Below are 277,427 nucleotides of genomic sequence, written 5' to 3' on the forward strand. Positions count from 1 at the left end.
ATTACGTTTCTAGTACATGACCTCACCTCCAGCCCCAAGTCAACATTTTCTTCCCCACTGTTGACTGAGAGCCTCACGAAATACAAATGTAGTTAAGTCACAACAAGTAGCCTTCCCTAGTAAGGCTACACCGCAGAGATGGGCCCACGTGCTTACTTGTGTCACCTCTGTTCCTGACCCGGGTGTCCATTTGAACAGGGGCAAGCCTAATGGATGTAGGATCTCTGTAATCCCACAGGATCCTGCACTCAGAAGGGCTGCACACTTGGTTTCCTGCTCTGCTATTGCTGTCTTGAAAATCCTAATTTTTTTAACCCTAAGTTTTGAACAAGGAGCCCGACATTTTCACATTATGTAGCCTGTCCTTCACGTACGAGTTGTACTAGGTGTTTGCTGTGTGAAAGGTCCTTATGGGGTTCAACATAAGTGTAAAGTGTCATCTGGTGTTTCTATGCCAGAATTCGTGAGGCAGGCCCAGGTGTTATATAGACAGTTGCCCTTGAGAGCGTGGAGATCGGGTCCAGCCATGGACATCAGGCTGACAAGGGGACGCATCTGGATCCTCTGACCGAAGAATGCCAAGAAGATAAACAAGGACAACCCAAGAGCCATGAAGAAGACTCCCAAGAGAGGATACACCCTCTCATAGTGCTTCATCTCATGAGTCAACTTGACTAGGCCACAGAGTACCCAGACGTTTGGTCAGACGTTATTCTGAGTGTGTCTATGAGGCTGTTCTGCACGAGATTAATATTTGAATCAACAGACTGAGCAAAGCAGATTGCTCTTCTTAACGTGGATGGGCCTCATCCAATCAGTTGAAGGCCTGAATAGAACCAGAAGGCTGACCCTTCTGTAAGGAGGCTTTCCTCTTCCTGACCGGATAAGCTATGACATTGGTCTTTTCCAGTCTTCAGACTCAAACTGAAACTTCAGCTCTTCCTGGGGCTGAGCCTGCTGGCTTCAGATGGAAACTTACACCATCAGCTCTCCTGGGTCTCCAGCGAGCAGATGACAGAGCTTGGGACTTGTCAGTCTCTGCAATCACATGAACTAATTCCTATAATAAACCTTCTCGCCATACACCTTTCTGTGTGTGAGTGTGTGTGAGTGTGTATATGTAAATATCTCCTTTTGATTTGTTTTTAACCTTGACTAATGTACACCCCAATAGTATTCCCTACAACCACTCAACCATTCAGTGTTTCTCTACATCTGGTGACTCAAAGTGTGGTCTGTAAACCAGCACCGTCGGCCGATTTCAGAAAACGCACGGTCCCAGGCCCCATCTCCGACACACCGAATCCAAATCTACATCTTAATAAAATCCTCACATAATTCATCCTCACCTAAATTTGGGAAACCCATCAGCCTTCTTTGAAAATGAAAGACACCTGAGATGAACGACGATGTTAAAAACAACTGCTTGGGGTACCTGGGTGGCCCCGTGGGTTGAGCACCCGACTTTTTATTTCAGCTCAGATTGTGGGGCTTTGCTCTGAGCGTGGAGTCTGCTTGTCCGTCTCCCTCTGCCTCTCCCCCTGCTTGTGCGCACTTTCTTTCAAATAAATAAAATCTTTAAAAAATGGTAAGAATAAACTTCCTACTAAAAGAATTTCTTTAGTTTCTTACCTGAGGACACATGTTGGGAGCAGGGTGAAGGAGGTTCCAGAAAAGGACCTAGGGAGCCAGCACACTTTCCCAGCCATGACAAACCTTCAATGGTGGAGAAGAGACCGAGGAAGCCTCAACACGCAGACTCGTGTCCAACCAATGCGAAGAAACTCAAGGTCAAGGAGGCAGGGCCAGACAAGCCAGGCCGCATCACAGCCGGGGAACTTAGCACTCCCTCCTCTGTGTAATGTGCTTGGTTGCATTTTATTTTCTGTGTTTTCACTGAAATGGCAGTTTGTGGAGAAACTCTCCCACTTGGCTGTGAACAGGCTCTGAGCAACAGCAACACTTCTGCAGAATTGGCAAGGACAGCGCTGTGGAATATTTCAGAAACTTCAAGGCAAAGGGACAAACAAACAACTACGGGGGAAAAAAAAAAGAAAAGCAATTCCTTAAAATGTGTTTTAAGGGGAAAGAGCTGGAAATCCAAAACAATTACCGGGAATGCATCCGAGGGTCTCCCAGAGAAAACCAGTTCGATGCTATTCCTTCTGTGTCCTCCCACCCTCGCCCCATTATTAATTCATCGACAAGGGAAAGAACAAAAGCTCCCCTGCAAACCACAGCTACGGCCTGGCGGTGGGGCTCCCAGACGCTCTACCAGGTCTCAGCCTCATGGACAACCCCCCCCTTTGCAATATAGTTGCACGTGTTATGTTCGATCCAGGTGTGCAACATAGTGACCTGACAAGTCTGCACGCTCTGCTGTGCTCACCGCCAGCACGGCCACCACCTGCCCCTGCACGGGGCTCTGACGACCTGGCCGATGACATCCCCGGGCGGTGCCTCTGTGATTGTCCCGTGGCTTACACACCCGGGGAGGCCGAGAGGGGAGGTCAGGGCTGCTGGCGCCCGGCCGCAACAAGCCAGACGGCTCCACCTGCCTCGCGCCAGCCGCTTGTTCTTGCTCCACGCAAGGGCCATCCCCCCGGGGTCTGACAGCACGCTATGGAAAATGCTGGAAGGCAGCCATGCTGCCTCAGCAAAACAATCACTGGACTTAAAAGAAGCTACTCATCCCAGGAAGCACACTGGTGCAGTGGAGCCACAGACGTCAACCTCCCAGAAGAAGGGGACACCCCATTTTCTCTCCATCTCGAGATCCTGCCCCTCCACGCGCGTGCGCGCGCACACACACACACACACACACACACACACGCATGCACATCTTCTAGAGAAACAGGAGTTCAGGGCCGCTGCGTGGCTCAGTGGTTGAGCATCTGCCTTTGGCTCAGGTCATGATCCCGGGGTCCTGGGATCAAGTCCCGCATCAGGCTCCCCGCAGGAAGCCTGCTTCTTCCTCTGCCTGTGTCTCTGCCTCTCTCTGGATATCTCTCATGAATAAATAAATAAAATCTTCTAAATAAATAAATCTTTTTAAAAAGAAGGAGGAGGAGTTAAAGCAGAGAGGCTAGTGGTTAAAAGCAAAGACTGCCCTAAGTCAGATCTTGCCTCTGTCCCGTACCGGCTGTGTGACCTTCAGGAAGTTTAATTAATGTCTCTGTGCTTAAGTGCCTTTGTTTTATCCCGGGCTGCTATGACAGGACGCTACACACTGGGTGGCTTACACATTTATTTTTAACTTAGAATAAATTAAAGCAGTTAATTTTCTTACAGTTCTGGAGAGGAGAAGTTCAAGATCAAGGTGCCACCAGGGAACTCTCTTGGCGGCTTGTAGACAGTTGCCTTCTTGCTGGGACCTCACCTGGCCTTTCCTCTGTGTGCGTGCTGAGAGAGAACTCTGCTGTCTCTTTCTTTTCTCATTAGCCCTAGTGGATTGCGCTCCCCTCCAGCCCCGCCAGCTCCCCTCTTATGACCTCAGGTAACCCTAAGTAGCTCCTAAACACCCTGTCTCCAAAATACAGGTGTATTGGGGACTGATAGCTTCAAACTATGAGTTGGGGGAGGGCGGCACAATTGAGTTCATCACAGCCCTCCTCGGTAAAATGAGGCTCGTGATACTGTCCATCTCACGGGGTGTTATGGGGATGGGATGACTCCATACAATAAAGAACCCAAAAAAAAAAAGAACCCAGACCAGCACTTTGCCGACGTTAGAGACACCTACGGATCCCAGCTCCCCTACAGAGAGTCCGGCCCAGTTTTGACCAGCTCGCCACACATCTCTTTGCAGGTACCCAAAAAGCTTCGTGAAATTAACACGCCCATAATCTCATTGCACCTGCTCCACCACCTTCCCCCAAACAACAGACAAATTCCAACAACCCCTTTTTTTAAAATTAAGAGTTTATTTTTAGGTAATCTCTGTACCCAATGTGGGGCTCGAACTCCCAACCCCGAGATCAAGAGACCCATGTCTACCAACTGAGCCAGCCAAGCGTCCCCACCCAATAACGTCTTTTGTCTCCCAGGTCACTTTCTGGCCTTACCACCTAGAGAGACAGTGCTCAGGCTAGAAAAATGGGAGGAAGCTTGGACTTGCCCCACCCTTTACTCCTCAGTAAATAAAGGCCCAAGCTTTATCTATGGGTAAATCCAACCTTGGAAATGATTCTGGCCCCCTCCCATCTGCAGGCCCCTGCTCCTGCCCCTGCCCCAGCTCACACTCCCACCTTCTGGCAAGGACCATAGCCTTCTCAGTGGTCCCTCCAAGGCAGGTCTCCACCCCTCTGTCACTCACTCTTTGGAAAAGCTTCTCCATTAAATAGAAGATAAAGAACACTGATTTCACCTGGGCCCTGAAGACCCACTCTGCCTTTCTGATTTCCCTCGATGCTCCCGAACTTGTCCTGCTCCCCGTCTGCACGAGATGACCCAGGGCTCCCTGGCCAGCTTTTTCTCTCCTCCACCCTCTGCCTGGAATACCTCCTCGTGTCCCAGCCCTCAATGCCCAGTGTGAGCCTGCTGCCCATTCAAAGGCAGGGACCCTCTTCTTCCTCACGGCTACTGATCACCTGCGATGTGTGAGGCCTTACGTTACTGCGGTTTCTGATTCGACTTTCCATTTCATATTCACGTCATCTTTTCAAAATATGGTCTATAATCTCTGTTTAGAAGATAAAGAGATTGACTAACTTGCCCCGGGTCAGAGTGCTAATGAGTGATTCTCCCAGAGGGAGGCCTGTGATTATTTCCCCAGCCCCTGCTCCCCGCCTCCCAAGCAGAATCTGTCACTCCATTTTCAGAGCTGACACACGCAGCCAGTGCACAGGACACCTAGCACAGCGTATCTGAGGCAGAAGACCAATCCATTTCGGAGGTGTTTACAGGAATCACCATCGGAAGGCCTCATTTCTTTTTCTTTTTTTTTTTTTTTAAATGTCATGTATTTATTCATGAGAGACACAGAAAGAGAGGCAGAGACAGAGGCAGAGGGAGAAGCAGGCTCCCTGGGGAATCCAATGAAGGACTTGACCTAGGACTCCAGGTCCATGGCCTGAGCCAAAGGCAGATGCTCAACCACTGAGCCACCCAGGCATCCCGGAAGGCCTCATTTCTTTTCTGGACCCAGTGCCCTCCGTTCCCAGAGGGTCTGGTGGTGCCTCCCTTTAGGGTGTCCAGGGCAGTTGTCTGTACCGCTTTTTGTGGAAGATAAGCAATGTGCACTGATTAGGGACATGATCAGATTTAGCAGGCATTTAAAACCGTCTGCTCTGTGCCACGTAATGTGCCAGGGCTGAAGGCAAGGGGCAATGCACAGACAGAGAAGCCATGGCTTCTCCTAGCTTCCACAGTGCACAGTGCATGGTGAGGAGAGAGGAGAGAGGCAAGCAGCATCGAAAGCAGGAATGGAAACACTGGGCGGGGGAGGGGGGTAAGGGGGGCACTGCCTAGAAGGGAAGTGCTGAGCATGGGGCAGGAGCCAGCTTCAGACTTCCACACTGGAACCCCAGAGTTTTTTTTTTTTTTTCTTTTAAGATTATTTATTTGAGATCATGAGAGCGAGAGAGAGCGGACACAAGCTGAGGGAGCAGATTGCAGAGGGAGGAGAAGCAGACTTCCCAGTGAGCAGGGAGCCTGATGTCGGGCTCGATTCCAGGACCCTGAGATCATGTCCTGAGCTGAGGGCAGACACTTTGCCGACTGAGCCCCCCAGGCACCCCAGAACCCCAGAGCTCTGGCATGGGCTGCTGTTAAGGCGAAACAGTGGTTGGCTCCCAGGGAGTATAACAGTTTGACTTTTTAAAGGACTGTAATAGTCTGTAATAGTCTGTTGGGGCTGTCATGACAAAGTGCTACCGACGGGGCAGGGGGTCGGGCCTTAAACAACAAAATTTACTCCCTTGTTGTCCTGGAGGCTGGAAGTCTAACAGCAAGGTGTCAGCAGGGCTGGTTTCTTCTGAGGCATCTCTGCTGGGCTTATGGATGGTCGATGTCTCCTGGGGGCCTCACGTGCTCTTTCCATCCTGCACAAGGGTCCCTGATGTCTCCCTCTCTGCCCCAGCCTCCCCTTCTCCTAAGGGACAGCAGTCCTATGGGAGTAAGGCCTGTGGGAAGGATCTCATCTTAACATCATTAACCGCCTTGGGGTGAAGCCTTCAACACAGGGATTCACAGGGGAGGCACCATCTGGCCCCTAACAAGTCCCACCGCTGCGGAGCATGAAGGGTCAGTGCAGATCCCCTTGTCCCATCATATTTGGGTCCCTTCTCCTGACTGAGTAACCATTGGTTGAATTCAATTGGATTCTTTGGTTAGTTAGATAAGGGTCACTGAAAAAGTGTCCTCTCTCCTCAGAAGCATTTCTTCTCTCCTTTTTGAAGAGGAAAGGGCAAGATGCATTATTGGGATTTCTAAGTGCTTCTTTGAAAGCCTGGGAGTGGAGGAGAATCATAGTCAAGGGACTCTGGGGTCAGAGAGAGGAGTCCAGCAAAGAGGGCAGGTGCACTGAGTGGGGGAAGCAGGTGCATTGAGGGGGGAGCTGGGCGGGGCAGGGCCTGGGAGAAGGCCCCTTTCTCACCGCATGTACAGTCCCCACCACCACCCAGTAGTCCATAGGTGCCTTTCAATAGCTGCATTAATCCTTCCCTTTGGGATTTACGTGAATTTTTTTCCCTCTAAAACAAGTGTTGCTTTTATTGTTTCAAAACGTGTGGAATGTGAGAAGCAACATTCCAGGGCCTTGGAGTCCCTGTAACTACAACTAGCTCCTTGGATTGGCCAAACCCCAACTTCCTCACATAAAATTGGTAACTGGAAACCACTGCCCAGTGCAGCTGCCCAGGCATCTTCCCCCCACTCCCCCCGCCCCCCCCCCCATGTGCTTACTTAGGACTCCTATAGTATTGCTTTGGCCAACTGATGGAAATATAAATTGTGCGCTATCCAACCCCCATCCCCCCCACCTCCCACCCCCGGCATTTACCACTCTAAAGTAATTCCTGATTGGAAAAAAAGAGCTTGGATGTTATTGCAAGACATTTCAAATAGCCAGCTACCAAAGGACAAAATAATCCCTCCTGCTTTAAAAAAAAAAAAAAAAAAATTGTTTCATGTAATAAACTCTGGCTCTAATCCTAAAGAGAAAATGTACAAAACGGGACCAACAGGTGCTTTGCTGAAGTGGGTCACATGGAATAAAATATCTGCGCGTAGAAGGTGTGTTCATATTGATCATGTGATAAATACCACTTTAAGGAAGAGGTTACCTCCTGAGTGAATTTTGCTTCTCCTTGACTGACCTGCTACACTGGTTTCCTATTGCTACTGTAACGAATTATCTCAAATTTAGTGAAACCCAAATTTACTGACTTAGACTTCTGGCGTCAGAAGCCTGAAATGGGTCTCCCTGGGCTAAAATCAGGGTGTTGGCAGGCCTGCATTCCTCTCTGGAAGCTCTCGGGGAGAATCTGTTGTCTTTCTTTTTCTAGATTCCAGAGGCCGCCCACACTCCTTGGTCCATGGAGCCCTTGCATCTTCAAAGGCAGCAATGGCCAGCGGGGCCTTTCTCATGCTGCACACCTCTGACACTGACTCAGCTCTGCCTCCTGCTTCCACTTTCAAGGACTCTTGTGATTATTTTGTGCCCACGCGGATAATCCAGGATAATCTCCCCACACCAGACTCAGTTAATTAGCAACCTTAATTCCATCTGCCATCTTAATTCTTCCTTGTTGGGTAATCTACAGTAGTCACACATTCTAGGGATTAGAATGTGGGCACCTTTGGAGGCCATTATTCTCCTACTATACCCACTTAATGACAAGTAATGAAAATACAGTGTATCTCAGGAGTTGTGTGTGTGTGCTGTTTATTGTATCTGTTTAGATTTATTAGATTTTTCCCCTACTATTTGTTTTATTTAAGTATAGTTGACATATTACATTAGCTACAGGTGTACGACATAGTGATTTGATGTCAAATATTACAAAATGCTCTTTCCCTATTACTCTTTTTTTTTTTCCAATTTTTTCAGTGATCTCTACATGCCACAAAAGGCCCAGACTCACAACCCCAAGATCAAGAGTCGCATGCTCTACACACCAAGCCAGCCAGGCATCCCTTCTTAGGTCTTAATTGGAATCAAACAATCTGCACATATAAAACATGATCAAAATAGTATATACCATTCCTTTCCTTCTCTTGCTAAATGCACTTCCCTCTTTTTCCCCAAAGGGCTTGCTACTAAGAGATCCTTGAGTATCATCCTTTCTAAGAAACCTACCAGTTCTAATTGTTGGCTCAGAATAAGGATCCCTTAGTCAAGAAACAATTCAATATATTTGTCCACAGTTAGTTGTTTTCCGCCGTGGACAAATTAAATTTGTTTTGCTCTATAGCTGACTTAACTTAGCGTTCGTCAATACTTCTTTTTTGAAAACCCCATCTTTAAGTACCGCTTGCAATTTCCACTATGGCTTTGGAGATGAGGGAGGCCGGGGGAAGAGAGCTGGCTTTGTATTAGGTTTGTTGCTTTTGTAGTAGGAGATTCTGGAAAGGGCCGATTCTGTTTAAGTCATTAAGTAGAAAAATGACAAATGTTCCTCTTGTTCTGATCATGAAAACACGTGTAGGCCAAGACGAGGAAATTCTGGTCCTGAAATGATAATCGTTACAACATTAAGTACATTCAGAATTTGTACTTCTCTAATTTTTTTTTCTCCTGAGTTTGGGTTGACAGTTTGGTAGAGATACTTCAAAGAAGAAGTAGTGAGTAGGGGGTGAGGAGGAAACAATGTTTATGTCTAGCAGCACCTGGGAGAATGTGTAACATCTGTCATTTTGATCTCCGTTGACATCTTTCCCACTGGCATCTGCAAATGTAATAGAGGGAGATAATCATTTCCCTTTTTATTCTTATCTGTTTGGATCTTCTCTTCTATTATACCCGCTCCAGTATTATTACCACTATTTATAGAAATGAATGGCCCTTCCAAATATGTGCTATAAAACAAACCCTTCAGTGTGGGGTTGCACGGATTTAGAAGAGAAAGGCTTAACTGAGTGACTTTTATTTTTTACAATCATTAGGGAAAACAAACAAAACTTCCAGCATCCCCAACCGCTGCTTTTTCTTTCTGAACCTGCTTTATTTAAATAGCCCCTACTGGGGCACCTGGGGGACTCAGTTGGTTAAGCGTCTGACTCTTGATTTCGGCTCAGGTTGTGATCTCAGGGTGGAGAGGTTGAAACTCGGATCAGGCTCCACACTGGGCAGAGAGACTGCTTAAGATTCTCTCTCTCCCTCTCCTTCTGCCTCTCCCCACTCCCTCTATAAAAAATAAAACTAAAAATAAATCAATAATAAATGAATACATAAATAGTCATATCAACTCTTTTTTTAATATTGTATTAATTTATTCATGAGAGACATAGAGAGAGAGGCAGAGACACAGGCAGAGGGAGAAGGAGGCTCCATGCAGGGAGTGTGATGTGGGACTCGATCCTGGGTCTCCAGGATCACGCCCTGAGCCAAAGGCAGATGCTCAACCACTGAGCCACCCAGGTGTCCCTCATATCAACTCTTGAGTTGATTCTAAAAATGGGGCTCTATGGGATCCTGACATCTACCCAGGCAAACACATTTTGGTCTGGGTCTTGGCCTCCAGTCTTCTGTTGGGCTAGTGGAATACTGTTTCATCAAATACTTGTCACAGAGGTTTCCAGCTCATTCAAGTTTGATACTAGGTGGAAGAAGCGGTTCATTTGTCGAACAGGCATTGCAGAAAGTTCCTCTGCAGGTCTACATACATTTTTTGGTTAGGTGTGTATTTTTCTTAAAGTAAGCTCTACGCCCACCATGGGACTTGAACTCAGAACCCTGAGGTCAAAAATTGCATGCTCTGCTGACTCAACCAGCTAGGTGCCCCTAAGGCTGTATTTTTAATAAATGTGTGTGAAGGGAGGGAGCTCCTTTCAAATTACATCTCTTGAAGAAAATCTTTGATGAGGACAATCTCTCCATCAAAGATTGCTATTATTAGGGCACCTGGATGGCTCAGTTCGTTAAGCATCTGATTCTTGATTTTGGCTCAGCTCACGATCTCAGGTCATGGGATGGAACCCTCCATCTGGCTCCACGCTCAGCACAGTCTGCTTGTCCCTTGTCCCTCTCCCTCTGTTCCTCCCATCCCTCTCTCTTTAAAATAATAAATAAAATCTAGGGCAGCCCCGGTGGCACAGAGGTTTAGTGCCACCTGCAGCCCAGGGCATGATCCTGGAGATCCTGGATCGAGTCCCATGTCGGGCTCTCTGCATGGTGCCTGCTTCTCCCTCTGCCTGTGTCTCTGCCTCTCTCTCTCTCTCTCTCTGTGTGTGTTTCTATGAATAAATAAATAAAATCTTTAAAAATTTTTAAAAATAAATAAATAAATAAAATCTATTTAAAAAAAAAGTTGTCACTATCTTAGGTTGGCCTGACTCATTTAAATACACTGACTTGGGTCACAGAAAGGAGACAGAGAGAGGAGCCAAGTGTCACAGATCATGTTCCAGGGGAGGCAGGAACTGAGCTGGAGATAAGCCTGTAGGAAGTGTCCTTGGGATTCAGAGATCCTGGGAAGGGAAGGGCCAGATGGGGCAGAGGGAGAAGTCTCAATACAATAGAGTCTCAGTGAAGACCTCAGGAAACCCTGTGGGTTGCTCAGAGCTTAGTTAATCTATCAGGACAAGAGGTCATTAGTGCTGGGGGCCCTGACAGAGGGCTGGGTCTTTGGGCAAGGCAGGTTCCCTTAGTGAGACCAGTTTCCAAAGAAGGCTGATGGCTGAGAGGTGTCAGTGGACAACCTTCCCAGCAGCTGGGAGAAAAAATTCTCCAGTCCTGAAGGGGAAGTCAGGATCCACATGACCTTCTGCTCACTGGGACAAGGCCACTTACCACTCATTCTTAAACCAATGGTGATATTGTGACATGTCACACAATTACACATTTGTAATGGATGGAGGTCCTTTATATAAACTAACTGTAAGAAATGTCATTTAGGGGCACCTGGGTGGCTTAGTCGGTTAAGCATCTGCTTTTAGCTCGGGTCATGATCCCAGGGTCCTGGGATAGAGCCCCTCCTCAGGCTATCTGCTCAGTGGGGAGCCTGCTTCTCCCTCTCTCTCTGCTTGCTGCTCCCTCTGCTTGTGCTTGCTCTCTGTCAAATAAATACAATCTTAAAAAAAAAAAAAAAAAGAAATGTCATTAAAAAATTACTGCCTCACTGGGGCATCTAGGTGCTCTATCAGTTGGGCATTGGACTTCTGGTTGCAGTTCTGGACATCTCAGGATCACGGGATCACCCCATGACAGGCTCCATGCTCACTGGGGGTCTGCTGGAGATTTTCTCCCTGTTCCTCTGCCTGCCCTTCCCAAATAAATAAATCTTAAAAAAAAAAAAAAAAAAAGATAAAATAATTCCTTTGCTAAAGAGCATTCTATCTGCAAACCCAAGCTACTTAAGTGACAAGTAGGAGTTCTTATGTATTCCCTGGTAATTTCTGCTGAATTATATCTTATTCCAAATATTGGAGTCATTTTGATTTAGGCACATGCTCCACCATTGGCACAAAGCTTTCAACATTATTTGTCTTCATGGTGAAGAGGCTTACTATTAAAATGGTATCCCTAGTAGAGGTTAGTATTTGTAAAATATATTCTTAGTATCCTTTACTCTTTCTTCTTTGTTAAAGGAACACAGATTTTACTCAGATGGAATAGGTCCAACCCTGGCATATCTCCAGGGGATGGGTCATGATTGAGCTGAGCATGTCAAGGGTATCTGTCACATTCCATTCTGATGGATAGTTACATTTCCAGCTTCCCTTGCAGCTACATCGGCCAACTGTCCTGGTCTCTTTACTGACACTTTGGGAAATCTGCAGGGGTACTTCTGAAGAAGATAATTTGTTTCCCAATAAAAAGGGACAAGTGCAAGAAGGGGGCTTGAAGATGCCATTCTTTCCCTTTCTTCCATAGTCATCTTGATAACAGTTAAGGAATGAAAAATCTGGTGAAATGAAAATTATAGTCTGGGGGCACCTGGGTGGCTCAATTGGTTAAGCATCTGTCAGCTCAGGTCACGATCCTGGGGTCCTGGGATCAAGCCCCATGTTGAGTTCCCTGCTTAGTAGGGAGTCTGCTTCTCCCTCTCCCTCTGCCCGTTCCAACACCCCTGCTCGAGCTCTCTCTCTCTCTCTCTCGCTCTCTCTCTCATGCTCTTTCTCTCTCAAGTAAAGAAATAAAATCTTAAAAAAAAAGAAAGAGAGAAAGAAAAATATAGTTTGGAACCTGGATTATATGATCATTTGAACCATCCCTGGGAATGCCTACTTGTGGCCTTTTTGCTGAGACAGATTCTATTATCTTTTTTAAAATATTTATTTATTTATTTATTTATTTATTTATTTATTTATTGTTCAATTTGTCAACAAGATTGTATTATCTAAACTGGTCTTTGTTAGATTTTCTATTATGAGCAGCTAAGAACATTCTTTTTTTTTAAAGATTTGTTTATTTATTTATTTATTTGAGAGAGTGAGTGAGAGACAGCACAAGTGGTGGAAGGGGCAGAGGGAGAAGCAGACTCCTTGCTCTGAGCAGGTGCCGGACACAGGGCTTGATCCCAGGTCCTGGGATCATGACCTGAGCTGAAGGTCCCTGACCTATCCTACTGAGCCACCCAGCCACCCCCAAGAACATTCCTAATTGAGGAAGAGTTCTAGAAGGCAAAATGCATTTAATACAACAAGAAATAAGATACTTCCCTATAATTTGGAAAAAGGCCTTGCCTGTATTAGCAATAATCCCTCAATAGAGCCGTCTCCTTGAACTTTATTCTATTAAGTGCACCCTCTCAACCCAGATCCTATTTAGCACATACTTCCTGGTTTCTTTGAAGTATACCAGCATCTGAGAACTTAATGTGTATCTAAGTAGCAAGTTTTCCCACTCATTTTAATGAAACTGTTGGACAGTGTGCTCTTCCAGAATTTCTTGTAATTCAGTGGAGCAGAGGGCAGTCCATGGTGCCAGAGCATGAACCAAGATTCCACCATTTGTTATTTCTTATAATCCATTCCTCCCTTTTATTCTGTTTATTTCCATCTTTTCTTCACCTCCCCTTTAACTCCACTATCAATTTCTAGCACCCCCAAACCTGCTTGGTGACCCCTGAAGGTCACCAAGGCTATTCTAATCAAATCCAAGGATCTTATTCCATTCCCCTCCATGTGGGCACCCACATTCAGTGCTTTCTGTGGGGTTCACCAAAGTCCAACTTCTTTCCTAGACTCCTTTCCTACATCCCTGCTCCTTCAGAGAACGAATCCATGCTAGGGCTTTGGGCACCCCCTCCTTCCTTGGGGTAGAAAGTAGCACTTGGAGCAGACACCTGGGTTTTAGAGCATCCTTGACCTCTCCCCTGGCTGGGAGGCCTTGCATGCATCATTTAACTTCTCTTCTCTTTAGTTGATTAACCTATGGAACAGCTGCTGTGTGTATCTACAAGAAGCATGTTTTGGGGGGCTTGCCCAGTCCACGGCCCCTCCTTGGAAACCTGCTCCCACCAATGGCCTAGGCAACCATACATGTGCCATATAACCCTAATGAACAGATTCTTGGACAGATGGGGAGTGGCTAAGGAGAGCCAATACACTTGCTGGTCCATGACCAAATGTATTCTCTCTTTCTCAGAAAGCTGAACAAAGAGACCCAGAGAATGTACTCTAAAAGGTGATAGTACCAGGCTGGAAAGTCATCTTTCCCACAGAGCACAGTGATGAGTCATCAAACAATAGCAGCTTGCTGAAGAAAGCAAGAGAGCCATGCAGACAGACAGACAGATACTAGGGCTGGAGACCTTGTCTCTCTCCAGAGCACTAGAAGGACTGGGTCTCATTCTATCACTTAATGGCTTCCTGATTCCCCTGAGGCGTAGTCGTTCTTTGCTTCTACAAGATGTCCTCAGCTCCTCCAGTCTAACCCCTTTCCTCTATACTAATTCATTTGTCTAGCTGATCTTTTTAACTAAAAAGCCTTGGTCAGCATAGAGTCTCACATAAGAATGATGAAAAGGAATAGTAGAGTAGAACTAACTCATTTTAAGTCAACAAAAGATCTGCTCCTTCATGAAACCTCTTTGATGCTCCATTGGCCCCCAAGAGTCCATAAAGCACTTTCTGAGCATTCACTGTGGGTTCAGCCTTGAAGGTCTGATCAGATTTGGGAACGTGGAGGAAGGGAGGTGATTATAGCCAGACTCTGAAGCAGAAGTCAGAAAAGTATGGAGGAGAGGAAGTGTCAAGGAACAAAACTGAGAAGGTGTAGTTACCTAAAGTGGTTGTTTTATGTCTGCTTGACACATCTTTCTCTCCTAGCAGGAAGAAGACATGTTTTCTTAAAAGACATTTGTTTATTATTCTTTCTTAAAAGATATTTATTATTATTTTTTAAGATTTTACTTATTTATTCATGAGAGACACAGAGAAAGGCAGAGACACAGGCAGAGGGAGAAGCAGGCTCCCCACAGAAGCCCAAAGCGGTACTCGATCCTCAGACCCCAGGATCATGACCTGAGCCAAAGGCAGATGTTCAACCACTGAGCCACCCAGGTGTCCCAAGATTTTTATTTATTTATTTGAGAGAGAGAGAGAGTGCATGAGTAGGGGGAGAAGGGGAGGGAGAAGCAGACCCCCTGCTGAGCAGGGAGCCCAATGCAGGGCTCAATCCCAAGACCCGGGGATCATGACCTTAGCTGAAGGCCGACACTGGACCGAGCCACTCAGGTGCTCCAAGGAACCCTCTTCTGTAAAGAGAACCCAATCTCTGTGATTGGACAAGAGCCCATTCATCCTTCCAATACCTTGGGCATCACCAGCACCACCACGTGGGCACATGACCCTCAGCAGTGCATTCCACGCTCTAGGTCACTGTAATTAACTGAGGGGTGGGCTCATCAGATATGATCATAGTCTGCAGCCAATCCAAATCTCCCCTTCAGTTTTGCTATGGAACCCTGGGGGCGGGGCAGAGAATGACCTTTTCTATAGATCACAAGCCACAAAGAAAGTGCAAGCCCAGAGGTGTTTGGGAATGGTCCTGGCATCCAGGTGGAGAGATCTAGACACAGAATGTGCCCTATACTCTGGTTTCTCTTCAGATCGTATAAATCTTTCGCCTTTTACAGAATGTGCCCTAAAGGAAAGCAGGGATCACAGATAAAGATGGAGCAAGAAAGGAATCTAGATGGTATCACTTGGACTCCTGAATCCAGCTATACCTGAAGCCATTCACACCCTTTTATTGCTTTATTGCTCAATTTAAGCAATATTCCTCAGTTATAAGGTAACAATACATGTTTCTTCTTTACAGTGGTTTGAGCTGAGTTTACATTACTTGCAACAAGCAGAGCCTTACAAGAATGGAAGGTAGGAGAGGAAGGTGGAAGGAAGCAGGGTTGGGCGGGATGCGTGGTCTTCCAGGGCTCTGCAAGCAGGCATGGAAGTTCGCCTTGTTATGAAAAGTTAAGTGCTTTTGTGGACTTGTTGCTGAGAGAAGCTATCGTCATCTTCAGTTATGATTCTTCCCTCCATGACCTGAGGGGTACCACACCGATCCTTCCCTTTAACAGTAAGAGGCTAACAGCAACATTTCACTTCAAACCATTTATTTTATTTTATTTTATTTATTTATTTTTTAAGATTTTATTTATTTATTCATAAGAGACACAGAGAGAGGCAGAGACATAGGCAGAGGGAGAAGCAGGTTCCTCACAGGGAGCCCAATGCAGGACTCGATCCCCTGACCTGGGATCACGACTTTTGAGCTGAAGGCAGATGCTCAACCACTGAGCCACCAGGCGTCCCTCAAACCACTGATTTTATAAGTGTAGACAGACAAAAGAGCCTCTTAGTCTCAGACAGCGCTGCTTTAAGGATCACTGCAGTGTGTTCCCTTCCTGCTTTCAACTCTGTTCTGTGCTTGCCTCCCCGAATGCCAGATGGAAGCCAGAGGATGTGGCAGTGGCCAGAGCAGGGCTGGCATGCCAGCCTTATTTATTTTTTTCTCAAGATTGATTGATTTTTGGAGAGAAAGAGAGTGTGCGTGCAAGCGGGGGTGGAGGGGTGCAGAGGGAGAGGGAGACAGAGAATCTCCAGCAGACTCCCCGCTGAGCACGGAGCCCACGGGGGCTAGATCTCACGACCCCTGAGATCACGACCTGAGTGGAAGTCAAGAGTTGGGTGCTCAACCCACGGAGCCCCCCCAGGCGCCCCAGCCTCATCTGACCACACTCCCGGGTGCCCACACTTGGCTAAAGCATAGGGTACTTTCCATAATTAAAAGCGCCAAGGAGACTCGGAACAGAGAACGTTATTCCAGCGATCCATAAACCTGGGCCGGAGAAAGATCTTGTGTGCCTGGGTAGATGGGAAAGGGTAAGACGGAAGGGAGAAGGAGGAGGAGGAGGAGGAAGGGGAGGTACAAGAGGAAGAGAAGCAGCAGGGATGGGGCAGGTGAGCACCAGCACAGGTGGAAAGAGGAGGGAGGTAAACTGCAGGGAGAGAAACTCAGAAAGCCTCTGGAACATTGAGGCCGGGAGGAGACCCCATCCTCCTGGGTCTCCCAGGCCTCCTCCTGGGCCTCCTCCGGGGCCTCCACAGGCAGCCCTAGCTACCTGTTTGTGGGGCTGAGCGCAAAACCAAAATACAGAGCCTTTGTCCACCACTGATTAAGAATTTCAAGCCAGCGACAGCAGAGCAATAAACCAAACGTGAGGCCCCGACGCTGTGCAGGTGGCCCCCCGGGGAAGCTCGTCCAGCCCATACAGGAAGGTGAGCGCAGCCGGGGTTTTCAGCGAGTGTCTTGTAAGCTTCAGATGTTCCAGGAAAAAAGCTGCCTTCATCTCCTAACTGGGAGAATCTTTTCTGAAAGGTTCTCCGTGCACAGGAAAACCTCTGAGAAGCCCTGCTGAAAAGGAAATTCAGGTAACTCCATTTAAACAAGCGCCGCTCAGGGTGCCTGGCTGGCTCAGTCAGTGCAGGGGGTGACTCTGGTGATGTCACAGTTGTGAGTTTGGGCCCCACACACTGGGTGTAGAGATCACTTAAAAATAAAATCTTTAGAAACAAAACAACAAGTGTTGCTTGCATTTGCTTGACCACAGAGGCATTTGTCTTCCTGATTTTTCCATATTAACATCCAGCAGAAACCATTGTGCAAAATGCTTGACATAGGAGGGGATCTTGAGGTTCCCTGGAGCCAGAGGGTGCTTTAGGGATCACTCATGGGAGCACTTCCTATCCTGAGATTTGGCACTCCCCAGCCAGCCCAGTGACAACAAAGGCTTTGTGCCAGATGGGGGTGGGGTGGGCAGGGGTGTGGAGCACCAAGGGGAGGATGAGATCGGAGTAGCCCTCAGAGTTTACTGTGCCTGCAAAACCTGGGGGAGGTTCTCCAAGATGAAAGACAACTCCTTTCTCCTCAGGCATTAAAAAAAAAACAAAGCCTCTGTTTTAATTTAAATATAGTCAAAATGTTACCTCTTCACTAATGTCTAACCTCCCCACAAATTTCTCCAAAGGAGCTCTGATACCATGGGTGGGACAGGGACTTCTTGGTCATGGTGAATAGACACAATGTCTATAGAAACCTTGCAATCTCAGATAATTGCATCCAAAGTGCATCATTGTATTTGGGGAGACTTTATGCCCAGGACAATTGGTCCTGATGCCTGAAACTTTTTAAAAGATTTTATTTATTTATTTATTTATTTATTTATTTATTTATTTATTTATTTATTTGAGACCAGAAGCAAGGGGAGGGAGAGGGAGAAGCAGACTCCCCCTTGAACAGGAAGCCCGAGGGGCTCTCAATTCCAGGACACTGGGATCCTGACCTGAGCCAAAGGCAGATGCTTAACCAACTGAGCCACCCAGGTGCCCCAAGATTAGTTAACTTTCAATCTTGCTGAGGAGAACAAGGTTTAATGCAGAAGAGAACCCTGATAGTCTTTTTGCTTGTCCATCTGCAGTAGGATAAAGTGAAGGATTAAGAAGCTCAAGGTGGGATCTCATTTCTGTCCCCCCAACATTATTGCAGTGGACAAGTCACTAAATTCTCCCCTCTGTGCTTGTGTTTTCTCATCTGGAAATTGGGAATAATAATAGTGGAGATTCTTCTATCAATAAGAGAATGCAAAAAGAGAGAGAGAGAGAGAGAGAATGCATAAGAAAGCCCTCTACAAAAATCGAACTGCTGGGATGCCTGGGTGGCTCAGGGGTTGAGCATCTACCTTCAGCTCAGGGTTTGTGTGATCCTGGGGTCCTGGGATCAAGTGCCACGATGGGCTCCCTGCAGGGAGCCTGCTTCTCCCTCTGTGTCTCTCATGAATAAATAGTTGAACTGCTACAAGCTTTACTAAACCACTTCTAATTTCTCCATTACAAAATGCAGAGAGCCAGATTGCCACAGTGAAGCATGGACAGATGAATTGAAAATCAGAAAGAAGAGCAGCCCGGGTGGCTCAGCGGTTTAGCGCCACCTTCGGCTCAGGGCATGATCCTGGGGACCTGGGATCAAGTCCCACATCAGGGTCCCTGCAAGGGGACCTGCTTCTCCCTCTGCCTGTGTCTCTGTCTCTCATGAATGAATGAATGAATGAATGACCAACATTTAAAAAAATCAGAAAGAAAAATGTTTATAAAAACGTAGCGAGAATTCCCCTCATTGGTCATTTTGCTTGGGGTTCAAACCATCACCAAATGCTATGGAATATCCTTACTTTGGAAATTTAAAGTTGCTTTGCATGAATCCTTTTGGAACCAATCAACTGGTCCCCAGCAAGGAGTCAGTCCAGCAGGGGCTCTCAGAGTGTGTTGGTGACACCTGCTGCTTAGGGGTGGAATGACAAGAGGACTCTACACAGACAAAGGGAGGCGGTCTGGAAACCCTCAGCGGGGAATCTGGGAAAACTGGGCTGAAAAGGAATCTTCTAACCTGGATCCTTGATGCCTAAACTGTGGTCCTGGCCAGCAGCCCTGGAGTCACTGGGAGCTTGATGGATATGTAGAAGCAGACTGTATTTTTATGAGATCCTCTAAGTGACCATATGTGCATTAGAATGCTAGAAACATGTTCTGGAGGGAGTCTACTTCTCCCTCCCCCTTTGCCCCTGCTCTCTCTCTCTCTCTCACTCATTCTCTCTCTCAAATAAATAAAATCTTTAAAAAGGTGGGGCAGGGGAGCATCTGGGTGGTTCAGTTGGGTTAAGCGTCTGCCTTTGGCCCAGTTCACAATCCTGGGGTCTTGGAATTGAGCCCCAGGTCAGGTTCCTTGCTCAGTGGGGAGCCTGCTTCTCCCTCTCCCTCTACTGCTCCCCCTGCTTGTGTTCTCTCTCTCTCTCTCTCTTTCAAATCAATAAATAAAAATCTTTTTTTAAATATTTTATTTATTTATTCATGAGCGACAGAGAGAGACAGAGACACAGGCTGAGGGAGAAGCAGACTCCATGCAGGGAGCCCGACAGTGGGACTTGATCCTGGGTCTCCAGGATCACGCCCTGGACTGAAGGCGGCACTAAACCACTGAGCCACCCGGGCTGCCCAATAAATAAAAATCTTTTTAAAAAATGATTTAAAAAGAAACGTTCTGGAAGATTTAATCTAGTGACTAAGGGTCAAAGGGCAATTCTAGAAGTAGAAAGCTACTTTAATTTCTTTAAGCAAAGAGCTACTGTTGTACCTGGTTCAAGGCCCTTGCCACTCAGTGAGTAAACTGAAGCCTTCCTCAACCCCAACAACCCTGCTTTTCTTAAATCCATTTTATCGTATTTTCTACCTATTGAAGGCTTTTATTTCTTTCCATGGAATCATTTTTACAATTTTATAATAAAATGATTCAGGGAAGCAAGATTCCCATTGCAGAAAATTCGTTTTAAAATCCTATTTTCTGGGGGCACTTGGGTGGCTCAGTGGTTGAACATCTGCCTTTGGCTCAGATTATGATCCCTGGGTCCTGGGATCGAGTCCTGCATTGGGCTCCACAGGGAGCCTGCTTCTCCCTCTCTCATGAATAAATAAATAAAATCTTTAAAAAAATAAAATAAAACCTTATTTTCTGAATTACCGTTTTAGAGTTCCTTGTTGGTAAGCAAAAGAAATGAATTCTAGCGAACGTAAGCAAGAAATAAGTATGTAAGTAAATAAATACAGTTTATTGGATGGATATGGTGGTAGCTTATAGAACAAAGAAAAAGCTGAACCAGGGCATGTTATAAAGGACAGGAAGCAGGCACACCAGAGGCTGGCATTTTCAGGCAACCTTTGGGATCGATCTGTGCCAAATGTTTTCTGTGTCATGGATCAATATGCAAATTCTCAGGACAGGGAGTCTGTTTGGCCTGGTTTGGTTCATGCTTGGCCCTTGGAGAAGCATCTTGATTTGGCCCTTGGGCCATCTTGATTTCAGGACCCATCAAAACAATATCTGATGAGCACGTCTGGGTTCAGCAGCTGTCACAGTCAGCTTCCATTCCGATTGCCTGGGTGTGGGAATATCCGTGTCATTCCAGTTGTTAAACATTTTGACTATCACCCCTAGAGGGGGCGTGGATTCCCCAAAGAAATTTGAGGTGTTTTTGCTGAAAAAGAAGGAATGTATAATAGGCAGGCAAGCCCAATAGATGTTCTCTATACACATCTGTATTGTGAAACACACAGACACCAAGGTACTGATTGAGGAGGATACTACTCTAGAACCCATGGACTTCTTATTACAGGACGTATCGGTTTGTAACCACTGATGCACAGGATCGGAGTGTTCAGCAAAATTGAGATGATCTTTGGTTCTTCCAAGCAAATCTACTTTCCACCACATCATCAGATTAAAAAAGAAATTACACAGTCAGAAGGGCCTCTACCCTGCCAAGATTTCTGGCATTGGTCTCCCCTCTGGCATTCTAACACATCCACGGAAATGTTATACAAATAGTGAGGGTCTTTCTTTTCTCCTTTTAAATAAGGGAGAATAAGAAAAGATCATGTAGCCATGAAAGATCCATTCCGTCACCAGAGCCACGTCGCAGTTCTCTGGGAAAACATCCTGGGGAATAAACAGCCGCAGTCCCATGGCAACATCAACTGAATAACGCTCTGAGCTGAAAGATGTTCCTTGGTTAGAAATTCATGCCTGCAAAGGGATACCATCCACCGAGTTACTCACCGTTAATTATGGATAATAAAGTCAGTCCACAGCCAGGGGAAATGAGTCTCAATCATGTAGTCTTTCTGCCTCCTTGGAATTTAGCAAGGACTGACCAATGTCCTCACAAAGTGAAATGAATGTGCCAATATATCACAGAGAGGACTCAGGGGCATACCAGCCACCTCATAAAGCTTCTTACCTGGAAGAAAGCATTTTCTTTTCTTTTCTTTTTTTTCTTTTCTTTCTTCTTTTCTTTTTTCTTTCTTTTCTTTTCTTTTTTAATTAATTGATTCATTCATTCATGAGAGGCAGAGACACAGGCAGAGGGAGAAACAGGCTCCCCAAGAGGAGCTTGATGTGGGACTCGATCCCAGGACCTGGGGGGTCATGCCCTGAGCCAAAGACACTTAATCACTGAGCCACCCAGGTGTCCCGCCGCTCTTGTTTTCTTTTTAATTAATTTATTTATTTGAGAGACAGAGAGAGCAAGTGTGTGAGTTGGGTGAGGGGCAGAGGGAGAGGGAGAATCTTAAGCAGACTCCCTGCTGAGCATAGAGCCTGATGTGGGCCTCGACGTCATGACCTTGAGATCATGACCCTGAGATCATGACCCAAGCCAAAATCAAGAGTCAGACGCTTTACCAATTGAGTCACTCCAGCACCCCAGAAGAAAGCACATTCTTTTCTGTTCTGTGCATTGATCACACTCTACATATAGCCAATAATAATAATACAGGGAAAGAATGATGGTACCCCCATACGCACTTCCCATAGACCTATCTCTATAAGCAGTGCTGTTACATTCATGAAGTCTATGTGAGGTCTTATTTCTCTGCTTCAAAACTGTTTCCTGAGATAAAATCATCTATCTTTGTGTTGTTGGGGAGAGTTGGCATCTATGGCCCAAGTAACTAGTAAATGCACATTTCTCTGAATCCTCCTCTTTCATCTTGAAACTCCGAGTGATTTTTGCATTCCATGCCATAACCTATCCTCGCCTATTTTTTAAAAGGGTTTGTTTATTTATTTATTTGAGAAAGAGAGTGAGAGAGAGAGCACACAAACAGTGGGAGGGGCAGAGGGAGAGGGACTCCCTCTGAGTCCCTCTGAGGGGAGAGACAGACAGGGGCTCGAACCCAGCACCTTGGGATAATGACCTGAGCCAAAGACAGACACTTAATCCATTGAGCCACTCAGGTGCCCCTTCCATGCATATTTTAAAAAGAAATCAATGTTGTCTCCTAGATTCTGGATGCACATTCATTCTCTAGGAAGTGGTGACAGGCATATCTGATCATGATTACCTGACTGACATGGCTCAGTGTGGAGCAAGGGGATGGGGGTTCTGGTCCTGGCTCTGTTGCCCTCTTCCAGGGTGCACAAGGCCAGGAACATAATTTCACTGATCCTTCGTCTACCTACTTGGACAACTAGGTGGCTGATTTCTAGTACACTCTCTAATGCAGCTCCAGAAGCCTACCATCCTGGTAATCTGTGTTGTGGACTCCAGGGGTAGAAAAGGAAGTAAAAAAAAAAAAAAAAAAGAGCAGAGGGACAGTGAATCTGCTTCTCCCTCTTCATCTCCCTCTGTGATCTGTCTCATTCTCTCGCTCTCTCTGAAATAAATAAAATCTTAAAAAAAAAAAGAGTGACCAGAAAGCCACCTCTTCTTTGTTTAGTATATCTGGGCCTTCTCAGAAACTTACACTGGGGACTTTCCTTTGGAACTCCCATCTCTGGTCCATAGACTTTGGGGAGCAGGGCCAGAAACTGAGTGCTAGTACTGACAGCCAGAAGTACAAGAAAAAGGATCCAAGAGTTTATCCTTGAAACACCAAATCCTAGGGACGCCTGGGCAGTTCAGTGGTTGAGAGTCTGCCTTCAGCTCAGATCACGATCCCGGAGACCTGGGATCAAGTCCTGCATTGAGTTCCCTGCAGGGAGTCTGCTTCTCCCTCTGCCTATGTCTCTGCCTCTTTCTCTCTGCATCTCTCATGAATAAATAAATAAAATCTTTTTTAAAAAATCCTTGGTTAGCGCTCCTTCCACCATCCGTTCTTTCTTTACCTGAGCAGAGCAGCAGCAGTGAGCACAGAGGTGCTGTCCATTTCCGTCTGGTGTTGTCGCTGCGATGCTGTGATGCCGAGATGGTGGCTTATCAGGAGCTCAGAGGGATAAACGCTATCCCCAGTGATTGAATTAAGATTGGAAAATATCTTGACAGGCTGGAATAATGGACAAAAATCTAACATTTGAAATTTAATCAGGATAAATGTAAAGTCTGGCTCACAGGTTCAGAATACCAAGTATACCAAAATAGCTGATCTCATGACAAAGGCCTAGGACGTTCAGTTTACTACGATCTCAGTCTGCACCAAAACCATGGACAGGCTGATTTCCTGCACTCCCCACACCGCTGCTTCCCCTCACTGAAGCAAACACGGTGTGGGCTTGCTTCACTGAATAAAGTTCCCAGAAGGGGAGCCTGGGGGGCTCAGGCAGTTAGCGTCCAACTCTTGATCTCAAGTCAGGATCTCAGAGTCATGAGTTCAAGGCCCGTGTTGGGCTCCAAGCTGGCATGAAGCCTCCTTAAAACAAATAAACAAATAAATTAAGTTCACCAAAGCAAGAGGAGAAAACTCTGCACCATCCTGTGGTCTGTGCTGTTAACCACATCTGTGTCATTAGTGTGACTCGGTGGTAAGATGCAAAGCAGACGAGGCCAAGAGGGAAGACAGACTCCAGGCAGGCAAGCTGTGACTGTTTATTCATGAAAAAATGAGAACAAGGGAAATAATGTCTTAGTATTATTATTAATATTTTGATCCCATAAAGCCCTATGAAAGTTCCTGAGGATCCTCATGGGTCCCCAGACCACAGTTTTTTATTTTTTTATTTTTTAATTTTTATATTTTTTTATTTTTTATTGATTTTATTTATTTATTTATTCATTTGAGACACAGAGAGAGGCAGAGACATAGGCAGAGGGAGAAGCAGGCTCCCTGTGGGGAACCCGATGCAGGACTCGATCCCAGGACCCTAGGATCACAACCTGAGCTGAAGGCAGACACTCAACCACTGAACCACCCAGGCATCCCTGTTTATTTGTGGGGTTTTTTTGTTGTTGTTGTTTTGTTTTTTTTAAAGATTTCATTTATTTATTTGAGGGAGAGAGAGAGAGCGATAGAGCATGAGTGGGGTGGAGGGGCAGAGGGAGAGAGAGAGAAGGAGACTCCCCACTGAGCAGGGAGCCTGACGTGGGGCTGGACCCCAGGATTCCGGAATCGTGACCTGAGCTGAAAGCAGACACTTAACCCATTTAACCTGCTGAACCACCCGGGCTACCCCCACCCACCCAACCCCTATGCCCCCAGACCACAGTTTTGAGAACTAGCATTTTTGGCTCCTCTGACTTCAGTCATCTCCTCTAAACACAAAGCAGGAAGACAAGAAGAGGTGAGGAGGCCGCACATCCTCTTACCCACAGAGGAAAAGCTTCCCATCCAGTTCTTCGCTGCCTTCCTCTGTGGCTCACTGGCCAGCACTGTCACATGATCACAAGTAGCTGGTGTCCAATATGAAAGCAAAGACCAAAACCAAAGAGAGGTATTTTGAAGTTTGGAAGAAAACAAAGACAATCCTGAGAACAGAATGACTACAATTTTAAACCTATAATTACTTTCTTTGGGAAAGTAAGAGGACAATTTTAGGTCCCTAAAATAAGAACAATCTACTATTAAACATATTTTGTAGTCAAAATAAAAATTCAACCAATGATTGAGAGATAAAATTGAGGAAATGTTCCAGAAAAAAAAAAAAAAGCAAATAAACAGAAGAGATAAGATAAAAAAAAAAAATTAGAGGAGACGTCCACAAGGTGTCAGCCAAATCAGACAAATTGTACAAAGAAGTAAGAATACCAAAAATTACCGCTGAAATAATTTGAGAAAATGCTTGGGAATATAAGCATTCCAAGAATGGTTCAGGAATTGAGAGAATTGAGTTTCCCAATTACAAGAGCCTACTGTATGCCCGCCAGGAAGAAAACCTCACAGGGAAGCTCACTGCGGCATTTTCGGATTATGCAGATGAAACAGAGAGAGAGAAAGAGAGAAACAGAGACAGAAAGACAAATTTTGAGAGAGAGAGAGAGAGAGATGTTGTATATAAAAAAAGAATCTGAGAATTAAGTTGACTGTGTAGAATATTGAGTTGAAAATAGTTTGCCTTCAGAATTTTGAAGGTAAGTGCTTTGTTGTCTTCTAGCTTCTGAGATTCCATTCTGATCTTTGTACATGAGCTTTCTCTCTCAAAATCTCTCTCACTCTCCCTGTCTCTCTCCATATATATATCCTATTGGTTCTGTTTCTCTGAACTGGGTGGGCGGATTTCTATTAGGACAGGGAAGAAGGGGAGGATGGGTACTACGGACTATTAGGAAAAAGAAGTACTTACAAACTTCAGGAAGAGCAAAAACTTGTATAAGAAAGGAAATACAGGGCTGCCTATGGGGCTCAGTCAGTTAAGCATCTGCCTTCAGCTCTGGTCATGATCTTGGGGTCCTGGGATCGAGCCCTGAGTAGGGAATCCCTGCTCAGTAGGGAGTCTGCTTCTCTTTCTCCCTCTGCTCCCTCTCATTCCAATAAATAAATAGGGATCCCTGGGTGGCGCAGTGGTTTAGTGCCTGCCTTTGGCCCAGGGCACGATCCTGGAGACCTGGGATCGAATCCCACGTCGGGCTCCCGGTGCATGGAACCTGCTTCTCCCTCTGCCTGTGTCTCTGCCTCTCTCTCTCTGTGACTATCATAAATAAATAAAATAAATAAATAAAATCTTTTAAAAGAAAAAGAAAGGAAATACAGTCATGGTAGACTAGTTGATTACCAATGACTGATATTTTGTATACTTTTAATAAGTAAACTCTGAAACATTGATTTAACCCCAAATTCATCATGTAACTATTGGAATGAGAAAAAGAAAATGAGGAGCAGTTAATGCTTTCAAGGTGCTAAATGATCTTCTTGTATATTAGGACCCTGCTATGGACTGAATATTTGTGTCCCTCCCAAATTCATATGTCAAAATCCTAAACTCCATCCCTCAAAAAGTTAAAAATAGAGCTACCCTAGGACCATCAATTGCACTACTAGTTATCTAAGGTATCTACCTCAAAGATACAGATGTAGTGATCTGAAGGGGCACCTGCACCCAGTGTTTTATAGCAGCAATGTCCACAATAGCCAAACTGTGGAAGGAGCCACGATGTCCTTCAACAGATGAATGGATAAAGATGTGGTGTATATGTATATATGTACACACACATATATATATACACATATATACACACAATGGAATACTACTCAGCCATCAAAAAATGAAATTTTGCCATTCACAGCAATGTGGATAGAACTAGAGGGTATTATACTAAGGGAAGTAAGCCAATCAGAAAAAGACAATTATCATATGATTTCACTCATATATGGAATTTAAGAAACAAAACAGGAGTATAGAGGAAGGGAAGGAATAATAGGACAAGATGAAATCAGAGACAGAGACAAACCATAAGAGATTCTTTTATTTTATTAGTTTTTTTTTTTTTTTTTTTTATTCATGAGAGACACAGAGAGAGGCACAGAGACACAGGCAGAGGGAGAAGCAGGCTCCATGCAGGGAGCCTGATAAAGGACTCCATCCCCAGACTCCAGGATCACGCCCTGGGCCGAAGGCAGACACTAAACCGCTGAGCCACCCAGGGATCCCATAAGAGATTCTTAACCATAGGAAACAAACTGAGGGTTCCTTGGAGGGGTTGGGGGTGGAGAGATGGGGTAACTAAGTGATGGACATTAAGGAGGATACAGGATATAATGAGCACTGGGTGTTATATAAGACTGATGAGTCACTGACCTCTACCTCTGAAACTAATAATACACTATATGTTAATTAACTGAATTCAAATAAAATTGCATAAAAACAAAAGAATAGGAAAAAAATCCTAACCTCCGATGTGACAGTATTAGGTGAGGCCTTTGAAAGACTCTGTCTTGGGGCGCCTGGGTGGTTCAGTCAGTTAAGCATCTGACTTTAGCTCAGGTCATAATTTTAGGGTTCTAGGGCAGAGCCCCTGGAGACCGGCTCCATGCTAACTAAGCAAGGAGTCTGTTTCTCTCTCTGGCCCTCCCCCTGCTCATGCTCTCTCTCTCTCTCTCTCAAATAAATAAAATCTTTTTTAATAATTAAAAAAAGGGGGATCCCTGGGTGGCACAGCGGTTTAGTGCCTGCCTTTGGCCCAGGGTGCGATCTTGGAGACCCGGGATCGAATCCCACGTCGGGCTCCCGGTGCATGGAGCCTGCTTCTCCCTCTGCCTATGTCTCTGCCTCTCTCTCTCTCTCACTGTGTGCCTATCAGAAATAAATGAAATAAAATAAATTTTAAAAATAATTTAAAAAAAGACTCTGCCCTCATGAATGGGATAAATGCCCTTATAAAAGAGACCCCAGGGGCACTGGGGTGGCTCAGTGGTTGAGTGTCTGCCTTTTGGCTCAGGTCGTGATGCCAGGGTCCTGGGACCGAGTCCTGCATCAGGTTCCCCGCAGGGAGCCTGCTTCTCCCTCTGCCTATGTCTCTGTGTCTCTCTCTGTGTCTTTCATGAATAAATAAATAAAATCTTAAAAAAAAAAATAAAAGAGACCCCAGTGAGCTCCCCTCTCCCTTCTGTCATGTGTGGTTAGAGTGAACTATCCATGAACCAAGAAGTAGGTCTTCACCGGACACTGGACCTGCCAGTGCCATGATCTTGAAGTTCCCAGCTTCCAGAACTGTGAGAAATAGATTTCTGTTGCTTATAAGCCATCCAGTCTGTGGCATTCTGTTACAGCAGCCCTAATGGACTAACACAGGCCCAATAGACAATGTCCAAAGTGCTGAATAAAGAAGTAGCTGTATTTGAAGAATTTAGATGAAATAATATGATGTCCTGGATCCAGCAGTGGGAGAAAGGAGAGGGATGAGGTATGGGAATCTAGGTAAAATAAGATTGGCTGGGAGTTGATCATCATTGAAACCGGGTGATAGGTACTTGTAGTTTGTATATAATGTTCTCCATACTTTCATTTATGTTTGACATTTTTCACAATAAAAGTATAAATACAAAAAAAAAGTATAAATACAGACACAAACAAAGAAAGAGCACTATTAGGTATCTACCAGAATAAAGAGCTGAAGTTTAGAAAGAGATGCTCTGCGGTGGGAACGACTGAAACAGAGAGATGTTGATTTCATTGCGTGAACAAATACGTAGTTTTAAAAATTATTATGGAAGAAGAGTAATGAGATGCTTTTCAAGACTAGAAGATCACGGGGTGGAAAATATAGAAATCAGATTTTTCCTCACTATAACTTGTAGGATGAATGGTTTAAGAAAGACAGGATGGGGTGTCCTGGCTCAGTTGGAGGAGCATATAACTTGATCTTGGGGTTGTGAGTTCAAGCCTCACACTGGGTGTAGAGATTACTTAATAAAAAAAATTAAGATTTTATTTATTCATGAGAGACACAGAAAGAGAGGCAGAGACATAGACAGAAAGAGAAGCAGGCTCCTTGCGTGGAGCCTGATGTGGGACTCGATTCCCGGACCGGGATCATGCCCTGAGCCGAAGGCAGATGCTCAACTGCTGAGCCACCCAGGTGTCCGTCCCCTTAATAAAAAATCTTAAAAAACAAACAAAAACAAAAAAACAACGATGATCGCATGTCACTGCTGTTATCAAAGCTATTTCTATCCTGGATAAAAATCAGTGGAGGTTTCTAGGAAGGATGAGCAGATGTATCAAACAAAAACAGAGAACACCAGTTACATTTGAATTTCAGACAAACAATAAATACGTTTTTAGTGTATTTCCTATGGTGAGGGCCTTATACATTGGGACATTATTATACTAAAGAACTATTTGTTGTTTACCTAAAAATTAAATTTCACAGGTGGTCTTATATTTGTATTTTATCTGGCAACCCTATCTCTAAGACTCCTAACCACCCTAAATCTTGTTTTTATATAAGGAGGAAAGGCCTATCCATGTTGATATGGGTCAATTCAAAAGAAATTTTAGCATTTCTCTCTTGCTAAAGCTACCTAACAGAATGAACGATGGAGGGAAGATGGGGTACAATGGCAACTTGATATATAGTTTCTGTGCTCTACCCTCAAGACACAAAACAATCTTGACACTGGATATTCAGACATCCATTGCTGAGTATAATCTGCATTGGTTCTGTAATCACTTATTTATTCATTCTTACTTTACTTTTTTCTATTTAACACAGAGGGAATGTAGAGAAAAATCAGACTTCATAGGAGCATCGCTGTAGGCAGGTGTTGTACTAGGAAGTGTGGGCATGAGTTTGGAGAAGAAGGATTGTAAGGACCTTCAAAGAGATTTCGGTTTAGCCCTGTAGGCACTAGGTTGGTGTTTGCTAAGAGATCCATGACGATGACTACCCACCCATCTATTCTCTTTGTGACTGTTTTCCCAAGGGTGATTATTTATACTCAAAAACATATACACTGAGAACTGGGATATGCTAGAGCTTGAAGAATCCTTTGAAGTTCAAATTGCTTGCTTGAATCACTCTATACAATGAGAAATGACCTCAGAGAAAAGTCACAAAATGAGCCAATGGTGGAGTTGGGATCAAAACCAGGTCTCTTTTCCTTTCCCAAATCCTTTCCCAAATCGCCTTCTCAAACAAGGATGCCAAGCTGTACCACGGGGGTTGGGAGTACCTTTCTCATTGTATTTCATGCAGATGCATAGTCTAGGGTCCACCAGCCTCTAAGGAATACAATCAACTGGCACCTCCTGGAGTTGTGCAGTGGTCCTGTGCCCAAAGAGATTACCAAGCTATTTCTAGGTGTAATTGTAAGAGCTCTCTCTCTTTTTTAAAGTTTATTTATTTATGTAAGTAATCTCTATACCCAACATGGGGTCCGAATGTACAACCTCTGAGATTAAGAGTTACATGCCCTTCTAAGCCAGCTAGGTGCCCCGAGAGCTCATTTTTTGAGAGACTGACCCAGGTGGGTGATGTAGGCTGTGGCTGTGGAAACATTATTTCTCCATTTGCAGCCAAGTGACCCATGTGGACTTGACCCCCAGATCCTAGCCTCAGCTTAACTCTGCTCTCAGGACTTCATTCCACTAAAGAAGGCTCTGAGGAGGAGTCACGTGCCCCTGAGAGTGTGTGTGGCCAACAATGCCACCGAGTTTGCCAAAGCAATGTCTCCCTGTGGCCCTGCTGCCATAGTCCTTGCTGTGACCAACTGCTTTTTTCAGACTCCTAATCAGTGCTGCAGGAACTGAGCACAGCAGTCAGCTCAGGAGTCTCACTGTTGCCATGGGTTACATGAATTCAAAACTAAGGATGGTACAAAAACAGGCCCTTAAATATCAGCCCTCAAGTGGGAAGCTAAAAGAAGTGCTCCAACACCTTAAAAGAAATTAGGCGACGTCATGACAAGAGACAGACACCGGATAAGAATACGGCAGCGGCAGCCAGCTGGAGGGTTGCTGCCTGGAGTTGCAATTTGTTAACAGCTGCTAAAAAGATGCTCTTTATATGGTGTTTGCAAGTCATGGCAAATACCCAGAGAAATGAGAATGAATGTCTGAAACTTTAGTCTTGTGCTGTCCAATATGGTAGCCACTGGCCCACGGGTGGTGACTGAGCACTTGAAATGTGGCTAGTCTGAAAGAGGATGGGCTGGAAGGATCATGGCCATAGTGGGTGGGTAGGGGAATGTTGGTCCTTCATCTCACTTATCAAAATATACTCCTGAGGGATTAAAAAGTTAAAAGCAAAAGCATACGTAGAAAAACTAGGTGACTTCTGGATAGCGCAGGAATGTCTAAGAGTATGAACAACAGGAAATCACAAAGAGAATAACAGATTTGACTACCAAAAAATTAAAAGCAGGACACATTGGGCTCCCTGTGAGAAGCGTGCTTCTGCCTCTATGTCTCTGCCTCTCTCTGTGTGTCTCTTGTGAATAAATGAAATCCTAAAAAAAAAATTAAAAGCTTTAGATTTTTTCTTTTTCCTTTTTTTTTTTTTTTTTTTTAACAAATATTGATTTAGGGGCAGCCCAAGTGGCTCAGCAGTTTAGCGCCGCCTTCAGCCCAGGGTGTGATTCTGGAGATCCAGGATCGAGTCCCACGTCGGGCTCCCTGCGTGGAGCCTGCTTCTGTCTCTCTCTCTCTCTCTCATGAATAAATAAATAAAATATTTAAACAAACAAACAAACAAACAAATATTGATTGCAAAAAGGATAAGTAGTAGCGCCTGGGTGGTGCAGTTGGTTAAGCATCTGATTGTTGATTTTGGCTCAGATTATGATCTCAGGGTCGTGAGATGGAGCCCCACGTGGGCTCTGCACTCAGCACGGAATCTGCTTGAGATTCTTTCTCATTCTCTCTGCCCCTCCTATTTGTACACTTTCTCTCTCTAAAATAAATAAATAAATCTTCAAAAAACAATTTCAAAAATAAAAAAGTAAATGAAATGAACTTCAGGCCAGGTAGGGGCTCTTAGAAACATTCTCTTAAAATTTTTTTTTATTGAAATACAATTGGCATATAACATTGTGTAAGTTTAAGGTATGCAACCTGTTGATTTATTTTTTTTTAAAGATTTTATTTATTTATTCATAGAGATGCAGAGAGAGAGAGAGGCAGAGACACAGGCAGAGGGAGAAGCAGGCTCCATGCAGGGAGCCTGACGTGAGACTCGATCCTGGGTCTCCAGGATCACACCCTGGGCCGAAGGCGACACTAAACTGCTGCGCCACCAGGGCTGCCCCAACCTGTTGATTTAACGCATTTATTATATGTATTGCAATATGATTACCACCATAGCGTTACCTAACACCTATCTCATGTCACATAATTATCATTTCTTTTTTGTGGTGGGAACAATTAAGATCTAGTCTCTTAGCCACTTCACAGTTTATAATATAATATTATTCATAATAACTAAGCTGTGCATTAAACCTTAAGAATTATTTATCTACTAGTTGCAAATTCGTAAAAAGCTTCAGCTTTTATAACATTATAGGCATAAATACAATTTAAAACTATATAAACATGGGACATTATTTTCCATAAAGGTCCCATAGAAACTACACAAAAAGTTGATGTTCTAATACCTTAGGAATGGAATGAACAAGTCCCAGAGGAAATACAGGTGACTAATAAACATTTAAGTGTTTATTCCTACAAGTAATCAAAGGAAAGCAAGTTAAAACTGCCATTAAAAGCTGAAAAGGTTAAATTAAGGCAAGTTTAAAACACTTTATTATGATTTAAGTTAACAAACTTGTTTTTGATGGAAGTCATATGTAGCTGATAGGAATGTAAACAGGGAAAAATTTCTAGAAAGCAACTTGCAAAATACATCAGGAGCCTAAAAATGTTCTATTCTTTGACCTGGAAATTTCACTTCTAAGGAGATTAACAGACTGATTTCTGTGCAAGGATGTCCATATGTTCACTATTCATAACGGCAAAATAACTTGAAGCAGCTGAAAATACGCAAATAAACGATGATGCCACCGTGAAAAAAAAAAAAAAGATATGCCGTAAGCATAAAATGCATCCTGGGTTTCTTTCTTTCTTTAAAATATTTTATTTATTTTGACAGAGAGAGTGAGAGAGCACAAGCAGGGGGAGCAACAGAGGAAAAGGTAGAAGTAGACTCCCCACTGAGCAGGGAGCCCGACATGGGGCTCCATCCCAGGACCCTGAGATCATGACCTGAGCCAAAGGCAGATACTTAACCGACTAAACACCCAGGTGCCCTGTGTACTGGGTTTCAAAGACTGGGTGGTTCAGTTGGCTGAGCGATCAATTCTTGACTTCTGCTCAGGTCATGATCTCAAGGTGAGGAGATCCTCTCCAGACTGAGCTTGGAGACTGCTTAAGATTCTCTCTCTTTGGGACATATATATATTATATATATATTGGTTATAATAGGTTAAATAAATTGGGTTAAATAACATGATTAAAATGGATTTCATCTCTTTTTTAGTGTGGCTACTAGAAAAGTTAAAATTCCATATGCAACTAGCATTTGTGGCTCACATTTGTGGGTTGCACTACCTTTCTTTCTTTCTTTCTTTCTTTCTTTCTTTCTTTCTTTCTTTCTTTCTTTCTTTCTTTCTTCCTTCCTTCCTTCCTTCCTTTCCTTCTTCCTTTCTTTCTTTCTTTCTTTCTTCTTTCTTTCTTCTTTTCTTTTCTTTCTTTTATTTATTTATTTTTTTGGTTGCACTACATTTCTATGGGGCAGAGATGCTTTAGATCTGTGGGCAAATCCTCTAGACATTTGTCCTAACCCCATGTCCTCCCCAATTGTCCCTCCCACCTCAGCCTTTCCCTTTCACTTTCCTTTTCTACATTTTATACTCTTTTAACAGGAAACTAGCTCACCTCTACCATTACATGGGAGAAATGATAGTTAACATTTTTTTAAAGATTTATTTATTTATTTATTTGAGAGAGAGAAGGCACACCTGAGCACGAAGCAGGGAAGGGCAGAAACTCAAGCAGACTCCCAGCTGAGCTCAGAGCCAGAGGCTTGATCTCACCACCATGGGATCATGACCTGAGCTGAAAGCAAGAGTCAGATGCTCAACCAACGAGCTGCTCAGACACCTGCTAACATTTTTTAAAAGCCTGAATACTTTACCTGTCTTATGTCATATAATACCCCAACTATTCTCTAATGTAGGTAACATTATTGGCACAGAGAGGTTAAACTACGTGTCCAAGGTCATACAGCGAGTAAGTGGAGAAGCTAGGATCCAAACCCTAGGTACCCGGTCTCCCAAGCCTGTCTGCTCTATACTGCATAAGAGAAATGGGAAATTGGGAAATCTTGAGAGAAACCTCTTTTCTTTATTCACAAATGAATAATCAATTGTGTTTTCTCATTTACAAAGTCAGGTTGCCCTGGGGAAGATATTGAAGCTTAAAAGCTAATGGCAGGTTCCCAAACTGTGCCCATCAATGCTGTGGACGGCTTCGTGTCTCCTGAGTTGGGTCACTGCAGCTGAGACAGCACATTTCTGACAATTTCTTACACATTAGGAGCCTCTTGAGGAGGCTTTTAGCCTTGGAAGAATCAATAAAAGAGGATGTGGGGACTTCAAGTGGCATAGGACAAAGGAATGACCCAGTTGGGAGGGGACAGGAATGCTGGGCTGGAAATTGGTGAACGGAAGGAGGTTAGAGGCATATTGTATTTGATAAAAGATCCTTGGCTTTTCAGGAGGAAAACATGTAAGACGTGTGAACAATAAACAATCAACATGGGAATGGTTGCGTATTGGATTTATAGAAAGAAAATTTAGCTTTGACCTGCTGGGTGAACCACCTTACGCTGTGACCTCAAACCACAGTGTCTCGTCCAGTGGCAAAGTGGGTTGCTCACTGATTATTAGGAAAAATACTCAAGTACCCAATATGGCAAAGGATTTACTTTTTATGTGTTTTAAAGTGGATGGCATGGGATCCCTGGGTGGCTTAGCAGTTTAACGCCTGCATTTGGCCCAGGGCATGATCCTGGAATCCCAGGATTGAGTCCCACGTCGGGCTCCCTGCATGGAGCCTGTTTTTCTCTCTGCCTGTGTCCCTGCTTCTCTCTCTCTCTCTCTCTCTCTCTCTCATTCTCTCGATGTCTCTAATGAATAAATGAATAAAATCCTAAAAAAAAAAATAAAGTGGACGGCAGTTTTATTCCAATAATGAGCTCCCACTCGGGCTATCTCCTGTGCTCTAGAGAGCAGAAAGGAAAGGGTGAGGTCAATGTTAGCTCCGTGACTCGTCCCCAGAGCTCCCCCACCTGGGACCTGGGACCCCAAAGGGAATGTGCCGTGCACAGAACACATCTGTCCCTGTTTCCAGGCAGATATGAAGTTTGGGAATAAATACTTCAATGGATGATAAAAGAGAATTGAGGGGATTGTGGGAAGTCAAATAATGGTCAGACAGCAGGAGGGGGGAGAGGATGATATGCAAAGAAATGCATATCATTTGATATGCAAATGATATCCCAGAAGCTTTAGGGATTTTGGTACCATGGTGCAATGATATGGATTGAGGAGTGCCTTGAATCCAGGTAGATTGGGCTTATTTTTTATTTTTATTTTTTAAAAAAGATTTTATTTATTTATTCATGAGAAACAGAGAGAGAGAGAGGCAGAGACACAGGCAGAGGGAGAAGCAGGCTCCATGCAGGGAGCCTGACGTGGGACTCGATCCCGCATCTCCAGGATCAGGTCCTGGGCTGCAGGCGGCGCTAAACCTCTGGGCCACCCGGGCTGCCCTAGATTGGGTTTAGATCTCAAAGCTGGCACTTAGAAGCTTATGGGAGTCTGTGTGGAGTTTTTTCTCTGCATCAGCAGCCAATTCTCTGCCAACTGCATGTCCAATAATTCAATTCAGTGCTGATACTGTGTGCCTGCAGTCAGAGGGATGACATTATCTACCCACAGTGAAAGGGCTCAGTCCTGCTCCAGAAGCCAGCTGCGACTAGGGAGTCCAGGCTACCCACTCTCCTTCTTCTTCTTCTTCTTCTTCTTCTTCTTCTTCTTCTTCTTCTTCTCCTTCTCCTTCTCCTTCTCCTTCTTCTTCTTTTTTTTAGATTTTATTTACTTATTCATGAGAGACAGAGAGAGAGAGGCAGAGACTTAGGCAGAGGGAGAAGCAGACTCCCTGTGGGGAGCCTGATGCGGGACTTGATCCCAGGACCCCGGGATCACAACCTGAGCCAAAGGCAGGCACTCAACCACTGAGCCACCCAGTCTACCCACACTTTTGCCCGGCTGACTAAAAATCTGAGGTTCCCATACTGCCACCCTCCCCGGGTTTGGTAATTTGCTAGATCAACTCACAGAACTTAGGAAAAAAACTTACTTTACTTTGCTGGTTTATTATAAAAGATAGAATTGGTGCCAGTTGATGTCAGAGAATTGGTGTTGGAATACACCAGCTAATGCCCCAGGTATCATAGAACAGAGACAAGCAGTCCCTGGGTGCTCTTTCCAAATCCTGACCCAAAGAATCTCTGCACATAATAAAATGACTATATTTTCATGTCACTTTTGAGGGGGTTGGTTTATTATGCAGTCATAGATCAATGGATCCCGGTGGTCTACCTTCAGAGTCGTAAGGATCAGAAATAACATATGGAGATCACCTAATTTGGGCCTGACCTCCAGCAAATCTCACAAATGGTAACTCTTGTCTTCATTGTTGGAAATGAAAGATCATAACCTACTACCAGTATTTGGTCCATTAATATCCTTTGCCCCACTCCACCCCTGCCCCCCACACCTTCAGGAAATCTCAGCGTCAACTCAGAGAAGCAAAGACCCTCCTTTACCAGTTCCAACTACTTTCTCTACCCAGAGGTGGTGAGGGTCTTTCTAGGTCTTTCTAGCTGATCTGAACCCAGCTTGATGTTAAATCAAGCCCCTCTGCCCACCTGTCTTTATTCGCTTGCCTTTGGGAACCCCAAATCCATGTTGACACTAAAATTATTCTGCAAGCTCTCTGTCAACCCAGGTCTATCAGATCTTGCAGAGCTGGGGAGGCCAGGTGTGGAATCCACACACCCTCTGCTTGGAATGGAAATAGCTTTCTGTACTTCTTCCTTTGTTCCTCACTTTGCCTCAGCCTGTGGAATCTTGCTCCCGAATCCCATCATATCTCTGTGCTCCGATCTGCCAAGAGCACAAGGAACAAAGGTTCCCATCTTCTCTTTGGGGGTATTAGGCAAACAGGACCCCACCCACTCACTCTGTGGCGTGTGGCAAACAAGGTGCACCTCCTGCCAAGTGGCTCTTCCTCTGATTTTTTTTTCCTTCCAGGTTGAGTTGTGAAACACATGCACTCACACGGATCTGGAGTCCAAGATCAAACAAACCAAAGCAAAGTTCGTAGCCATGGAAATGAACTATTGCATCAGATGACTGCTGCATTCAGGTGAGTAAAGCCTGGAAGCTTCCTCTGCCCTTCATGCAGATGGCCACGTGGAGCTAGGCAAGAACCCAGCAAAAGAAAATGCAGGCACTGCCCCATGTTCTATGATCCACACGCAAGTGCTGAAAGGTCAATACATTTTGGGAGTGGGGACATTGTGATTCTACACAGTTCAAGTCAATATATTTTCATGTGTGCTCATCGGCAGTTAGTACTTGTTAAGCACTTGTCATGAGCCAGCCAGCATCCTGAATGTTACATCTGCACTGAATCATTTTATCGTCATTACGACTGGGGTAAACAGTTTATGGTTCCCATTGTACGGATGAGCAAGAAGCTTAGAGGGTTAATCCAGGGCCACAGAGCCAAAACAAGACAGAGCTGGGATCTGAACCCAATCTGTCTAGTGGAAAGGCTAGCCTCCCAATTTCCAGCCTCTGCTACAAATGTTAGGCACCAGCCCTGCTCCTGGAGGTACACAGGAAAAGTCCAGTGAGCTCCATGGATTTTTACTGAACCCCTATTCCATATGATGACTGTGTCAGGAGCTCTGCAGAATAAAAGAAAAATGAGGCACAAGAAGAGAGCAGATAGTAGAGAAAGAAACAACAAATCATTCTTAAGACTATTATATAGAGGCACCTGGGTGGCTCAGTCAGTTAATGGTCTGCTTTTGGCTCAGGTCATGATCCCAGAATTCTAGGACTGAGCCCCACATGGGGCTCTCTGGTCAGTGGGGAGTCTGCTTATCCCTCTGTCCCTCTCCCCAACTCATGCTCTCTCTCTCACTGTCTCTCTCTCTATATTAAATAAATAAATAAATAAATAATAAATAAATAAATAAATAATAAATAAAATATTTAATGAAAAAAAGACTATTATATAAAATGTCTTGGAAAATCCTCATTCTTTTGGTCACAGAGCTCTCAGGCAGTCAATTACAACCATTCAGGAAATTCACTTAACAGGAAGGAACATTCCAAAGAACTGTCGGGGGTGGAACTGTGTCCCACAAAAGGACATGTGGAACCCCAGCATGCATGGAGGTAGGACGATGTGAAAAGACACAGAGGGAAAATGGCCATCTCCAAGCCAAGGAGAGGGACCTGGAACAGATCCTCATGGCCCTCAGGAGGAGCCAATCATAGATTTTGGCCTGGTACCTGTGAATGTGACCTTATTTGTATATGTAATTAAGATGTATAGGGCACCTGGCTGGCTCAAGCTGGAAGAGCATGAGACTCTTGATCTCAGGGTCTTGAGTTCGAGCCCCACATTAGGGGTAGAGATTACTAAGAAGAAAAAGAAGGTTGTAAAGTAAGATGAGGTCATACAACAGTGAGGTTGATCCTTAATATGCCAAATGTCCTTATAAGAAGAAGAGACACAGAGACAGAGAGACACTTGGAGAGAAGACAGCATGAGAGAGTGGAAGCAGAGACTGGAATTACATAGCTACAAGACAAGAAGTGTCAGGGAAGCTAAAACACAGGCACGGACTAAATTCTTTCTTGAGCGTCCAAGAAAGAACCAAATCTGCCAAACTGACACGTTGATTTTGGATTTCTGGACTCCAGAACTGCAAGAGAATACATTTTTGCTGTTTGAAGCCAACCAATTTGTGGCACTGTGTTATGGTAGCCCTAGGAAGCCCAACCTCCTGTTTCAACAGGGCTATTTTGTGGGAGGAAATTAATCTCCCCTTAACCTTGTGATCTGTCATTCTTCCTGTGTCTCCACAAAGACCTCCCAATCTTTCACCCAAGCTTGTGTCTTTCTATCCAGCTTGTCTGCCAGGAGCGCTCCCTCCTACTCTAGGGCCATGGCTCCTCTGTGCCATTCACACATCCCCCTGACTCCCTAAGCCCCTGAAACACATATTTGGTCTTTTGCTTTCTCTGTATCCCTCTTGATTAATTATCCCCAGCAAAGGATGGACTCTGCCCAAGGGGTGGATGGAGGAAAAGAAGCTGGAGATGCAGGATGAGACTAGATGCTGAGCAGAAGAAAGTCCTATAGAATCTGCTAAGGCGTTTCAGTTCCACAACCGAGGGGAAGAGGAGCTACCAAAGCAGCAGGATACGTACATACATACATATATATATATATATTTTTTTTTTTTTTTTGAGAGTGAGAGAGAGGGAGGGAGTGGGGTTGGGGGCGGGGGAGAGGGAAAGGGACAAAAATAATCTTAAGCAGGCTCTATGATGAGCATGGAGCCCAACACGGGGCTTGATCTCACAACCTTGAGATCATGACCTAAGCCAAAATCAAGAGTTAGTGACTTAACTGAGCCACCCAGGCATCCCTACTTATATATGCTTATCGAGTACCTACTGTATTGTACGCATGGCGCTAAATGCTGGAGAAGTGCATCAAGTAGGAGGAGTGCTTTTAGCAGTAAATGACAGGACACATAACAGACGTAAACCATAAGTACATTTATTTGTTTAACAAGCAGTCTGGAGGGAGATAGGATACTGATGTCTTCAAGGACCCAGGTTTTCCAACCTTCTTCTCCACTGTCCTTGACATGTTGACTTTGAGTCTATGTTTGTTACCTCATGGTCTTGAATGGTGATAACACTGACCGAGATGGATGTTATAAGCTGACGTGTGTCCCCACAACATTCCTATGTTGGAGTCCTAAACCCGAGGATGTGGCTGTATTTGGAGATGGGGTCTTTAAAGAGGTGATTAAGGTTGAATGAGGTCATATGGGTGGGCTCTAATCCAACATGACTGGTGTCCTTATAAGGGGAAATCAGGGGATCCCTGGGTGGCGCAGCGGTTTGGCGCCTGCCTTTGGCCCAGGGCACGATCCTGGAGACCCGGGATCAAATCCCACGTCGGGCTCCCAGTGCATGGAGCCTGCTTCTCCCTCTGCCTGTGTCTCTGCTTCTCTCTCTCTCTCTCTCTCTCTCTCTGTATGACTATAATAAATAAATTAAAAAAAAAGGGGGGGGGAATCAGGACCCAGAAAGGCAGAGACACCTGGGATGTACATGCATGGAGGAAAGACCATGTGAGGCCAGTGGGAGGCAGCCATCTGCAAGCTAAGGAGAGAGGCCTCAGGAGAAACCAACCCTGTCAACACCTTGATCTTGGACTTCCAGCCTCCAGACTATGAGAAAATAAATTTGTTGGCTTTTTTTTTTTTAAAGATTTTTATTTATTTATTTGAGAGAGATTGAGAGCATGAGCAAGTATGGATGAGGGGCAGAAGGAGAGGAAGAGGCAAACTCCCTGCTGAGCAGGGAGCCTGATATGGAGATCAATCCTAGGACCCTGGGTTCAGGACCTGAGCCAAAGGCAGATGCTTAACCGACTGAGCCACCCAGGTGCCCCAATACATTTGCTGTTTAAGCTGTCTAGTCTGTGCATTTTGTTATGGCAGCCCTAGAAAATGAACACAATTGGGAATACAAGGAAGACCAGGCTGGAGGTGGGTGGAAGGCAGGAGGAGGAAGCCAGCTTCTGTGCACTGATTTAAGCTCTTCCCTCCCCCATCAATCAGGCTCAACCAGGCCTTCCTCATGCCCTAAAGTCACATTGCACATCTTAGAGACCTTACTCATCCTGAGACTCATTTTGGTGCGGAAGGATCCCCTGCCCCCACTAGACTGTGAATTGCTCACTCTGTGTCGAACATTTCACAAGGTTGTTTTGAAGGGAGAAAGATCTGTCGTTCCTTCTTTTACTGCATGATGAACTATCTTCGTGGGTTGTAGTCATGTTCATTCTCCATGCACCTGCATGTCTAAAGGTCTGAAGTTGAACAGAATTAAAAGAAAGTGACCATGAGTTAGAGAGCCTAGTAAAGTGCCTGAAGATGTTGTAGGTTCTCCAAATCCTCCACAATAAAGGAGAGGCTCAGTCTCGGTAGTCATCCTGAGAGTGCTGGGGTAGACCAAGTCCCACACAACATTTGTATCAGAATGGGTGAGAGTGTGTGTGTGTGTGTGTGTGTGTGTGTGTGTGTGTGTTTGGAGGCAAGTGTGCGTCCATGTGTGTCTAATGAGGCTGTGAGCAGGGACGCAGTGGACAGATGGCTGCCTAGGGTGGGAGGCTGGTTTCTCTCCCCCTCCTTCTGAGCCCTCACAGGTTTCCAGGTATGAGACTGGCTAAAATGGGCTGAGGAACATTAGGACAAAAAAAAAAAAAAAAGTCTAAAAAAGGACACCAAATTTAATCAGTGGGGTTTGAGGTGCCTGAAGAAGAAACACTGGGATCTCAGCACTTGGCATATGGAAAGAAATGAACCAGAAATCAGCAAACACCAGGTATGAAAACTGGATTTAAGAAGCTGTTAAGAAAAAATTATTCTGATACTTGTTAAAATGGCAAGGAAGACTTTATTCAAGATGATCACTGTACGTGTCAAGACTAGTGCAATAGGGGAGAGACCAAGCTCAATTCTGAGGACAGATGGAATTTTAGTCAAGGGTCATGTGTGAGGGGGCCAGTCGGTAGAAAATTAGGAAGAGGAGACATCAAGAGTAGGGGGATTCTTGTTAAATTGACCTAATGAGATTCCTACTAAAGGCAGGTCAAGGGCAGCCCCGGTGGCGCAGCGGTTTGGTGCCGCCTGCAGCCTGGGGTGTGATCCTGGAGACCCGGGATCGAGTCCCACATCAGGCTCCCTGCGTGGAGCCTGCTTCTCCCTCTGTCTGTGTCTCTGCCCCTCTCTCTGTGTCTATGAATAAAAAAATAAAATCTTTAAAAAAAAAAAAAGGCAGGTCAAGGACTTGTACCTCAAAGGTTGGGGATGAGAAACTTGATCAGATAGCAAGGGTGGGGGATTTTTAAAAAATTAATCTCTATGCCTAACTTGGAGCTCGAACTCATAAGCCCAAGATCAAGAGTCACGTGCTCTACTGACTGAGCCAGCCAGGTGCCCCCATAAGGGGTTCTCTATACTTATTTTTAAAAGATTATTTATTTATTTATTTATTTATTTGTTTGTTTGTTTGTTTATTTATTTATGAGAGGCACAGAGAGAGAGAGAGAGAGAGTGTCAGAGACACAGGCAGAGGGAGAAGCAGGCTCCACGCAGGGAGTCTGATGTGGGACTTGATTCGGGGTCTCCAGAATCACACCCTGGGCTGAAGGCAGCACTAAACCACTGAGCCACCCGGGCTGCACAGGGGTTCTCTTTAAAGTTACATAGCAATATTCTTGCTAAAACTGGAGGTGGGGGTCAAGGTCAATGCCCAGAAGAAGACCCAGATGAACCTGAAGTTTGGTCTAGGAGAGAGTCTTGTCAAGGTAGCCCCACTGAGAAACACATAAACACACGGTGGGAACTGCAGGGCTAAACAGAATGTAGATCTAAACTATGTGGTAAAATATCTATAACTATGTATACTATTTTATACATTATTTATGTTCCATACATATTATATTTGTAACTGTTCTTTTTTTCTTTTCTCAAAGTAGATTTGACAAATGATTAGACTCAGCTCACCAAAAAACATTCAAATTTTCGATCTCCTAGTTCCTGAAAAACTAACATTTTGGTGAATGCTGACAAAATCTCATGCCAGCACATCAGAGATTTAGGTTTGGGCCTAAAACTGTCTAAAAGACTTTTCAACTAGGACTGTGAAATGAGTCTCATTAATCTTTGAGAAACTAGATGGTCAGCAATGGACAAAGTTTGTCCCAATCATACAGACAGTCTGAGTCCTTTCATAGGATGTTTACTGGATCAACTATGTGACTTAGGAATGTGCAGTAACTTGCTGGAACCATGAAGAAAAAGTGGTGGAGTGAATTCCACTAAAGGCAGGAAAATGTTCCCTGCGGAGAAGGAGGCAATTCCTCCTTGGGCTTTTGGGATTCTCTCAACATTCAACTTAATGATTATGGATAGTCCCAGGGATGTTTGACTCATAGTTATTCATTAATTAGTACATATTTATATTTTATGCATGTTAATGCATAAAATGTGTTACACAATAAAAAGCTTTAAAAAATAGCATGTTCTAATTTCCAATAAACAAATGGAAGCTTCTGGAAATAATCTGGCTTCTGGAAATTACAAACCAAAATAATCCTTGGAAAATAAATTCTAGGATAAGGTATGAAACTGACAGCGTCAATACATGTGATTTGAAAGTGGTGATGCTAGACTGCCAGCATGGGTTTATTTAGAATAAGTTGGGCCAAAAGCATCTGAATTTTGTTTTCCATAGAGTTACTAGGCTAATGGGCCATGGATTGCAGAAAGTATCTAAAAAGATCTCTCAAGATATCCTTGTCAAGGGCAGCCCCGGTGGCCCAGCGGTTTAGCACCACCTGCAATGCAGGGCGTGATCCTGGGGACCCTGGATTGAGTCCCACGTCAGGCTCTCTGCATGGTGCCTGCTTCTCCCTTTGCCTGTGTCTCTGCCTCTCCCTCTCTCTCTCTGTGTCTCTATGAATAAATAAAAAGAAAATCTTAAAAAAAAAAAGATATCCTTCTCAACCAAGAGAAATGTGGGCTGGCCCAAAAAAGTTTATCTAGAGGATACTGATGTTGGTTTTCTATGGATGATTTAAAGGCTGGCTGCAAATGTTTTGATACCCTTCCAAAGAAAGGTGAGGTCTATGCAATGTCACACCGCTACATGTCTAACAGCCACCTCTCTGAGGGAAAAAAAAAAAAAAAAAAAAAGCCCCTATTTAGAGTACTTGACAATTTCTGTGGGACAAAATTTTTTTTAAAGATTTTAAAGTAATCTCTACATTCAGCATGGGGGTCAAACTGCAACCTCAAGATTGAGAGGTACACGTTCTACTGACTGAGCCAGCTAGGTCCCCCTGTGGTATAAATACTTCCACCATGATCAATGTCAAAGATCACTGTTTAACAACTTGACTCACAGAGTTTTTGAAAATTTTGCTGGCTCCACTACCCTACTGGATCTATGTCTCCTCTTTTGGATCTAGGTAGGTTTGTGGCAGCTTTAATCAAGGGTCTAATGGAGAGGAGTGAGGGGATGGGGTAACTGGGTGACGGACATTAAGGAGGGCATGTAATGTAATGAGCACTGGGTATTACAAATAACTGATGAATCACTGAATTCTATATCTGAAACTAATAATACGCTCAATATTAACTGGATTTAAATAAAGTAAAATAAACATTAAAAAAAAAAAAGAGTCCAGTGGAAGTGATTCCAAAAGGCCAGTCATAAAGGTGTGTAACTCCCACTCATGCTGGAGCACTCTGGGAAAGTCCTCTGGAGTCCCAAACAGCCATGAAAGTTTCAGCACAGAGAGCACATGCCAGATATGTGAATGCATAGACTCAGCTATCTAGTGACCCCCACCGATGCAACAAGAAACAAAAATGTCACCCATTGAGTTTTGCCCAAATGTCTGACTTCCCAAGTCATGGGGTATAATAAAATGTTTGTGTTAAGCCACTAAGTTTTGGAGTAGTTTGTTCAGCAGCAGATCATTGAAATCCTTCCTACATCTTCTTATATCCTTTCTGACTTGTCTTTCTCTACACCAGAGTCTCCAAAAATGGGATTTTCAAATGCCAAGCCTCCCTTCTAGTGAGGTGTGGCCATGTGACAGTTTTGGCCAACGAAATATAGGCAGAAATCTCTGGGGAGATTTTCTCTTTCTGACTTAGGAAGGCAAATACTTGAGAGGAATTTTGCTCTTTGTACTTTGTCATGCCTCATTTTTCCTGCCTAGAATGTTAATATGATGGTCTGAGGTTCTGCAGCTCTGTTGTGCCAGGAGAAAGCTGTTTGTTTGTTTTAAGATTTTATTTGTTTATTCATGAGAGACACAGAGAGAGGCAGAGACATAGGCAGAAGGAGAAGCAGGCTCCCCGCAAGGAGTCTCATGGGGACTCGATCCCAGGACCCCCAGGGTCACACCCTGAGCCAAAGGCAGACTCTCAACCACTGAGCCACCCAGGCATCCTGAGAAAGCTGATTCTAAAAAGAGTAGAGAAGGGCAGAAATCCTGCGTTATCTGCCTCTGGATCTCTTGTGACATGGAAAAAGTAAAACCTTAATTGTTTAAACCCTTGTTTGGTTGGGATAGCTGTTACTTACAGCTGGAAGCAATTCCAGCTTACTTTAGAGAAGTCAATTTGTAGCAAGTTGGAGGAAGGAAACCAAAGAGGTTAAATCAGAGCTGGTTTCTTGGGTATCTGACCTGTGCAATCACACAGGGGCCCACACACAGAAGGGTCCACATTTGGCTTAATGCTCTTCTATCTTTACCTTGAAATTCTGAACAAGTTTTGAACAAGAGGCCCTGCATTTTAATTTTGTTTATTTATTTATCTTTAAAATAATCTCTACGTACAGTGTGGGGCTTGAACTCACAAGCCTGAGAACAAGAGTCACATGCTCCACCAACTGAGCCAGCCAGGTGCCCCTGCATTTTCATTTTGTGCTGGGGCCCACAAATTAGCCAGTTCTGGGTTTGATGAATCAGTATGGCCCTAAATGGAATTTTTATATAAGTTATAGCATCAAACTTGGTCACTCAACATTTTTCTTAAAGTCACAGAAGAGGAGGCACCTGGGTGGCTCAGGCGGTTGAGTGTGTCTGCCTTTGGTTCAGGTCATAATCTGGAGCCCTGCATCAGGCTTCTTGCTCAGCAGGGAGTCTGCTTGTCCCTCTCCCTTTGCCCCTCCCCCAACTTGTGCATGCATGCGTACTCTCTCCCTCAAATAAATAAATTTTTACTTTAAAAAAAATAATAAAATATTTTAAAAAGTCACAAGAGAGGGCATAGAAAACATGAAATTTGTAAACAGCACCAAACTTGATATATTGTCAATTAGTTAGATGATACATTTAATATTTAAAAAGAAATCTAAATGGTCATGAAGCCCAAAGCAAGAAATCTAAATGGTCATGAAGCCCAAAGCAAGAAGATGACATTTAAAAAGAGATAAATGAGAAACCCCTATCTTTGGGATTTCTTAAAAAATATCTTATTTATTTTAGAAAGCAAGCAAACAAGGAGAAAAGCAGAGAGGGAGGGAGAAAGACAAGTAGACTTTGCAATGAGCGCCCAGAACAGAGCCCGACTCAGGGCTCAATCCCACCACCCAGAGATCAGGACCTGAGCAGAAACCAAGAGCTGGATGCTTAACAGACTGAGTCACCCAGGTGTCCCTGGGAATTTTTTTTTAACTACATAAGATCAGAGCTATCTATATGGAAGGAACTCTGGTAGGGGGTCTAAAGTAAATCACCACTTCTTTGGAACATGGTATCTTGATATGAGTGGTAAGGGGTTTAGCTGAGTAATACCAGGTCAATCTAATGATTCTTTTTTTTAAATTTTATTTATTTATTCATGAGAGATAGAGAGAGAGGCAGAGACACAGGCAGAGGGAGAAGCAGGCTCCATGCTGGGAGCCCGATGCGGGACTCTGACCTGAGCAGAAGGTAGGTGCTCAACCACTGAGCCACCCAGGTGACCCTAATCTAATGATTCTAAGTAAGCTATTTACTTGGGCTTGGAAATCTTTTCACCATATAGTGAAACTTAATAATAGTATTTTATTTGGGAAGGAGCCATGTACATATTTCCTTAAAGCTTGAAGCTAATGATGTGGTACCAGATGAGTGGGTAAGAATTGGTACCCACAGACCTTGCCCAGTCTTCTCTACCCCAGTGATACACACACACACGTACATACGTATTTACATAGTAAATATAAATACATGTACATGTAATAAGAGAAAATATCGAAATATTTACGAACCACTTGGTCATCATCATTTGATTACAGTCACCCAGAACAGACCACTTTATCCAATTAAAGTTTATAAATAATAAATCTGCCATGAGAAAAACTGATGTAATATTTTATTAACATTTCCAAAACCATGTTGAAGAGTAAAACAATAAGCCAGAATCTTGGTGCCCCAGGCCTCAAAGACTGTTATCAAAACAGCACTTGCCTCCTTGTCTTTTGAAAGGATTATATGAGGCAATCCAAGCAAAGTGCTTGGTACACAGTGAACTTTCAGGAAGTGAATGTTTAGAATAATACAATAATATATTTGCTCTTCGCCTAATCATGGCCCAAACTATTAGCTAAAGTTTTTTTTATTTTTATTTTTTTTATTTTTATTTATTTATTTTTTAAAGATTTATTTTTATTTATTTATGAGAGAGAGAGAGAGAGAGAGAGAGACAGGCAGAGGGAGAAGCAGGCTCCATGCTAGGAGCCCGACGCGGAACTCGATCCCGGGACTCCAGGACCATGCCCTGGGCCAAAGGCAGGCGTGAAACCGCTGAGCCACCCAGGGATCCCCCCCCCCTTTTTTTTTTTAAGATTTTATTTACTTATTCATGAGAGACACAGAGACAAGGGCAGAGACACAGGCAGAGGGAGAAGCAGGCTCCTGCAGGGGGTTGGAGGGCCTGATGTGGGACTTGATCCCAGGACCCCGGGATCACGACCTGAGCTAAAGGCAAAGGCTCAACCACTGAGCCACCCAGGCGCCCCAGCTAACATTTTCTTTGGCATCGAAGAAGTGAAATTCAGGGAAACCCGTCAATGAGCGTCAGATAATGAGGCTACCCATCTTTGAGGGGGGAGGATGTGAGTGGGAGAGAAGATTGGGCTGCAAACTCTGTTCCCATGTCACCAGCACCTTGGAACCTCGGAACCTCCAGCTGATCATAAAACAGAATGTTCCCCAATCAATGAGTCAGCAGCAAGCTGCTTGGTGACCAGGGCAACTATGAGGTGGTGGTGCCACCTGCTGGTCACGAGGCAACAATTCTGTGGGGACGGAAGCTGGCTTTGAAAACTAGGGGAAACCGTTTGTTTTCACAGGACAGCGGCGGAAAGAAAACGGAATTGGGGATGAGTCACCTGGGTCCGGATCCCAGCTCAGCCACTCGCTGGTAGTCTTGGGTGAATTACTTAACCGTTCTTAACTTCCTTTCCTCTGCTGTAAAAATAGAGCCACTAACAGGGTCTTTGAAAGGAGTCTGGCTACACCCGCCCAGGGGTGACGGAGAGTGTTTGGGTTACTTGAGCAAGTTTCCAGATCCTTAGCTGCTTCTTGCCCTGGTTCCCTGATTGATCTGACAACAGTGTGGATAAAGGGTCAAGCTGGTTTTCAGTTTCCCTCCCTCTTCCTAAGGCTCTCGTCTCCCACTTCCCAGAAGGAAGGCATCCCTGCCATCTACCCTCAGCCTAACTAAAGTGCCCAGTCTGGGCAGCCTGGGTGGGTCAGCAGTTTGGCGCAGCCTTGGGCCCAGGGCATGATCCTGGGGTCCCGGGATAGAGTCCCATGCTGGGCTCCCTACAGGGAGCCTGCTTCTCCCTCTGCCTGTGTCTCTGCCTCTCTCTCTCTTTCTCTCTCACTCTCTCTCTCTCTGTGTCTCTCATGAATAAATAAATTAATCTAAAAAATAATAATAAAAAATAAAGTGCCCAGTCCCCAGGAAGGGATGGGCGGGGGGTGGGGGGTGATCCTGGGGCACCAAACAAAGGGACAAAAGGAGATATCCGTGCCTGCAGTGAGAATGTGAATGACTAATGACAATATAGCCAGTCCTGATAAATCGGGTCATTTCCCATGCATTGTCTTAAGCAAAATTAGAGGACCTAATTGAATTGCTCATTACTAGCTCATTAAAGTTCATTTAATAAAACATCACTAAATGATTTCTGACATATTATGCTGAAGGAATTAAAAGAATTGAACGGTATCCGTGTGATAAAACTCCTTCCAGACCATCTACTGATCTAGGTGAAGCTGGTCTCTCAGAAGACACATCCTTTTTATAATCATTATTAAAATAAAAAAAATTAAAATAATTATAGATTCACCGGCAGTTGTAAAGATAATACAGAGAGATCTGATGTACCCTTCACCCAGTTTCGCCCAGTGATTAATCTTATGTAGGTATAGGACAATATCAAAACAGGAGGGATCCCTGGGTGGCTCAGCAGTTTAGCACCTGCCTTCGGCGGCCCAGGGCGTGATCCTGGAGTCCTGGGATCCAGTCCCGATTGGGCTCCCTGTAGGGAGCCTGCTTCTCCCTCTGCCTGTGTGTCTGCCTCTCTCTGTGTCTCTCATGAGCAAACTAAAAAAAAAAAAAAAAAAAAAAAAAACAGGAAACGGACGCCAGTGCAATGTGTGTGTAAAGTTCTATGTCATTTTCATACTCGCGCAGATTCACATCACCACCACCACAATCAAGGTCCAGAACTATTCCCTCACCATGAAGATCTTCCTTATACTGTCCCCTGACGGTCACATCCACCCCTACGACCCCACCATCCTCAACCCCTGATAACCACCCGTCTGTTCTCCATCTCTATAATTCTGTCATTTCAAGAATGTTATATAAATGGGATAATACAGTATTTTACTTTACCACATTGGCTTTTTTTTTAGTATTCAGGATGCCCTTGAGATCCATCCAAGTTGTCACATGAATCCAATTTTTTTGTATGCTGATGCATACATCTTTCTACATGAAGAACAGGGCTAGAACTGATGCCAAAGCCTGATTCATTCTAGCAGTAAGTAATTTTTATTACCAACAAGATAAACTCAGTGTCACCAAAAAAGCATCCATCTCATGAAGATAGGGACTTTTGATAAAATTACTTTTTATGTTTAATAGCTGTCAATATTTTTGTTCTTTTGGGACACCTGGGTGGCTCAGCGGTTGAGCATCTGCCTTTGGCTCAGGGCCTGATCCCAAGGTCCTGGGATCGAGTCCCACATCACAGGGAGCCTGCTTCTTCTTTTTCTTCTTTTTTTTTTTTTTTTAATTTTATTTATTCGTGAGAGACACAGAGAGAGAGAGAGAGAGGCAGAGACAGAAGAAGGCTCCATGCAGGGAGCCCGATGTGGGACTTGATCCCAGGACTCCAGGATCACACCCTGGGCTGAAGGTGGCACTCAACCGCTGAGCCACGGGGGCTGCCTAGGGAGCCTGCTTATCCCTCTGCCTATCCCTAGAGGTCTCTGTCTCTCTCTCTCTCTGTCTCTCATGAATACATAAATAAAATCTTTATTTATTTTTTTTAATTAATTAATTATTTATTTATTTATGATAGTCACAGAGAGAGAGAGAGGCAGAGACATAGGCAGAGGGAGAAGCAGGCTCCATGCACCGGGAGCCCGATGTGGGACTCGATCCAGGGTCTCCAGGATTGCGCCCTGGGCCAAAGGCAGGCGCCAAACCGCTGCGCCACCCAGGGATCCCTAAATAAAATCTTTAAAAAATATATTTTTGTTCTTTTAATCAATTAAATACTACTGACCATTGTAAATTAATCCAAATTAAGGAAGATTTAGACCTTATAACTTATGATCACATGAAATGGAAAATATTTCAATTTAGATAACTTAATTGGACAGAAATAGTAGGTGATCAACAGAAGGTCTTCAAGCATGTTTTAGGAAGAATTCTGTAGGGGATATGGAATAGAAGTATAATTTGAAGGGGGAAATGGTGCCAATTTCTGACTGGTAAAGAGATGGTTCAGTGCTTTGTAAATGGACAAAGATGGATTTTTTTTTTCAAAGATGGATTTTAAATCTCTGGGGTATTTAGGTTCCATCAGACACATTTGTGAGTGATCCTAGAGGCTTGTTTTGTGGTAAGAACACCTAACATGAGATCTACCCTCTAAACAAATTCTTATGTGTACAGTACAGACCTGTTAACTACACACTCAACAAAGTGATTTAAGAGTTTTACTTGGAAATGTCAGTATCTCCAATATGACAGGAATTACATCTTTTGCAACAACCTAACATGAAAAATGGTTTTTAGGGACACCTGGGTGGCTCAGTGGTTGAGCTTCTGCCTTCAGCTCAGGTCATGATCCTGGGGTCCTGGGATTGAGTCCCACATCAGGCTCCCTGCAGGGAGACTGCTTCTCCCTCTGCCTATGTCTCTGCCTCTCTCTCTGTGTCTCTTATGATTAAAAAAAAAAAAAAAAAAAAAAAAAGTGGAACTAGAGATGGCAATCCAAGGGTTGGGGAAGCCCTGGATGGTTAGGAGGGGAGGGCAGGGGAGGAGGGGTGATGGAGGCAGGAGTTTCCCACAGCTTATATTTAATTGATGGACCTCTGGCAGGAGATGGATGGGGGAAGGGGAGCCACTCATATGAGAGACCATAGAGTAGAAAGGCCAACCTCTAGATGGCCAGAGAGCAACATGGGACACAGTCACCATCAAAGTCCTGACAGTGATCCTCTGAGGGACACATGTGTCATCACTGTGTCACAGATGAGAATACTAAGGCACATAGAGGTTAAACTATTGTTGGAAGTTGCATAGCTGGGAAGCAGGGGAGCAGGGTATGGGCCAAGCCATCTGGCTTGAGTTGGCCCTTGGATGCTCCATGCTGATGCGTGGGGCACAACACCCCCTGGTGAGGCAGAGGCATCACCAAAACTTCAACTAGGTCTCCTACAACTCTACTCCAGCCTGAAGGATGAAAAGCCAATTAAGCAAAAGGTGGGGACCTGGGAGCGAGGAGCGATGCCCGGGAGGAAGAAAGAACTGGGGCCAGGATTCTAAGACGGACAGCAAAGGGCACCAAAGTGGCGGTTGGTCAAATGACTTCCCAGTGGACTCTGCCTCCCTGACATTGCTGGGAGCTATGGAAGGAAGCCCAGTTCAGTGATGAGGCCCAGAGGCCCTGAGCGGGTTGGGGTGGGGTGGAATGGGGTGGGGGTGGGGGTGCTGGAGCGAGGCAAGCCCACCCTGAGGCAGCTCCTCCCTGAAGACAGCATCCTGGCCACACACCCACTTTGGAAGCAACTGGGATTTGGTTTTGTTTTGATTCTTTTTTTCTTACTGGGGTAAAATAGGCTCAACATAATATTTACCATTTTAACTATTTGTAAGTGTACAATTCAGTGGCATTAAGTACATCCACCGTATTTTACAACCATCACCAACATCCATCTCTAGAACATTTCATCATCCTAAACCCGAACTCCATACCCCTTAAACAACTCCCCGATCTCCTGTACCCCAGCCCCTATAATCTCTATTCTATTTCTGCGTCTCTGAATCGGCCTATTCTGGGTACCTCGTCGTAAGTGGAGTCATGCAGTGTTTGTCTTCTTGTGACTGGCTTATTCCATTTAGCATCACGTCTTCACGGTTCATTCATGTTGTAGCATGTAGTGTAAATACCTGGCATTAAGCTTTTGATGCTGAGGCATTCATTTTAAAAGACATTCCTTTTGAATAAACATGTTGCCAGCTATATGACAGGGCTATGAGCAAAACGACCAGAGGAGCTGGGCCTCCCTACCCATGATGCTCCTTTTATGGAAACCCTGGACTGCCGAGATACCTGGCCACTTGAGTGACCCTGCCTCCACTCTCCTGTGCCCCAATTCCTGCTCTGATGCTTCAAATTAGCCACTAGACAGCCCACCCTCTGACCCTAATATAGGCAGAGCCCCAGGTCCATGCTCATCTCTCAGCACAACCGACAGAACATAATGTGCATCAGAACCTCGTTTTTCTTAAGGTACGGATGTCTCTTCTTCGCCTCTCCATTCACCTGTTGATGGACATTTGGGCTGTTTCTACGTTTAGCTATTGTGAATACCATTGCTCTGAATGGTGCACAAGTATCTGTTTGAGTCCCTGTTTTCAGTCCTGTTGTCTACACTCCCAGCAATGGAATTGCTGAATAATCATGGTAGCTCCAAGCGAAACTCTTTTCCACAATGGCTGCACCATTTCCCATGCCCACCAGCAATGCACAAGGGTTCCTGTTTCTCCACATCCTCGCCAATACTCCTTATTTGTGGAGGTATTTTTTTTTAAGGTTTAATTTTTAAGTAATGCTTACACCCAATGTGGGGCTCGAACTGTCAACGCTGAGATCAAGAGTTGACTGTTCTACTACCTGAGTCAGCCAGACACCCCTCCGTGGGGAGGTTTTTGGGCTCTTCACATCAGCCTGTACTTCAAGGCATTGGAATGAGAACCAGCAGTGGTGAGGTCCTTGCTTAGGGATCCATCAGCTTCGCTGAAGAGATCAGAGAGCCCCAGGGTATTTCTTATTGCATCTCCCTGTTCAATGCACTGGCACCTGGCTCCTCCTCTCTGGCTCCACAAAGCTCAGCAACACTGTTTCCTCTTCTTGCCTCTACTTAACCCTCTCTTTGCCTCTATTATCATTACCAGTCTAATGGGTCTTTACTATCCCTCTCTGTATCCCTTATCCCTGCAGTGCCACTTTGTAAATAGATGCTGTGTTAAAGTATTTCCACAATTCCATTTGAGTGTGCCTTCAGCTTAAGAAAGCTCTGCCCATGGACAAAGGCAGAAAGAGGTCACAGGACTGAGGTGTTTCTCTTTTATTAGTCACTAACATGTAGCGTTGTTGATGTCAGTGAGATCAAAGAGAGAAAATGGAGCCATGTGGATTGGAGAGTGGGCTGGCTCTCTGTGAGTTCTGCCATCATTCATTTTTCTCTCCACCTGCTGGAGCATCACGAAGATGGACTCAGAGGGGGCTGGTGAGCGTGAAGGAGAGATACATTACCATGAGATAAATTCCCCCAATCTTCGGGCAAAGTGGAATCAATTTTTTTCCATGCAAATTAAATTTTTTGAAGCTTTTGTATCTTTTAAAATATATTTATTTTTTTAAGATTATTTATTTATTTATTCATAGAGATGCAGAGAGAGAGAGAGAGAGAGAGAGAGGCAGAGACACAGGCAGAGGGAGAAGCAGACTCCAGGCAGAGAGCCCGACGTGGGATTCCATCCAGGGTCTCCAGGATCACGCCCTGGGCTGCAGGCGGCGCTAAACCGCTGTGCCACCGGGGCTGCCCTATATTTATTTATTTTTAAGTAATCTCTACACCCAACGTGGGGGCTCAAACTCACAACCCCAAGATCAAGAGTTGCACGCTCTTGCAACTGAGCATCTTTTCAGGTGTCTGTGGCCATCTGTAAGTCTTTTTAGGAAAAAATGTCTATTTGTGACTTGTGCTAATTTTTAATTGGATTATTTGGGGTTTTTTGGTGTTGAGTTTTAGAAGTTCTTTATATATTTTGGATATTAACCCTTATCGGGTATGTCATCTGCAAATACCTTCTCCCATTAAGTAGGTTGTCTTTTTGTTTCGTTGATGGCGTCAGCTGTAGAAACATTTTTCTAGATACATCTCCTTTGGCAAGGGAAACAAACGCAAAATAAAACTATTGGGACTACACTCAAAAAGCTTTTGCATGGTGAGGGAAACCATCAACAAAACAAAAAGTCAACCTATTGAATGAAATCAACCTTTTTATCTGTTGGTGAGAATCCCTGGCTTGGTGTGGAATCTTTGAGATCTAGAAAATGTGGCCAGGCTGATTCCGCCATGAGATCAGCAAATTTATTTATTTAATGAAATAAACATATTTATATAAATCATTAATACATTAACAAAATAAATCAGATTTAGTTAAAGTCCATTCTGCCCCACATTTTGCTGAGCTCTACTTAATAATTCACAAATAGACCATTGGTTTATCCTATGTTGTTGGTGCTTAAAAAGATAAACTCTGTTTAATAGGCTGATTATGGGATTTCTCAGCAGCCCCTAAAGCCAGATGGCTCCATGCAAGACAACATCCAGGATCCATCCTCAGGAAGTTCCTCTGGCCTGGTGGAAGCTCCTTCCCCAGGCCTTTCTGCCTCTGCATCCCTGAAGCTATAGCTGCTGAAAGTAGTGTCAACAGATGTCATGTCCTTTGATTCCATCTGTTTCTTTATTTTAAGTTGTTTTTTTTTTAAGGTTTATTTATTTATTGGGGGGAGGGGCAGAGGGAGAGAGCATCCTATGCAGACTCTGCATTGATTGTGGAGCCCAATGCAGGCTCAATCTCATGACCCTGAAATCATAACCTGAGCTGAAATCAAGAATTGGACACCCAACCGACTGTGCCACCCAGGCATCCCAATTGTTTCTTTTTAAAAATCTGGAGATTTCACATAAAATCTGATTTTCTGGATTCTCTTACAAAAATGCATAATGGGCAGCCCGGGTGGCTCAGTGGCTTAGGGCCACCTTCAGTCCCGGGTGTGGTCCTGAAGACCCGGGATCGAGTCCCACATCAGGCTCCCTGCATGGAATGGAGCCTGCTTCTCCCTCTGCCTGTGTCTGTGCCTCTCTCTCTCTCTCTCTGTGTCTCTCATGAATAAATAAAATTTTAAAAAATGTATGATGTGGCAACACTAGATACCATATTCCCACAAGGTAAGAGTTGACTGGAATAGATTATCACTACCATGTGTTTATTTTTTGTTTTGCTTGTTTTTGTTTAATTTAAATTAACATATAGTATCTTCTTAGTTTCAGAGGTAGAATTCAGTGATTCATCAGTCTTACATAACACCCAGTGCTTATTACATCACGTGCCCTCCTTAATGCCCACCACCCAGTTACCCCATCCCCTGCCAACCTCCCCTCCAGCAACCCTCAGTTTGTTTCCTGTGATTAAGAGTCTCTTATGGGGCAGCCGGTTGCTCAGCGGTTTAGCACCATGTTCGTTCTAGGGCATGATCCTGGAGACCTGAGATCGAGTCCCATGTTGGGCTCCCTGCATGGAGCCTGCTTCTCCCTCTGCCTGTGTCTCTGCCTCTTTCTCTCTCTCTCTCTGTCTCTCATGAATAAATAAATAAAATCTTTTTTTTTTTTTAAAGAGTCTCTTATGGGGGGCAGCCCGGGTGGCTCAGCGGTTTAGCGCCACCTTCAGCCCAGGGCCTGATCCTGGAGACCTGGGATCGAGTCCCTCGTCGGGCTCCCTGCATGGAGCCTGCTTCTCCCTCTGCCTGTGTCTCTGCCTCTCTCTCTTTCTCTGTGTCTCTCATGAATAAATAAATAAAATCTTAAAAAAAAAAAAAAGAATCTCTTATGGTTTGTCTCCCTCTCTGATATTCTCTTGTTTTATTTTTCCATCCGTTCCTCTATGTTCTTCTGTTTTGTTTCTTAAATTCCACATATGAGTGAGATCACTTAAGAATTGACTTATTTCACTTGCATAATACCTTCTAGTTCCATCAATGCTGTTGCAAATGGCAATATGTCTTCTTTTTTGGTGGCTGAGTAATTATTTGTGTGTGTGTGTGTGTGTGTGTGTGTGTCTACGCACACTACATCTTTTTTATCCATTCATCTATTGATGGACACCTGGGCTCTTTCCATAGTTTGGCTATTGTGGACAATGCTGCTGTAAACCCTGGAGGGCAGATGCCCCTTCAGATCACTACATTTGTATCTTTGGGGTAGATACCTAGTAGTACAATTGCTGGGTCATAGGGCAGCTCTATTTTTAACTTCTTGAGGAACCTCCCACTGTTTTCCAGAATGGCTGCACCAGTTTGCATTCCCACCAACAGTGTAAGAGGGTTCCCCTTTCCGCACCCTCACCAACATCTGTTGTTTCCTAACTTGTTAATGTTAGCCACTCTGACTAGTGTGAGGTGGTATCTCATTGTGGTTTTGTCTTTCCCTGATGCTGAGTGATGTGGAACATTTTTTCATGTGTCTGTTGGCCATCTGTATGTCTTCTTTGGAGAAATGTCTGTTCATGACTTCTGCTCATTACTTGACTGGATTTTTTGGTTTTGGGGTGTTCAGTTTGATAAGTTCTTTATAGATTTTGGTGATTCCATCTATTTGGATTCTCCTTGGACACTAGTCTTCAAACTCTTCTATTCTCACTTCTCAAGGTACAGTCATTATTCATGAAGAGTTCCAAGGACTATGTCTTGATGATATTAAGGGAAAGCAGTAGATATTTTTCCTCCATCATTTAGATTTCAGTTTGTCAAACAAATTACTGCTTTTGGTGACAAAGAAAAGGGAATGAAGTCAATGAAGGAATTAATTAGGCATTTATTCATTCAGTGGATTCCCATTGTAGGCACTGTGATGGTTAATTTTATGTGTCAACTTGGCTAGGCTATGGTACCAGTTGTTTGTTCAAATACAAGTTTTGATATGACTGTGAAGGTATTTTTAGACTTTGAGTAAAGCCAGTTACCCTACACAAGATGAATGGACCTTATCCAATCAGTTGAAGACCTTAAGAGAAAAGACTGAGGTGTATAGAAGAGGAACCAGTTCTGCCTCCAGCCTAACTGCAGACTCAAGACTGTAACTCTTCCCTGGGTTTCCAGGCTACCCTAATGTTTCAGACTTGCCAGCCTACAGAATCATATGAGCTAATTCCCTAAAATCAAGCTCTTAAAATCAATCAATCAATTTAAAGAGATTTCTTAAAATCAATCTCGTTTTCTAAAAGATTTTTATTTATTTATTCATGAGAGACACCGACAAAGAGAGGCAGAGACATAGTCAAAGAGAGAAGCAGGTTCCCTGCATGGAGCCCGATGTGGGACTAGATCCCGGACCCTGGGATCACGCCCTAAGCCAGAGGCAGATGCTCAACCACTGAGCCACCCAGGCATCTCTTAAAATCAATATCTCTTAAAATATATGCGTGTATGTGTGTGTGTTATGTGTGTGTGTGTGTGTGTGTGTGTGTATACATACATACTATTGTTTCCCTGGAGAACCCTGACTGATACAGCCCTTCTGCAGGATAATAACAGCAGACTCTGCTTTCTCAGGAACTTAATTTTATTTTATTTTTTATTATTTTTTTATTTATTTATTTTTTAAATTTTTATTTATTTATGATAGCCACAGAGAGAGAGAGGCAGAGACACAGACAGAGGGAGAAGCAGGCTCCATGCACCGGGAGCCCGACATGGGATTTGATCCCGGGTCTCCAGGATCGCGCCCTGGGCCAAAGTCAGGCACCAAACCGCTGCGCCACCCAGGGATCCCAGGAACTTAATTTTAAAGACTACGTAAAAGGCTGGATTTTAGTTGGCAGAATTACCCTCATGAATCTTAAGTTCTCAGTAGGGGACCATCTTAACACAGTATGCTGATGAGTGACATATTAGCTGTCCAAAATAGTTCTCTTCCCTGACACCAGAGATGAGCAGATTGCTATTTCTATGTTCATTTTCAATTGAGCATCAGCTAAAATAATCGCTTGAGGATACAGGGCCTTGTTATATCAAACATAAGTACCTAAACTACATCGAACTTAAAAGTTTCTGCACAGCAAAGGAAATAACAAAGTGAAAAGACAACCTACTGAATGGGAGAAAAATATGTGTAAATCATTTATCTGATAAGGGGTTAATATCCAAAATATATAAAGAACTCACACAACTCAATAGCAAGAAATCGATCATTTAAAAATGGGTGGAGGATCTGAATAGACATTTTCGCCAAGAAGATATACAGACATCAGATGACCAACAGACACATGGAAAGATCCTCAGCATCACTGACTATTGGGGAGATGCAAATCAAAACCACAACAAGCTATCACCTCATACCTGTCAGAATGACTAGTATCAAAAAGACAAGAAATAACAAATGTGAGTGAGGATGTAGAGAAAAGGGTACCCTTTTTGGTATAGCCACTATAGAATTAGTGCAGCCACTATAGAAAATAGTATGGCAGTTCCTCAAAAAATTAAAAATCGAGGGGCGCCAGGCTGGCTTACCTGGGAGAACATGCAATTCTTGATCTTGGGGTTGTGAGTTCAAGTCCCACATTAGTGTTAAAGCTTACTTTTTTAAAAAGGTGTATTTTGGGGCATGTTGGCTGGCTCGGTAGAAGGAGTGTGTGACTCTTGATCTCAGTGTCTTGAGTTTAAGCCCTACACTGGATGTGGAGCTTACTTAGAAAAATTAAAAATAGTACTACTATCTCATGCAGCTATTCCACTTCTGGGTATTTATTCTAATAAAATGAAAACACTGGAATGCCTGGGTGCTCAGTGGTTGAACATCTGCCTTCGGCTCAGGTCATGATCCCAGGGTCCTGGGACTGAGCCCCACGTCAGGCTCCCCACTGAGGGAAGAGCCTACTTCTCCTTCTCCCCACCCCTCGTTCGTGGTCTCTCTGTCTTTCATAAATAAATAAAATCTGTAAAAAAAAAAAAAAAAAAAAAGAAAGAAAATGAAAACACTAATCTGAAAAGATATATGTGCAACCCCATGTTCCCTGCAGCATTATTTACAATGGCCAAGACATGGAAACAACCCGAGTGTCCACTGATGGATGACTACATAAGAAAACATGGTATACAATGAAATTCTGCTATTTGTAACACATGGGTGGACCCAAGGGCATTAAGCAAAGTGAAATAAGTCAGAAAGGCAAATGCCATATCATTTCACTTATATGTGGAATCTAAAAAACAAAACAAACAAAAAAACAAGCCCATAGATCCAGAGAACAGATTGGTGGTTGCTGGGGAGACAAGTGGGCCAGGGGAGAAACAGGTGAAGAGGAACAAAACAGTACAGTCTTCCAGCTACAAAACAGAGAAGTCCTGGGGATATAAGGTACAGCACGGTGACTATAGGTAATAATACTGTGTTTCATATTTGAAAGTTGTTAAGAGAGTAGATCTTTAAAGTCTTCACCAAAAGAAAAAAAAATTTATAAGTACATTTGGTGACAGATGCTAACTAGAAATCTAGTGATCATTTCCCCACATAAACAAATATGGAATCATTATGTTGTACATCTGAAACAAATATAACATTATATGTCAATTATATACCTCAATAAAACTTTTTTTTTTTTTTTTCCCCAGAGAGAAAGCAAGCACGTGGTGGGGGGAAAGGAGGAGCAGAGGGAGAGAGAGAATCCCAGGCTGCCTCCATGCCCAGCACAGAGCCAGACACAGGGCTTGGTCTCATGATCTGAGCTGAAATCAAAAGTTGGATGCTTTACCAACTGAGCCACTCGGGCACCCCAAGAGTGAAGAGATTTTTTTGAATCTAAAGGAATAAAAATTGATTCCATACCTGCTATGGGTAAAGTACTGTAATGAAACAAAGGTGAATAAGATGTAGCTGCTCTCTTCAAGGAAGAGAATCTAGTAAGAAAATTAAGACACAGGTAGTACACAGGCCCACATTTTGGTGTGTAAATGCCATTACCAACTAAAAGAAACCCAGGATTCTTTGAAAAAGACCAAACTCAGATCTTTGGCAGGGAATGTAGGAGAGGAGTGAGATCTCTGCCATGGAAAGCAAGAGCAAAGACCAGTAGTGTCCTGTCATGAAAACTCAGAACTAATCTGATGGAGTTCCCAAGGCTCCAAGCTGAGAAAATCTGAGTATCAAAACCAATACTGTACAACCTAAATGTCCACTAATGGATGAACGGATAAACAAAATGTGGTACATACATACAACAGAATATTATGCAGCCTTTAAAAGGAAGGAAATTCTGGGGATCCCTGGGTGGCTCGGTGGTTTAGTGCCTGCCTTCGGCCGGGAGTGTGATCCTGGGGTCCCGGGGTCAAGTCCCGCGTCGGGCTCCCTGTGTGGAGCCTGCTTCTCCCTCTGCCTGTGTCTCTGCTTCTCTCTATATATATCTCTCATGAATAAATAAATAAAATCTTTAAAAAAAAAAAAAAAAAGGAAGGAAATTCTGACAGATACTACAACCTGGATGAACTTTATGCTAAGTGAAATAAGCCAGTCACAAAAAGACAAGCACTATGTGATTCCACTTATAGGAGATACCAGAGTAGCCAGATTCACAGAGAAAGGGAGTAGAATGGAGGGTACCAGGGGCTGGGGGAGGGAAATGGGGAGTTCTTGTTTAATGGGTTTAGAGTTTCAGTTTAGAATGATGAGAAAGTTCTGGAGATGGATGGTTGTGATGGTTACATAACAATGTGAATGTACTTAATGCCACAGTGGCATTTAACTGTGGTATATCTTACCACAATAAAAAAAAAAAAAAGTGGCACCTGACTGGCTCAGTCAATAGCGCATGGGACTCTTAATCTTAGGATTATAAATTCAAGCCTCACACTGGGTGTAGAGATGACTAAAAAATAAATAAATGAATGGATGAATGAATGAACAGAAATAATTACAGCCAGGAATGATGATCTGGAGATGGACGGTGGTGTTGTTTACATAACAATGTGAACGTACTTTTTTTTAAAAGATTTTATTTATTTATTTATGAGAGACACAGAAAGAGAGGCAGAGACATTGGCAGAGGGAGAAGCAGGCTCCCCATGGGGAGCCCGATGTGGGACTTGATCCTATGACCCTGGTCACGCTATGAGCCGAAGGCAGATTCTCAACCACTGAGCCACCCAGGCATCCCTGAACATACTTTAATGCCACTGAAGTGTACACTTAAAAAGGGTAAATCTGTGCTGTGTATATTTTACTGCAATTAAAAGGAAAATGATACTTAGAAATTATTATCACCAGGAAAGAAGTTCTCTTAATCTAATAAATACACTATAAGGGTGAAAAAAAGACTAATAACTTTAACTGAAACAAGGGATTATATAAAAAACCATGAATAGAAAGAAAACATGTGTGAATGGAAGTCATATGAATTTATGCTCACCTCCACCAGAGGCAAAGATAACGGAATGAAATTCCAATATGTGTTTTCTCCAGCTCCATGGGCAGTTCACTCCATTCTGACACTATGTATCTGCGACACTATCTACCTGCGGATAGTGTCAGATCCCATAGGTTAAGGGCTCAGTCCCCCTAGACTCCCCCTCCCTCCCCCCACCCACACCCTTCAGATGCCAATTGCAAGTCAAAGTTGTTATCTATGCTCCTGGTCATTGGCTATTAACTGGAGGATCCCACAACTCCCTCCTTGGGCTGCATTAACTTGCTAGTGAGGCTCACAGAATTGAGAGGAACATTTAACTTACTGGGTGATTGGCTCATTATAGAACAGTATAATCAGGAACAGTCAGATGGAAGAGATGCAGAGGGCAAGGTCTGTGGGAAGGGGTGCAGAGCTTCCATGACTTCTCTGGGTGACTGTTCTCCTAGCATCTCCATGTATTCACCAACCTAGAAGCTTTCTGAAACCCATTCTTTTGGTTTTTTATGGAAGCTTCACTACAGAGGCATGATTGATGAAATCACTGATTGGCAATTGATTCAACTTCTAGCCTCTTTCTCTTCCCCAAAGGTCAGGGGATGAGACTGAAAGTTTCAGCCTCTAATCATATATCTGTTTCTGGCAACCAGCCATCATCCTTAAGGGCTTACAAAAGTCACTGTGTTAACATAAGCTCAAGTGTGCCTGAGAGGGGCTTCTTCTGAATATCAAGACACCTTATCACTATTGTCACTTAGGAAATTCCAAGGGTTTTAGGAGCTCTGTGCCAGGGCTGAGGACAAAGACCAAATACATATTTCTTATTATAAATTGCAACATCACAGACATCTTTAAGGAGAAGTGATGGAGTGTGTCTGTGGGAGGAGCTGTCCAGGCAGAGCAAGGGGCTCGGAGCAAGGGGTGTGGCTGAGGAACATCACAAGGCCCACTTGGCTAGAAGCAGGAGGGGGTAGTTCATGAATAAGAGATGGGGCAAAAAAGCTGCCCAGTGGGAAGACAGGAGGTGGGACATGAGTTCCTGTGGGCCCTTTGACACGTGTTCAACTTCCTGCTGAATGCAGCCAGTAAGGCTGTCGAGCAGAAAGGAGATGCTATAAACTTAAAAAAATGCAAATAAAGTGTCAATGAAAATGTGAGGTGTCACAAACTCTCACAACACAGCTGCAGTTGCATAACCAAGTTCATCCAGCCTGGAGGGAGGGGCCTCAGAACACAGAGAACTTAAGCATGTGCCTGCCCATCATGCAACAAGTTCATGCTTGCACAGGGACATAAAGGAATATGTATGACTTGGTAGCAAAGTCTATTAGGATTCTCCAGAGAAACAGAATCAATAGGCTGCACACTGCCTGTGTGCATATGTGTGTGTGTGTGTGTGTGTGTGTGTGTGTGTATATATATATATATATATATGCACACATATATAATATATAATATATATACACATATATAATATTTTATATATATATATATATAATATAAAATAAGGAATTCACTCATGTGGTGATGGAGGCTGAGAAGCAGGCAAGCTGGAGAACCAGGAGGGTTGATGTACGTAACAGTTGGAGGGCAGGAGAGGATGGATGTTCTGACTCAGAGATTCAGGCAGGAAAAGTTCCCTCTTATTCAGTCTTTTTGAACTATTCAGGTCTTCAGTTGATTGCATGAGTCTCACCTATATGGGGAATGAGGGGACAACTTCCTTTACTCAGTCTACCCATTCAAATGTCACTCTCATAAAAAAACAAAACAAACCACCACCACCAACAACAAAAAAAACCCTTTACATACAGTCAGAATAATGTTTGAATAAATGTCTGGGTACCCCAGGGCCCAGTCAGGCTGACACATAAAATTAACTATCGGGAAAAATAAATAAATAAATAAATAAATAAATAAATAAATAAATAAATAAATAAATAAATTTAACTATCAGGTGGCTCAGTGGTTTAGCACAGCCTTAAGCTCAGGGCGTGACCCTGGAGGCCCAGAATCGAGTCCCACGTCGGGCTCCATGGAGAAAAACCCGGAGGGCTGGTGTATTCTTTTTTTTTTTTTTTTAAAGATTTTATTTATTTATTCCTGAGAGACAGAGAGAGAGAGGCAGAGACACAGGCAGAGGGAGAAGCAGGCTCCATGCAGAGAAGCAGGCTCCATGCAGAGAAGCAGGCTCCATGCAGGGAGCCGACATGGGACTCGATCCCGGGTCTCCAGGATCACACCCAGAGCTGCAGGCGGCGCTAGGTGATTCTGGGGACACCTGGATGGCTAAGCGGTGTGGCGCCTGCCTTCAGCCCAGGGCGTGATACTGGAGTGTCAGGATTGAGTCCCAGATCCGGCTCCTTGCATGGAGCCTGCTTGTCCCTCTACCTATGTCCCTGCCTCTCTCTCTATGTCTCTCATGAATAAATAAATAAAATCTTTAAAAAACAATACAAAACAAACCCCAAAAGGTGATTCTGCACAAGTAAGAAGGACTAGCTGGAAAGGAGAGAAGACAGAGGCAAGTGTTGTTAACCTTTCCCATGCCATGGATTCCTGCTCTGGATAATGTTCCTAAGTGCTGCTATGGTCTGGTTGGTTGTGTCCCCCACAAATTCATATGTTGAATTCCTAACGCCCAGTGTGATGGTAATTAGGAACAAGGCCTCTGGGAGGTGGCTTAGGTCAGGAGAGAGGAGCCCCTATGAATGGGATTAGTGCTCTTACAAAAGAGACCAACCAGGCAGTGCTCCTAGCCCCTTCCACCATGTGGGGATGCAGCCAACAGAAAATGGCTTTCATCAGAACCTGACCTTGCCAATCCCCTGATCTCAGACTTGCAGGCCCCAAGAACTCTAAGAAATAAATGTCTGTTGTCTATAAGCTACCAGCCTTTAGTATTTTGTTCTAACAGCCCAAACACATTAAGACAAGTGCAGAAAATAAGATACACAGATTTACAAAGGAAATATTGTTGAAATCCTAACAGCAAAACGTATTTAAAATCTGATATGTAATATAGGGGCTTTCTTTATCAATACAATGAATAACTAGTGGTGAGTCTAATAACTCTTAGGATATCAAAGGAATGATGAATGTAAATAATATTCTGTGTCAGTTGTAATGTGATATAAAACATCTGGAATTTCCATGGGTGACACAGCCATTGGTACTGTTATGCTTTGTTGTCTCATTCATAATTGAAAAGAATAATGAATTTTACTAAGAGGTTGGTGAAAATATCAACCTAATTGCTTTCTCAGCCAAATTTAGGACCCCCTGAGTTCTATCCAAGGATACCCTGGGGACACCAGGTAAAGACTCCTGAGCTTGAAGCTGTCTTGTTTACCCTGAAAATCGATACAGCACCGATGGGTGTATTTTTAGGATCTTGCCAAAGTCAGGGAAGACTCCGTTTTCTTTACAAAATCTGAGTTCATTAACATATTCTTTGGGGTGAGACAGTTTGGAGTAGGATACTAACGAAGGCTCTAAGTATCTCCCCACAAGTGAGTTATTAATTATACAGAGTAAAAATACTCTTATAGTGGAGAACTATCCCAGACATAATGTTGACCACCACAGCAAGTGTCCAATACTCAAACACTAACAGGACAAACTGAAATCATGTTACTCCAGACCAAAATGTGGAACCAGAATAATCTCAAGGAAGCAATCATATAAACCCCAATTGAGGGGCCCTCTAAAAAATGAGGCATTTGTCCTCTTCAAAAATGTACATGTCGACAAAGTAAGGCGGAGGAGTGCTTCCAGATTATGGGAGATTAAAGAGATTTGACAATTGAATATCTTGCTTAATCCATGGTTGGAGCCAAGTCTGAGAACAAAGGTTTATAAAGGATATTATTGGGACAATCAGCAAAATGTGACTATGAGAAATATATTAAGCAACAATATTATATTAATTTCTTGAATTTGATGATTTTTCTGAGATTATACAAGAGAATGTCTTTGTTCTTAAGAGATATACTCTGAATTATTTAGGTGCAAAGAGTATATAATTAGTCTCAGTGATTCAGCAAAAATGTCACTACATAAGATAGATGTCTCTCTTTATATATGTGTGTATATATATATATATATACATATATATATATATACACATGTATATCTGGACGTATACAAATATGTACATATATGGAGAGAGTGTTAATGAGCAAATGGGCCAAAAATGTGAATGGATGGAAGATATAGAGAAAATATATATGGGGATGTGTGATTCAGGATAATACCTAGAAGTGATATTTCTAGGTCAAAGGTAAATACTACATACTTTTGTTAGATATTGCTTTGTTCCCTTCATCAGGGGATGTACCATTTTGGATTTCCACCAGTCAAGTATGAATATCCACTTCTCCACTTGCCACAGAGTAGTTTGTCAAGATTCTGAGTTTTTGTCTTGGTGACGGTGCACTGTGGCTTCAATGTGTGTCTTGTGATGTGCACAGAGCTTGCACTCTTTCACCCGATAAGTGGCTCCTAAGACATTCTATCAGAGAAATGGCTTCCACTCAGGTTCCAGGTATTCTTTCAACCCCAATCCCTTTTTCCTCCCTGTCTAGACAGATAAGCTTAGTCAGATTGCAGGAATGGGGTCCTCACGGTCATCATCATCATCATCATCATCATCATCATCATCAAATTTGCCTAGAATGAGAGTGGGCACTCGATACATTTGTGCCAGTGGTGCATTTGCATAGAACTGGACAACTTGCCCAGACATTTTGCTTCCATCTCAATCTGCACAGCAATCTCTTCCAGAGGGCACACAGACAACACCCTCCTCCTTGAGTGGTGAGGAAAAGGAGGTTTAAGGAGATGAAGTGGCTTATTCAGCCAGCAAGTGGAGAATACAGGACTAGAGAGCACACATTCGGATTCCTAGTAAGTGCCTGTAAAGTTACAGAACAGTTCTCAAGACTACCTTCACTTCTGACACCCAGAGCAAGTCTAGGGATCCCCACCCTAAGCTCCCCAAGTTCAAGAATTCACAAGAAGGACTATCAACACTTGCTGAAACCTATTATACTTACTGTTCTGATTTATCACAGTGAAAGGATACAGATTAAAATCAACCAAGGGAAGAGATGCGTCAGGTAGGGCCCAGGAGAGTTCCATACATACACAAAGCCTCAGCTGTCCTCTCCCAGTAAAGTCGTGGAGAGTGTTGATTCTTAGCAACAATTCATGACAATACGCATGGACTATTGCCAACCAGGAAAGTTTACTCAAGCCATGAGTGCGGAGTTTTTCTTGGGGCTCTTGGGATCTTGTGGACACGGTTGGCTGCCCACATGGCTGACCTCGGTCTCCGGTCTATTCAAGGCTGAGCCGATACGACCTGACCAAAGCCCTCACTACAAATCGCATTGTTAGACTATCTGGCATGACCCAAGACATCCAAGTAAACAAAATCGCTCTTATCAGGCAGCACATTCTCAGGGTTTAGAGATCACCCCCTGGGGGTTCAGGAAAAAGACCAGATCTCTCTTTGGGCAAGGTTAAATCTTTATTGCATAACGCCCTTCCCTTGTAATCCATTACAACAAGTGGAGTACCTGCACCTCTCAGCCTCAGCAGCCGCACAACTTTGATGGAGAAATCCCAACCTGGCTGCGTAGCAGGACTGGAAAATGGAAACTGAGCAGAGCAGAAGGAAGGAGTGGCATAGGGGAGCGCAGAAGTGAATTTAACAACGGCCCTCTGCAAAAAAAGCAGTCGATTCTGGTGATTGAGAATTTGCGTCCCATACTTTCCTCTGCTCATCATGGATGGAAGGAAAGTGCTTCCTTGACCCCACTTGTTTCTGGGGTCAGGTCCAGCTGGCCTCAGTATCTCTCTCTGATTGAGTGCAGCCAGACCCTTAGGGGGCGCACACTTTCAGTTTGGGCAGCCAAAAAGAAAAAAAAGGAATCCAAAAGATTAACAAACCTCATTCTTCATCAAATTACATTTCCTGGTGAGGTACTGTTACAATGAAAATTGGCTTGCAATTTGTGCAAAAGGTGTAAATTCACCTCTTTTATTCACTTTTTAAATCTTAGCCGTGGGAATGTTGTTGACACTTGGAAAATTATTCTACCTCTAAATAGGACAAAGTTCAATAGAGATGAGGCCAAACCTTACAATAGAGGGGAGGAGGAGAAGGAGGGGCAAGCAGGGAGCTGGGAGTGAGAAGAAAAGGCTTGTTCACTTTCCCTCAGAGCTTCCTCTAAGCGCAACTCTGTGTCCTAAAGGAGGACAGAACTTCTGTCCAGTTCCCCAAACCCATCCCAGCTGTTCTCGGGATTTTCATTCTCTTCCAGCCTTCCTTGGAAAGGAAGCCACAGCCAGAGGCAACTATTTTATTTCTTCCTAACACAGACAAAAGCTTGGAGAGACCCAAACTCAACACTTGGGTTGCCAAAGCCTTGATGGGTGCTTATTTTGGGCACAAGACTGAAATAATGAGAAGCCTTGTCATTAGTGATCGATGCCCCCCTTCCATTACCCTGTCTCATTCCCACAAATGAACCAAAAGCCTCCTCCCAGGCATACTGACTGATTAACAAATATTTACCCATTAATGTCAAGCACCCATTAATGTCAAGCATTGGTGGGAGTGATGATGGGCAGACACAAATGACAAAAATAAACCAAATACATACTAGCAGGTGGCCACTGTTTATAGGGGAGTAAAACAGTGTTTGGGTGGTTTTCTGGTGGTCAGCAATGGTCTCTTTAAGAAGGCTGACTCAGCTAGAAGAGCATGTACCTCTTGATCTCAGGGTTGTGAGTTCAGGCCCCATATTGGGTGCAGAGATTACTTAAAACAAATAAATTAAAAAAAAAAAAAAGGTGACATTGAAATAAAGGCTTGAAAGACAAGAATGAGTCAGCAATGTTAAGAGCTTCTGTGGGAAAAGAAAAGAGAAACAACCTTGACTTGATGAAGAAGCCCTGACTCACCCCAGAATATGTGGAATCAAATAAGGTGAACTGAACTGGCTGAGATGTGACTTCCAAATGTTTGAAACAGAAATGAATCTCCTTTACAGAAAAATTAAGAAAGCTACAGTGCTCTCCATGAGGAGGAAAGGCAGATTACAGAAAAGGGCCTTGGGCTGCTCTACTGAAACCCACCAAAAAGGCTCCAGGGCTTCCTCCAACACTTGCCCGATGGGGACCCCTATGATTTTCTGCACAGTGAAGTGAGAAGGAGCAGGGACTCTGGCCTCAGAAGGATGAAGCTTTGAGTCCTGGGTTTGTAACCTTAGGCAAAAAATAATGAGCCGGAGCCTCCCTTTCCTTATCTGTAAAAGGAGTCTAATGAACACTCCCACTCAGTGGGGCCAGGAGGGCACCATGCAATGAATGGCCCGGCACACAGGACTTCAGAGAGTGACTCATTGCCACCCAAGATCCTTGGGATGGCCAAGGATGACAGTTCAGTGGAATAAGCATGGTTCCCTTTGGTGGCCCCAGGGGTAGGGTTAGGAAAGGAGTAAGGAACATCTTTACTCTCTGGTGGGCTCTTTTCTAGCAAACTCCTGGCAAGTACAAAGGGCACTATGCCACGCTGCTGATTATATAACTGGTTGCATAACTGCTTAAGGGGAAACATAACTCTACTGAAGGTTGCGATTTAACAAAATCATTTGTAATTGTTTTAAAATAAACCATTCCCCACACCAACATGGAAATAGCCACCATAACAGACAATGCAGGTGGCATTGCAACCATCTAGAACATTCTGGTTTCTAGGGGTTGTTCAACATAAACTGAAAGAAAAAGGCAAGAGTCCATCTTTTTTTTTTTTTTTTTTTTGGTAAATATGTAGACCTATTTTATTTGTCAGGGATCCCTGGGTGGCTCAGCAGTTTAGCACCTGCCTTCGGCCCAGGTTGTGATCCTGGAGTCCTGAGATCGAGTCCCACATCGGGGTCCCTGCATGGACTCTGCTTCTCCCTCTGCCTGTGTCTCTGCATTTCTCATGAATAAATAAATAAAATCTTAAAAAAAAAAAAGAGTATCAATTTTATTTAGGTACAAAAATGATCAGAATTTCAGTCCTGGCTGGGTAGCCTTGGGCAAGTTACTTAACCTTTGCTACTCAAAATGTGGTCCATGTGCCAGCAGTAGACAGATACCTGGGAGCTTGATGGAAATGTGTTACATCAGGCCTACCCCATATTTGCTGAAACAGAGCCTGTATTAACAAGATCTTCAGGTGTTATGCACATGAGAGGTGGGGAAGCATTCATTGTACTGCATACCTGAAACTACTATAACACTGTATTTTAACTAACTGGAATTATTATTGTTGTTGTTGTTATATTTTTTAAGTAATCTCTATACCCAATGTGGGACTTGAACTCATGACTCCAAGATCAAGTCGTATGCTCTACCTACTGATCAAGCCAGGTGCCTCTTAACCAGAATTAAATGAAAACAGGGGTGTCTGGGTGGCTCAGCTGGTTGGTTGTGCCTGCCTTCTGCTCAGGTCATGATCTCGGTGTCCTGGAATTGAGCCCATGTCAGGCTCCCTGTTCAGTGGGGAGTCTGTTTCTCCCTCTCCCTCTGCTGCTCCCTGCTTGTGCCTGCTTGCTCTTTCCCGCAAATAAATAAGAAAATTAAAAAAAAAAAAAACAAAAAAAAAAAAACGAAGACTTAAAAAGCCAAAAACAAAACAAAACAAAACAAAAAAACACTAGGGAAACATTGATTTAACATCTCCAAGTGTCACTCTCATAAGAGAGGAGCCAAAGTGGCTTTTAAACAAATTAAATATAAATATAACCAGCTTTTAAAACAAATTTGCTAAGTCATTCTCACCAATTTATTCTTCCAAACAAGCTTTCGAATCCTTTATCAGCATTCCACCAAAAAAACAAAAAAAAAAAACAAAACAAAACAAAAAAAACAAACCAATAAAACACCCCAGTGGAATTCTCATTAGAATTACATTAAAATATAAAATAATTTGAGAATTGGTATCTTTATAATATTTATTCTTCCTATCCAGGAACATGGGCTGTCTTTCCCATTTATTCAGTCTTTTTACTTTTTATTCAAGTATAACGATTCAATAATTCTATACATTACACAGTGTTCATCCTGATAAAAATATGGAACACCATGAATTTGCGTGTCATCCTTGTGGAGGAGTCATACTAACCTTTTCTGTATAGTTCCAATTTTAGTATATGTGCTGCCAAAGCAAGCAATATATATATATATATATATATTTTTTTTTTTTTAGCAAGCAATAAATTTAACCAGCTTTTTAACAATTAAAAATTAAGCAGCTGGCTCAATCTTGGAGCTTGTGACTCTTGATCTCGGGATTGTAAATTTGAGCCCCGTGTTGGGTGTAGAGATTACTTAATAAAATCTTTTTTAAAAATTAAGCAGAACAGAAAGTAAAGTGAAAAGCAGGGCAGCCTGGGTGGCTCAGCGGTTTAGCGCCGCCTTCAGCCCAGGGCGTGATCCTGGAGACCCCGGATTGAGAGTCCCACGTTGGGCTTCCTGTAGGGAGCCTGCTTCTCCCTCTCCCTGTGTCTCTGCCTCTCTCTCTCTGTGTGTCTCATGAATAAATAAATAAAATCTTAAAAAAAAAAAAAAGTCCTCCTCCATCTCCCAACTCCTCCTCACCCCACAACACCCCTACAACTCCTGTCCCCCACTAGCCATTCTCTGAACCTCCTCCAGTTTGGCCTGGGGGTCTTTGTCCTTGGCAGGCAGCAACCACCACACTCCAGGCATTATTTGCCTTGAGTCTGGGGGGTAGCACTAAAAAATCATCCTTCCCTTCTATAAGCCAATATGTTCTTCAAAGAAATGCTCACTCTGATCAGGCTGACTGATCCCTCCCTTTCTCCTATAAAGCCCACAGGAGGGCATGGTTCCAGGTCAAAAACTGGTCCAGGGGGATCCCCGGGTGGCTCAGCGGTTTAGCGCCTGCCTTTGGCCCACAGTGGAATCCTAGAGTCCTGGGATCGTGTCCCACATCAGGCTCCCTTCATGGAGCCTGCTTCTCCCTCTGCCTGTGTCTCTGCCTCTCTCTCTGTGTCTCTCATGAATAAATAAATAAAATCTTAAAAAAAAAAAAAAAAAAAAACTGGTCCAGTCACCTCTTAGCAACTTATAAGGAGAGATCCCTACCTCTCTCTTAAAAATGTTAGGGTCAGGGGATCCCTGGCTGGCTCAGCAGTTTAGTGCCTGCCTTTGGCCCAGGGCGTGATCCTGGAGTCCCGGGATCGAGTCCCATGTCGGGCTCCCTGCATGGAGCCTGTTCTCTGCCTGTGTCTCTGTCTCTCTCTCTCTCTCTCTGTCTATCATAAATAAATAAAATCTTTAAAAAAAAAAAAAAAAAAAAAAGAATGTTAGGGTCAGGGCAGCCCAGGGGGCTCAGCGGTTTAGTGCCGCCTTCAGTCCAGGGCCTGATCCTGGAGACCCGGGATCCAGTCCCATGTCGAGCCTGCTTTTTTTTCCCCCCAATTATTATTATTTAAAAAAAAAATTTTATTGGAGTTCAATTTGCCAACATATAGCATAACACCTCGTGCTCATCCCAAGTGTCCCCCTCATTGCCCATCACCCAGTCACCCCAACCCCCCACCCACTTCCCCTAACATTCTCTTTTCTTTTTTTTTTAAGATTTCATTTATTTATTCATGAGAGACAGAGAGAGCTTGCTTCTTCCTCTGCCTGTGTCTCTGCCTCTCTCCGTGTGTCTCTCATGAATAAATAAATAAATAAAATCTTTAAAAAAAAGAAAAAAAGAATGTTAGGGTCTTGGAGGAGACCCTAAGGACCCTGAGAGACTCTGAGGTTACTCAGTGGGTTAATCAGCTGCCTTCGGCTCAGGTCATGATCTCAGGGTTCTATGATAGAGCCCTGAGTGGAGAGGGTGTCCCTGCTCAGCGGGGAGCCTACTTCTCCCTCCCCCTCTGCTCCTCTCCCCTGCTCATGCTCTCTATTTCTCTCTCAAATAAATAAATGAAAGAAAGAAAGAAAGAAAGAAAGAAAGAAAGAAAGAAAGAAAAAGGAAGGAAGGAAGGAAGGAAGGAAGGAAGGAAGGAAGGAAGGAAGGAAGGAAGAAAGAAAGAAAGAAAGAAAGAAAGAAAGAAAGAAAGAAAGAAAGAAAGAAAGAAAGAAAGAAAGAGAAAGAATGTTAGGGTCTTGTAACATGTCACTGCTATTCTTGGTTTGGAGCTTCAGCTGATATTCCTGGATAGGGGTCTGTTACAGTCTTCCAAATGTGGCAGTCTGTGGATTGATCCCAGAGACCTGATCCATCTCAGTGATCATTTCATGATCGTTTCGTGGTCAGCTCCCTCAGTATGAATATGACATGACTGAAATAGGACTTCCTATTAGTTTGTCACCTGGGCTTCTGACCCACCAGCTATAGACTGGAGGTTCCAAGTACCCCTTCCTTGGCCTTGATTAATTTGTTAGGGCGGCTCACAGAACTTAAGAGGAACACATTACTTACTAGATTTCTGGTTTATTATAACTCAGGAACAGCCAAGTGGAAGAGATGCACAGGGCCAGGCTTGGGGAAAGGGCGTGGAGCTTCCATGCCCTCTCTAGGGGCGCCAATCTCCCTAAATCTTCACGTGTTCACCAACCCACAAGCTCTCTAGACCAGTCCTTTTAGGTTTTTACGGAGACCTATTGGATAGGCTTGAATGATTAAACCACTGGCCACTGGTGATTGATCCAATCTCCAGTCCTTCTCCCTAGTGTAGGTCAGGGACTTCCATCCAGTTCTAACCGTCTCATCACATGGCTGGTTCTCAGGGCAACCAGTTCCCATTCTTAGGTGCTTCCAGCAGTCATTTCATTAATGTTCTTATCACTTAGGGAATTCAAGGGGGGGCTTTGGGCCAGACATGGAAGACCAAATATATACATAATCACAGTAGCACACTTGACACAAATATCCTTTCCTTAGCAAAATGCAGAATTGAGGAATATAAGCAGCTTGGATTTTCTTTTGATACCAACTAATTTATTCATCAAATATTTATTCATTTATTTTAAAGATTTTATTTATTTATTCATGAGAGACACACAGAGAGAGAGAGAGAGAGAGAGAGAAAGAGAGAGAGACAGGCAGAGGGAGAAGCAGGCTCCATGCAGGGAGTGCAATGCAGGACTCGATCCCGGGTCCCCAGGATCACACCCTGGGCCGAAGGTGGCACTAAACCACTGGGTCACCCGGGCTGCCCCATCAAATATTTATTAAGGGTTTCCTCTGTGGCAGCGCTATACTGGCACTAGAGAGATTTGATGATGAACAAGACAGGCAAAGTCGAAGTTGAAGAAAGACACCCGTATGAGATGGCTTTCGGTTGTTTTTAATTCTTGAGGAAAAAACTCTCTGAGAACTGAAAAATTTACCTCTCAGTCTTGTGAAAAGTAAACTGAGGCACATTAAGCATTTTTAGACTTTGAGCAAAAATCGACTGGAATCAGACAGCAGCATCTAATCTAGCAGACAAGAGTCCTGAGATGCTTCACAAAATGAAAGACTCTTATAGTCAGAAGGCAGCAGGAAGAAGGAAATTATATGAGGCAAAAAAAAACAAAAAACAAAAAAAAAAACAGGCTGGTTGCTTCAAGGTTACTATCCTGTAGGGGATGGCAAGGGGTCTGTCAGGGGGATACCTAACTAGCACGATTCCTGACTGACTGGTTTAAGATTCCATTTCTGGGAGCACCAAGACTGTAATTCAGTTAAGTCTTGGTTTTGTGATGTGGGATTTAGCATAAGCACCCCAATTTTAGGCTGACTGCCTTGTTTTTAAGTCCCAACCAAAGGTGAATCTTGTATCTTATAAAGATTTGCTTGGGAGTATTTTCAATAGTTCAGCATTTTTAAAAACTATACTAATTTTGGAAAAGCTCACACAGTACATGATCATGGCCAAGTCAAATGGCCCTAGAAAGTACACAGGTAAGAGTCTGCCCCTTGCTCGTCACCCAACCCCATCTCCAGCTCCCTCCCCCAAGATTGGTAGGTGAGGTTTGGGCTTAACGCCTCCTAGCCAGCTCTCCTTCCTCCTCAGTCCTATCTGAGATCTTTGGACCAGAGGGTCTTGGCTTGTTGGACAAAGGGGCAGGAATGAGGACAAGTCCCCAGGCCCCATGGGAGGCCCTGAGTTCTCATATCCAACTTGCTGTTTGGAGTAGACATAGAAGTCATTCATTGTCAAATGCTTATTGATTGCCAGACACTGATCCAGACATTTGGAATACACCAGCCAATAAAACAGACAAAACTCTGCATTCATGAGAGCTTACATTCTAACATGGGAGGGCAGAGTGAAAAATAAACATGATAAGTAAATTACGGGAATTAGCCACCCTTCCTCCTTGGAGGTGAAGAGCTAGGAAGGGGTGGGCTGATGAGGGCCTGAGGTTAGAACCAGGGCAAAAACATCTCCCTTGGGATGCCTGGGTGGCTCAGCGGGTGAGCATCTGCCTTTGGCTCAGGACATGGTTCTGGAGTCCCAGGATCAAGTCCCACATCGGGCTCCCTAGAAGAGCCTGGTTTTCCCTATGCCTGTGTCTCTGCCTCTCTCTGTATCTCTCATGAATAAATAAATAAAATCTTTTTAAAAAATCCCCCTTCTCACTACTCAAATTGGAAACTAAAGAGCTTTAAGCTGGGAAGTATGAGTCCCTCCTTCCTTAATCATCTACAATGCAAGGCCACCACCAATGCCTCTAATACGAACAAGCAAACCCTAACAATGTTCTCTTGTGCTTTCCTTCAACAACAAAAATGAAACAGACCTCACAACACACGGGTCCAGTGAGTCACCCATTTTTCTGGAACACTCCAAGCAGTATTCTGCACTGTCACTTCTGGACAAGGAGCCATCTCTGATTTCCAGTAAGACTTCTTATAGCCAGTAGGTTGGAGATGTGGCCCAGTGTGAAAGGAGCGAGTGTACACTGGTCACAGGGCCACGGTCCTGGGTATGCCCTTGTGTGTGAAATTATCTGGTGTGAAACAGGGCAAAAATCACCCCTCTTCACTGGTCCTTTACTCACTTACCTAATTTTTAACTGTGGTAAAATATACATAACGATTACTGTTGTTTTTTTTTTTAATTTTTTACAAATGTTTTACTTATTTATTTGAGAGAGACAGAGAGAGAGAGCACGAGCAGTGGGGAGGAGCAGAGGGAGAGGGAGAAGCAGGCTCCCTGATGAGCAGGGAGCCAGATGCAGGGCTCCATCCCAGCACCCTGAGATCATGACCTGAGCTGAAGGCAGATGCTTAACCGACTGAGCCACCCAGGTGCCCCTCTACCTGAACCTTTTTTTTTTTTTAAGATTTTATTTATTTATTCATAGAGACACACACACAGAGGCAGAGACACAGGCAGAGGGAGAAGCAGGCTCCATGCAGAGAGCCCGACGTGGGACTCAATCCAGGGTCTCCAGGATCACGCCCTGGGCTGCAGGCGGCGCTAAACCGTTGCGCTACCGGGGCTGCCCTACCTGAACCATTTTTAAGTACATAGGTCAGTGGTACCAGGTACATTCATACTAGTGTAACCATCACCTCCATCCACCTCCAGATCTTTTTTTTCATCTTGCAAAACTGAAACTCTGTACCCATTTAACAAAACCTCCCTATTTCCCATCCCCAGCTCCTGGCACCCACTATTCTACTTTCTTTGTCTATGGCCCTGACTGCTCTAGCTCCCTCATATAAGTGGAATCATACAGTATTTGTCCTTTTGTGTCTGTCTTATATCCTCTGCATAATGAAAGGTAATTTATGGTTCATACATGTAATAGCAAGTGTAAGAATTTCCTTTCTTCCTTTTTAAGGCTGAATAATATTCCACTGTATTTCTACACCACGTTGTGCTTACCCATTCAACTGTCCATGGAGACTTGGTTTGATTCCATCTTTCAGCTACTGTAAATCAGACTGCTATAAACATGGGTATACAGACAGCTGTTCATACCCTTTCAATTCTTTTGGGTATATGCCCAGGAGTTGCTCTCCTCACTTTTCTTAATTATGAACTAAATGACTCGGTTACAAGAGAAAATCAGGATGGACAGGTAGTCTGTTGGACTACCACCAGTTTGATAACCCAGCTGAAGCCTTCTCATCTAAAGAAAGAGGGATTTTTGCCTTCTTACAGATTCATAGAAAGTCCCACTCACTGACATACTTTCAAATGCACCTCATTTCTGGTCTGTTTACACTCTGTGTGTGTGTGTGTGTGTGTGTGTGTGTGCAGAAACTGCACCCAGCACAGATTCATAATTTTATTAGGTGTTTTCCATACCCACCTCACAGCTGCATCAAATAATTTCAACACCAAGAAGCTAATTCCCCTTCACTGTAGAAACATAGTTTCCCACAATCTCTTGCCTTAGGTTTACGTAAAAGATCAAGTTTCATTCAAATGACAGAACAAAAAAAAAAAAAAAAAAGATAGTGATCTAAAAAAAAAAAGCACGTAAAGTGTCTGAAATAGAGTAAATAAGAAATGGACCAGCAGTTAAAAGGGGAATAATAGGCCCCTAGCAATTTACGGACTTTCGGAGACAACACATGAAGGTGTGCTCATTAACAAAGATAATTAAAGAAATGGAAATGAAAAATGAGATTTTATTTTAAGCTCTCAGACTGGAGGATAGAGAGACTGGTCCTACAAAAGTCTGGTGAGGCTGCAGGGAAACAAACACTGAGGGTGGGAATGAAAATAAACGCAAGCTTTTTTTTAAGAAGGGATTTTTTAAACAAGGTTTATTTATTTGAGAGAAAGAACACACATGAACAGGTTGGAAGGACACTGGATGTACAGTTAACGCATGAGCAACAGAACTGCTATAAATTTAAATCTGTGTTCACTGTCAAGAGTAATAAAAAGGTTGCTTCTAGAATTAATGTGAAAGCTTAACAGAAAGCACATGTTGTATGAAAACTGTAAGAGGGGAAAAGAGTCCTGATAAAGTGGCATATGAATGAAGGAAGATTAATTATTGCTATTTGGAGGGGGGATGCCTGGCTGGGTCAGTCAGTGGAACATGCAACTCTTGATCTCAGGGTTGTGGGTTCAAGCCCCACGTTGGGTATGGAGATTAATTAAAAATATAATCTAAAAAAAAAAAGATTACTGTTATTTTTGGTAACAGTTTAGTAAAACCAATAACATATCCTATAGACCTTAGGTACTCAATATGTGTTTTGTTTGAATCAAGACTCATGGGCATGTTATATTTAGTTCCTTTAATCATATTTAATATGCAAAATTAGAATAATCAAGCAAGGACAGTGATGTTATTTTAGGCTTTAAAACAAATCCCATGGTACTTTGAAGAGTGCTGGCCTAGAATTCAGAGTATCTGGGTTCAAGTTTGGGTTTTAGCCTTTCTAGGCTATGACCACCTTCCTGAGTCTTAATCTTCAACTTATAAAGTGGGAATTATGATAGCATCCTGGCCTTCTAACAAGTGCTTGTGAGTACTGCATGGAATAAGGAGCATGAGAACAATTCACAGACTCTACTCTGGGTGCTGAGGAAAAGTTCTGGACATGAGGGGGGAACCTGGAGTCAACAGCAGGCTTCATTCACTAGAACCACGGGTGTAGATACCCTCATGTGGGAACTCCTGCCCTCACTGGCAAAAGAAAAGTATAGATCTATGACCACCCAGGCAGTTTCTATGGAAGTTCATGAGCAAGTCAGGTCCTTGCATTGGAAATCGTCCTGCTGGACCTTTCCAGTAACATATTGGGACTCTATCTACTGCCTGGAACTTGCTGTATTTTCTTCCTTAGGATGACCTTCCTTTTGTATGTTGTACAGTTGTGATGCCTTAACAAGTGAGGAAAACTCATCTAGAAGTGGCTTCACTGATGAAGTGGTGCATGATCTTAAAGAGGAGTTCTGGAGATGGGCAGTTCCAGCCAGTTAAGCAACAGGTTAGAAGTTGCCATCTTTCAGCTGTACCATCTTCAGCTTGTTTTGCTCAGTTTAGCTCTTGTCACATTTGCAAGGTGGTTGCCCCAGGACATCCAGAAGATGGTGACCAATTAATTTTACATATCATTAAAAAAAAAAAAAGATTTTATTTACTTATTTGAAAGAGAGTACGTGCTCGAGAGAGAAGATAATCGGAGGAAGGGGCAAAAGGAGAAGCAGATTCCCCTCTGAGCAGAGATCCACATGTGGGGCCTGTCCAATCCTAGGACCCTGGGATCATGATCTGAGCTGAAAGCAGATGCTTCACCGACTGAGCCACCCAGGCACCCCATTTTGCATATCTTTTTTAAAGAAAAGGAACATTTCCCAGAAGCCTCCAAATGCATGCCCCTCATGTCTCACTGACCAGCACTGGGTAGGTGTCAGGCTTATCCCTAAACTCATCACTGTCATACAGAATGGGGTGACCCTCGATGGTTTAGATAATCAGGATTTCCTCCAGTCATGGGATGGGGTGCAGACTCTGAAAAGAAATCTAGGCTATGGGGCTGGTGATCAAAAGTGCTTGCTAGGACTGGAAAAAACTTTTTTTTTTTTGAGAGACAGAGGGGTGGGGAGAAGCAGGAGAGAGAAAGAGAATCTTAAGTAGACTCCACGCCCAGCATGGAGACCCACACGGGGCTTGATCTCATGACCTTGACATCATAACCTCAGATGAAATCAAGAGTCAGATGCTTAACTGAGCCATGCAAATGCCCTTGGAAAGTGATCTTTACAGTTCAGTTCAATTCTGTCTATGGTAATTGGATAGATGTTGAAAAGGAAGGCCCATTATTACTTTTGTCTTACATAACTGAGGGATATAATAAACTGAACTATATCCAAAATGAAACCACTGATATCTTCCCTCAAACCTGCTCCACTTACAGTCTTCCCAACCATCTTAGTTAGTAACAACCTCATGATGGGCAGTAGCAGAGATATGCCCAGAAATAACTAAAGACACCTGGGGATGAAGAGAAGTGCAAAGACCCAATCAAGCTGGTGGGGGCTCATGCCAAGAAGAAAATGCAAAATACCTTTATTTGTGGCTAGACTAGTAAGGCTTTTTGGGACCACAGGTGGATAACTACAAATATTTATGATGGATGTGGTGTTTTGAAAATATAAAACTACTGTGTTTTTGTTTGTCTCTGAAATCACAGTCCCTGGTAGCCTCCCATCTGCAAGTCTGAGTCATGGGCCTTTTTGTCACAGAAAAGGAGAGGCTGTTCACCCCCCAGAATAAGGAAATAAGTGATTGCTTTGAGTTCCAAAGTTAATTATCTTGGGGCCATAGAATGGGGTGACCAGCCATCCTGGCATGTCTAGCACAGTCCCATCTACACTTGTGGTCTTAGCATTATTTTAAGTAGCCATCCATTTTACTCTCAAAGGTGTTCCAGTTTGGACAGTAAACTACAGAATCACCCCACCTTAGAAGGTAATAGTTTGAAAACCTTTTCTTGAGAAAAAAGGATTTTCTAAGTACCTTAGCATCTATTAACAAATCAAAAGTTAAACCTTTTAAAAAGCCTATAGAATTTTACTATAAATCAGGAGTAGCAAGAAATCAGGGTAGAAGGTAGAGAACAGTGGTTCTTTTTTTTTTAAATATTTTTTTCTTTACTTATTTATGATAGTCACACACAGAGAGAGAGAGGGGCAGAGACACAGGCAGAGGGAGAAGCAGACTCCATGCACTGGGAGCCCGACGTGGGATTCGATCCTGGGTCTCCAGGATTGTGCCCTGGGCCAAAGGCAGGCGCCAAACCACTGCACCACCCAGGGATCCGAGAACAGTGGTTCTTAAAGTGTCGTTTAGCAGCAGCATCTCCTGGGAACTTGTTAGAAATGCATATTCTCAGACCCTGTCTCAGACCTGCTCAATCAGAAACTCTGGGGGGTGGCTCCATCTCAGACCTGCTTCAGAAACTCTGGGGGATGGAGCTGAGTCATGTGCTTTAACAAGCTCTCCAGGGGTTCTGATTGAAAAAAAGTTTGAGATCTTATGAAGTGGAGCAAGTGAAACACTTTTTCTTCAATATTGTGGGAAGAAAGGAAAAAGGAGAGCTGCAGAGAAAGCAAGCCACATGGGTGAGCCACATAGGTCCTTACTTCCTCTCTCCCTGTGAGTTCCAAGGGCTGAGGTAGAAACATCTAGATAGAAATGGAAGATCTTGAGAACTTTAAGTTTTAGTGGCATGTATACAACAATGAATGGAAAGAGATCAAAGGTCTTGGCGAGGGTCCATGGGAAACATAACAACATGGCACCAGGCCAGCAAAGCTAGGTGTAGAGGGCAGTGTCAGGAGAGGGAAGTCTGAAGAGCTTCGCAATGCCTATGATTAGCATCTACAGCACGCAGAAGTTTCCATGGGCCCCGGTGTTGGAATACAAAAAGACTGAGTCAATTGGTGGACCAGAAGAAGGCTGTGGGGAGTGCAAAGAAGTGAGGACTTGGTGACAAGACAAATGGTCTGAACCACAGACGACAGTGGTCGGACCAGTCACACTATAGCTGTCATCAGTCCAGAACCAGACTGGACCAGCAGCTCTGCAGCAGAAACCAACAAAGACCCTGATGACATCACACGGATGGGAGTGCCCTCCTCCACTGCTGCCAACAAGATGCCCAGAGTCCATCCTAGAGTGCAATCACAGGAATGGGAGAAAATTCAGCATCTACCAGTGAGACAGGAAACTGTCCACAGTCTAAGGAAGGCAGTCTTGAGAACTGTGGTGTTTGGGATAATTAACCACCTCCTCTGGAAAGTGACTAGCATTTACTAGAAAATAATTAGGCAATTTTCTCATAGACTCTGATGAGATTAAGAGCCTCTGTGGGCAGTTACATTCACCTGCACTGTCTTGTTATGAATCACCTGAACCATCAGGCTGGCACTGAATAGACAATCATTCACCTGACAGGTCTTCTTGAACCTAACATTAACAATATTATCTAGTCGCCTTTGCTTCTAACAAAAGTTTCGGGCAGCCCTGGTGGCCCAGCGGTTTGGCGCTGCCTTCAGCCCAGGGTGTGATCCTGGAGACCTGGGATCGAGTCCCACGTTGGGCTCCCGGCATGAAGCCTGCTCCCTCTGCCTCTCTCTCTCTCTCTCTCTGTCTGTCATGAATAAATAAATAAAATCTTAAAAAAAAAAAAAAAAGTTTCTACCAAAAAGAAATTTCTGACCTGGCTTTATTCCATGCTTGTTCCTCTGCAGCATTTTTTTCTTAAGGTAGGCTCCATGCCCAGCGTGGGTCTTGAACTCACAACCCCGAGATCCTGTTGCATACTCTACTAAGCCACACAGGCACCCCACCCTGCAGCAATTTGAAATAAAATATTATGTGTGCTCATAATTCATGAGAAAGCTGTTTGAGTATCTAAAAGATTCTGAGTTAATCTAAAGCAGTGGCTTTCAAAGTGTGGTCTCTGGGCCAACAGTATTACTTGAGAACACACCAAAATGTAAACTCTCCAGCTAAAGAATCAGAAATATAGGGGAGAAAGCTGACTTCTGGCTATGGTTAAGTGAAAAGGTCAGCAAATTTTCTCCCCAGAATGCAACTATAAAGTGAGACAAAATTGACAAGAGTGACTATTTCAGTGCTCTGGAAACCAACCAAAGTCTTATGACAATTTGAGAAGTGTTTATGCTTGAAAGCTGCTTAACCTTGAGTAAGAATAGTGCAGGTCTGAGGCATTCTGGCCTAAGACTGCTTCCATCTCCTCCAGCCCAGATGGTGTGGAGGCTATGCGGGGACAGGGCCATGAGGGCTAGCAGCCACGCCACTGTGGTTGAGGGGGGCTCACAGGATTTGGTGTTGTAGGTGACACCCATGTTCAGTGGCACTGTCACTGAAAGTGATGACAGCCTTGCCTTTCAGAAAATACTACAGGAAGTCTTTCAGACTGAAAGGAAGTGATATCAGATGGCAACTGGATGCATAGCAGAGAATGAAAAGCACTGGAAATGGTAAATATGTGGTTAATATAAAAGACTCTATAAATATATTTGCCTAAATTCTCCTCTTAATTTTTCTTTTTTAAAAAAAGATTTCATTTATTTAATTAATTAATTAATTTATTTATGAGAGAGAGAGAGAGGCAGAGACATAGGCAGAGGGAGAAGCAAGCTCCCTGTGGGATTCATCCCAGGATCCTGGGATCACGACCTGAGCTGAAGGCAGACGCTCAACCACTGAGCCACTCAGGTGCCCCTCTTCTTAATTTCTTTACAAGACATAAGATTGTGTAGAGCAATACTTGTAACACTGTATTTTGGGGTTTATACCACATATAAATGTAATAAGTATAACAACAGTAATATAAAAGAGAGGGAAGACAATTGAGCTATATTATAGTAAAGTTTCTACATTTTACCAGAATTAAATGAGTATTAGTCTCAACTAGATTTTGGTAAGTTTAGATGCTGTAATCTATGGAGCAACCACTAAGAAAATACATTTTAAAATAGTAAAAAAAAGTTAACAGAAGAATTTAAATGATATACAAAAAAACACCTATTTAACACAAAAGAAAGCAATAAAAGAGGAACAAAGAAACAAAGAAGAGATGAGACATATAGGAGACAAAGAGCAAAATGGCAAATGTAAATCCAAACATATTATTGATTACATTAAAGTGAATAGCCTACAAATCCCAATCAAAGAGTAGAGATATTCAGATTGGATACAAAAAGCATGATCCAAATATATGCTATCTGCAAGATTCAGGGACACAAATAGGCTGAAAGTAAAAAGATACCCCATGAAGATAATAACCATAAGAAAGTTGAAGTGGCTTATACGGGTATCAGCTAAAATAGATGTTAAGACATGGAACACCACTAGAGACAAAGAGGGATGTTTCTTTTTTTTTTAATTTTTATTTATTTATTCATGAGAGACACACACAGATAGAGAGAGGCAGAGACACAGGCAGAGGGAAAAGCAGGCTCTGTGCAGGGAGGGAGCACGACGTGGGACTCGATCCTGGGTCTCCAGGATCACACCCCAAGCCACAGGCAGCACTAAACTGCTGAGCCACCGGGGCTGTCCAAGAGGGATGTTTCAAAGTGATTCTTACCTGATTCTTATCCACCCAAAGTAGTAGAAGATCATGAAGACAATTGCATCCCCTACAGGGAATAAATAACCACATTTTCTTTATAAATCTGAAAAGCATGTGTGTTAAGTTTGATATAGAGCTCAGACTTAGAAGTGACCCTGAGATTAAACCCATATCCAAGTGGACAATTTCAGCTTGGCACTTCTGGGTTCCTCAGGCACCCGATACACCTTGTCCTGAATGAGGCTCTTGCTATCCCACCACTTGCTTTCCTTGGTATATGGCACCACCATCTACCCATTGCCCCAGGCCTGAAATGGGGGAACTACATTTTCCTTCCCCCTCCCTCACCTTGTACTTTAGATAGTCACTGAGGCTTGTTTTCCATTTCCATTATCTCTCCCCTTTTTTTCCAGTAATGGCCTTAGGCCAGAACCTTATCATGGCTCCCAAATGGACTCACTGCCTTTAGTCTCACCCCACCCGGTCAGTCCACACACTCAGATATCCTAGGGACCATTTTTTAATTTTAATTTTTTATTTTTTTAAAAAGATTTATTTATTTATTCATGAGAGACACAGAAAAAGAGAGAGAGAATGAGAGTGAGAGAGAGGCAGAGACACAGGCAGAGGGAGAAGGAGACTCCATGCAGGGAGCCATGCAGGGACTCAATCCCTGGCACTCCAGGATCACACCCTGGGCCAAAGGCAAGTGCTAAACCGCTGAGCCACCCAGGGATCCCCGGATTATTTTTTTAAAAGATTTTATTTATATATTTATTTTAGAGAGAGAAAAAGGGCATACTAGTGGTGGTGGAGGGTGGGGTGGGTGGAGGGAGAGGGAGAAGCAGACTCCACACTAGCATAGAGTTCCACGTGGGGCTCAGTCTCACGTCCCTGAGATCATGACCTGAGCTGAAATCAAGAATCTGACACTCAACTGACTGGGCCACCCAGGCACCCGCCTTGTGATCATTCATATACATGGACATATGCATGGACATACTCATATTCCTGCTAAAACTTCTTGGGTAGCTTCTCATCTTTTCAGTTAGAAACTGCTTTTGACTCATGTAACAGAAACCTGGTTATGCTTATTTAACCAAATAAAGGTGTATTTTTCTTATGGGATGAAGGGCCAAAATAAGTGGTTCATTCCCAATGCAAACATTGTTAGTTTCTTTTTTACTTTTTTTTTTTTTTTTTTTAATTTATTTACTTGAGAGAGAGAGGACAAACCCAAGTGGGGATGGGGGAAAGGTCAGAGGCAGAAGCAGACTCCCCAATGAGCAGGGAGCCTGATGCAGGGTTCCCAGGATCACGATCTGAGCTGAAGGCAGCCGCTTAACCAACTGAACCATCCAGGCGCCCCAAACCACTGTTAGTATCCTATGTCTTACAGTAACATAATGTGCACTTATAGTTTTCATATACACTATATGTGTATACTGAAGATTTGAATGTAATTGGGGCCCAAGCCCAGCATTTTCAAAAAACCTCCCAGGTAGTTCCTTTTTAAATTTTTATTTATTTTATTTTTAATGTATGGATGTATGGATGTATTTTAGAGAGAGAGAGCACATGAGCAGGAGAGAGGCAGAGAGAGAGAGAGAGAGAGAGAGACTCAAGCAGACTCCCCACTGAGCACAGAGCCTGATGCAGGGCTTGATCCCAGGACCATGAGATCATGATCTGAGCCAAAATCAAGAGTCAGTGCTTAACTGACTGAGCCACCCAGGCGCCCCACTCCCAGGTCGCCCTAATGTGTATCCACAGTACCTCTGATTTACAGTTGAGGTCTAGAGAAAATTATCCAAGGAGATACTGTGGGCTAGACTGAGCCAGAGTCCAGGCTGGAACTGCTGAAAATATATCACATAGGTTATTGACAAGGTTATTAATTATACAGCTACCTTGCAAATACAGTTTGCAAACTTCTAATTGTAGATGGTTCACTCCTGCTTACTAACAATCTACATTAATATTTACACTTTTCACTTTCCAACTTCTAAGGATGGCTCAGATACTTCATGCTTCTGTGATATAATCTTCTTACAGGGTTTATTGGTAATAGGTTTCAGTTTGGGGGCTTTACTAACATCTGCAGGCGGAACTAGCTAATGCCACTTTTAACTGTTTTTTGTTTGCGTCCTATTGTTGGTGCATTTGTTTCTCAGCATTAAAAAAACCTCTCTCTTTGTTCTTTGCATTTTCCCTAGCTCTGGTATTTTCTTGCAATCCACATAAAAATTATGTCTTTCAGGGGGCACCTGGGTGGCTCAGCCAATTGACTGACCAACTCTTGATTTAGGCTCAGGTCATACTCTCAGGGTCCTGAGATCAAGCCCTGCATCTGGCTCTCAGTTCAGTGAGGAGTCTGCTTGAGATGCTCTCTCTCCTTCTGCCCCTCCCCCTCCTCTCTCTCTCTCTCTCTTTCTAAAAAATAAAAAATAAATCTTAAAAAAATATGTCTTTTATAATCAAAGGCCGTGGTGATAATCCCTTTGTGATGTGTGATGTGAAAGAGATTAACAAAAAACTACATATTTACTGAGAACAATGAAGGTATAAAGGGGAAATTGCCTTAAGTCACAGAAATAAAAATGATTTAGAGAAAAAGATGAGATAAAGGAGAGAAACAGAAAAATGAGCTCAAGGAAAGGAAACAGAGGAAGAAGAAAATAATGGAAATGCAAGACTGAACTTCTGGTCTACCTTCTGGCTCACCTCCTAACTACAGAGGTCCCCAAACACGGACTCTTACTTTGAGGAATGCCAGAGTGACACAGGGTAAGCTGCTTGGTCATCTGCACAAGTTGCAGTATGATGGGAGTCCTCTATCCCTCTTCCTTATTCCCTATAAAATCCAAATCTCTCTGATTACCCGTGCCCCATTCTGACTGTCCGATTCCAACCACATTCAAGACAACCCAAGGTACTTTAGGATTTGTTTGACTTCTTGGAGATAATGACTCTCAATAGGATTGGCCTGGTACAAGAGTGAACCTTTGAAAATTACCTGAGTTCTCTGGTCATACTCCAGTTTGAAACACATGAACTCTGGGGCTAAATTCTACGGCAGGAGCACTTCAAAGCCATTATGGAATCTCAAGGTTAAAATGAATAGGGCCTGCCCTAACATTTATAAGACTGGACAAGAGCACAAATGGAGCCCCCCACACCATACACTAAATATTTAAATGATATAAATCAAGGTAACAACTAATTAAAATATATCCTATCTTCTGCTTTAACAAATATATCTTAATAAAAAAACCTAGAAGGCAGGTTCAAATATGGAATTCTTGGACTTCTTTGAGTCCTATGTAGGAAGGAAGGCAATAGAATGAAAGCCCCCCACCCGGTCTTTCCTTCTTTCCCCACGGCAGGTTTCATGTTGCACTATGGTCAAACTTAGGTGTAATACCCATGATGACACAGTCCATCTTTAGTCTGTCCAGGACCTGGAAACAGGCTTAGGGTGCCAAGAAATTCTAAAGTATTCAATGAGTGTTATAGAACAGTAGTTCTCAACTGGGGGCAATTTTGCCCCTCAGGGAACATTTTGCAATTTCTGGAGGTATTTTGTTTGTCATAGCTTGAAGAGGGAAGTGTTACGAGCATCTAGTGGGTAGAGGCCAGGGATGCTGTCCTACAAGGTACAGGACAGCCACCATCACAAGTAGTTATCTGAACCAAAATGTTAACAATGTCAAGACAGAGATATCCTACTTTAGGTGGACATAAATACTATTCAAGATCACAAGATACCTTGGAGATATTGTGGGTTTGGTTCCTGACCACTGCAATAAAGCGAATATTGGAATAAAGCAAGTTGCATAAAATTTCCTACTGAATGTATAAGTTACTTTTATACTATACAATAGTCCAATAAGTGTGCAATAGCATTATGTCTAAAAAAGTATAAACCTTAATTTGAAAATATCTTATTGCTAAAAAAAAATGCCAACCATCATCTGAGCTTTCAGCCAGTCATAATCACTGAACACAGATCATCATAACAAAAATATAATGGATAATAAAAGAGTTTGACATTTTGCAAGAACTACCAAAAATGTAACTCAGAGACATGAGGTGAGCTAACGCTGCTGGAAAAATGTGCCAAGGGGCAGCGGGCTGGATCAGTCAGTGGAGTGTGTGATTCTTGATCTCAGGGTTGTAAGTTTAAGCCCCATGTTGGGTGTAGAGACGACTTAAAAATAACATCTCTGGGGAAAAAAAAGAAAGAAAAGGAAAATGGTGCCAACAGACTTGCTCCATCAAGTTGCCACAATCCTTCAATCTGTAAAAAATGCAACATCTGCAGATAAAGTGCAATAAAGTGAAGCATAATAAAACGGCGTATGCCTGTATTTAAATTCCTTAACCGGGGCAGCCCAGGTGGCTCAGCAGTTTAGCGCTGCCTTCAGCCCAGGGCCTGATCCTGAAGACCCAGGATTGAGTCCCATGTCCAGCTCCCTGCATGGAGTCTGCTTCTCACTCTGCCAATCTCTCTCTCTCTCTCTCTGTGTGTCTCTCATGAATAAATAAATAAAATCTTTAAAAATAAATAAATAAATTCCTTAACCCTGTTCCAGAAAGAGGGGTAAAGTTCTGGGCAGGAATACTCACTCTCTTGGCTCTACAGATTCTCCCCCATAGATCTGGCTCTGGGAGGGACAGAACAGGGCCTTCTAAAGTATGCGGACCCAGGGCCAGGGACCCCCTTGCCCAGGTGGGATGGCAGTACTGGGAAGGAATTTAGAATACCTCCGGGGTTCTCTAAACCTTCGGGAGACAAAGCCCTTCCACTGACCAAAACGGGGGGCTGTCCAGGCTTCATCTTAGTATTTCAAAAGAGGACCAACTCTCTGTCTCAGGGTCACTCTTTGTATCCATGGGTTGGCCCCTGGGCTGGTGCTTTGGCAGGTTCATACAATGAACTGAAACCTGACTCCCTAACTTCCTGGAACCCAAAGAAACTTAGACCTTGGGCAAAGGCCCTTTGGCTAGCATTTGCACATTTATGCAACTTACTAGTATGTGCCAATTATCTGGAGAATACTAGTAAGTACAAGCAGCAAAATTACAAATATGTGCACTTTCTAGATAGATGACAAAAAAAACAAAAACGTGGATTGTGCATCTTTGATTGAGGACGGCTTAGAGTCCAAGGGTCTACATAAGTAAACAAAATCAAGTGCAGCCCAGATGTGGCTGAAGCAGCCTCTGTCCTAGTTTCACTCTGGCTCTGAAGGCGGCCTCAGTATTTTGTCATCCTCACAACTGAATCCTCCTGAGTCCAAGAGGGAAATATGGCTCGTGGTGAAGAGTTCTCGGGAAACGGGGAGGATTTAAAAATCCCACAAAGCAAACAACAGAAATCCCCAGCAGGCAGAGCTCTTCTCACTTGGCGCCCATCCGTCCGGGTCTCCTTGTTTCCACTTTTCTTTTCAGGACACTTTCCCCAATCTGTGCTTTGGAGTCCAGCAGGTCCAGCTCATGGCCCCAATCTGCCTGACGAACACCTGCAAAGTCACGGGTTCTCAAAGTGAGGTCTGAGACCAGCAGCGCCAGGGCTGCCTGGGAACGAGTTAGGAGTTTAAGTACTGGGTTCCCATCCCAGGCCCAGCTGCCCGAGCCCCTGGGGTGAGTCTAAGGCACACTTCCACATGAAGGCAAGCCCATCACTTCCTCCAAAAACAGTTCAGCCACCTTTGCTGGCCAGGCATGCCCTGTGGGGATGGAAGATGCCGACTCTGCTCCCCTCCGTGCTCCCTCCCCGCCCTCCCCTGGGGCTTATCAAATTACTCTCCGGGACAAAAAGTGTGTGTGTGGGGGGAGGGCGGGGTTGGATTCTCAAAGCCATACTGCAGCCAACAAATTCACCCTCCTAGTGAAAAAAAAAAAAATTCTTAGTAAAAAGTGCTACAGGGCAGCCTGGGTGGCTCAGCGGTTTAGGCCTGATCCTAGAGTCCTGGGATCGAGTCCCGTGTTGGGCTCCCTGCATGGAGCCTGCTTCTTCTCCCTCTGCCTGTGTCTGTGCCTCTCTCTCTGTGTGTGCCTCTCATAAATAAATAAAATCTTTAAAATATATATATATAAGGGCAGCCCGGGTGGCTCCGCGGTTTAGTGCCGGCTTCGGCCCAGGGCGTGACCCGGGGCACCTGGGATCCAGTCTCCCGTGGGGCTCCCTGCATGGGGCCTGCTTCTCCTTCTGCCTGTGTCTCTGTCTCTCATGAATAAATAAATGCAAATCTTAAAAAAGGGCAGCCCGGGTGGCCCAGCGGTTTGGCGCCGCCTGCAGCTCGGGGTGTGCTCCTGGAGTCTCAGGATCACAGTCTCAGGGATCCTGTCGTCGTCGTCCCCCTCCCCCCGCCCAGGGCGCGATCCTGGAGACCCGGGATCGAGTCCCACGTCGGACTCCCTGCATGGAGCCTGCTTCTCCCTCTGCCTGTGTCTCTGCCTCTCTCTCTCTCTCTCTCTCTCTGTGGGTCTCTCATGAATAAATAAATAAAATCATTTAAAGAAATGAAATAAGCAAACAGTACAAACTATTTTTTGTGTATTCTGAGGATAAACATGTTCACTGGGTGCTGAGAAACGTCTGGAAAGATGGACCGGAGGCTGTAATCCCACCTCTTTTTTTTTTTTTAATTTTTATTTATTTATGATAGTCACACAGAGAGAGAGAGAGAGAGAGGCAGAGACACAGGCAGAGGGAGAAGCAGGCTCCATGCCCGGAGCCCGACGTGGGACTCGATCCCCGGTCTCCAGGATCGCGCCCTGGGCTGGGGGAGGGGGACGACGACGACAGGATCCCGTGACCCGGGGTCACGCCCTGAGGCGAAGGCAGACGCTCGCCCCCGGAGCCCCTCAGGCGCCCTGTCGGCTCATTTCACATGTTTTTGAAAGGTCTCCCTTGAAGGCCGAGCAGTCCTCCGGCCCGGGGGGATGAGCCTGCCCGCCCGGGAGCAGGCCCCGACCACACACGAGGGCGCTCCCAGGCCGGCGCGCGCCGCGGCCTCGTCACACAGGGAAGGGCCAAGAGAACGCGGACTCCGCCGGCCGGACCGGGGCGCGGGGCGCGGGGCGCGGGCCGACCCACCGAAGAAAAGGGGAGGCCGGGGCTTGTGACGCGCCGACCTCACGCAGCCTCAGAACCCCCCCTCCCCCCCCAAAAAAAAAAAACCATGACAAGCAATGGAAACGGCCGAAAGCCCCCGGCTCGACGCGCCCCCCATCTCCCAGGAACGGAGGCGCCCGTCTTCGCCACGTTCGTATCACCAAGGACACTTGCAAACAAAGCGACTTAGGATATCGGAGGCGCGCCACGGATACCTCGCTCTCGCAATCTCGCGGACGTACGGATCGGAAGGGAAAGGCCGAATTTTTCCACAGTTCCATGTTTCTGGGCGTTTTAGAGCCGCTGGGCGGAGGGAGCCGGCGCCGCGGGGCGCGAGGCTCCCCGCGCGGCCCCCGTGGTCCCGCCCCCCGGCCCCTCCTGGCCACTCACGTGCCGACGCCCCCAGGGGCGCGGGCCGGATGCGCGGGCGGCGATTGGCTGCGGGCTGGGGTGGGCGGGGCGCGGCGCTCCGGCCTATAAGAGCGCGCGGCGCGCCCGCCTCGGTTTGCGTCGGCGTCTGCTGCGGCGTCCTCCGCTGCCCTCGGACTGCTGCAGCCGTCGGAGCCCGGCCCGGAGCGCGCCCGCCCTCGCGAGTCATGGAGATGAAGGGCGTGTGCGTGTTGAAGGGCCAGGGCCCGGTGGAGGGCACCATCCACTTCGTGCAGAAGGCAAGGGCGGGGCGGAGGCCGGCGGCCGGCGGCGGGGCGGCGCCCGCGCACCTGTGCCCCGGCGCGGCGTCCGGTCGGGCCTCGGGCGGTCCTCGTCACGCCCCCGCGGCGCCGGGTTTGCGGGTTCGCGCCGCCCGAGGCCTGGACCCCGCGGCGGGGCGGCGGCCGAGTGCTGAGTCACCGCGCGGGCCGGCGGGGGCGGCGGTGCGTGGCGAGGCCTGGGCGGGGGCGCGGGGAAGGCGCGCCGGCCGCCCCCCGCGGGTGCGGGGCGTGCGGGGGCCCGCGACGGAGGGCGAGGCCGGCTGCCCCGGGGGCCGAGGCGGGACGTTTCCGCAGCGGCTGGCGGCCCCTCCTTGCGGGGTCGCTCTGTGGGTCCCGAGGCTCCTGCGGACTCGGAGTGGCGCAGTCCCGGGCCTGGCCCGCCCTTGAGGTCGGGGGTGGGGGTGGGGAGTGCGGCAGGGCCACCTGGGGCCGGGCGCAGCCGTTACCCCGCGTCGGGGCTTCCTTTCCGCCCGGGAGCCCGCAGCCCGCAGCCCGTGGGCACGGCCGGTCCCGCGGCGGGTGCAGCGCAGCCCCCGGAGCTAGGGGGGTGGCTTGTGCCTCGTGAGTTCAGAGGGTCCTGGGAAACCAGACTCCTGCGACCGTCTCAGGAGTCAGAAATGAAACCATCGAATCCCTGAAGTGGTGGTAATGAGTAAAAGTTTGTTGTGCGCACAGCGGAAGGCGGTCGTGAACCGGGGAGCACTCAGACCAAAAACAGGGAAGGAGGCTGGGGCGGGGGGAGTGAGTGGGTGGGTGGGGGCGTATATTGTCCTAAAGCGGCTTAAATGGGGGAGAAGGCAGGGACGGGGGTCACGGCAGTTTTCTTAAGCGATAAGAAATTGGTTAGCGGTCACCACACCCCGGCCTTGGGAAACAGTGTTTCCATAGGCTTAGGATCTCCAGCGGCGTAAGTAAGATATGACCCAGGTCGAGTTAGTCTTGCAAAAGAAGCCAATTAAGCTGTGCTTGTGTGACTAAAATTGGTTTTGTCCCATCAGGGAATTTTCAAGGCTGGTCTCCCGTTTGGTTTTGATTTTAGCTGGACAGAGACCTTAGTTAGGTAGCACCTTACAGAAAAGTTTGGTAGCCGTTGCTCTAGGTCAGGGTCAGGCTGTAAAGGCAAAGGAGATGGCATTGGATAAAGCTTTTCCGCCTCCAAAGCTCCAGAAGCCAGAGAGATAAACGGCTCCCTTGTTGGTTATTGTTGGTTATTTTCCAGACATGTGTTTTATTTATTATTTTATTTTTTTTTAAACCCTGGGTGCACAGTGGGCTCATTTGGGGAGCTTTTTTTTTTTTTTCTTTTTTTTTCTTTTTTCCTGAGAGATGCACAGAGAGAGAGAGAGAGAGGCAGAGACACAGGCAGAGGGAGAAGCAGGCTCCACGCAGGGAACCCGACGTGGGACTCGATCCCGGGTCTCCAGGATCCCGCCCTGGGCTCAAGGCAGGCGCTAAACCGCTGAGCCACCCAGGCGTCCCTGGGGAGCTTTTTAATAAAAATGTCGATATCAGGGCTTAACTCCAGGTGTATCAAAATCTGTCAGAGTGTGGTCTGAGCTTTGCTGTTTTTAAAGTTTTCACAGAAGTACTAGTTTGCACCAAAGATGGAGAACTAATGTTGGTAGAGGGTACTGGATGGGGTTTGGGAGTTGGAAGTCAGGAGGTGTGGACAGTTCCGTTTGACTCTGTTGGGGCATTCATTTAACCAAATTCTCTGTAAAGTGGTCTTGAAATTGCTCTACCAACAGGCCCATTACTGAGATGGTAAAAAAATAAAATGTACAGAAATAATAATACTGCAGAACACATTTTACAAGGAAGGTGCTTGTGGTAAGACTTGTCCCCCAAATCTTAGTGAAGTTAGGAATTGATGGAAAATTGTTTGTTGTATTTGGCTTGATGATCGTAATATTTAACATATGAATGAGATTTAATCTTCAAAGTGTCTTACAGAAATGTAAGAGGACAGGAACAGGAAAACTGATCTTTGAAATTTATGGGAGGGAGCTTAATTCTTTCCTTTAAGTGGTTTCCAGATTTTCTGCTAACGGCATTTTGTCATTTGACTAAATTTTGCTGTTTTCATTTGCCAGACTTTGTTTTGCTCTTCCCTCCTTGGCCAATACTAGAGAAATCTCAAGGGTGGGGGTGGGGGTGAGGGGATTCCTCTGGCCATGGAGAACTAGCTTGGGCATTACATTCAGAAGCCAAGCTTTGAATCCATGCATAACTGAGTTTTCCCACCTTCTCTGAGTAGCGTGTGTGGCTCCCTCATTTTAAGTTCCAAACTTCATTTGGGTGGTGCTGTTTGTACCTGATAAAAGATCCTTGTGTAGTGAAGCATTACAGCTCTACGAATATGCAAGAATGTTAAATTGGAAATGAGCCATATTTGTTTGTTCTATAGAGGGTTTAAAATTGTTGATTAGTTTCCTGTCTTTAAAAATAAGAAATTTTCAGCTGTAAGTCCAAATTCCTAGCTTCCCTTGAAAAAATTTGGAGATCTGCCCATGCTGAGCCCTCATTAGCTCAGGGCAGCACCCTGCAGGACAAGTTTATATTTCTTTTTTGCTTCCCTGACCTGTTTTAGTCATTTAAGGTAACAGCCAGCCTGGTCCCTATAGGGTTGTACCCAGACAGGTTACTGTTGAACTGCTCCTATGCGCTCTGTGCATTACCCATTAATGGAGGCTTGGAAAAACCTGCCCTTTTGTCCCTGTGCTGTTGGTAACACAGTGTGTTTCCATGTTTTAGTATTTCCAAAATTAAAGCTTGTACTTAGAAGAATCCTAGTCTACGTATTTTCAAAAAGAAAAGCGAAGAAGGGCAGCAGTTAAACCACACTACTTTGAGCAGCAGTGTTTATCCAGTGGAAAGTAAAAAATTCAAGGCTAGCACGTCTTGTAACTGTTGGCCCTGGCCATTAAAAAGCAAACCAAGTTAAAAGCAAAGACACCGTCATCGTATTACCGTGTGGTATGGATGCTGTGTATGTTTTATTTTAGTTCCTAAGATCTCTTAGCTGTAATAGTTAACTTTCTTTATTTCTGTATGCAGCCCTGCAGCTCTATTATCTATCACCATTACCTGCATCATGATACCTGTTTTTCTGCTTTAGCGTTTTTTTTTTTTTTAAACATTTTATTTATTATTTATGAGACGCAGGGAGAGAGAGGCAGAGATACTGGCAGAGGGGGAAGCAGGATCCTTGAGGGGAGCCAGATGTGGGACTTGAGGATCACAACCTGAGCCAAAAGCAGATGGTTAACCACTGAGCCACCCAGGCGCCCTTCTTCTGCTTTAGTGTTTTTATCGCCCCTTTTTGGTCTTGAGCAGAAAGGTTATTTAGGTTTGAGGGCCTAAAATGACTTTAGAAAACAGTTGCTTAGACCAGAATCAGTCCCCCAGGGAAAGTGGGATAGGATATTTTCTATTAATAAAAAATATTTATGCCGGGAACTGATAAATCCCCCTCTAATGGGAGGAGAGTGGAGAACAGGGATCCTAGAGTAACCAGTTGGACATTTTCAGGGTGTCTTTTTCTTTTTTTGGTGGCAAATCTATATGTTTGCTCTATGGAAGAGTGCACGAAGAAAACAAGGTATATGGTGTGCTAACATTTGGATTAAAAAGTTTGATGTAAATACATTTATCCAGGGAGTGCAAATATAACGTATTCGAAAGCATTTACAAAGTAACTTTTTCATATTACATATTCATTGTAAGGAGGTCAAATCCTATGAAGTCTGTAAACCTACCACCTTAGTGCTCACTCTCCTTGCCCTACTGCTAGATGCTTTTCCTGTGCTATTTTATTAATTGTGATGCGGGCTGCAGGGCTCCTGGGCTGTGAGTGTTAGAACAAGGTCACATCTCCTTTGTGTTGGGTCCCCAGCCTAGAATGGTTAAATAGCTTGCTAGAAAGTGGTGGGCCTAGGATTTGGGCACAGATCTTTAAACTCTCAAGTCCATGTTCCTTCCACTTTCTTGTGATTGGTAAAGATAATACAGCTGTTTTCTTTGTTCAGAAGCACTTGCTCTCTCATTTTTTGTGCTTTTCTTTGACTGAAGGGAAGTGGGCCTGTTGTGGTATCAGGAACCATTACAGGGCTGACTGAAGGCGAGCATGGATTCCACGTCCATCAGTTTGGAGATAATACACAAGGTGGGTGTTGTGTTGGTCTAGTGACTCTTCTATTTGTTTCATCTAGTAAGATAGGACTGAGTAGAGCTACTCCTAAACATTGAAAATCCTCAACATGCCAAAAAAAAAAAAAGGTCAATAGGATTACTAAGGTCAGCCTTAGGGAAATGATCCACAAAGCCGGTTTTTGACTCTATTGAAGTGTGGAAAGGAAAGGGAAGAAGTTGTTGTTTTTTTTTTTTAAGATTTTACTTATTCATGAGAGACACACAGAGCCAGAGGCAAAGGTAGAGGGAGAAGCTGGGAGCCCGATGTGGGACTCGATCCCAGGACTCCAGGGTTAAGACCTGAATCAAAGGCAAATGCCCAACCACTGAGCCACCTAGGTGTCCCAGAAGTTGATTTTTTAAAAATCATTATTATATTTTGATTATAAGAGTCTCAAGTATTTAAGAGCATAGAAAATAAGTTAAGCTACCTTTTTATCCTCCATAGTGATCTCAGGTGTTTGTGAGCTGGGGGTCAAGGGTGAGTGCTTCACGCCCAGGGTCTGCATTTATTTTTGTTACCGTTTAAGAATAGCTCCCTACCTTCAACACAAGAGCCTTAGGGGGGACAGAAGTAAGGTAAAATCTGAAAAAAAGAATGTAAACTATTGGTGCTTTTGTTTGAGTTTCATTTTCTCAGTTTGGGATTAGAAAGCAACTTAATGAAAACTTACGGGTAAAATGCATTTAGTCATCATTTTCCATATTCAGGTAACTTGGTGTTTAGACTTTTTCTGATAACTTGATGGATTCATTTTGCTGGATTTGTTTTTATGTTCTATAATTTGGTTCTTCTAGAAATTACGATTAATGACCAGCTTTGGTCCATTTTGACGATTAAAATTCCTCAAGTTGCTCTCTTTTTTTTACTGCCCCTGTGCTTTGGGAGACATATGCCTAAGTCTTTGACTTACTCTGCTACTTCTCATAACCTGTGTTGTCTTCTCCCTGGGGGAGTTGGGTTAGAAGCTGTAAACAATGGAAACTTCCCATCACCTGCTGAGTGAAGAAAGCCTGTCACAAAAGAACGCCCTGCATTGTTGTGGTTGTGTTCTGTGAGAATGGCCTTCCTTGAATTACAGAAGCGCCATTTTTACAGAATATATTCTGAATGCCACCCCTTGGAATTCTGTGGGGCAGTGGCCTTGGCCCTTAGATACAAGGTGCCATTATATTCTGCATGCACCAAGTAGAGGCCGCCAGCAGTAGTTGCTGGAAGTATGTTGCTAGGGAGGTAAGTCTCTTATAGTTAAGGTATGCTACCTTATAAGTTTAGACCATAATCATGAAATTTTAATAAAAGCAGAACCATTAAGATCAAGTCCTAGCCCTTTTATTTTACAGAGCAACGAAGAAACCAAAGCCCAGAGAAGGGTATTATCTCTATCGGTGTTAACACGCTAATTAAAATTTGTCTCTACTGCCTGCCCATTTTGTTGATACTGAAGTGTTGCTTCCTGTTTTTATGAACCTAGAAGTCATGATGTATGTCAGTATTTTCTGTATTTGAGGTTTTAGCAATGGCCAGTTTTTTTTTTTTTTTTTTTTTTTTTTTGGTATTCTGAATTCATAATTCAGCTTTTTTCTTTTTTTTCGGGCAAATAGGCTGTACTAGTGCAGGTCCTCACTTTAATCCTCTGTCCAAAAAACATGGTGGGCCAAAAGATCAAGAGAGGTAAGTGACAAAGTGCTTAACTCTTACTAAAATTATGGCAGTGGCTTGGGGTCAGTACGGGTGTATTCCTTGCAGACTGCACGCTGGCAGAACTGAGTAGGCCTCCCCACCTCTGCTCTTTTTGTTGTCCCTCAAGTCCCCCCCCCCCCCCTCCACCTCCCAAGTGTTGGAGTAGCTTACTCCCTGGGCTGAGGAATTGACAAATGGACACTTAAGACAAATTGGTTTTGTAGCATTTATTGAATATAGAACTAATACAAGTGCCAAAGGGAACTAATACAGGAAATGTCATGAATAACAGTACTGTCAACCACTAGCAACATAAACCATCATTGTGAAACATAGGAAGCCTTATAGATGAAAATTGGATACTGAAAATTCAGTGAGTCCATTTGTATGTGTGTTTCCTGAGAGCCTTTCAGGAAAATATTAAATTTAAGGGCAGGGATTAATTTATCTTTATAACAGGCATTGGGGCATAGCATTCTTAGCCATGCCAAGAATTAACAGGCATAACTCAGTAACTCAGAGTTTACCCTTTGGTACTTTACCTCTGAAGTTAGAGATGTGCCCCCATCCCACAGTTCTTCCCAGAGCATTACTTTGTATATTTGAAGCTGTGTTTGAAGAGCAGTGTGTCTACAATGTCAGGTTGTTTCTAGTTTTTGTGTATGTTCCAAAACACTCAATCTGCAGGAGTGGGTCCTATTTGATACATACTATGTCCACCTCTTAGTCTACCCTTCTGTATCTGACTCAGTTTTTAATTTAGCTCACAAACTAGCCTGAATCAGTCCTAATCACTGATGCTTTTTCACTGTTAGGCATGTTGGAGACCTGGGCAATGTGACTGCTGGCAAGGATGGCGTGGCCATTGTGTCCATAGAAGATTCTCTGATTGCACTCTCAGGAGACTATTCCATCATTGGCCGCACCATGGTGGTGAGTTTTCATATGATAGGATATGCATACCAATTCTTCTAATACACAGACCTATCTTTTCACGATTTCATGATTGTTAATCCTGGTTTCTAAGGATCCACATACATATTGTACCTTTAGTTCAGATTAGGAAGGGCAATTATTTTATTGGATGATTACAGTGAAGGTGAACTAATGATGTAGGTTGGTTATGACACTGTTCTGGAAAGATAAGATGGTTAACTAGGTTACATTTGGTCATATTAGATCTATATCGTGGAAACAGAAGTAGTCTTTTCTGGTTTTAAGATGGCCAGATTTTCCTGCCACAATTTAGTGTCCCCCTTGTAAATAGAACATTTAAGTCTAAAATCTGAGATGAACCTCAGTATTAGTATTTATTCATGTCTGCAAGTCACCATCACTTGTTTAGTGTGTGGGAAGCCATTGCCCAGAGTTACCCACAGGAGCTGCATCTGGTTCTCGCAGATACCAAGTAGCGTAGGCTCTGTGTTGCCTGCCCAAGAGGACAGTTAAAGGCTCTGTAGTCCTTTCCTTCCAGGTGACCCTAGAGTTTTCTTCAGCTATAGTTGTGAAGCAGAAAAATCATTGATCAATGTTTGAGGAGCCAAATCTTAAAATACTATTGTTTAAATAGTTGAAGATATTTTTGGGATTACTTATTTACAGACTTATAGTTTCATTAGGCACATTTTTGAGGTTTTAAAAATTCACTCAGTTTTTTTTTTTCAAAACAGTGATTATTAATAGTATAACTCAGGCTACTAAAATTTCACCTGGAGGATTTTTAGTATTTCATTTAGAGATAGCAACACATACCTAGTGTTTATAATGAACTTAGTCGGTATCATCAAGAAAAAACTTTGAGTAGTAGTTTCTGTTGTTTACCACTAGTTTAAATATTAGTATAGTATATTTCCTTGCTAGGATTATTTGAACATGGTTTTTTTCCTAATATTAAGTGCTTCTTAAAATTTGTCTTTTGGGTATTGGGAAAAGGTGGTGATCACTTGATAGCGCTAAGTTATGTTAATGTTCTTAAAACTTTTTAAAGGTCCACGAGAAACGAGATGACTTGGGCAAAGGTGACAATGAAGAAAGTACACAGACAGGAAACGCCGGGAGTCGTTTGGCTTGTGGTGTCATTGGGATCGCCAAGTAAATATTCCCTAGGATGCGATCTGAGTTCTAGTTAACTCCTATGTTATCTTGCTAGTCGTAGAAATTTAACTTGATAAACATTAAACATTGTAACCTTAAAAGTGTAATTTGTGTGACTTTTTAATTGCTTTAAGTACCTGTAATGAGAACTGATTTATGATCACTTGGAAGATTTGTATAATTTTATAAAACTCCTATTCAGTTAAAATGTATGTTTCAACGATCTCTGTATTTTGCCAGGCTTAATCATATATGGGTATTAAACTTAATTGTCTGAATTTCTTCAATTCTCATTCAAGCCCGCAATAAACAAATATAACATATGGCACTGAATTCTTAACCTATTAAAATATCCAAATTGAAACTCTTAATTAGCTCTTCATACTCCTACATTAGAGCTTGAACGGAACAGATTTAGTAATTAATATGTTAACAGATACTCCGTTTCATAGAGGTCGCTTTTTAAAGTGTTTTAAATGAGGTAAGATGTTTAAATTTTTAGCAGCTTGGTCTTTTAGCTAACACTAACCTCAACTGGAATCTTGGTTGGACAGATCTCCTCTCCTTTTTGTCAGCTTTGGGGGAAATTAAGGTGGTCTCCCTGATTAGCTACTTTAGCTTTTTTATTCAAAAAGTAGGTAAGTTTATTTTAAAAAGTAGATGTTATGGTTTGAGAGAACCCTTTGATAACTTGTAGCAAAATTGTGAACAGCAAGTTAATAGCCTTAGCTAAGAAAAAATTCACCTACCTGCCAAAATGGCACATATTCCACATATCTTACACCTATGAACATTTATTTAGTTTATAATAAGAGTAGAGGTTGGCACAGTCTGCTTTCAGATTAGCCGTTTAAAGAAAGATACCGTAGCATTTTAAGATGGAACCAAAGAAATGTTATGGCTCCTTAAGATTTTACACATCCAATTAAATTTAAGTCTAGTTCTCTTATTGTAAATACTATGTACCTATGAGAAACTGCTTTTAAATGAAATGTTAATTCAGGTTTGACTGGGGATTACAGTTCATTTATTGAAAACTGTAGAATATTATTTCTGATAAACCAGAAGAAATGTTACAATTCTGATTGATCATAAATATATGGTACACTTACCAAATGTAGGATATTGGTGAGGAGAGGAAAAGCCAATTTGGCAAAAGACAATTTGTAGTGTTTTTCAAAGTATTAAAATTGGTGATAAACATCCTCGGAAGTGGTTAAAATCACAGCCAGAATTTAAAAACTGTAATGGATTTCACTAGTGTACAATTTTGGTGCATGTATGTGGGAGAAGACTCCTACTGGGCCTCGCTTCTGACCTTCAAAGCCTCAAGTGTAATCACTACCACTTAGTACCTTAGTACTTTGGGGGGAGGTCTTGTCATGTGCAAATAGGGTGTTTCCAATACTTAAAATTGGAAATACGGGTTTTGGGGTTTAAGTCCTTGAACTAAATAATAATAATAGACTAAATAATCAGATGTAGATTTCTTTACAGAAGCAGTTTCAGTTAGGACTCTTAAACCTCTCAGGTGGGCCAACAAACGAAGGACAAGTTTTATGATTCAAATGTAGATATCAACCTGGATTTTCTCAAGTCAGGAACACAAGAACATTGTCCTAGATACATTCTCCCCATCAAAACAAAGATCTTGCTGTAGACTACTATTTAAAAACCAAAGTAATAAAGCAGCTTCACCTGGGGATGAGGGCAAAGAAGTTACCTGCTCAATGTACCAAAACTAGGAGTTTAAAAATGTAAAAAAAAAAAAAAAAAAAGCCTTCAACAAGGCCATAAATACTTGGATTGTGTAACAGGTCTTTTCCTTGGCACTGGGGAAAGCAGTTTTGTGGAACTGCTTTTCTGTACTTGTTAGATATAGGGTTTGATTTGGCTTTGGATGTCTTCACATAATAGTTCTTGGAAACCTACATCTATTTTTCCTAGTTAACCCAACAATTTTAAGCAAAAGAAAATATATGTTCTTGTATGTGACAAAAAGTTCAGTCTACCTCTGCCCAGCAGGGGAGTTTAAAAAATGGTGTAAAGAAAGGCAACAGTCAAGGCTTTTAAGGAAACAACAGGTTGCATTTAAGTCCTTAAACATATAAAATAAGACAAAAAGCTTTTAGGTTGCAAATGTTAACCTTGATTTCTTTCACCCTTCTGAAAAATTTAATGGGATGGTAAGAAAACACTCAACCTTCTAAATAAGTAATACCCAGGCAATCAGATAATTCTATAATACAATTGGGTAGTTTGGGATCCAGTTTTCCCCCAGCAAAATTTCTCTTTACAAATTAATTAGGGCAACATTTACCACAAAGCCAATGGCAAAAAAGATAACCTTGATTGAACTGCAAAACTAACAAGCTTTTCAATTAACATTAAAACTAACCTTTACACCTTATGATTGAAAGGCTAAAATTCAAAAATATTACAAATGAAAGTGTTTGAGAAGAACTACATAAAGATGTCTATTTCCATCAAATAAACAAGTCTAATTTAGACTCCCAATACAGTATTAACAGCTCAAACTTTGATGGTGAACAATCCTTTTCCACCTTAGTGCAGTGTAGGAAGAATAGCACACATTAAAGTTTGTTATGAAAATAGAGTTTATTAAAAACATCCCTATTGTTTTGAGGAGCTTTCACCGTTACCTTGTCTTAAATTAAAAAAAAAAAAATAGAGAGCACTTCTAATTACGATTTGTAAACTTTTTAAAGTCAAAACTTTTAAAAAGTTACAGCAAAAAGGGTAATATTTATTCATATTTTCAGTATTTTTTGTTATTTTGTGGCTATTTTTAAATAGAAGGGAAGCAATCAAATTGCTTACAATTCCCCACCAACTACTGCGGGGCTGTGATATAGCAGGAGCAAATATAATACAGCATCTGTACACCTCAAGCTCTACACTCCAGAAGTGTCACTGTCACATTTTGACAAATTCCAGTCTCTAACGAGGAGCCTCTGCTGCTGAGCCAGAATCCTTTTCGGGTTCAACGGATGAGGTAGCCTCAGCAGGTAACTCTTCAGAAGGTTTTACAACTGCAGACTCAGACTCCCCCTTATCAAGTTCTGAAACAGTGTCTACGTTTCCCACTTGGCTAATGGGAGGTTCAACGGTTTTGTTACCACCTGCCCTGTCTGTCACCTCAGGCTTCTCCTTTCCTCGGTTTTCTTCCTTTTCTCTACGAGACTCTCTATCTCTAGAATCTCTCTCTCTGTCTCGATGCCCACTAGAGCGTCTATTTCTCTCTTCCAAGTCTCTGTGCCTGTCCCGGTCAGGGCTCCTTCTTCCCCACTCTCTCCTTTCACGATTACTATTATCTCTATCATCATTACGGTTCCCATACCGTTCCCGGTCATTTTCCACCCTATTTCCAAAAGATCTTCTTCCAAACCTCTCTTGGTCTCTACCTGAATTGAACTGCTGCCTGTTATCATTTCTAAACGGCTGTGGTTGCTGCTGAGCTGGTGGTGGCTGCTGCGCTGGTGGCGGCTGCTGCGGCTGTGGCTGTGGCGGTGGCGGCTGCTGTGGCTGTGCTTGTTGCTGCCTTCCGTCTCTGTCTTCAGGACCCCCTGGGCCTGGCCCTGGGCCCCCAAGCCCTGGCATTCCGCCAGGCCTAACAAAGGGGCCATGAGGTGGAAAGGGGCCTTTCATCCCGTGAGGTGGAGGCATTCCAAAGCCCCCAGGTCCTGGAGGTGGACCTCTATGCATCATATGTGGTGGCATGGGACGAGGTGGCATCAAGGGAAATCGCTGTAAGTGAGGTGGAGGCATTCCTGGAGGGCGCTGAAGTGGGATCAGGCCAGGTCGGGCTCCAAGAAGACCAGTGGATGGTGCCTGGAGCCCAATTACAGGGCCGGGGGCAACTCCTTGAGTACCTAAAAGAAAGCAAAAATAAAAATCTATATATAATGTAGAAGATGGCATTCTATTTTCACTTGTTTCCTGTGGAGCCTGAATCAAAGTGAATGAAGTTCAATCCAGAATCTTCAGATTTCGTGGTGTTTGCCAGTTTACCTGTGAAAAACTCAACATGAGGGCCTAGTAACAACTGACCTGCATTCTTAAAGATCTATTACATACCATATATATATATATATATATGTATATATATATATATATATATGGAAGAATAGCACATACTAAAGTTTGTTATGAATATATATACACATATGTATTACTAATATATAGATAATTAGTATCTAATACTGGGAGAGGTCAAAATTAGCTGGAAAAGGAAAATGCAATATACTGATTTTTGGAAAAAGTATGTTAAAGTCTCCTACAGCCTTCATTAGTAGCTGTTTGGTAAAAATACTTAAAAAACATTTGAAAAATATAATGTACTAGGCCTAATGAGAAAGGGCAAAATATCTGAACCAACTGAAGGCCAGCTCAGGTGTACTCTTAGGAAATTTTACACTTTAAAGTCTTAAGACTAGAAACAAATGGGGTCACTGATCCAGAAAATCCACTGAAGAGGGAGGGCTCTTTGATTCTACGTCATCCAAATGCCTTACTATACAGTAACCATCACCTGAAACAGGAATGCTTATAAATAAAGATCGATACACCAGTGCAAAGTTTATTTTTACAGGTCCTTTTTCAAAGCACAGCATAAGGTGTCACTTGCTAGGTCACAATGACGGAGGTATTCATCTTCATTCTTCCTAAGGTGACAAGACGCTGGTGCTGTTGACAGTGGCAAGGACTTACTAGCTTTATTTCCCATTTACATGAGGGTTTCCTCAGGTTTTGGTGAAAGTCATACAACAACCCATCATTTAAAATGCTATGGCAAACAGGATGGATTTCTGTTTCGGATCAGGACTTAAATAACAGAAAGGCATCATCTCTCTCTTTCTTTGCAAGCATCAACATCACAAGGCACATACTATGGCCAACAGGAGTTACTGTAACATTGGGGATGTTCTATATGTTGTCAATATATACTGTTGACCCCTTTGTGCAAGTTATGGGTTATGACTAGACCAGCAATGGTAGAGAAATGCCTGGGTGACACGGATTAAAAAAACAAAAACAAAAACAAAAAAACCCCCCAAGAGCAAACCCAATACTTTTAAGTATTTTTCTTTCCCTCTCCCCCAACATCAGGTTATTTTCTGGTTTCAACTTGAACCACTTCCTCTCATGTGCTTCAGCAAACATTTAACAAGTCCTGCTGGCTCCTAAATTTTTTGTACAGGCAATACTAAACATAAACAAGAATTTCTACTTCAGTATGTGCTCCTCACATGTTGTTTGATACTACTGTCAGATTTGACTAAACAGAGTGTACCTGAAAAATATATGTAAACCAGTTTATAACTTTTAACCTGAAGACTTACCAGCTTTGGTATTTACTTACAATACCTTCTTTCAAATGCTTAAAAAGTATGTTTGGTGAAATCTAATCTCACTTAGGAATGACTTTGGACATGTGCCTCAGAAATGAGAGAGTGAGCTCAGAGCCTTCTCCATAGTTAAAATGCTGAAATTATCACATCTATTTTCATGGGTGATAAATATCCTAACATTAAATATCTGACTTCACAAAAATAGATGCATTTTTTTTTCATTGCTGATTCAGATCATACTAAAACCTCTTGTGATCCCCCAATACCCACCAGAATTTAAAGTCCAGCACTTTGGTAGCTGGGAAAATGTGAACACAATGAGCTTCCACATGTCAGGTGTAAAGGTAAAAATACGCTAAATATAAATACCACAGTAAAGTTACAGCAGAAATTACGAAGTAGACGATTGAGGCAAAGACCTTGTCTCTTCACATACTCTTCAGACTCCTTGAAAATCCCAATGAACATATACAGAACCGCCACATATCCGTATTTCAGATCAAAATGAATTCATGATGGCAAACATTATTTCTATCCCTTAGTAAACACTGAGTGTATACCATACAGCAGGGTAACAAAAGCACCTAAGATATGTCCTTTCACTTTTTAAAGAAATGTCCCAATATCTGTAGACTCTAACTCAAATATAAAATGTATTGTATCTAGTACTTTCCTTTTAATAGAGACACCACACAGACACACTTAAACTGAGCTTTACTTTCCCCACCAACCTTTAAAACATGACCAGTTTACTCTCTTACAGAAATTACTATGGCACATTTGAGTTACTTATCTATAGGTTCAAGAGGCCAATGCCAAATTTTTAATTAACACTAGAAAAATGGGTAAGAGGTTCAAAGCATATTATAACAAAAGAATTAGGTTCAAATGAATCTTTAAAAGAAAACAGTGACTCTTGCTGGACAATAGAAAAGTCCTATTTCCTGATTTACCCATGAAGACTGGCTTCCCTTAACCACCAATCTTGACAGTGGCCAAAGGATGTAAGGCCACCTTACCATTATACACAACAGATGGCAATGTTTCTCTTTAAAATATAAACCTGTCTCTAGGAACACATCTCTTAAGTCCTTTGTAACATGCATTTGAGTACAGAGATTGACTCAATGGGATTAACATTTATGGTAATCATGTAAACTACCTACAAAGCACACTTTTTTATAAAGCAAAAATACTGCCTAGTTCATTGATTATGTGTGGATATTTTTATTTGCCTAAAACACTACACACTCAAATCCCTTCTCTCATTTGTAAGTAAGTAGATTTCCATTTAATCCTTCCTGGATTGGCATTTACAGCTTCTCCTGACAAGAGTATTCCCATAGTCCTAAATGCGGGCCTTTAGGCCACAGAAGTGATAAAATTGTGAATTATTATTATTATTTGCAGTGAACATGTGTTGCTTTTATAATAGAAGTTGTATTTAACTAAAAGCATACCAGATGGCATAAGCCCTTGATGGGTATGCTAGCTGAATTTCATTTTTTTAGGATAGCAGACATGATATATACATCAATGGGCTATATAGTTATGAGTTACTGAGGTCTAAAGGGCATTCAAAACAATTATTCATTTGCTCTGGAAGTAGGATGTGCAATGCCACTGACAACTTTTCTTGAGTTACAAATTAAAAAAAAAATTCACACACGTTGAACACCTGAGCTTTACATTAAGAGATTTCATGTGCTGGAGATATAAATAAGACATAGTCCATTCCTTCAAACAGGATATATAGCCTAACCAGAAACAAAGACATCTGACACGTGATGGAAGAGATGGCACGAGCTACTATGGTGGCAAAGGTGGAACTGCTTGCTGGCCTGCATGAACCCGAATGTGTGCATGACCCTGAGTGCGAAGCCTAGGGTGTATGAACGGGGTCTCAAAACAAAGGACATAACTAGTCAAGAGAACTGCAACAGTGCCTTTGGGCTAGAGAGAGAAAACAAAACAGAAGATGAGGTTTACTACTGAAGCAGCAAGAAAAGAATTTGTGTGAATACAAATTACTACCAGTTAAGGAAAGAGGTTCATGAGGCTGAGCGAGCGGGCTAGCACAATTCAGAGCTGATAAGCCACAAGAAGAAAGCTTGGACTTTGACTTAAGGGATGGGGTGACGACCAAGCCATTTTTGGCAGGGATCATCCCGTGTTCATATTTGAAAGACCTTTCCTGCAAGCAGTGTACAGGAGAGCCAGGTGAGGAAAGACACTGGGAAGCAGGAAGACTCTTACCCCCAGAATCCAGGAGACGGAAATGAGACTGAACTGGAGGGGACAGAGATGAGGAAGAGACATAAAACATGTAATGGGCAGGCCTGAAATTTGAGGTGCAGGAAACATAGCTCTCTGTTCTGAATGAGCAGATGGAAGTATCAATGCAGTGCAGGAATTTAGAAGTTACTTTGGGGGAGACATAGGACAAATTTCTACTGATAGCTGGAAGAGACTGGGTCAGATCTGGTGGAAATGTGTGGAAGAACCTGGTACGTGTATCTATAGTTCACAAGAGAAGTTACAGTGATACCCACGGTACGGTGAGAAAAGGGAAGAAAGAGTTCAGGGCAAACACCACCTCAAAAGTGTCTGAAATTTTAATACAGCAAGATGTTAAGGCAGGAAAAAAGGGCAGCCCCAAATGTCTGCCTTCAAATTTGAGAATACAAGAAACATGTTGGAATTTAACTCGAAATAACCAAAACTGAACTGTGAATATTCCTAAAACGAGCCAAAACCCAGTCATTTCACAATTAAAAACTAAAAGTCAAGATTAAAGGGGAGGTGCCAGTGCTGTCTAGAGCAAAGCTGTCCAGCTGGAATTATGTGACATTAAGAACAGGTATGTTGGGATCCCTGGGTGGCGCCACAGTTTGGCGCCTGCCTTTGGCCCAGGGCGCGATCCGGGAGACCCTGGATCGAATCCCACGTCGGGCTCCCGGTGCATGGAGCCTGCTTCTCCCTCTGCCTGTGTCTCTGCCTCTCTCTCTCTCTGTGACTATCATAAATAAATAAAAAAAAAAAAAATTAAGAACAGGTATGTTAAAAGGCTACAGGGGCAGTGAGAGAGGGGAAGGTGGTATCATGGCTGGAGTCCAATGTGCACCTGGAAATCCCAGGACATAAATAAAGGGACACAACGTCTGCCCAAAAGGTAGCTTTCTGCGAAGGACCATAGCGGTGGGCAGGGAGGACAGGGAGACACCGAGAAAGTTACTCAAGGTTTGAATTCGTAATACTTCCTTCGGCAGTGACCCAACTGCTGCAGGTTAGTTGGATGCTTCTTAAAGAGGATATAAATTTAAGTGGGATCCTTCAAGGAAAGCAAGGACTAACTAGGTGAAAGGGGAGGACGGGTGGAGGGAACATCTAAGGCAGCAAGGCAGTTCTACTCTCTTCGCCAAGATCCTACCAAAGCCATTGCCTCTTGGAAGTCCTGAACTTTCGTTACAAACACCTGTATCACTGCCGAATTCTCACCTGCGCACCCCACTCTCTGACGCCCTTCTCGGAAGGTTTTATCCATCCCATGAGGCTCAGCAATGCCCTTCATTGTCTTTACTTTCCCCTCCTTACCTGTCTCAAGAGTTCATGATTCCCCCTCACCACAGCTGCCTGGAAAACCTTCAATGGTTACTGGATGCAACTCTTCTACTCATCTGGACACCAACAGAGCTGAGGGTCACCCCACCCGCAACATGTGAACTGGTCTCTTTTAAAGTTTACAACTACAACCACAAGTGCTTCCTTAATTCTGGTTAGTAGCCCTAAATTTTCCTAGTCAGTTCACATTCTCATTTCTCTAGATATCTAATCCACATGTTCTGGTTTCTTCTTAATCCTGTCAAGTCTTAAAGGGTTTTATAACAAATTCAGTGAGATAAACTCAAGTTTATAATTCACCCACATAAAAGTATGTAATTCAGTGGTTTTTAGTATATTCAGAGCTGGGCAACCGTCACAATCAACTTTAGTATATTTTCATCACCTCAAAAAGAAACCCAAATGCCATCACCCACCATTTTCAGGCAATTGCCTCCTCCTGCCCCTTCCAGGCAACCATATATTCCATCTATAGATTTGCCTATTCTGAACATTTTATATAAATGGAATCATACAATATGTGATCCTCTGATGACTAGACCTTCTTTCACTTATTAGTCTATCTTTTCAAGGTTCACTCATCTTGTAGCATGTAAAAGTGCTTCTAAATTACCAAGTACTATTCCATTATATGGTTTATAATGGAAACCATTACATTGGTTTACCATGGAAAAAAAATAAAAGTTGTTCGAAGAATTTTTCATTCACTTACCTACCACCACATCTATCAATTTACCCGTATCCACATCACTCCTACTGAGAACATTATGTTCCTAGGGCTAAGCCCTTTAATCAAAACCTGAACCCATGCCCTCTTACCTACGTAAGGATATCAACTTAGCAAACACCTCCTTTCTTGCGCCAAAACCTTCCCCTCTACTGATTTGCCAATAAAGATGCTTTAGTTTCATCCATTTTTTAGAAATAAACTCTCCGTTACCTTGCATCTCTTTCAACTACCACCCCATTTTACTATTCCTCTATGTAACAAATCTCAGAGATGTGAAAAAATCACTGTATCCACTTCTTCAGCTCTCATTCTCTCCTGACCCCATATAATTGGGCTTTTGGATCCATCATTCCGAGGAAATATTTCTAAGGTTACCCGGGAGCCTTCATTTTACTAAATCCAGGCAGCAAGCTTCAGTGTCCTTCCTTGACTCATCAATATAACTGAAGGTTGCTCCCTAACTCTACTTGGCATCCAGAATACCCTCTACTTTACCTCCTTAGCCCACTGGCTGCAACTTCCAGTATCCTCTACTGAATATAACAGTATAGAACAGTGGTTAAAACCACAGGTGTGTTGGAGCAATGCTAGCTTAAATTATGGATTCCCCACTTCTAGCTGTTGACTGGGCCAGGCTACTTCCTCTGCTTCAGCATCCCTATCCATAAAATGGGGTAATTGTACCTACCTCTTAGAGATGTAAGGCTCAAATGACAGACACAAACTCTTCAGAAGAGTTCCTGGCATATGGAAGGAACCATGTCTATCTTAGTTCTCAGTAATGTATTCTCAATTATTAAGTGTTGAAGGCTTCCTGGGCTTGTCCCTCTTACCATGTCTCTACATTCCCTCCTTAGGTACTCTCACAGGTTCCTGTGGCTTTGCTGATGTGTTTGTGGATGACACCCGAAATTACATCTCTAGACTTTATTCATCAAGTTGTTTACTTACCATCTGCACCTAAATTTCAAAGTTAAAATACCTAACATCCTAACCTGATATCCTCTTTGCAAAGCCACTCCTCCTTGACATTTGCCCACTTCAGGGATGGAAAATTACATCCTATCAACTGCTCATGTCAAAAACTCATTCTTGACTCCCTTCTCTCATCCCGTATTTAAATAATAACTTAGTAAGGAGGCCCAATCTGCAAAATAATTCAGTGCCCAATTACATCATTTCCTCACTTTATCACCCCCAATGCAAGTGGCTAGCCTGCATCTCATGGACTGCAACAGCATCTAGAGTCTCCTTTCCACTCTTACCAACTCCTATAGTCTGTTTTCTATATAGAACTGTCATCCTTTAAAAAATATACATCAGTTATAACTATAATATTCCCCATTGCTCTCATAACCAGGCCCTTGACATTCTCTGAACTGATTGCCTGACACTCTTTTTTCACCCTGCTTCAGCCACACTAGGTCACTGGGTCCCCCCTCAAACAAGCCAAGTTCATTCTCAATCCTGGCCTCCTTTTGGTCTTTTACCTGAAATGTCTTTCCTCTACTTCAATGGCTTTTCCCCATCATTTCTCTCCATATTACCTTCTTAGATGTCCTCCTGAGCCATCCTTGTTAAAACAGCACATCCCTTGTGACATTCTTCCAATCCCTAAGTGTTTCCTGCTTCATTCTTTATAGGATTAATCTCCATGTGAAAACACTAGTTTATTATCTAAGTCCCTCCTAGAATATAAGCTCTAAAAAGACAGGCTTTTTTTCGTTCATTCGGGTTATCTCTAGCACCCTGAAGGGTGCCTGGGACACAATAAGGTACTGAATAGACAAATGTTGAAACGTTCAAATGAATGGTGGTGGCAGAGATGACGACCAAACTCATCAAGGAGAAAATCTCTCTCAGGAGGCCAAGAGCAGAGGCTATAAGGTCCAGGTCTCTCCCCCAGGATGCGGAGTGTCTTTCTGCTGTTAACTTACAAAGATCTGAAATTTATTTTGAGAAAGGCTGGAATTTTCTTTCACAACCTCCTTTTCTGTTCTTAGTTGCAGTTCCACCTTTTTTGATCTGATCCCAATAAAATGAATGTGACTGTGGTATTTGCATGAACCTAAAATAAAATTTTCCCACACAAGGAAAAAAAATTATCACTCTTCTCTCTCCTACTGATATCCTGAAATCCCTTGGTATGCATACACGTAATTTTTAAAAATCACTGTCTTTTCATCCCAGACCTTCAGAAAATGGAAATAATAGTACAACCCATACATGTCTTTCCTTTGCCTAGATTTACTATTTAGTAACATTTAGAGTATAACTATTTTGAAAAGACTCCCAGGCAATTCTTTTAACAGGTAGTATGTTGGGAGCTGGGGAGAACAAAAGAGTAAGGAGCTAGTTTTCAAAGAATGAGAAAGCACATTTTAGTATTATACATTAAGATTACACCAAAAACAAAAACAAAAAACCGTGACTAGAATGTTAACGAGAGATTTTAAGAGAAATTTGAATTTTTAATAGTGCAGGTATACCGAGAGTTGGATCTGTTTTTAGCACAGGAGTACATCAGGTTTTCATAAAATCCAATATGTGAAAACCAGAATTTTAAATAGAGAGAAATCAGACACAGATTATTTTAAAATGACTCCTTGGCTTTTTGCAAAGTAATGTACAATAGGCTGTCTGGTCTATTTCCTATAGTTCATGTATAGTTGCTTTTTTAGAATTTGTATACAAATTGCTATTTTACTTTAACTGGCAAAGCGTAACAGCTCTGACTTAATTAAAAGTAGCACTATTAGAGTGAAGAAGTCTGAAATAAATGGCTAACCTATCACTGAATGAGATTTTTCCCTAGGAAATTCTACTTTCAATGTTAGCTGGAAAAAAAAAATCTTACCTGAAATTCTTCACAGCAACATCTTTGTCTACCAAAATTGATCTACAGCCTGGAGTGTCTGCCCCTCCCACCTTCCTCAAGCCCAGAGTGATGTATGTCACAGATTTAAATTTAAGAGACTCTTTAGGCTGGAATTCTATAGCCTAGGAAGCGCAGAGGGACATGGAGACAATGTGATAAGCAGCTTTCAAGTTTCTGTACAAGATCTTCCCTATGTGTTTCATTTGAAGTACTTCACCTTCTGAGAAAATACAGTGTATTCATCCATCAATTCATATCCAAGGCAAGTATTTGTTGTGGATTAATAGCTGTTAATTATCTACTGAACAATGTTCTATACTAAATTGAAGGTACTGTGGTGAGTATGTGGGAAACATTCCACTATGTAACATTAGTGGAATAATTACCAATTTAATACTTAAGAGTACCAACTCAAATATTTTAAAGCCTACAAAGAACACTTTATAGGATAAAGACAACAGGATTTTTGGGGTACCAAATAAATCAAATACCTACTAGCTCCCTCCAGCTTATAACTTAAAACCAAACATTACAGCAAAATTCACAAGAAAAAATATTAAAATGTAAAAAGTTCTATTAAAAATTAGGTATTATCATTAAAAAAACTACTTTCTAGAATTTTCTTCCAGTTTTCTTTGAATGTTATTCATACTAGATTGGTGCTCTAATGTTCTAATTTAAATGTTAAAAAACACTAACTATAAAAAAATAAAAACTCTGGGCAGAGAAATCCAAGCTAAGTGAAATCACCACAAATCAAATACCAATTTTAAACTAATTACTGAATGTGATGGTAAAACTATTTATCCTGTAAGAAGTTTTAAGGATAACTATTGCATGAAAGCAAACACACCCATTTAAGTATACAATAACTCACAAACCAATTCTGTACACATAATTTCTTGAAGTGTCCAAATTTGGGAACATCAACTCAAATGCTTATTGAGTTCATGCAGGGATGTGTCGAAACCAAGTCTGAAGGGCATCATACCACTGTCTAGCAATTCACTCTGGAGGCCACCAATCTGTGACTTCTGCATTTGATCTTTGGTAACCAAAATTATCAGTAAGTAGGAAGCAATCTTAAAAATACCCAATTCTTATTTATAAATTTCACCATCATCTATAGCAATGTGACAAAACTAGGGAGACTCTGCATGTTAACAATTAATGAATAGATGTATCTGACAAGAGAAAAGGCTTTAATTTTCCACAAAAGGAAGGAGTCCAAGTTAGCAAATTTTTCCTTGAAATGATTATTTTGGATATACTGGTAACACAGAGATATGTAACACAAACAAACATTTTTTTGTGTATTTTTTTTATTGTCTGCAACACCAAAGTAACCCAAATTTCACATTTACAATGAGCTTTTTAATAAAAATAAACTATACATATTAGAGATACATGTTATACAAGTTTTTGAAAAGTAAACACATACACTTATACAGTAAAGAGAATAAACTGAATTGCTATTATCATTAATATTCCTTCTCTCCTAAATGATCAACAACTGTTACCAATAGCTTTTATGAAACCACCACTGTCCTGTTTTGGAGTGTGTGGCACTAAGAATGGATTTAAGAATGGATTTCTTCAAAATTAAGTGATAATGAAGTATTACTGTGCATCATATAACTTCATATTTTCAGACTACCAGTTACTAAAATAATCAGGATCTCTATAAGACGGAGGTTTAGTTCTCTACAAATTTGGTAGTGTGGTGGTAGCTCAGCCCAATTCCATAAACAGGTAATCATCTATTCCAAACTAACCACACTTAACATCTGATCATTCAGAAAATTCTTTAAGCCAATCCTTGCAGAACTGCATTGCCTTTTCTCCATATCATCAGGCCTTACTACTGAATTAAAAAAAAAAAATTTATTGGGAGTTCCATTTGCCAACATATAGCATAACACCCAGTGCTTATCCCTTACTACTGAATTTTGGGAGATCTGATGAACAGTTGTTTGGCCCCTGCTACTTTAAAAACATTTTTGCCATGTTTCAGAAATTAAGATCCAAGAACTCAGTTAAGTCCCAAGGATAGGTTCATCTTCCCTTGAAAGAAAACTATCTGAGTATCATGAGTGAGAATACAGATATTATGCTATTTCAAAGAAATACCATTATGACTAACATGTACTTCCCTCAGTAAGCCAAGTGATAGTACTTGAATATGTGTGAATTTCTGACTTGGTCTAATCTACCATGAAAATATAGGAGTCAACTATGTCAAGATACATTTTTTCCCCTAAAAAGTTTGCTTCCTTTGCTAACAAATAGAACAGTTTAAAATGAATCATAGCTAAAGTACTATAATGAGAATTACAAAGTATAGATCTTCTTGTTTAGATATTTCAAATATGACCCAAGACACTCCTTACCTGTAATAAGCACCTACCATCACCAATGGCCTACCCTGTGGCAGGTCCCACATCAGTCGTTTTATATACATAAGCCCACAGAATCACAACACCCTGGTGTGTCATTTTTATTCTTTTTTTTTTTTTAAACAGATGAAGAAACTGGAGTTTCATATCATCTTCTAGGCTTAAAGTTTTCTGGTACAGCATAGCATTTCTTTTTATTATCATAAGAGAAAACATTAGAGCACCAAGAAGAAAAGTTGAAAGCATCTTAGAATTCTAATATTCTATTACTTGGTTAACATATCAACAATATCCCAACCTAATTAGTAATCCTCAGTGCCGCAGTATTACATGTGATTACTGCATTTTTTAATCAAAATGCTGGAACTGTGATTCCTCTTTTGGATAAATCTTCCTTTATTTGCACACACATTAAAAAGTCTCCTTTCTCTAAAGCTAAAAATTTATGGGATATTCAAGATTTCTAATTGAAGGAAAATGAAAGGTTTTCTTTCTCATGACGGAAACTCAACTGTTATTTTAGTTAAAAGTACTTATTTTAACAAAACAGTTTTCATTTTTATGTCATATTTTGATCTTTCCAGACTTAGGACAGCCTTTAATTTCTAAATTTTATTTTGAAAGTTATAGACAAAGATCATCATCAGAAGTATAACAGCCCTGCACTGAAAACCATCCATCTATCTGTTTACTTAAGTAAGAAATGTCCCTCTCTCATGAAGATTCTATTCTAGTACGTATTTGGGAGAGAGAAGGCAGTAAAGACATACAAAGAGGGATGTCAGGTAATGACAGATGCTAAGAAATATAATTATTTTTCTAGCAATGCTTAACTTCCTAAGTTTGTTTTTCGAGGTCACCAACTTTTGATCTGTGCTTTATCTTGTTTCACATGTTAGATGCAGAGTTTAAATTATGCATCTCAGTAGTGATAAGAAGTAAAGGGCAGAGTCTTCAAGACCTAAATGTTAAAAATTAGAGGCAGGCTACTTATTCTTCAAGGTTATTTGAAAGTAGTGGTTATTAAACTCTTGAGGATGAAGAAAGCTTTCATTCAGTAAATTTACTAACACCAGAAAAAAACCACAAATGCATGCCATTTTGTAAGGAGTTTCAGGTGACCTAATATCCATGGATGCTAGACTAGGAAATTTCATTACAAAGAGAATTCACAATCAGAGTGTCAGTGTGAGGTGGAGGAAAGGGGCTATCAGAAAATACTATCCAACTCAGATTCTGTGATTCCTATGCAATCATCTTATTACAAATATGAAAAACAAAATGCTAACAAAACAGATCCAAAGACTTTAAGGTTTCCTGGCTCCTAGAACAATGTTCCTTCTACTACATGATTTTTCATTATGGTGTAGACCTCTTAAGCAACTTCCTCATTAAACAAACTACTTCTTATCATTATGAGGACTACTGCCACATTACTGGTGACAAATTTTAATCCCAAATCCTCTTTTACCATTACCAGGTCTGTGTACTAAGGGAAATAAAAAGCAAGTTTATTATCAGACTAAGCTCAGTCTTAGAGAGGTCAGAAGACAGCATGCTATTTGAAAACAAATTGATTTTTATTATAAACGTAGTATATGCACAAAGTAAAAATTTCCAACAGCACTGAAAGGTGTAGGCGAAAGTGAAAGTCCTGCATCACAAACTAATGTTCAATAGTTCTACATCTCAGAGGCAACTAATGTGCTCTTTCTCACCTTAAAAAAAATCTAAGATTATGAAAGCACACATGTGCACATACATATACCTCTGAAAGAAAAAATGGGCTCACAGGACTAGAATGTTATAATACGGAGGATGAATTAACTATCCATTAGGGGAATCAGGTGTTAATGATACTTGGCAAAACCACTTCAAAATACAGTAATTTATTTAAAAGATGGTCACCGTAACAAGTATATGAAATAAGCATTTATAATTCAAGCAAGCAAGGGTAAAGCCTCTTAAAAGATGTAAACAATCTAAATCATACTTCCCTTGATTATAGTAAAATTGTGGGTAAAGAGTACAACAGATAAGCTAGCAAGAGAAAATTGAGGGGTGAGAAAGCATTGCCTCAGACTGTACAACTGTCACTCAGACAATAAAGCCATTTTATTACAATGTATCAGAGAATTTCTTTGCTAGCCAACAGAGAATGCTGCCACAGCCCAGGGTTTTATAAAAATTGGTCCAGACAGGAAAAAATTCTAAGTTGTCAAATAAGTGCTATCTCTTAAAAAGCTGGATGTCTGGGGTTATATCAATCACAGACTTCGTAACCAATTCCTTCTCAGAGATTCATCACTTTCCTATACCAAATTAAGATGTACAAATCCACACTTTTCTTCAGGACAAACAAACATGATTTCAACTTTGAGGTTGTCTCTTGGGCTACTCTTGGTAAAGACCAAGTGCACATATTTAAGAGGAAGATCTTCCTCAAAGAAAAATATCAGTCTCACAGAACATTTTATCAATGTTAGTTAGCATTATTTAAAAAAAAAAAAAAAAAACCTAACTTGGGTGGGGGAAAAAAAACTGATAAAAAAATTAACTTACCAAGAAGTGAAACAGGCTGGGTTACAGGAGGGGTGGGCAGATTCGTGGGTGCAGCAGGTGGCACAGCAGAGCCATACATTTTCACACTGTCACCAGACTCGGCGTTTCCTCTAGCCCCAGACACCACTGTTGGAATGGGATTTCCAATAGATAAGTCTTTTGTAGTGTCTTCATTTATACCAGCGATAGTAGCTAAGGAATATAATTACATCAACATGTGAAGCTGAATAATTATCTCCCCAGTCAACATTCTTTTGCCATACTATACACCCTATATTGGTCCATTCTCCCTCCTACTCCCAACTCCAAGAGGACGAGTGAACACAAAGGAAAAACATGCTTACAGTTTGGGATGCTTATTGGTGGAGTGTGAGGAGGAGGAATGGATACTGGTGGAGTTATAGGAGGTGGGGGTCCAGGAGGAAGGAAACCTAGAACGAGAAAAAAGTCAATTTATGATGTGTACCTTATTTTGGGCCCTAAAAAAATGTCGTCTTAAACAACTCAGTGTACCTGGTGGCAAATGCATCGGATTAAATCCTGGGCGCAAAAATGGTGGAGGAGGTGGTGGAGGAGGAACACCAGGGCCAAAACCAGGAGGGGGAATGCCCAAAGGAGGTGTGAAAGTGGGCGGCTGAAGAGCACCAACTACAGGAGGACCAGGCTGATGTGGTGGGACCTGAAGACAAAGAAAAAATAATGAAGACATGTTCCCATCCATATGGTAAATGGAGATGAAGAAAAGATCTTGTTAAAAAAGTTATTTCTAAAATTGTGCTTATTGTGTGAATACATTTATATAATAACAGATGGTAATTAGTGCCCACTATAAATAACAGAATTCAAATTTTTGTTCACTACTCTATGACAGCAAATTCACGTTTTATCTCATGAGCATCGACTGGTGTTCTGAGAATATGGTATGTTAAAAAATCCACGAAAAAAAAAAAGTTCCATGGTAAAGGTAAGTGTGAGAAATGCAACTCTAAAAGCTACCTGGCAATTTACAGTGCTTAAGATCACAGATTCTCTACCTCCTCCCCTTTTTATTTTTATTTTTTAATTTTTATTTATTCATGATAGTCACAGAGAGACAGAGAGAGGCAGAGACACAGGCAGAGGGACAAGCAGGCCCCATGCACCGGGAGCCCGACGTGGGATTCGATCCCGGGTCTCCAGGATCGCGCCCTGAGCCAAAGGCAGGCGCCAAACTGCTGCGCCACCCAGGGATCCCACCTTCTCCCCTTTTAACTAGCTTTGTGACCCTGAGGTATGTTATTTGGATTAAAGAGATAATACATGTTAAGTGCTAGTGCCTGTCACTTAAACACCCCAAAAATGTTGCTATTAAAAAAAAAAAAAAAAAAAAGAGAGAGGATCAAATTTAATGCATTAGTCAGATTTCTTTAAATGAGTGATGCTATACATTGAATCTTATTTAGAGCCTGTGCTGGATGGGCATGTCCAAAAGATCAATTAAAGAATTTGCCAAAAAAAAAAAAAAAAAAAAAAGCCAATGTAGGAAATCAAGTTTATAAAATATGACAACTAATGTATCAAAGCATAGAATTTCTCCTTACACAGGGAAAATCAAGGGGCGAGGCAACCCACTTTTGTGATAGCTCAGATTTATCTGATTCAGATTTAATCTGAAAAAAGTGAAAAAAGGTACAGGAAACATGCTGAGTATTTAACATACGTTATCTCATTTAATCCCCACAACAGCTCTGACCTAGGAACACCAGAGCCAAAGCCAAGAAAGAAAAGGGATTCTGTGCATTTATAGATAGGAAATTAAAACTTAGATTAGGTGACTTGCCCAAAGTCACCTTTGGAGCAAATGTAGAAAATGAACAGTGGAGCTGGGATTCAAACTATGTTCTGTCAGAATCCAGATTCTCTCCTCTGAAGTAACACACTGACCAGATAGCAGAGGTTTAAAAATATACCTTTATGTTAAATGGCCATTTATTTAAAAATTTCATGATAGCACCACAAATTGAAAATTAAGAAATTCTCAAAAAACACCTCTTTTCCCCTCAAAACTGGGCTTACTGGGATAAATACTTTTCAAGTCTCCTCAGAACATAAAAGTCCCCGAAGAATATAGAGATCCAATAAAAGAAAACAAGAGGAAGACAAATATAAAAAATGCTATTAGGTTTGCACCTCAAGTCTGAAACACAATGAATAATCTAGATAGATGTAAGGCAATATGAATTTATTTTGATTTTATTGTTTATGAAAAAATATGTTGAGTTTATAAACAGTTAAGTTCAACACACTAAAATATGAACTAATATGCACATTTATGTACTCATGTCTTTGAACATTAATCTAGACATACATCTAAGTTTCAGAAAGGTTTATCTTTCAGACACAAGTTTAAATAGTGCTCCAAATATTCTTACCTGTGGAGGTGGCACTGTTATAGGTGCAGGAACAGGAATAGGAGGGACAGGCACTGGTAAAGGTTTAGGTATGGGTGATACTGGTTCTGTATGTGAGGTTTCTGCCCCTCCATTTTGAGCAACTTCATTTTCATGCTTCTTGGGAATTCCTTTCCAATCTATGAGAGTTAAAGAAATTTAACAATACAAATTTAGCATTTTCAGTTTATATTTTAAATCTAGAAATTATTTTTTAAATGCTGATTATATAAAAACCAGCAGCATGATTATTATTAAAGAAATACCTATGGGGCAGCCCAGGTGGCTTAGCGGTTTAGCACCGCCTCCAGCCCAGGGCGTGATCCTAGAGACCCGGGATCGACTCCTACATCAGGCTTCCTGCATGAAGCCTGCTTCTCCCTCTGCCTGCCTCTCTCTGTCTCTCATGAATAAATAAATAAAATTTTTAAAAAAAAGAAATTCCTATGCTTACAAATATTAATTATTTAAACGAATGAACAATAACAAGCAAAAGAATGCCAATTTTGCCTGTCACACAATTGGTAGGTATTCTTTTACCTAAGTATTATATATATATGTATTAATTCAGTGAATTCTCCTAACCATCTATAAGTAGGTTCCATTATTACTCCCATTTTATATATGAGGAAAACAATTTGGAAATCAAGGAAAACAAGGTCACATACCAATAAGTGGCAGAAACGGGACTCAATATATACTTATCTGGCTTGAATCTATGGTCTTAACCACAATAGTGTACTGTCTGGATTAAAAATTCCGGGAGGGAGGAGTAAGGTTCTTTTTACTCTCATAGAAAGCTTGACACACAGGAGAGTCTTGATATCTATGCCTGAACAGAAACCTTACCCTACCCTTAAGTGAAAGCATCACGCACTATGCGGAAAGAGATCAAGGTATGGGAATGGCCCAGCATTGTTCCACTACTTTCTGGCTCTCGAACCAACTCCGTTTGCTTGAAACTCCTTTAATCACTTACTCTCTTTTGCCATATCACCCTGCACTCCTCCTTGTCCACCTCTCTATCGATCTCCAGGTCATGCCCACACCTGCTGTTTTCCCCACTATAATCCTACTGTCTGTCAATTTGGCATTTTTAATATTCAGGCCACAAGTAACTATACATATTTACTCTCGACTGCTTCTCTGAACATTTAAAGGCTTTCAAAGAAATTACTATGAAGCACTGAATTAAAACACAGTACCAGTAATGTTCACTTTGACTCATTTGATACATTAGAGATTTTCACAGTGAAAAATCCTACTTAAGATCTATTTACACTATAATGATTAACACAATTAGTATTATTTATGTCTGAATTTATCATACTAAATAGAAGTTGTATTAAGGGCAAAGACTGTATCTGTCTTATTTACCATTGTTTCCTCAGTTTTTAATGGAGAGACTGGCACATAGTGGTTACTTGAGAAATCTCAAAAATCACTTCCTATTGTGAAGTACATTTTTCATATGTACAATCAAGAAAATAGATGAATCTTAAGAGAAATTAAATACTGCTTTACCTGGATTAAGTGTATCACTGTCCAACATCCCTCCTTCACAAAAACTCTCCAGTTCTTCAGGCTTGACTTTGTCCCATGGAATATAAGTAACACCCAGTTCTACATCCCAATACTGCTTATAATCTGCCTTTATTCCTTTGTTCAAAGCCCAGGCAATCTACAGCACCAATAGTTAAATATAAAAAGAAAGGAAAGGAGAACATCAGTTTTGAGAGTTAACTGTTCCTCACATTTCTAATCACTCAGACCTGACCAAAAGAGCAAAGCAATCTGGCCTCACTATCCCCAGATTTCACTTTGACGTGAGGAAACTGGTTGACCTTTTCTCCTACTTTGTGCGAATTTAACCAGCATTACCCCCCTTATCCACTCCTCCAATCACTCACTTCTCAATTAGCCAAAATAAAACTTAGAGAAAAGGAAAATAATGTTATCAGGAAGAGGCCAAATGAAGTTCCCTGCACAGCCCAGCATACTGGGGACCACGTCCCAAAGTCTTGGGTAGCTTAGAATTTACATAAGATCAGACAAAAATCCTTTTGCAGTGCAATCAAAGGGTAGAGCAGAGTGTTATGACACTGAGGAAATGTAGACTCTGGCCCCTAATGGAAGAATATCCATGTACCTATATCTTTTTCTCTATCCCAGTGAGTATTTTAAATAGCTTATTCTAAGAATGAGATAGCAAACTTTAAAAATGTATAAAATCCAGAAGCACCTGGCTGGCTCAACTGGAAGAGCATGTGACTCTCAATCTCGGGGTCGTGACTTAAAAGCCCCACATTAGGCATAGAGATTACTTAAATAAAACTTTAAAAAATGTTCAAGACGTATAAAATCCAAGAAATCTTGAATGACAAAATACTTTACTAAAAGACATTATATTGGGCAGCCCCAGTGGTGCAGCGGTTTAATGCCGCCTGCAGCCCAGGGTGTGATCCTGGAGACCCGGGATCAAGTCCCACATCAGGCTCCCTGCATGGAGCCTGCTTCTCCCTCTGCCTGTGTCTCTGCCTCTCTCTCTGTGTCACTCATGAATAAATAAATAAAATCTTAAAAAAAAATACATTATATTAAAGCACAAATAAAAATACCTTGATGAACCTATCTCCATTTTTTGTTAAAAAATGAAATTCCACAAGAACCTAACATTTAAAATGTTAACATTTAGGAGATAACCTCTTTAAAAAAGATACATAGGAAATACCTCAGTGTCCAAAATTAGTTTTTAGAAAGCCAAGCAATATTATGTGTTAAAATTTTTAAAAAATGAATTATAAGGTATAAAACTGTACCTTTATGGATTTCTGGTTCACTTTATAGTTTCCTCGGCTCAGTTTCTGCAGGGCACGATAAGCATCTTGCCTATGAACCATAACAATATAGGCACAACCTCTGGGAGGAATCATCTGCTCCAAAACATTTTAATATTATAAAATATAACAAAACCAAAGAGCAATAGAATAAATAATAACCAGTTCCAACAACCCCCACTCTCCTGCCCCCCTCTCCCCACCCCACACCAAGACAGGTTCTATAATCCGAAGTTAACTTATCCTAAACTGGCAATTCAAGTTTGGTCTCAACTGCCAATTTTTAATAAACTTACAGTTCTCCAAGCTTTGTTAATATAGTTTTCTAGAAAAGGGTTTCAAATTAAACTTGGTTACCTAAGAAATGTGGTTAAATAGAGAATTCTAAATATGGACTCAACACCTACACTAGCCACATCTTCTACAAAGCTGGGCAAATGTAGCTTGGGTCTCAACTTCTTAATTTCATAAAATGACATTAATCACACCTGTCCACTGTCATTACATAATTTAATAAACACTCACATTAATTGATTCAATTGGACCAAACTCTTCTAGGAGACTGGCAACATCCTGTTGAGTAGTCCTTTTGTCCAGCTGTCCCACCCAGAGTGTAGTGCTACAAACTTAAAATAAAATTATAATCATAAATATATACATATGTGGTAATAAGCACTGTAACTTTGTACAATAAAAAGAAAACCACTGCAGAAAAAAAAAAGCACAAGTCACATGATACTATAAGGTTAAGTTGTAAATCCTATATACAACTAAAAACATTCTAAAAAACTGTGGGGAACGCCAGGGTGGCTCAGTGGTTTAGCACCTGCCTTCAGCCCAGGGCATGATCCTGGAGTCCCGGTATCAAGTCCCACATCGGGCTCCTTGCATGGAGCCTGCTTCTCCCTCTGCCTGTGTGTCTCTGCCTCTCTCTGTCTCTCATGAATGAAAAACAAAACAAAACTGTGGTAGTACTTCCATAAATGGAATAGGATAGTGAACAACGTAAGAGTTGAAAAAATCTGGCTCATTTGTGGACAGATCTAAAGACTTCATCTATGAAAACTCGGGCCAGAGGTGCAATAATCTGCCCAAGGTCACCCTTGGCAAGTGAGCAGCAGAAGACCTAATCCCAACTCTCTCAATCAACAACCAGCCCACACTTTTCTCCACTAATACCACTGTCCCTTACAGACTACCAAGCATACCTGAATGGTTTTTCTCTTATGCTGTGTCCTAGGTAATAAGCCTCCTGGAATCAGAGGCTTTACATATGCTCTACTTGCATTACAGATTAAAATTTCAATAATAACTATAACAACTACTTCAATAATAACTAGTAAATCTCAATAATATAACATACCTTATTAAATTTTAAATACATGATGAGATTCAGGAGATAATGCAAGCTAATATATTCTGTAAGCTAAATCTTTATAAAAGTTAATCTGGAAAAAAATAAAATTTCTCCATTATGTATAGGAGAACTAGTTAATTGCTTTCCATTTCATACATTAAATTCAAGACATTACTTTATTCCTTACCACTGTTTGGTTCACTCCTTATTACTGCCTTACATCTAGCTTAACCATCAAAGCAAATTCAAGGGTGTACCCCAAAGCACAAACAAGAGACAATAAAGCTTTATTATTATTTTTTTTAATAAAGCTTTATTTTACTAACAGTTATAAAACATTTTAAACCCAGGACATGAAAAAAATAATTCAAGTTTGAATGTAAAGGTTAATTTACCACTCGCAGTTTCTGGTTTGATTTGAGGAAGCCCTTTTTGTCGGCGTTCTCTTTCTTTTTCTCGATCTCGCCTTTCTTGGGACCGAGATCTAGGAGAATGCCGGCGTCTATCTCTGGACCGAGATCGAGAACGTCGATGACGGGACCTTCGAGATCTAGAGCCAGATCGAGATCGCCTTCTTTTTGGTGACCTAACATTTTCATGAGGTGGAGAATGGATAGAACATAGAGAAAAAACTGAAAATGTAAGCAGGTATTAATCTGAGAAAGAAAAAATGTTAACTAGGTAGTTTAATGTTTGGATATGTAATAATTCAATAGCAGAGAATTTGTTAAAAAATTTTTATATGTTGTAAGTTAAAAAGCATGCATGTATTTTAAATGAGGTTGCTAACTTTTAAGTGTCTCTCATCTTTGATAACTCCACACTATGGTTAATTATGTACTTGGGAGTTTAAGAAGCTAACTGTCATCATTGAGAAAAATTGCTTATTGGTATCTATTTTTTCAGTTAACTTCTTTTCTGCAACAACTAAAAATATTATGATTATAGTATTACTAATTACCTTTTCACTTTTGTTGGCTGATAAGCTTGTAAAGCAACTTTGAATACATAGTTTCTATCATTTTAAGTATACATGCATGCAGGCATTGGAGCAACTCAAGGGGAAAAGCATGGGTAAGATGACTGACCTTAGTTTTTTACAGAACTACTTCTACTCCCACTCTACACATACAGACATACAAATATACCAAATGTTATTAACACTGTGTATCTAAAAATAATCCCATTTTCATTTTAATGTCTCCTAAAACATACAGGATTGGAAAAACATTTTTTATCAATTACCTGGATGCTGACCTAGATCTTGACTTTCTGTTATCAGACATGTGCCGCTTAACCTCTTGAATACAAGGCTGTTCTACTTCCATTTCCTTTAAAAATAAAAAACAAAAAACAAAAACAACCACACATCATTAAATGAGAAAACTGGAAATTAGAGAGGCAAGATGACAACAAAATCTAAAAAAAGTTAAATTACAAATCTCTTGCCTTGACAATTTTTTTCTACTTGCTTGACACCACATTACTACTTTAATGACTGCTTCCCATCAGTGAGGAAAAAATTTTTTATATGGTTCACAAAATTAGAAGAAACACTTCTTGACTTCTAGAAACTCATAGAGGTTACATACAATGTTACTAAACCATTGATTACAGTGGTGAACCAGGCATTGGTTAAACATTCTATACTCTATCTCAGTCCTCACAGAATCCTATGGAAATGGGTGTTATTAATACGACCACTTTTCAGATGCTTCAGGCACAGAGAGGGTGAATATGTGGCCCAATGAACAAACTTTCCTTCACATTTAAAAATGAGGATCACAAGCAAACAGGCAGGAATCTGTACATTAAATCAAGGAAAAACAATTTGAGAATAAAGTTTTACCTGATGTGCCTTCTGTGTAAGTGGTTCATTTTGTGCCTGGAAAGAAGCTTGGAAAGGCTGCTGCACGGGTGGAGTTGGAGGAATCACAGACTGAGCCATGGGAGGAAATGGAGGTGTAGGAAGAAGGCCAAATCCTGGCATCTGTCCATTAGGAGGAAGTGGAACCTTTTGTTTTTTAAGAAAGTGTGTGAGTAGATTTTAAATAACAGATATCAAAAATAATTACGAAAAATCCTTAGTTACTTGATATAAAACTAAAATATCTTCAATAAATTTGATCAAGGAAAAACTATGTAGTGACACCCAATGATTAACCATTTCCATAGGTATAATATATATTTGAAGAACTGTTACATATCTAAGTACACAGGCTAAAAATTCTATAACTTATTTTTTAAATTATGAATACACAGGCTTGACTTTATATATTTAAAGACAATTGCATTTATATGAGGAACAATGTGACAGACTAAAAGTCAGAGAAGTACTGCATTGCAAACTGTCTCCCTTCAACTTCAAAGGCCTTTTGGGAGGTAGAGTGGCACTGATGTACAGGTTCATACTTTTTAAAAATTCCAAGGGGAGTTTCAATTAACATGCCTACTTTTAGGGTTTAGAATACCCTAATAATAAACCACAACATAACACATTTCTGCATGTGCCATTCCAATACTGACAATATTAAAAGTATAATTACAGGGGTCCCTGGGTGACTCAGTCGGTTAAGCGTCTGCCTTCGGCTCAGGTCATGATTTCAGGGTCCTGGAATCAAGCCCTGTGTCAGCCCTATGTTGAGCTCCTTGCTCAATGAGAGCCTGCTTCTCTTCCCTCCACCCCCATGTCCCTCCCCTACGCTCATGCTCTCTCGTTCTTGCAAATAAATAAAATCTTTAAAGAAGTGTAATTATTGTCACAAAGTATTCTTTCTAATTTATTTATAAGCTTTCAGTAACTGTTAAACATATTTTAAACAAGCTTATAAAAGACTTCCCAAACTTCATTCATCAATAAGTCATTAAAATCACAGTATTAACTTCCTGTTAGCAAATTACAGAATGGACCAAACATAATACACATAAGAAGATGAATATGCTCTGAAGAGATTTCTGAGAACTCTTTCTAAACCAAGACTATGAAGTAGTTATTTCCCAAGGCTGGTTATAAAAGAGAATCTACAGAATTTTAATACAGATTCTTTAGATTTGACTACAGTAGTGGATCCCTATACCTCTATAATTTAGCTGTGTAGTCAAGTTTAGGAAATTCTAAATAGAAGATCTGCTGAAATAAACCCAAAAAACAAACCCTTACTAACTTGAGGTTATCCAGAGTACTTTGTTCCTTTCACTGCAGATTTCACAAACCATATTCCTGAATGCTGAGAACTAAAAACCCTTTTCAGCATCTCAACATTTACACCAAAAAAGGCTCAACACAAGAGAGAAAGAGCTACACCATTAAGCAAGCCAGGTCCCTGAAACAGAACTATAATCTCTAAATGATTTTAACAAAAACACCTATTATTAAATTACAAGCATGTAATATTTAGTATGCTTGTTTTAATTAAAGCTTTAAAAAAAAACTCAAATCAATTATATACTCAACAGCTTTGATTGCAGCTGCAGTACTACTTAGCCAAACACACAGCTAAATATAATGGTCTGTGAAGTGCAATCCATATGCTCTAATGAATAGATTTTCACTTTAAAACTCAGCGGCAAGAAAAATGTGTATACCTGATGGTGCACTGGATCCTGCTGTATTGCCATAATTCGAGGCTGAAACTGATCCATATTTTGATGTTGTGTATATGCTGGCTGCTGCATGCCATCTCCAGGAAACCCACTAAAAAAAGATGAGCAATCTTTTTATCCATTCAAAAACACATAAGATTCTAAGCCACATTTTTATACCAGAGACATTAAGAATGTGTTGTTCAGAAGTCATTAATAATCAGTATCTTACTGAATCATGTACTTGCCTACACTGATTTATACATTTACCATTGTTCCCAAAATAAAAGCCATTTTTAACTATAAATCTGGTAGGATCTCCTCCCCATTCAAGTGAAGACCGTATCATAATTTTAAAAAACAATGACTATGTGAGTCCACTTACACACATTTTTTTGGATATAGTACAGTATTATAAATATATTTTCTCCTCCATTATTGTCTTAACATTTTTTTTTTCCTAGCTTACTTTATTGGAACACAGTATGTTAATACATATACAAGCTGTGTACAGGTTCGGCCTCTGGTGAACAGTAGGCTATGTTTTGGGGAGCCAAAAGTTATGATGTGGGTTTTCAATTCTGGGCAGGCTGGCACACCTAACTAACCACCATGCTGTGCAAGGGTCAAATGCACTTGTGTTATACCTTATAATGATTCCCAAACTCTGTACCCACTGAGGAGCGCAGGAAAGAAACTTACAAGGGTGCCTGTGGAGGGGAAGCGGCAGGTGTGGTGGTGGGCGCGGTGGCGGTGGGCGCTGGAGGAGCAACCGCCACAGTAGGTGTGGCGGTGGCAGTGGCGGCGGCATCTTCCTTCTTTGATTCTTCCACAGCTTCTGGTTCATCATCATAATCAAATCTATCAAGTAGCTTCTGGAATAGGTATATCAATATTTTAAAACTGGTATGTGGGGGGACATGCCTGGGTGGCTCAGTCAGTTAGGTGTCTGCCTTTTCAGCTAAGGTCATGATCCTGGGGTCCTGGGATTGAGCCCTGTGTTGGGCTCCCCGCTCTGTGAAAAGTCTGCATCTTTCTCTGCCTAACCCCCATAATCTCAAATCTTAAAAAAAAAAAAAAAAAAAAAAAAAAAAGATTTAAAAATTGGGATTCGGATACACTACACAAGACTGATAAAAACAAGGGATGTTTCCTAACATCTGTGATCCAGCACACTGTCATATACCATCTCACGTTCCCACTCGCCTCTTAGGATCTTGGTTCACAGACAAACCACTGCCACATAAATGCCATCTGAAAAAGATTTTTTTATTCTGCTTTTCTTCACCAATTAGAAGAGCAGTATTTTCTTTCTGATTATTTTGTGTATGGTTATTTTGTTAATTTAGCAATATAAATATGAAAATACTCTCTTTTACACACTAAAAACTTTTGGAACTTTGCATGCATGAAAATGGGTATACATTTTCAGTTAACTGTAAAATGTACCAAGACCATCTTATCTAATTAATCACTATAAATGCCTAAAGAAAAATGTCTGTATGCTGGTTGCTCAAAAACATGCTGAGAGGACCAAAAAAAAAAAAGAATGGCATAGACAGGGACATGAAAAACTTACTACCTGGGCACTAGTTTCTTCCTTAGGACTTCACAGCTCATGTCAGATTACCAGAAACAAGGAGGAGAGGGAGGAGAGGGAGGGAGGGAGGGAGGGAGGGAGGGAGGGAGGAAACCCCGGCACTTCACAAGATCACGTGTCTGGAAGAAGAGTCATTTAAAAATAAGATGACCTCTGTTCAGAAAGGGAGGAAGGGAACACTACAAACACCTACTACTACTTCTATTACTACCTACTGTGTTTAAATACCTACATATGCTATTTCATCACACAAGCCTGCAACATAGACGAAGTTTAGATATAGTTTCTTCTTTTTACAGACAAGGAATCTAAGGACCAGGTGATTAAGAAACATTACTAGAGCTGCAAAGTCAGCAAATGGTAGAAACTAGGATGTGGACACTACTTCAAAACTCTCAGTCCCTGGCATTCAACAAGCAGTCTTTTCCCTCAAGCTGTGCCCATTCTGGCCATAGATTTTCAACTTCAAATTCCTAAACTTACGTTGTTCTGTCTAGAAATTATGATTCTACTTTACTGGACAACAGATTCCTAAATTAGAAAGGAAAGTCAAAAAAAAGAAAAGAAAGAAAGGAGGAAAGGAAAAGGAAAAGGAAAAGGAAAAGGAAAAGGAAAAGGAAAAGGAAAAGGAAAGGAAAGGAAAGGAAGGAAGGAAGGAAGGAAGGAAGGAAGGAAGGAAGGAAGGAAGGAAAAGAAAAAGAAAGAAAGAAAGAAAGAAAGTAAGTAAGTAAGTCTCCTTCTTGGACAACACTTTTTCTTTGTAATTCTAGGTCATGTCATTAAGTTATTGTAACTGAGCGATCTGATTATGACCCAGGCAGACACCTTGTTGTTTTACATACACTGGCATATCTAGCCCTCACAGCAACAGTTAAGTGTAGGCATTACCATCACTACTTTACAGTGCTGCACACTGAATATATAAGTAACTCAGCATCAAGACAGAGTCAGTGACAGGAGTCAAAATTAAAGCTCAGATTTAGATTGTCTAAAAAAAAAGCAAAACCTTTGGTCTTTGACATTTATCATCTATGGATATGTTCTTTAAAGTTTTTGGATTTCTACCTATTGCTTTGGAAAATGATTTGAAGCAATCACAAAATTAAACTGAGATCTAAAAAGACATTTTTTTGCTTTTTAGGAAACTGAACATCTAGGAAGCAGCCTAAATGAATTGTTTCCAATCAAGCTGTTCTACTAGCTTAAAACAGACCTTTTACTCACAGGAAAAGCAAAGATTTTACTTTTCTAAATTTCACATAACTGACAAACACTGACCAACCAACTCACTTGAGGTAAAATAGAGGAATTACAATTCAAATTAAAAACAACGACGAAAGGATTCCATCAGCATTATTGTTATTCAACTTTTTTGGTTGTTATTCAACATTTTTGGAAGTCCTAGCCCCCAGTACATTAAGAAAAAGAAACAGGCATAGATATTGAAGAGGAAAAGTCATATTTAGTAGCTTTCCAGAAATCTGAGAACATCAACTAGAAAACTAAGTGTTTAATGTCATGACCATTTAAAAGATAAAAGAAATGAACATGAAAAATGACTAAATACTCTGGGAATAAATGATGCAATCAACGCATAACACTTGTATGAAAAAAGATTTTATTTTATTTATTTTTTTTGAAAAAACATTTTAATAGAGATTCTGTGTAAGCTCTTGGTACTTCTTAAATTAATCTATAAATATTAAAATTTATGCTAAAGTTCATCTTGAAAAATATGTTGTAATGGTTAATTGTATCAATTTGGCTACCTTACAGTGCTTAGCTGTTTGGTCAAATATCCATGTAGATGTTCCTGTGAAGGTCTTTTAAAAATGTGATTAACATTTATTATTTTTAAATTAACAGAATTTGAATAAAGAAACGCCCTCCATAATTTGGGTGGACCTCAACTACTCAGCCAAAGGCCTTAGTTAGGACTTAGGTTTCCTAAAGAAGGAATTCTCTCAAGACAGCAACAAAGAAACCTTGCCCTGTAGAATTCAGACTCAAAACTGCAACGTTAACTCTTACCTAAATTTCCAGCCTGCCTTCTGCCCTACAAATTTCAATCTGCCAGCCTCCACAACTACATCAAATAATTCCTTAGAAATCAATCTCTCTCTCTCCCCTTTCCCTCTAGTGTGTGTGTAATGAGTTTTTTTTTTTTTTTCCCCTGGAGAACACAGACTAATACATATGCCATAGAGTCTGAAATGGAAGCAGTGTGTGTGATAAACTTGAAAATGAAATATAAAACACATAGATAAGCCTCAAGTATTTAAGTTGTTAAGATGCAGAAAATATATATTAGTGGGACTCAACAGTCCAAATGTCACAGACAGAAACAAATGAGAATTTAAAATTTAATGACAAAAAGTGAGGGAGAAGTGGTTATTTCCAAAAAGTTCAAGATTCAACTATATTGGGACGCCTGGGTGCCTGAGTGGTTGAGTGTCTGCCTTTGGCTCAGGGCATGATCCTGGAGTCCCGGGATCGAGTCCCACATCAGGCTTCCTCTGCATGGAGCCTGCTTCTCCCTCTGTCTATGTCTCTGCCTCTCTCTCTATGTGTCTCTCATGAATAAGTAAGTAAAATCTTAAAAAGAAAAAAAAAAAAAAAAAAGACTCAACTATATTGAACCCGTAGTTCTAAAATAGGTTCCAGATGGAATGAAGAGATAAACACAAAAAAACAAAAATAAAAAACTACCAAAATAAAAAAATACATGTGGGGAGAGTTTTCCTAAACTCTGAAAGAACATACACAAATCTGTTCCAAGCAGATAATTGCTTCTCTTTTTACTTTAGAACTTCCTGTATTATGTTTTTTTCTTGTAAGTATTATTCCTTATCTACTTGAAATTTTATCCAAACTTCTTTTAATCAGTAGTTGTTCAGCAATCACCAAGATATAATGACAACCAGTATTTACCAAATGGGTTCTTAATTTGGACTATCAGTAATAAAATTTTATCTTAAAATCTGGAAAGAATAAAACATTTTAGAGATGATAAAGCTAAAAGATTAACAGTTCTAGGGTTTTCGAACTTTTGTGGTTTTGGCAGTGAGACTGATAAAATGAAATGAGATTTTATAAAGTCATAAGCCCAATAAACAGACAAGACATAAAACAGCTAAGACACAGTGGTCTGGGTTAACATTTCTACAAGAAGCTCTGCAAATCCAGCACATCTGTATCCTTAGTTGCAGCTCCTTAAACATGCCTAGGGCCCAACAACCCAGTTGGAAGACACTGAACCAACAAAACACTCAATTTATACATATGGTAAGTAAGTTCTAAGAGCAAAAAGCAAAAGGCAACTTAAATGTCTGTCAGTAGGGGAATGGCTAAACTGTGTGCTGTGTACATGCAATGGAATACTCCTCATAATAAGCACTCAGTGAAAATATAGATCTATTAACCTTAATGACAACAAAGAGACAAGCAGATTAAGATCAAAACAAGCAAGTTAAAAGATTGTGTATATGTATTTATATATTACACATATATTATGACCAAATAAAAATACATCAACAGGAAGTGAATCCAGAAGAGATATACAGCAAAAACTTACAGTAGTCATCTCCAAGTCTGGGGGTTAATGGTGAAAGCTCTCCTGTTTACTTTTCTACTTCCTATTCATTGAACATTTTTTGCAATGAGTACATATTACATTTATAACTAGGAAAAATAATCCAATGTTTTGTTGTCAAGGGGGAAAATCTTTTAAACCACAAAACAACAAAATGAAAACCCAGAACATAGAGAAGTACTTCCACATTCCAGGTTGAGTGGTATAAACAGTTAAGGTGGGTTATATAAGAAGCCTACCTTGTCAAATGCAGTTTTTTGCTCAGGTGGGGGGAAAGCAGCTTTTTGTTCAGGTGGCTGTGCAGGAGCTGTCTTTAACTGAGCTGTGATAGCCTGGACCTGAGCCATCACAGCATTGTCAATGGCTGGAGACTGTGGTTTTGGAGGCTGCTGAAAAGTCTGAAGGATCTGCTGAAGCTTAAAGAATGGGAAAACTGATAAGCAACATAACAAAGTATAATCGTTGTATCAAAGGTTTATTTACTAGGAAAAAAAAATCTTAAAGGTGACTCAAAATAGCACAGGCACAAAGTAAACTGGAAAAAGAATACTTTTTTTTTTTTTAAGATTTTACTTATTTATTCATGAGACACACACACACACACACACACACACACACACAGAGGCAGAGGCACAGGCACAGGCAGAGGGAGAAGCAGGCTCCATGCAGAGGGCCCGACGTGGGACTCCAGAATCACGCCCTGGGCTGAGTGCAGTGCTAAACTGCTGAGCCACCTGGGCTGCCCAAGAATACATCTTTTAGTAAAGGTTAAGTCTCTTGTAAATATCAGGGATACAATGTGTGTCATTTAAGGTTAAAAATGTAAGCTGACACCCCAGAAAATGACAGCCAAAAAGAGAAATGGTCTTTAGCTTTTCCAAAGGTAAAGAAATGTTTTCTAGAATAATGTAAAAATCATCTCCAATCCAAATAATTTTGAAGTTAATCTGAAAGGCTAGAACCATGAGCAGCGATACCAACCAGTCAGCAGTTCTGAACTTCTCTTCACAGGGGTATTGCTACTGCTCAGTGTGTGGTTCCCTTATTTCTCACCTCCCCCATATTTCCTCTGTTATCCAATGCCATTACCTTCCTAGTGAAGGTTTTTCTAGGTGAAAAGTAGAAATATTTCCTCCCTTAAATGTACTTGTTAGAAATGGAAAATAAAAACTGACAATTGTACACATAACTGCAAGGAATTTATTAATCTTTAGATAGGTAGTTTACCTGTTGACCTTGAGTCGTCTGAAAGAGCTGGGCCACAGCAGCAAAAGCATCAGAGCTAGGCAACTGTGGTACAGTTGGTACAGAGTTTGTAGTGGCTTGGGGAGGTTCAGAAGAAACTTTAACTGGAGGTGGAGGTGAACCTAAATAAGAAAAGGTCATTAAGATCTATGAAAACTTTAATCTTCCAATTTTCCTTTTTAAACTCCATTAAGCTTTTTTATTAAAGTAATATTCCATTCAGTTTAACATATAGGAGAAATAAAGATACTATAGCAAATACATGAAAGAGCATATTTTTATTAGAAATAAGAACTGTGGAAAGAAACCCATACCTTCCAAGATATAAATTCAAATTTCCTTCTTATGGAAAAATTCCACCAATATAAAAAGACTCCAAAATTTCTCATGTACAAAGTTATACCATTCTCTAAGTACACAGATATACTTGGCCATACCTTCATTATTCGTAACATTTTCTGCTACTGGGGCAGCATTACTGGTTCCTGCAGCCATGTCCAAAAGGGGCTGGATAATTTCAATTTTGAATACTCCATTTTTTTGCCAAAGGTTCAGTACACGAACTATTTTGCTCTGTTATGTGCAACAAAACATGAATATACAATTAATATTTGCATAAATAATGTATTATACCTTTAACTAAAAAAGAAATAAATCACTAAGCTAGTATTTCCATGCTAAGTCCACTTCATAAACAGAAAAAATAAATTTATTTTTAGAATTACAACCGGTTAAACTGCTCTAAATCAGCCTTTCTTTAGTAGTATAAACTGGAGTAAAAAACAAAGAAGGGGGAAACAAAGGAGAGGAAACAGAAAAGAAATACAACCTAATCAAAACAAATAGAATAAAAAATTGTTATTTCAAGTTTTCATTATATTTATGATTACAAAGAAATACCATCACTGACAAAAATAGTATCTTAACAAAAGTAAATGAAGTGAAGAAGAATTTCTTCAGGATGATTTTAACAGTTAAAATATTTAAGAAACTGGTCTATAACAGATAGGTAAGTTGCTTTACAGACCAGTACATATGAAGAAGATACAGAGAAGACGTGTTATTCATGGGAATAATCCTTATGTCCTAATCAACAAATTAACTTTTGTATATTTTTTCCCACAAGAACACTCCTCCAAGAATATAAATACAGAATCCACAACATTCAAATTTATACACTGTTTCCTGTAAATGTCTTTATTCTTCATTCTTCAGAGTAGATTTAGCAGTGTGTTTCTCCCACCTATTGGGAGTTCAATTATTATGTCTTTAATGTTTTTCTACCTTTATATAGTACATAATAAAATCAGCTATAAATATGAAGAAATAAATACTGTAGTCTGATTGTTAATGAATAACATTTATGCTACAGCCTCTCAAAATGGTGGGGAAAGCCATCAATTATTGGTCCCTTCCTTCTGAAATAAGCAACAATACGAGTACTGCCTTTCTCTATGGCAGAATTTATCACTCAATTACAAGTAAGTCTTTCCAACAATGTCTTTTTTAAAGCTCCTTTTTCAACAGTACATAATTCCTGAAGGACTTCACAAGAAAATACACAAAGATGAGATGTTCACAACAGAAAACGCTGGGCTTTGTTTCAAGTTCACAAAGATCATCATACAATTCTCTTTCAAATATACATTTAAATAGGCTTAAATATAGAAATAAGAATACAAGTTTTAATTTAAAAATTATTAACTATACCTTATCTTCAGATGGACAAAGATATAAATATTGGAATGTGGCGGTTATGTTTTTAGAGAATCTTGGCCCAAAAACATCTTTATCAGTTCCAAACTGATGACGAGACTGTCGTACAATTGAGTCGATTACATATAATCCAGGAACCTTGTACTCTGGTTTACACTACAAGATAAAGATGCAAGTTAATAAAAGCAAAATCACAATTTGACATCCATTAATCTCCCTTTTTAAAATAAAACTCTGTGTATCTAGTGACTGTTTTCATTTAGAAACTGCTCGAATATTTAGCTCTTCTTGGCTAGCTTACCAAATTTCCCACAGGTCTGTACCAAACTACCAATTCTTTTGATACTTCAGACCCCCAGTATTTTACTTTTCTCTGACCCCTCTAACTCACCACAATTTCCCAGAATCAACATTACTTTACCAATCCCTAAGCCACGTCCACACAAATCCAATTGTTATGATACTCTCTACTCTAATTCATCCTGCTTAAAAAAATAATTTTTAAAATTATCAAGAAGACCATTTTAACATCAATTTTAATTCTACTAAAGTACAGTACCAGAGAAAAGAAAAACTAAAAGGAGAGATCATTTTTGGTCTATCAAATTAACAAGATAAAAAGAAAAGAGAAACACACACCTGTATACATTTCTGGTGGTACAACCTTTATGGATGATGATTTAGCAATAAAAGCAAAGTCTTATTTGATCCAACAATTCTACATTAAGAAATTTATTGTAAGGAAAACAATTAAGATGCATCTAATTTTTTCTTCCAGGCCAGCCACTGAAGTGAAATGTCCAAAAGGAACTGAATAAATTGTGGAAACAATCATGCAATGGAATTTTTTGTAGACATTTTATGATAAATTCAGTGGGAAAAGTAGGTTATCAATGTCAGTGAGGTTCTTTTCTTTAAGATTTTATTTATTCATGAGACACAGGGAGGCAGAGAGACAGGCAGATGGAGAAGCAGACTCCCTGCAGGGAGCCCAATGTGGGACTCCATCCCAGGATCCTGGGATCATGCCCTGAACCAAAGGCAGACAGACTCAATCACTGAACCACCCAAGCATCCGAATGTCATTGGTTTTTTTATGAACGTATGTGTATATAATAAAAAAAGAATAGATCCAAACATAAATATAAGAGTAATTTGGGGTGGTCGCATGTAGGTAATTTAAAATTTTTTCCACTTTACTTATTTGGACTTTGATTTGCTACTATGAAAGCTTCTACTGATCATGTTTTTGGTCTGTTGGGACTCCTAACTCCTACCTCTCAGCTAGTAGTCAAAGGCCATGGATCAAAGACAATGTTACACACATGTATTGGTATGTACTACATGGCACAGCTCCAGCATGGGGGGAGAGGACAGATGTATAAACCTGACAAGACAGATGTGTGCTAATCACATGGTTATAAAACCAGATACAACTGCAAAACTGAAAAATGATTTATGATAGAAGCAGGGAAAAGCTGGAAAAGCTTTACAAAGTGATTTCATTTGAAATACTTCAAGATGAGTTAAAGGTCAACAAAGTAGAGCAAATAGCAGAGGAGGCACATCAAGCTCAGGGAAGAGTCGTGTCAAGTACACAGGAAACTTGAGTGCCTACCTCAGACTAAGCGCTCAATCAAAAGAACTGCTATAAACGTTTGTTAAAAATACAAACCTGAGTAATTAAAAAGAACATCTACTGACAACTTTCTTTGTAGAGTGGCTTTAGAAGCAAGCATGCAAATTTACAATTTACAAAGTAAATTACAAATATTGATCATAACTAAAATGAGATACTAATAAAATGGATAGTTACCTTTTTGATGAACTTTTCTACTATTTGAACTACATGCTTATAAAGCTGAAAAAAATTAGAAGAAAATTACTGTACAATTTATATACTTCTACATTTTCAGTAATGGTATTAGAAAATACTTAAAACCTTATAATTTGCACAATCTGAGTAATTCTCAAGATAATACCGAATGACCCATGACAATCCCTTGTCAATAAGTGAATCATAAATTAAAGAGAACCAAAACAGAAATTACAAAAATCCCTCCAAAAAGGAGGTCTTTTTCTTAGATTCTTAATCAGTAATCCTTAATAAAGCAGTGTATCAGACAACTTTACAAAAGGGATAAAAACAGTGGAACTGGAACTAAATAATGCAGTTTCTAATATGAGTCACTTATTTAAGGTGTGATCTTGAGGAAAACATTTAACTTCATGGAGCCTAAGCTTTTTTTTTTTTTTCTAAATATATGAGGCAAATACTCGGCTGATTTATGACAAGAATTAAGTAAAACAAAGGAAAAAAACCCTTTTCATTCTCCTGTCTACTTCTGTTAATTCAATTTTCTGACACACACACGCAACTATATGAGGCAAAAGATGTGCTAATTGGCTGGACTGTGTTAATCATTTCATAATGTGTTATGTGTATCAAACCAACATGTTCTATTATATTATTAAATATATTCAATTTTATTTGTCAATTATACCTCAGCAAAGCTGAAGAAATATAAAGGGGAAATACTAAACAACAAAAAAGGAAAAAAGCAGGTTTTGAAATAATACGTTACAGTTTGAACACACTCTATTATCATGTGCCTTCAGCAAAAGCTAGTTAGAACTCTTTGATTCAGGCCTAAACTAACAGAATGAATTCTCACATTTCTCAGTTATTTTCAAAATTTCTAAAACATTTTTTGAATTAAATATATTTATTTTATTCTTACCTTAATAGCTTTAATAGCAGCTTTAGTGATAAGAATCATCTTGGCTCGAGAGATGGGAGGTTTCATATCCATAAGTGAAAAGAGCTTAAAAAACGAAAATAATTTAAAAATAAAGGTAAAGTCAGAGGTCAATTCCCTCCAGTCCTACAAAGATAATGTAATTTATTAACTAAAAGAATAACAAACTTTTGGAACTAAGTTGAATAATTTAGCTAGTAAAGAAAAGTGCTTTCCTACATACCTGCATCACTGCTAAGAAAATACAATGGGAAAATACACTAAATAGAACAAAAAAAGAAAAAATATTAAGAAATTACAAAACCTATAACTGAAAAAAATCATAAAATTTTACTGAAGAACACAAAAATAATTTAAATGGAAACCTACTGGGGGTTTCTGGACTAAATGTGGCAACAATATGACTCAATATTTAATGCAAACCTCATTGAGATTTTGGAGAACTTCAAATAATTCTAAGGTTCATTTGGAGAAAGATGTATTCAATCAGGCAAGAAATTTAAAATGCTGGAATTAACAATTTCTTGATTTAATCAGCATAAAAATAGTGCCATATTCAACAAATCTCACAACAGAAAGTCCAACAATCACGTGCTCTCCATGAGATTTAACCACATATACATACTTCTTCCCCCAAAGTTTAAATCCAACCAAGACTTAATGAGAGCCCACAGAGTTACAAAGATAAAATTCTGACATCAAGAAGCTTACATCTTTAAAAATTTTTTTCTTTTTTAAGATATGAGAGAGAGAGTGTGCGCCTGCGCCCACTCATGGGACTCCATCCCAGGACCCCTGAGATCATGACCTGAGCCTAAACCAATAGTCAGACACTCAATCCACTGAGCCACTCAGGTGCCACTGTTTACTTTTGTTTAATCATGGGTATGTACCCTAGGACTTCTAAAAAGGTAATCTGTGGGTTCTTTTCTTTTTTTAAGTGGGCGCCAGCTGCAGTGTGGAGCCCAATGCAGCATGGCCTGAACTCATCTCTAGCTAAGATCAAGGGCTGGATGCTTAACCAACTGAGGCACCCCTAAAAAGACATTATGAAATAATTAAGTTTTAGGGCTTTATATGATATTTCCATTTCTTTCCAAATTATGCTGACATTCCAAATATGGAAACTCTAAGACACAGATCTTTACTAGAGCACTAGGAAGCTAACCTAAAGTACCAAAGTATAAATAGCCCCACAATTGGCAACATATCCTAAAAATTCAGAGGATTTTCACAGCTTTTCACAACTACAAACACAACGGTAATATAGAAAACAGTAAGCATAATATTAGAAAAGGTATGGAATACCAGAAATAATCAATACAAGAACCAGATACTCTGGTTTAAGCAGAGAAAGGTAGAAATTTTCCTTTGGTAATACTAAGATTTAAAAAGAAAATGGGAGAGGGCAGCCCTGGTGGCTCAGCGGTTTAGCGCCGCCTTCAGCCCAGGGTATGATACTGGAGACCCAGGATCGAATCCCACGTCAGGCTCCCTGCATGGAGTCTGCTTCTCCCTCTGCCTGTGCCTTTCTCTGTGTGTTGTGTGTGTCTCATGATTAAATAAATAAAATCTTAAAAAAAAAAAAAAGGGAGAAACACAAAGATATTTACAAAGGGATTTGTTTAAAAAATATGATTCTCTAAATAATGTCATGATTATTATTTATCAATGTAATAAAAATTATCCTTGAGAATAAATGCCCACTAACAGATAACAATTAAAAAGGAAACCGTAAACTTTGAGACTATACAAACTGATGGGAAATGAAAAAACAAACTATTACAACTTAATTCCAAATTATAAAAATGTAAACAATGTAAAAAAAGTATATTGCATGCATTTTTAAAAAAGATTTTATTTATTTATTAGAAACACAGAGAGAGAGAGAGATTGAGAGAGAGAGAGAGAGAGAGAGAGAGGGGCAGAGACACAGGCAGAGGGAGAAGCAGGCTCCATGCAGGGAGCCCAGGATCATGCTCGGGGCCGAAGGCGCCGCCAAACCGCTAAGCCACCAGGGCCGCCCTATTGCATGCATTTATAAAGGATATATTCTTACCATTTACAAGCTATAAAGTTTATTAAGTCAATTGTTTATTACTGCTGTTCTATTTCCTTCTCTGTACCTTAATGTAGAGAAGAGGAATGCAAAAATGTTTATACGTGGATGTTGAGAATGAACAACGAGAACTATTTCTCTGGTCATTAAAAGCTTACAGAATCATATTTTCATGAAGTCTAAGCAAAAGCTAATATTCATTTAATGTACCAAAAAGCACTTGATTATGTCAGCAGCAAGCAACCTGCCATATAAAAACCCCCGCCAACTGAGCACACAAGACAGACTAGTGTGCCATTCAATAAAATACTCCATAACTTGTTAAAAAAAATTAAATTACAGACTACATCATATAGCAGTATAACCATTCATGCAAAAGACCAGCAAGAGAACCCTCAAGTGCTATATCCATTATCTAAGAGATAGTGAAAAAGGTGTTAAACACTTCATGAAGAAAAAGATGACTTTTGGAAGAGAGGAGGGAACCAACATCTGAGTGCCTACAATGTATAAGAAAGAATTAAATTCAGTGATATATAATTTAATTTTATTAACAATTGGAGGAGGTGGGTGATGGGTATTAAAGCAGGTACTTGTGATGGGCACTGGGTGTTGTAAGTGATGAATCATTAAAGTCTACACCTGAAACCAATTTTACCATGTGTGTTAACTAACTAGAATTTATATAAAAACTTGGGAGAAAAAAAATCATATTAACAGCTAACACAGATTATCTCCCACCTGTTCTGAATGATGCCCAGGAAATGGTTTTGAACTATACTTTGTAGATTTTATAGCTCAAAAGTCCTAATAGCACATTCATACCTTTAACACAATGCTGCTAAGGGATTAAATACATACAGGACCTTAACTATGATAGGGAATACAGACAAACTATCAAGCAGGCACCTGTGCCTGTCTATATATATATAGTACTGACTCAGGGATAATGACAAAACATACTGAATATAATTTGGGATGCCTACTGAAATGCAGGCAGATATAAAATTAGGGATCTTGGACACAGAAAAAAAAGGTCCAGGCTAGAAAATGAAAAGTCACAGAATAAAAGCCAGGAGTACAGGTGAGGAAAAATCTGTAGTAAGAAGAAAGCCAAAAACATATACCAAAAATTCCACTGTGGTATAGAGAAAGGGACTGCACAAATGAACATCAGGACAAATACCAGAAATCAAAGGCATTTGGCACGGTCGAATACGGAAAGATGTGCAAATCAAACCTTGTTTGGTGGCTTAAACAGAGAACTGTTTTTGAAAGTGATTTCAAAGTCAACTAGTAAAGAAGTGGCAGTTGAGGGGGTGGAAATGCAGTTTTGGATTATTTTTCATTAATTTAACAAATTTCTGAGGGCTTATTAGGAAGTATCAAGTTCAGTGTCTGGTACATTGAGCCATGTCTCAGTGCCTTACAAATGACCATTCTTAAAATACCTCTTACTTGTAAGCACCATGATGCTTCTATCAAATTTAAATTTTTTAGATGTTCTTTACTTTCCTTTACAAATGCCTTTCTTAAATCTTAAAGTTGAAAATCTGTATTTGATATAATTTATGAAGAAAAATACTACAGGCAGATAAGTTTCAAAACCAGAGATTTTAAAAATTACCTTTTAAAAGCTCAATGAATGTTACTAACATTTTACTGACTTCTTCAAAGCACAAATTTATCGGTGTCTACACCTTTCACAAGGCAAAAAGGTTCCAAGACATTTAGATCAATGCTTTCATTGGATATAGAGACCCAAAAGTTATGCTGAAACTGATACACCTACCTATAACCATGTGCACTGACACCACCTATTTAAATAGAAACACTAATAGCCTTTGTGGTAGTTAGATATTTCAATTCCATTCTACAGATGAAAACAATGAGGCACAAAAGTTCAAGAATCTGCTCAAAACTATAAAGCTAGGGATCCCTGGGTGGTGCAGTGGTTTAGCGCCTGCCTTTTGCCCAGGGCGCGATCCTGGAGACCTGGGATCGAATCCCACGTCGGGCTCCCGGTGCATGGAGCCTGCTTCTCCCTCTGCCTATGTCTCTGCCTCTCTTTCTCTCTCTCTCTGTGTGACTATCATAAATAAATAAAAATTAAAAAAAAAACTATAAAGCTAATAAAGTGGTAAATTTAATCTGTGGTTCACTACTACACAAAGTTCAAGTTCTTTCCAACAACTATCTAACAATAAAGAAATTATTTAATTAATGCTATATTCCATTGGAGGAATGAATAGCACAGACATTAAAGATGATGACAATAATCTTAGGTAAGAAAGAGTTAATTGATATGTTGGCTGAGGAATCTCTCAGAAGTATATGACCTTGTGGTGATCTAAGGTTCATACTATAGTTCCTGAATTTTAAAAAACAAATTTCTGTTAAAGAAATGATCAGAACACAAGATCAATAATCAACGGTCTGGGAAATCTTGACTCTCCCACTTGCTAGCTATGAGAAATTGTTTCTTCATCCGTAAAATGAAAATAATAGCCCCTACTTTTTAGGGAAGTTTTATACAAACAACACATATAAAAAGCACTTAATGCGGCACCTAGCACAGAGTAAGTACACAATAGATGTTACCTACTATTAACACTACACATAATTTTATTGAAAGGAGAGAGAATCCTGAAAATAACCCAGGAGTGTTTTTCAAACTGTGGGTTGAGATATATTAGAATATAAAAATGAGCTTAATGGGTGTGACACAAGTTTTTTAGTGGAATAGAGTAAAAAATAAAACAAACAGCATTGTACACAGCAAGGGTAAGTACTATTTGGTGAAATTTCTCAGTTTTGTGTGTGGGTATGTATGCAAAAGCACCTCTCTATGTAAAATTATATATCTTAGTATAGGGGTGACAGTCAAATAATGTGAAAGGCAATGACTCAGAGAAAAATTCTTTTGTTTTAGAAATGAGGAAAATAAAGCCCAAACCAACTGCTGTCAACTTTCAGTAATGAATAGATTCTTTAAGACATTAACACATTTCTGATAAACAAACTGTGGGGAAAAAAGCAGCACTATTAAGTTAGAAAAAAAATTTCCTACTTTTCAATCAAGTTTAGAATACAGAGTATACATAGAGTAGAAAGAAGGTAAAGATAATTTGGGCTCTAGTTATTTCTGACCAACATCCAATCTCAGCCAACAAACCTCAAGGAAAAAAACCTATTGGCTTTATATAAATGTGTGAGAACCATAAAATTTAATTCCGACAAACTCTACTGGAGAAAAAAAAAATCAGATACTGTAGGTATTCTGCAAAGAGTCAGAAAGACCTGGTTTTGATTCTGGGTCCAGCCATGTACACAATTCTGGGCAAATTACATAACTTCTGTAGGGTGCAGTGTCCTCATATGTAAAAAGGACATGGTAGTTAATCTACTTCAGAGGTTTCAATGAGAACTGAATTCATTTTGGCAGATGGAATGACTAGTGTATCACCTGCAAGTGCTCCAGAAGTATCACTAGGAGCAGCACTCTCCCTATTATAGCCCCTATTCCCAAGAAATGTAATCTGTCAATGAAAACAAGGATATCAAAGCAGCCAGAGAAACCCATGCAATTCTCATATAAAACAGCAGAAGCAGTAGGCAAAAAAGGGTACAAGACCCCCTTGGAAGGCATTAGTAGAAAAAATGTACTTGCTGGAAACAGATGTGAGTTTGGCTTTTTGCTGTCACTAGCTGAGTAACTACAAAAAGTATAAATAAATGTAAACACAGTCTTGCTACATGACATATAGAGAAGATTGAGATACAAAATAGTCCAAAAATTCATCATGATCCCTTATATCAATAAGGAATAGTTTCAAGAGAAGGTAAAGAATGGGGCCAGCCCCGGTGGCACAGCGGTTTAGTGCCGCCTGCAGCCCAGGGCGTGATCCTGGAGACCCGGGATCGAGTCCCACATTAGGCTCCCTGCATGGTGCCTGCTTCTCCCTCTGCCTGTGTCTCTGCCTCTCTCTCTCTCTAGCTGTGTCTCTATGAATAAATAAATAAAATCTTAAAAAAAAAAAAAGGTAAAGAATGAAAATATTTGGCTTATGATGCCTGTAGAATTCAGTTTGAGGTCGTCAAAGTAACATGATACTCTGCTATTTGCTAACAGTATAAACTGACTAGTTAACCTCTAAACTTCAAGGATCTTTCAAATATGAAAAAAGGGATTAACAGTATATATTTCATCTCATAAGGCTATTAGAATTAAATGATAATATACATAAATCTCAGCCTCGTACCTGACATATTAAGTAACTCACTAAATAAAGCTATACAATGTCCTGAGATCTACACACACACGCAGAGTTCATTTTTTGTAATATCTTTTTTGTATTTCACCTACTATTCAAATACTGCATTTAGAGAAATCTTCTCTACAGTGACAATACTGTAGTATCAAAGACTCTTAAAGCTGTAATAGCATTTTAGGACCTAATCTGGTACTTACACTGAATTCAGAAATACTTTTATACCTGCAGCTCCTGCCTAGTGACATAAGGCTTAATATCTCATAACTAATCAGCTCTGATGGTTATAGAGGCCTCCTGTGTGCTAACTCCCAATCTCCCTTCTGATACTTTCCCTCCCCGTTTCCATTCTGAATAGTGATCTCTCTTGCATGACAAAATATTTAAAGAGAACTAAATATGTTTCCCACTCAACTATCTTCTTCAACTATTAGTAAAATGATGATTTCTAGATGTATCCTGGCTAATTCCTTTGTATGGTATTCCCAAATTGACATCATCCAGATGCATTACTGTTAACGGAAACTAGTGGACTGTATTATTATTAGTTTCCCATTTCTGCAATAACACATTACCACAAACTTAGAAGCTTAAGAACACCACAAATTTATCTTATAGTTTTGGAGGTCAGAATCTCAGTAGTCTGAATTTAAGGTGTTAGCTGGGCTACTACATTCTTTCTGGAGGCTCTAGGGCAGAATCTATTCCTTGGCTTTTCCAGCTTCTGCAAGGTATCTACATTCCTTTGGCTCATGGTCTCTTCTTCCATCTTTAAAGCCAACAGGGTAGCATCTTGTCCTCCTCGACCTCTGTGCTTCTGCTGTCACATCACTTTCTGACTCTCCTGTCTCTCTTATATAAGGACCTTTGGGATTACATTGGGCTCATCTAGATAATTCAGGATAATTAACCCATCCCAAGATCTGTAACCCAATCAGATCTGCACAGTAAGGCAACATATAAGAGATTCCAGGATTCCAGAAGTGGATGGGGGAGGAACAAATGAATGAAAGATCAATCGATCTTTCAAAAAAAAAAAAGTTGACACAGAGAGAAAACTCTCAAACTGTTTTCAATGGAATCTCTATCAAAATTCGATCTTCATGTTGGCTTTGCATTGTTTTCTAACAGTCCTTTCAACCTGCTTAGGTCATCTGGAAATAATTTTCTGCTACTTGATGCAGCAGCTACTCCAATCAGCTTATACATTTCATGAACTTTCATAAATACACTTTATATATGCCTTCCTCCAAATCAAGGTTTTTTTTTTTTAATTAATAAGAACAGGACCTACTTGTGGGATGACCCTATCTGATAGTCCTTGGACACTGCCTGTCAGGTAAAATTCACGTAACAATACTCTCATCCTACCTATATTTTTCTAATTTATTCATGATGAAGTCATGACAAATATCTTTCTGAAATATCTGGTTTATAGTCCTCACTAGACAAAACACTTCACAGAAGAAAAAAAGTTTAATTCGGTCAGTTATGAATTGTTAGTGGATCTGTTCTGGCTCCTAGATTAGAAATTTCCAGAAGTTCATAAAACAAATCAACAGAACCAGAAAAGATAAAAGTTATTGGCATTGAGTCTTTGAGTTCTGGAATATGCGTTTTCCTATTCTTTGAAAGAGAGCTGTCAAAGCAGGGAAAAGAATTAGAAGATTGTATTAGTCTAAATAACCCTTCTAACATCTAATCCCAATGTTTCCTTTAGAAATCTTTCAATGGAGCACTTACCTCTACATTTTTTTCCCTAAACTTGAAAAATTTTGCTTTCCTGAAATTTATTTTATAAAAAATTACACTAATTATATATGCAATATTCCTTCCTATTATCACCTCCAAGATGACAAATTCTGCTTTAAGGTCCTATTATTAATACTTAATTACAAACTTTAAACAAAAAATATGAATGCTTCCAAAAGGAAATATGTACACTGACAGCGACAGGTTGCTACTCAATCTCCCTCCTGATAGATGCAGATATCAAAATGTTTAATTCTAGTCTTTCTTCCTCTTTCATTCATTTGACTTAATTTATCAGACACATGAACTGTAACTGAATAAAGAGTTAAATCCAACATAACGTTAATGCTTATTAACATATAAACACTTTATAAGAGTACACATTACATTTCTTAACAAAGGGAAACAATTAGGAAAAAAAAACTTTTTAAAATCATTTTTTCTCTAAAGATGCTTTGTCTAATTACAGCTTAAAGACAGCTTTATAAAATACTAATGCAACAATTAGGAAAGGGATAACTAATAGCTCCTTTTACATGGCATTGTACTTTATGCCTAAGTACATTTTATCAAAGGTTTGTTCAAACCAATACATTTACTCAGGATCATGTCCTGAGTGGCAGATGCTCAACCGCTGAGCCACCCAGGTATCCCTAAACCAATACTTTCTTAGTTCTGAGCAATTCAACATGATAGGAGATAGGTTGAGAGGTAAAGAGAGTTGCAAACCAATCACATGCACAATGCCATTCTACCACCTATGCTGTTTTACCTGAAGGTAAGACATGTACAAACAATAAGAGATGGTGAAACTAAAAATAATAAAGAGGTAGTTCAATTAACAAAGGAAATCCCAATAGCCAATTAATAAACACAGGAAAAAAAGTTCAACCTTTCCAAAAATCAATGAAGTGCAAATAGTAAGATACAATTCTTCAATTGTCTAACTGGCATAAATGTAGATCAACATCAAGCAAAGAGGGTCCTCTACAGATGAGACCTAACTGGGGAGTTTTAGTTTCAGAAAAAAAATTTAAAGCTATGTAACAGGGCAGCCCTGGAGGCTCAGCGGTTTAGCACAGCCTTCAGCCCAGGGCCTGATCCTGGAAACCTGGGATCCAGTCCCACGTCGGGCTCCCTCCATGGAGCCTGCTTCTCCCTCTGCCTGTGTCTCTGCCTCTTTCTCTGTGTGTCTCTCATGAATAAATAAACAAAATCTTTAAAAAAAAATAAAATAAAGCTATGTAACAATAACAACCATATCTTTTAAGCCAACAATTCCACGTCTAGACGTTTATCTTAAACAATAATCAGGTCCTCAAATCTTCCATGATGACCATTTAAAAATTAGAAAATAATTTGTTATCAAAAATCTCTGGGAACCATATAAAAATTTCCAAGCACAAGTGGAAGGAGAAAAAGACTCAAACACTCTAAAACATTAATGGTATTCAATGGGATGGTATTTTCTTTTATTTCCTAATTTAAATTTACATAACTTGCATTAATTTCACAAGGAAAAATATTAAAATCCATTGATTTTAAAAATGAAAGATTTTGTGTCTGAGACTAAAATCCATTTCTCAACTTTTGATTATAAATATGATAAATATAATAAACATATAGAACCATCATTATCAGATACAGCTTATTCACAGATTAAACCTTGTCTCTGAAGTTCAGTTATTTTCAAGTCAATGGCTTATAATCTTTTTTTTAAAGATTTTATTTATTCATGAGATGCACACAGAGACAGGCAGAGGGAGCATGATGTGGGACTTGATCCTGGGACTCCAGGATCACACCCTGAGCTGAAAGCAGACGATCAACCTCTGAGCCATCCAGGTGTCCCAATGGCTTGTAAATCTTTAGCAAGTTTTTCAAAATTATTAAAACAATTTTTTAAAAATAGATTTAAAATTTTGCCTCTTTAAACTTTGCAGTAACTGGTGCTCTTGTGGATATAAAACCCAAATTTGAGAAATCACTGTCTTTGTGTTTTGCTGACCCCGCGCGTTGAAGAAAGTACCCCCTTTAATACTGACATACTTTACTGCCAAGCAAATTCTATTTACTTTCCATAGAATCAAGTCTTTTGAAACCCAAATGTTTAACCAATTCTCAACTTGCTTAGAGGAAGGTACAGAAACAAGACAGTCTGGTATTAATATGAAATACTCCTAAGATGAAGCAAATTTATAAGGCTTTTTAAAACAAAGAGTCAGGAAAAAGAAACCATTGTCTCCCTGCTCCTACTGAGCAGTCTTTTCATTTGACTTAAACACTAGAAAATAGTTCCATTTATTTCTCTACAAAATTCACTTTTCAGATTTCTAAAGAACCCTAACCAGATATTTTTACAAGCCACGCAGCTGCACAGAATATTCTCAAGTTCAAAAATTAAAAAAAAAAATTCAAGCTTTTCCTACATTGCTTTACCTTCTGTATCTTCCTACAAACTCTCCAACTTTTCTCCTAGTTCCAGAATTTGGAGTAATGTTTTACAAAATACACATCTATAAATACAAATAAAAATATTTAATATTCAACATAAAACTACTTTTGAGTTAACTATTTATATCTCTATGTGCATTAAGAAAATAGAATACAGCAGGGGTGCCTGGGTGGCACAGTTGGTTGAGCGCCCAACTTTTGGTTTCAGCTCAGGTCGTGATCTCAGAGTCTTGAGATAAAGCCCTGAGTCTGCTCTGTGCTTAACAGTGAGTCCACCTGGGATATTGTTTCCCTCTCCTTTTGCCTTTTCTGCCAGAGCTCGCAAGCTCTAAAATAAATAAATAAATCTTTAAAAAGGGGAAAGAGAATATGGCAAACAATAGTTTAAATGTCATCTGCATTATTCCCCACTTTTTAATTCTATCACCAAGCCCCATTTGTTACCATTTGCTGCTGGCATAACTAATTTTCTAAGCAGTTAATTTCTGACAACTTAATTTATCAAATATGTCCTTAATTTATTACTCATTTAAGACTAACTCTCCTACAATTTCCAAGAGTCTACCCTTAACTCAAAAAAATCTTTTGAAGTAATCTCTACACCCAACGTAGGACTCAAACTCGCAACCCCAAGATGGAGAGGAAAGTCCCATACTCTAATGACCCAGCCAACCAGGTGCCCCTCACTCAAACTTTTCACTTTAGAACCAAGGCGGCCTCTCTTTAGCAGAGCTTTTAACCTATTCAGTTCCACCTTAGGACAACAGGTCATTTTTCTATTTCTAACCTGCATTTTGGTTCACTGAACTACAATCAATCCTCCACTTCTTTCTTTTCACTTGATCAAGAAATAGACCAGAGGGTGACTTTAAGAAATGGCAAATATTTTATCCATGCCACTGCTCTACTAGTACAGATGCAAAATTGCAAAATTACTTCTACTGTGCTTCATTAGTGAACTTTGTGTCCCCCCAAAATTGGCTACAGAACATTATTGTGAGGGGCACCTGGGTGGGTCAGTCGGTTAAACGTTAGTCTTCAATTCAACTCTGGGATCAAGCCCTACAAGCCCTGCGTCCAGCGTTCATCCAGCTCCCTGCTTAGTGGGGAATCTGCTCCTCCCTCTCCGTCTGCTTTCTCGCTAGCTCACTCTCTCTCTCTAAAATAAATAAATCTTAAAAAAAAATTTTTGTGAATTAGGTATTTCCTCCTAGACTTTATATTTTATTTTATTTTTTTAAGATTTTATTTATTTATTCATGAAAGACAGAGAGAGAGAGAGAGAGGGAGAGAGAGAGAGGGGCAGAGGGAGAAGCAGGCTCCATGCAGGGAGTCCGATGCGGGACTCGATCCTGGGACTCCAGAATCATGCCCTGGGCCAAAGGCAGGTGCTCAACCGCTGAGCCACCCAGGGATCCCTCCTCCTAGACTTTAATAGAAGAAATAAAATTAGTTCTTGGATATGGAATCATTTGATTAGAAGAAAAAATAAAAATCATCCCATACTTCATGTATTTCATTTATAACCAGTTATTTCCACAAAGTTCTTATGAATGGATTTACACACAAGCATGGGACAAAACTGAAAATGTTAGCATTTATAAAATCCTCAGTTTGAGACATCTGGGTGGCTCAGCAGCTGAGTGTCTGCCTTCGGCTCAGGGGGTAGTCCCAGAGTCCTGGGGTCGAGTCCTACATCAGGCTCCCTTCGAGGAGCCTGCTTCTTCCTCTGTCTATGTCTCTGCCTCTCATGAATAAACAAACAAAATCTTTTAAAAAATAAATAAAATTCTCAATTTAAGATTTTAGTTCTGAATATAAATCAGTAAAAGAAATACAAATGCCTTTAAGTTTTAAACATGGATCATATATGCATGACTTAAAAATTTACCAAGCTTCATTATTCTTAAACTTCTACAAATCCTTCCAAAAGTATGCATTATAGTGCACTTGCTGCCATGCTTCAGATGTACAAAAGTTGTCAGTGAGCCCTCTCCCCTCATAAACACTCGAGTAGACAAAGATCTGCTCAAAAAAACTTCAGCACAACCATATGGGGCTATGGATTGGGCTCAGATGGGTACTTAAGAGTACTCAGTCAAATCTCAGAACTGACATTTCTACACAGTGTGACCTTGGTTAATTCACACCATCTCTTAGGTTTCCCTACCTTTAAAATGGAAAGAGTACAAAGGCACACCTATATAAAACTCTTAGCCCATTAGCTGTCATCTGGTAGTTAATGAGCAAATGCCCGATACTTTTCCTGTCTGTCGTTCTCCTGGACAGCCCCATTGGACTACTTCTTAAAATAGTATGTAAAAACTAAAGATACCCTATAAAACAAACTTAGGATTCAGTATCAACAAAAATTTACAGAACCTCTTGGTCGCTACCACATACTGTTTTCAATGGAAAGAAAATCCGACCAAACAACAAAACAATGAAAATGGTGTGCTAAAAATGAACGTTTTCCTATTTTTTAAAACAAGTTTGAGATATAATTTATATGCCATAAAACTGACCCCCTTAAAGTATAAAATTCAGTGGGTTTTTTTCTTTTTTACTATATTCAGAGTTGAGCAGCCATCAGCACTATTTTGTTTTAGAATACTTTGATCCCCTCCAAAAAATTCCATACCCATTCCTCCCTGCCACCAACCAATAATCCATGTCTCTATGGATTTGCCTATTTTTGGCATTAAACAATAATTAGAGCCTTTATAAAGATTTGAACATATCTCCAATGAACCCCAAACTTGGCTGTCCTTTCCAAAGTGACTTCTTCTCACTCAGCATCTCTTAATTAAGGTGAACAGGGTGATATATGGCCATTAAAGTCTAAAGAATATTTTGTTTCCTAAAGGCTTAAAAGGCATATTACAGTAAATTTCCATATTATAGGCTTCCTTTCAGCAGGGTATAATTCTACTTCAGCTAAAACTCAGCTCTGACAAAGTCAAAAGGAAGGAAAAAAGTGGAATACTCATGATAAAATGCATAAAGACATTAAAAATACCACAGAGAGATTTACAGACTATAGAGCTGGCCAACTATTGCTAAGTTAACAGGGTACGGACAGTGGGACAACGGGAGAAGCCAATACAGGTCAGGCAATCAGTGGGTGACCTGTCTCTAAAGACTCTAAATAAAATAATAAAACTGATTGAAATCATTTTATCATCACTAAGCACTGGCAATTCTAAGTAATATGAGGTATAAAATATTCCTTCCCCTAAAACATGTTGTTGACTGAGATGCTTAAGTTTTTAATCCATTGCTGTGGTTACTGTTAAGTTTTAACAATATATAAGCACCAAATCTGTACATTTTTACTACATATCCTTTACTAAACTATCTTTTCGAAGGGGAAATTCATTAGGAAATCCTCCATTTATGCGGGCAGTGACTAAAACACACAGATTTCGCTGTACCTATTCATTTGGAGAGTCACTACAAAGAGATTTAGTATAGTCTGCACCCAGGCTCAGTTTGTTTCTCCAATCCTATAGTTCCTGTGTGTGTGTGCGCGTTTAAACAGTATATTCAGAATATGATACTTGAGTGCAACTCCTCTTTCTGAAATCTTTTTTTCTGCTATCAATATTTACAAACAGCCAGAATCAACCTTGAACACAGAGCTTGAAGAACCATAAACAAAAATCATGGAGAATGCCATTACCACTCAACAAAATATAAGTGGCCACTTACATGTAAAGAATGTTTAACTAATAGAAATCTGTATTTAATTTTTTGGTGGAAAATTTTCAGTGAATTTTTTTGACTGAGGAGACATTTGAAAGTTGCTACAATAAAACTGAAAAAAAGACATTCTAGATTTCTAGAATTTTTGTGAAGTGGTTTTTTCCTAAATTTCTAACCAAAGGTAACTTATGTTTAAGATTCCCTAATTAGTATAGGTCTTTTGCTTTATGCACAACTTTTCACAATTAAAACTATTAAAAAGTGTTCTTCAATCAATTATAGGTGAAGATTGATCAACTGGGCTATAACTGTCTACTAAACACAAATATGTAAAGATCATCTTGACAGTCACTGACAAATACATAGAAAGTAAGGGTTTAAAAAGAAACTAGGATATCATAGTAAGTCATTATGACAGCAGTATGTAGATAAGTTTTCTTGCTTTTCCCCCCAAAAAGTATGAATGCAATTAAAAAATATTAACTCCTTTTTTTTCCCACTGTAATATATATTTGCAAATAGCATAAAGTTCAAGTTTCTTTCATGGCCAATCTTATGATTGTTTCTGGAATTAATTTTATTGTAGAAGAGGGATGTATTAAAAAGAAAAAGAAAAATTGCGCTCTGGATGTCAAATATGCAAGGTATGCCACTGCTCTATAGTCTCTTCCAACTAGGATTACTGACCCACATGGATTTATACCAAAATCACCAATTATCCAAACACAAATGATAACTTTCAGAGGAACTTGGATGGCCCTCTACTTTTAATTGAGCCCTGCTATCTCCCCCACCCCCACCACCCTATGAATCCGTCAAAATCTTAGCTTCTAGTTCTTAACTTCACTCCAGAGTTACATTGGATTTCCTGCAGAATTCGCTACTAATCAGTACAATGTGCTTCACTGGAATATCAAAGCTTCTGTATTTATCTATGCCTTCACAAGTACCAGTAAGGAGCTCTAGATGTAAAGCAATGAAACGTAATCAATAGGCCCAGCGGCTGAGTGTCTACCTTGACTGAGTGTCTACCTTCAACTCAGGGGATGATCCACTAAGGTCCTAGGATTGAGTCTCATATCGGGCTCCCTCCAGGGAGCCTGCTTTTTTCCCTATGTCTCTGCACCTCTGTGTCTCTCATAAACAAATAAATAAAATCTTAAAAAAAAATGTCATCAATAAACCATGCAAATATTTACCAGGACGAAGGTGATCAGGGTATAATAAATTATAATACTGTTTGTGAAATATTAATAGTTCAAAAAATTCAAAAATTGTGATAATCACATGTAATATTAACACAGAAATGTACATAGGTCTCTTCAAGTCTAAGCTTTCAACAAATCTTTTATTTTTTTATTTTTTATCTTTTTAAAGATTATTTATGAGAGACAGAGAGAGAGAGGGAGACAGAGACACAGGCAGAGCAAGAAGCAGGCTCCATGCAGGGAGCCTGATGCGGGACTCGATCCCGGGTCTCCAGGATCACGCCCTGGGCCAATGGCAGGCACTAAACTACTGAGCCACCCAGGGGTCCCCTCAACAAATCTTTTAAAAACCTAGTTCTTTTTTTTAAAAGACTTTATTTATTCATGAGAGACACAGAGAGAGAGAGAGAAGCAGAGACACAGGCAGAGGGAAAAGCAGGCTCCATGCAGGGAGCCCGACGTGGGACTCAATCCGGGTCTCCAGGATCACGCCCTGCACCGCCCTGCATCGAAGGCAGCGCCAAACCACTGAACCACCTGGGTCTGCCCTAAAGGCCTAGTTCTAAGGCAAGCAAAACTACCACCAAACTCTACTTTTTCCTGTTCCATAGGAACAGAATATTAACCAATGTTACCAAAATAGGTAATTTACTCATTCTGTATACCTGATAACATAGTGTAGCTTGTTTTTAGCTCATAATTAAAGATGTATGCTGTTGCTCTGAAGTATACTTAAAAAAAAAAAAAAAGGATCTGGCATATATTATCTCAACAAATGTTATGAATAATACTAAAGGTTCATCATTTATGTAACAACTTTTTTCCTACCATGTTACCAAAATATATTCAAAACAAGATTTCAATGTGTGCAAATATCTACAGAAGTTACTTGGAATGCTTTAAGTGTATTATATTCACTTGGGTTCCAAGGCAGAGAACCTGTAATTTGTATCTGGCAAAAAATACCCTGCCCCAACACCAACTACCATTTTGTCAACTTTCTGCCAGGTAGTTTTATGTCCTGAATTCTGTCTCACAAGATTTATTTTATTTTTATTTTTTTTAAAGATTTATTTACTCATTCATTCAGAGAGAGCGAGAGAGAGGCAGAGACACAGGCAGAGGGAGAAGCAAGCTCCATGCAGGAAGCCCGATGTGGGACTCGATCCCGAGTCTCCAGGATCACACCCCGGGCTGCAGGCAGCACTAAACTGCTGCGCCACCAGGGCCGCCCCTCTCACAGGATTTATAAGCCAACTTTTCCATTATTCCAATTTTTCTCTGAATCCGTTCCTTATCATGTGTCCATGTAATCTTTTCTGAACCAAAATACTAAATGAAATGCTATACTTCTAGAGAAGAGGATATTTTCAACAAGAACATCAGTGATAAATGCTGCAACAGAAAGCTCTGAAGAGCCAGCGTTATTACATTCACCACAAAACCAGACCTCTACTGTTGCTGGAGATAAGCAATTTTCTGAGAGTCCAGAAAGAACAGAGGAATAACGCGGTAACTTTTTAATATCTAAAACTCCTGTGGTAACAGCATAATATGGTCAAATGAGGCAAGGAAAATCTCCAATTTTGCCTCAACTGTTGCCCTGGGCCTCTACATCTCTTCCACGCAGTAAAAATCTTGTGTCAACTCTGTCCACTGCTCTATATAGACCTCTCCAAGAAGGGAATGATCAAAAACAACTAAAGACTAACATTAGCAGGTTAAGAAAAAAAAAAAAAAACAAAACCTTTTAACAAAGCATCTTCATCATATGATTTAAATTCTGGACGATAATCATACCTAGTAATCAATAGGCGAAACATACAATAGTCCATACACAAAAATTTCCGGTGGGAAAAGAAAGAGGTGGTAGGTTCCATATGGAACTCAACTCTTCCTTCACAGTAAGAGTTGGTTCAAGATAAGTTGGTTCAACACTTATCCCAAGTGGATAAGTGTACCAACATAAATTCATACTTAGAGTATTCATACTTTAAAAGTCTTCTTTAAAAAAATATTTTATCTTAGAGAGGGAAAGAGAGAGAGCACGTGTGGACTGCACGAGTGAGGGGAGGGGCAGAGGGTAAGGGAGAGTCTCAAGCAGACCTCATGCTGAACTCTGGAGCCCAAGGTGAAGCTGGACCTCAGGACCCTGAGCCAAAACCATGAATCTGATGCTTAACTGACTGGGCCACCCAGGTGCCCCTAATTAAAAGTCTTAAAACTCATAGATGCTGCCCCTTCCCAAAACAGTGTGGGGAGATACGTTCTTTTGAGATTAGAGAAGATTGGTTAAAAGCTAAAAATGCAATACATGGATTTTAAAAAAAATCCAATCTATAACCTGCATTCTTTCAACAAACTTACAAAATACCAAACTCTTCACATTAAGGAGTACATAAACGCAGCGTAAAGCAAATATTGGCTATAAATGATCATTTTTTTCCCCACTCTTTTTACAACACTTAAAGTATCTCACCAAAAAAGCCCCCTGTTTAATGAGTATCTCTAACAACTTCATTCTTTTATCTTCCTTCATCAGATACTGACCTCTTTTACCTGTGCTGATCTGTACCTTTCCTTTTATCCACAATTTTATTCTAAGCATGCCCTCTCATTGCTTTAAACTGTGCTTCTCTACACTTCCCCTCTCACAACGTGCTCAAACTTCTACTCCCATGGGAGACCAGGCTTCAATATCACTTATTAAGGCTAAGACCATATACATCCTATGTAAATATACAAATAGCCTACCACCAGTGTCTACTACACTGTTAACTGTTCTTTCCCTTCATTCTTGAAGCGACTTTGTCCTTAAATCCCTTAAAACCAAACTTCTACAAAAGACTACATCTGTGACCTTTATTTCCTCATCTCCCTCATCATCTTTCAACCTTAAACTTCAGATGCCATTACTCTCAAATTTTAGCAGCTTTTTTCTTAAGTCTTAACCTGTAACCACTCCCCCGGTATTACACAAAATATTATCTTTAGGCAGCAATTAAGATGGGGAGATGTGCATTCAAATCCCAACTCCACCATTAGCTAATAGCATGCCCCTGGGCCAATTATTATTTAACTGCTTTGAAAATCAGTTTCCTTGTCTATAAATGGACGTCTGTGGAAAGTTGTAGGAATATTAGGTACATATTTATAAAATGCCGGATATGCCATAGATGCTTATTAAAAATATTAATTCATTTTCTCACCCTCTCTGAATTTTCTCCAGGGCACATCTGGGAGTGACTTCCAGATGTCTCCCTCTATTTCCTGGTTGCTTCCAAGTTTGAGTTCTACATGCCCAATTGCTTGCCAAAAATTTACACGACTTTTCCACTCAGTCTCAAACTCAACCTGTTCAAAAACCAAACATTTTCCCCCTTCCACTAAATACGCTTTTGATGACTGCTTGACTTGTGTTAATAGCATCACCGCTTTCCAAGCACCCAGTGGGGGCAAAAGGTGCTTAGAAGCCTATCAGATGGCAAAGTCCATGGATTCCTCTGGCCCATATGCTTCTCCTCCTCTCCCTGCCACTTAATACACATGCCAAGTTCAGATTTTACTTAATTCTACCTCAGTCCTCAAAATGCCAATCTTCCTCAAATCTCTGCTTTCTACAATATATACAAATCAAGCAATTTTTGTGACTATATCACCCTACTACTTAAAATCTTCAGTTTATCCAGAACCTAAAAATTTAAACACATTAGACAGACATGAAGCTTGTCATGCCCCCCAATTACTTAACCAGTAGTGGCCTTTGGAATCAAACTACTGTTCAGTTCTTCAGCACTACTACCCTTCAATCTCTACTTTTTACACCTTCTACATCCTAAAACTGACTCCACTTTATCTTCCCCAGGTCTTCACTGAACCCCCATAGCCATCCCACAGTACTTTTTAAGAGCCCCAAAGGAGGCTGTTCTATCACACGTTAGAATTATCTGCCTAACTCCTGTGTCCTCTATTAGATCAGGCTCCTAGGAGACAGAGACCCTTAGTAGTAACAGAACAGCTCTCTAATTGAGCACGGGCTCAAAAGTTTGTAAAATTAAGGTAAGATTTGGGAGATTTGAGGTTACAGGGAACTAACCAATAACATTTCACGAATGAGGAGAAGTAACAGAGAAGCACTACAAATCAAACAGTACAAGGTAAGTTTTAAAGTTAGGCTAGTTTCTCTGGAAGAAAGTTTTTTTCAGAAGAAAGTCAAAACTGGCAACACACCTAACATAATGTAATTTGTAGTTCATAAAGTAAGAGTGGAAATGGAAATAAAAAGTATTTGAGCAGAAAGGTGAACAATGACATGAAAATTCTCACTTTGTGTATTTTAAAAAGGTTAAAATACCATTTCCCTTTTTTGAGAAGTCAATATCATACCTTATTTTGGTTTTCCAAAGTAAAAACTACTGATCAGTTTTCCAGAACGTATTTTGTTTAATGTCAACTTCCACAATGCTTAACTCAGAATTAAATACTTCGGATCTTAAGAATACTCTAGAAATTCCCGCTCTTTGTGCATTAAGAGTTGACATTAAAAAAGTCAATAATGTTTTACCTCGAGAAAGAAATGTACTCATCATCTTTAAAAAACTGTTGTACCATTTGTAAAATTCTCATGCATTCAACAAGTTACTAGTATGCCTCCTACGGTGAGGGGAGGAGCAAAGAACAGAAACTCCCTGCCCTCATGGAGTCAACATTCCAGTGAATTTTGCCTTCAGGACACCAAGCCAGCTTCCAAACCTACCTTGGGAGCATTATCACAAATTCCCTAGCCATCAAGTAAATATCAGGAAATATTTCGTTATCTTGAAAACCATCACACTGTCCAACACCCGTTTCTACTGCGTTTAAGACATTTTATGTACCCATCGGTTGAAGACAACTTATTTCCAGGATACTCTGCTAAGGCAATAAAAGGTCCTAACAGCAGGGTTACTGGAGGGTCCCCTATTATTTCGGCACTGCAGATCTAAAAGAAAAGCTACCGCACCTCAATTCTGCCACGAGTAAAATCACAAAATCTTAGGGTGAGACGCAGCAAGTTGTTAACGCCCTATCAAGACCTCTCTAGAGCTACAGCACTACATACATCTGACTTTTTTCAATGCTGGGTTTATCTGGAGTGTTTGGCGAAGTGAGCTAATCCAACCCAACACACGCCAACAGTTTCCATCCCGTAACTGTATTTTAAAATCAATGGTCAAGTCCCCCCCCTCCCCCACCCCCCACCCCCAAATAAATTCTGACGGGAGAGAATGTGTGGACTCTACGCCCCAAACCCAGCACCTGGAATGACTTTGGAGATAAAACTATCGAGCTCTAAGGCGGCAGGCAGCTTTGTTCCCGGTTTGGGGAGGTTTTCACATGCAAATGTTTCCCCCTAGAAGGGAGCCGCGGATTAACTACCGCGGGAGGAGCGCGAGGATTGGGGGGGGGGGGGGGGGGAACGGGGACCCGAGGCCGAAGCCGGCTTTCCGCCGGACTGAGGCGGAGCAAGCACTCCTCTCCCATTCAACTTTTTAGGTGTCGCGTTGGGGCCGCGGAGCCCATTAGGAGGGCCGTGTTCACCGGCTGGGAACCGTCAGGGGCCACCCCGTCTTCACCTGGGAACCCCGCTCCCCGAGCGTGCGTGTGAGTGTCGGGAGCCGGGGGACGGACACCCTCTCTCCAAACTGCCCCCGGGGGCCCGGGATCAGAGTCCAGCCGCCGCCGCGCCGCGGCCTGAGCAACAGGAGAGCCCAGGCCGCCGCTCCGCCAGCCCGGCGACCGGCAGATGCTCCCGCTCCCCCGCCCCCAACCAACCCCACACGCCCGCCCGCGCTTCTTTCTTAGCCCCTTGCGGGCTCCCGGCACCGCGAAGCCAGTAGCGGGGCCGGGGGGGCGGCCGGCGGGAGCGCCCGGACCTTGGAGAGAGGGCGAAGTTAGAGGCGCCGGCGGCGGCGGCGGCGGCGGCGCGGGCTGGGGGAGGCCGGGGGAGGCCGGAAGGGGGCGACCGGGGCAGCCCGAGGTCGCCGCCCGGGGGTGGGCGGTGGGGGAGGGGTGCGGGGTCGGCGCCCGGGGCCCGGGGCCGCCGCGACCTCTCCCCGACCGCAGGCCGCTCCGCGCAGGCCCCGCCGCCCCGGAACCCCGGGCAGGAAGCGTCCCCACCCCGCCCGAAGCTTTAAACCTCCGGCGGCGGGAGACACGGGAGACACGGGGGCCCCGGCGGCCCCGGCGGCCCGGCAGCCCCGGCCCCGAGCACTCCTCACCTCCTGGTTGAAGGCGTTGACGGCGTCCATGTTCGCGCTGCGGCGGCGGCTGCTCCGGGCCCGCCGGTCACATAGACCTCGCGCCGCGGCGGAGCGGGGCCGGGGAACCGGCCGGGCCTGAGGGGCGGGGGGGAGGCGGCGAGCGGCGGAGCCAGAGGCCGGGCAGGAAGCGGCTGCGGCCGAGGCGGCGGGGCGGGCGGCCGAGGCGGAGGGTGGCGGGCCCCCTCTCAGTCCCGTTCGGAGGATGAGGAAAAGGAGGCGGCGGCGGCGGCGCTGGGCTCCAACATGTCCGTTTGGCGGTGGCGGCTGCGCTCTGCGTCTCGCTGACACGGCCCCCCGCGCCCTCACGCACTGGCCCACACTGGCCCGACCGGCGAGCGAGCGGGCGGGCCTCTCTCTCTCCCTCTCGCCAGCGGGATGGCGGCAGCGGCCCGAGTCCACGCCGCGCGGGGCACCCTGGGACGGCTCGGGCCTCCCAGCGCTTCCTGTGCCCGGCTCCCGCCCCGCCCCGCCCCGCCCCGCCCCGCCCGCCCCGCCCCGCCCCGGGCGCGCTGGCCCCGCCCCCGCCCCGGCCCCGCCCCCCGCCCCGCGCAACGCGCGCCCGGCTGCTGGCGCGTGACGCGGGGACGCTGGGCGCTTTCCCGCCGGCGGCGACGACGGCGGCGGCGGCGGCAGAGGCCCCGGGAGGTCGCCTGGCGCTGAGGCTCGGCCCCGCCGAGGGCGCCGGAGAGCGCGGGACCCCGGAGTCGGGAGGCGCGCACGGAGAGGGCCCGCGCACACCCGCGCCCCTGCCCGACGCGGCGTTCCCCGGTGCGCTTTCGAGCCATTTCTGCCCGAGCAGGCCGTGCACCCCGGGCGCGGCGGGCGGGCGTGCGGGCACGGACCCATTGGCTCTCCGCTGTCGGGAACAAAGGGCGCGGGACTTAACCTCAGCCCCCTGAGCGTGCAGCCTCTCCGCCCGTGCAGCCCTGTGTCTGTGTGCGCAGCCTCTCCGCCTGTGCAGCCCTGTGCCTGCTCTGTGTGTGCAGCCTCACCGCCCGTGCAGCCCTGTGTCTGTGTGTGCAGCCTCTCTGCCTGTGCAGCCCTGTGCCTGCTCTGTGTGTGCAGCCTCTCCGCCTGTGCAGCCCTGTCTGTGTGTGCAGCCTCTCCGCCTGTGTAGCCCTGTGTCTGTGCGTGCAGCCTCACCTCCTGTGCAGCCCTGTGTCTGCTCTGTGCGCAGCCTCTCCGCCTGTGCAGCCCTGTGCCTGCTCTGTGTGTGCAGCCTCTCCGCCTGTGCAGCCCTGTGTCTGTGTGTGCAGCCTCACCACCTGTGCAGCCCTGTGCCCGCTCTGTGCACGCAGCCTCACCGCCTGTGCAGCCCTGTGCCTGCTCTGTGTGTGCAGCCTCTCCGCCTGTGCAGCCCTGTGCCTGCTCTGTGCGCGCAGCCTCTCCGCCTGTGCAGCCCTGTGTCTGCTCTGTGCGCAGCCTCTCCGCCTGTGCAGCCCTGTGCCTGCTCTGTGTGTGCAGCCTCTCCGCCTGTGCAGCCCTGTGCCTGCTCTGTGCACGCAGCCTCTACGCCTGTGCAGCCCTGTGTCTGTGTGTGCAGCCTCACCACCTGTTCAGACCTGTGTCTGCTCTGTGCGCGCAGCCTCTCCGCCCGTGCAGCCCTGTGCCTGCTCTGTGCGTGCAGCCTCTCCGCCTGTGCAGCCCTGTGCCTGCTCTGTGCCGCAGCCTCTCCGCTTGTGCAGCCCTGTGCCTGCTCTGTGCACGCAGCCTCTACGCCTGTGCAGCCCTGTGTCTGTGTGTGCAGCCTCACCACCTGTGCAGACCTGTGTCTGCTCTGTGCGCGCAGCCTCTCCGCCCGTGCAGCCCTGTGCCTGCTCTGTGCGTGCAGCCTCTCCGCCTGTGCAGCCCTGTGCCTGCTCTGTGCCGCAGCCTCTCCGCCTGTGCAGCCCTGTGTCTGTGTGTGCAGCCTCACCGCTTGTGCAGCCCTGTGTCTGTGTGTGCAGCCTCACCACCTGTGCAGACCTGTGCCCGCTCTGTGCGTGCAGCCTCTCCGCCTGTGCAGCCCTGTGCCTGCTCTGTGCGCGCAGCCTCTCCGCCTGTGCAGCCCTGTGTCTGTGCGCGCAGCCTCACCGCCCGTGCAGCCCTGTGTCTGCTCTGTGCGCGCAGCCTCTCCGCCCGTGCAGCCCTGTGTCTGCTCTGTGCACGCAGCCTCTCCACGTGTGCAGCCCTGTGTCTGCTCTGTGTGCGCAGCCTCGCCGCCTGTGCAGCCCTGTGTCTGCTCTGTGTGCGCAGCCTCTCCGCCCTTGCAGCCCTGTGTCTGTGCGCGCAGCCTCTCTGCCCGTGCAGCCCTGTGTCTGCTCTGTGCGCGCAGCCTCACCGCCCGTGCAGCCCTGTGTCTGTGCGCGCAGCCTCTCCGCCGGTGCAGCCCTGTGTCTGCTCTGTGCGCGCAGCCTCACCGCCTGTGCAGCCCTGTGTCTGTGCGCGCAGCCTCTCCGCCCGTGCAGCCCTGTGTCTGTGCGCGCAGCCTCTCCGCCTGTGCAGCCCTGTGTCTGCTCTGTGCGCAGCCTCTCTGCCTGTGCAGCCCTGTGCCTGCTCTGTGTGTGCAGCCTCTCCGCCTGTGCAGCCCTGTGCCTGCTCTGTGCACGCAGCCTCTACGCCTGTGCAGCCCTGTGTCTGTGTGTGCAGCCTCACCACCTGTGCAGACCTGTGCCCGCTCTGTGCGTGCAGCCTCTCCGCCTGTGCAGCCCTGTGCCTGCTCTGTGCGCGCAGCCTCTCCGCCTGTGCAGCCCTGTGTCTGTGCGCGCAGCCTCACCGCCCGTGCAGCCCTGTGTCTGCTCTGTGCACGCAGCCTCTCCACGTGTGCAGCCCTGTGTCTGCTCTGTGTGCGCAGCCTCGCCGCCCGTGCAGCCCTGTGTCTGCTCTGTGTGCGCAGCCTCTCCGCCCTTGCAGCCCTGTGTCTGTGCGCGCAGCCTCTCCGCCCGTGCAGCCCTGTGTCTGTGCGCGCAGCCTCTCCGCCGGTGCAGCCCTGTGTCTGCTCTGTGCGCGCAGCCCCTCCGCCCGTGCAGCCCTGTGTCTGTGTGTGCAGCCTCTCTGCCCGTGCAGCCCTGTGTCTGCTCTGTGCGAGAGTGAGGCACCGAGAACGACGTGCAGGCAGTGGATACCCACGCAGGCCCACCGGAACCCCCCCCCCTCACCTTGCCGCCGTGTGCCGCGGAAAGGAGTGGATTCCCCCAAACAAACGTTCCCTTTTTGGTGGAGACACTTTTGCCCTGATTCACTTACCTCGGCTACCAACTGGCTGCTGGGCGCTGTGCTGGGTTCTGGGGATGCGGAAATGAAAGGCAATGTTTCTGGCAGCAGACAACTCAGTGTAGCGGGGAGGACAGACAAATGAGCAGTTACAAACTAAAGGATGGTCAGTTAGGGCAGAGACCCAAGGGGACGAAGAAGAAGGATAATCATCCGACTGGAAGTCCAAAAGCCTTCTCAGGAGACGTGGCACTCAAGCTACATCTGGAAGAAGCAGCAGCGGCCCGAGGAGACACCGTTAGGCTGACTGAGCCTGATGAGTAGTTTGGCATCTCCTTCCCTCGAGGAGGATCAGCTGGAGCTTAGGGAGTGGGGTGAACTGAGAGGAAGTGACTCAGCCCAGGTCCCAAGAGCCTCTGTGCCCTTCCAAGGAGTTTGGATTTTGTCCCTGAGGCGGTGGGGAGCTTTGAAGGGTTTTAAGAGGAGGGTGGTGTCCTGCAATGTGCTCTTTGAAAACAAAGGTGTAGAGCAGCAATAGAGAGGGCAGGGAGAAAAATGGCTCTAAGCCCCAGGGGATGCTGTGAATTTGAGGCAATGAGGTGGAGAAGGAAAGATGAGGTCAATGTTTAAGAAGTGGACTGAACGCCTTGGGGTAGGGTGGGGTTGAGGTGTCAAAGAGAATGCTCAAGGTTCTGGGTTGATGAGAGTTGTGGGTGCTGGATTCGTAAGTCAATTTGGGACTCTATGAGGAGGAAGGGATGAGATGGAGAGAAAGAATAATGGTAAACACTTGCAGACCTTTTATCATGTGCCAGAGTCTGTGCAATATACAATTCTGTGTTGTTTCATTTAATCTCTGGAACAGGCTTCTGTATGAGGTGGCCCTCAGGGATGCCCCGTTTTATAGTTGAGGAAGTGTAGCCCAGTTCCGTTAACTAACACGCCCAGAGCCAGATGATTTCCTTCTGGGGCCCGTGGAGTTGGAGGTGCCCCTGGGGCAAATAAGTGAAGACGTCTAGGAGGCAGTTGGGTAAACACCTGTGCAGCCAGAAGAGCTGGCTGAGAGGAAGTAGAAACCTAGGAGTCATTAATGCACAGCTAGTGTGGGAGGAGCTGAAGTAGGGAAAGCAGGCAGGGAGCATAGGTGTGGAGAAGGTAAGAAGGTGGAAGAAGAGGCTGAGAGAGTCCAGGAGACCTGTCTGGCACTGAAGGCAGAAAGCAGCAAGATACGGACTGGAGAGTACCCGTTAGCATCTAGGATCCCTCGGGGAACGTTGGCAGGAATGGGGGGAGGACAGAAGCCAAACTGATGTGCACCCAAGAGAGGAAGGCAGCAGGAGATATAGTTCACGGACACTTGGCTGTGAAGGCAGGTGGTGAAGACACCAAGAGAAATCGACAGGATGAAGGGAGGGTATGCCTGTGTCTTTTAAGGTGAGAGACACATATTCTTGATTATTTGCTGCAGTAGCAAAATAGATCCCAAATATTCGTTTCAGGCCCACCCATCATCTACTTCATATTACTGTCTTTTTTTTTTTAATCTCTCAGTTCAGCTCCTATTACCATTTTTTAAAACCCACTCTTATGGAAGAGTTGTCACATGTTGCTTCCATAAGAGTTGTCACACGTTGCATTAGAAAATGATGTGCTTAATAGATCCAAGGTCCCCACACCATATTTCTAGCCTACTGCCAGGGTACAACCACGTGTTGTCATTCTCTGGACACCTCTGTGTCAACAGCTTGGCCTTTGCTGTCATGTAAAATCCCTCCTTGTTCCTGCACATATGCAGGCCCACTGAGCACCCAGTTGATGTTCAGACATCACCTCCTTTCAACCATTAATCTGCTATTGAGCACTTACTGTATACCAGGCACTGCACTGAAAAGCTTTCCCACTCCTCCCAGCCGGGCTCAACTGTTCCCTCCATATGCTTCCATGACCTGGCGATAGCACTTTTTACCTTGCTTTGCGGTTATCTGGGGGGGAAAAAATCTGCATTACTTGGACATGCTATGCACCCCCCACTCTGCCTCTACCTCTTTCTGGGAACAGTGGCAGAACTTAAAAATGGGCCTACAAAGCCTAAAGGGATCCCTTTCCCCCAAATCATGCTAGCAGTCTTTTTTTTTGGTCTTGTCAGTCAGTGAAGTAGATTTGGCTATCAAAGGCTGAAATCTTGAGCTGTGGCCATGAGAAAGAGAGGCACCATTTTAAGTGTGTTGTTTTGGGATCCAATGCATGGTGGTGATTGGGGCCTATAATGGTTTTGGATTGAGGGCCTGAAGGAGAACGTTTTCTATGTATTGTCCTACTGAGATTGGAATGCATAAGGAAGAAGATTTGGCTTCTATGATTCTTGTGTTCAAGGTGGATAATTTAGATTTAGGAAGTTCTTTTCTATTTTTTTTCTTTAAGATTTTATTTATTTATTCATGAGAAACACAGAGAGAGGCAGAGATATAGGCAGAGGGAGAAGCAGGCTCCCTGTGGAGAGTCTGACTGCGGGACTCGATCCCAGGACCTGGGATCACGTCCTAAGCCAAAGGCAGATGCTCAACCACTGAGCCACCCAGGCGTCCCTGGGAAGTTTTTCTAGATGGGTTGTTGGGTTTTTGTGTCGCTCAAGTTCGGGAAGTCTTTTAAACACGTTGTTTGGGGAACATGTGTTATCAGCTAGATCATGGGTGCCTTGGTGGTATTCTCCCACTTTTCTTGTTGGGAAGATGGCAGCTCCTCTGTCTGCTTGGGGACATGCAGCAGCCATTCATACAGCTATGGCTAGTACTTCGGTCTTTATCTGTCCAGGCAGACAAGTCAGATCTTCCAAGAGGAAGTTTTTGGTAAATGACAAAAAGTCAGGAGGGCTGTCCTTTGTGAGCAGACCTTGAAGCAGTAGGGATGCAGCCTATTAAGAAGATGGCCAGAGGATGATAAATACATGCAACTGATAAAACTCAGCAAGACATTTTATCTACTTGCAAACTTGCCTTCTCTCAGAGAACACAGATTTAAGCAGATTCATGTGTTCTTAATGTGGGTGTGAAAATAGTTCTGAAAAGCCTTTCCAAACATACTTGTGTTTTTAAAGAGTAGGTGAAATCAATATTCAGAGGAAAGAAAAGATGAGATTCAGGAAGTAATCTTCTGGTTAATTCTATGTCCTTCACATGTCAACTTGTTCTGTTGAAAGGAATGCTGGCTACAGTCCACAGCTGTAGAGACTACAGAAAGCATCTCACTCCTAAAGAGCCCAGGAAAACACTTAACAGATAAGAATCCAAGAGAAATCAAGTTCTCTCTAATGCTTTATTGCATACACTTTCTGGAACAAGTATAAACTAATTATCTTGGAAGAGACTCTTCTTTCTCCTTGGTCTGCTTGTCTCCTCTGCCTAGCCTCCTCCCCTTCCTGAGATTTCACCTGACACCTATGCGATCCCTCTTACCCCCCACATAGTAACTGGAGCTCTCTCCTGGTTTACGACTGCGTTTCCAACTGCTCACTGTAAAATTCCACATGGTTGTCCCCCTCTGTCCCCAGGGTACCCATATGATTCCTTTTTATGTCAACCTCTATCTCCATGCCTGTAGACTGTTGGTGCCAAATTAGTGGAACATTGTGAGAAAAACAGGAACCGGAAGGAGGAAGAACTCAGTGGTGGTTGGGACAATGATATTTTAGGGAATTTTCCTTTCCTTCTTAATTCTTCAGCATTTTTTAGACTCCCTGCAGAAAACATGTATTACTTTTGTTATGAGAAGGAGTAAGCTCCTTAAAAAAGGGAATACAGATAAGTGTGCAGCTAACCTAGAATGTTTTAGATTGAAGATCTCGGCTATGATAGTAAGCATAGGAGTGTATGAGTAATGTCTTAGGGTTCTCCAGAGAAAAAGAAGTGTTGGACTAAACACACACATACAGAATATAAATACATTCTAATATATCTTAATATATTTTTAAAGGTTAAATATAATATATAACATTTAATAACATACAGCTATAATCATATATTACATATAATAGTGTAATTATATAATTTATAACATATTCTCATATTCTAATATATATTTTCTCTCTTCTCTCTCTCTCTCTCTCTCTCTCTCTCTCTCTATATATATATATATATATATATATATATACCCATAACGTGTGTGCATGTGTATATAGAATCTGCCATCTGCTAGCTGGAGAATCAAGAAAGCAAGCAGTCAGCCCCAGACCGAAGGCCTGAAAACCAGGGAAGCCAGTGGTGTAATTCTAGTCCAAGGGTAGGAGAAAATGAGATGAGATGTCACAGCTCCAGCACTAAGGGAGGAAAAAAAAAAGGAGCGAATTCTTCCTTCTTGCACCTTCTGTTCTATTCTGACCATCAACAGATCACCTGATGCCTACCAGTACTGGAGAGGGCGCTCTACTTTACTGATTCCATCAATTCAAATGCTAACCTCATCAAGAAACACCTTCACAGGCACACCCAGAAGTCACAGTTAACATGGACATTCTATGGCCCAGTCAAGTTGACGCTTAAAATTAACCATCACAAGTAAGTGATAAAGGAAGACCATTTCTTTTGGCAATTTCCTTTTTGACTTAAGATTGGGATCTAATATACTTTTTCCAAAATTGAAAGTTACTAAAATCAAGTCTCGGCTGAAGTGAAATGTCACCTTCCAGGACTGAATCACCTCAATCTAATATTTGCCCATTCATTCAATCATTCATTCACAAAATAAATATGACAACTTCCAAGGATGGGCACTTGTGCTAGGTGTTTAGATACTATAGGAAACAAAAACAGAAGTTCTTTTCTCCTAGAACTACTCCCCAGAATCTGACACCTGGCCCTGACATTAAGCATTTTTTTCATATGCATATTGCTCATTTATTCATGATCATGTCTTGTGAAAATATAGACAGTTTATTTATTTTTTCCTAAATATTTCCTTGAATAAACCCCACTGATGTGGAGTATTACCCTTTATATGTTTTGCTGAATTTTTTTTTTTTTTAAGATTTTATGTATTTATTCATGAGAGACACACACAGAGAGAGGTAGAGAACAGGAAGAGGGAGAAGCATGCAGGGAGCCCGATGTGGGACTCAATCCTGGGTCCCCAGGATCACACCCTGGGCTGAAGGTGGTGCTAAACCACTGAGCCACGAGGGCTGCCCTGTTTTGCTGAATTCAATTTGTAGAGATTCTGTCAAGAATATTTCCTTCTCTGTTGATGAGTGATATTGGACTGTAGTTTCCTATCTTGTACTGGTTCTGGTGTCTGAGCAGCCCGTCTTTACCAAGTGAGTTGAGAGCAGTTTCCTTCCTTCTCTATTTTCTGAAACAATTTGTGTTGAATTGGTATTATTTCTTCATTAAGATTTTGTTAGAATTGAGAAGCCACCTGGGTCTAATGCTTTCTTTATGAGAAGGCTTCATATTCATATTTCAATTTTTAACACTGATACAAGGCTCTTTAGATGTTCTATTTCTTGGGTCAATTTTGATAATGGTATCTTGAGAAATTTGTCTATTTAAAGTTTGACAACTAAAAAAAAATAAAAATAAAAAAATAAAGTTTAACAACTTACTGCCATACGGTTCTTTATAATAGTCTCTTATTGCCCTTTTAATGTCTGTAGTGATGTCTCCTATTTCATTCCTGATGTTGGTAATTTGTATGTTCTTTTTAAAATTTTCTAATTCAGTGTAGTTAGAAGTTTGTTTATTTTGTTGATCTTTTCAAAGAAGCAGCTTTTGATTTTATTGACTAATCCCATTATTTATGTGCTTTCTAGTTTATTAATTTTCACTATTATCTTTATTATTTTCTTCCTCCTCTTGTTTTGTATTTAATTTGCTCTTCCTTTTCTAGATTCTTAAAGTGGAGGCCTGGATCATTGATTTGAGGCACTTTTTTTCTTTTGTAATATAAGCATTTAAAACTTTAAATTTCCCTCTCAAAATTTTGATATGTTGTGCTTTCATTTCCATTTACTTCAAGATATCTTGTAACTTTCCTTATGATTTCTTCTTTTATCCCACATTTATTTAGAAATGTATTGCTTAAATTGCAAATATTTGGGAATTTAAGAAATACCTTTCTGTTATTGATTTATAATTTAATTCCATTGTGGTCAGAGATCAGACTTTGTATGATTTCAGTCCTTTTGACTTTGTTGAGACTTGTTTTATGCCTCAGCCTATCATCTATGTGGATGATTGTTCCACATGCACTTGAAATTAATGTTTATTCTGCCATTGTTGGAGAGAATGTTCTATTAATGTCAGTTAGGTCAGCATGGTTGATAGTATTGTTTAAGTATTTATCTCTTCATTTTCTGTCTACTCATTTTCAGTTACCTAGAGAGGAAATTTGATCCCTTTTGCTGTAATTATGGATTCGTCTATTTCTCTTTTTAAAATGTATTTTATTTATTTATCTGTTATTTATTTATTTATTTATTTATTTATTTATTTTTGAGAGAGAGCAAGTGCATGCATGAGTGAGTGGGTTAGGGGAAAGGGTAGAGGAAAAGAGAGAATCTTTTTTTTTTTTTTTTTTTTAAAGAGAGAATCTTAAACAGGCACCACTCCCAGGGCAGAGCCGGACATAGAGCTTGATCTCACAACCCTGAGATCATGACCTGAGCCAAAATCAAAAGTTGGTCGTTCAACCAGTCGAGTCACCCAGGTGCCCCTTGTATTTCTCTTTCCAATTCTGTCAGTATGTGCTTTATGTATGATGGATCTTTGTTATTAGGTGTGTACAAATTTAGGATTATTATTTTTCCTTGATGAATTGACCTTGTTTTTATTAAGAAGATTTCCTTTTTTGTCTGGTAATAGTTCTTACCTTGAAATTTGTTTCATCTGATATTGATATAACCACTCTGGTCTTATGATTTGTATTTGCATGACATATGTTTTCCATTCCTTTACTTTTAACCTGTCTGTGTCTTCTCCAATCCTGCACTTATTGTTGTTTTACTTCTATGCATGTTTTATAAACCCACAATACATTAGTATTAGTGTTGTTTAGTTTCTTGCGTATTTTCCAGTTTTCTGGTTTTTTGGTTGTTTGTTTTATGGTAGAAGGGCAATTCTGGATCTTGTTACTACCTCATGATTAGAAGTTTTCATAAGTTTTTAATTATTATGGAGTAAAATTTGTTAATTTTTTCTTTTATAGTTCTTTGTATTCTGTCTAAGAAATATTTGCCTGCCTTGGAATAATGAAGATATTCTTCATGTTTCCTTTTGGAAGCTTTATTTTTATTTTATTTATTTATTTATTATTATTTATTTATTTATTTATTTTTTCTTTTGGAAGCTTTATTGGGAGTTTTAGTGCTCATATTGGGTCTATGGTCCATTTATTTTTCCTATGGTCCATTTTAAATTAATTTTTGTATATATATGAGATAGAGTTCAAGTTTCATTTTTTAAAATAAGTTCTGTTCCAGTATACCATAAAGCTTTCTTTCCCCCATTGGGTTGCATTGGCACCTTTGTCAAAATTAAATGGCTGCATATGTAGGATTGTATTTCTGAAATCATTATTCTGTTCCTTTGATCACTAATACCACACTTGATTATTTGATTCCTAGTACTTTATAGTTAGAGTTTTGAAATCCCTAAGTGTAGGTCCTCCAATTTTGTTGTTCAAGATTATGTTGGCTGTTCTAGTTCCTTTGCCTTTCCCTATATACTTTATAGCTTATAATTGTCAATTTTGGAGAAAAAAACAAAATCTATTGATATTTTAATGGAGATATCTGGTTCTCTCTCTCTCTTTTTTAAAAGATTTTATTTATTTATTCATGATAGAGAGAGAGAGAGAGAGAGAGAGAAGCAGAGACACAGGCAGAGGGAGAAGCAGGCTCTATGCAGGGAGCCCAATGTGAGACTTGATCCCAGGACTCCAGGATCATGCCCTGAGCTGAAGGCAGACGCTCAACCACTGAGCCACCCAGGGATCCTGAGATATCTGGTTCTCAATTAATATTCATGACCATGAATCTCAAGTGGGCCCCTTGTGAAATCCAGCAATCACACTACACTTCTTTATGTAAAGAAAGGAAGCTATTCCAGAGTTCTTCTTACTTCTTACTGACCAGAACTGAGCCACATGCTCATCCCTAAACAAATGAAAAGAAGGATGGACTTGTCTATTTAAAACTAGACCAGGATTTGTCAGCTAAAATATGGGTGCTTTTCCTTTAGACCAAGAGATATTTGCCTACATGTGAACAAAAAAATTCTGTTAGCAAGGACAGAGGGGGAGGAAGGGAGCAGAAGTTTGGCTGTTGAGTGGGCAAGATTGACTGCCATACAAACAAAGACATCCTATGTGTGTGAGGGTGTGTTTATGATTGTATAAGCATGCAGAAAATATGAAAGGATAGATACCCAGTTGTTGGCAAATGATACATCAAAGTGGGGAAAAGATGTTTTAATCCAGGTGAAAGCAGCAAAACTGGGGGAAAAAAAGTGCTTTAAAAATAGATCACATGTATGCATTTATATAAAATTCTGTACATATATGAATACTATACCAATTAGAAGATTAAAAAAGGGATCCCAGCCCCCTCCAAAACAAAGGTCCTTTTTGGGGCAACATATCAGCAACATGGCTGAGTAACTGAATTAAAGCAAAAAATAAATAAATGAATGATGAATGAATAAACCAACAATTTTGTAAGCAGCCATAACATGTGTTCCATCTAAACAAACAAATACATGAAAACAAATATGTAAACAGCAAAAATAGATATCTCATTGTCCATAAATTAAGATCACACGTGCCACCCACTGGACACTCAGCACTCACTCCTAGAATAATTATCTAACAATTCTAACCCCTTGAGTCTTTGATTTTTAAGTATAAGTACATTAAAAGTAGCAGAATAGGGAAAGAGCCTGCTGGAGATAGGCAGACTGGCAGCAACAAGAAGTGGCTGCTGACAGGCTGACCGTGACAGAGGAGACAGAAAAATCTGTAGACAGCAGCCACGAGAATGTACAAAGGCACAGCTGCCGGGGCCATTGAGTTTAAAGGAAACTAGTTCTTGGAACCTCCATAATCCTTGGTGGCACGTGTTTTACAGCAAGTCCCAGCAAGGCTGCTGTAATGTCAGATCCTGGTTAACAAAGAAATGAGGGTATGCACTGCATTCTCTGTTTAAGAGAGCACGGCAGCATATGATAGAAATGGAGAAGGATGGCCTATGCCTTTTTCCAGAAAGGAACTATGCCCAGGTTATTCTTGTAACTTTGCAGGCATAGATTCCAGTTCTCTACTGGATGCCTCAGTGCAGGTCCATGGCTACCTCAGGTTCAACACATTTGAAACTCTTCTCATCTCATTTTTCAATTCAGGTGCCAATTTGTTATCAGTTACAAAAGTGTGAGTAGAATCCATCTATGAAGATTTTCAAGGGAAAGGTTTGAGGAAGTATTTCACAACTCTTAAAATACCCTCCCCCACTTTTGGAAAATAAATTGGCTGGAACAGAGAGAGAAAGAGAGAGAGAATGAGAGAGAGAGAGAGAGAGAGATTGGTGCAAGGAGACTGGTCATGAGAAAGTGGTTGCCTGTCTCAGGCTCCCATCCCTCCCCTATCTGGGAAGTGAAATGAAGGGGTAGCGGAATGCTACCTCTAATTTAGGGGTCAGCCAACGTTTGGCCTACAGACCGAATCTAGTCACTGCCTGTTTTCATAAATAAAGTTTTATTGAAACACAGCCATGCTCATTAGTTTGTGTGTCATCTATGGCTGCTTTAAGCTGCAAAGCAAAGCCAAGTAGTTATGACAGAGAAAGATAGTCCATAAAGCCTGAAGTATGTACCCTGGCTATCTTGAGAAAGAAGTTTTCTGACCTCTATTCTGACCTCAGGACTCATGAGGAAGACTTCAGGTGTCGTTAGGAGGGTTTTGAAATGTGTTCACTGTGGTGAGAGATTGAAGACGGTTCCTAAACCATATCTGAGGCAGCTAAGGCAGTCTGTGGACTGGGGTCTGACTCCTAGGAGATCCAGAGGGTGAGCAATGGGCTGAATAGCTACTTTGGTGGCAGGTACTGGGACATTGGGATCTAGGATAAGTAGGGGGAGTGACTGTTTCCTGAAGTGCATTCAGAATTGAGTGGGAGACAGAGAGCAGTGATATGGTTCCCTTTGGGTTTCATTGGATAGTCCACCTGGAGACCTGCATAGGAAGAGCCTGTGTTGACCAGGGATTGAAGAAAAGAATTGCAAGAGACTACACACAATTGGTTTGTCTTTTTGGCCAAAAGAACTGGGGGAGAAAAGGATCCAGAAAAGAACCTCTGAAGAGCCCACCAAAGCATCCTTGAGAAAATGCCAATACTAACCATCTTGCCAGTCGACAGACTCAGCAAGAAGCCACCAGCCAAGGTAGAGCTGATCTAGACCCTTCTCTCTCCCTTTTCTCCATGCATGTTTCACCCTGTTTGAGGAGAACGTGAGCAGGGGGTGAGATGGGGCAGAGGGCCACCCACTCTTCCCCACTGCAAGCTCCCAGCCAAAAAGTCAGGGAAGGAACTTTTGACACTGTCAAGTTCAGTGTTCTGAAATTCTAATGACTAAATTAAAATTGCTTATTACTTGATGTGGCTCATTTATTGCCCAGAAATGAGTAGATAAGCTATGGGACCTGCTAGAGTTTCATCCAAGCTCATGAAAAGACTACCTCTGCTGAAGAAGGCTTGAAGAGCGAGGGGAAAAACACAGAACTAAGGTTTTGTCGGTGGCATGATTCATGCTTGTTAACATACTGGGTACAATAACTAATATTTATTGAGCACTCGTATATGTCAGACATCATGCCAAACACTTTTCATGTGTTACCATGTTTAATCCTCCCATCAAATCTCTAGTATTAAGCCAGTTTTACAGATGGGGAGTTGAGATACAGGAAAGATAAGCTGTGGTCCACAGCCTCAGAGCTAGTGAGTAGCAGAGAAGAGATTCAAACTTGGGCAACTTAGAGTCAGTCAAGCTCCCAGACTATGTCAGGCTGCCCAACTGGTTCTCTAGAGATTTGTTATTTGCTGAGGGGTCTTGACTTTCCCTGGAACCACAGGGTCTTCTCTTTGGGTTCTTCTATCAGCAGAACCTGCTGCAGGCTCTGCTGCATTCCAGTGGAGCAGAGACGCTCAGGACTTTTTTATTTTATATATAAAGATTATTTATTTATTTATTCATGAGGGACACACAGAAAGCGAGAGACAGAGACAGAGACACAGGCAGAAGGGAGAAGCAGGATCCATACAGGGAGCCTGACGTGGGACTCAATCCCGGGTCTCCAGGATCAGGCCCTGGGCCTAAGGCGGAGCTAAACCGCTGAGCCACCCGGGCTGCCCCGACACTCAGACTTATTGGATCAGCTGAATGACAGGTGTTAAGCAGCAGAGTTGCTTGCACTGCAGCCTGGACCAGCTCTGGACCTTCTTGTTCTTAAAGCCGAGAGTCAGTTGAGTCCCTCATGGGATCAGATGGTGCACCTAAATAGTTTGTGCAGGTCTATAATCCTGTATAAACCCACACACATTGGACCTGATTCCTAGTGATAAGACATGCAAGGCATGTCATCTTACCATTTATTTGGAGACAGAGAGCCCCACATGCTCTGGGTTATTGGAAACCTTCCCCCGTTTCTGCCCCAAATCTACTGTTGCTTTGTAAGACTTATTTTCCACTCTTTGATGTGAATTATCTTCCCCAGGCATCATGTGTTTCTGCTACTTCAGCTCCTTGGATTCTATCAGCTTGACGTCCTGTGAAATGGCCGAGTGCCCACAGACCAAACCATGGCACCGCACCAGAGAGGTATCAGTACTCAGGTAAGACAATAAAGGTATACTGTTGTCTTTGCTGGGTGAAACAAACAAATAAACAAAAACTTGCTTTTGGTGTTCTTTGTGATGGGACAGAGAAAGCAAACATGCCTTCGGCAAATCCATAGATGCATACCATGTGCCAGGGTCTTTGTACGTTTGTGTTTATCAACTGAAGCCAGCTGGAACAGCAGATGTAACTGATTAAGTTTATGATAATCCATTGTCATTTTCCAAGATCCATCTGGTTTTCTTCACTGGCCAAACTAGAGAGTCAAATGGGAATATGATAGCAGTCATCACCTCTGGATCTTTCAGGTCTTTTAATGTTTGAAATTCTACGAGGGATGTGGTATCAGTTGTGATGTGCTGTTTTTTATAAGGAGAGCTCCATGAGTTTACATGCGGCCATTCCTATCATAATAGGCCTTCCACCACCCAGTAGACAGCCAATGTGGGGTTTTGCTGTTTGTTCTGTGTATCTCTTCTACTTACACTTTCATGAACTGAGGACATAAACACAGATTTGGGGGCTCCTTAATCCTATTGAAGACAAACTTAAGTCAAAATTCAGTTTACTGCCTTATTCCCTACAGAATTGCTCTACTGACTGGTGGACAACGGTGGCATTCTGGGCCCTTGGGAATTAGCATTAGCCATAAACCCAGTTTCCATTAATCCTCCAAAGATCTAGGTATTTCCTTTTCCATAGCACACATTTGTCCTGAAATGATGGTATCTGTTTTGGAGGAAGATCAGGATGAAGATTTACAATATATCTTTGCGATCTTATTGTAGTATTTTTCAGCAAGAGTTTCTGGTCTTTACTTCATCCAAGAGGTTCTGCGTCTGTGAACTCATTCGAGCCAAGTAGGAGAATCTACTGCAGTGCATAGATTATGCCTCTCTTTATCAGACCTGAGTGAGCTCCTCATGATTTTGGTCCTAGAGATTCTATGGTCAATTAGCCATGGTGAAAGATCTCTGCAAGGCAGACCATTATGATTCTATTTTGGCCCTGCTTCTTTGGGTCACTTGCTCCTGTTCGCTAAGGGTGGCTTTGGGTAAAGAGAGTTATTACGTTGGTCAAGCCTGGGTCACTTGCTCACATCCCAGCTGCAAAAGCAATTGTGGAGTCGCAGATCTGTTTTTCAGTTTCAGTTGTGGAAGTAGAGTCTGCTTTCCACCAGGATTTATAATCTGGGGAAATAAATCCAGATTTTTATCCCAAACATAAGACCGAGGTTCAGAACTTGCTCAGCCAAAAACAATGACACATGCTTTCCCTAATCTATTTCACCTCTCTTTTGTTTAACAACAATGTGGTTTAGAAGATTAATCCCAGCTCCAAATGTAGCCCATGCTTTATCCAAGCCAAGTTTAATAATGTAATCTCCTTGCTAGTGATTTGTTCAGAAACTCAGACCTAAGCCTAATAGCACAGGGCATTCCTCTGACCTCAAAAGTTGGTGTATGTATAGGCATCTGACACATTTTGTTCTAATTAGATGCAAAATGATGTGTTCTGGGGGATTCTGAGGGAAAAGTTTCTTGTGTTCCAGAGAACTAGAAAAGATAGTAGTATCTTCTTTATAGGATGCCTACAACCATCTTGATACCTGCTTGAGTATGAAGCTACCATAGGGAAGTAAGCAGAACCAAGATTGTCCAAGAGAAATTGAACTGGATCTGCTGAATTAAACCAACCCTGAATTAAAAAGAAAAAAAAAAAGAAATCTTGCCATTTGCAACGACATAGATGGAACTAGAGGGTATTAGGCTACAGGAAATAAGTCAGTCAGAGAAAGACAATTATCCTATGATTTCACTCATATGTGGAATTTAAGAAACAAAACAAGATCATAGGGGAAGAGAGGGAAAAATAAAACAAGATGAAATCAGAGAGGGAGACAAACCATAAGAGACTCTTAGTCATAGGAAACAAACTGATGGTTGCCTGGAGGCGGTGGGGTGGGGGGAATGGGGTAACTGGGTCATGGGCATTACGGAGGGCACATGATGTGATGAGCACTGGGTATTATATAAGATTGATGAATCAGTTGCCTATACCAATAATATACTATATGTTAATTGGATATTTATTTATTTATTTATAAAATTGGATTTAAATTAAAAAAGTGGGAAGTGACAAATGACAAAAAAAAATAAAAAATAAAAATAAATAAATAAAATAAACCAGCCCGTACTACTCCTGATCTTGTTATGAAATCCAATCCATTTCCTTATTTTTTAAGCTAGTTTGATTGAGTTGGGTTTTCTGTTCTTGATGATTGAAAATATCCAGATTGTTTTAATATAGAATCTTCTAAGTCCTAATGGCATGCTCCAGAATTGGTGTTCTTTTATAATAATCACTACTGTCCTACAAGATGGGAGTGGCTGAAACCCAGACTAAGCAGGCAATGAAACAAATGTGAAATTGATATGAAAGGAAGTAAATATTGATTGAAGATTGAGTTGTGTAGTTTTTATAATGAAAGAGATACACTTTAGTTACCAAAAATTTGAAGCCTATTGACAATTCAGTTCCAAGTAATAAAATAAATGAGGCACTCTTAAGCATTTAGAAAACGCTTATGAAAATAAAATAAGAAACCGGGGATGCCTCACCTCACACCCCTCTCTCTCTCACTGAACTACTTTATTATTATGAGTCTTGGAAAGAGTCCGGGGAACTGGTTTCTAATATGACTTGAGGCAGGTAAATTTGGTTCTTTGAATTTTAGATTTCTAGTCTGCAGAACAATTGTTAGCATCAAATTAATTCATATAGGTGAAAAATTGTTCTAGAGCCCATGGCAGTGAAGAGACAGGTTTTATGGTTGTACGGATCCTGCAGGGGCTGATGGGTCACACCAATCATCCATGAATGTTAGTTCTAGTATATACACTTCATTTCTTATTTTGGTTGCTGGCTTCTATATTTGAAAAAGCTAGCAAGTCTGTTGGTGTGACTTTATATCTCAGTGCATTATTATTGATATTCTCTCAATATTTTTGTTAGATAACTGAAGACTGATAATGACTAACATTTTGTGAGGGTCAGAAGGAAGGAATAAAGCACCTTCAAATGCATAATCATGTTTGAGAGGTGCAGGAACTCTGTGCAGTCAGGAGGGAGGGCTGCGTTATGATCAAAACTTTCTGAGGATAAAACTGGTACTTGGAGAAGTGTGCAGACCAGTTTGGCCAGTTATTGGTGAAAGGAGAATTTTAATCCTGTTTTCTGATAATATTTCTATGGTGATTAGCTTTGTGACCTTGGGCAAAGGACTTAGCCTCTTCATGCCTTAGTTTCCTTATCTGGAACAGGCCCACTACAGGTTTTTATAAATAAAGTTTTATTGGAACACAACCAGGCCAATTCATTTGCATATTGCAGCTTTCAAACGTAGTTCCAGTAGAGACAGTATGGCTCAGAAAGCCTAAAATATTTATTATCTGACCCTTTACATAAAACATTTGCTGATTCCTGTTTTAGATACATATTTTTTAGGGACACATTTACAGTGTTAAAGTCTTCAAAAGAGGAAATCTCACACATTTTAAATTAAAAAAAACTAAATGCTTTGTTCCTATTACATCACAATTATAAATGATGCCCACAAAACTTCACCCACATTTCCTATATCACAGATAAAGAGCAATTATTATTATTATCATCAATCTATTATTATTATGTCAAGTACAGATTGTCATTGCCTTGCTCATGCTTGCCAAGAAGCTTGTGGATTCAGCTCTTCTGTATGTGAGGAGGCTCATTTCTCTCCTTAATCATGTCTTATGATCAGAGGCTCTCCCTTGAGATCAAAGGAGTGATTCATCTCCCCTTGAGATCAGATCAAAGCCAGAGTGGGGGGCCTAGGTCTCGTGCCCTCCCCACCCCTCACTTCGCTGATACTTCCTGCAGCAGAGCAGCTCTCAAGTTTGATCCTGGGTTATACCACTCAGCTTTCTACTCTCTCATGATTGCAGCCACCCCCTTCATCTTGGGTATTGGTCTTCTAAATCTGTGCTTATAAGAGATTTGAGAAGAATTGGGATGGATCATGTCAAATCCCTTCTGATTTTTCCCCTGGGAAAATAGTTTGGGGCACATGACACGTGTCTCCTGCATAAACAGACCCACTATAAGTGCCTGGCATGTGGCTGTAACATTGTGTATTTTTAATGTTCTGATGTTTCATGATTTAAAATGATCTATTAGATAGTGCCTGTGGTAAAATCGTCCCACACTAGTTCTTTTAGTCGAATTGCCTTTCACAGATCATTTTCAGCAATTTGTCTTTAAAGCTTCTTAAAATTATCTTGGTTTCTGCAGTACCTGCCACTCTGAGAATCTGTCTCCCCTAGACATAATTCCTATCACTCTATAATGCAATGACATCTCTTCATAAATCTTTAATGTATGTTACTATTCAGATTGACAGATTTTGTACTTATTATCTGTGACATTTTCATTGACTTCTTTTGCAAAGTGACATTATTGCCATCCCAGCCTGGGTAAGATTTAATACTTGATCTTTCCTCCATCAATCTATCAGAATCATTCATAACTCCCTCTTTCTCCCTCTCCCCCTGTGCAAAGTATAAATTCAAAGATTTTTCTTTTTAACCTATTTCCTTGAAGGATATTTTTCTCTAATCACGATTTTGGTAATGAAATATTATTACCTACAAGACAGTAGCTCTCTCAATCCCTGTCTGCATGCTGATTTATTGAGATAGTTCATGGACTTTTATACCAAACTTTTAAGGAAGTGTCCAAATATATTGCTAATGATGAAGGACCATTGTTTTATTTTTTCCTTATAAACATTATTTATAATGTCGCTATTAGAAGCATTATAAATTGTTTCCAAGATGCCTCTAACTAACATTTAATATTTATGGAAATTTAAAACTTTAAGGCCCATTTGTTAAAAAAAAACAAAACAAAACTATAATGTATTTTTCATATCTTGAAAACACTGATCTTCAATTCTCACAACAAATTGTTAGGCTTGAAATACTAATCTATTTCTTAATCCAAAGTCAGTAGAGACCCAGATATAAATAGAGCAGAGTCCCTACCCTCATGGAGTTCAGTAAAAAAAAAAAAAAAAAAAGAAAATGGGAAGTGCTAAAGAAACTACTCTTCTGAGTGAGTTCTATAGGTTTTACTGGAGTGCATTCAATGGCATCATCAGGGAGGGCATCCTAGAAGAGGTGAAATAGGTCCTAAAGGAAGCAGGCTGTTGCTAGGTTGGGATAGGTTTCAAGAATGGGTTGTGTCAAGTAAAGTAGTTCTGTTTGGGTAATCTCCAGCAGGTCCACATGAACACAGACCAGCTAACTCCGCAGTCATAAATATATGTGCTTTGGGAAAAGCAAGTGTTAATATGCTTCCTCTGGGAGATGAAGCAAGGTCTAGAACAGTTTGCAGGGCCAAAAAAGAGACCAAGGACCTCTGACATTAAAAAAAAGGGGGGGGGGGATAGCAGTAGCTAAAAGAAATTTAGAGCAATGAATTATAATTATGTAAGTAATTCTTTAGAATAGCACTTCTTTCTGGTCCCTATCTAGATTCTTTTTTTTTAATATTTTATTTATTTATTCATGAGAGACAGAGAGAGAGAGAGGCAGAGACACAGGCAGAGGGAGAAGCAGGCTCCATGCAGGGAGCCCGACGTGGGACTCGATCCTGGGTCTCCAGGATCACGCCCTGAGCCAAAGGCAGGCACCAACCCGCTGAGCCACTCAGGGATCCCTCTATCTAGATTCTTAATTGGGCAATCATATTTTTTTTTTCTGTTTTACAGTTCTATTGAGTAAGACTCTTAGCGTACAGGTCTACAGACTGAAGGAAATGAGCCAAGGAGAACATTTCTTCCTTTCTTTTTTGAGTTAAGTCTAATTTTAGGAAGCAGCAAACCAGATACTTAATAAAAACGGATGTTTCTAAGCAGATTGTGTGTGTGTGTGTGTGTGTGTGTGTGTGTGTGTGTGTGTTAGAACCTTTTTTCCCCCCTCTGGTCTCATTCAATATCAAAAAAACTTAGTGAGCAAATTAAGGCTTTTTTCTTTTAGAAATGTTTTTATGTCTATAACATGCCTGTGAAAGGTTGGTTTCTACTCACTCCTAGAACCAGGGTACTGGCTTATAGACACTGTAATGTAGTGATTATAAGCAAAGACTCTGGGGCCAGGCTGCCTGGCACTATCACTTATTAAATCTGTAAGTTGGGATATATTACTCACTTTTTTCATCTGTAAAATGAGGGTAAATGGTAATAGGGCTGACCTCATGAGAGTTTTTGTGAGGGTCTATGAGCTGACATAGATGGGTACTCAGAAGAGTACCATCATTGGTAGCATCATTGGCACAAACATGAGTGTCGGCCAGCCCCATCAAATGGCATCCAGGCACATATGCCCTGATACCAAGAAGTTTGTCTTTAGTGCTCCCCCTCTCTTCGTTCTGTCTTATTCACTGTGCAGTGTCCCCCTATCCTCACCCCAGTCAGCTCCTGGGGTACTGACGTAGCTTGCTCAGAGGCACAGTGACCTTGTCAGGGTCGATCACTGGTAGTAACGAGATATACAGTTGACCTTTGAACAACACTCGAGTTAGGGGTACTGAGCCCCACACAATCGAAAATCCATGTATAACTTTGACTCCCCACAAAGTTAACTACTAATAGCCTACTGTTGACCAGAAGCCTTACTGATAACATAAACAGTGGAGTAACACATAGTTTGTAGTTATACGTATTATATACTCATCCCTACAGTAAAGTAGGCCTGGCAAAGATCCTAAGAAAGAGAAAATGCATCTAAACTACTGTACTGTTGGGGTGCCTGGGTGGCTCAGTCAGTTAAGCGCCTGTCTGCCTTCAGCTCAGGTCATGATCCTGGAGTCCCAGGATCGAGCCCCATGTTGGGGAGTCTGCTTCTCCCGCTCCCCCTTCTCCCTTTCCTTCCCCTCCAGCGCCCCTCCTTTGCCCCTCTCCATCCTCCCTTCCCAAACTCCCCCCCCCCCCCCCCCCCCCGCGCTCATGCTCTGTCTCTCTCAAATAAGTGAATAAAATCTTTAAAGAAATAAAGTACTGCACTGCATTTATTGAAAAAAAAAAAACTGCATATAAGTGGACCTGTGCTGTTTGAACCCATGTTGTTCAAAGGTTAACTGTATTGTTTTTAAAGTCTGATTTCTTATTACTTTTTTTTTTAAGATTTTATTCATTTATTCAAGAGAGACACAGAGAGAAAGGCAGAGACATAGGCAGAGGGAGAAGCAGGCTCCCTGGGGAATCCAATGAAGGACTCGACCTAGGACTCCAGGTCCATGACCTGAGCCGAAGGCAGATGCTCAACCACTGAGCCACCCAAGCATCCCTGGTTTCTTATTCCTAATTGAATGTGATTAAGAATAAGAAAACCTGGGGTCTATTCCCCAACACTGCTTACCAGCTATGTGTCTTTAGGGAAATCTAAAAATTTTATGACCCTTGGGTTTCTCATTCCAAAGTTGGGATGACAATACTTGGACCTGATCTCATTTGGTTATGAGGGGTGGATGTCACAGGAGATAAGGCTTATGGAAGTCTTTTGTAAATTGTAAAGTGCAAACAGGATTGTTTCCATTAATCCAAAGAAAAGAAAAAAGATGAATAGTGTGACCTATTCTTCCTCTTAATGTAATATCTCATAACTGCAGTAGAATGTTGAATAGGAATCCCATCTTATCTCTGACTTTTATGGGAGGGATTTATGATATTTGACACATTAAAATGGTCTTATTTAGCTTACTAACACACTTTTTCAGGTTTAAGACCTTTCTTTTCCTGGGTTGCTATCATGACTAGGTGTTAAATTTCAGCAAGTGCTCTTAAAACATCTGTTAATACGATCATACTGTTTTTCTACTTTCATCTCTTTAATAGATTCTTTTTTTTAAAAGATTTTGTTTATTATTTGAGAGAGGGGCACCTGGGTGGCTCAGTCGGTTAAGTGTCTGCCTTGAGCTCAGGTGTGATCTCAGGGTCCTGGGATTGAACCCTGTGTCCTGCTCCCTGATCAGGGGGGTCTGCTTCTCCCTCTCTTTCTCCCTCTCCCTCTGCCCCCCCCCACTTGTGCTTGCTCGCTCTCTCTCAAATAAATAAATAAAATCTTTTTAAAAAATTAAAAATACTTATTTGAGAGTGAGAGAGCATGAGAGAGAGAGAAAGGATGAGCAGGCCGAGTGGCAGAGGGAGAGGGAGAAGCAGGCTCCCCACTGAGCAGGGAGCCTGGCATGGGGCTCAATCCCAGGACTGTTCAATTTCTCTTATGGTTAAGGTTTTTTTGTTTTGTTTTGTTTTGTTTTGTTTTGTTTTGTATTAAGTAGTCTCCAATCCCAGCATGGCGCCCAACGTAGGGCTTGAATTCACAACCCTGAAATCAAGAGTTGGACACTTAAAAAACTGAGCCACCCAGGCACCCGTCTATGGTTAAGAAGCTAGTCAAGTTTCCTACTTTTCCCTGAATGAATCTTTATTATAAATATTTTCCTAGGAAATTGGTCACTTCAACTAGTGATTTTCAAAGTGCTTGCCATAAAGGTTCTTACAATTTTTTAACTTTGTAATTTACGTTCTTATAATTTTTGACTTATGATTTTGTCCTGTTTCTTTCTTTTGACAGGTATGGCAAAGATTTGTCTTTCTATCAGTTCTTTCAAATAACCAGTTTAACTCATCAATTCTATTTCCTTTATCTGTTCTGTTTTTATTTTCTACCTTTATCCTCCTTGATTTCCCCCTCCCCCTTCAACTTTCTCTATATTTATTTTCTCTCTCCCCTTTTCATCTCTGCCCTCAGCTTTTTGAGTTGAAAGTTTGGTTGATTTATTTATTTTTAACCCTTCTGGTTTTCCATCCTAAGCATTTAAGGCTATCTATTTTTCTTCTGAATGCTGCCTCAGCATAGCCCATGGGTTTTGATACATATACACTGTTGTTAATGTGATTCTAAATAGCTTGTCATTTCTGGCTTTACTTTCTTTCAAGCCTATGACTCATGAGTCATGTAAAATACACAAGACAATAGATTTTTGTTAGTTACCCTTTTGCTAAGGTACCCTTTTTCTAATGTTGTTCCATTATAGTTCATGAATTTATACTACCGGAGTTTTCCTTCTGGGGATTTGTTGTGAGTGCTTTTGTGACCTAATACACCAGAATGTCTGGTGAGAGTTTGAAAAGAAGGTATAATCTCTGTTGGATATAGAGTTATTTCTCTCCATGTATCTATTAGGTCATAATTGTTCATTTTATTAGCCCGGACTTCTTGAGTCTTATTCCTTCCTGTAATAGTTGATCAGCTAATTTCTGACTTTGTTTAAAGTCACCACTTATCATGATTTATTTCACTTAGCATTATACTCTTTAGCTCCATCCCTGTTGTTGCAAATGGCAGGATTTCATTCTTTTTATGGCTGAATAATATTCTGTTTTGTCTGTATGTATATATCATCTCTTATATAATCAACATTTATATATATCAACATTATATATATATATATATATTAATTTATTTATTCATGAAAGACAAAGAGAGAGGCAGAGACACAGGCAGAGGGAGAAGCAGGCTCCATACAGGAAGCCCGACATGGGACTCAATCCTGGACCCCAGGATCACGCCCTGAGCCAAAGGCAGAGGCTCAACTGCTGAGCCACCCAGGCGTCCCTATTTTTAACTTTTTGAGGTATCTCCATATTGTTTCTTTTAATTTTAAAAATTTTATTTATTTTTAATTTTTTTCATAGTTTCAAGTTTTTATTTAAATTCTAGGTAGTCGAAGTACAGTGTAATACTGGTTTCTCTCCATACTGTTTTCCACAGTGGCTACGAAGTAAGTCAGTAAGAGAAAGACAAATACCACATGATTTCACTCATATGTGGAATTTAAGAAACAAAACAAATGAAAAAAAAAAAAAGAAAACAAATCAGCAAAGGAAAAAAGAAAAATGAGAGACACAAACCAAGAAACAGACTCTTAACTCTAGAGAACAAACTGATGGTCACCAGAGGGGAGGTAGGTGGGGAATGGGTGAAATAGGTGATGAGAATTAAGGAGTGCACTTGTCATGATGAGCACTAGGTGATGTATGAAATTATTGAATCACTATGTTATATAAACCTGAAACTAATATAACATTGTATGTTAACTACACTGGAATTAAAATAAAAACTTAATTAAAAAATAGCCACCATTATGAGAACTCATTAGCATCTACTTGCATTTCTATCAGGGCTTGCTTTATACATTTTGAGGCTAAGATTTTAGGTACATAAAGGTTTGTGACATATTAAGTAGGTTGTACTTTTGTAATTATGAGATATTCCTTTTAGTGCTTTTCATTTTGAATTTTACTTTGTGTGAAATGAATAGTGTTAGTATGAATCTGGCATACTTTTTTTCTATCTCTTTCCATATCTTTCTATTCGACTTTTCTGTGTTATTTTCATTAGGTGTTGGTATGGTCAGCCTCCTTTCTGACTGCAGCAGAGGTGGCCAATCGACCACCAAAGCTTCCTGCTCCCCACTGCCTGGCGTGGAAAGTGACTGCCCCGTCAAGGACTACATCCAGGTATAGTCATGTGACTAGTTATCAGTAATGGAACGTGAGCAGCAGTGATGGGAATCACCAAGGACTATTACTTTCTCTGCCTTGATCGGATGCTCACTTAACGGGAGTGGATTTTATAGATAAGTGGAGGAAACAGAGGGGAAGAAAGTGCTTCTGTTTGTTTATTAATTCTGAGCTCTCAGAGAGCCAGGGTTGACCAGACGTATCTAAGTCATTGCTCTAGTCTGAATGATTGTGTCCCCTAAAATTCATATATTGGAGTCTAATCCTCAAGGTGGTGGTCTTAGGAGATGGGGCTTGGGCAGGTGATTAGGAATTACTGCCCTTATAAAAGAGGCCCCAGAGGACTGCCTAGTCCCTTCTGCCATGTGAGGATATAGCAAGAAGATGGCTGTCTATGAATCAGGAAGGGGGTTCTCGCCAGACACCGAGACTCCCAGCCTTGACAAGTATAAGAAATAAATTTCCATTGTTTATGAGATACTCAGTATATTGTATTTTGTTATAGCAACTTAAACAGACTAAGACAGCCATCTTGGTGATGCAAATGACCTGCTTGATGTTTATCATATATAACTTAAATTTGTCATATGTGACTTGAGTAATAACTGATGTTCCCTGAGGCTCAGGGTTATCCCCACCTTGTCTACGTGGTCTCCCTAAAGCTCAACTTGGGTAAATGCTTCATTAATATGCACTTAATGAAGGAATGAAGTTCTGGCCATCTTCTCCTGTACATTTCCTTTCTGGTGACCCCCCTCAATGGATTCTTTTGTTAAATGAATTTCTGCTTAAACTAAGCCAACATCTTTCTCAATAAGAAACCAGGCCAATCAATGCAGGAGTGACTTCATAGGTAGGAAAAGAACTTCCCCTCTGTGTCTGCCAATCATGTGTTTAAAATGAAATTAATAAAAAGAAGAAGAAAGAGAAGACTGTTGTATATATTAATAACCATGGGGACCTACATTGTGTCAGGCACTGAGCTGAGTGCTTCTCACACATTTCCCCATTTGATCCTCACAACGGCTGCCAGGTAGGTGTGATTTATTCTCCCTATTTTACAGATGAGCCTACTGAGGCTTGGTATGGAAGTATGTAGCAAAGTCGGAATTCTAACCCATGACTTCCTAACTTCTTTCTATGCTTCCTTCCTTTTACTATACCTCATTGAAAGAATTCAGCAGCCTAAGTTTCAAGGATCTTTTTTTAATTTTTATTTATTTTATTTATTTATTTTTTAAAGATTTTATTTATTTACTTATGAGAATGCACAGAGAGGAGAGAGAGAGAGGCAGAGACGCAGGCAGAGGGAGAAGCAGGCTCCATGCACCGGGAGCCCGACATGGGATTCGATCCTGGGTCTCCAGGATCGCGCCCTGGGCCAAAGGCAGGTGCCAAACCGCTGCGCCACCCAGGGATCCCCAAGGATCTTTTTTTTTTTTTTTAGATTGTTTATTTACTTATTCATGAGAGACACACAGAGAGTTAGAGACATAGGTAGAGGGAGAAGCAGGCTCCCTGCTGGGGGGTTCTAGGACTCCAGGATCATGACCTGAGCTGAAGGTAGATGCTCAACCACTAAGCCACCCCAATGCCCCAGGTTCAAGGCTCTTTTGGGAAGTCATTTTATTTTGCTGAGCCTCAGTCCCCTCATTTTTAGGATGGGGATATGACGATACTGACTTTCAGCTCCTCTCAGGGTTATTGCAAAGAGCAAATGAGAGGATGAGTCTGATGCTCATGTTTTGCAAAATACTGAACTCTACAAATAGCAGTGATTTTATGGTAAATCGAAGAGGCTTGCATCAGACCTTGAACTTTCTCTGTTTGAGGATATGACTTCTCACAGGCAGCATTTCCATTATTCAGAGTAGAAATAATGCTCTCCGTCACATGAGAGGCTATTTTCTTCTTGTATGTCCTTCTATTTTAGGCATTCAACTTTCTCCTCAACATTGTTTGTTGGTGGGCAAATCGTAACCGAGTTTCTGTTCCTCAAATCAGTTTCTTCATTTGCATTAGGGGGAAGTGTGGCATAAGATAATTTTATTACCGTCCAGCTTTTCATAAATCTTTGCCGAGAGACAACATGGGGTTGCTGAAAGAAGCCATAGTTGGTTGTCCGGAGCCTAGGATGGAGCTGAGCCCTGACAGTTGGCATGCAACCATGTAACTGTGGGTGAGTTTTTCACCTCCCTGCTTCTCAAGCTCCCATATACAAAGCTATGGGCAGGGCTTTTTCCTGAAGGGCCCATTTGCTGTATGGCTTCAGAATGATCACAAAGAGTCTTAAATAGAAGTGAACACCTGCTATCCATGTCAGCACCTCAGCAACGTGGCCAGCAGGGGAATCTTTATTTCATTGTATTTGGATCATTTTTCCCTTCTCTTTTTGCTTGAGAGCTTCCTACTCCAAATATTTGTTTATTAGAGCTACCCCCCCCCCCTTTTTGCACTGCTCATGCGGGTGAGATGCAAATATGCCTTTTGTGACTTTGCTGTGTTTCCTGGGCCCCAGATTGACAGAAAGGAGACAGAACAGTTGCCAAAGCTGGAGCTGGCAGGGCTTAGGGGCAGGAAGTGTGAGTCAACACACAAGAAGACCAGGGCAAACAGCTGGAAAGCAGGGTTAGAAAATTTAAATCTAGCAGGAGGGCTGTGAAGTGGGTTACTCTCAGAGACCTCTGGCTCTGGGACTCCAGAGTGAGGAGAGCTGACCTGAGTATGGCTGGGCTCACGGTACATTAAAAAAAAAATCAGATTGTGTTATTACACTGCTTAAAACTGTTCAATGGCAGGGCGTGATCCTGGAGTCCCGGGATCGAGTCCCATGTCAGGCTCCCTGCATGGAGCCTGCTTCTCCCTCTGCCTGTGTCTCTGCCTCTCTCTCTCTCCCTCTCTCTGTCTCTCATGAATAAATAAATAAAATCTTAAAAAAAAAAAACTGTTCAATGGGTTCCCATCTCACTTATAAACAAAAAAATCTGAGAAGTCTTTCCTTTGGCTGACAAGGGCTCCATGGCCTAAATTTTACTGTTTTTTCTTCTCATCTTCTACCACTCTTTTCCTTGCTTCCTGTGAGCCACACCACTAGTTTCTTGGCATCACTTAGCCGGGTACTGCCTCAGGGCCTTTGCACTTGCTGTTGTTCCCTCTGCCTGGAACATCCTCTACCTTTATCCAAGCAGCCATGTCACCTTCTCAGAGGCCTTCCCTGATCACCCAACCTGAAAGACCCAGCCTCCCTCCAGGCTTTCTTCATCCTCTTGTTCAGATGTATTTTTCTCTGTAGCCTTTACCATCTCTTGACCTTATCTCACAAAAGGGGCTGTGTGATGTCAGTCCCCTCCACTGGCATATGAGCACTTCAAGGACTGGGGGCATCATGAAGTTCTCTATAGTGTCCCCAGCACATAGTTCAGGGCCTGACATATTTGTAGAAGGAGTGAGTGCATGAAAGAATGAGTGAATGAATGGAGAAGATGGATGGATGTAGGCTTATTGGAATTGTAAGCTTTGGGACCTGCTTCTGGCTCTTCAGATTCCCTTTCTGCATCTTGGTCCTTGGCTTCCTATTTCCACACATTTCTAAGTTCTAAGTTCTACTCTTTTCTGGTGTTTTGTTTTTGTTTTTGTTTTGTTTTGTTTTTTGCTTATACACAGTCTCAGTGAGGAATGTCCCTGCCCTGTCCTGGTTCCCTGGCCTCTGGCTGGTTAGGAAGGACCTTAAAGGGGACGTAGAGCTGAACCAGAGGAGACAAGAAGCTCAGGACCCAGGAGTGGAATTTCTTCCAGAGGAGAAGATGCTATAGCTAAAGGCCAGCCCCACCCTGCAGGAGCACCCAGTCACCAGCAGATGCTGCGGGGGCCTTGCTGGCTGGTTCTGCACATCCGAGGCAGAACATTAGCTATTGGACTCTTCAGCAAGCCAACTGCCCTGGGACTGGGTTGAGGCCTCGCACATGGTGAACAGGCACCTAGGACCACTGAAAGGATACAGTACCAGAGCTGAGAGGCCTCAGGCTGGCTCCTGGCCCTCACCTCATACGACAAAGCTTGTAAAGGTGGGACCCTCGTGGCTCAGCTGTTCCCTTCAGACAAGACAGTCTAAATACCCCAAAATAAATTCAAAATGACTCAGATTTGTTTCTATCTATTTCTTGAACACCTGGAAACCTGCCATAATCACCCACCAGGAGCTCCTGAAATCCTGCTTTTCTGTCTCCCATTCACTGAAAAGGTACACCACAGGAGCTGTTCTCAAAAGACCTCACCCAAAAGACTTGCCCCATCCCTGCCCCGTCCCCTGCACACCTCTCACCTCTCTCCTCTTCTCTATCTTCTCCTCTCTCAATATCCTCCCAAGTCTCCATCCCAGCAGATTCTCCTTGCATGGAGGAAGAAGGAAAGAAATGGAAATTTTCCTTAGTGATTACAGGCATGGGGTAGAGTCAAAGCCTTGGTTCCTTCACCTGCCAAGTAGGAGTAATGGCAAAATCCACCTCCCAAAGTGTAGAAGGTCCAACCGAGCTAATGGACAAGGGAAGCGGGTTTTCTATCAGAGCAGAAGAACAGTTGGTTTTCTGTGCACTTTCCTTCCTCTCTGCTGCGGTTGTCCCCAGGCCACCCAGGAGCACAAACAGATGCGTGGTTACCACTAACCTCAATGAAAGAAAGATCTGGAAGCTAACTCTCCACTGAGGAAGACAGCTGAGGGCTGGGAAGGAGCAGGGAGCAGGAGGCGACAGCAGCAGAGAACATATGGGATGCAAGGAGCAGGCGCGGAGGGAGCAGAGTCCCTAGGGCAGAGGGGACATGCTGGGATCAACCCAAAGTCAAACAATGGCGGACAACCATGGATGCTCCTTGTGTGTGAAGAGGTGGGTGGGGCAGAAAGAAAACCTTGCCCTTGAGCAAGGTCAGGCTGAACTGGGGGACTGATCTCTGAGCTGGGGTGACTAGACATGGTCACAGTGACCCTCATGCATGATGCAAGGGCTGTGATTTACTCTTGGCCTGAGGATCAGAGCTTGTTATTTTTCTTTTCTGTTGGCAGACTTCAGCTTTATCGTTGAAAACATGCTCCCAGGAAGGGGCATGCATTGGCCCACAAGACCCTTCTGTGACTTTCCTGAGATATCACCCCCAGGCTGACATCATAGGTGTTCTTGATTCAAAGTTGCCATGTGTGGCCTTGAGGAGGGAGGTGGGAGCAGCCAGGCCTTCAGCCTGATGGGGGAATCCTTGTGAGCCTCTGCAGAAATGGGGCGGAGGCTACATGAAGCATCCCACCTGGGCCCAGATGAGGGAACAGGTTCATCTGCCCTCATAGGGCAGGGGAGAAGGGCTTCTCTCAGATTGGTCCAGAGCCCTGTTGACCAAATAAAGGCAGTTGGCTCTTGATCTTTACTCTCCTTCTTCTGCCTTTTTCTCTCACCACCAGGATGGACACTGGCTAACCATCCATATTTGCTTTCCCATCCCTCTTTTTTGATATAAGAAGTTAAACATTGCAGATAGAAAGGAAGTCCCGTTGGTCCTACCTCAGTCCCCGCATCTCTCCTTCAAAGATGATCTCTGCTATAAATTTGATGAATATGCTCTGGCCCATAACAAATCTGTATTACACAACTTTATGTGTTTCTGCCTTTAAATAGATTTTCTATGAACAAAATAGGACATTAGTTTATGTGTTTATAAAAGAGATCATGCTCTACTAAATATTCATTTAGAAAGTTATTTTTTTTCATTCTACGCTATATTTCTGAGAACTAATCACTACTCCCTCCCCGGTCTAATTAATAACGTCTTTCCATTGCTGTAGGGAATTCTATCTGACGGCTGTATCACATTTTATTTATCTATTCCTCTACTGAAGTTTTGGTGTTTAGATTGGGCCTGGAGGTTTTTGGATGGACAAACACTGCTGCAGTGAACCTCTTGGTCCAGCCATCCTTGTGCTTGTGGGTGAGAGGGTCCTGCAATCACATCTCTTGGCACTGATTTTTGCTCTGTGGTTGTTCACAAATTAGAGGCTCACTGCTGCTCCAACAGCATCCCAGTTAGGCTGCATGAGAACACCTACTTGCATCAGCCGTCTGTTTGGACTCCCAGTGATGATGATGAGGCCAAGGCCTTTGTACAGGAGTAGAGGGTTGGTCGGTGGGAGCTGGGCAGGCTTGAATGGAGACATGGGACCTCTCAGGAAACCTGCTTCCCTCTCCAGCGCTGAGCTGTATGTAGGAGACAAAGGAAACCAATGGTTTGGGAAAAGTCCTACTGATACAAAACCAAGCAGTTTAATATTTAGTTGAGATTCAAGGTGTAACTGGGAAGCACCATATGAGCCAATTGTGTTCAACCTACTTCCATCCTAATGTGTGCATAACCTGTTCTTACTTAAGAGCACTACTACATATTTACATCTGGTTTTATAGGTGCCAAGGACCCTTTGCCATCAATTAATTATACCACATAATAATTCTATTGTGCATGTAATGATGCCTGATTTATACTTGACAAGGATGAGGTTTGAAGATGCAAAGTACCTTGCCTGGGGCCAGATTCTTATAGGAGAGCCAGGAACATATGTTAGAATTCCCAGTTTTTAGCTATGTATTTGACTTCCTTTAAGTCATATAGACTTCTAGGTCCATTCTAAGGGTCGTGAACTTATTGGTGGATACCAACTCATACACAAAGGAGAGACAATAGGGGTTCTGCCCCCAAAGAAGCCTGTTCCTTGCTGGGTCCATGCGTCTTTGTAGAGATGTGCCTGTTGATGTCTCCTCTGGTTTGTTTGTTTGTTTGTTAAGTAGGCTCCATGCCCAGTGTAGCATCCAACGTGGGGCTTGAATTCATGACTGTGAGATCAAGACCTGAGCTGAGATCAAAAGTTAGATGCAGCCAAGACACCCAGGCACCCCAATATCGTCTGCTCTCTTATCCATCTTAGCTGGCCAGGGGTTTCTTCTGTCATTGGCAAACAGATCTTCCTTAATGTAGCCTTTGCCTGGTCAGTCCTTTTCACTTAGAAGTTTCTAGGGTAACTGATGTGAAGAAAGGAATATGTAATAAGGGGGCCAGTGAGATCGATCATTTCAGAAAACAATTTGGGAGGTCCTAGAAAAGCTGGAGGTATACAGACATCTAGAATCTCTTGCACGGGTACAACAGGAGACATGCCCTTGCCAGCATTTTTGTTAGAGCAAAAAATGGGAATCACTCCAAATGTCCACTAACCAGAGAAGGGATAGAAAAGTATGGAATGTGTTCAAGGGAATACTTCACTAAAGATCACTGAAGACTAATGAACTAGAGTCGATGCATCATCATGGGTAAGTCTCTGGAATATGAAATTGAACAAGAAAAGAAAGTCACATAAAAATAAGCGCTATATGATTGCATCTAGACAATGTTCAGAAAACAGAAAACTAAGTTGTATATGTAGAGGAACATACGAATGTAGTTGAACTATAAAGGTAAATGTGGGAAACACAAGTACCCAAATCAGACTGGTAGTTCCCTCTGATGGGGAAGGACGGAGACAGAGGAGGGGATTAGAAGGCATTGGTGATGGTCATTTTCTTAGCTGGGTAATGGGTCCATAAGGTGCACATATATACACATACCCACATGTATACATATATCCTTCATTTTGTATGAAACATTTAGTAATAGAAAAATATACAGTCTACCTTTGTGGTTTTTTTTTTTTAAGATTTATTTATTTATCTGAGAGAGAGAGAGAGCATGAACAGGAGGCACAGAAGGAGGGCCCCATGCAGTGTTCAATCTCATGACCCTGAGATCAGGGCCTGAGCTGAAATCAAGAGTCAGTTGCTTAATCAACTGAGCCACCAGGTGCCCCTATAATCAACCTTTGAACAAGGCTGGGGTTAGGGACAGGGACACCAATTCCCTGCACAATAAAAAATCCAGCATAGTTTTTTTTTTTGGTAAAGATTTATTTATTTATTAGAGAGAGTGAGCAAGTGTGGGGGGAGGGACAGAGGGAGAGGATCTCAAGCAAACTTCCTGCTGAGAACGGAGCCTGAAGCAGGGCTTGACATGGGGCTGGATTTCCCAACCCTGAGATCATGACCTGAGCCAAAACTAAGAGTCAGAATGTCCAACCAAGAGAGACCACCCAGGCGCTCTAATCCAGTATAACTTTGGACTCCCCCAGATGTAACAACTCATAGCCTACTGTTGACCAAAAGATTAGTCATAACATAAACTGTTGATTAATGCATATTTTGTGTATCCTATGTATTATATACTGTTTTCCTCCAATAAAGTAAGCTAGAGGAAAGAAAATGTCATTAAGAAAATCCTAAGGAAGAGAAAACACATTTATGGTACTATTTTGTATTTATAAAAAAAAAAAAATCTGCATGAGTGGACCCATGCAATTCAAACCTGTGCTGTTCAAGGGTTGGTTAGCTGTACAAATAAAAAAACTTCTAGGGCAGCCCCGGTGGCGCAGCAGTTTAGCGCCGCCTGCAGCCCGGGGTGTGATCCTGGAGACCCAGATGGAGTCCCACATCAGGCTTCCTGCTTGGAGCCTGCTTCTTCCTCTGCCTGTGTCTCTGCCTCTGTCTCTCTCTCTCTGAATAAATATATTAAAAAAAAAATCTTAAAAAAAAAACAAAAACAAACTTCTATGGGACTCTGTCTTGCCCATAGCACTTACATTGCTCTGTCCAATTTAAAGACCCTCCACTGTCTGGCCTCCAGGTCTGTAATATTCTGAGACAATAACATCACTTTGTGCCAAGAACTGCCCTAAGTGCTTTATATTATATTACTCTATCTGATCCTAACAACAGCTTGTCTGTGTATTATGTGTGAGCAAATAGGCCCTGCTCAAGTTCATGTGGTTAGTAGATGGCTGAGGTAGTACTTGAACCTATATACTCATTTCTTGCCTAGCTTTCCCCTCTCCTCTGGCTGTGCCGTTCATCTCACTATCTCATGCACATTCCCGACTTTCCTGCACTTGCCTTCCTATGCCTGGTACTCTGATTACAACGGTCTTTCCCAGGTACGTGCCATACAACCTCAGGACCATGAAATCTGTTAAAAAGAGAGAGAGAGAGAGAGCAAGCTATGGTCAAATAAACCAAGTGAATTCTGAAGAGTAAAATCCACTCTCAGAGAATTGTGATGGTTCTCAATGGAGATGGTCTCTATGGACCATCTAAGATGTCCTGGAATAAAGAAAGCTGATTAATTTTGTTCAAACCAGCAATTCTCAAGCTTATTTGACCACAGAACCTTTCCCCCTCACCAGTCACAGTATTTGCTACTTCACTGAACCAGTGCTCCAAGGAACCCACTTTGGGAAATACTGAAGAGCATTTATCTGCTCTTTTTTCCTCTTTTCCTGTCTTCATTCATTCCCTTTTCTGAAACTCCAAAGTCCTTCTAGTTTGTATGGAGCAATTTAGCTCTGAGTTATATGCTGGTATGTGTACATCCAGTCTGGTTTAAGGATTTCTCTCATGGGCTAGCCTGTTATTCCTCAGTGGAGTGTTAAATCCTTTGTGGGGAGGGATAAAATCTTGGGCTCTTTCTCTGCGTCTCTTGGCTACTAGCTGTGACTACGGTGCTGGGCACTTGATAAATTCTCAAAACACAGAGACAGGAGGCGGTGATGCCGAGTATCTTGAGAATACCACAGGCTTCACTGCAGGAGTTGGGAGTTGGGAGACTTGTGTTCAGGGGGTCTTGTCGGGTATAGTATAGAGAACACAGCAGATGCCCAATTATCAGACTGGGACCCGGGGACAGATGGCATCCATGTTCCTCAGTGATGGGTCTACCGGATTATGGGTGGTTTGATTCTGCATCGTGTGGGACTTTCTTGGATATTGCAGGATGCTTAGCCTTCCTGGTTGCCGCCCCTAAATGTCAGTACCCTGCCTCAGTCATTGTACGTATTGAAAATGCTCTCATGCATTTTCAAATATCCCTGTGTGGGGTGGTAATGCTCTCAATTACTACTCAGGGATCACCTGTCTAAGGTTAGCATGGGCTCTAGGCTGAGGGGCAGCTATGAGCCCGGGTCACTAAGCCAGGCAGCATTAGGAAGAAGGAGACGGAGTGCATACAGGTAGGCCTAAGGAGTACAAAATATTTGTTTTTGTTTTGTTATCAATAACAATGGAACTTCTATAATAGTTTATATAGCCATTCCTCTGTTTTCCCAGACGTCTCTTTTTTTCTTTACTTTCTCTCAATTCTCTTCTGTTTTCTCTCTTCTTTCTCTCACCACACTAGCTGAGGACCTGGTGATTTTCCTTCACGAAGCTTTTAGAGCCGCCTAGATGGCCATTTGTTGTCCTCCCTTCCCTACTCTGACCACCCTACACACACCTTCCAAAGTTTCCTTTAAAGTTTAGACCTGGGGATCCCTGGGTGGCGCAGCGGTTTGGCGCCTGCCTTTGGCCCAGGGACGCGATCCTGGAGACCCGGGATCGAATCCCACATCGGGCTCCCGGTGCATGGAGCCTGCTTCTCCCTCTGCCTGTGTCTCTGCCTCTCTCTCTCTCTCTCTCTCTGTGACTATCATAAATAAAAAAAAAATTAATAAAGTTTAGACCTTAGGCAGCCCGGGTGGCTCAGCGGTTTAGCGCTGCCTTCAGCCCAGGGCATGATCCTGGAGACCCGGGATCGAGTCACACGTCAGGCTCCCTGCATGGAGCCTGCTTCTCCCTCTGCCTGTGTCTCTGCCTCTCTCTCTCTCTCTGTGTGTCTCTCATGAATAAATAAATAATTAATTAATTAAAAAAAATAAAGCTTAAATGAAGCTTAGACCTGCTTGGACGTAGGTCACTGGCCAGTTAATGAGCCTTCTGGGGTCCTCACCGAAGGCCAAACACGGTGGGTGCTGAAGACCCACCTCCAGCCCTACTGGGATATTCCTCTAGCTTTACATCCCAGCTCAAGTCTAGGGTTCTCTTGGTTTTGGGGAATTCTTGCTGTCTGGAAAATCCTCACCTTGTTTTTGCCATCTCCACATCATCAGGGACCAGACCAATTCATTCCCTTCCCTTTTACGCCTCTACAGCCTTTTGGGATCCGTTCAGATGCTATTCTCTGCACGAATGGGTATGGCATAGTGGTGAATATGCCAAGACTTCGCAACAATTTTTTGAAATATCCAGTCACTGAAGGTGGGTCTCAGACATAAAAGCACCTTTTTTCTCATTCACCGTTGCTTTCTCGAACAAGAGAATATTGGGTTCTCTAATATTTATCACAAATTTATGACAAATTAAGCCATTCTAAAAAGTGTCGATGGTCAGCATGTGGGATTTCTATCCTAAGAGCATTTCACAAAAAATTAGAGAGAACTCTGAATACTTTTATTCTGCTCAGCTGAAAAATCTCGGTTGATGGATAAACTCAGTCTGAACAGCAGAGGGCTCTTATGTACGTAACAAAAATTTGAACTGCTTTTGAAAAGCATAATAAGCACAGGTGCACAAACCGTATGTCCTCATCTGTGTGTCTCTGCTGGTATATGTTGCAACAGGTATAATTCCTGTGCTCGTGGCCACCATCACCCATGCCTTTCTGTTCCCTAGTGTCATTGAAAGGAGCAGAAGGGGACAGAGACAGCTTGTGAGGAAGTGTTCTAGCAACTCTAAGGTGAGATACACATGAAAATGTGGTTATGGGACACCTGGGTAGCTCAGTGGTTGAGCATCTGCTTTCAGCTCAGGTCATGATCCCACAGTCTTGGGATCGAGTCCCGCATTAGGAGCCTGCTTCTCTCTGCCTATGTCTCTGCCTCTCTGTGTGTGTATTTTTCATGAATAAATAAATAAAATACATAAAATCTTTACAAAATATGGTTATTAATCAGTCAAACTAGAAGTAATAACGACCTCATGAGATTGCTATGAGCTTGATGAGTTCCGGCACACAGCAGGTGTGCTGTAAGCCATAAGATGCTTGCATGCATGCGTGTTATTGCCCTCTTGCATGGGGTGCAAGGCCCTTTCTCCAGGCCTGGCCCCTTTCTAGAATTTCAGCACGTCTGCATCCCTAATCTTCTGCTTGGAATTCCTCCCCACTGTGGAATAGACGTTTCTTAAGTAACAAAACCGAAACAGAGTGCTCGATCTGCTCCATATCCCATTTCCAACAAAATGAAAAGAAATAAACCCTCTCACTCCAGCCCTGGTCTTCCTCATCTCCCTGAGGGACACCCATATTCACCCAGATGCTCAGGCCAAAAATCAAATCCTTGATTCGGCTTTTTCCTATTCCTTTAATCCAAAGAAGTTTCTGCTTACTCTCCTTTGGAGACTCTGCCCTTCTCTCCCTGCCCTCTCTGCTTCCAGTCTACCAGGAGTCACCATGATTGCTGGCCTGGACCTGTGCCAGGAGCCTCCTTCATGGTCTCCCCACCCCCTGTCTCGGCCTTTTCAGCCCATTCCTCAAAATAGCCAGTGTTCTTTTAAAACAAAGCACATCGTGCCACTCCCTTGCTTAATCCCCTACATGCTTCTTCACTGCACTTTTTTTTAAAAAAGATTTTATTTATTTATTCATGAGAGACACACACACACAGAGAAAGACAGAGAGACAGAGACACAGGCAGAGGGAGAAGCAGGCTCCATGCAGGGGGCCTAATGCGGGACTCAAGCCACCCAGGGATCCCCCTTCACTGCACTTAAAAGCCATGAAGACCCTTCCCTGGCTTTGTGAGACCCACCTGATCATGCCCTTCCTGCATCTGCAGACTCATCTTTCACCATACTCCTTCCTATACTCCATACCTTCACCTTCTTTCCATGTTGTAGACACTGCACACAGGAGCTCTCCTTCTCGTGGCTGACTCCTTCCATGCATCTGATTCTCAGCTCAAATGCCATCTCCTCCAGGAAGCCATCCCTGATTCCCCAATCAAAAATAGTGAGCCAGTCACTCTTTTTCACCCACCCACTTCAGCTCAGTGAAATGATCATCTACAAAGCATAGCACGTCCTTAATAAAACACATATATTCAAATCACAACTACTGATGTAATTCTATTAACCATATCAAGGCAAAGGCATATGCTGTTTTGTAACAGAGATGTCATCCACAACCCCTTAGTATTGTCACTCCACTTAGAGGCGCAATGACTTCAGAGTCTGGGGGAAAATCTGTGCAAAATATGGCTACAAATGAGTTACTCATTTGTCATGGGATACCATGACAGTGATGTCATCAATGTTGAACAACAAAATCCCTTGCATCGTTCATGTATTCATCCCTTTAGTTATTTATCAGCAAACATTTACTGAGCATCTATGCTGTGCCAAATGTTGGGGAAGTCATAATAAGTAATATTAGGGCCAACCTTCCTGCATTGGCTTCTCCCTTCTCCCAACCCTGCCCCCTCTTCCTTTTGTTAAGACTCAGGATGTGAAAACTCCTCTAAGCCTATTCCTAAAGGCATGTTTGGCTTTTGGAGAGGCTGCTGCAAATACTAGGAAGGTGAAATGATCATGGTCGTGATCTCCAATTGAACCAATACAAGGTCTTTAGGATGTGCTATAACCAGCCATTTAAGGAGGGAATCCAAGGTGGAGAACAATTAACCAAGGCCATACATGCCACTGGCAGTCTCTTGGGAAATTCATGAGGCAGGCCTCATGCCTGCAACCCTCCCACCTTCAGACATCCTATTCCTGACTCAAAAGTGTCTGCCTTCTGGCTGCTAGAGAGAAGCCTTCCCAACTATAGCGACTCCCTCCTCCCCAAACCCCCAAACGTCTTCTCCAATGGCGCCCCTCTGTTCTCACCTTCAGTGAAAGCTCCCAGGTATTTGGAGTAATGTTTGATTCACATGTGTGAATGACAGATAGCCTTCACTTACCATGTTGTACTTTCCCTTAAAAGAATATCTTAATGAAACTCTAAATAGAACTCTTGTTCCTATTTAGGAAAATTTGTTTAATCAGTACTTTAGAGCAGGGTGTCAGTGGCCTCTCTGTTTCTTTCTTGGCTGTGTTACTTTGGGCAAGTGACATAACCTCTCTCTATTTCAGTCTCCTCGCATTTAAATGGGGATCATAAAAGCACCCACCCCCCAAGTTATTATGAGGATTAAATTAATGAATGCATGTAAAGCATTTATACTAAAGCCTGGCATAGAGAAATGCTACATATGTGTTAGGTATGACTGCCCCAACACCACCACCACCTCCATCACCATCAGCACAGCCACCATCATCATCTCTACCACCACCACCACCACCACCACCTCCATCACCATCAGCACAGCCACCATCATCATCTCTACCACCACCACCACCACCACCACCTCCATCACCATCAGCACAGCTGGCATTACCACCACCATCATCATCATCACTAGCACCACTACCACCATTGCCACTGCCATCACCTCTACCATCACTGCCCCCTACTACCACTGTCATAAGTGTCATCAGCAGTAGCAGCCACAGCATTGTTGTTTTTCCTCCATTATCAGAAGATCTCAGGGCAGTAATCTCTTTGCTCCTTTTCCTCAGTAATTTCAATTTCACATGAGTTTGCTGCTTGCTAATGTCACCAGAGGGCAGACTATGCCTAGAAGGAAAATGTGCTCAAAGTTAAAAAATATAAGAATTTTATTCAGTTCTTGAATTTGGGAGCTGCCTGTGTGTAAATTCCTCCAGACTGCTCCTTAGACCATGCTCTATGTATCTCCTAAGCAGTCCTATTTTTTCCCTCTTTTTTCGTCACAGTAAAGTTTTTCTCGTTCAGTGAAGTACATATGGCTTTGAAAATTTGAACCCAATGTTTTCCTCTTTGCTCTAAACTCTGAAACGTTTTGTGAAATGTGGGAAAACAGAGTTTGGTGTGTCCATTGCTTTTTTTTTTTTTTTTTTTTTTTTGCACTGCTAGAAAGCTATTTTGATTTTAGGCTCCAGTCATAGGCAAAAGATGTTTGGAATAAGAGGGTTTACGTTTCAAGGCCTGCATACATGTGGCACATGGGCCATCCTTTCCTCTTTCTCTTGCCCATGGAAGGCTCTGCTAATGGATTGTATTGTTCTTCCTTGCTGAGTTCAAAGGCATTATTAGGTGTTTTCTCAATACAGCCTTTCAGCCACCTTCCAGCAGCCAATGGCACTTGAGATAAAACCAATCTGGCATCCCTGAGATGTTCTACTTCACACTTCTCCCATCACTCCCCATTCCAAGTACAGGGTTGGCACTTCCTATTTTAAGGAACATATTTATTCAGTGATGCTTAGTCGGGTGGTTCCACTGGAGTGTTTTAGAAATCCATGAGGCATGTTTTTTGGTGTTATTTTATTTTTTTCTGTTATCAGCTCCTCCAGTTTTATTTTTTTGTGTGTATGTGTGTGTGATAAAACATATGCACCATGCAATTTACTTTTTCACCATTTTTAAGTGACAGTTCAGTGGCATTCACACTGTTGAGCTTTTCCCAAATCTTTTCATCATCTCAAACTGAAGCTCTATATCCATTAAACATTAACTCCCTGTTCTACTTCCGCAGCCTTTGGTAATCACCACACTACTTTACATTTCTATGAATCTGACTACTTTAGATAGCTCACATGAGTGGAATCATACTGTATTTGCCATTTCATGAATGGCTTATTTTCTTTGTTTAATCTCTTTAAGGCTTACCCATGTTGTAGTACGTGTGAGAATTTCCTTCCTTTTTAAGCCTGGATAATATTCCATTGTATGTATATGTATGTACCATATTCTATTTATCCATTCATCTGTTGGTGGACACATGGGTTGTTTCCACTTTATGGTTATTATTATTTTTTTAATTTTTATTTATTTATGATAGTCACAGAGAGAGAGAGAGAGAGAGGCAGAGACACAGGAGGAGGGAGAAGCAGGCTCCATGCACCAGGAGCCTGATGTGGGATTCGATCCCGGGTCTCCAGGATCACGCCCTGGGCCAAAGACAGGCGCTAAACCGCTGCGCCACCCAGGGATCCCAGTTATTATTATTTTTTAAGATTTTATTTATTTATTCTTGAGAGACACACAGGGAGAAGCAGAAACATAGGCAGAGGGAGAAGCAGGCTCCCTTTGGGGAGCCCGATGCGGGACTCCATCCCAGGACCCCGGGATCATGCCCTGAGCCAAAGGCAGATGCTCAACCACTGAGCCACCCAAGTGTCTCTTTCTGGTTATCATTAATGATGCTGCTAATAAACATGGCTGTATAAGCATCTGACTCTAGTTTCACTTCTTTTGGATTTACTCAGAAGTAGAATTGCTAGAAATACAGTAATTCTATGTTCAATATTCAAAAAATTTTTTTAGAGAGAGCATGCGTGTGTGTGCATCCTCATGTGCAAGGTGGTAGGGGGCAGGGGCAGAGGGAGAGAGAGGGAGAATCTTAAGCAGGCTCTATGTTCAGCATGAGCCTAACACAGGGCTCAATCTCATGACCCAGAGATCATGACCTGAGCCAAAATTAAGAGTTGGATGCTTAACTGACGGAGCTACCCAGGTGCCCCACTATGTTTAGCTTTTTAAGGAACCACCCTACTGTTTCCATAGCAGCTATGCCATTCTACATTCCCACCAGCAAAACACAAGGGTTCTAATTGCTCCAAATCTTTGTGGGACAGTTTTTGCAGTTACAATAATTTCAGGTGGGAGCCTGGATTGCTAGTCACCCCACAGTGTGTGAAGTTCCCTCTCACAATGAGGAAGTGTCCCCCAGCCTGCATTACTTTGGAATGTCTTGCTGGTCATTTATGTAAGTGAAAAATTTGTTGAGGGTGATCTAATCCTAGATCTGAACTCCACTCTTTATTTTATTATTTTTATATACTTTTAATATGTAATGAACCCAATTGGGGGAACAACCATGCAAATTGAAACGACATTGTATTCTGTTTTGTGGGAAACGTTGCTAATGGCAACATTGCTCATGAGACTTGAGGTGCCAATGCAACACACCCATTTTAGTCTGCGGTTGTCATTGTCCTGTTCTCGGAGTTTTACATGGAAGGCAAGTACCTGAATTCCTACCGATGTCTTCTCTTGGGTTGGCCATGCTATGTATGGATTTCATGTCAGAATAGTAAAGTAGATGATTCAAATATTTGGTGTAAAGATGGTCCACTGCTATAGACAAAGGGTTGTTTTTCTTGTCTCTGTTGAAGAGGAAGTTGGAGGCTGCAGTGGACTGAATGTTTGAATCTTTCTTTCTTTCTTTCTTTCTTTCTTTCTTTCTTTCTTTCTTTCTTTTTTTCTTCTTTCTTCTTTCTTTCTTTCTTTTTTTTCTTTTTTTTGATTTTATTTATTTATTCATGAGAGACACAGAGAGAGAAGCAGAGACACAGGCAGAGGGGATCAATTCCAGGACCACAGATCTTGACCTGAGCCAAAGGCAGATGCTCAACCACTGAGTCACCCAGGTGCCCCTGTTTGTATCCTTCCAAAATTCATATGCTGAAACCTGACCCTAGTGTAATAACATTAGGATTTGGGCCTTCGGGATTAGGTGAATAGGTCACAAAGGTGAAGCTCTCATGAGTGCGATTAGTGCCCTTATGAAAGAGACAACAGAAAGCTCTGTCCCTCTTTCAGCCATATGATGTAATAACATAAAGACAGCTGTCTAGGGAGCAAACACTGACTTGGCTGGCACTTTTATCTCAGACTTCCAGCCTCCAGAACTGTGAAAAATAAGTTTCTGTTGTTTATAAGCCACCTAGTTTATGGTATTTTGTTATAGCAGCCTGAATGGGCTGAGATGGAGGCATACTCTGGCATCTTGATGTAAAAAGTTGAGCTGGGGTGGGGTGTGTAGGTGTGAGTGTGTGTGTTTAGTGTTTAATATGTTTTCTGATTGTGGCAACTGATTTAGTCTAACCCACTTCCACTCTTTTTAAGTTCAAACATTGCTAAAAGCACAGATTTTTGAGAACAACGTTACCTGGGAGAGGCATCGCTCTGGTTCAGGTACCGGGTAGGAGTCACTGATGCATATGAGGTTGAAGGCCTCATTTTTACCATTAGCTGGCTAACCAAGAATAATAGGTCTTCAATTCACTTTTAATTTTATGGCATCTACAGATAGATTTAGAAATAACATGTCACGAGTTCATCTATTTCATTTGGCAATACTGATTAATTCAACAAATATTGGTTGGCCTCTATTTTGTGTCAGGCCTTGTTTGAGGGATGAGGAATGTGGTGGAAAACTAACGAGTCCCTTTAAAGGTATTTAGGGGACTCTGAGTGGCTCTATTTATTGGTGTCCAACTCTTGGTTTTGGTTTGGGTTGTGGTCTCCGGGTCATGAGATGGGCCCTGCGTCCAGTTCTGTGCTCAATGTGGAGCCTGCTAGAGACTGTCTCTCCCTCTGTCCCTCCTCTAACCACTTGCAAGTGTGCACAGGTCCTCTATCTCTCTCTAAAAGAAAAAAAGAGGTGCTTGGGTGCTCAATTGGTTAAGCATCTTCCTTCAGCTCAGATCATGATCCTGGATTCCCAAGGTAGAGCCCTGAATCAGGCTCCTTGCTCAGCAGGGAATCTGCTTCTTCCTCTGCCCCTCACCCTGTTCACACACGCACTCTCTCTCTCTCCAATAAACAAAGTTTTAAAAAAAATAAAAGTTAGGGCAGCCCAGGTGGCTCAGCGATTTAGCACTGCCTTGGGCCCAGGGCATGATCATGAAGACCCAGGATTGAGTCCGACATCAGACTCCCTGCATGGAGCCTGCTTCTCCCTCTGCCTGTGTCTCTGCCTCTCTCTCTCTCTCTCTCTGTGTGTGTGTGTGTGTCTCTTATGAATAAATAAATAAAATCTTTTTAAAAAAATGAAATTTAGAAAAGGAAAACATTTTTTTTAAAAGATTTATTTACTTATTCATGAGAGACACAAAGAGAGAGGGAGAGAGAGAGAGAGAGAGAGAGAGAGAGAGAGGCAGAGACATAAGCACAGGGAGAAGTAGGCTTCCCCGCAGGGAGCCCGATGTGGGACTCAGTCCCGGATCCCAGGATCATACCCTGAGCCGAAGGCAGATGCTCAACCGCTGAGCCACCCAGGAGTCCTGGAAAAAATTTTTTGAGGTATTTAAACTGCATTCCTTTTTGATACAGCAATCTCCTAGGTACTTACCCTAAGGAAAATACGGGATAAAGAGGCAAAGACGGATAAACAAGGGTGCATTTTTTATCAGATAAGAGTAAAAACCAGAAAAAAAAAATCTAGCTGTTAAACAATAGAGGACTGATTCAGTGAATTTTATACATTTACATAATGGAGAACTAGACAACCATTTAAAATTAAACTTGTATTTATTAAAATGGGGGAATAAAACTGACATATATATATAGTAAAAAAGCTGATTATAGACTGTGTATTATTCTTTTTTTTTTAAATTTTTTTTATTATTATTTATGATAGTCACAGAGAGAAAGAGAGAGGCAGAGACACAGGCAGAGGGAGAAGCAGGCTCCATGCACCGGGAGCCCGATGTGGGATTCGATCATGGGTCTCCAGGATCGCGCCCTGGGCCAAAGGCAGGCGCTTAACCGCTGCACCACCCAAGGATCCCGACTGTGTATTATTCATTTAAAACTTTAATCTATTTATATACAGAGGCACCTGGGTGGCACGGTTGGTTAAACATCTGACTCTTGGTTTCAGCTGAGGTGGTGATCTCTGGGTTGTGAGATTGAGCCCCATGTGGGGCTCTGCACTCAACGCAGAGTCTGCTTGAGGATTCTCTCTCTCTCTCTCCCTCTCCCTCTGCCCTTCCCCACCACACTTGTGCTCTCTATCTTTTATTTTTTTATTTTTTAAAATTTTATTTATTCATTCATGAGAGACAGAGAGAGAGAGAGAGAGAGAGGCAGAGACACAGGCAGAGGGAGAAGCAGGCTCCACGCAGGGAGCCTGATGTGGGACTTGATCCCAGGTCTCCAGGATCAGGCCCTGGGCTGAAGATGGCGCTTAACCACTGAGCCACCCGGGCTGCCCTCTCTCTCTCTTTTAAATAAATAAATTAAAAAAAAATCTATTTACGTGCATATATTTTTGTTTGGAAAAAGTTTTGGAAAGATATGCATCAGCAATGAGGGAAGGGACAATTTAAATTTCATCAAGTTTCTATTTTCTGTTTCAGAAATTTTGGGGGGATGCCTGGGTGGCTCCATTGCTTAAGTGTCTGACTCTTGGTTTCAGCTCAGGTTGTGATCTCAGGGTCATGAGATGGAGATCTGCCTCTCTCTCTCTCTCTCTCTCTGTCTCTCATGAATAAATACATAAAATCTTAAAAAAAAATTTTGCTTTCCGCAAACATCTAAAATAAACAAAAGTAGTCTATACACTTGCTGTATGAGTTTGCTGGAGCTGCCATAAAAATGTACCACAGACCAGGCAGCTTGAGTCATAGACATTTATTTTCTCACAGTCCCAGATCTAGACTAGAAGGTCAAGGCCAAGGCATCAGCAAGATTGGTTTCTTCTGAGTCTTTTTTCCTTGGCTTGTAGATGAGGATCTTTTCCCTGTGTCCTCAAATGGTTTTCCTTGTGTGTGTGTGTGTGTGTGTGTGTGTGTCCTAATCTCCTCTTTCTACAAAGACACCAGTCAGATTGGATTAGGCCAACCCTAATGACCTCCTTTTAACTTAATCACCCCTATGAAGACCTTGTCTCAAAAGTACAGGGACATTCCGAGATACTGACTCCTCACTAACTGAGGGTTAGGAGTTCAACATACGAATTTTGCAGGGTGGGGGAAGAGTTGTGGGGGATGGGAGCACACTTTAGTCCATAAGACTTTCCTTCTCAATAGAATAAGGATGTTTCTAAGTCGTTTCCACACGAAGCAACTTCTGCCTTAAAAACATATTTGTAGCATGAAGATAAGATGATGCTAATAATTATTTTATAGCGTGCCAAAATTTATTTTATAAATTTTGATAGATTCCTGCTATGTCACTGGTGCTAGGAAGGAGACCCAAAGACACACCTACATTTGTGCCACGACCTGCAGGGTTTGAACCGAATCAGGCTTTGTTCATTTGAGGCCAGCCATCAGCTAATCCACGTTTACTGGATGCTCACAGGGTATGGCACATTTTACTAGGTATGGGGGTGAATTAAAAATAGAGGCTCACCTCATGCATTGAAGGAACTTCTAATTTCTGGAGTACATGGAACATTCCCTGTGAATGAAAACACACTAATAATGAAGAAGCATTTCATGTGGGGTTCAGAGGCCGGCAGCCTAACTTACTTTGTGGAGAGTGACATATTTTGTAATTAAGTGACCACAAAATAACAGGATAAGCCGGGACTTGCCCATAAGCCTCTTGACTCCCTGCTCAGTATTTTTCCCATCAGATCAGCTGCCACTGACCCCAATGAGTCTCACCAACTGCAGTACAGAATTGTGCACTGAATGCCTCAAGGAGTTTTAAGCCAAGAAAACAAAATCAGATCTTGGTATCAGGAAGAGCGTCTCCAGTGTATCTGGGGAGGTGGCGGGTGAGCCTCGCTGGTGTCGGGGTTGCCAGGAGCCCCCCCTCATATTCCATAGCATGTTTCATTGCAAATTGCTTCTTGATATGGTTAGAAGAGAGTTCTGGCTTTCTCTTGGGAACATTGAAAAGTCCATAGATGTTATTCCATACAACCCAGGACAGTTGAATGGGTTAAAGGCAAGTGAGAATGTGCATAGGTCTGAGTGAGTGTGTGTGCATTTGGGGAGTGAGTGGGCATGTGTGTGAGTATGTGAACAGTGTGAGAGAATGTGTGTCAGTGTATGTGATTGTGTGTGAGAGTCTACATGAATGTGTGTTTGGGAGGAGTATATGTATGTGTATGGGGGTGTGTTTGGGGAGTGAGTGTATGTGTATGTGAGGGGGTGCATTCGGGGAGTGAGTGTACATGTGTGAGAGTATGAATGTGTGAAAGAGTGTGTCAGTGTATGTGAGTGTGAGAGTGTAGCTGTGTGTGTGTGTGTGTGTGTGTGTGAGAGTGTGGCCGGAGTGGGGATATGTGTGGGAGCATGACCACAGGAGTATGTGAGGATGTGTGAGAGTGTAAGGAATGGTAGGTGAGAGCGAGTGTACATGTGCCACAGTGGCCCCAGAGGTCACCGGATTGATTTCCTGTTGCCGCTGTCACAAGATGTTTAGTGGCTTGAAACAATACAAATTATTATTATTATTTTCTATTTCTGGAGGTCAGAGGTTCAAAATGGCTCTCGTTGGGCTCATACACTGGTGACATCAGGGCTGTGTTCCTTCTGGAGACTCTAGGGGAAAATCTGTTCTTTCCCTTTTGTGGTTTCTAGAGACCTGCCCAAGTTCTTGGCTTGTGGCTCCTTCTCCTGTCTCCAAAGCCAGCAATGGCAGGTGGAGTCCCCACCTTACACACCCTGCCCCCCTCTTCTGTCACCCCCTCCACTTTTAAGAATCCTCATGATTACATTGGCTTATTCACCTTGGCTAATCCAGTATCCTGTATCCTCAGGTCAGCTGATCAGCAGTCTTAATTCTGAATGCAACCTCAGTTCCTCTTTTCCCTCAAATCTAACATAGTCATAGGTTCCAGGGAGTAGAAGGGGAATATTTTCCTACCACAGTCACCATCATAATCACCACACGAGTTTTCATAATGTCTCCAAATGTCAAGGTGCCCTGGGCGGGGAAGGGGTCAGCAGGAGGCCAGCTGGAGAAGCAGGTGTATGTCGCAACAGTGCTGCAGGCGATTCGGATTCAGCCCGGCTCCCACTGAGATCCCCTGGGTGAGGTGTTACCCTGAAGCCATCTTTGTCTTTCCTCAAATAGCAGTGATGGAAAGGACATTTGTGATGACTTGTCCAACCCTTTCATTTTTATTCATGAGGAAATGGAGAGCCAGGTTGGTGGAATTGACTTCTCCAAAGTGTCCAAGCTGGTGGGGGCAGAGAGAGATGGCTAGCAAGGTCTTCGGAGCTCCATCCACTGCCCTCCCTACCACTCTGCTCATCATTTTTCCCAGATTATTGCCCTGCATTTTCTAACCCAAAGAGATGTGGCTTTTTGACCTTCAGAAGGTGTTTAATTCTCTTGACTAACAGAGTATATCTGTCTCTGTGTGTGTGTGTCTTGAAAGCAATTACAATAATTGGATAAGATGCTTACATGGTTTTGCTGCATTTGCTGCCTGGGGCATATAATGAGACGAGGAGGTGAAAGCCTACATAAATGCGCTTGGTGTTCAATCCAGAGTGCCATGGTATCAAGAAGATGCAGATAAATTGGCAGAGGTTCAGAAGAGATCAGCTAAAATGATGAAAAGAGGGAAGATTGAAGCAGCTAAGCAAGGAATGCTTCACTAAGTAGTCAGTCGGCTGGAAGAAAGCAGGCTCCAGGACTTCTGTGAATATTTTCAAGCTACAACAAAGAGGGAACATAATTACTTTAGCATTTTGGCAGGTCTAAAAGGACGCTCTGTGTGTAGATTCAAAGAAAGAAAACAGCTTTGTGCCAACATTAAGGGCATCAAATCATTTTGCCTTAACCTGTGGTCGACCTCAGCTTGTAGACATTCTTTATTTCACTTTGGCTGATTGCTAGGGTGACCAGTTGCCCTGGTTTTCCTGAGACGAAGATTTTCCTAGGATGCTGGACTGTCAACACTAAAACCAGAATGGCCCTGGGTGCCACAAACAGGACAATTTGCTTCCCTACTGACCATACTGCATGTGAGAGTCATAATCTAGGCTAACCTGTCTACCTGCCTAAAGATGCTGGGATTCTAGAAGGTTACCAGAAGTCCTGTTTTCATGAGAACTCCACGTCTCCTTGGAGAAATGGGAAGGAGATCCCTGGGACTTGTGGTCGAGCCTCTGAATACCTACTTGGGCAATTCTGCTCAAATTAGGGAGGCAAAGCCTGACCACCTTGGCTATAGTCAAGGGCCATCTAGGTGTTTCAGGAAAGTAGGGAACATGGCTTGGGGTTGCCTAGGTTGTTCTGGGGTTCCTGCTCTGGTGCAGTGACCGCTGTGTCTGATGTCGTACCAGCTGCTGACCCTCGAATCACCTCTGGCCTAGTCAGAAAGACTGAGGCTACCTTTTGGGGCCCTGGAAATGTACAACCACCAAGAGAAGACAGCAGTGGTGAGAGCCTTGCAGAAGCTGGGAAGCACCAACACTGGTGGCAGGAAGATGGCTAGTCACTTTACAGTAGCCAAAACTGTAAGCACGAAGCCAGGCCATCAGGTAGTGGGGGAAGAAAATGAAAACAAGAACAAAAATGGCAAATAACAGAAAGGAAGGACATTTGGTGGAAACTTAGAAGCACAATGCTAAGACTATGTGAGCCTTGTTCAAGCCAAATGCAATCTCAATTTTTAACCAGAGTTGTTAGAGTCTAGAAGTCCTATTCTTCTAGATGCCCTGGTGCCCAGGAGTTGGAGGAGCCCCTAGAAGGATTAGGCAAAGGGGCATAAGCAGAGACAAGGATCAGGATTGAGACAATTGGTGAAATGTGACAAAAGAAAGAGGAAGATGGAGTAATTCGAGACAGTCTAGTCATGGGCCTCAGGACTGAGATGTGGGTCAGGCTATAGAATGTGTATTTGATTATCAATCTCACATGTGCTGAGTCAGTCCATATTCTTGGTTGCATGAAAGATGAATGATTGGTTGATTTAAGCAGAAAAGGAATTTACTGCAAGCAAAGGAGGTATCTATCTCATGGAAACTTCAAGACCTGAAGAACTAAGCTTGGCACCAGGAAGCAAGGAGGAAAATACCTACCACTACACCACACAGGGGAGAGCGTGGTCCCACAGCCCACCTGGAAGCATGGCTCCCATGGTGGAGCCAAGACTTCAATGCCTTCAATCACCACTCCTTTGGCATTTCTGCTGCTGCTGCCACCCCCACTTCAATCTTCCTGCCAGGGCAATACACACACAGAATTCGCTACCATTCCAGCTTCATGGAAGCACTTATTCCTAGTTTGAGGAATCAGCATTGCTGCTGTAACAATAGGATCTGTACAGGGCAGTCTGACTCCATGACACCATTCTAGATGTGGTTTCAAATGATTTTATTCAAATGCCTTATGCCTTCTTGGTGAAGAAAGGCATGAATAAAGAACTTAGGTAGCAGGTGGATATCTTGCTCTTAAAGCAGTGGTGAGATGTCTTCTTCCACCTGGGAACCATAGCAGCCCCCAGTTATTTCAAATAGGTGGAAAGAATTCATATGATTTTTTTGGGGGGAGAAGACCTTCTTGACAACCAGAAGTCATTAAAATTCTATGTGACTCCTTTCTTTGACTTTCTCTCTCTGAGCCCTCGTTGACCTAAGCTTCTTAACTTTTCAGGGGAAAGAAGGGTCTCATTACAAATCTTCACCTAATGGACTCCCCAGTTTGTGGACACTCCCATCTCCCCCAAAACACATACTAATCAATGCCCAAGGCAAGTTTCATGCTCATAGATGGTTGACCACTTTGACCTGCTTGCTGATTTATCTACTGTGCCTACTGAGTCTGTTGTGTTAGCTTTCAAACATTTTTATGCTGGTCGTACTATTACTGTAATTAATTTAATTAAATATTATGCGAATCATCTTTTTTTTTTAATTTTTATTTATTTATGATATCACAGAGAGAGAGAGAGAGAGAGAGAGAGAGGCAGAGACACAGGCAGAGGGAGAAGCAGGCTCCATGCACCGGGAGCCCGACATGGGATTCGATCCCGGGTCTCCAGGATCGCGCCCTGGGCCAAAGGCAGGCGCCAAACCGCTGCGCCACCCAGGGATCCCCGAATCATCTTTTTTAAAAAAAGATTTATTTATTTGAGAGAGAGAGAGAGAGAGAATGAGTGGGGAAAGGGGCAGAGGGAGAGAATCTCAAGAAGACTGCACACTGAGCACAGAGCCCAATGTGAGGCTCAATCCCTCAGTCGTGAGATCATGACCTGAGTCAAAACCAAGAGTCTGACGGCCAATTGACTGAGCTACCCAGGCCCCCAGTGAAACATCTTTTTTAGAACAAATTGAACATCGGCCCTGTGCCAGGCTCTGTTCCTCATACCTGGAATAAATTGGTCAACAAAGCAAGAAAGATTTATATTTAAAAAAATATTTTACTTACTTATTCATGATAGACACAGGAAGAGGCAGAGACACAGGCAGAGGGAGAAGCAGACACCCTGCGGGGAGCCCGATGTGGGACTCGATCCTAGGACCTTGGGATCATGACCTTAGCCAAAGACAGATGCTCAACGACTGAGCCACACAGGTGTCCCTAAAGATTTTTTTAAAAAGATTTTATTTATTTATTCATGAGTGACCGAGAGAGGTAGAGAGAGAGAAAGGCAGAGACATAGGCAGAGGGAGAAGCCGGCTCCACGCAAGGAGCCCAATGTGGGACTTGATCCTGGGACTCCAGGATCACGCCCTGGGCCAAAGGCAGATGCTAAACCACTGAGCTACCCAGGGATCCCCAAGATTTCTTTTTTTTATGTAACTTATGTTCTTTGCAAAAAGATATAATCTATCTCAGAGAGTTGTGTCTCTGAGAACTGAGTTGCATGCTGCCAGGAGACTCAACAATGTGAGTTGCTCAAAAGTTCTGCTTAATTTGGTGTGGTTGCAACAACTGTAAAGAGATATGAAAACACATTGCAAGGATCTGGAAGGATTCCACACTCAGAACACTTCACAAGTATCTTTAAATTCTTGTTCTATTTTAAAGAAGTCAAAACTAGAAATATATGGATGTGATTTATACAAGAAAAATAACGAAGCCATCCAATCAGCAAGTCCCTACCCAAGAAGGGCTTTGGGCATTCATCAAAAAATAGGTGAAGGAATGGACATTTACATATTTTAAGGTAAACTGAAGTGTTTAAGACAAGAATGTAGTTTTTCCTTTTTTAATATGGATCTTCACTGTAGATGGCCTTTTTTGATTAGCAACCAACATCTAGTCCCACCTGGGTTAGATTTCTTTTTAAAAAAGATTTTATTTATTTATTTATTTATTTATTTATTTATTTATTTGAGAGAGAGAGAGCTCACAGAAGCAGAGGGAGGGGCAAACAGACTTCCTGCTGAGCGGGGAGCTGGACATGGGGCTTGATCCCAGGACTCAGGACCATGACCTGAGCTGAAGGTAGATGCTTAATGGCCTGAGCTACCCACATGTCCTCCACCTGAGTTAGATTAAAGAGTTTCTACTCTGTTTTTCAAGGACTGGTGGAGTCAGGAACTACTTGAAGAGCTGCAGTCTTGAATCCAAAGTTCTGGGAAATCTGTATTTAAATAAAACTTCTAGGGACTGATTAAGAAACAGCCACTGAAGGCTATCTCTCTCTCTTTCTTTCTTTCTTTCTTTCTTTCTTTCTTTCTTTCTTTCTTTCTTTCTTTCTTTCTTTCTTCTTTTCTTTCTTCTTTCTTTCTTTCTTCTTTCTTTCTTCCTTTCTTTCTTCCTTCCTTCCTTTCTTTCTTTCTTCTTCCTTCCTTCCTTCCTTCCTTCCTTCCTTCCTTCCTTCCTTCCTTCCTTCCTTCCTTCCTTCCTTTCTTTCCTTTCTTTCTTTCTTTCTTTCTTTTTTTTCTTTCCTTTCTTTTCATGCATTTATCCATGAGAGACACACAGAGAGAGGCAGAGACTTAGAGGGAGAAGCAGGTTCCCTGCCGGGGAGCCTGATGCCCGACTTAGCCCCAGGACCCCGGATCACGACCTGAGCCGAAGGCAGATGCTCAACTGCTGAACCACTCAGGTGTCCTGAGAGCTATCTTTCTTTTTTTATTTTATTATTTTATTTTATTATAAATTTATTTTTTATTGGCGTTCAATTTGCCAACATATAGACTAACACCCAGTGCTCATCCCATCAAGTGCCCCCTCAGTGCCCGTCACTCAGTCACCCCCACCCCCGCCCACCTCCCCTTCCACCACCTAGTTCATTTCCCAGAGTTAGGAGTATCTCGTGTTCTGTCTCCCTCCCTGATATTTCCCACTAATTTTTTCTCCTTTCCCCTTTATTCCCTTTCACTTTTTTTTATATTCCCCAAATGAATGAGACCATATAATGTTTGTCCTTCTCCGACTGATTTATTTCACTCAGCATAATACCTTCCAGTTCCATCCATGTCGAAGCAAATGGTGGGTATTTGTCGTTTCTAATGGCTGAGGAATAGTCCATTGTATACATAAACCACATCTTCTTTATCCATTCATCTTTTGATGGACACCGAGGCTCCTTCCACAGTTGGGCTATTGTGGCCATTGCTGCTAGAAACATCGGGGTGCAGGTGTCCCGGCATTTCATTGCATCTGTATCTTTGGGGTAAATCCCCAGCAGTGCAATTGCTGGGTCGTAGGGCAGATCTATTTCTTTGAGGAACCTCCACACAGTTTTCCAGAGTGGCTGCACCAGTTTACATTCCCGCCAACAGTGCAAGAGGGTTCCCGTTTCTCCACATCCTCTCCAACATTTGTGGTTTCCTGCCTTGTTAATTTTCCCCATTCTCACTGGGGTGAGGTGGGATCTCATTGTGATTTTGATTTGTATTTCTCTGATGGCAAGTGATGCGGAGCATTTTCTCATGTGCTTGTTGGCCACGTCTATGTCTTCCTCTGTGAGATTTCTGTTCATGTCTTTTGCCCATTTCATGATTGGATTGTTTGTTTCTTGGGTGTTGAGTTTAATAAGTTCTTTATAGATCTTGACAACTAGCCCTTTGTCTGATACGTCATTTGCAAATATCTTCTCCCATTTTGTAGGTTGTCTTTTAGTTTTGTTGACTGTATCCTTTGCTATGCAAAAGCTTCTTCTCTTGATGAAGTCCCAATAATTCATTTTTGCTTTTGTTTCTCTTGCCTTTGTGGATGTATCTTGCAAGAAGTTACTGTGACCAAGTTCAAAAATCAGGGCAAAACCCATAGATCCTTCTTGGTCTAGACCTTCAACCTTGAAGATCAGGGCTCAGGACACCTTTTGATGGGAAAGCTCGTCTTGTCTTTCAAGGGCCTTTTAGGGGTCTTATTTTGAACTGTGTCAAAGCAGAGACCTGGTATGAAAAGAAATGAAGTCAGCGTGCAATTCTTGGTACCTAAATTAGGCATACCAAGGAGATTAATAAAAGACCCTTGACTTGAGCAGTTATAACCTTTTGACAGATTCAGTCAATGTCATGGGTTAGGTTATTAGACAGCATACAGTGTCATTAATAGCAAATCACATGCTACCGATCCTATAGGGCTGTGAGAGACTCAGGGTGACCAATGGGCTCCATTTGCCCAGGATTAAGGGGTTTCCTTGCATGTGGGGTTTTCAGCACTAAAATGGAGACAGTCTTGGGCCAGCCGGGAGAGTTGGCCGCTATAAAGAAGGATCTGGCAAGAACAGCTGGGGAAGGCTTTGCAGAGGAGGAAGATAGCTGAGTGGTGTTGGAGGCTAGATGAAGGCACGACAGCCCAGAGCTGGGAGGGGAGAGTGAGAACGCTAATGCAAATGCATGGACAGCATGGTGCTAGCCCTCTGTTCATTTAAATCCGGATATTTTAGACCTTGCGTGTGTTTGGCAATTACTTGGCATGTTGCTACAAGAAGTGTGATATGTGGCTACAAGAAGTGGCTCTGCAAGCTCAAGTGCTAACAGTTCCTAGGTGCACCTACCTCTGAGTTCAGGTTAATTAGCTCATGTTTGCAGAAGCTTCGAGTGCGTGCAGCACACCCTGAAAACTCAGATATTATTAGCCTGTTAGCACCACCTTAAAAAAAACACACATTTCTGCAGTTCCATCATCCCTTCTTTCTTCTCAATTCCTTTGAAATAGCTGAATGCCTGCAGGTTTCGTAGTGAGCCTCTCGCTGGGACAACAGAGGCAGGCCGCACTGCCCGATGCCTGTGTGAATGCGACTGCAAACCCTCCCGGGGGCCCAGGCAGCATGACTGGTCGGCGGGTGGGCCGATTTCTGAAGTAGGTTGTTGTCCTCCTGTTAGAAGGCTTTGCATTCCTCCTCCCTTCCTCTTCTCTGGTTGTTGGCCTGTTCACGGATCTCCTCTCTGTGTGTATCATCAACCTTGTGTGTACCATAGCTGTACCATCACAGACCATAAGCTAATCTATCAATAGATAGTACATATCTTTTCAGGAGAGTTAGACTAATGTGGCGAGTCCAGCTGAAAACGCTGAACCACCTCTCGACCCTGAGCCCAGGCCAGTGGCTACTGCCTCCTGGGTGTCCAGGCCAAAGGGCTCTGGTGAGGGCTGGACTCTCAAAAGCATGTACATGTGTGAGCAGGTGTATATGTGTATGGGTGTGTATGTGTGCATGGGGGGGAATGGTGTATGTTGTATGTGTGAGTGTGAATGTGTGTGTGAGAAGATTGCATCTGTATGTCCGTGTCTGTGTATGGTACATGCACATACAAGTATGCACAAAAAAAGGGGAGCTTTTTTTTTAAAAAAGATTTTATTTATTTATTCATGAGAGACTCAGAGAGAGGCAGAGACACAGGCAGAGGGAGAAGCAGGCTCCCCATGGGGAGTCTGATGCGGGACCCGATCCCAGGACTTGGGGATCACGACCTGAGCTGAAGGCAGATGCTCAACCTCTGAGCCACCCAGGCGCCCCTGCACACAGCCTTCTTGAGGGATCCCCAAGAGTTGATGATTATGCTCTGGTGTCGGCTGATTAAGAAGCTTGCCAGCTCCTGAATGTGGGTGCAGAGACATTTCCTTGCTCCTCATTTTGGCGAGAGGCTGAGTGACCGCTCACACGAGTGGTCCCACTCACTTCCAGATTTTCTTTGGGTAATTCCGTGCTTCGGCCAGCCCACCACATGGGGTGGCTGGGGTGAGGTGTCAGCCGAGCTGGTTGGCTTCAGATGTTTCACAAAGCCCAGAAGTCGAGGCTACTCCTACAGGATTGCTGTTATGAGGTCTTGACAAATCTATGCGGTGGTGGGATGCACACTGGCCACTTCCTACATGACAGTGGAGGAAGAAATGAAGTCTTACTAAACAGAGCAATGGTTTAAAAACCTGGAGAGACAGGCTGGGGAGTGGAGAAGCCAAGAATGTGGGCGTGCACTCACTGTAGGGAGCCCCAGAATCCAAATATCAGAGCCTCCTTGGGATCACAGACCCTTGGGCTTTGTCTCCTGTCAGGTTTAGGCAGGTGCAGCCAGGTCCTGGGCACGTGAGTGTTCTTTCCCAGCAACGGTGCCCACGTAAGTTACTGCACAACTGGCCCGTCATCCAGCGTGGCCTTAAGGACTGGAAGTGCTGCGAGGTACCTGGGTGGCTTAGTTGGTTAAGCATCTACTTTTGGCTCAGGTCATAATCCTGGGGTCCTGGGATCGAGGCCCACATTTGTCTGTCCGTCTGTCTGGGCTCCCTGCTCAGTGAGGAGTCTCCTTCTCCCTCTCCCTCTGCCCCTGCTCCTACACACTCTCTCTCAAATAAATAAATAAATACAATCTTTTTTTTTTTTTTTTTTTTAAAGAAGAAGTAAAGGAAGTGGTGTGTGAATAGGGGTTAGGAGCTGTTTAAAGGTGACATCATTCTCCTCTTTCATATTCCGTCTTTTAAATTGCCACATCAAAAACCTGCGTGACCCATGACCCATGTCTGCAGGATCATGCAGAGACGTTTGAAGTCACTTTTTCAGATGGGACACTGTGTGCCACCTCCTGACAGGACTTCAGAGAAGTTGGCCTCCGGCCACTGGCTTTCTTTTGGTGTAAAAACTGTAGGTTCTCTTGATCTGCAGTGAGACACCTTGGCACTGATAACCATCTGACTGTTCTTCCTTTCTTCTCTCTGCCTTTCATTCTTTTCTCTCTCTAGTGTTAACAGAGAACCTGCAAGTGATGAAAAAAAAAATCATGCTTCTAGCAGTCACCAAAGTTCATTCCATATTTTCCCGATGCATATTTTCCCAATGCTCATTTCAACAGTAGGAACTTCATTCTCATTTGGGTGTTCCTTACCATATTACTTACAATAGACGTCAGAGCTGCTCAAAAGAAGTTTCTGCAAGGATGGAAACATTCTGTAACTGCATTGTCCAATATACAGTAGCCACTACTTGGGGCCCTTGAGCACTTGAAATGTGGCTACTGTGTCAGAAGAACCATACTTAAAATTTTACATAATTTTTCATTCATTTTTTTTTTAAAGATCTTAATTATTTATTCCTGGGAGACACACAGAGAGAGGCAGAGGGAGAAGCAGGCTCCCTCTAGGGAGCCCAGTGCAGGACTCAATCCCAGAATCCAGGGATCACGACACTCAACCACTGAGCCACCCAGGCGCCCCAATATTTTACATAATTTTAATTAATTTAAATTTAACCAGCTGCAGGTGACTGCAGGCCACACTGTGGAACAGCATTGTGGTAGAGCAGATACGTACCTCCTAGGCTTTCCTCCTCCTCTGCACCTTTCCAATCCAACTTCGGCTGGTTTTCTTTTTTTCTTTTCTTTTTTTTTTTATCGTAAGTGATCCAGGCACGCTTCAGCACCCCTCTCCTAGGCTCCTTGACAGAGAGGGAAGTAAGCAAACACTCCTCTGGTTGCCTCGCAATTTCTGCAGCTCTCAGACTCCACACGGAGGGTGGGAGGGTGTGTTGGGCAAGGCTTACTGAAATGTCAGGAGCGTGGTAAGAAAATTTTAGTTCCTCGCCAAGCGTTTTGTTTGTTGATGCAACAGGTTTTTCTGTGGCTCACCCCGAAATGGGGTGCCTGCTGCAGTCTCAGGTGCATGATATTTCCGTTACAGCTTTAATGCCCGTTTGAACTAACAGAAGTTAGGTTTGCTTGAAGGTACTACACGATGATGAACCTTTAGGAGGAAGCCTGTGCAAATTGTGAAAATTGCAATTACGTAACCAGAGAAGAACGTGAAGAGTCCTGGGTTTGCAGGAAGGAAAGCAGAAAGAAAGCAGCTTGGGCTGGAGCTAAACCTTCAACGGAGGAAACACCGTATCTCCAGGACAGAATAATCTGACTGTGACCCGGCGTGATGCTGGCCAAGAGCCTGGATGAGGAAGATTGATGATTGGCAAAGGTGGATTTACTCAAAGAGGCTCCGGGGAGAAGAAGGGGACAAGGAATTTCCAGGGTGGAGAAAGTCAATTTCATACTTTTTAGCAAAAGTCAAAGGCAATTCATTATTGAGCCCTGAAAGGAGAAAGTGGATGGAAAGAGGATATAGCACACATGATGCTACGTACCCAGAAAAGGTCTGAGGCCCGAGGGCAGTTCATCCGTGTCAGGAGGACAAGATGGATGGGGCCTGCCCACGACTGCGTGTCACGCAGACAGCACGTAAGGGAACAGTGGCCAGGTCTGGGGAAGAGCCCTTGGTTAAAAAAGTAGAAAGTGTCCCCTTCATTTATTCAGCCATCCAGCTGTTTTCATCTGCTCAGGCTGCTGCAACGAGATCCCTAGCCTAGGTGGCTTACACAACAGCAATTCATTTTCCTCAGGGTTCTGGAGGTTGGGTGCTGGCCGATTTGGTTGCTAGTGATGGCACTCTTCTGGCCTATGGGTGGCTCCCTTCTTTCTGTGTCCTCACTTGGCAGGGTGTGGTGAGGGAAGGAGGGGAGAGGGAGGGAGCAGAGGGGAGGTAGAGGAGGCATGAGGAAGGGAGGGAGGAAGAAAGCTCTCTGTTCTCTCTTCTTATAAGGGAAGGTCAGAGGGCACCTGGGTGGCTCAGTGGGTTAAGTATTCACCTTTGTCTCAGGTCATGATCCTAGTGGGACTCGATCCTAGGGTCTTGAAATCGAGTGCTGCATCAGGGTTCTCGCTCAGCGGGGAGGCTGCTTCTCTTTCTGCCTCTCCCTCTGCCTGCCACTCCCCCTACTTGTGCTCTCTCTCTCTGTCAAATAAATAAAATCGTAAAAAAATTAAATAAGGGAAGACCAGAGCCCCCCTCATGACCTCATATGACCCTCATTACCTCCCAAAGGCTCCAACTCCTGATACCATCACATTGGAGGTTAGTGCTTGAACACATGAATTTGGAGGGGAAGACAAATAATAGATACATAACATTGGCCATTCAACAAATGTTTTTTGAGCACCTACTAAGTGCTGGATAAAACCCTGTCTCTGCCTCAAGGAACTCAATGCAAACAGTGACCACCCAAAGGTGTAAGTGTTCTAGTAGAGAAAGTGCTGGGAGAGCACAATGAGGGGCAGGCTCTCCCTGGGGGTGTATGGGTTAAGGTTATGAGACATCTGAGTGACAATTTTTCTTTTTTTTCCCCTTTTTGCCTTTCTTCTTCCCTCCTTCTCTCACCATCTCTTTCCTTCTGACCTCATTCACCCAATCAAAAACGTTTATTGAGTGTCTAGTAAGTCCTATTCTACTGCCCAAAGTTATGGCTCTCAATGAGTCAGACAAAAATACTTGACTTTTGGTGACTACATTCTGGAAGAATAAGATAATAAATAATAAGCAGGTAGGTAAACTATGACACAGTTTTAACAGATTATTATTTCTTTGCCTCAGGTTTATTTTTTAAAATTTTATTATTGAGATATAGCTAACCTATAATGTTCAGGTGCACAACATAGTAATTCAACAATTGTATACATTACAAGCATCTCTTGAAGGACTAGGGAGGCATAGTCAGGGTGACTCTCAGACAGCTGACAGTATGTGCCAGGTCAGGGGGGTGGTCCAGGCACAGTGTGTTCTGACACTTGTGCTTATATGTTGTGTCATAGTACTAGGAATGATGGCACGAGCTAGGATTGGTCAGCAGGAGATGACCTCAGAGAGGCAGGTTGAGCTTGGAAGATCGAGATATGCCATGCTAAGGACTTTGAACCTGATCCCAAAGGAAATGGGAAGTCTGAGAGCTAGAGCAGGGTTTTTTGTTTGCTTGGGTTTTTGTTTGTTTTTTTTGTTTTTTTAAAATATTTTATTTACTTATTCATGAGAGACATACAGAGAGAGGCAGAGACACAGGCAGAGGAAGAAGTAGGCTCCCCGCGGGGAGCCCGATGTGGGACTCGATCCTAGGACCCCAGGATCATGACCTGAGCCGAAGGAAGACACTCAACCATTGAGCCACCCAGGGGTCCTAGAGCAGGGTTTTAAACAAGAGACTATGCAGATCTATGTGTCGGAAGCTAGTGGGCATTGTGTTAGTCTTCTAGGGCTACCATAACAAAGTTCTATAGGCTGGGTGATTGGAACAACTGAAATGGATTTTCTTACAATCCTGGAGTCTGGAAGTCTGACATCAAGGTGTTGGCAGGTTCGGTCTCTTCGGAGGCCTCTCTTTTCAATTTGTAAATGGCCATCTTTCCCCTGTGTCTTCATACGGTCTTCCCTCTATTGGGATGCCTATGTCCAAATTTCCTCTTTTGTGAGGACACCAGTCCTATTGAATTAGAACCTACCCTAATGACCTCATTTTAACTTGTCACCTCCTTAAAGCCCTATCTCCAAATATGGGTACATTGTGAGGTACTGGAAATTAGGACTTCAAAATAATGAATTTGAGCAGGGGCTGGGATGGCAGGGGGCACAATTCAGGCCATAACAGGCATCCGAGCTGAAGGTAGCCTGGATAACAGAGACTGGTAAGTGGTGAACTAGTTTAAAGCTCTTTTGAACAAACCCACTGTGATGGTGAAGACCGGATTTGAGGGGAGGGGCACGTAGGGACAGGGAGAAGGTGATAGACTGGAGAGGCATTTGAGAGGAGGCTGCTGGCTAAAAGTAAAGCAGGGAATTTACTAGAAGGGAGAAGTTTGGAACCCTTAACTCAAAATTCCTACCTTGTGTCAATAAATGTTTGACACATAAATGGGTATGGATGGAAGCCCATGAGTTCAGGATGTAATAGGAACAGCGACCACAACGTGGTGAGATCCAGCCAAGTGCTACTGAGATAGAAGTCTGACACTTACGGTAATAATTTCTTATTCCAGATCTCCTCACTCTGCTAATACATTCTGCTTCTGTATGTGCCCACGCGCTTGAGCATACACCTCCATCAGCTCCAAACCAAGGGGCCAGTCATATTTCCTAATATTCCAAAGAAGAGATTGGTGACAGATCTGATTTTCAGGAACAGAGTTATCTAGAAAAATCACTGGAGGGATGTAGATGCAGTGAAAGTAATCCTTTGTTCCCTCTTAAACCTCATCATTCTTACATTGTATGTTCTTAGCATTACTGAGACTATTACTTTATGACATTTCTTATGTGATCTGCTTGTTTTCGACCCAACACCAGAGGCAACCCGACCAGATAGATCCCCGACTTCATTGAAAAATAGCTACCAAGCTGAGCAACTTCTAAAATGGAACTTCTAAAGCCTTCCCTTCCCTTTGAGCCATTGCCCTAAAATTGAACTCTTCTGCCTTTTTCTCCCCAGGGCTCCTTCCTGCTGCTGGGCCACTGCCACTGCTGTCTTCCTCCAAAACACTGCCTGGCACCTAGAGCATGGCGCCGCTAAGCATCAGGTAAGAGGGGAGAAGGCAATGAGGGTGAGTAGGGCAGAGTTCCCGCCTCCCAGGGGCACATGGTCTCATGAAAGAAAAGAGAAGCACAGGATGTTGAAATGGGACTCTTGTCTCCATTTTGGCTGACGTGGCAAGTCAAAAGAGGCAAGAGCAATGACATTGCACAGGGAGGTGTGTGGTTTCCCAGGCAGGACTGCAAAGGGGAGTGTTGGAAGCCAGATTTGAGGCCCCAGCTGACCACCAGCTGCAGCCGATATAAAACACTGGAGAGGGATTCCCTGGGTGGCTCAGTCCGTTAAGCATCCATCTCTTGATCTCAACTCAGGTCTTGATCTCAGAGTCATACGTTCAAGCTGCACATTGAGCTCCATGCTGGGCATGGAACTTACTTCAAACAAAACAAAACAAAACCAAACAAAACATAACATAACAAAACACACTGGAGAGGCCAAGAGAGGGTTCGGAGTTTAGACAGAGCACTTCTTTGAAGAGAAATACGCATTATGCATTGAATTTTATCCCTCCATGGGGGTGGGGGGGTGGGTTGCTACCTTCTTTCCTTGGTCTGTGAGTTCTCAGGGGCCCAGAGTATGGTTCAGGTATGTGAATTCTCATGGACAAGAGGCTGGCTGAGGCCACAGAGAAGAGAGCTGTATGGCTGTACTTGTACTGAACTCGGGCCAAAGACGTATGTTCGCTGTGGACCAGAGGTGAGCATGTGAGAGAGAGAAACAGAGAGAGAGAGAGAGCGAGCCCTGGGGGATTATCATAAAGAAGGGCCAGAGCAGAAAGAAGCTAGAGGTATTGCTAGGTGACCAGGGACCAAGGGAAGGCTTCTAAGTGATCAGCTAGATGGGACCCTTCTGCCTGACTCATAGGCATGACAGGTGGGAAATATCCCCAGTTTTGGGGGGACAGGAGAGAGGTTCGGAGAAAGAGTTGGCTTCACATGTGAGCTGTGGCCAATGGCAGTTTACTCTGCCCTGCTCCCTGATTCTAACCTTGGGGAGGTCAAAGGTGCAGGTGGACAAGCGAGGGAAAGAGGGAAAGAGAAGAAGCCATCTGCACAGTTCCAGGGCCTGCCAGAAGGAGACCCAAACTGAGAGAGAGGGACCTTCATGTTAAATGGACATTTGACTATGATGTGGGCTGGATGTTGGGAATGTATAATCTGAGAGAAGCAGGAAGCCACAGATCCTGCCTGAGATTTCGTCTGGGGGCAGGGAAAGAGCTAGCCCCTCCAGAGGGTGGGACCATTCTTTTAGGGTAAGGAGGCATTGTATTCTCATTGTGCCTGGTGAGTTCCCCTCTTTACAGTACTGACTGTATGCACACACAATGATGAACTCAGCCAGAGTAACATGCATGTCTCTTGTCCCCTTAGTGCACAAGAGAACACGAGTGCAAAGACTCATCGGACACCTGCTATGTGCGGGACTCAGCTGAATCCATGAACTCCATGACAGCAGGTTTTGAGAATTTGACAAAGGGAGAATCACATAGGAGTGGAGTAGAAAAGAGGAAAGGCTTCCTGGAAGAGAGAGGATGGAGATGGGTCCTGCAGAAGCCATCAGCCCTGGATGGGCAACCAATGGCCTGTGAGGCTCTCCCGACAGTGACCAGTGTTCTGGCACAGCTTGGGGGAAGAGTGCTCCAATTTTGTGACAGCACAGAGTGTGCCAAAAATCACATGAGTACGAGTCCATTAAATGAACTAGAATACAGTAGACAAGCTATAGGGACAGAATGTAGATCAGTGTTTGCCTAGGGTTGAAGAAGTGCTAATGAGTGCAGGGGTTCTTGCTGGGATGATAATATTTTTTAAAATTTGATTGAGATGTCGGTTACCTTACATACACCAAATATATCGAAACCATTGAATTAGACACTTGAAATGGATGAATTGCATGGTATGTGAATGCTATCTCAAAAAGGCTGTTAAAAAAAGAACTAGTCACAGCACAATAAATATAGATGATACAATCTGTAGAGAATTCAGAATCTGGCAACACTAGACAACATGTCATTTAAGAATAGGTGGCAAAACTATAAAGAAATCAAAGGAATATAGTTAATAATATTGTAATAACTTTGTACGGTGACAGATGATTACTAGACTTTTTGTGGGGATACCGTAGGATATTGAATGTCACTTGTATGTCAGTAATAAAAAAAGAAATGAAAAGAATGATCCTTCAAATGTCAGGAGAGTATTTGTTCTTGGAGGCAGGAGGGCAGCAGGTAAATGGGGGAGCACAGAAGTCAGTGGCCATCTAACAAACTCGACATAACTGAGTCTTACTGCAACTGGTGTTTTCGCAGGCACGATCTTTTTAAAAATAATTGTACGTCTCTTAGGAACAATCTTTTGAATGTATGACATGTCTTAAAATAAAGAAATAGAAAATGAGAGGAGGAGGAGGAGGCCAAAGGAGAGGCAGGACCAAAAGTTACCTGGCATTCATGGTGCAGAGTCCAGAGCACCAGGTGAGACGTTGCATTTAACAAAGACAATGGGGAGCCACATGGGGAGTCAGTTGAGGGGATGGGAGTGGTAGGTTAAGAAAGGATTCAGGCTCTGTGAGCAGGGAGTGGCCTGGGGTGGGGAGAAGCCCCAGGGGAATGAGGAAGGGTCTAAGCAGGTGCAGTGGGCCAGTGGAGGAGCTGTGCCACAGGAATAGTGTGAGGACCACCGTGCAGAAACCGATGATGTGAGAGTCAGGGATGAAAGATGTCTGGGAGGATGAATGGCAGCATTATGGGCAGAGATAAGGAGTCAGGGAGGAGAGGCTGGAAGGAAGAGAAGATGAATAGTTTAGCTTTGGATATCCATGGAGTATAAGAAACTATTATAAAATGAAGGATCTCAGGAGATTGCAACTATAACTTGGCAAATTGTAGGTTCCCGAGTAATTACTGGTCTTTCTAAGTTCTATCTGGGCCTTGTTCTTGGTTCCTTGAGGAACCTGCCTGTTCATTGTAGTTCCAGTCCTCTCTGTATCCCAGTCCTCTCTGTATCTGCAGTCCCCACCTCCTACAAGTTCCCAAGATACAGAACAAGATGAGTCCCATTGGTTTAGCCTGGGGCCTTGGCAGTGCAGATTTTGAGAGGATGCTTTTTCGCTTCCCAGCTCTGAAAACTCTCTCTGAATAAATTCTTCTTGGATGTCCTAGCTTCTTGTTCCCCTGGGAACCTTATCTGGCATAGCTTGTGAGAGGAGCAGAAATGAAGATCCCCAGGAGGATAAGTCTCCTAAGGCTAGAAGCTGAAGGAAGAGCAGGCTCATCCAGTTCCAGGTAGGAGGAGCAGGTGTGCAGGTGCCGATGACAGTGTGAGTGAAGCTGACAGGGAGGGTCCCAAGGGGAAGCCAAAGGCCAGATTGTGCAAGCAGTTTGAACTTGATCATTCACCCTAAGGGTAACTAGCTATTGAAGGTTTTGAAGTAGGAAAGTGATACGATCAGTTTCTACTTGTGTCTAATGAGCATTTACTGTGCGCCAGGAATCTTTCAGTCTTTTCATATACACTGTCTAACCTTTTTAATAGTTCTGTGGGGCTGAATATGATCCATCCGACCCTCCAATCATCTGTCCATCCATCCATCCACCCGTCCATCCATCCAGTCATCCATCCATCCATCCATCCAACCATCCATTCATCCATTCAATCCATCCAACATCTTTTAAAAAATTGAAGACAGCTTTGTGCTAACCGCTGTACTCATGTTCTTTGTTTGTTTTTTTTTTGAAGATTTTATTTATTTATTCATGAGAGACACAGAGAGAGGCAGAGACACAGGCAGAGGGAGAAGCAGGCTCCTTGCAGGGAGCCTGATGTGGGACTTGATCCCAGTACTCCAGGATCACACCCTGAGTCAAAGGCAGATGCTCAACTGCTGAGCCACCCAGGCATCCCTGTACTCATGTTCTTTAGACAGATGAAGAAATGGAAGAGTCCTCACTCTTAGAAGGTCAAATCAATTCCTAAATCAATTTCTAAAAGACTGAAAAAAAAATTTCTAAAAGACTATAAGTAGAAAGTGGCTTGGCCAGAATTCACATCTGGGAAAGCAGACCCCAGGGCCTGGGCTTTTCCACTGGACCAGAGGTGGGACTGCAGGTCCTGGGCAAGTCCTAAAGGTAAGGTTACCTGGAGCCTTGAAATAGGAATTGATCTTCAGTAAGAGGAGGGGATTGGTGAGACGTTCAGGCCACAGGGCAGACACCTAAACTCTTTCACCACTATATAGATGAGGCAAATAGGATAAAAGATACATGTGTGTGAATGAGTTTGGCAGATCTAGTTACCTGTCATTTCTCTGTTTTCTTTCTTGCTAACAGAACTCTGATTTTGAGGGTAAGGAAAGCAACGTGTGGGGGAAGCACATTGCATCCAGTTTCTAGGGAAGACTTGTGATTGATTGATTTTAACCCAGTCACGGCCAAGATAATACTGTTTGCCATGTACTCACTTTTGTTGCCCCCTTTGCAGCTCGTGTGTGTATGTGAGTGTGTGTGACCAAGTTTTGGTCAGTGAAGCAAAAGAGAGATCTGTTAAGGACTTGTTAAAATTACCCTGATGGTAAGAATATTATTAGCCCTCTCTATCTGACTGCCTTACTGCATCTTGACTTTGAATGCAGCCATGATTCCTGGGGCTGTGACAGCTACCTTGTGACCATGAAGCAATAAATATCAAGACAAAAAGCCGACAAACAGAGGGTGGCAGGATGGAAAAAGCTGGCTTCTTAATATGCTTGATCAGCTAACCTAATGGCAGCAAGGGCTTCTCTCCAGATTTTAAATACATGAAAAAAAAAAATTCCCTAGGGGTTAACATTTTCCCATTACTTCTAGTTGACCATGTGCTGACTGATAGTATAAGCAGTGAGGAGAAATCAGGGAGGAGAGAACTTATTTGGAGCATAGGGTGATGTAAAGGCACCAGTGGGAATATGGTTTTGTTTGCTAATTATTTTATGTGTTGTAAATCTTAAAGACAGACTCACTTTTTCTTTTCCGTGTTTTTACCCACATGTACTTACCTAACTTCTCTTTCTTTTAGCCCATATCAAGCCCACATGCACCACCCCTACTGATACGAAGAAATTTCCCCCTTGTTGATTCTCACTGTACCTTTGTCAAGCTATCAGAAAATTTCCAATAGGGGGGATCCCTGGGTGGCTCAGCGGTTTGGCACCTGCCTTTGGCCCAGGGCGCGATCCTGGAGTCCCAGGATCGAGTCCCACGTCGGGCTCCTGGCATGGAGCCTGCTTCTCCTTCCTCCTGTGTCTCTGCCTCTCTCTCTCTCTCTCTCTCTGTCTATCATAAATAAATAAATAAATAAATAAATAAATAAATAAATAAATAAATCTTAAAAAAAAAATTTCCAATAGGGCACAGGGCAGACACCTAAACTCTTTCATTGTACTCATGAAAACTTTCACAAATGCTTTACTTATTTTGTTGTTTGGTGCCCAGAAGGGAAGCAGATAATTTAGAAACTGACGTGGTTCTTAGAGAAGAAAAAGACCTCCAGCAAAAAACTCATGAGGAATTTGAACAGGAGAGAAGGGCAGTTGTAAAAATAAAATGATGGTGGTAATGAAAGAAAAGGAAAGATACAAGGAAGTCTTTTGTATCACTGGCATTTCCATGCATTCACAAGTTATCCTCAGCAAAACCTCCAAGACTCCCTTCCCTCACTCACACTTTCTGACTAAATCCGAGCAGTGGACTGATATCTCTTCTATCATTAAAGACATATATCTGAGTTATCTAATTCTAATAGCCTTCCATGGGTGTTAGCACTGTTAGTTTTCATGCATATGGCCATTACTCTAACTTCCCTTATTCCAAGTGAACAGAATCCCATTTTTAATTACCCTCCAAAGTGTGGCAGTGCTATTCAGATTAGGATGGCCTTGCAATGGCCTCAGACCCAGAGTAGGGAATCTTGTTTTTCCTTCCCAGGGATTAGTTTATGAGTGGGCTTAAGAGACAATTTTGGGGATCCCTGGGTGGCGCAGTGGTTTGGCGCCTGCCTTGAACCAGGGCGCGATCTTGGAGACCCGAATCGAGTCCCACGTCGGGCTCCCGGTGCATGGAGCCTGCTTCTCCCTCTGCCTGTGTCTCTGCCTCTCTCCCTCTCTGTGTGACTATCATAAATAAATAAATAATTTTTTAAAAAAAGAGACAATTTTGGCCATTGAGATGAGACGGGAAAGCTGGTAGGGATCTTATGGGGAAGTTTTCCTTTGCTTTCTGAAGAGGTGGGCATGGTTTTGTTTTGTTTTGTTTTGTTTTTTCAGCTTCTGGTGTATGTATGTGAAGAGATGATGCCTGGGACTATGGCAGCCTTTTTGGGACCATTAGAAGAGCCCACTCAAAGGATATGCCAGTATATACCCTGGAGACCTGACTGATCTGGGATCCCACAGGAGCAGGGTTGTCTTCTGGGCTTCCATTGTCTGGTTTTGTTCAGCTCAGACTTGTTATTTCACACTTCTCTAATAAAAAAATATTTTTTATTAAAAAAAAATCCCACATAAGGGTGGTAAAAAGAAAAACAAAAATAGTCTGGGTTCTTGGTTTTGTTTAGCCTCTATATTAACTGACTTTGGAAATATTCCCTTTTTTAACTTAGCTTATTATTATTAGACAGACTGATCAGTAGAAGGATTGAGATAAAATGAATCTGGAGCATCATGTGGTGCCAGAGAATAAGGAAGTGCTTAACTGCTGCCCCTATAGGCATGTGTCAAAGGGACACCAGCTGAAAGACCTTCCAAGGTCCAAAACTGGGACAATCTGAGCAACAAAATAATTGAAGTGTACTGGATTATAACCCAAACTCTAAAATAAATGTCCAGGAGCCCATACTAATATAAAAAAGTGAATACATGAATGAGAAAGAATAGAAGAATCTCCTGTGTAGAAAAATTCCAAATAATTCATGTAGATACTACATCCTCAAGGAGGTGGAGCCTATTGCCCATTCCCCAAGTGTGGAATGCACATAGTGACTTCCTTCTAAAGAGTATACCACGGAAAATGAGGAGAAAAGGATCACTTCACAGTGGAGAATCCTGATGAACATGACCTCATCTGGGATCAGGGTCAACATCAATAGTGATAAGTCATACTGATAGAATCCACTCCCAATATAATGCGGTGAGAATGGCACTTTATCTCTCTGGTTTGCTTTCCCAAAACCCATAATCCCTTTATAATCGTGAGACAAGCATCAGACAAACCCAAATTGAGGTATGTTTGAAAAATTCTTGATTAGTACTCCTCAAAACTATCAAAATCATCAAAAACAAGGAAAGTCTGAGAAATTGTCACAGCAAGAGGAGCCCAAGGAAAAATGGTGACTAAGCATAACGTGGGATCCTGGATGGGATCCTGGAACAGGAAAAGGATATGAGGTAAAAACAAAGAAAATCTGAATAAAGTAAGGACTTTGGTTAATAATAATGTATCAACACTGGTTCCAAAATCGTGACAAATTTACCATACTAATATGAGATGTTAATAATAGAGGAAAGTGGGTGGAAGTACATAGAAATTCTCGGTACTATCTCCACAAATTTTCTGTAAACCTAAAACTATTTTAAAATTCAAAGTTGATTTTAAAAAAAAGAGACACACCAATATTAAGAAGGAGAAAGATCCCAATCACTACAGATTGTACAGATATTACAAGGATAATATTATGAATTACTTTATGCCAGGCTATTTGATAACTTACCTGAAAAGGACACAATTGTTAAAGACTCAAACCACTAAAGCTCACCCAGGAAGAAACTTAATATAACTCAGATAACTTAAATAGCCCAGTGGCTATTAAGGAAATTTAATATCTAGTTTAAAACTTTTCTACAGAGAAAACTTCACGTTCAGTTAGCTTCATTGAGAAATTCTATCAAGCATCCAAAAAAAAAAAAAAAAACTATTGGCAGTTCTACACAAAAATTTTCCAGATAATTGAAGATAGAGGAACATTTTCCAATTCATAAGTCTAGCATCGTTCTGATATCAAAACCAGAAAAAGACATTAAAAGAAAGCCATCCCCCCATACCTCATGAACATGAATACAAAAATGCTGAACAAAATTTTAGCAAATTGAATTCAACAGTATGTAAAAGGGATAATACATCATGCCTAAATGGGGTTTGTCCCAGGAATTCAAATTTGATTTAACATTTAACATTAAATTACATTGATTGTGTAATTTATATTAACCAAATAACAATAAAAGAAAATGAATAATACACATTAATGGAATAAAAAAGAAAAAGCATGTGATTATCTCAATAAATGCAGAAAAAGCATTTGACAAAATTCAACATCCATTCCTGATAAAACTCTCAGCAGCTGGAAATAAAAGGGAATTCCCTCAACCTGATAAAAGCATCTATGAAAATCCACAGTTAACATAATACTAATGAGAGAGAGAATGCTTCACTCTTAAGATCAGGGATGAGACAAAGGTGCCCAACACTCTATCCAACATTGTACTGGAGGTTCTATACAGTGCAATAAAGCAAGAAAAAGAAATAAACTTTTAGATTGTTAAGGAAGAAGTAAATCTGACTTAATTTGCAGATGACATGATTGTCTATGTGTAAAATTATATGAAATCTGTAGAAAAGATATCAGAGCTAATAAGCAAGCTTAGCAAGATTTCAGGATCAATATACAAAACCAACATACAAACTCAATAGAATTTCTACATATTAGTGATTAAAAAATCAGAAATTCAAAACTTAGAAACATGCCAATTACAAACCATAACAAATATGAAATACTTGGAAGTCTAAAGACATGAAAGACCTATCACTGAGAACTATGTAACATTGTTGAAATAAATGAAAGAAGACCTAACTAGGTCTACCTACCATGTCGATGAATTTGAAGACTCAATTTTGTTAGAATGTTAATGATCTCCAAAGTAATCTACAGATTCAGTGCAGTACAATCAAAATCTCAGCAAGCTATTTTGGGCTAAATTGATTAAACTATTTCTAAAAATCCATATGGAAATGCAAAGAACCCAAAATAACAGCTTCAAAAATATATACAAAGTTGGAGGACTTACACCACCTCGATTCAAACTAATTATAAAGTTACAGTAACCAAGATGCAGTGTGTTATTAGCTAAAAGCTAGACAAATATAGAAATAGAATAGACTGGAAAGTTCATAAATAGAACATTCATATATGCTCTCTGTATATATAGACAACTGATTTTAGAAAAAGTTACAAAGGCAATTCAGTGGAGGAGAAAGCATAGTCTTTTCAACAGGTGGTGCTGGAAGAATTATACATCCATATGCAAATTATACAACTTTTAGAATGTAAAATTATACGAACTTCTAGAATAAAACATGAAATTAGATCTTTATGCCCCTGAGTTAAGTGAAAATTTGTTAGATACAACACAAAAAGCATGACCCATAAGAGAAAAAAAAAATTCTTCAGTTGGACTTCATCAAAATTAAGCACTTTTTAGCCTCTTGAACAAATGGTGTTGGGAAAACTGGATATCCACATGCAAATGCAGGCAACTGAACTCTCACCTTACCCTACACTCAAAAATCCACTCAGAGTGGACTGAAGAATTAACAGTGAGATCCAAAACTGTAAAACTCCTAGATGAAAACAGAGGAGAATCTACCTGATACAGGTCTTGGCAATGATTTCATGAGTATGGCACTAAAAGTGCAGTAAAACAAGTAAACGACATCGAACTAAAAAGTTTCTGTTCAGCAAAGAGAACAATCTATGGGATGAAAAGGCAACCCATAGAGTGGGAGCAAATTTTACAAACCATATATCTGATAAGTGGTTAATCTTCATGTATAAGGAACTCTTAGAACTCAACAGTAAAACAACAACTGATAATTTGATTGAAAAATGGGCTGGGGCACCCATGGGGGCTCAGTGGTTGAGGGTCTGCCTTTGGCTCAAGTCGTGATCCCAGGGTCCTGGGATCGAGTCCCACATCAGGCTCCCCGCAGGTAACCTGCTTCTCCCTCTGCCTGTGTCTCTGCCTCTCTGTGTGTCTCTCATGAATAAACAAAATCTTAAAAAAGAAAGAAAGAAAAATGGGCTGAGGACTTAAATAGATGCTATTCCAAAGAAGACATACAAATGTCCAACAGGTGTATGAAAAAATACTCAACATCATTAATTATCAGGGAAAAACAAATCAAAACCACAGGAGATGTTACCTCACACCTGTTGGTGTATAACAGGATGGCTATTATATATATTAAAAAAAAACAAAAACAGAAAGATGACAAGTGTTGTCAGGGAGGTGGAGAAATTGGAAACCTTGCACACTGTCCGGGGAATGCAAAATAGGGCAACTGTTATGGAAAACAGCATGGAGATTCCTCAAAAAAATCAAAAGTAGAAGTATTATATTATCCAGCAATCCCACTTCTGGGTTTTTTTCCCCAAAGAATTGAAATCAGGATCTCCAATAGATATTAATATGCCTGCAGCACTATTCACAATAGTCGAGATGTGGAAACAAAAGTCCAACAGGTGGATGAATCGAGAAAATGTGGTATATACATACAATGGAAATACTATTCAGCCTTAAAAGGACATTTTGCAAGTTGTGACAACATGGATGATTGAGGACATTATACTAAGTGAAGGAAGCCCGTCAGAGAATGATAAATAACATGATTCCACTTACATGAGGTATCTAAAATAGTCACACTCATAAAATCAAGGAGTAGATTGGTGGTTACCAGGGGCTGGGAAGAAGGGAAAATGAGGAGTTACTAATCAATGGGCACAAAGTTTCAATCAATCAAGATGAATAAATTCCAGAGATCTGCTGTACAGCATTGTGCTTATGGTCAACAACAATGTATTATACACGTAAAAATTTGTAAAGAGGGTAGATCTCATGTTAAGTGTTCTTACTATATTAAATTAAAAATATTAAGAACTTTTATTCTTTATAAGCCCCTGTAAGAATGAAAAGACAAGGGATACAATGTTTTCAAATCATACATCAAATAAAGGTCTTATATACAGAACATATATAGAATGTCAAAATCCAATAATAAGAAAATAATCTAGATTTTTAAATGGGCAAAAAATTTGAACAGATACTTCACCCCAAAAGATATATGGATGGCAAATAAACCCATCGAGAGATGCTCAGTATCATTAGTATTAGGGAAATCCAAATTAAAACCACGCTGATGTAAGTCAATCGGAGGACAAACATTATATGGTCTCATTCATTTGGGGAATATAAATAATAGTGAAAGGGAATAGAGGGGAAGGGCAAAGAAATGGGTAGGAAATATCAGAAAGGGAGACAGATCATGGAAGACTCCTAACTCTGGGAAACGAACTAGGGGTGGTAGAAGGGGAGGAGGGCGGGGGGTGGGGTGACTGGGTGGCGGGCCCTGAGGGGGGCACTTGATGGGATGAGCACTGGGTGTTATTCTGTATGTTGGCAAATTGAACACCTAAAAAATAAATTTATTATTAAAAAAATTTAAAAAAATAAAAATCATAAAACCACGCTGAGATGCTACCACATATTTATCATGATGGCAACATGTGTGGATTGCTAAATAATTATGTGAGTGATAGAATCCAGCCAAAAAAGTATGCATTTTATGATTCTATTTTTTACAAAATTTTAGAAAAGTAAATTTATCTGTAGTGACAGGAAACTTTTTAATAGGTTGAGTAGTGTGGGGAGAAGTAAGAGAGAGAGAGATTACAAAGACACAGAAGGAAACTTTTGGAGATGATGGATATGTTCATTATCCATTATTGCTTGTGATGGTTTCATTCGGGGTTACGTATGTCAGCACTAATCAAATTGCACACTTTATATGTAGCTTACCATATACCACAATTATAACTCAATAACTCCTATCTTTAAGAAATAATCACAGATATTTAGGAAATAATCTTTAAGAAATAATCACCATAAAAATGTATTTATAAGGACGTTCATTGCAGAAATATTTACAGTAGCATAAAAAGTCAGAGGCAGTTTCAATGTCCAATAATAGGAAGATGTAAATTGTTCTTCTACATTATAAAAATAAGTATTACACATTTATATAATGTGAGTTTTGTGATGGAATTTTACTGACATGGGGAAAGACATGCAATATGTTAATGAAGAAAAGCAGGATACAAAACCTTGAAATATAATCACCATTTAACTACCCTCTCCCCCTCACACCCACTTGTAGATAAAATTCCTGAAGGAGATGTACTAAAATTGTCTCTGGGTAGTGATATTATGGATGGTTTTATTCTCTTTTATTTTTATTTTACCTCCACATTTTCCAAACTTTTTATAATAACCGCAATTAACTTTTTTTTACCCAGAAAATGACATCTTTTTTAAAGAGGAAGAATTATCTAGATTGGTGGAAAGACTGATGCATTAATTGTCAGCTACAAGATGTCCACTCCTGTGTGTTTCTGGTCTCCTGCTTATGCCCACACATTTGTTTGTTGTGGTTTTTGGTTACAACTATTTATTCCCTCCCTGTAGGTGGAGAATATGGACAAAGTCAGCCATGAGAATTGTTTTGGCCAATGGAATGTGAGCGAACATAATGGAGGCCACATCAGAGCAGAAGCTTTAAATGCTATTCTGTGATTTGCCTTGGACACTCTTGCTTCTGCTCCCCGCTGGGGAACATGGTGAAGCATAGGTGCTGTTCCTTCATTTTAGGTTCCAGAGTGGAGGGTTCCACGGGGCGCAGACCCGAAGTCATCCTGTGACCTGGAACAAAGCCACAGCTGACCTGCAGCCCTTATGTAACAGGAGCAAAACCATAAAGCTTTGATGCTGGAAGCCTCTGACATTTGGGGATTATTTGTTACCCAGCAAAAGCTGACCAGTACCTGTTGTCTAGTATGGATTGTAAGCTCTCAGATGACAAGGGCCAAAGTGTAGCATAGCACAGTAATGTGTGTACCATCAAATCTAGAATCGAGATCAATAGCCCTTTGGGCCCCAAATTCCACATTGTGGGGTGGAGGTGTGTGGAAGGGGATGGAGGCTTAGGCATGGTGTTAGAGAACGCTTGACGATGCCTCTAAAAGGGGAGGAGAAAAAAAGGAGAGAGAGGTAAAAAGAGAACTTTGGAAACTGGGTGGTGGGATGAGAGACTGGAGCGAGACAGTGGAGGCGGAAAGAAGCAGGTGAGAAAGATGGAGAGGGAGGGATGACATGCCATCAGGAAGTGGCACAGATGATATTGTAACAGCGTTGTAGGGGGGCGGACAGTAGCCAGGCCCACGGTGAGCACCGCATAATGGGTCCCTATGTCATACACCTGAAATGAATGCAGTGCTCTGTGTCCACTACACTTTAAAAAAAAAAAAAAAGTGGTGAAGAAATGCTTTTCATCTCCGTCACCACAGGTGGTATCCTTTCTGCTCTTAAAAATGGTGCTGGCGGGATCTCTTCCTCAAATGCGCCTCTCACCTCATTTCCTTAGCCAGAAAGTGAAAATACCCCTTGTCAGATTTGATAGAAATGCCTGCAGTCCTAGCTCCTCCTGGCACCAAGGGACCCACATTTCTTCTGTATCCAAATGAGGGCCTCCCTTTAGGTTTTCTTGTGTACATGATTTTTTCCTGGGCACTTGCCTCTGAACTTTCCTTTTTCTCTAAATATGCAGGTCTCTAACCCCCAGGTCTACTCTTTCCCCTTCTGGGTACTTAAATTTCTCCCAGGGAATGTCCTAGCATCTTCAGCTTTGTACACAGCCCCTTTCTCACTGGGTTGGAAAGCAGGATTATTTGATGCTGTTGGCCCGAGAAACTTCACTGAGCATTGAGATGTAGGTGGAGAGAATTTAAATTCATATTTAATAACCAGCTTGCCTTTTTTTATACTTAAGGCTTTTTTTTTTCAAAAGAAAAAAATCTAATTATGCACAAGAGAAATTCACTTAGAATTAATTCACTAGGAATTAAATTGAAAAAAGGTAAGGATGTTAACAATCTCTTTTAAAAAAATAATTCAAATTAGAAACACTAATTATAGGAGCTCCTTTATATAACACGAAACACAGTTCTCTGAGGCCTGGGGAAGAGGGCTGATTGTGAAGCAGACTCTCAGAGTACAGTGTCTGATTTATGGGAGACTTGGTGTGAGTGAGGAATAAAATTTCCCTTGAGGAAGGACAGCCCAGTTCCGCTGATACACTGTGTGATCATATCTGGAGAGACCAAATGACATAACGTAGCAGGAAGACCATGTGAGGACACAGGGACAAGGCAGTCATCTACACACCAAGGAGCAAGGCTTCAGAAGAAACCAAATTTGCCCACACCCTAGTCTGAACTCCTAGCTTCTAGAACTGTGAGAAAATAGATTTCTGATGTTTAAACCATCCAGTCTGTGGAACTTTGTTATGGCAGCTCTAGCAAATTAATAAGTAGTAGTAGTCTGTGGACTTTTAATTTTAATTATACACACAGGCAAACACACACATGCAAACACACACATATACACACACACACACTCTCTTACTCTAGATTTACAGCCTAAAATTATTGACGAATGTTGGGTTACAACAAGGCCACAATATTTCCATATTCAGAAAGCGAGCCTGAGACACCATCTGTAGCCCTCCGGGTGAGGACAATGGTGACAGGACACTGACCCTCTCAACAAGGGCAAGCAAAGGCTGCCTATGGCATCCCTAGTGGCAAGAAAGAGAAGCCCTTGGCTTAGCAGAGGGAGACATCTATTCTGTATGTGAAATCCAGTGTTTCTCTTTTTTTCAGGGCAAAAGAATATGTTAGAACAAAGCAACACTCTTTAAGTACAAATTATTTATATTGATTTTTTTTTTTTTTTTTAGAGTAGGCAACTTATTGCCCGGTGAGCTCAGCCATTTGGAATGTACCCAGGAGCATAGAAGAAAGCCAGAAAGTTTACAAGTCAGTAAGCCTCAGTATCATAAAATCCATGACCTGAAGTTTGCCAGCTGTAGTCACAGGAAAGCTCCTCTGGCCCTCATACAACGTCTTTATTCTCATTTTAGGCCTTAGTAGTTTAAAAAGATGCATTGCTTTAACTTTAAAACATTTTATGATACTGTATTTATGGGCCAGGCTCAGGGGTGGATTTTCTCCTTTGGTCAAGACCAACCCTTGATGATAAGGTGTATGTTTTAGGATATCCAGAAACCTAGAATCCTTGAAGAGTCCTTTTGCTTTCTCCTTATTTTCTATCTAAAAAAAATATATAAAATAGTTTTTAGATATAATCATGCAGATTTGTGTTCTGTTTGGTGAGATGATTTACTTATTGCATGTGTCTGAGCAGACCAGATCAAGCTCCCAGCTGGAAAGGAGCCTGCCACTGGGGTCTGCTCAGAAGGAGGACCAAGTGCTGGATCTTTCAGGATCTCTATCTTGGGGATAATTTGACTGACAGCAGCAGGGTCTAGTCTCATCCCCTTTACCTGATGGGGGCAGGCTTAAGGAGCCCCCCTTTCTGTTTTTGTGGAACAGATTTCTCTCAAGAGCTTTGCAAGCATACATGGGTTTCATTTGTTGCAATGCTGTGAAATTTGCATTTCTGCAAGAAGTACACCTTGAATACAACACCTACTGGTATTAATTTAATTTGTTTTTTCCCCAGAAGGAGAGAGAAGAACTATAAATGATGAGGATGGGTAGTGCCAGGCTTTTAAGGGGGAATTCAACCAAAGGTCTCCCAAGACTAATCAACCAGCATTCCAGAATCCCAGTTAATACTATTCTACTCAGGCATATTTCACGCAAGCCAGGCAGTCTGGTTCTTAATTCATGGCAAACAGGAGATGACAAATTGGAAAGACAAGGGTCCTGGCAAGAGCAAAGATGACAGCTAACTGAATAATAAGAATAATGACAACTAAAACATTAGAGCCAGACTTGCGAATTTGGGAAGACTTTTGGTGAAGGAACAACCCATCCAGCATACCCAGTAGCCCCTGAGGACGCCAGCTGCTTCAGACCAAAAAGCCACCATTGAGTAACAAGGAAGACAAACTTTGGGGACGCCTGGGTGGCTCAGTCCGTTGGGCATCTGCCTTTGACTTGGGGCATGATCTTCGGGTCTTGGGATTGAGCCCCGAATTGGGCTCCTGGCTTGGCAGGGTGTTTTGCTTCTCCCCATCCCACTGCCTCTCCCCTTGCTTGTGCTGTCTCTCTCTCTCTCTCTCAGATGAATAAATAAAAAATTTAAGAAAAAAGGATATCTGATATCACTGGTTAATGACAAAGAGTCTCTCCTTGACCAAACTTTAGTCAGCCTCCTCTGAACCCCCTTCTTGATGATGCCTCCATGTCAGTCCTGTCCTTGCCAGGTCTGCATAGCTTCATTGTAGCAAGAATCCTGCTAAGTTGGTTTAGAGAGAACCCTCCACTTTTGATATCTGGTCATCCCCAATATCTGATCAAATGTCTCATCCCCTACCCTTGATATCTGGTCACTCTGGTAGGCTTCGACAAGAATACTCTTACCCTTGGTGTATTTTCTTGATAATTTTGTACCCACTAGCTCCTTACCCTACTCCTTGGCTATCAGTTCTGACCCATCCCTATAATAGGAGTTGAGCCCCATCTTTCTCCCCTGTTGAGTTGGTCTTGATGCCTATGGCAATAGTCCTAAATAAAGTCCTCCTTACTGTTTTAACAAGTATCAGAATACTTTCTTCTTTCTTCTTTGAGAAGATGAACCTCTCAGAAGCTTGAATGCAGATGTTTTCAGCTGTTTGCCACGCTGGTTTCAGGAAGTTTCAGCACTAGCTCCCACCCCACTTCTGGGGAGCACAAGGCTGAGAGAGAAGGCTAAGATGATTACTATTTTCTGTTGGTTTATAACAAAGGCAAGGATGTGTAAGTTGTTTCTTGACAAGAGTTCCCGGCTGAACCCCAACCCATGACCACTTGGCAAGTGTCTTGCCACGGAGTGGGACTGTATCCCCAGAGTAAGGGATGCTTTTCTCTAATTTTTGCAGAGGTACCATAAGTTCATTAAACTGTGTATCTATGGGGCTCATCCTCCGGAGGGGTCACATTTAAACACTTGTCAAAGGTGTGGTTTACAAAAGTCTGAACAAAAATGTGGGTTGGATAACGGGACAAAAGATAGATTTGCCCAAACACATTCAGTAGCAAATCAGCTGTAACGGGAAGAAAAAGAAATGTCTGTGGTTGAGTCACCTCCTTGTAACACCAGTGGTTCTCAAACAACAGTGTGCACTAGAATCACTGGGGGTAGCAGAATCCCAGGCCACCCCCGACTAGTGATTGGATTCACAAGTGCTGGGCTGCGACCTGGAAATCTGTGTTTTAAATACATGCTTATATGACTCAGATGCTTGAGGCTCTTGGCCCACACTTTGAGAATCATCATTTGGGGAGCCTACAGAATACGCTTAAAGAAGGAACTGGGGCAGTCGGGGTGGCTCAGTGGTTTAGCACCGCCTTCGGCCTGGGTCGTGATCCAGGAGACCTGGGATAGAGTCCCACGTCTGGCTCCCTGCATGGAGCCTGCTCCTCCCTCTTCCTGTGTCCCTCCCTCCCTCCTTCCCTCTCTCTCTCTGTCTCTCATTAATAAATAGGTAAAATTAAAAAAAAAAAGACGGAACTGATTTTGGTTTATAGGAGCATCTTACCTGGCAGATTTGGGCTGTCAAAGGCAAAGCCTTTGAATGGAGACTGAAAGAAGATGGGAGCAAAGACAGTGTGGAGCTCATCATCATGCATAATCAAGTAATAAGAATCTAGAAATTGTTAGAAAAGAAGCCTGTGAAGGAGAAGATGCTAGAAGAGGAAGAGAGGAGAGGCCCAGCAACTTGGTAGGCAGGTAGTCAGGGTTTGAGGAGAAGATGGACTGAGCAAAGTTTCCAGGGATGGAAATAAAAAGGAACTTTCTGGAAAAGTAATGAATATTTGAAGATGCTTACTATTATGAGTTATAATCTCTTTCTACTGCTCTGGAACTCCCAGTAAGTCTGTTTTACAGACCAGTCTTGTGCCATTAGTTGTTTGTGGATAAAGAAGAGGCCCAGCCTAGGAACTAGCTTGGAAAGGGACCCAAGGGGTTCAGTTAGGAGACAGGAACCAGCAGAGAAGCTGGCTATAGTAAGCCTCAGTTCAGAAAGGGTGAGCCATGAATCCTGCCCTATCTTTTATGATTAAATACCCCTATCAGTAAAGAAAAATTTTAGGCATGGAGGCTCCTCTCCATATATATGTATATGCATTGGTTTTTGTCGATATATTCTACCATACTATTGACATTATAAAACACATGTAAAAATTGAGGTTAAAAAAAGAGAAGAGACTGGAGATCAACATGAGGGTTCTAACAATCTATGCTTTCATCCCAGGGGATTGGGCTGAGTAGCCCCGGAGCACACGGGTTCCATATTGGAAAGCCTGACCAAAAGGAAGGTGACCCTTTAAGTAGGGGAAGGGCAACCTTGTTGCTTTGTGGACAGGACCTGCTTAGTTAGCAGACACTGGGATTATGAAGCCACTCAAATTATAGAAGAAGAGTATGGAAGAAAATAAGGTCGATGTTTGGGCCAAAGGATGGCCCCATATGTGTCTCTCACCTTTGTTCCATGGATATTCCATCAGGAAAAAAACCCCACAGGAAAAATGCTTCCATTATAACCACTTGTAATCACTAATTAAAAGGGAGGGAAAAAACCCAACTTCTTCAGGGCAGCAGCCCTAAGACATTCAAGGCTTGGTTGCTGAACATGTGCTTCAGGGCTTTTGATCAGAAATCTTTGGGTTCTCATAGAGATAAAAGCACGTGGGTGACCATCCCCTTCACCAGGGCTCAGGCCCTAGCTCTTGCTTTTTTAAAAAGAAATTTATTATGGTAAACTAGGGGTGGTAGAAGGGGAGGAGGGCGGGGGGTGGGAGTGAATGGGTGACGGGCACTGGGGGTTATTCTGTATGTTAGTAAATTGAACACCAATAAAAAATAAATTAAAAAAATAATAAATAAAAGTAAAAGTTCATATTAAAAAAAAGAAATTTATTATGGTAAAATACATATAAAATGTGCCACAATAACCACTTTAAAGTGGCATTAGGCACATTTGGAACGTTGTGCCACCATCACTACTATCTGGCCCCCAAATTTTCATCACCCCAAAGAGAAGCTTAATGCCTATTTTTTTTAAAAAAAGAGTTTATTTATTCGTGAAAGACTGAGAGAGAGAGAGAGAGAGGCAGAGACACAGGCAAAGAAAGACACAGTCTCCCTGTGGGGAGCCTGATGCGGGACTCGATCCCAGGACCCTGGGAACATGACCTGAGCCAAAGGCAGATGCTCAACCACTGAGCCACCCAGGCTGCCCCAGCTTCATATCTATTGAACAATAAGTCCCCTTTCTTTCCTCTCTCCAACTGTTCGGAACCTCGAATCTGCTTTCTGCCTCCATGGGGTTGCCTATTCTGGATTCCTCAAGTGCAATCACCCAGTATTGTGCATTTGTGTCTGGCCTATTTCACTAAGAATGACATTTTCAAAGTTCAAGTATGTTGTAGCATGTTTTAGAATTTCCTTCCTTCTTATGGTTCAATAATATCCCATTGTATGGATAGACCATATTTTGCCCATCCATCCAATCTGTTGATGAACACTTAGGTTATTTCCACCTTTTCGGCTATTGTGAATAATTCTGCAATGAATGTGAGTGTACACATATCTGTTTGAATGTCTGTTTTAAATTCTTTCAGGTGTAAGAACACAATTGCTGGGTCACACAGCAATTCTTTGTTTAGCTTTTGGAGGAAGCTAACTGCTTTGCACGATGGCCACACCATTGTACATTCCCAACAGCAATGTATGAGGCTTGCAATTCTCCACATCTTTGCTGATATACTGGTTTATTTCCATTTAAAAATTATTATAGTTGAAATCCGGCATTGTGGTGCCCTGGCTCAGGATTCCTTTTTCAATATTCCCCTGGCTATTTGGGGTCTTTTCTGATTCCACACAAATCTTAAGATTATTTGTTCCAACTCTCTGAAGAGAATCCATGGTATTTTGATAGGGATTGCATTGAATGTGTAAAATTCCCTGGGTAGTATAGCCATTTTCACAATATTAATTCTTCCAATCCATGAGCATGGAGTGACTCTTTTTCCATCTCTTTGTGTCTTCCCCAATTTCTTTCAGAAGTATTCTTCTGTAGTAGTTTTTAGGGTATAGATCCTTTACCTCTTTGGTTAGGTTTATTCCTAGGTATCTCATGCTTTTGGGTGCAATTGTAAGTGGGATTGACTCTTTAATTTCTCTTTCTTCAGTCTCATTGTTAGTGTATAGAAATGCCACTGTTTCTGGGCATTGATTTTGTATCCTGCCACATTACTGAATTGCTGTATGAGTTCTAGCAATCTTGGGGTGGAGTCTTTTGGGTTTTCTATGTACAGCATCATGTCATCTGTAAAGAGGTAGAATTTGACTTCTTCTTTGCCAATTTGAATGCCTTTTATTTTATTTTTGTTGTTGTCGTCTGCTGAGGCTGGGGCTTCTAGTACTATGCTGAATAGCAGTGGTGAGAGTGGACATCCCTATCATGTTCCTGATCTTAGGAGAAAGGCTCTCAGTTTTTCCCCATTAAGAATGATATTCACTGTGGGCTTTTCATAGATGGCTTTTAAGATGCTGAGGAATGTTCCCTCTATCCCTACCCTCTGAAGAGTTTTGATCAGGAATGGACGCTTCATTTTGTCAAATGCTTTCTCTGTATCTATTGAAAGGATCATATAGTTCTTGTTTTTCTCTTGTTGATGTGATCTATCATGTTGATTGTTTTACAAGTGTTGGACCACCCTTGCATCCTGGGGATAAATCTCACTTGGTCATAGTGAATAATCTTCTTAATGTACTGTTGGATCCTATTAGGCTAGTATCTTGTTGAGAATTTTTGCATCTGTGTTCATCAGGGATGTTGGTCTATAATTCTCCTTTTTGGAGGGGTCTTTGTCTGGTTTTGGAATTAAGGTGATGCTGGCCTCATAAAACAAGTTTGGAAGTATTCCGTTCCTTTCTATCCTTCAGAACAGCTTTAGTAGGATAGGTATTATTCCTTCTTTAAACATTTGATATAATTCCCCTGGGAAGCCATCTGGCCCTGGACTTTTGTGTTTTGGGAGGTTTTTGATGACTGTTTCAATTTCTTCCCTGGTTATTGGCCTGTTCAGGTTTTCTATTTCTTCCTGTTCTGGTTTTGGTAGTTTGTGGTTTTCCAGAAATGCATCCATTTCTTCTAGATTGCCTCATTTATTGGCATATAGCTGCTTATAATATGTTTTTAAAATAGTTTGCATTTCCTTGGTATTGGTTGTGATCTCTCTTCTTTCATTCATGATTTTATTAATTTGAGTCTTTTCTCTTTTTAATAAGGCTGGCTGATCATCAAGACAGTGTGGTACTGGCACAGAAACAGACACATAGATCAGTGGAACAGAATAGAGAACGCACAAATGGGCTCTCAACTCTATGGTCAACTAATATTCGACAAAGCAGGAAAGACTATCCACTGGAAAAAGGACAGTCTCTTCAATAAATGGTGCTGGGGAAATTGGACAGCCACTTGCAGAAGAATGAACTAGACCATTCTCTTATGCCATACACAAAGATAAACTCAAAATGAATGAAAGACAAGAATCCATCAAAATACTAGAGGAGAACACAGGTAACACCCCTTTTGAACTTGGCCAGAGCAACTTCTTGCAAGATACATCTATGAAGGCAAGGGAAACAAAAGCAAAAATGAACTATTGGGACTTAATCAAGATAAAAAGCTTCTGCACAGCAAAAGAAACAGTCAACAAAACTAAAAGACAACCTACAGAATGGGAGAAGGTATTTGCAAATGACCTATCAGATAAAGGGCTAGTATCCAAGATCTATAAAGAACTTATTAAATTCAACAGCAAAGAAACAAACAATCCAATCATGAAATGGGCAAAAGACATGAAGAGAAATCTCACGGAGGAAGACATAGACATGGCCAACACGCACATGAGAAAATGCTCTGCATCACTTGCCATCAGGGAAATACAAATCAAAACCACAATGAGACACCACCTCACACCAGTGAGAATGGGGAAAATGAACAAGGCAGGAAACAACAAATGTTGGAGAGGATGTGGAGAAAGGGGAACCCTCTTGCACTGTTGGTGAGAATGTGAACTGGTGCAGCCACTCTGGAAAACTGTGTGGAGGTTTCTCAAAGAGTTAAAAATAGATCTGCCCTACGACCCAGCAATTGCACTGCTGGGGATTTACCTCAAAGATACAGATGCAGTGAAAGACCGAGTCACCTGCACCCCAATATTTATAGCAGCAATGTCCATAATAGCCAAACTGTGGGAGGAGCCTCAGTGTCTATCAACAGATGAATGGATAAAGGAGATGTGGTCTATGTATACAGTGGAATATTCCTCAGCCATTAGAAACGACAAATACCCACTATTTGCTTTGACGTGGATGGAACTGGAGGGTATTATGCTGAGTGAAGTAAGTCAATCAGAGAAGGACAAACATTATATGGTCTCATTCATTTGGGGAATATAAATAATAGTGAAAGGGAATAAAGGGAAAAGGAGAAAAAATGAGTGGGAAATATCAGAAAGGGAGACAGAACATGAGAGACTCCTAACTCTGGGAAATGAACAAGAGGTAGTGGAAGGGAGGCAGGCTGGGGGATGGGGTGACTGGGTGACAGGCCCTGAGGGGGGCGCTTGATGGGATGAGCACTGAGTGTTATAGTATATGTTGGCAAATCGAACTCCAATAAAAAATATACAAAAAATTTATTATAGCCATTCTTTTATGTATGAAGTGGTATCTCATTGTAATTTTAATTTGTATTTCCTAATGACTGATGATGCTGAGCCTTTTTTTCATGTACTTATTGGCCATTTGTATATCTTCTTTAGAGAAATGCCTATTTAGGTCCTTTGCCCATTTTTTAAAAACTGGTTTGTTTGTTGTTGTTGAGTGGAGGAGTACTTTTGTATATGATTAAACTTATATCAGATATGCAATTTGCAAATATTTTCTTTCATTCTGCAGGTTTCTTTTGTCTTTTGATGGATAAAATATTTTCATTTTAATCAATCTCAGTTTTTCTTTGTTTTCTTTAATGGCTTGTGCTTTGGTGTCATAACAAGAATCCATTGTCAAATCCAAGGTCAGGAAGATTTGGCCCTATGCTTTCTTCCAAGAACTTTATGGTTTTAGCTCTTATACTTAGGTCACTGATTCATCTTGAATTAATTTTGTGTATGGTGTCAGGTAAGGATCCAACTTTATTCCTTTGCATGTGGAATCCAGTTGTCCCAGCACCATCTGTTAGGGACACTGTTCTATTTCCATTGAATGATCTTGGAGCTTTTGTCAGAAATCAATTGCTCATATATATTTTTTCTGGACTCTCAGTTCTATTACATTGATCCCTATGTCTCTCCATATGCCAGTCCTACACTGTTGGATTATTTTTGCCTTGTAGTTTAAGTTTTGGAATTGGGAAATCTGAGTCCTCTTTGTTCCTTTTTGAGATTCCTTGACTATTCAGAGCCCCTAGTAATTTTATATAAATTTGAGGATTGTTTTTTTCCACATTTTTAAAAAAAAGTTGTTGGAATAGTGGTGGGAGTATGTTGAATTTGTACATCACTGTGGGTCTAGCTCTTGCTTTTTTCCTGGACTATTAGGACCATCAAGAAGTCTTCTCACCTCATTCCGGAGGGACTGACCTTGAAAATTCTTAGGCAGGAGGCGTAGCAACTGCCCAGCGCTCTGTCCATGGGGAGTTTGAAGCAGTTAGCCAGTTGGAACATTCAGTGCCTATCTTTTCTCCCAGTACTGGCTGAGTGCATCATTCAAAACACCAACATATCCCTCTCTCACATTTGTTCCAGTCTAGAGATTACACTTTAGAACCCACTGTCTTAGTGGGTTGATGAATCACCACCCAATTGAGGAACTGAAATTGAACCAGCTGGATGTTTTGAAGCTAATTGGGAAGCACTGAACTAACTCTTAGCTTTCCAGTAACTCTTCCCCTTTTGTGAATGTATTTTAGTACTTTTGTAGTTAAATATATTTTTCAATTCATATATTTATTGGCTAGGAATGCATTCAGTTGCATGTAACAGAAGAGGTAGTTTTCTCATTTAATAAGAAGTCCGAAGGTAGGTGTTTCCTGGCATTAATTCAGACACTCAAAGATTTCAGGGCTGGCATCTTTGCAGTTCTTTTTGCCTTTCACTTATGATCTTAAGATGGCTTCACCACTCCAAATATCACGCCCACATTCATAGCAGGAAAGGGCGGGAGGGGCATCCCAGAGCTTATAGTAAGACAGAAGCTTTCCTAGAAGCTCACAGAACTCTTCCCATTATTAGTTAGAATTGTGTCCCATGGCTAGCTGTAGTTGCAAAGGAGCAATTTAGGGAACAGGATTGTTATGATTGTCAACCAATCCTGATGCATTGCTTGGAGCTGGGCCCATTACTTCCTAAACAAAATTGGGATTCTATGGGATTCTATGGAATAAGAAGAAATAGGATATTAGTGTATACTAGTAGATACATATGCATATTATCTTTTTTTTTCACGTACATATTATCTTATGTTTCCTTGACACTTTCTACCTCTTGTGAGCTTGCTCTCATTCCTGATATTCTAAGACTACCAGAAGTCAACTTGTCCTCTTTACTTCCCTATTGGGCCTATATAGTGGTTTGGACACACAGTGAGTACTCAATAAATATGGGGTGATCTCATCAACAGACAAGCCAGAAAGTTGACTTCTTCAGGATAGTATGTGCAGGAGAGTGCTAGAAGGTGGTGCTGCTCTTCTATTGATAGGGTCTGATTAGGTGAGCATAGAGACAGTGGGATATGGCCATCCCATCGGGCCATAGCAACTTTGAGTAGGGTTACAGACTCTGTGTCTTTAAAGCTTTAGTTCATACTACCCACCGTGTGCTTCCTAACTGTATTCTTTAAATGTTAAAACACTCTCTTTTCTTGCCCTTTAGGAAAAAATGCCATGTTTCAAAAAACATCTCATCAATGATTCAATCAAAGAAATGTCTTAATGAGAACATAAATAGAAAAAAATTCCCCAACATTGTATTTGGGTAGCTTTCAATAGCTAATTTATATTTCAAAATATGAATATAAATCAAAAGGCTAAATACTGGGAAGTAAAAATATTCCATATTTGACATTAAAGTCGGGGAATTGATCACATTTGCTGAGGGTAGCTTATAAAAAGTGCTAATTTATGGCTAAGTAATTAAACAGGGAGACAGATGGAGAATCAAATGAGTTTTCTCCACATCCAAATTTGCATACTGTTTCTGACGGTGCATACTCTCTTTGCTCTATACGGTGGGCTCCAGTATTGGAAGAACATGAAGAGCTATTTATGTCAGTTTTGTTCAAGCAACCCCAAAGAAAGAAAGGGGAATTATACAGAATCACAGACCGAGATAAAATCCAGAGCTTGGTTAGATATCCTCTCCTGTTCCTTACTCATTCAATCCTTTTGCTTCCATTTCATGATGAAAAGAACAGGCAACTGTGGAATAATGCAATGTTCTGCATTTTCCATTGTGTACTGGAAAATGCACTGGTCCAGGCATTGGAAGATTATTTAATTTCAGTTTTGTCAGTAACCAGCCATGTGACATTGAGCAATTCTCTTGTCTCTGGTTCTTGGTAGCCTCAGTAGACATTGAGTTTAGGGTTGGCTACACTATCTCTAGGCAGTATTGTGAGGTGGAGAAAACAGGGGCTCTTTTGATCTTGGATCAACCACATAGTAGCTGAGGAATCTTTAACAAATTACTTTAACCACCACTCTGGTCTCTTATCTGACTAGATTATCTCTAAGCAGCCTAGAATGTTGGAGAGAGCAAGGGTTCCTTTGATCTTGGATTAACCACATACTACTTGAGGGATCTTCAACAAATTGCTTTAACCACCACTGTGTGCTTCAGTTTGTTATCAGCAAAATGGGATTGTTGGGTGATTTCACGCAAAATCCTTTGAGAGTGCCTGACACATAATAAGTACCCCTCAAATGTTAGGCATTTGGTGTCTCAGAGACTATCTCCTGCACTAAGATTCTGCAGGCCTATGTGTCTGTCTGTTTTCTGAGTCTGTGAAGGAAGGTAACTGCATGATAGCCAACCCAACCTGCATCCACCTGTATCAGACTGGCAATTTCTGGAAATCACTCACAGGGCTAATTTCACTGTCTGAATTTTATTTCCACTGCCCTTGATGGCACAGCACCACCAGAGATAAAGATTGCATTCCCCCCCAGACCCAGGCCAGTGTTCCTACCCACCAGAGCACACCATTCATTCACTAGTACTGTCTCAGACTTGTACTCACAGTGGCCAGGAGAACCTGCCAGAAGGAAACCTTAACTCTCTCCTCCACCTTCCATACCTCTTGCCCAACACTCAGCAGAAAGGATCGGATGTCTATGTCCCTGAGATGGCGTGAAGTGCAACTCTCTGATCTAGACGTGGGCTGTCAGACACCTCCCCTCAACTAATACAAACTCCAACACAGAGGGTGCCAACGAGTGAAGCGATTAATTCCTTCATCACTGTTTGCAGACAGTGATGATCAGAGTGATCAGGTACCAGTTGGTTTTCCAATCCATTTCATTTTCATTTTTGTGTTGTAGTCAGTTGTTAGGGATGACAAAAGTCCTGATGTCTTTAAAACAGAGTTCTAGGGGGATCCCTGGGTGGTGCAGCGGTTTGGCGCCTGCCTTTGGCCCAGGGCGCGATCCTGGAGACCCGGGATCGAATCCCACGTCGTGCTCCCGGTGCATGGAGCCTGCTTCTCTCTCTGCCTGTGTCTCTGCCTCTCTCTCTCTCTCTGTGTGTGTGACTATCATAAATAAAATAATAATAATAAAAAAAAACAGAGTTCTAAAAGATGTCCTTGGTAGATTTCACTCTCTGGCAACCGGTGTACCTTTACTTTCTTAAAATTATCTTCACTTACCTCTTGATGTCTTACTGAGACAGTCAATCAAGATGCTCTGCCCAAGGGGTGAGAGCCAGATCCCATCCAGGCAACTGGGTTCTCCTCTGACTTTAAATCCTGTGCAAAATGACATAAGAATGGGTACTGGGCATTCTTCATTCGTCTCTCCAGTACTACTCTCCAGCCATCTATCCTGCTTAGCATCTCAGAAAGTTGATCTTCATAGCCTACATCAGTGGACTTCCTTAACCTCTGGGTTCCATTTGGATTTGGCCAGTGGAAAGCACTGGCAGGAGGTCAATGGGGAGAAGAGTGAACTTGGTTTTCTTTTTTACCTTCTTCCCTCCCTGCCAGGCACCGTGGATTGGCCCTTTCTCTCTACAAAGCCCACAGCTCCCTGTGGCAGCCCCCCAAAACTAGTCATTTCTTTCCAGTTTAGCGCCACCACTGACCCAAAATAAGGATCAGTCCTGATGATCCTTTTAAAAATCAGTATCAAGGTGAGTTGAAAACTGTCTGGAAGCTCTGCAATTATTGTTGCTTTGTTTTTTAAACATCAGAATGAATTTATAACCTCTTACTTTTCTTTATTTTGTAATCAAAGCATTATTGTATTTAAGGTTGTCTATTTCCCCATATATACCTTAATGTCTTCTAAAAAATTGAGATATAGTTAACATCACAAAATTCACCCTTTTAAAGTATACAGTTCAGTGGATTTGGGCATATTTCCAGAATTGTACAACAATCTCCATGATCTCATTTCAGAACATTTTGTCATCCCAACAAAGAAACCTCATACCATTAAGCAGTTCTTTCCCATTCCTTCCTTCCTCCCAGTCACTAGCAACCGTGAATCACTTTCTGTTTCTATCAATTGGCCTATTTTGGACATCTCATGTAAATGGGATCATACAATGCATGATATTTTGTGACTGGCTTCATTGACGTGGCACAATAGTTCTGGTGTTCATCTATGTTGGTAACACATATCAGTATGTCTTTCCTTTTGATGGCCAAATAATATTCCATTGTATGGATATACAGAATTTTGTTTATCCACTCTTTGGTTTATGGATACTTTGCTTGTTTCCACTTTTTGGTTATTATGAATAAATGGTACTACAGGTATTGTGCACTAATTTTTGTCTGAACATATGTTTTCAGTTCTTTTGGGTCCATACCTAGGAATGGAATGACTAGATCACATGTTAATTCTGTGCTTGGCTTTTTGAGGACTCATTAAACTGTTTTCCAAAATAGTTGCACCATTTTACATTCCCACCAGCAATATATAAGGGTTCCTGTTTCTCCACATCCTCATCAAGCCTTGTTATTGTCCATCTTCCGATTATAGTCATCCTAGCAGGTGTATCTCTGTGGTTTTGATTCACATTTTTCTAATGATTAATGGCTGTTGAACATTTTTCATGTGCTTATTAGACATCTTTATGTCTATATGTTTATGTTTTTATTTGGAGAAACATCTATTCAAATCATTTGCCCATATTTTAACTGAGTTTGGGCTTTTTTTATTGTTGAATTGTAAGACCTTTTTATTTTATTTATTTATTTATTTTATTTTTAAAAAGATTTTATTTATTCATTCATGAGAGACAGAGAGAGAGAGAGAGGGCCAGAGACAAGGCAGAGGGAGAAGCAGGCTCCATGCAGGGAGCCCGACGTGGGACTCGAACCCGGGTCTCCAGGATCACGCCCTGGGCCGAAGGCAGGCGCCAAACCGCTGAGCCACCCAGGGATCCCAAGAGCTTTTTATATTGTAGGGGCAAACCCCTTATTAGATATATGAATTGCAAACATTTTTTTCCCATTCGGTGGATTGTCTTTTCACTTTCTTGGTGATGTTCTTTAAGCACAAAAGCTTTTAATTTTGATGAATTCCAATTTATCTATTTTTTTCCTTGGGTTGTGTGTGCCTTTATTGTCATATCTAAGATACTAAGATACTAGGATCTTCTTATCCACTTTATATTCTAATATCTCCACTCTCTCATGAAATTCTGAGGACCTACATTAGATATTCTGACTTTATCCTTCAAATCTCTTAGCCACCCTTCTATTTGTTTTTCTTTCTGTATTACATTCTGAGAAATTCCTTCATATCTATCTTCTATTTCCTCAAGTCATTTTTCAGCAGTGTATAATCTGTTGCTTTTCTATTGAGATTTAATGTCATTGAATATATTTTGCATTTTTAGAATTTCTACTTGGTTTCTTTTCAAATCTACTTGTTTTCTTTTATAGCTATGTGTTTGCTTCTTAGGGTTTCATATCTCCTATTTCATTCTTAACCTGTTTTTAGCATATTTAACTTGTATTATTTTACAGATTGTTGATTTTTTAAATCTTAAATTTTTGGGGTCTCCAATCCTCTTGTTTCTTTTGTCTTATACCTGCGGATTGTATATGTATATGTGTGTGTGTAGAATATATATGTGTAAGTTCATCTTCAGTAAGGCTTCTGTTTTGTGGAAGTCTACAGAGGTTTCCTTGCAGAGAATCTGAGAGAGCATGTTGCATTTTCCTCTGCTGTGTTTTCTTTTTCTAGCCCAGAACCAATTTTTACATTAATTTCTAGCATTGATGTTTCATGGCCTCTACAATTAGCATAAATTAAAATCTCAGCTACATGAGGCAATGGCTTAAGGTTTTTATTTCTTTTTATTTTTTTACCCAGAGACTAAGAAGAAAACATATAAGCTTTCTCTCTTAACTACTGACAGTACTGATGAATGAAGTTTTTCTGGTCCACCCTTTGGCTAAGATGACAGCTATTTGACAATCCAGCTCCACACAGGGCGTTTGGCTCCTCACTCTTCATCTACCCCAGTAGAACACTAAAATCCAAGTCTCTTGGTCATTTGGACCAACAACTACCTTCCATCCTACTACAGTGTCAGTTCCCAGGACAGTTTTCAGCTCTGTCTTCTATGTGGTCCCCTGGGATTTCTACTTCCTTGTGAGCACAACAATAAATTTTTAAAAGACTTTAAAAACCTATGTTTTGAAAAGGCAGTGTATCTAGGATTTTATTGAGGGAGGTTTGTGTTATCTTAGCTTACCATCTTGCCCCTCTCATCATTGTTTTTAAAAACTTTTGCTAACAGATCACTGTTACTGGAATAATATGAATATTCAGCTCACTATCTATAGCAGGCTGCACTTAATTGAAGAGAGAGGACAGAGGAAGAGAGAGTAAGGAGAATTTTTATTACATTGAAGGCATAATTTGAGCTGGTTCACTAGGTCTTATTGGCTTTTCGGTTTTCCAAACATATAGTCTGAACGTGGGGGGTTGAATTATTGTTTTAGGACTAATTACTTGATGGGTGAATTATTAGATCTTTTGCCTTCATTCCTCTTCTCTATTTGTTAATGTCTCTACTGTTGGCTGGACCATGGGAAAAAATGTCACAGGAAATACTTAACAGAACTATTTAATAACAATTATTTACGTTAAAAATTTTTATTTTAATTCCAGTGTAGTTGACCTAAAGCATTGTATTACTTTCAGGTCAATCATTAAGATCCCTTTTTAAAAAAGATTTATCTATTTATTTGAGAGTGAGAGAGTTCATGAGCAGGGAGAGGAGCAGAGGGAGATGGAGAAATTCTCAAGCAAGCTTCAACTCTCCGATGAGGGCTTGATCTCATCATCCTGAGATCATGACCTGAGCCGAAATCACAGGTACGCAATCATTAATATCTTGGATGGAATTGTAATTGGAAAGATACGGGAAAGATGGGCTAAAATAGGATCTGAATCTTCACCACCTCTACTCTTATTCTCTCTATATATGAATTTGATAACTGAACCTGAAACCTCCTACAGGACTATATACTATTATTATGGGAATTTTAAACCCTGTTCTATAGAACTATAGAGTTCTCCAGAGAGTCCTTAAAGAATCCTGCAGGAAATAATCTATCTGTTTATTTATTCAGCAAATATTCACTGAGTGCTGGCCAGATGTCTGGCACTGGATTGAGCCTGGTCTTTGGGGAGATAGAACTGCCAAGTTTCTGGCCCTTACTCTTTCAATCAGAGCAGCCCTGATGGTATCTGTTTTATAGTTGGCGTCCTGGGTATGGGACTTCTGCTGTTTAAAGAAAGTTCAAAATCTTCTGTGACGTAGTACACTTATTTAAAAGAAGTTTCTAGGGCACCTGGGTGGCTCAACAGTTGATCCTCTGCCTTCAGCTCAGGGAGTGGTCCCGGGGTCCTGGGATTGAGTTCTGCATTGGGCTCCCTGTGAGGAGCCTGCTTCTCCCTCTGCCTGTGTCTCTGCCTTTCTCTCTCTGTCTCTCATGAATAAATAAATACAATATTAAAAAAATAAAAGAAGTTTCTATTAAGCAAAACTATTTTGGGACCATGGCCTAATAGTTATAGGTATAAATAAATTGTATATCCAGCACAATGATGAACATGTAGTGGGGGTGTGTGTTATTCAGGATGGCTATCTTCAGCTGCTATAAAAAAGTGATCCCCAACACAAAAGGTTTATTTCTTGTTGATATTATATGTCTATTGCATGTCTGTGGCTCTGCTTCACATGTCATCCTATTTTTGGGACTCAAGCTGACAAAGCAGGCTCTATCTGGATCTTTGCTGGCCCATGACAGGGGGTGAAAGAACATGGTGGAATTTACATTGGTTTTACAACTTCTACCTGGAAACCACAGACGCCCCTACTATGGGCTTTTCATTGGTTAAAGCAAGTTATGTGGCTTTGCCTGATGTCACTGGCACAAGAAAATATAATCTTCTCATAGGGAGGGGCAGCAAATATTTGAGAGTGATAATGCAAAGTGCCATAGTGCTCAGTAAATATTTAGTGATTAAACAACTCTATGCAAGAAATAATCATGTACCAATGCATTCCCAAATCCCAGGCATGCTAGTCTGTTTCTCTGAGAAGTCCACGGTTGTGTGCTTTTGTGAACTGTGAAAAGAGCTGAAGTTAGGTTAAAACCATCTCAAGATTTTTACGACCACAACACAGTAACAACTACTCTTCAACACTGGGTACCAAAACCATAACATCCATTCCCCCAACCCCACATCCCTTCTGCCTTTTCAAAATGCGTTCTAAATATTAGCAGGAAGAAGGTCTGGAACTTCTGAGGATTAAGAAGAAATTTGCATCAGCAGAAAGTCAGCCTGTAAGCCCCAAGGAGTTGAAAAGCTTAGTTCGAGAGCCAGATTGTATAAAACGGGGCTTAAAAAGTAATCTGGAGCCATCCTATGTAAAACAAATTGTCCGCCAAGAGGAAGCCTCAAAGGATTGCAAAGTATGAAGGAATGAAATGATTTCCAGACTACCAGGAGGATTTTCTTGATTGAACCAAGACCAATTGATGAAATCATGTTCTCCGTGACTCTATGTCATTTTCCCCTTTTGTGCAAAAGTATGAAGGAGAGCATACTGAAAATTTTGATGTAGCTGGACTACACAGAGGAAACTTGCTTCTCTGTGCAAAGAGATAAAATGAAGAAAAGCTATGGTTGGACTCAGTAGTGCAAGCTGTCTTGAGCAAAAGGAACTACTACTAGTTCTCAAAGCTGAGAAGTGCAGAGGTGGATTTGACCTTAGGTACGCAACGACGTGTAGTCTTTGTCTCTGTCTCCCCATCTTCCTTCTTTTTGTTTGGCTTTATTCTGCAGGCTGGGTTGCATCCATCCTGGTTTTCCTCACCTGGACCTTGCTCTTTGCAGAATGCACCTGCCTTGGCTGAGCATTCCAGCATCTCTGGAGCTACGTGCAACAGAATTAGGTCGTAGCCTGCTGGGCAGTGTCTGTCCTTCCTTTGCAGCTGATACGGGCCTCTTTGTGAGCTCCCGCCAAAACTCTTTGGCTCTGGCCATTTGCCATTTGCTGCTGGTGGCCAGCTCTCCATTTCCTATTTTCCTCCTGTGGGGTGCCAGCATGACTTAGTATCACTCAGCCAACACTGCTTTCTCTGGAGGCATTGTCTTCAGAGGTTTTTGGTAAAGATTTTATTTACTTATTTATTCAGGGAGTGGGGAGAGGGGCAGAGAGAGAGAGAGAGTGAATCTTAAGCAGACTCCGCTCTCAGTGCGAAGCCCGACACAGGGCTCGATCTCACCACCCTGAGATCATGACTTGAGCCAAAACCAGGAGTCAGATGCTTAACTGACTAAGCCACCCAGTGCCCCTGTCCCCCAGATTTTTAATATGCCCACATCATGGCACCTACCACACTGTTCCCTTCCACTGGGACATTTTCCCAGGCCATTAACTGGTGAAATTTAACAATTAATCTGCTACCTCGTGACAGGGCTGTCCTTCCCCCACCTACCAATAGGGATGGCATCCTCTCTGCCCACCAGGTAGCAAGTGAGGGAGTCACAGATTCCCACTTTCCATCTGTATTGTCTGATTCTCTGGGCACCACTGAGGCTAGCCTCAGTCTTCCAAGACGCAGACATTGAAATGGGCTTAAGCATACGAGGATTTTATTAGGGCAAATGCCAGGGAGAAAAATGGAGAGGGAGATCAGGGAAAATTTGAGAGGGCTTATAGACCTTGAGAGAATGGAGAAAAGGTTGAGACAGAGTGTCCCTGGCTGATTTTCAGTTTAAGGAATATTTTGCAAGGATGTCAGGTTGTCCTCGAGCTCATCTGGGAGTCATCTGTCTTCCAGGCAGGAACAGCTACGTGATTTGTGGGGCCCAGTGTGAAATGAATACACAGGACCGGTTGTTAAAGGTTGTTAACAGTGGGACACTAAACCAAGCACTGGACCCTTCTAAGTGTGGGGTTCCAGGGGATGGCATGGGTCTGGTGCCCATGAGCCAGCACTGCCCCCCAGGAATTGGCTGCCTTAGTGTCCCAACTGTGCTCAGGCACTGCCCGGGAGCAGCCCTTGGGAATGATGGTGTCAGCTCCATGTGTGATGGATTTTCAGAGCCCAGTAATTGGGGCCCCGGGCCAATCAGGCTCCCCATAATTGGAAGTCTATGAGGCACATTCTCACAGCTTCTACAAATGTGACCAACTCCATCTTTTTTTTTTTTTTTTTTTGGTGGCTTTTGCTCTTTGCTCTTTGTCTCTTAAGAGTGCTGAGGATGAACATATTATCCTCCATTTCCAGCTAATACTTTAAAAATAGGGCTTTAATCCCGACACAATTTATTTGTATTAGTGGTGTGAAGTGGGGATTTAATTTTTTCCCTTAGGTGATAACCATGTGTCCCATTACCATTTCTTGAATGGCTGGTCTTTCTCTTTCTGATTGAAATACTCGTTGTGTCCAATATTGAATTCCCATTTATACATGGATGGCAGGAAGTGATAATAGAGTTATTTTGTCTTATTTTAGCTGGGTCCTCAAGAGAGCAGAGCCACATCTCCCAAACCAGGTGGGAATGCCTTGAAGGGTTGGCAGAAGGGTGACTCAAGATAAATTGTGACCCTTAACCTCTCAACAATATAGGGTGTGTAAAGAGGTCAGCTCGCAGCTAGAGGAGGGTTTTCCTAGAGAAGGTTCATGAATTTGGAGTCTCCCTACTCTACAAGGGTGATGGGGTGCTTGGTCCTCTAGCTAAGAATAGGGAAAGGGGCTCCCATTGAACCACTCAACTTCCTCTGTATACCCCACAGCTGGAGCGACCCAGCGGGCTGCTGTTTGACTCACGTCAGGACAGCCTCGTGTTCCAGAGTGCTGAGAATGGCTGGCTGCTCTCTGAAGCAAGGGGAGGTGGCTGCCCTGTGTGGTTCTCTCTGCTTCCCCTCCAGGGCTGCCCTTGGCATTCTCCACCCTCCTTGAGGCTTCTCAGAGGGCTCTGACTGGCTCCTTGCCCTCTGAATTCCCACTGGGTTTGGGCATCAGAAGACCCAGCCAGAGTTGAGAGTGGCCAGAGAGAGAAGAGAGGAGCATTTAGCCCTCAACTGCCTCCCTGGTGGGTGCTGGTCTCCGCCTGTGGCCAAGGTGGGATGCACACCCTCCCTCTTCTTGTTCCTTCAAGCCCTGGTGCCAAGAGCTGCCCCTGCTTTCCAGAGCCTGGTGGGCTTCCTCCCTTGCTGCTTTGCCTCAACCCTGCCCATACATTTTAAAAAATATTTTATTTATTTATTTGAGAGAGAGAGAGAGAGAGAGCAAGCTCAAGCAGGAGGGAAGAGCAGAGGCAGATGAGGAAGCAGACTCTCCACTGAGCAGGGAGCCTGATGTAGGGGCTCGTTCCCAGGACCCCAGGATCATAACCTGAACCGAAGGCAGATGCTTAACTGACTGAGCCACCCAGTCTCCCCCCTGCCCACGCTTTGATTGATGGTCCTCCCTTCGTGGACTCATCTTCCATCTTCCCCTTCCAAGGTGCCAACTGTTCCTAACAGGAAGCCACCTCGGTGTGATGCGCTTGTATATTTCGAAGATGATCTTTATTCCCCCCCACACCCAATTCAAATTGTAATTTATGCTTAGTGCATAAAACTTGGAAATAGAAGACCCAGTGCAGAAAAGCGGGAGAGGTTGGCCTGGCTGTTCTCCTTTTCTGTGTTCCACCCTCAGTTCTTGGGTGATCCCATCTTGGCCTGGAGCTGCAAATGCATCTGTGGGCTGACCCCCCCCCCCCCCCCCCGGTTTGCATCCTTTTCCAGTTCTTCCTTTCTGAGCTCCGGGTTTGCATGTCCAAAAGCCTATTTGTGTCCTCCCTAATTGAATCTATCAGGAAGTCCCATCAGCCCACCTTCCAGAGTTGATGTTAGATCCCCCTCTCCCCTCCATGGCCATGCCACTCAGCTAGAGGGCCTTTATCACTCATCTGCATTGAAGTCTTTTTAGGGACTTCCTGCTTCTGTACTTTGCCAAAAGAGTCAGACTCGCATTTTTAAAAAATATTTAATTTACTTTATGAGAGACACACAGAGAGAGGCAGAGAAATAGGCAGAGGGTGAAGCAGGCTCCCTGCAAAAAGCCTGATGTGGGATCATGCCCTGAGTCAAAGCAGACGCTCAACCACTGAGCCACTCAGGGTCCCCCAGGTTTTTTTTAAATCAAAAATCATCTCTCTCATGGATCCTAGAACAAAGTCGAAACTCCCTACAGTGAGTGGTAAACAGAGCCACAGGTAGAGTTGGCTGGTATGCATCCTGCTTGCCATGCATGGCCAAGGTGGACTAGGGGCTGACATCCAGCCCGATCTCAGTTCTGTGTCCTGCCACAGGGTGGCCCTCTGTTCCGGGGACAGGATGTCTTTCTCCAACTTATGCTAGGTGCCCTGGCTGCAATGCCTTAGTGGGCCGGCTTCTGCTCTCTCTCTCTGGCTTGTCTCCCATTGCTCTGTCCCGAGTCTCAGGTGCTCCAGCCACAGGGAGCTCGCTCTCTTCCCTTCTGTGGATGTGCTCATTCCCACCTCCACGCTGGGGCAGTCGTGGGTCTCTTTGCATTAAATGCTCTTTGCATGACTTGCTCGTTCTCAGTCTTTGGGTCTTGGTCCAGATATAACCCCCCTAAAGGCGTGACTGCCTGGTCAATTCACACCCTTACTTCGTGATTCCACAGATGTTTAATGAATCTGTGCCAGGCACGTGCTGTGTGTGCTGAAACAGTGAATCCAACAAGCAGGAATTGCTGCCCACATGGATGTTACTTGCTTGTGATCAGAGTCAAACAACAGATGTGACAGTTAATTTTGTGTCAACTTGGTTAGGCCGTGGTGCCCAGATTCTTGATCAAACGCCAGTGTAGATGCTGCTGGGATAGTATTTTTCAGATGTGATTGACATCTGTATTTGTAGGCTTTGAGTAATGCAGTAAATTCAGTTGAGTCAGAATTGTGGCAGAACCTTTGTTAATCTTGCAAGAGACTCATTCCACTTTCATTTTCTGGGTGGGGAAACTGAGGGCAGGGATGCCTAGGTGGCTCAGTGGTTGAGCATCTGCCTGGTGGGCCTCATCCAATCAGTTGAAGGCCTGAAGGGAAAAGACTGACCTCTGCCATGGGAGAAGGATTTCTGCCTCCAGCCTGCCTTAAGACTTGAGACTGGAACACCAAGCCTTCCCTGGGTCTCCAGCCGGCGGCAGATACTGGACTTGCCTTTCCACAATCATGTGAGCCAACTCCTTTTTTTTTTTTTTTTTTTTTTAAGATTTATTTATTTATTTATTTGAGAGATTGAGAGAGAGAGAGAGAGAGAACACGAGCAGGGGGCGGGGTGGAGGAAGAGGGACAGCGAATCCCCAAGCAGACTGAGCACAGAGCCCCACATGGGCTCCATCCTAGCACCTTGAGATCAGACCTGAGCCAAAATCCGGTGTCGGATGCCCAACCAACTAAGCCACCCAGGTGCCTCTTGTGAGCCAATTCCTTAAAACAAATCTCTCTCTTTCTCATTTTGCACACTCATACGCATGCACACACACACCCCCTGTTTGTTCTGTTTCTCTGGAGAATCCTGATGAATATAATAGGCAAGATAAACAAGTAAAATAAATGATAGAGGACACAGATAGTGATAATGCAAGGGAGGAAATCCATAACCTTCTTTGTTTCCTTCACCGCATCTGTAACTGGCCCGTGGATCTTTTCTGTCGTCTACCTTGTCGTCCAGGGTATCATTCACGGTTACATGCTGTTCTGGTTATCTTTGCTGTGTAACAAAGTAGATTAAACAGCAATCATTTTATTGTGCTCATGCATCCTGTGGGTGAGGAATTTGGAAAGAAACAACGTGGGAATGAGGGTTCTCCCCTCCATCATGTGTTGGCCTCAGCTGACAAGACTCAAGGTGGGAGGCTGAGAGGGCTAAGGCTGCAGGCACCACTTCTCAGGTGACTTCTTCACTCATCTGCCTGGCGCCTGGCTGGGCTGGCTGAAGAATGGGTCCAGCTGAGCCTTTGCCAGCAGCACCTACACATGGCCTCTTATGTGACTTGAGGGTCTCCTAGCACGGTAACTGGGAGGGAATGGTTTCTGCTTTTCTTTTCTTTTTTTTAAAAAAGATTTTATGTATTTATTTGAGTGAGAGAACATGAGTGGGCGGAGGGGCTAAGGGAGAGGATGAGAAGCAGACTCCCCACTGAGCAGGGAGCCTGATGTGGGGCTCGATCTCAGGATGCTGGGATCACGACCCGAGTGGAAGGCAGATGCTTAACCCACTGAGTCACCCAGGTGCCCCGAGAGGGAACTTTCAAGGGCGGTCTTTGGACAGGGAGCATTCAGAGAGAGCCAGGTGGAAGTGGCTTGGCCTTTTATGACCTAGTTTCAAAAGCCACAGCGCATCATCTCTGCTGTACCCGGCGGTGGAAGCAGTCTTCAGCTCAGATTCAAGACAAGGGGACCCAGATCTCTCAATCAGAAAAGATTTCAAACATGGATTAAAGAATGTGGGATATACACAGTAGACTTACTCAGCCATAAAAAAGAAATCCTGCCATCTGGGGACAACATGGATGGGATCTTAGCACGATGCTAAGTGAACTAAGACAAAGAAAGAAAATACCGTATCTCACTTATTATGGAATCAGAAAAAAATCCAAACTCACAAAACAGAGAGTAGATTGGTGGTTGCCAGGGTCTTAGGGCTGGGAGAAATGGATGGTGATGGTCAAAGTGCACAAACTTCCAGTTCTACAAGAATGAGTTCTGGGAACCTAACGTGCAGGATGATGACTGGAGTTAACAATACTGTATACTTGAAAGTTGCTAAAAGAATCCATCTTGTTTTTTTTTTTTTTTAGAGATTTTATTTATTTATCCATGACACACACACACACACACACACACACACACACACACACAGAGGCAGAGACAGAAGCAGGCTCCCTGCTTGGAGCCCAATGTGGGACTTGATCTGACGAACCCCTGGATCATACCCTGAGCCAAAGGCAGAGGCTCAACTGCTGAGCCACCCAGGCGTCCCTAAAGAATCCATCTTAAGTGTTCTCATCACACACACACACACACACACACACACACACGGTAACTATGTGAGATGATGGAGGTGTTAACGAACCTTATTGTGGTAATTATTTCACTATTATACATATATCAGGTCATTACACTGTATGCTTCAAATTTGCACAGTGTTATATGTCCAGTCTATCAACAAAGCTGGAAAAAAGTTTCAGGTGATGTTTTCAGACTGTCTCACGTGCTCCGTACCTAACCTGGCTCCTAGCACATAGAAGATACTCAACAAATGTTTGTTGATTGCACACACAAAAAAGCCGAGGCCAAACAAGACAAATGTTACTTACTCTACTCCCTAGAGATAATCGCTATCAAAATATGATTCCATTAATTTTTCAACACATGGTCTGTACATGCATATATTCTTTTTGCTCGATTGCCCTATAAATACCATTGCTCTATAAATACCATTAACAGTATAATATTTTCCACTTAATGTTATGACTTTCCCACGTCCACAAATTTTCTTCTACACCACAATAGGGCTGTCTAGTTAGTTGCACATTTTTGAAAGTACTGTATTTTATTTATTTGATCTGCTGGCATGAGGCAATTGGATTTTTCCCAGGATTTCGCAATAAGTAAATACTGCAATGAACATATTTGTGTGTATGGCTTTGAACTGCTTTTCTAGGAATTCTTTTAGGGATAAATTCCTAGAAGTAAAATTGCTAGGTCAAAAGGGATGTATGTTTCCAAGATCTCTGACATTCATACAATATGATTTTCTCATTTTTGAGGAATCAAAAGTGAAGATTCAACAAAAGTCATGTTGCATGTTTTGAAATAGATTTATTTTCTTTGAAAAAATAAAGCATAAATACATTTTCATCTATTCTAAATGTTTATCTTTATGGCTTTTGGTTTGTTTATAGTTGATATTGCAATAGAATCAGAAGTGCTTCTGAAAAGAAATATCAGGAGGCTTTCTAAAAATATCACATCTTTGCAAAAATGTTCAGATTTAAAACAGAGTGTGTCCCGAGCAATTGAATCCCACTGCAAACCAATTCATCTCAGTTCTAAGGAGCAAAGAAAATTGCACAGTGAGAGGCGTGACTGTAGCACATTACCCATAACTTGCAAACTTGTTTGAACAAGACTCCAGAGTCTAGATGTACACGAAGAGAAAATTCAAGTTTTTAGTTTCATGACAGTGATATGACACTTTATCCCCTAGAACATGATAGTAGTCCATGTGTTTTAATCTGGTCAGGGATTATCCAGTTTCTTTCATCTGTGCACACTTTTAGTTATATTAGTGATGGGTGTTATATTGATTGAGTTTATATATATATATAAATTATATATAATTTAATTTTTCCAGTCTCTTGGAGAGTAAAGAAGAATGCTATTACATATTATATCATACATCATATATCATATGACACAGCTGAACTTGCATTTACAACTTATAATCTACGTGTAACCAAGCTCTCCTTAAACTTGTATTTGAAATTCCACATGCTTAAAATTGGCACATTCTATGAATCGGTTGGTTTCACGGTATGTAATATTTAGCTTAGCCAGCATGATGTCTAACTTCTTTAATGTGTCAGGAAGATGGCCTCTAAAACATACATCTATCTTTTTCTATGTCTATCTATCTTCCTTAGAGCAAGTGATATTAGTGGAAAAAAAATACTAAAGGCTCCAAGTTTTTATACCAAAAATAAAATGATTTATAGCAACTTTCTTTTCTCCAAGTTCTAGTGAAAGGTAACTGACATATATAACATTGTATTAGTTTAAGGTGTACAACATAATGATTTGACATATGAATATATTGTGAAATGGTTACTACAATAAGTTTAGTTACTATCTACCACTTCATATACATATAGTGACTTTTTTTCTTTTGCTAGTGGTGTGAATTTTTAAGACCTGCTGTCTTAGCAGCTTTCAAATATATGATACAGTACCATTAACTATAGTGGATGTGGTGTGTCACATCCCCAGGACTAATTTTTCTTATAACTAGAAGTTTGTACTTTTGATCACCTTCAGCCATTTCCTGCCAGCATTCCCTCCCCTGCCTCTAGAAATACCAATCTCTTCTCTGTTTCTATGAGTTATTTTTTTTTAGATTTCACATAAGTGAAATCATACAGTATTTGTCTTTCTCTGACTTATTTCACTTAGCATAATGCCCTCAAGTTCCATCTATATTGTCCCAAATGGCAGGATTTCTGTCTTCTTTTTATACTAAATAATATTATGTATCATTGTATAATGTATTATATAATACATAATCTCATGTTTTATTCATTCATCTGTTGATGGATACTTGGGTTGTTTCCATGTCTTAGGTATTATAAATAATGCTGCAATGAACAGGAGAGTACAGATATCTCTTAAGATAGGGAGGAAAACCATAAGGGACACTGAACTCTACAAAACAAACTGAGGGTTGCTGGAGGGGAGGTTTGTGGGGAGATGGGGTAACTGGGTGATGAGAATTTAGGAGGGCACTTGATGGAGTGAGCACTGGGTGTTACATGCAACTGACGAATCACTAAATTCTACCTCTGAAACTAATAAAAAATAAATAAATTATAAAAAATGGAAGATTCCAAAGAGCTTTTGTTCATATGCATAGTATTGACCAATATTTACTTATTCGAAATTTAAACTAAGAAATTGGAATTTGTGTTTAACTTACTTAAAATAATGAATGCAATGGAATTAAAAAAAAAAAGATAGTCATTTCACATTTCATTTCCTTCAGATAGAGAGCCACAAGTGGAATTGCTGGATCGTAAGGTAGTTCTAGTTTTGATTTTTTGAGGAGCTTCCATACTGTTGTCCAGAGTGGCTGCACTAGTTTGCACTCCCACCAACAGCATGCAAAATTCCGTTTTCTTCACATCTTTGCCAACATTTGTTATCTCTTGTCTTTTTGATGATAACCATTTCTAACAGGTGTGAGGTGATATCTCATTATGGTTTTGATTTGCGTTTCCTGATGAGTGATGCTGAGTATCTTCTCATGTACCTGTTGGCCATTAGTATGTCTTTGGAAAAATGTCTGTCCAGTTCCTCTGCCCATTTTCAAGTCAGTCATGTGTTTTGTTTTGTTATTTACTTGTCTGAGTTCTTTACATATTCTTTTTTTAAATAAGTTTTTATTTATTTATTCATGAGAGACAGAGAGAGAGAGAGAGAGAGAGAGGCAGAAACATAGGCAAAGCTCCGGAGAAGCAGGCTCCATGCAGGGAGCCCGATGTGGGACTCGATCCCGGGACCCCAGGATCACACTCTGAACTGAAGGCAGACGCTCAACCACTGAGCTACCCAGGCATCCCAAGTTCTTTACATATTCTACATATTAACCCCCATCAATTATATTGTTTGCAAATATTCTCTCCCATTCTTTAGGTTGCCTTTTCATTTTGTTAGTGGTTTCCTTTGCTGTACAAAAGCTTTGATGTAGTCCTAATTTATCTATTTTTGCCTTTGTTGCCTTTGCTTTTGATATCAAATCCAAAAAATCATTGCCAAGACTGTTGTCAAGGAGCTTACTGCCTATCTTTTCTTCCAGGATTTTTGTGGTTTCTTATCTTCAAATCTTTAATCCATTTTGGGTTGATATTTGGGTATGGTGTAAGGTAATGGTCCAGTTGCATTCTTCATGTGTGGCTATATAGATAACCCAACACCATTTGTTGAAGAGACCATCCTTTCCCCATTGGATATTCTTGCCTCCTTTGTCATAAATTAATTGATCATACATATATATGTGGGTTTATGTCTGGGCTCTGTTTTGGTCCACTGATCTAGGAGTCTTTTTTTCTATGCCAACCATTCTGTTTCGGTTACTATAGCTTTGCAATATACTTTGAAATCAGAGGGTGCGATTCTTCTTGCTTTGTTCTTCCTTGTCAAGATTACCTTAGCTATTAAGGGTCTTCTTGTGGTTCCATGCAAATTTTAGAATTGTTTTTTCTGTTTTTGTGAAAATCACCCTTGGAATTTTGAAAGGGCTTGTATTGAATCTGTAGATTGTGTTGGGTATATGGACATTTTAACAATATTAATTCTTCCAATTCATGAGCATGGAATATCTATTTATTTGTGTCTTCTTAAATTTAAGGTCTTTCATCAATACCTTAAAGTTTTCTAGTGTACACATTTTTTACCTCTGATTAAATTTATTCCTAGGTATTTTTAAATGCAATTGTAAATGGTATTGTTTTCTTTACTTCTCTTTCTGAGAGTTTGTTGTATAAAAAGACGACTGATTTTTATACATTAATTTTGCATCCTAAAATTTTATTGAATTTTTTATTAGTTCTAACAGTTTTTGATGGAGCCTGTAGGGTTTTCTATCTATAATATATCTTCTATACATAGTCATCTGCAAGTAAAAACAGTTTTACTTCTTACTTTCTGGTTTGGATGCTTTTTCTTTCTTTTCTTTTCTTTCTTTTCTTTTCTTTTCTTTTTTCTTTTCTTTTGGCTTATTGCTCTGTCTAGTACTATGGTGAGTGGAGATTTTTGTCTCGTTTCTGATCTTAAAGGAAAAGCTTTCAGTTTTTCATTGTTGAGTATGATGTCAGCTGTGGGCTTGTCATACATGGTCTTTATTATGTAGAGGTAAGTTTCCTTTATATCCACTTTGTTGGAAGCTTTTATAATGAATGGATGTTGAATTGTGTCAAATGCTTTTTCTGCACTCATCGAGATGATCTATAGTCATTTTCTTTGGCAGGATTATAGCAGCAGCTGATGACTATTCTATATAGCTGGGTTCATTTTCAATGATATTGTCACTATTCCTGACGCCAGCCTCTAATGAACAGTATTGAGATCTTTGTTCGGTAGGAGTTTCCTGCTATGTCTTTCTATGTTCTTGCCCTTTTAATGTGTCCTCTTTCTGTGTTGGTTATGTGACTTTTGGCATCATGAGGAATCCTTTGACATAGTTTGAATGTTGGTTCAGCTACAGCTTTCCATGATTGAGTTTGTGACTATGGGCTCAAATCTTGCCTTCTCATTTTCCTCACCAGTACATTTGGGAAATTGGCACTTTCTCTGTTATTTCTCTGGGCTCTGGGAAGAAGGTGAAAATTAGTGCATGAAGGAGGTATAAATTGAGTTTTAAAAGGTAGAGTAACTAATGATTGAAAATCTTTTTTAAAAAAAGATTTTATTTATTCATTTGAGAGAGACTTCAAGGGAGTGAAAGCTGGGGGGAAGGGCAAAGAGAGAGGGAGAAGCAGACGTCTGGCTAAGCAGCACCCCCACCCCTCATCATGACCTGAGTCGAATGGCAGATGCTTATCTGACTGAGCCATTCAGGTGCCCCTGCTTGATCTATTTAAAAAAAAAATAAACCTCTTTTCAGGTTAGTTCAAATTAGTTTGTGTAAGTTCATACAACAGATTCAGGCAACATTTTTTATTAAGTCAGACCAAGCAAATTTCTGTTATATCAAGTCAAGGTATTTGTACTTTGTATCAGCTAGGACTATGGGAATAGAATAATTCAAAGAGTATGCATTGAAAACAAGTTGTCCTAGCTAGGTGAGATCAACAGGGTTTCTGAGATGTTTGGGTTCTGAAGGATAACCATGGACACTTAGGAATGTCTGTATTATTTCTTGTCATTTTTATAAAATCCAGAGGTCCCTTGGCAAAGAAATTTCCCCAAGTAACAGTAATGGCTAATATCCATAACTCATGATGCCATGAAGCACCGCAACTGAGTCTCTCTCCCTGATGCCTGTGAAGAGTTCCACATGTTTCCAGGGGTCCCACACGTTTCAGATCCACATCATAGTTGTCTGATCCTATTTAGAGTTTGCAAAAATTATGAAAAATGCTTCCAGAATATCTTTATTCTTAATTAAAATTCCAGGAAGCCCAGAAACTCATGGATGGCATAAGTAAATTAAAATAGAAATACTCCACTGTCTCAACTCATGAACGATGGCTCCTTCTCACATTTCTTTTTCCTGAGGATTAAGTGGGGGAAAATTGCCCAGTGTTTCCTCTCAGCATATTTCCATCGAGTTTTTGCTTTTACCTTGGTGCCTGGGTTTTTCTTCCTTGATAATCTTCAGCATTCTCTTAGAGGCAAATGCATACCATTGGTCAATTACCAAAGCTTTATGTTATGCCTATTTTCTTTTGTACTGTCCTGCATCACCGAAAAGCTATAATTTTGACTTTAAGCAAGGTAGACTTCATTGAAATCTTTAATACAGTTTTTGGTTACAAGTCTGGACTCTGAACTGGCTATTGTGCATTTAGATTTATATGTATAAGCATCAATGTGCCTATTTTTATTGCTTCTCTTTTGAAATTGGTTGTTACTTTGAATGTTATGCTTTTGATCTAAAAACAGCATTTCATTTTTACATTTCTTTTAGTTTTCATGTCCATCTTGGAGCTGGAGAACTCATTTGTCTTTACTATTGTAGTCTCATCTCCCTGTTAAGGGCTAGTACCTTCCTCTTTCTTGAGGATGATGCAGAGCCTTGGTCCAATCTCCTCTCTTGGCCAAGAGGCCAATAGCTAGAGTTAGGTCACAACATGACACAGCCGGTGAAATGCTGGTCTGAATAAGGGAGCAATGTGACCATATGTTGAAGGAGCTGTAAGACCCAGCCAACATGTGCTGGTAGAAGCCAAAAAAAAAAAAAAAAAAGGAATTGGATTTGACAGTGCTGAATCAAGGGGAGTGGAACATAAAGTTGGATAAGGAAGAGCTCATCAATTTGGGAACACTCTCCTAGGATATTGGGTCTGACAAGCTGGGTGATGATTTTTTTTGAACTGACGTCAAAGGCATAGACAATAAAAGCAAAAATAGGCAAGTGGGACTGCATCAAACTAAAAAGCTTCTGCACAGCAAAAGAAACAGTCAACAAAATGAAAAGGCAACCTATGGAATGGGAGAAAATATGGTTTATATGTCTAATAAGAGGTTAGTCTTCAAAATATAAGGAGCTCATGTAACCCAATAACAAAGAAACAGATAACCTGATTTTAAAATAGCAAAGGAAGAAGTGCCTTAATGGCTCAGGCACTCCTTGAGCATATGACTCTTAGTTTCGGCTCAGGTCATGATCTCAGGGTGCTGAGATCAAGCCCTGTATTGGGCTCTGTGCTCAGTGCAGAGTCTGTTTAAGGTTCTCTCTCCCTCTCTCTCTGTTTCTCTCCTCACTTGCATGCAAACCCTCTCTTTCAAATAAATAAGTAAATCTTAAAAAAAAAACGAAACAAGCAAAGGACCTAAATAGACATTTCTCAAAAGAAGATATACAAATAGCCAATAGGTACATGAAAAAGAGCTTGGTTTCACTCATCATCAGAGAATTGCAACTTGAGGGATCCCTGGGTGGCGCAGCGGTTTGGCGCCTGCCTTTGGCCCAGGGCGCGATCCTGGAGACCCGGGATCGAGTCCCACATCGGGCTCCCGGTGCATGGAGCCTGCTTCTCCCTCTGCCTGTGTCTCTGCGCCTCTCTCTCTCTCTCTCTGTGACTATCATAAATAAATAAAAAATTTAAAAAAAAAAGAGAATTGCAACTTGAAATCATAGTGAGATACCATTCCACACCTGTTAGAATGGCTATTTTCAGATAGACAAAGGATAACAAATGTTGGCGAGGATGTGGGGAAAAGGGAAATTTGTGCAGTGTTGGTGGGAATGTAAACTGGTGCAGCCATGGAAAACAGTATGGGGGGGGAGCTCCTCAAAAAAAAAATATATATAGAACTACCTTATGATCCAGCAAATTCAATTCTAGTTATATATCTGAAGGAAATGAATGATTATCTTGAAGAGATATATGCACTTCCATGTTCATTTCAACAATACTCACAATAGCCAAGATATGGAAATAACCTAAACATCCATGGATGAATAAACAAAGAGTACATATGCAATGGAATGTTATTCAGCCACAAACAAAAAGGAAATCCTGCCATTTGCAACAACAATGATGAATCTGGAAGACATGCTAAGTAAAGTAAGCTAGATGCAGAAAGACAAATATTTCATGTTGTCATTTATATGTGGAATCTAAAATTGCCAATCTCATAGAAACAAAGAGCAGAATGGTAGTTACCAGGGGCTAGGAGAGGGGAATATGGGGAGAGGTTGGCCAAGGGGTACAAGATTTCGGTTATACAAGATAAATAAGTTCTGGAGATCTAATGGGCCACAATGTGACTGTAGTAAACAATGTTGTGTTGTAGACTTGAAATTTGCTAAAAGGGATGATCAGAGCTACATACACACAAAATGTAAGTACGAGTGATGACAGATGTGTTCATTAACTTGATTGTGGTGAACATTTCAGTGTTTAATACATAAAACCATCAAATGGTATTTCTTAAATAGATGCAATTTTAAATTGTCAACTAAAACAATAAAATAGGGGAAAAAAGATATTGAGGCTTCCATCTGGCCCTTTCTTAAATATCATTGCATTTGGGGAAAGCCAACTGCTTGTCAGGAGGATAGTTGAACTACCCTTTGGAGAGGTCCTACATAACCAGAACTGAAGCCTCCTGCCCTGCAGTCAGCATGCACTTCCCAGCGGTGCATCTTGAAATTGGATCTTCCAGCCCCAGTCAAGCCTTCAGCAGACCACAGCCCCAGCCCACATCTTGACTACCACCTAATGAGAAACCCTAAGCCAGAACCTCCCAGGTAAGTCACTCCCAAATTCCTTATCCACAGAAACCTGTAAGATAGGCAATATTTATTACTGTTTTAAGCCATAAATTTTGGGGCAGTTTGTTACATAGTAATAGATAATTAATAGGGAATTGCCCAAATATTTCCATGACTCTTTAGGCCTGAATTAATTTCCAGACACCTAGAGCCTCATCATGGGTCCTCTGTTAAAGTAGAAGTGTTGGGGGGATGCCTGAGTGGCTCAGCAGTTGAGCATCTGCCTTTGGCTCAGGGCGTGATTCCCAAAGTCCTGGGATCAAGTCCCACATTGGGCTCCTTTCATGGAGCCTGCTTCTCCCCCTGCCTGTGTCTCTGCCTCTCTCTCACTCTGTGTCTTTCATGAATAAATAAATAAAATCTTTTTTAAAATCTTAAAAAAAAAAAAGTAGAGGTATACGGGAGTAAGATAATAAATGGAATCTTGGTGCAGGTCCAGCTCACAGTGGGTCCATCATATCCAGAGACTCATGGAGCGATGTTTCCAGTTTCCAAATAAGGGGCGCCGACTGGCTCAGTTGGAAGAGCAGGCCACTCTGGATCTCCAGGTCATGAGTCTGAGCCCCACGTTGGGTGTAAAGATTACTGAAATAAATAAAACCAAATGTCCAATTGGAATGGGCATATGTAACTGCCACAACCACTGCATTGATTATTTGGCCTATGGGGGCAAGAGACATTGTAGTGGGGAAGGCCAAGACAATTGTGCAAGCTAAGAAGAATATGAGAGATTAGTTCCAATCTTATAGGATTATAGGATTTATAGGATGCATTTATGATGGCCCAACATCTCTCCATTTAATTCACTAGTCTGGCCCAGCAAGAACCACTGGATCCTGGACCTCAACAGTAAATCAGTGCAGACCCAGCCAGAGGTAGCACAAATTGGTGTGTAACTATGTCTGGGATTGTATTTTTTACTAAAGCAGATGAGCATAATCTTTACGTATGTTCTGTGGCCCTTAATCTGGTGAATGTATTCTTTTCTATCACTATAGGAAAGGAGAAAAAAATACTTTTTATTTATTTAGAACGGATAATAGTTTTCCTTTGGGCTGTGTTAACTATCCCACTCTCTGTCATATGTAGTCTGAACAGGACTCCCCGAAGAGGACTGTATCAATGCCTCATGCCACTCAAATAGATGAGCAAGAAGCAGCGAGTGTAGTGGGAGCATCGATTAGTCACATGGATTCCAGATCATGGAAGATAGACTCCACATTTCAGAGGACTGCTACATCACTGTAGGAATCTAGTGGTCTGAGGACTGCTGGAGTGTGCCCTGCATGATAAAGGACACATGATTGCATCTCACTCTCCCACCACAAAGAAGGCACCACAATGCTTGTAGGTCCTATAATTCCAGAGGTGGCCTTTTCCATGCCTGGGAATATTCCTCTTTTTCTCTTTCTCCTCCTCCTCCTTCTCCTCCTCCTCCTCCTCCTTCTTCTTTTTCTTCGATTTTATTTATTTATTCACAAGAGACACACAGAGAGAAGCAGAGACATAGGCAGAGGGAGAAGCAGGCTCCCTGTGGGGAGCCCGATGCGGGACTCCATCCCAAGACCCTGGGATCACGCCCTGAGCCAAAAGCAGACACTCAACCACTGAGCCACCCAGGCGTCCCTGGGAATATTCTTCTGACACATAGGCTGGGTTACACAGAAGGCTGCCAGCTGCTGGGCCAGGCAGAGGGAAGGCTCTGGAGGAGATCCAGAATGTAGTACAAGTGTTCCTGCTTGCTTAGGCCATACGAGCCAGCAGACCCTAGGTTACTAGAGACATCAGTGGTGGGAAAAGACCACCACGAGCAGTTGAGAGTAAATCCGAATGGGAGAATCATAACAGAGCCCTAGGGTTCTGGAGTGAGGCCATCCCACTGCAGTGGGGGAATTTCACATTCTTTAGAAAAGTGCTCCTGGTGCATTGCTACTGGACCCCAATGGAGAGGGAGCATCTTGATGTGGGACACCGAGGGGCCCACCTTCAGAACTGCTCATCACAGGCTGGATTCTGTAGAGTCATCAGGTTCCAAGACCACCTGTGCTCAGCAGCCTCCACAGCAAGATCGAGGTGCTGCCTCCAGAAGTCAACATGAGTGGGGTGAGCACCCACGCAGGCAGCTTAGACTTCCATAACCTGCCCCATTGTCTGTCCCACCAGCTCTCTACCAGTTCACACCTGTGGCTCCACTGGGAAAGGAGATCCCCTCATGACACACCAATGGAGGAGGAAAAAGCATGAGCTTGTTCTCGGATGGTAAGTGTGGGTACCCACCAAAAATAGACAGTGACTGTGCTCTGGATGCCCACGGATTGGCCTTAAAGATGACAGTGAAAAGGAATTCCTTCTAAGAGGTGGGGCTTCTGTGGTGCCCCTGGTTATCCACTTGGTCCAGATGAAGAATATCTACCATCCATCCATCGCTCTACATGCACAGACACACTGGCAGTAACAAATTGACTTGGCCGGTCGATCAGATGCCTGGCAGTTGAAAAGCTAGAAGATTGGGGTTGAGGTGGCCTGAAGAAGGGGCATGTGGATGGACTTAAGGCCGTGGGCACAAAACATAGATACTTAAAGCCATGCCAAGGATCGTCGGCAAACTATCCCCTCGAAAGGAAGAGGTGCTAAACAACCCTTTTGATTCAACTGTTTGCATCTATTTATTTATTTTTAAATCCACTGTTTTCTAATCTATGTGGCAGACACTTTCCGTGTTGACCTCAGACAACAATAACCAAGAAAGTCTCTCTTTTTGCGGCACATTCACTTATGTTTGCTTTATTTTATCCCTGCACCTGTCCTGTGAGCTAGGAATGACAGAGAGGAGCTATTCCCTTTACAGCTGGAGAAAAACTGATGATCCCAGGTGGCAAGTGTCCTGCTCAGGGTCACGGAGCCAGCTGGTGAGGGAGGTTTTGGCTTCCCCACTAGTGTCCTGTCTGCATTTCCTTTGGGCCTCCTTTCCTGCCGGGGAGGGAAAGAAGAGCTGAGTCAACCAGCAGGGGGCGCCTGCCTCTTCTGGGCCGCAGGAGGTCCCCTGACCACCCAGGGCCAGCTTCTTCCATCAGGCTTCCAGAAGGTTCCCAGGCTCTTGCTGGGGACTCCACTCAGTTCCAGAGTCTCCTTCTCTCACTGCCTCCCCATCTGCGTGTCCCAGTTCAGAGTTGCCCCCATGTGTGTGCTCCCCCGCCAGGTCCTGCTGCAGGCCTGGTGATGCTGCCCGGTTCCACCCCGTCCCCAGCAAGAAATGGCCAGGTGGTAGCACCCATAAACAGAGGCCATAAATTTCAAGCCTTTAGGGCTAATAATAGCCTTTCCTTCCTGCCATAATACAAATGTGGAGCTTGTATGGAGGTTTATCTTTGTGGCATGAATATTGATTTTTTTTTCAAATATGTCTTGATGACGCATGCTTTCTCCAGCAGAACTCAGTTTGGTTGTGTGTGTGTGTTTTACCCACTTTTTCATGTATTATGGTCTCCTCTCCTGCAGCATGAGACCCTGTGAATTACAAATTCATTCAACCACAACAAATCTGTATTGAGTTCTTCCTAAGTGCATAGAGCACTTAACAAAAGCCCAGGCCTCATGGAGCCTCCAACGTAGGGAGGAAGACAGCTAGCAAACAAAATAAATAAGGGAGACTTAGGTTTTGTCATGTGGTGTTAAGGGCCATGGAGAAAAATCAAGCAGAGAAGGGAAAATAGGGAGTCAGAGGAAATGTGCATCGTACATGGAGAGGGCAGACACGTTTGCAGAATGGGTGACACTTGAGCAAAGATGGTGAGGGAGCCATCTCTCCAGGTATTTGGGAGAATGATATTCTAGGGGGCTGAGAGAATAAAGGGCCCAGTATGGTAGCAGGTTGGTATGTGTGGCGAGCAGGGAACAGGCCAATGTGGCCAGGCAGTGTGAACAGAGCAAGTGAGGCCAGACACATGAAGAGACAAGGGAAGGAGCACGGGTCCCTCTTGGGCAGCATGCTTCATAGGTCATGGTGCTGTTGACTTGACATAAGCCAAGAAGCCTCTTCCAAATGAGAAATTCATGCAAGGAGAAACGGGCCAGAGGATTATGTGCTGAGGGCCTCTTCCTATAGAATATTTTAACTTCCATTCCTTCTCCATAGACTCTGTCTGAAATTTAGAGGATGAAGGCAAACCTCAAAATGTGGAGTCTGCAGCCCTAGGGCTCCCCTATGGCTGGGAGGTAGGGGATCCTTCTTCTTATGGAAATAGCCCTTGACATTTGGCCCTGGAGGACTGATGGAAAACAATCATGGCAATAGCCAGGCTCTCACAGGGGCCTGTTAGCATTTTGTTAGCATTTTGTTCAAGCAATGGACTTTTCCTGTCCCGATCATCAGGCCAGAGATGCTGGGACGCTGTCATGGGAGGGCGGGCTTGGTGCCACCTGATCCACAACGCTCCATCACACTCCAGGTGCCATGCTGCACCTGGGGCTCTCTCCTTTCTTGTAGGGCAGATCAGGAGTTCCATGAGGTTCCACAGGTGTTGCTGTCACCCACGACATGCTAGGCATGCATGGGGCTTGGGATACAGAAAAGTCCTTGCTCCGTGAACCTTAAATGCTAGAGGGAGTGGGAGACAGTGAACAATAAGCTAATGCGCGCTCTTCTGTCGGCTGCTGAGGAGCGGCACGAGAAGTACTGAGCAGGGTGTGGGGGTAAGGATGGCTCTCTGATCACCACAGCAGAGCCCTGAATGAAGTGAGGGACAGTCCACTCAAAGTTCTAGAAGAAATGCATTGCTGGTGCGGGGAGTGGCAAGAGCAAAGGCTCTGGCATGGAAAAGGGCTTGGTGCCTTCAAGGAAGAGGGAGAAGGAGGTAGAGCTGGTCTCAGGAGGGCAGGCAGGGGCCCCACCAGATTGAGTCACTTGGGGTATCTTCTCGTGGTGGTGGCCCATTAAAGGGTTTGAGGTGGGGAAGCGATGTGAGCTGATTCCCATTTTTAAGAGATGGTTTTGGCTTGGGCATGGAGGCAGGGGATACCAGTTAGGAGATGAGAGAGAATGGGCTTGGAGAGGGTGCCTGGGGCGGGGGGGGGGTGGGCGGGAGTGAGAAGTGGTCACACGTGGGTGTATCATGAAGGCAGAGCACGTAGGATTTGCTGAGGGTCAGAAAGGAGAAGAAGCAAAGAGCAGGATGTGTGTGTGTGTGTGTGTGTGTGTGTGTGTGTGTGTGTGTAGCCCAGGTTCAGTCCAGAGATCCCAGCAGACAGCCTGGTGGAGATGAAGGGGGTTGGCTACACGAGTCTGGATTCAGGGAAGAGATCCAGCCTGGAGGAAATGCTTTGAGTTCCTCAGTAACAGGGACAAGTGTGTCGGGGGAATTCTGGGTCCTTCTCCGATGACTTCCCTCCGTGTTGCGATGGGGGTGGCGTTGATTTAAGTATCGAAAGAAGTGTTGCCAAAGGTCACCCTATGCTTCTAAGTGCCGGGCACCAGGCTGGATGCCTTGCAGGCATCATCTCATTTAATCTTCATACTTCCTTCACTTGCCAGCTTTACAGATGAAGGAGACCCAGGCACAGGGAGGTGGTGAGTCATGATTCATCATCAGAGAACTTCATTGCGGGGTGCTGCCCGCGGCCTGCTCCCCAGCACCACACCAGGCTGCTTCCACCACGCCTTTCCTTCTGGGGGATCCTCCCTTCCTCAGCCTTGCACTATGCACATTCAACAGCTGGATGTCGCGGAAGAATAGCGGCGGGCCTGAACTCTGGGGACGTGGGTGCAAGTCCTGCCCGGAGTATTTATTGGAAGCTTTGTTTTGGGGGAGAATTAAGGAGCAGAGTTCACAAAATGTCATCAGGCAGCGTTTATTCGTGCCTGCTGTCCTTGTTTTGCTAGCTCAGCCCCGGCTCCAAGTCACCGGCCAGCCTAACCCCCTCTAGCCAACTTTCATTTCCTGCCTGTGCCAGCCTGATGGCTTCTAATTGTCTCTGACTGCTTCCAGCTGGGCCTCCTCGCTGCCTTCTTGGGAGCACAGAGACAGTCGCAGGCCATCTGGAGGGAGGAGATGGGGAAGGAGATGGGAAGGAAGGAAGGGGCTGGGACAAGTCAAAGGGCAAAAGTGGCTTTCCAGCCTGTTGTCATTGGTCATGTTTTTTTTTTTTTTTTTTTAAGATTTTGTTTATTTATTTATGAGAGACACACACAGAGAGAGAGGCAGAGACACAGGCAGAAAGAGCAGGCGACTCCATGCAGGGAGCCCTGATGTGGGACTCCATCCCAGGACTCCAGGATCATGCCCTGAGCCAGAGACACTCAACCGCTGAGCCACCCAGGTGCCTTTGATCACGGTTTTTAAAGGGTTAACTCACCCAAGTTAGTGGCTCATCTCTGGCAAGACAAACCGAACCGTTTGATCCATTGACAACACCCACCCCCCCAGACAGCCAACAATATAACTTCAAAACGTTTTATTTATTTTTTTAAAGATTTACTTATTTATGATAGAGAGAGAGAGAGAGAGAGGCAGAGACACAGGCAGAGGGAGAAGCAGGCTCCATGCCGGGAGCCTGACGCGGGACTCGATCCTGGGACTCCAGGTTGCGCCCTGGGCCAAAGGTAGGCGCCAAACCGCTGAGCCACCCAGGGATCCCCTGCAAATGGTTTTAGATGCTTATTAGAAATATTCTTCCCCAGGACAGATGGAGTCTTGCAGTCGGGAGCCATGAAACTCCACTCACTGGAGAATCCGGGGATGATTACTTTCATTCATTTATTCAACAAATATTCATTGGACGATGACTATGTCGTGGACACTGTATTAGGCGCCCTGGGGCAGACAGAATAGAAAGTAAGACCCAGGTCCTGTTTTCAGTGAGTCGAACAGAGAAGAAAGACTCTTGGTAAGCAATGCGGGACATAAGAAAAATGTGAAAAGCATAACATATAGTAAGAGAGAGTGGGGCAGATGAGCCTCTTGCAGCTCCCTGACCGGGGAGGGCATCATGGGAAAGGGGACATCTGTACTGGGTAGAGATGGGTGGGAGGCAGCAGACTGGGGGTGTGGCACGAGCAAAGGTGCACAGGTGAGGAAGCCGGATCCTGGATGGAGACAACTGAAATGCAGTGCCCAGGGAGATCCCACAGGAGGATGAGATATCTAGTGTAAGATAATTCATAGCGAATCTAGAATGCTGGACTACTGCTTTTCAACCAGATGTTTTCTGCATATCTATTATGAGGGCAGTAGCCTGTTTGGGGTGCTAATTCATCTTACATAAAGGAACTTCTGGGGGTTATTCCTTCTTAAACAAGACCATTTCGGAGAACAGGACCTGTAGCTCAAACACCAGTTCCTAAGCCCAGGCAAACGTAGGATTTGGACTTCTCCTTGGCATCCATCCCAGATGATGGAATTAGCAGTGAACTTGAATCAAACCCAGACATCAGGCTCGAAAAAAGATTTAATGGGTCTGGAT

The 277,427-nt window shown here is 42.2% G+C and overlaps 4 protein-coding genes, 1 non-coding gene and 1 pseudogene across 21 annotated transcripts in view; 3 read left to right on the forward strand and 3 right to left on the reverse strand.

The window, feature by feature from the left end:
- TIAM1-AS1 (TIAM1 antisense RNA 1) overlaps window positions 1-1,085 on the forward strand; it is a 5,236-nt gene extending 4,151 nt beyond the window's left edge. The window contains exon 2 of the transcript XR_007407535.1: window positions 459-1,085. This is a non-coding gene — a transcript (TIAM1 antisense RNA 1). The remainder of the gene's footprint in view (window positions 1-458) is intronic.
- A 62,137-nt stretch (window positions 1,086-63,222) lies between these two features.
- Window positions 63,223-91,568, reverse strand: LOC112661659 (uncharacterized). Its single transcript, XM_035709198.1, has 3 exons — window positions 91,186-91,568; window positions 83,863-83,914; window positions 63,223-63,447 (listed from the first exon to the last, which is right to left on the reverse strand). The coding sequence occupies exons 1-3, from the start codon at window positions 91,566-91,568 to the stop codon at window positions 63,265-63,267; spliced, it is 618 nt and encodes a 205-aa protein (XP_035565091.1). The 3' UTR covers window positions 63,223-63,264.
- LOC118353062 (U6 spliceosomal RNA) lies at window positions 70,877-70,977 on the reverse strand (annotated as a pseudogene).
- SOD1 (superoxide dismutase 1) lies at window positions 91,450-99,972 on the forward strand. Of its 2 annotated transcripts, none has more exons than XM_025449735.3 (5): window positions 91,450-91,638; window positions 95,752-95,845; window positions 97,477-97,546; window positions 98,371-98,488; window positions 99,543-99,972. In XM_025449735.3, the coding sequence occupies exons 1-5, from the start codon at window positions 91,567-91,569 to the stop codon at window positions 99,648-99,650; spliced, it is 462 nt and encodes a 153-aa protein (XP_025305520.3). In that variant the 5' UTR covers window positions 91,450-91,566; the 3' UTR covers window positions 99,651-99,972. The 2 variants fall into 2 exon arrangements, with proteins under 2 accessions (XP_025305520.3, XP_048960488.1); XM_049104531.1 differs by having other exon boundaries at window positions 91,477-91,629.
- Window positions 99,973-102,249: 2,277 nt separating this feature from the next.
- Window positions 102,250-160,522, reverse strand: SCAF4 (SR-related CTD associated factor 4). 3 transcript variants are annotated; one of them, XM_049104529.1, is made up of 20 exons: window positions 160,035-160,522; window positions 138,308-138,391; window positions 137,383-137,427; window positions 135,561-135,722; window positions 134,288-134,423; window positions 133,833-133,972; window positions 132,845-133,021; window positions 128,116-128,288; window positions 127,417-127,525; window positions 125,681-125,845; window positions 125,077-125,162; window positions 124,227-124,417; window positions 123,000-123,100; window positions 122,457-122,570; window positions 121,162-121,318; window positions 119,620-119,777; window positions 117,722-117,887; window positions 117,553-117,639; window positions 117,209-117,334; window positions 102,250-103,542 (listed from the first exon to the last, which is right to left on the reverse strand). In XM_049104529.1, the coding sequence occupies exons 1-20, from the start codon at window positions 160,062-160,064 to the stop codon at window positions 102,611-102,613; spliced, it is 3,339 nt and encodes a 1,112-aa protein (XP_048960486.1). In that variant the 5' UTR covers window positions 160,065-160,522; the 3' UTR covers window positions 102,250-102,610. The 3 variants fall into 3 exon arrangements, with proteins under 3 accessions (XP_048960486.1, XP_025305518.3, XP_048960485.1); XM_025449733.3 differs by having other exon boundaries at window positions 117,209-117,400; XM_049104528.1 differs by lacking the exon at window positions 160,035-160,522 and adding an exon at window positions 138,549-138,570 and having other exon boundaries at window positions 117,209-117,400.
- A 165-nt stretch (window positions 160,523-160,687) lies between these two features.
- LOC112661656 (uncharacterized) lies at window positions 160,688-228,809 on the forward strand. Of its 14 annotated transcripts, XM_049104536.1 has the most exons (11): window positions 160,689-160,844; window positions 167,443-167,818; window positions 173,468-173,689; window positions 175,020-175,137; window positions 184,722-184,879; window positions 185,017-185,209; window positions 185,647-185,765; window positions 222,160-222,247; window positions 222,820-222,957; window positions 223,632-223,941; window positions 228,559-228,809. In XM_049104536.1, exons 6-11 carry the CDS (start codon window positions 185,096-185,098, stop codon window positions 228,576-228,578), a joined length of 789 nt encoding a protein of 262 aa, XP_048960493.1. In that variant the 5' UTR covers window positions 160,689-160,844; window positions 167,443-167,818; window positions 173,468-173,689; window positions 175,020-175,137; window positions 184,722-184,879; window positions 185,017-185,095; the 3' UTR covers window positions 228,579-228,809. The 14 variants fall into 14 exon arrangements, 11 of the variants coding, with proteins under 11 accessions (XP_048960493.1, XP_048960489.1, XP_048960490.1 ...); XM_049104532.1 differs by lacking the exon at window positions 228,559-228,809 and having other exon boundaries at window positions 160,690-160,844; window positions 223,632-224,435; XM_049104534.1 differs by lacking the exons at window positions 160,689-160,844; window positions 228,559-228,809 and adding an exon at window positions 163,126-164,702 and having other exon boundaries at window positions 223,632-224,435.
- The last annotated feature ends 48,618 nt before the right edge of the window (window positions 228,810-277,427 follow it).

The sequence above is a fragment of the Canis lupus genome, chromosome 31, assembly GCF_003254725.2.
Source record: "Canis lupus dingo isolate Sandy chromosome 31, ASM325472v2, whole genome shotgun sequence".
NCBI lineage: Eukaryota > Metazoa > Chordata > Mammalia > Carnivora > Canidae > Canis > Canis lupus.

What these genes read in the sequence shown, in the direction of transcription:
- LOC112661659 (XM_035709198.1), bottom strand. Translation starts at nt 91,568, where the DNA reads ATGACTCGCGAGGGCGGGCGCGCTCCGGGCCGGGCTCCGACGGCTGCA. An exon ending in CGCGAGATTGCGAGAGCGAG is followed by an intron (nt 83,915 to 91,185) that starts GTATCCGTGGCG and finishes TATTCCCTGTAG; the next exon opens with GGGATGCAATTGTCTTCATG. An exon ending in TTTGGGTGGATAAGAATCAG is followed by an intron (nt 63,448 to 83,862) that starts GTAAGAATCACT and finishes TTCCCCATATAG; the next exon opens with GTGAGACTCATGCAATCAAC.
- SOD1 (XM_025449735.3), top strand. Translation starts at nt 91,567, where the DNA reads ATGGAGATGAAGGGCGTGTGCGTGTTGAAGGGCCAGGGCCCGGTGGAG. An exon ending in CCATCCACTTCGTGCAGAAG is followed by an intron (nt 91,639 to 95,751) that starts GCAAGGGCGGGG and finishes CTTTGACTGAAG; the next exon opens with GGAAGTGGGCCTGTTGTGGT. An exon ending in GGGCCAAAAGATCAAGAGAG is followed by an intron (nt 97,547 to 98,370) that starts GTAAGTGACAAA and finishes TTTCACTGTTAG; the next exon opens with GCATGTTGGAGACCTGGGCA.
- LOC112661656 (XM_049104532.1), top strand. Translation starts at nt 185,096, where the DNA reads ATGAAAAAAAAAAAAAGAAAACAAATCAGCAAAGGAAAAAAGAAAAAT. An exon ending in CCGTCAAGGACTACATCCAG is followed by an intron (nt 185,766 to 222,159) that starts GTATAGTCATGT and finishes TTTTCTCCCCAG; the next exon opens with GGCTCCTTCCTGCTGCTGGG. An exon ending in ATGGCGCCGCTAAGCATCAG is followed by an intron (nt 222,248 to 222,819) that starts GTAAGAGGGGAG and finishes TTGGTCTGTGAG; the next exon opens with TTCTCAGGGGCCCAGAGTAT.
- SCAF4 (XM_025449733.3), bottom strand. Translation starts at nt 160,064, where the DNA reads ATGGACGCCGTCAACGCCTTCAACCAGGAG. An exon ending in TTTGTCCATCTGAAGATAAG is followed by an intron (nt 134,424 to 135,560) that starts GTATAGTTAATA and finishes TGCACATAACAG; the next exon opens with AGCAAAATAGTTCGTGTACT. An exon ending in TCCGATGCATTTGCCACCAG is followed by an intron (nt 117,640 to 117,721) that starts GTACACTGAGTT and finishes TTCTCGTTCTAG; the next exon opens with GTTTCCTTCCTCCTGGACCC.